This window comes from Macrotis lagotis, chromosome 1 (assembly GCF_037893015.1).
Source record: "Macrotis lagotis isolate mMagLag1 chromosome 1, bilby.v1.9.chrom.fasta, whole genome shotgun sequence".
Classification (NCBI taxonomy): domain Eukaryota; kingdom Metazoa; phylum Chordata; class Mammalia; order Peramelemorphia; family Peramelidae; genus Macrotis; species Macrotis lagotis.
Window position 1 is genome coordinate 347,996,751 of NC_133658.1, and position 288,358 is coordinate 348,285,108.

The window sequence follows — 288,358 nt, forward strand, 5'->3', positions numbered from 1 at the left end:
TATGAGAAACAAGAATGCCTCAAAAGAGAATTCCAGGGGGCGGAGCCAAGATAGTGACAGGAGAAGATCCTCACCTAGATGTTCTCTCCATAATATTTCAAAAATCTTAAAATTATGACTCTAACTAAATTTTCAAGAGACAGAACCCACAGAAAGATCCAGTGAGGCAATTCTCAAGACCAAGGTAGCTTGGAAAATAGTGGAAAGGCTCCGCTCCATGAGGTTAGAGGGATGGATTCAGCCTCCAGGAGGCAGCCCCAGGATGCTGGGAAGCAACCACTCAGTGGGGGCAGTTCCCTGACCTACACCCCAGGAAAAACCGGGAACAACTTGGGGGATGGGGGGGGGGGAGACTTCTGCCAGAGTGAGCGCAAAGCCCAGGCCATCAGGGCAGTTGCAGCAGTGAGGGGTGGTTGCTGCAGTCAGCACAGTCAGCACAGTAGCGTCGGCAGCAGCCCAGATCCAGGAAATGGAAAAAAGCATGGAGCCAGTAAGCAGGAACCTCCAGACAACTGAAGCCCATTGAAGGTGGGGAGACTTCCAAGATTAGTCCCATGTACATGGAACAGGACTCTGGGGCTCTGATCATATTCAGATCCCTATCACAGTCTAGACAACTTCTACATTAAGGGCTCGTAGGTCTTGGAATATATTCTAGAAGGGTAAAGAGCTCAGAATGCAACCAAGAATCAACTACCCAGCAAAACTGAACATCCACTTCCAGGGGAAAAGATGGATTTTCAATGAACCAGGTGAAGTTTAAATGTTCCAGTTGAAACAACCAGAGCTGAACAGAAAGTTTGACCTTCAAATACCGGACTCAGGTGAAACATAGAGAGTGGAAGAGAAGGGTAAAATATGAGGGACTTAATGATGATGAACTGCATGTATTCCTGCATAGAAAAATGATACTGATAATACTTATATGAAACCTCTCATTCAATAGAGCAGGTAGAAGGAGCTTATATAGATGAAGCACAGGAGAGAGCTGAATTTGAAGATATATTGTAAGAATGGAGTCAATGGCTAAAATGGAAATATACTGGGAGTAAGAGAAAGGAGAGGTGGAATAGGCTAAGATATTTCAGATAAAAGATTTTTTTTAAATTTTATTGCAATGAAACAGAAGAGGGGAAGGCAAAGGGGAATGAGAGAACCTTCACTTTCATCAGAAATGACTCAGAGAGGAATCAGCATGCATGTTCAATAGGTTATGGACATCTAGAGTAAAAAGGAGAGAAGGGGGAAAAGGGGGAAGGGGGGGATGTGAGTGATGGAGGAGAGAGTGGACCATTTTCTTTTTTACTTCTTTCAAAGGGGCTGGGATTGGGTGGCCTGTCTGGGACCACGGAGCTGGGTGGTTGTTGGGTCTCAGGAGTGTATGTGGACCTGGGGTCTCTTGGCCCCAGGACCAGTGATCCATCTGCTATGCCACTCAGCTACCCTATTGAACATTTTAGAAGAGGGACAGAGTGAAAGGAGAGAAAAAAATATAAGGTAGTGGGGAGGTATGGACAGAGGGAATTATACAATCAGCAACAACAACAGTGGAAAAATAGGGAAGTGACTTTTGTGATGGAATTTGTCATAAAGAATGTGATCCACCTGAGACAAAGCTGATGGTATCAGAACACAAATATTTTTTTTCTCTTTCTTTTACTTTATTTCTCATAAGGTTCTATATTTTTGTGGGGGAGGGGTATTATGTTTATTCTTAAACAAGAATATTTTAGTAATGTACAAAAAAAATCACTTGTACAAAAATAAAAACAATAAGAAAAAAAGAAAAAAAAAGAATTCCAGGTGTCGGGAGACAGTAAAAATGCATTATAGAGTTGGAGATGGAGTAACTTGATCATGTTTTATTGATAAATCTTTTTACATCGTATTTGTTACTCAAGATATCCCATTTCCCATCCAGTGAGCTCTCTTGTAACTTCTTTATATATATTTAAACTTTTAATTTTTTTTTGTTTGTTTTTTGTAAGGTAATGGGGTTAAGTAACTTGCCCACGGTCACACAGCTAAGTAATTAAGTGTCTGGTGCTCTTGACTCCAGGACCAGTGCTCTATCTACTGACCCACCTAAAAGCCCCTCATAACTTCTTTAAATAAAAATTAAAGGGGGTGGCTAGGTGGTGCAGTGGATAAGGCACCGGCCCTGGAGTCAGGAGTACCTGGGTTCAAATCTGGTCTCAGACACTTAATAATTACCTAACCATGTGGCCTTGAGCAAGCCACTTAACCCCATTGCCTTGCAAAAACCTAAAAAAAAAAAAAAATTAAAGAAAACCAATCCATCCACAGCAATATTCCATGCCAGTTGCCCCTTAACTCTAATGAAAAGAAAACTGAATTTTTTAAAATTTCCTCTCTTAGGCATTATAATTGTTTTAATGTTCTTTGTGATATGTTCATGTTTTAATTGTGTTATTTTCCTTGGTTTTGTTTACTTTGTATCAGTTAATTTAAGTCTTCTCATGTTTCCTTTGTTTAGTCAATAAACAGTTATTAAGTGCCTACAGTGTTCCAGTCTTTCTGCTAAATTCTGGGGATACAAAGAAAGCAAAATGACATGTTCTTCAGGACCTCACAATCTAATGCAAACAACTATGTATTCGTGTTTGTTATTTTGGAGGTTACAGTAATATTTCATTATGATAGGATATTAAAATTTGTTTATTCAACCTCCCCATCAATGAACACCCCCTTCACTTCCTGTTCTTTGCTACCATAAAAATACTGAAAGATATTCCTTTTCTTATCTTAATTTGTTTTGGGTTGGACAACTTCTTTAATAGGATCATTTCAGGTCAGGGGATGACAGCTAGCTCTGGAGAACTACTTAATATTAAAGATATATTTTGTAACTTTTATTTTTGCTTCTGTCAGAGATTATTAATCCTGCGTTTTTAGTTTGATAATTACATTTTAACACAATTCGTTTCCTTTGTAATTCTATATATTTAGGAAGAGTATTTGTCAAGGGGTTCACAATAAGAAACTCTGTCCTAAGGTCACCCACCTCTCTTAACCTTCCTCTTTCTTCAACAGTTATGAGGATATTAGCAACTAATCAACAAAATTCCAGGTACTGTGCTATGAACTGGGGTTGTAATGACAAAAAGGTAGAATTCCACTGTTTTTTTGTGTGTTTACTTGGATCTTCCACATTTTACTCCTGTAGAATGGTATAACCCTAATTCCAGTCATTACCAGCTTCAATTTCCACTTAGTGGGGAAAGAATTATTCCACAGGTTCAATGGTGGACTAGTTATTAAGCTCCCTAGTATTAATGCAATCAATCAAAAAACTTTTTAATAAATTCCTATTCTATTAGAAGCACTGTGCTAAGTTCTAGGATAGGATTGACAACAATTTCTTGTTTTGGCGTGACTCTATTTTTTTTTTTGATTGAGTGATTGAGTAGTTGTTACATGGGAGCCAGTTGAGTGGCTCAGTGGTTAGAATCTGAAGCCTGACAATGGCTGGGCCTGGAGTCAGGAAGACTTGATTTCAAATGTGGCTTCAGACACTAAATAGCTGAGGGATCCTAGGCAAGTTAATTAACTTCTGTTTGCCTTAATCCATAGGAAAAGGAAATGACAAACCACTCCAGAATCTTAGCCAAGAAATCCTTATGGACAGTATGACCCACAATGTCACAAAGAGTTGGACTAAATAACAACGTTGTTGTTTAAGTTGGTTTCCTGTAATAATGATTGGAAATGATGTCTTCCCCCTATATTCGGTAAACAACTCCTAATGAAGTATGTTCCCCAAATTTGGTAAACAACTGTTAATGACAAGTGTCATCCAAAAGCTTACTAATGACATTAGTTTTTATTGATAGTTTCCTTTCATTGTAAACTTAGGTAATCAAACACTAGTCAGAACTTAGGTATAACCAGCTAATGCCTATTGCCACAACTATAAGAAGCCCCATCTGGAGACCCTCTAGTTTTCATTATGATCTTAGATCTAAATGGAGTGTAAACTCTGTACCCCATCCCCCCCCACACACACACACACAAACACACAAACGACTCTCAGGTTTCCCAAACTTGTATCAAGTATCTCCATATCCACTTGAGGACAGTGCTAACTGGACTGTCTTACCAGGCAATCTCCTTAGAGGAAGCTATTTAGAAGAGAGGGGTTCTTGTCATTGAGTACCAGTATAAGATAAGCTTACTGGAAAGCCCTGAGAAATCAGACTGATTGTTCTTAGTGGGGCTAATTTTTGTATTGTCTAAAAGATAAAGTAAACAAATGTTTGTTAGTATTGGATTAATAAAACTTGATTGCTAAAAGAGAGACATGTAAGTCTAATTAGTGTTTCTTTCACACTGTGATAAATTCTGGTTTTGCAAGTGCTTTACAGAAAATTAAAAAGAGGCAAAAACAGTCCCTTTTCCAAGGGGCTATAGTCATATCTAAAACAAGATTTATACACAATAAATTGGAAATAATCAGCAGAAGTAAGGTAATAGCTTTAAAGATAATTCTTTTTTTAATTTTTTAACATTTTATTTGTTTTCCAATTATATACAATAGTAATATGGAACCATCATTTTTTGCAACTCTGAATTTTACAATTTTCCCCCCATGGTCCCCTCCCCCCCAAGGCTGTCTGACAGTCTCTACATTGTTTCCATGCCATACATTGATGTAAACTAAATGTTATAGGAGTAAACATAAGAATAAACATAACCCGCCCCCCCCAGAAGATGGAAAACCTCAAGAATAGAGAGAGAAAAAAAATTGTACTTCAATTTGTGTTCAGATTTCAATGGCTCTGTCTCTGGGGTGAGTTGCTTTCTTTTTCATAAGTCCACCACAGAAGTAGCTTCAATATTTTTCCCTCAGTTGCTATTACTAGCTGCACCTCCACTCTGTTTCTCCCCCCACTCTCATTTATTCTATTCTCTCTCTCTCTCTCCTTTTATCCTGGCCCTGTCCAAAAGTATGTTGCATCTGAGTACCCTCGCCCTCGATCTTCCCTCTCTTCTATCACCTATTCCCCCCCTTCCCTCCCCCCATTCCCCTTCATCCCATCCCTTTCCTCCCATCCTTCTCTAGGGCAAGACAGATTTCCTCACCCTATTAAATGTTTATGTCATTTTCTCCCTGAGCCATTTCTGATGAGATTGAAGGCTCACTTATTCCCCCTTGCCTCCCCTACTCCCCTCTATTGAAAAAGCTTTTTTTAACTTTCATGTGAAATCTCTCAGCTTCTTCTTCATCTCCTTTTCCTTCCTCCCAGTACTTTCCACCACCGCCCACTGACTCCATCCTTTTACCACATCATACCATTATATTCCACTCCTTCCTATGTCCTGTCTATATGTGTTCCTTCTAACAGCTCTTATAAATGAGAAATTTCATATGAGTTATCAATATCTTCTTCCCATGCAGGAATACAAACAGTTCAACATCATCAAGTTCCTCATAGTTAGTTCCTCTCTTCCACTCCCTCTATGGTTCACCAGAGTCCTGTACTTGGAGATCAGACTTTCTGTTCAGCTCTGGTAATCTTGTTAGGAAAGTTTGAAAGTCCCGTTTCATTGAAAATCCATCTTTTCCCCTGAAAGAGGGTGTTCAGTTTTGCTGGGTAGTTGATTCTCGGTTGTAAACCAAGATCTTTTGCCTTCCAGAATACCATATTCCAATCTCTACGAGACCTTAATGTAGTTGCTGCCAGATCCTGTGTAATCCTGACTATGGACCCTCAGTAGTTGAATTGTCTAGTTATGGTAGGTTTTAGAATTTTCTCTTTGATTTGGGCATTTTGGAATTTGGCTATAATATTCCTGGAAGTTTTTCTTTTGGGACCCCTTTCAGGGGGTGACTGGTGAATTCTCCCGATTTCTATTTTACCCTCAGCTTCTAGGATCTCAGGGCAATTTTGCTGTACTATTTCTTTCTTTTTTTTTTAGTTGTTTTTTTTTTTGCAAGGCAAATGGGGTTAAGTGGCTTTCCCAAGGCCACTTAATTATTAAGTGTCTGAGACCAGATTTGAACCCATGTACTCTTGACTCCAGGGCCGGTGCTTTATCCACTGTGCCACCTAGCCGACCCTGTATTATTTCTTGAAAAATGAAGTCTAGGCTCTTCTCCTGGTCATGACTTTCAGGTAGCCTAATAATTTTCAAATTATTTTTCAGGATCTGTTTTCAAGGTCAGTTGTTTTTTCCAATGAGATATTTCACATTTTCTTCTAATTTTTGGCTTCTTTGGCAGAGTTTTATTTCTGCCTGATTTCTTGCAAAGTCATCAGCTTCCTTTAGTTCCATTTTGCATTTGAAGGAGATATTTTCTTCAGAGAGCTTTTTTAATCTTCTTTTCCAGCTGGCCAATTCTGCTTTTTAAGGCATTCTTCTCCTCATTTGCCTTTTGTTTTGCTTTTTCCATTAGGCCTAAACTGGTTTTTAACACATTATTTTCTTCAGTATTTTTTGGTATATCTTTCACCAAGCTTTTGATTTGGTTTTCATGATTTTTGTGCATTGCTCTCATCTCTCCTCCCAATTTTTCGTCCACCTCCCTTAATTGCTTTTCAAAGTCTTTTTTGAGGTCATCTACAGTCTGAGCCCATTTTCTATTTCTCTTGGAAGTTTTGGATATGGAAGCTTCATTTTTGTCATCATTTGAGTATGTGTTTTGATCTTCCATGGGACTAAAGTAATTCTCTATGGTCAGATTCTTCTTTTTCTCATTTACTCAGCCCAAGACTAATTTCCAGCACTTCCAAGGCTTTGGGGTTTTTTTTTGGGGGGGGGACACCCCACTGGAACCTTTATTCCTTCAAGGTCTTATGCTGTCCAGTCTATGCTTTGATATGTAGATGACCACAGCACTGCCCACTGCCCTGGGGCTATAAGGTGGGATCCAGCTATCTTCTTATGGAAGCCCAAACAGCAATATGTGAATGTAGGCAAACAGCAAGAGTTCTACCCCATGGAGAGCAGAGAAATCTCTGTAGATTTCCCTTACTGTCTCTGGAGGTGCAGGCTGCTTTCTCCCAATTCTCACTGCAGGTTCTGCGGCCTGTGCTCCTCACTCCACACTCACCCAGGTGCAGCAGAGTTCTCTCTCACCACCCCTTCAGGCTATTGTGGGTGATCTCTGGTCTGGTCTGGGCTGTGCCTTCACTTTTTTTCCAACCCCAGGTCCTGGTGAAGCACACCTTTCCCATGGAACTTCTAAGATATCTTGGACAGGGAAATGTATCACTCAGTCTTTCTATGGGTTCTGTCCCTCTAAATTTTGGCATGAGCCATCCTTTGATTTTTTTGGAATTTGGGGAGTTGGAGTTGTCGGGGAATGCTGCCTTCATGCCACCATCTTGATTCCACCCCCACTTAAAGATAATTCTTTTAGAAGATAGAATTTTAGCAGGATTTGTAGGAACCTTCTGTAAAGTTAGGCTGAGGAGAGAGAGAATCATAGGTACATGGAGATGGCTAGTGAAAATATATGGGTGGGTGGAACCACGATAGCAAAGACAGCCACTCATCTGAGTTCTTCTGTAAGACTCCTCCAAACACTTTTAAATAATGCCATAAAACTATTTCTGCAGTAGCAGAAAATTTTCCAGCTAAACACAACTTAGAAGGTCATCAGAAGGGGGCAGCTAGGTGGCATAGTGGATAAAGCACTGGCCTTGGAGTCAGGAGTACCTGGGTTCAAAATCTGGTCTCAGACACTTAATAATTACCTAGCTGTATGGCCTTGTGCAAGCCACTTAATCCTGTTTGCCTTGCAAAAAAAAAAAAAAGGTCATCAGTAAAGGTCTGTCACACTTGGTGTGAGAATGGAGCATAGTTTAGAGGAGGCCATATCAGTGCAGACTGGGTCCCAGCAAACCAGAAGCAAGCAGAACTTGGGAGCCACTGAAATAGCAACAGTTATTTCCAGAGTTCTCAGACAGTAAGTGGGTCAAATAACTAGTTAGAAGGAGATTACAGAGGTGTCTTTCCTGGTTCTGGGGGGAGGACTATACTTTACCAATATTCAAATGTGGGTCACAATCCTGGGTGACAATCCAAGGTAAGGACACCAGAGCCTGAAGCCAAAGTGAAGTAGGGACCCTCAACATAGTTCCAGGGCAGAAAAGAATGTTTGTGGGGCAGCTAGGCGATGCAGTGGATGAAGCACCAGCCCTGGAGTCAGGAGTACCTGGGTTCAAATCCGGTCTCAAACACTTAATAATTACCTAGCTGTGTGGCCTTGGGCAAGCCACTTAACCCCATTTGCCTTGCAAAACCCTAAAAAAAAAGTGTTTGTTCTCACTAACATACCAGAGCACAGGCCAGGAGAGTGGTAAACACACTTCTTAAATCATACCACCTTGAAAGAACCGAAAACTTAAAAGTCCCTAGAAGTATCTCTGAAAACAGCTGCACAAAACCCATAAAGCTTGGGACAAAACCTGGAAGTAGAGAGACCCACTTTAGCAAAGAATTAAAAGTCAAGAAATAAACTGTAAAATAAGCACACAACAGAAAAAATTTCTGACCATTGAAAATTACTATGGTGATAAGGAAAGTCAAAAATACACTTAGAAAAAGACAACAAAGCCAAAACTCTTATCATCCAAAGCCTCCAAGAAAAATATAAATTGGTTCACACAAAAGGGAGAATCAAAAAAGATACAACCTCAAGTAACAGAGGTTGAAGAAAAATTGGGAAGTGAAATGAGAGTGAAGCAAGAAAATCATGATAAAAGAGTTAACAAGGAAATACAAAAAAAAAAACCTGAAAAAATAGCACCTTAAGAAACAGACCAGACCAAATGCTAAAAGAGGTACAAAAAGTCAGCGAGGAGAAGAACACCTTGAAAAACAGAATTAGCCAAGTGGAAAAAGAGTTACAAGCTAAAAAAAAATCACTGGGAAAAAAACAAAGCTACAAACTCCTTAAAAAATAGAATTGGTTAAGTGAAAGTTGGTATAAAAAACCCCACTGAAGTAAATATTCTGATGAAAAATACCATACACATCCAGAGAAAATACTGTGGAGTAAGAATGCAGCCCAAAACATACTATTTTCACTTTTTAAAACATGCTTTATGTTCTTTTTTCTTTCTCATGATTTTCCCCACCTTCTTTAACAGCATGACTAATATGGAAATGATTGTACATGTATAACCTATATCAGAATAACCTACATCAGAATACTTGCTGTCATGGGGAGAGAGAGAGAGAGAGAGAGAGAGAGAGAGAGAGAAATGTGGAACTCAAAATTTTACAAAAAGATGAATGTTGAAAACTATCTTTGCATGCAATTGGAAAAAATAAAATAAAGTAACACAAAGAAGAAAATAATTGCTTAAAATTAGAATTGAACAAATGGAAGCTAATGACTTGATGAGAAATCAAGAAACAAGAAATCCAAAAGAAAGAAAAATAGAAGAAAATATGAGATATCTCATTGGATACAGAAATTTATTTAACACTGCTATACATATTAAATGTATATCAGATTATTTGTTGTCCAAGGGGGATGGGGGAAGGAAAGGAAGGAGGAAGAATAATGTGGAACTCAAAATCTTACCAAAAAATGGATGTTGAGATATGTCATTGGAAAAATAACTGACTTGGAAATTAGATCCATGAGAGATCATTTAAAAATTATCGAGCTATTTGAATACCATCATCAAAAAAAAAGAGCCTAGACATCATCTTTCAAGACATTATCAAGAAAATTGTTATGATATTCTAGAACCAGAAGTTAAAATAGAAATTGAAAGAATCCACCAATCACCTCCTGAAAGAGATCCCACAAATGAAAGCTCCCAGGAATATTATAGCCAAATTCAAAGTTTCCAGTCAAGAAGAAAATATTGCAAGCAGACAGAAAAAAACAAAGTATCCTAGAGCCATTGTCAGGCTAATACAAGATTTAGTAACTTTTACATTAAAGGATAAGAGATCTTGAAATATGATATTCTGAAGGGCAAGGGAGATAGGATTATAACCAAGAGTCACCTACCCAGAAAAGCTGAGCATTTTCCTTCAGGGATGAAATGGATATTCAATGAAATAGAGAACTTTCATGCATTGTTGATGAAAAGACGAGAACCAAATAGAAAATTTAACTTTCAAATGCAAGGTTCAAAGGAAGTATAAAAAGGTAAACAGGAAAGGAAAATTATAAGGGACTTAATAAGGTTAAGCTGTTTACATTCTTACATAGAAGAGGATACTTATAACGCATTTAAAATGTTTTTATTATTAGGGCAATTAAGAGTTATGTACCGGTGGCTAGGTGGCGTAGTGGATAAAGCACCAGCCTTGGAGTCAGGAGTACCTGGGTTCAAATCCAGTCTCAGACACTTAATAATTACCTAGCTGTGTGGCCTTGGGCAAGCCACTTAACCCCATTGCCCTGCAAAAACCTTAAAAAAAAAAAGTTATGTAGGCAGAGGGCATAGGTGTGAGTTGAATTTGAAGGGATGATAGCTAAAAAAATCAAATTAAGGGTTGAGAAAAAAAGGAATGCATGGGAGAAAGGAAAGAGGGGAGACAGAGTGGGGCAAATTATCTCATAATAGAGGCAAGAAAAAACTTTTATAGGGGAGGGGAAGATGGTGAAGTTAGTAGAAGAATGAATGAATCTTGCTCTTATCAGAGTCAATTAGGTATAGAAATCTATCTTAACCCACAGGAAAGTCAGAGGGAAAGAGGATAAGAGAAAGGCTGGGGAGGGGGAAGGGTGTGTGGCAGGAGTTGATAGAAGGGAGGGCAGATTGGAGAGATGGTAGTCAGAAGCAAAACACTTAAAAGGGATAAGGTAAAATGATAGAGAATAGGATAAACAAAGAGAGGGAGGAAGGCAAGGAAAGAAATATAGTTAGTTGTAGTAATTATGAAAAAGTTTTGAGGCAAATTTCTCTCATAAAGTCCTTACTTCTCAAATATATAGAGAACTGAGTCAAATTTTTAGAAATAAGCACCATTCTCCAATTGATGAATGATCAAAAGATATGAAGTTTTCAGATGAACAAAGAGATAAAAAAACAAAAAAGGGAAAAGACTATAAGTATAAAAATATTTATAGCAATTCTTTCCAGTAGCAAATATTTGTGAAATTGAGGGATGCCCAACAATTGGGAAATGGCTGAACAAATTGTGCTATGTGATTGTGATGGAATACATTGAGTTAAAAGAAATGATGAGCAGGATCCTCTCAGAAAAATCTGAAAAGAATTACATGAGCTGATGCTGATGCAAAGTGAAATGTACTGTCTTCAAAGTAACAGCAATATTGTAAGATGATCAACTGTTAAAGACTTAGCTATTCTCAGCAATGCAGTGATCCACAACAATTTAAAAGGACTTATGGCCAGTTTTGCTGTATAGCACAGTATGTCAGAGGGAGTAAAGTGTAAGATGATTAGAAAGGTAAGAAGCAGCCAGGTTATGAAAGTCATTGAATTTCAAAGAAAGGATTTTTATTGCAATAGTCCAGGTGTGATGTTGAGTCCCACTTCTGGACTTTTAATCTTCTCCAGGTGAGCATTGGAGAGGTGGGAGACAAGGAAGATAAAGGAGAAAAGTACTCCAAGATCTCCAAGTGCTCCAAGCTCTCCATTTATTCACCAGTCCCTTGGTCTACTAACACTCCTGTGGCACTTAGTAAAACAAGACTCTGATGTTCAAAGGTACCAGGTGATGATAATTTACCGTAATCCCACACAACAGTCCCTAGCAAATCCCCCTTCTTGTTTTTGAAACAAAATTATTATGTAATTGATGCCACATAAGTTGTAAACAAAAGTTCAAAAATAGCACAAACCAATGTCAATTAAACAATAGTAAAACCAATATTCTCAAATTCCTTGAAATACATTTTATTCCCAATTTACACACAAAGATTACAAAGTTTCTTTTGCCAACAAAAAAACCTTTCAAAGCAATCAAATTCAAAATTCAAACTAAAAGGAATAACATTTAACTAGCTATTTCAGAGTTTAAACACTAACACACTCCCAACACAGAAAGCAACTCTTTTGTATTTCAAACTTATCAAAGTGAGATTGTTGGACACCCTAGCCAGCACCCAAATATTGAAATATGGAAACATTTTCTCACCTCTCCAGGCCAGTGGAGAAATGTAAAAATTTCCTATTGATGTTCAAATACACACATAACCAATCAAGACCAGGTCAAAACAGAAATATAAGCCATAGGCACAGACTTCACATGAAAGACAAAAATCCAAATTTCCCAATCCCAGAAAAAAAAATCTTCTTCCCCTTTTTTCTTAACTAATTGAACCAGGAAGCTTCCTAATCAATAACCTATTGAAAAACATAGTCATTGCCCAATCCCCCTCAGCAATCCAAACCAGGAAAAAGGCATTGGGGGGGGGGGTCCCTTGATTTCTAAAATAAGCTCTTTGAACCAGCCCTGGAGTCAGGAGTACCTGGGTTCAAGTCCGGTCTCAGACACTTAATAATTACCTAGCTGTGTGGCCTTGGGCAAGCCACTTAACCCCATTTGCCTTGCAAAAAAAACCTAAAAAAAAATAAAATAAGCTTTTTGAGACATTGGTTTGAGTTTCAAAGTTCCAAAAAGGAAGATTTCCCTTCTCCCTCCCCCCCCTCCCCCTGCAGAGGGTGGGAATGGCAGAGAATAAGAGAAAGCATTTGAAATAACTTGAGATGCTGACAGTACAATTTGGAGTTGTTGCATTTTGTAAACAGTAGTCAACACCATTACAAACTGTCCAATAGCATGTAACACCTTCACTTTCCATACAAGAAGCACAGCTAGTGTTCCATGCACAGTCCTCTGCTGCCCAAGCACCCACCAAGTTGCAGCCAGCTGTAGGCTGGCAAGTGAAACTTTTGTGGCTTCTGGAATACAATTCATTGTAAGGGTCTGTGTGAGCATCAAGAGGTCTCTGCAGCTAGTGGCAGGTCCAGTCTCACCCAGAGCACACAGTGTAGTTAGGCAGGCAGCCACAGGCAAAAAGAACAGCAAACAGGTTCTCTGCATCCAGTTCATGGTGCTGGTGCTCAGCGGGGGCACTGTCTCAGAGACTCTACTTCCCGCTATCTACTCAATATTAAATACTTAATTATTTTCTCACTTTCCCTGGTTCCTCTTTGTTTAAAATCAGCCCCCTAAGCAAGAAATCAACCTGTTACTTTCTCCAGTGTCCTCAGCTCTGGGATTTCTCCTGGTTCTCTTGCTTGTATCTGCTATGTCCTTATTCCGGACTTAACTCAGATAACTCCACCTTTATTGTCCCTGGTTCATATGTTTAGTCCCTGTTGAACGCCATATGTTGAGTCCCAAGCATTGGAAGTGTGGGAGACAAGGAAGACAAAGGAGGCAAGTACTCCATCAATATCTCCAAGTGCTTCATTTATTCACCAGAATACAAGGCTTAAATATCCTCTTCAGTCCCTTGGTCCACTCCCGCTCCTGTGGCATTTAGTAAAACAAAACTTTGATGTTCAAAGATACCAGGTGATGATAATTTACAGTAATCTCACACACAACAGTCCCTAACAATGTGAGATTATGAGAGCCTGTATTAGAGTTAAAGCAGTATCAGAGAAGAGAAGGGGAGTTAGTTCAAGGTAGAATTTCGAGGATTGGTAGGAGATTGGATTTGGGAAGATGAAAATAAGTGAGAAGATGAGAAAATAAGTCAGTGTGACTGGGAGGATAGTGCCCCTGACAATAGTGGGAAAGTTAGGAAGAGGGAAGACCTTGGAGAAAAGATGAGTTCAGTTTGGGGCATGTCAAGTTTAAGACATCAGTGGGACATACAGCCGGAGATATCTTAACTGACAATTGAAGATTTGAATCTGGAGGTAAAGAGAGAGGTTAGGGTTAGATAAGCAGATCTGAGAATTATCAGTTTTGAGATAACAATTGAATTTATAGGAACTGATGAGATGACCAAATGAAAAAGAATAGAGGGAATAAAGAAGAGGGCTCAGAAAAGAGCCACAAGTATGGGGGACAGCTAGACTTAATAGATATGGCTTGGAATAATATCCATCAAAGGAGACTGAGGAGTGATCAAATATGTGGGAGAAGAAAGTGTCATAAAATCTAAAATGTATTGTAGATGAAGGAGAAGAGAGTTATCAGTACTCTCATAAGTTTGACCTTGCAGAAATGTCAAGAAGTTTTCAGAAAAGGTTTCAGCAGTTGTAATCATTGGTAACTTTGTAGAGAACAATTCAGTTAAATGATGAGGTGGGAAACCAGACTGTAGAAAGGTAAGTAGAAAGTAAAAGTAAAAGAAGTAGAAGTACTAATTGTCAATGAAATGATATCTGTCCTCTGTACTTACATCTTATTTGGAGAGATCTAGTCTCCTATATCCTTGCTAGCTACCCAGAAGTATCCCATTGTATAATTCTCACATTTCTGTATTTCATACTGATTCTATTTGGGTAAATCTAACCAGTGTTTTCTTCAGATTTTTCTCTAGTTTCCTACTTAGCTGCATTAATTTTGTTTGTGCAAAATCTTTTCAATTTTATATGATAACAACTATTCATTTTATTTCCTATGAGCTTCTCTGTCTCTTCTTTGGTCATGAATTCATCTTCAATTCATTCATTTGAAAGGTAATTTCTCCCTGGCTTCATTAATCTGCATATGATATCAATCTTTATGTTTAAATCTGGTACACATTTTGAATTTATCTTGGTACACACTATGAAATAATGACCTAAGTTTAGTTTTTGCCAAACTACTTTCCATTCTTCCCAATGTTTTTTGACAAATAGTTGCCCCAATAACAGATCTATGTTTAGGTTTATCAAACACTAGGTTATTGTGCTCATTTGTTTCTATATATTGTGTACCTTATCTGTTCTTCTATACAACCTCTCTCTCTTTCTAACCCAGTAGCAAGTTGTTTTGATGATTATAACTCTACAGTAAAGTTTGAGTTTAGATGCTACTGGTTCTCCTTTTGTCCTGATTTTTCCCCCCCCATTAATTCCCTGGATAGTCTTTTTTTTTAGATTTTTTTTGCAAGGCAATGGGTTAAGTGACTTGCCCAAGGCCACACAGTTAGGTAATTATTAACTGTCTGAGGACGGATTTGAACTCAGGCACTCCTGACTCCAGGGCTGTTGCTGTATCCACTGCACCGCCTAGTTACTCCCGATTCCCTGGATATTTTTGATCTTTTGTCCCTCCAGATGAATTTTTTAAAAATTTTTATAGGGGGGGTGGCTAGGTGGCATACTGGATAGAGCACCAGCCCTGGAGTCAGTAGTACCTGAGTTCAAATCCGGCCTCAGACACTTAATTACCTAGCTGTGTGGCCTTGGGCAAGGCACTTAACCCCATTGCCTTGCAAAAAAAACTAAAAAAAAATTTTTTTATAGGGACAGCTAAGTGGCACAGTGGATAGAGCATTGGCCCTGGAGTCAGGAGGATCTGAGTTCAATTCCTGCCTCAGACCCTTAATAATTACCTAGCTATATGACTTTAGGCAAGTCACTTAACCCCATTACCTTACCAAAAAAAAAAAAATTAAAGCTTTATAAAATAACTTTTTGGTAATTTATTTGGAATGGCAATAAACAAGTAAATTAATTTAGGTAGAATGGGCATTTTTATTATATTAGCTTAGTCTACCCATGAGCAAAAGTGGATGTGACTTTGTGTGGAAAAACCTATGTCTAGGGGCGGCTAGGTGGTGTAGTGGATAAAGCACCAGCCTTGGAGTCAGGAGTACCTGGGTTCAAATCCGGTCTCAGACACTTAATAATTACCTAGCTGTGTGGACTTGGGCAAGCCACTTAACCCCATTTGCCTTGCAAAAACTTAAAAAAACAAACAAACAAAAAACCTATGTCTATATAGTTTTCATATGTGTCTTGACAGATATGACAGACAGACTCACAAGTATTTTATACAATCTGTAATTGCTTTAAGTGGAATTTCTCTGTCTCTTCCTTCTGTGTTTTGTTCATAATATTCAGAAAAGTTGAAGATTTCTGTAGATTTATTTTATGGCCTACAGCTTTGCTGAAATTGTTTTGATTGGTTTTTATTTGGCTCTCTGGTATTATCTACTATCATATTATCTGCAGAGAGTGATCATTTTGTTTCTTCATTGCCTGTGCTTTTTGTTCAATCACTTTCTTATTTCCATAGCTAGTATTTCTAGTATAATACTGAATAGTAATGGTAATCACGGATATCCTTGCCTCAACCCAGATTTTATTTGAAAGACTTCTAACAGACCTATTATCGATAATACTTGGTTTTGGTTTTAGATAAATGCAATGTAACATTTTATTTATTCCTGTGGTTTATATTGTTTTTAATAGGAATGGGTATCAAAAGCTTTTTATGAATCTATTGAAATAATTGTGATTTTTTAATTATTAATAGTATCAATTATACATATAGTTTTCTGAATATTACAGCCCTGCATTCCATGCATAAATCCAAGCTGGTCATAGTGTGTGATCTTTGTGATATATTCCTATAATCTCCTTGCTAGCATATTATTCAATTTGTTTTGCATCAATATTCAATAGGGAAATTGGCCTAGAGCCTTCTTTTTCTATTTTCTCTTTGGTATAGGTAATAAGACCATATTTGTGTCACAGAAGGAATTTGGTAGAATTTTTCTTTTCCCATTTTTTCCAAATAGTTTATATAGTTTTGGAATTAATTATTCTTTAAATGTTTGGTAGAATTCATTTGTAAATTTATCTGGTTCTGGGGTTTTTCCCTTTAGGTAATTAATTTATGACTTGCTCAATTTCTAAGTTAGGATTATTCTATAGTTCTGAGAGATTATTCTTCATATAAATATATATGTATCTACAAGTTTAGTAACATAAACAGTTTAACATTTTTTAAAAGTCTCATGATTTCTCATTCAGTTTTTATTTTTTCTACCATATTTCTCTTAAATCTTATGTTTGAATATCAATTTTTTTTTATTCAGCTCTGCTCTTTCCATCAAAGTCTTCTTTTTCATTAAATAATCCAACATTTTGTTTTTCCAGATAGGTCATTCTGAATCCTTGGCCTTCCAGAATGTCATATTTTAAGGCCTCTATTTCTTTATAGTGATTGCTGTTATATCTTATGTGATCCTGACTATAGATCCATGGTGTTTGAATTGTTTCTTTTTGACTATTTAAAAATTTTCCCCCCGGACATAGGAGTTCTAAATTTTGGTTACAATATTTCTTGTTTGTTTCTTGTTTGTTTTTTAGGTTTTTGCAAGGCAATGTGGTTAAGTGGCTTGGCCAAGGCCACACAGCTAGGTAATTATTGTCTGAGGTAGGATTTGAACTCAGGTACTCCTGACCCCAGGGCCGGTGCTCCATCCACTGTGCCACCTAGCCACCCTGGTTACAATATTTCTGAGAGTTTTCATCTTTGAGTTTCTTTCAGAAGGTGACCAATGGCTTCTTTCAATTTCTAGTTTGCCCTTTACTTCTAAGATATCTGAGAAGTTTTTATTTATAATTTTTTTTTTTTGGCAAGGCAGTGGGGTTAAGTAACTTGGCCAAAATCACACAGCTAGGCAATTATTAAGTGTCTGAGACCATATTTGAATACAGGTACTCCTGACTCCAGGCCTGGTGCTCTATCTACTGTGACACCTTAGCCTCCCCTTGTTGATAAATTTTTTAATAATATCTAAGCTCTTCATTTCTTCATGGCTTATAGGTAGACCCTGAGGGTCTTACCCTCCCAGATTTTTTTTCTTCTCTTGGAATATGCAAAAGAGATTTTTTTTGCATCTTCTCTTTCTTACTTAACCTCAATCACTGAGAAACCCTTGAGTCTTACCCTCCCAGCTTCTTTTTTTTAAGTGGACATTCTTGACCTCTATCTATTCCTTGTCTCTCTTTCTCTTATCCATTGTTGATCATTGGATGTGTACTGTTTCAGTCAAAATGTAACCAAGGAAAGACCTAGCTTTCAAAAGTTAAAATCTCTCATTGCATCTAGGACTATCTCCTGTCATTCTGATCCATATCTGGCCACTGGACCCAGATGTCTCTGAAGGAGAAAATGAGACCAGTGACTTAGCACAGCACCTGCTCATTCAAATCCAATTCATGTGCATGCCATGGCATCACCTCTGTTATGTCATGATCTTCTTCAAGAATGAAGGACAAACATTAGTAAATCAATCAATCAAATTATCTCTTGATTAATTTTCTACTTCAAGCTGCACTTTAGTAAAGTCAACATTATCTTATTTGTATAGTACCCTCCATTGGAATATAAGGTCTTAGAAGGTAGAGACTTTTTTCTTTTTAAAATTTTATCCCTTAGGGGTGGCGCAGTGGATAGAGCACCAGCCCTGGAGTCAGGAGTGCCTGAGTTCAAGTTCGGCTTCAGACACTTAAAAATTACCTAGCTGTGTGGCCTTAGGCAAGTCACTTAACCCTATTGCCTTGCAAAAACCTAAAAAAAATTTATCCCTTGTACTTAGCACAGTTCTTAGTACATAGTAAGTACTTAAAAATGCTTTTACACTCACTATTCTTTCTTCATTCATTCATCTGCCACTTACCACTTGTATGGTCTGAAGTCATTTTATTTCATGGGGTCACAGTTATAGAAGAAAAAAGAAATGATTTCCATGGTCTTTTATAAATCTAAAATCAGTGATTCTAAGATCTATACTAGTTTGAAGGGTCAAATTAGTGTGTGAATGAGTAGTTGTGAGTTACTATAAGGAATAATATTTGAAAAGGTTTGCCCCCTTTCCCCCAAATAATCAAGCAACAGCTAAGTTTTTTCTAATGTTGGGAAAACTTCTAGCTTTGTTTATTTTTATTTTAATTTTCTCCAATTACATTTTATTAAAGTTTTTCAACATTTATCTACTTGTATATTTATGTTAAACATTTTTCTTCCACTTTCCTCCTAGCTGTATGCAGTCTAGTAAATGTTGTACATACACATTTGTGTTTAAAATGTTTAAATATTAATAATTTAGTTTATGAGAAATTAGGACCAAGGGAAAAGGAAAAAAACCATGGAATAGGAAGGAAAAGGTCTTTAAAAATTGAGCAGAGAATCATTTAGAATCTGTGGGGTTTTTGTTTGTTTTTTTTTTTCCTCCAGATGAGGATGATATTGCCCACAACAGTCTCCCATCATTGTCCTAGTTCTCTGAACTGCTGAAATGAGCTACATTCATCAAGGTTGGTCATCTTACAGTGTTGTTGTTGATGTGTAAAATGTTCCCTTGGTTCTGCTCCCTTTGCTCAGTATCAGTTTGTGTAATTCTTTCCATGCTTCTCTAAAGTATGACTATTCATGGTTTTTACTATTTCACAGCATTCATATACCACAACTTGTTCAATGTTGCCCCATTTGATAGGCATCCCCTCAATTTTCAATTCTTTGCCACTACAAATAGAACAAACAACAGCTAAGTTAACCTTGGGACCAGAAAGATCATTTTATCATGAAAAGTAAATGGTTAAGATAAATATAATATATAGCTTATTTGCTCTTCATTTTCAAAGAGAACCAGTGACATCACATGGTGATGTCTTGAATTGAGTATGAATTGAATTTAAATGAGATAGGGTTGCACAAAGTCATCCATTGTTCCAGAGTCTTCAAAGTCCAGTGGCAAGACAATTAGTCAAGATGACTGTGAATAGCCACAATATAGTAGGCAATGTTTGAAGTCTGACCAAACTCTAAGCCCTCCATAGTGCCTGCTTCAGCTACCTTCATGGTTACTGGAAAAAATTATTCTCATCTGCTCATTCTCCACATACTTGGAATAAATATCCTCCTAATTAAACTGATGGATTTAAGGCTTGTCAATTACCCTCAACCTGATTCAGGGCATCTGCCAAGATGGTTTTATGGGGGTGTGGCTGCTGTCCTTTTTACAGCTTTTTGTAGCCACAGGTGAAGGTTGACATCATGGCAACACCAACACTGCATGAGCAGCTCTGGAAAGGACTCAGCAAGCCCTCACATCAGAGTGCTAGCCCTCCATGAACACTTAGCAGTAAATTCTACTGCTACTATATAGAATTGAAGTGTAATCCAATTGCTTAAAATTAATTCATCTAGGGTAATTCTCTTATGTCAAGTCAACATGCATGTATAAATACTTAATATGTGCTAAGTTCTAGGGAGACAAAGAAAGGCAAAAAATAATCCCTTTCCTTAGGGAGCTCACATTCTAATACATACATATATGTGTGTGTGTGTGTGTGTGTGTGTGTGTGTGTGTGTGTGTGTATGTATTCAACACACTTAAAGCAATTTGAATTAATAAAACTAGAATTACATTTATATCTCAGTTATATTGACATATTCAATTCAACAAACATATATTAAGCCCCTACAGTATACAAGACCCTGTGCTAACTTTGGTAATATAAATACAGAAAATTATCTAGTTCATGACTTTAAGAAGCTTGAGGCAACAAAGTAGAACAGTGCCTGGTGTCAGGCAGGTCTGAACTCAAATTTGACCTTAGCTGTGACACTGGGCAAGTCATTTAAACCCTGTTTGCCTAAGTTACCAGAGTATAGGATGTGTTCAGGGAAGATTAGTATCTCCAGTATGAGGGCTGCCAATCCCTTTCAGGGCTTTTTTTCCACTTTTGGTATCTAGCTTGTCTACCTAACTCTCACCTGACTCTAAGAAACTAGCATACACAGCAGTCACACCCTGGTAAACCATTTTGTCAGGTGGGATAAACCAGGTTGAGGATAATTGAAGGATCTTAAACTCATCTGTGAATTAGGGGGATGTCTATCCCAAGCTCCTGAAGACTTCCCTTGGTGGAGGGAGCAGATAAAACAATTAGTTCCAAGGTCTATGAAGTCAGCTGAAGAAGATGTTGTGGTTATCCTCTGCATATTGATTTATCATCAACTGTCTTGACTCTGTCTTATCTTGACCAGTTGATTGGACTGTTAGACTCCAGAAGAAAGAATGAGGTCAATGACTTCAAGCATGCCTGGTTCACTTAAATCCAATTTACAGATGAATCAAAAAACATCACCTATGCCATTTTATCATTTTTACCTCTCTCAAAGTCCTGTGGTGCCAGACAAGGGATGAAGCAACAGGTATGAGTACACTGGGAATTGTAGTCACAACCCTGCACATGGGTGGTTAGGCCAGAGGATTGTCTTCTCATTGGAAGCATCAATTGGATTTGGCAATTCTTGTCTTTTACAGATCACACTGCTCACCTTCTGATATGAGAAAGAGGCTGGAAAAAGTGCTCTAAAAACTGTCTGCTTATCCACCTCTGACCTGATTGTGGCAGGTGAGGATCCCACTCTGCAGTCAAAAAAAATGTTCAAAAATCTCTGTACATGGAATATGGACATATTTATAAACAACACAAAATCCAGTGGATCTGAAAGACAACTCTTTTTAAAAGAGAACTCAATGGCAGCAGCCTGAAGGGTGGTGAGAGAACTCTGATGCACCTGGGTGAGTGTGGAGCTAGGAGCACCAGATACAGAGCCTGCAGTGAGAATCGGAGAAAGCAGCCTGCACCCCCAGAGATGGTAAGGGAAGTCTGCAGAGATTTCTCTGCTCCCCCTGGGGTAGGACTCTGCTATTTGCCTACAGATCCAGGTTGCAGTTTGGCCTTCCATACTAAGATAGCTGGATTCCAATTTATAGCCCCAGGGCAGAGGACTGTGCTGTGGTCATCTACATATCCAAACACAGGCTAGAGACCATAAGACCTTGGAGGAATAAAGGTCCCAGTGGGGTATCTCCCCCCCCCAAAAAAAAAACCCAAAAGCCTTGGAAGTGCTATCATTTAGTCTTGGGTTGAGGAAATGAGTAAACAGAAAAAGAAGAATCTGACCCTAGAGAATTACTTCAGTCCCATGGAAGACCAAAACACATACTCAGATGAGGACAAAATCGAAGCTTCCATATCCAAAACCTCCAAGAGAAATAGAAAATGGGCTCAGACTGTGGATGAGCTCAAAAAAGACTTTGAAAAGCAATTAAGGGAGGTGGAGGAAAAATTGGGAAGAGAGATGAGAGCAATGCACAAAAATCATGAAAACCAAATCAAAAGCTTGGTGAAAGATATACCAAAAAATACTGAAGAAAATAATGTGTTAAAAACCAGTTTAGGCCTAATGGAAAAAGCAAAACAAAAGGCAAATGAGGAGAAGAATGCCTTAAAAAGCAGAATTGGCCAGCTGGAAAAGAAGATTAAAAAAGCTCTCTGAAGAAAATATCTCCTTCAAATGCAAAATGGAACTAAAGGAAGCTGATGACTTTGCAAGAAATCAGGCAGAAATAAAACTCTGCCAAAGAAGCCAAAAATTAGAAGAAAATGTGAAATATCTCATTGGAAAAAACAACTGACCTTGAAAACAGATCCTGAAAAATAATTTGAAAATTATTAGGCTACCTGAAAGTCATGACCAGGAGAAGAGCCTAGACTTCATTTTTCAAGAAATAATACAGGGTCGGCTAGGTGGCACAGTGGATAAAGCACTGGCCCTGGAGTCAGGAGTACCTGGGTTCAAATCCAGTCTCAGACACTTAATAATTACCTAGCTGTGTGGCCTTGGAAAAGCCACTTAACCCCATTTGCCTTGCAAAAAAAAAACCTAAAAAAAAAGAAAGAAAGAATACAGCAAAAATGCCCTGAGATGCTAGAAGCTGAGGGTAAAATAGAAATCGGGAGAATTCACCAGTCACCCCCTGAAAGGGATCCCAAAAGAAAAACTTCCAGGAATATTATAGCCAAATTCCAAAATGCCCAAATCAAAGAGAAAATTCTAAAAGCTACTATAACTAGACAATTCAACTACCAAGACTCCATAGTCAGGATTACACAGGATCTGGCAGCATCTACATTAAGGTCTCGTAGAGATTGGAATATGGTATTCTGGAAGGCAAAAGATCTTGGTTTACAACCGAGAATCAACTACCCAGCAAAACTGAACATCCTCTTTCAGGGGAAAAGATGGATTTTCAATGAAACGGGACTTTCAAACTTTCCTAACAAGATTACCAGAGTTGAACAGAAAGTCTGATCTACAAGTACAGGACTCTAGTGAACCATAGAGGGAGTGGAAGAGAGGAACTAACTATGAGGAACTTGATGTTGAACTGTTTGTATTCCTGCACGAGAAGAAGATATAACTCATGAAATTTCTCATTTATAAGAGCTGTTAGAAGGAGCATATATAGACAGGACATAGGAAGGATTGGAATATAATGGTATGATGTGGTAAAAGGATGGAGTCAGTGAGCAGTGGTGGAAAGTACTGGGAGGAAGGAAAAGGAGATGAAGAAGAAGCTGAGAGATTTCACATGAGTCAAAAAAAAAAAAGCTTTTTGAATGGGGGTCCCCAAGGCAAGGGAGAATGACTGAGCCTTCATTCTCATCAGAAATGGCTCAGGGAGGAAATGATATACACACTTAATAGGGTGAGGAACTCTGTCTTGCCCTGGAGAAGGATGGGAGGAAAGGGATGGGATGAGGGGGAATGGGGGGAGGGAAGGGGGAATAGGTGATAGAAGAGAGGGAAGATTGAGGGAGCAGGTACTTAGATGCGACACACTTTTGAACAGGGCCAGGATGGAAGAAGAGAGAGAATAGAATAAATGAGAGTAGGGAGAAATAGAGTGGAGGTACAGCTAGTAATAGCAACTGAGGGAAAAATATTGAAGCAACTTCTCTGGTGGACTTATGAAAAAGAAAACAACTCACCCCAGAGACAGAGCCATTGAAATCTGAACACAAATTGAAGTACAATTTTTTTCTCTCTCTCTATTCTTGAGGTTTCCCATCTTCTTGGGGGAGGGGGTTATGTTTACTCTTATGTTTACTCTTATAACACATTCAATTGACATTAATGTATGGCATGGAAAGAATGTAGAGACTGTCAGACAGCCTTTGGGGTGGGGAAGGAAGGGAGGAGGGGGGAAATACTGTAGAATTCAGAGCCTTGCAAAAAATGATGGGTATATATTACAATTGTATATAATTGGAAAAGAAATTAAATGTTAAACAAAAATAAAACTCAACAAGTACCACATCCAAATAGCAGCCCTGAGTGAAGCAAGACTGGCAAATGAAGATCAGCTTACTGAAGTTGGAGCTGGATAAACATTTTTCTGGGGAGGCTGTAATGAAGGGTAGCTCTGTGATTTTGCAAGCAAAACTAATCTAGTCAACAAACTGGTATGTCTACCAGAAGAAATGAACAACAGGCTCATGATAATGCAATTACCACTTTCAGGAAAACAATACAGTACCATCACAAATGCCTATGCTCCCACCGTGATGTCCCCTCAGTTCAAAGAAAAATTTTATGAAGATCTGGAGACCCTTATCATCACTATGTCAAAAGAGGATAAGCAATTCTGGGTGACTTTAATGCTAGAGTAGGCTTAGAGTACCAGTCATAGCAGAGAGTCCTTAGGAGGAATGAAATTGGACTCAGCAACAACAATGTTCACTTTACTACTGAAGATTTGTGTATCTTAACTATTTTTATTTATTTATTTGTTTATTTGTTTTTTAGGTTTTTGCAAGAAAAATGGGTTTAAGTGGCTTGCCCAAGGCCACACAGCTAGGTAATTATTAAGTGTCTGAGACCGGATTTGAACCCAGGTACTCCTGACTCCAGGGCTGGTGCTTTATCCACTATACCACATAGCCACCCCTGAAGATCATCAACTCTATCTTCTGTTTACCTAAATGCAATTGAACTTCATGGTTGAATCCTCACAGTAAACATTGGCATCTAATAGACTATGCAATTGTAAGGAGTAGAGACAAACAGGATGTGAGAGTGAGGAAAACTCAGTGAGAGGAAATGTGTGGAGCAGAGTTCTGGACTGATTATAGATTTATCCTTTCTAAGCTAAATATTCACATTCAACAAAAGCAGTAACCCCAAGGCATTGGGGACTACTAGAGTATTTCTCTGAGCAAGAAGAGTTTGTTGCTAACTAGGAGGGAAAGGTGAGCCAACACATAGTTCACAATAGTGAAGCAGAAACTTTCAGAGATTTGATTTACATAGTATTGCATTTGCTCATCTGGATTAGAAATATTTTCTTGCTTCTTTTATGTGAAACAATTTATCTCATGCTCCCTCTTTTATTTTCTCCCAATACATTCCTTACATTATAGTAGTAAATTTATTTCTCCCATATATTCTTTATTATTATTATTATTATTATTATTATTATTATTATTATTATTATTATTATAATTATTGCAAGGCAATGGGTTTAAGTGGCTTGCTCAAGGCCACACAGCTAGGTAATTAAGTGTCTGAGACCGGATTTGAACCCAGGTACTCCTGACTCCAGGGCTGGTGCTGTATCCACTGCGCCACCTAGCCACTCCTCAATACATTCTTTACATTATAGTAGCAAATTTATTTTCTCCCAATATGTTCCTTATATTATAGTAGTAAATTCTAATGCTACTATATATGATTGAAGTGTAATCCAATTGTTTATAATTAATTCATCTAGGATAATTCTCTTATATCGAGTCAACATGCATTTATAAATACTTAATATGTGCTAAATTCTAGGGAGACAAAGGCAAAAATAATCCCTTTCCTTAGGGAGCTCACATTCTAATAAATACATATGTTCAACTCATTTAAAGCAATTTGTCAGAATAAATCTAGAATTACATTTATACCTAAGTTATATTGACATATTCAATTCAACAAACATATATTAAGCCCCTACAGTATACAAGACCCTGTGCTAACTTTGAGGATATAAATACAGAAAATGATCTAGTTTGACTTTAAGAAGCTTGAGGCAACAAAGTAGAGCAATGCCTGGTGTCAGGCAGGAATTTAACCTTAGCTGTGTGACACTGAGCAAGTCATTTAATCCCTGTTTGCCTATGTTACTAGGGTATAGACTGGTTTGACAAAAATGATAGGGACAGGGGCAGCTAGGTGGCGCAGTGGATACAGCACCAGCCCTGGAGTCAGGAGTACCTGGGTTCAAATCCGGTCTCAGACACTTAATAATTACCTAGCTGTGTGGCCTTGGGAAAGCCAGTTAACCCTGTTTGCCTTGCAAAAACCTAAAAAAAAAATGATAGGGATATTCAGAAGCTGCTATGAGAAATCTATAGAGTTTACCAGCAGGATACTTCATCCATCTCTAGCAAAGCAATATTTAATTCCATTAAAAGTAAGGTACAAGTGACACTTAGAGAGATGCAAGATTCTTGGCTCAGAAAGAAGGCAAATGAAATTCAGCTGACAGTAAAAATCCAAAGTGCTTTTATGATGCCTTGAAGGCTATTTATGGGTCAAATACCTATAGTGCATCTCAACTGCTCAGGGCTGATGAAGCCACATTGATAAGTTTGTATTCAGTCACTATTATCTCTGTCTTTGGAATGGATAGCATTATTTATCATAAGTCCATCAGAGAATGTGCACGTTTTTTCCCCTACAGTTGCTTATTGCTAGCTGTATTTCCCTCAGTCCCATTCCCAACACCCTCATTTATTCTATTCTCTCACTCCTTTCACCCTGTCCTTCCTCAAAAGTGTATTGTATCTGACTACCCCACATTCTTTCCTCTCTTCTATCACCCACACCCCACTTCCATTTCCCTTCCCTTCTCTCCCATCCTTTTCCTCTCCCATTTTCCTTTAGGTTAAGACAGATTTCTATACCCAGTTGAATGTGTATGTTATTTCCTCTTTGAGTCATTTCTAATGAGAGTAAGGCTCACTCACTCTCCTCTCATCTTCCCCCCTCTGCCACTCCACTACAAAAACTTTTTCTTGCCTCTTTTATGTGAAACAATTTACCCCATTCTTCCTCTTTCATTTTTTCCCAATACCTTCCTTTCTCCCCCATTAACTCCACCTTTTTAATATTATATTCCTTCAAATTCAACTCCCTCCTGTGTCTTGTCTATATATGTTCCTTCTAGCTGCCCTAATAAATGAGAAGCTTCTAATAAGTTATCAGTATCATCTTCCTATGCAGGACTATAAGCAGTTCAAAATCATTAAATCTCTCATAATGTGCCCTTCCTATTCACCCTCTTGTTTCACCTGAGTTCTGTACTTGAAGATCAAACTTTCCCTTCAGCTCTGGACTTTTTATCAGGAAAGTCTGAAAGTCCCCATTTCATTGAATATCTATCTTTTCCCCTGAAAGAGTATGTTCAGTTTTTCTGGGTAGTTGATATTCAGTTGTAATTCAATTCCCTTTGCCTTCTGGAATATCATATTCCAAGCCCTGCAAGCCCTTAATATAGAAGCTGCCAAATCTTGTGTTATCCTGACTTAAGATCCATGATATTTGAATTGTTTCTTTCTGGATGCTTGTAGTATTTTCTCCTTGGAGCCAAGATGGATCCCAAGAAGAGATCCAGTCTTAGGAGCTCTCTGATAAAACTCATAAGCTAAGGACTCTAACTAAACTTTCGAGAGACAGAACCCACAAAGGGACCAGTGAGGCAGTTCTCCTACTCAAGGTAACCTGGAAAAGAGCAGAAAGGCTCTGGTCCCCAGGTCGGAGGGACGGCCCACCTGAGGGGTGGCCCAACAGAGCTTCAGCCTCCCGGAGGCAGCCCCAGGGTGCTGGGAGCGAGGGAGTCTCCTGAGCTGCACCCCAGGGAGCACCGGGCACAAAGTGGGGGAACAGTAGGGGACCTCTGCCAGAGTGAGCACGAGGAGCCCAGCCCTCAGGGCACACAGCTACCAGCTTGGTCTTTCCCCAGCCCTGATCCAGGAAACAGAAGCAGGCAGAGCCAGTAAGCAGGAGCCTCCAGGGCATGAGCCCATTGAGCTGAGGGAGGGGAGTGAAGAGAGACTGCAGATGTCTTCTGTCCTCTGCCTCTGGAACAGGACTCTGGGGCTCTGACCACATTCAGATCCTGATTGCAGTCTAGGCCTCCCCATAGAACAGCAGGGCCCCCCCACCTCGGCTCTGTGGCAGAGGGGGGTGCTTATGGTCATTCACAGACCAGGAGGGAAGACAGAGCCTCACACGCTGAGACCCTTGTGAGAGTGCCCCAAAAGCTCAGGAAGCACCCCAAAACCAGGCCCAGGCTGGGAAAATGAGCAAGCAGATTAATAAAAGGAAGACTATTGAGAAATATTTTGCAAACGAGCCCAAGAAGGATCAAAATACTCAGTCTGAAGATAAGGAAGCACAAACTCCTGCATCTAAAGACTCCAAGAAAAACAGAAATTGGGCTCAGGCTATAACAGAGATCAAAAAAGACTTTGAAAATCAAATGAGGGAGTTGGAAGAAAAACTGGGAAAAGAAAGGAGAGAGATTTAAAAAAAAAAAAAAGATATGGGGTGGCAAGGTGGCGTAGTGGATAAAGCACCGGCCTTGGAGTCATGAGTACCTGGGTTCAAATCCAATCTCAGACACTTAGTAATTACCTAGCTGTGTGGCCTTAGGCAAGCCACTTAACCCCATTTACCTTGCAAAAAAAAAAAAAGAAAGGAGAGAGATGCAGGAAAAACATGAAAATGAAGTCAGCAGCTTAGTCAAGGAAATCCAAAAAAACGCTGAAGAAAATAGCATGCTAAAAACCAGCTTAGGTCAAATGGATAAAACAGTTCAAAAAGTTATTGAGGAGAAGAATGCTTTAAAAAGCAAATTGGCCAGATGGAAAAAGAGATAAGAAAACTCTTTGAGGAGAACAAATCCTTCAGACAAAGAATAGAATTCAGGGAGATTGATGAATTTACCAGAAATCAGGAATCAATACTTCAAAACCAAAAAACATGGAAAAATTAGAAGAAAATGTGAAATATCTCATTGAAAAAACAACTGATATGGAAAACAGACTTAGGAAAGATAATTTAAAAATTATTGGAATACCTGAAAGTCATGATAAGGAAAAGAGCCTTGACATCATTTTCAAAGAATTACTACAGTAAAATTGCCCTGATATTCTAGAAGCAGAGGGCAAAATAGAAATGGAGAGAATCCACTGATCCCCCCGAGAAAGAGATCCCCAAAAACCAACCCCTAGGAATATTATAGCCAAGTTCCAGAACTCCCAAGTCAAAGAGAAAATATTACAAGCAGCCAGAAGGACATAGTTCAAATATCGTGGAGCTGCAGTTAGGATCACACAGGATATAGCAGCAACTACATTGGAAGCTCATAGGGCTTGGAATACAATATACCAGAAAGCAAAAGAGCTTAGAATGCAGCCAAGAATGAACTACTGTCCTCTTCCAGGGAAAAAGATGTACTTTCAATGAACCAGGGAAATTTCAAATGTTCCTGTTGGAATGGCCAGAGCTGAACAGAAGGTTTGATCTTCAGATACAGGACTCAGGTGAAGCATGGAGATTGGAGGAAAGGGGAAAATATAAGGGACTTAATGAGGATGAACTGCATGTATAGAAAAATGATACTGATAATATTCATATGAACCTTCTCAGTTAATAGAGCAGGTAGAGGGAGCTTTTATAGTTGAAGCACAGGAGAAAGCTGAATTCGAAGATAAAATATGGTGTAAAAATGGAGTCAATAGAAAAAAAAAGGGAAATGGAATGGGAGAAAGAAAAAGGAGAGGGGGAATAGTTCAAGATATTTCACATAATAAGATTTTTTTTATTACAATGAGCTATTGCAATGATATGGAAGGGGGGGAGGCAAGGGGGAATGAGGGAACCTTTGCTCTCATCAGAGATGGCTAGGAGAGGAAACAGCAAATATATTCAATGGGGTATAGACATCTGGAGTAAGAAGGAGGGGGGAGCAGGGGGAAGGGGTGGGGATGTGAATAAAGGAGGAGAGGATGGACCATGGGGGGAGAGTGGTCAGATATAACATATTTTCCTTTTTACTTCTTGCAAGGGGCTGGGATTGGATGGCCTTCCCAGGACCATAGGGCCAGGTGGATTCTGGGCCTAAGGGGTGGTATGGGGGCTCAGGGCTTCTTGGCCCCAGGGCCAGGGATCTGTCTGCTGTGCCGCTCAGCAACCCTACAGCAGAGTCAGAGTGAAAGGAGAGAGAAAATATAGTAGTGGAGAAATAAGAAAGGAGGGAGTTGTGATTAGCAATGTCAACGTTGGAAAAATATGGAAGTAACTTTTGTGATGGACTTATCATAAAGAATGTGATCCAACCCGTGACAGAGTTGTTGGTGTTGGAACAAAGACTGAAGCACATTTTTTGTTATTATTATTTGGGGGAGGGTTCAGGGCAAGTGGGGCTGGGTGGCCTGCCTGGGGTCACATAACAGGGTGATCTATGGGTGTCTGGGGCCGGATTTGGACCCAGGTGCTCCTGGCTCAAGGGCCAATGCTCTGTCTGCCACCCAGCCACCCCTACTATTATTACTATTTTATTTTATTTTGGGTCTTTTTTTTTCTTCTTTTTGGTTTTTGCAGGGCAGTGGGGATCGGGTGGCTTGCATGTCACATGGCTGGGTGATTGTTGGGTTTACAAGGCTGGATATGGGCTCGGGTGCTCGTGGCTCCAGAGCTGGTGCTTCGTCCATTGTGCCACCTGGCCATACCTACAATTATTACTATTATTTTTTTTAATTTTAATTTTTTTTCTCTCCCCTTTACTTTTTTTCGCCCAAGCAAGTCTATCTATATGGGGGGGGGGGGTATTTTGTTTACTTGTAAACAAGAATATTTTATTAATGTAAAAAAAACATTTGTACAAAATGAGAATAAAAAATAAATTAAAAAAATATTTTCTCCTTGACTTGGGAGTTCTGAAATTTGGTTATAATATTCTGACAGTTTTCATTTTGGGATCTCTTTCAGGAGGTGATTGATAGATTCTTTCAATTTCTATTTTACCCTCTGCTTCTAGGATATCAGTGTGGAGAATTTTTTGAAAAATGAAGTCTAGGGTTTTTGGTTGATCATGACTTTCAGGGAGTTCAATAATTTTTAAATTATCTCTCCTGGATCTGTTTTCCAGATTGTTTTTCCAATAAACTAATTCCCATTTACTAATAGTTTTTCCAATAAGGTATTTCACATTTACTTCTAATTTTGTTTTTGTTTTATTGTTTCTTTTTCCATTAGACCTAAACTGGTTTTTAACATATTATTTTCTTCAATATTTTTTGTATTTCTTTCACCAAGCTGTTGATTTGGTTTTCATGATTTTTCCTGCATCGCTTTCATTTCTCCTTCCAATTTTTCCTCTACCTCCCTTAATTGCTTTTCAAAGTCTTTTTTGAACTCATCCATAGTCTGAGCCCATTTTCTGTTTCTCTTGGAGGTTCTGGATGTGGAAGCTTCAATTTGAGTATGTGTTTTGATCTTCCATGGGACTAAAGTAATTCCCTATGGTTAGATTCTTTTTTTTTCCTGTTGTTTATTCATTTCCTCAGCCCAAGACTAATTTACAGCACTTCCAAGGCTTTGGGGTTAATTTTGGGGGGAATTCCCCACTGGGACCTTTATTCCTTCAAGGTCTTATACTCTCTTGCCTGTGCTTTGATATGTAGATGACCCCCATACTTCCTTCTGTCCTGGAGCTGTAAGGAAGAGTCCTGCTAGGCTACTTAGTATGGAAGCCCAAACTGCAACCTGCATCTGAGTGTAGGTAAACTGTAGAGTTCTACCCTGAGGGAGAGAAGAGAAATTTCTGCAGTCTTCCCTGACCCCCTTACCATCTCTGAGGGTGCAGGCTGCTTTCTCCAGCTTCTCCCTGCAGGTTCTGCAGCTTGTGCTCCCTCACTCTATATTCATTCTGGCTTAGCAGAATTCTATCCCCTCCCCTTCAAGTTCTTCTGGGGCTGTGCAGCAACAGGGGCTTTTTCCAACTCTGGGTCCTGGTGAAACATACTTCTGAGTTATCTTGGACTAGGAAAAATATCACTCAGTCTTTCTGTGGGTTCTGCCCCTCTAAATTTTGGCCAGAGTCATAATTTGTTGGCTATTGGAGTTTTGGAGGGAAGGAGTTCCTGGGAAATGCTGCCTTCATGCTGCTATCTTGGCTCCCTGTTTTATTGTGTCTTGATTTCTCATAAAGTCATCAGCTTCCCTTAACTTTATTCTACATTTGAAGGAATTATTTTCTTCAGAGAGCTGTTTGCATCTTCTTTTCCATCTGGCCAATTCTGCTTTATAAGGTATTTTCTTCATTGACCTTTTTGACTGCTTTTTCCATTTGACCCAAACTGATTTTTAATATGTTATTTTCTTCAATATTTTTTTGTAACTCCTTCTCCAAGCTGCTGACTTGGTTTTTGTGATTTTTTCCCCCATCACTCTCATTTCTCTTCCCAATTTTTCCTCTACCTCCCTTATTTGATTTTTCAAAATCTTTTTTTGAGCTCTTCCATAGCCTGAGACCAATTCATATTTTTTTGGAGACTTTGGATGTAGGAGCTTTGACTTTGACTTTGTTTCTGAGTTTGTATTTTGATCCTCTATAAGGGCCAAAGTAATTGTCTATGGTTGGATTTTTTCTTCTTCTATTGTTTGCTCATTTTCTTAATCTATGACTTTATTTTAACTCTTTGTTAAGGTCAAGCCCAGGGTATGGGTTTGGTTAAAGTAAAGAGTTCTGCCTAAGGAATAGCAAGAGAACTCTATAATCTCCCCTGCACCCCTTACTGTCTGGGGTCAGAGCACTATGGAAGCAGTTGCTGGGTGGCTCCCTGCCAGGTGGCTCCCCAGGCCTGTTCCTGGGTCCCTTGGGCCAGAGTTTTCCCATTAGTTGTCTTTGTTAAAACTTGTTAAACCTTTCTCAAGTTGTCCTTGTTAAACCTTGGTTTGAGAGGTCTGGAAACCACTACCACTGCCATGTACTTGGGTGCCCCCAGGAGCCCAGGCACCCTGAGGTCTGGAGCCCAATTTTCTTTGGCATGACCAGAGATGTGCTGAGGGCCCTTTCTAATTCTGATGTAATAGACCCTTCCCACAGATCTTCCAAGTTTTCTTGGGCTTGAAAATTGTTTCACTCAGACTTTTTGTGGTTCTATAACTCTAGAATTTGGTTAGAGTCTTTTTTTTTTTAGGTTTTTTTTGCAAGGCAAATGGGGTTAAGTGGCTTGCCCAAGGCCACACAGCTAGGTAATTATTAAGTGTCTGAGGTCACATTTGAACCCAGGTACTCCTGACTCCAAAGCCGGTGCTCTATCCACTACACCACCTAGCTGCCCCTACAGCTAGGTAATTATTAAGTGTCTGAGACCAGATTTGAACCCAGGTACTCCTGACTCCAAGGCAGGTGCTTTATCCACTATGCCACCTAGCCACCCCTAGAGTCTTTATTTAAAAGCATTTAGAGTGGTTTTGGGGAAAACTCATAGGAATCCTTGCCTTTACTCTAATCTTAGCTCCTCCCCTGCTGATTCTATTCAATGTGAAATTTACAAGGTGGGGGTGGGGGTGATTCACTTTTCATATAAAAGTTGACTGAAATATCCAGATTATATGGCAAGAGGAGGTTATCCACCAGGAGTTCAAGGAGGCTGACATAGTCTATTTATATAAAGGTAAAGGGGGGCAGTTAGGTGGTGCAGTGGATAGAGCACTAACCTTGGAGTAAGGAGGATGGGAGTTCAAATCTAACCTCAGACACTTTACTATCTGTGTGAGCTTAGGCAAGTCACTTAACCCTGATTGCCTCATATCTAGGGCCATCTCCAGTCATCCTGATTCATATACAGCCAATGGACCCAGATGACTCTGGAGGAGAAAGTGAGGCTGGTGACTTGGCACAGCACCCCCTCAAATAAATCCAATTTATGTGCTTGTCCTGGCATCATCCTGATGTCATGGTTTTCTTTGAGAATGAAGAACAAACATCAAAGGTAAAGAGAATAGATTGACCTGTGACAGTCACAGAAGAGATTCTCTCTTAATCATTCCTGCAAGATTTTTGCCAGAGTTCTCTTTAATAGGTTTATCTTTCACCTGGAAGATGTCACTCACTTGAAAGCCAATGTGGCTTCAGAAAGGGCCAAGGAATGGTCATATGGTATTTGCTGCCCTACATCTCTAGGAAAAAATTCCAGGAGCAGAAGAGAGGCCTGTGTATGTTTGTAGATCTGACCAAAGCATTTGATATTGTCAGTCACAAAGACTTATGTAAAATTATGTCAGTTTGTTTGACCACAGAAGCTCATCAGTACCATACATCAATTTTACAACATGTTTGCATGAGTTTTGGATAGTGGATGATTCTCTCGCACTTTTGTAGTCACTAATGGAAAGAAGCAAGGTTGTAGGCTTGCTCCCATGCTTTTTAGCATGATGTTTTTATTTCAGTTTAATTAATTAATTAATTTATTTTTGGTTTCTGCAAGGCTTAAGCAACTTGCCCAAGGTCACACAGCCAGGCAGCTAGTGCTCTATCCACTGTACTCCCTAGCTGCCCCTTTGCAGCTGTTTTTAACTATGTTGTCACATTCCTTCAGTGAGGACAAACCACATCAAGGTCAACTACCACACTTATTGTAAATTATTATTTTTTAATTTAATTTAGTTTTTTTAATTTAATTTTCCAGTTATGCTACTAAAATTACTAAAGGTAGTTTGCAACATTAGTTCATTTACAAGTTTTTGAGTTTTGCATTTTTTCTACCATCCTTCCTTCCTTCCCCCCCTCTCCATAGAGGCAAACAAATGGTGAAAGTTGTACATATTCAATTGTGTTTAACATATTTCCATATTAGTCTTGTTGTAAAAGAGGAATTAAAACTAGGGGGGAAAAACCTAAGTAAGAAAGAAAAACCATAAAAGAAGTTTTAAAAAGTGAACATAATATGCTTTGCTCTGCATTCAAACTACATGAAAAATTATTCAACTTGAAAAGGAAGTGGAAGATCAAAGTTGAAGGAGTGTTGGTGCATGATTTTTTTTTTTTGTTTGCAGATGATTGTGTATTCAACACAGCTTCTGAAGCTGAGATGCAAAATGTATGGATCTATTCTCTGCTGCTTATTTTAATTTTGGTCTAACAATTAACACCAAGAAAATATAGGTACTCCACCAGTCAGTGCCATGCCATCCATATGTGGAACCATCAATTACAGCAAGTGTAGAAGTTTTGAATATTGTGGATAAGTTCTCTTACCTTGGTAGTATACTTTCCGGGGATGTACATATTAATAAAGAGGTTGATGTATTCATTACCAGAACTAACTCAGTATTTTGGAGACTCCAATGAGCCTCCAATGAAAAGAATTATTCGACTGACTACCAAATTAAAGGGCTACAATGCTGTTGTGCTCTCATTGTTGTATGCTTGTGTAACCTCAATCACATCTATCTGAATAGGCTTAAGAAGATTCTGAAGATCATCTGGCAAGATAAGATACAGGACACCGAGGTTCTTTCTCAAAATAAAACATTAGGCATTCAAATTCTGCTGCAGAGAGCACAACTCTGATGGATATGCTATATTGTCTAAATGCCAAACATATGCTTCCCAAAGAGACAATTTTATGGAGAACTCATACAGGGCAAGTACTCACAGGGTCAGAAAAAGCAAAAGTAATACAGAGATAACCATAAGATCTCGAGAACTTTGGAATTATTTGTTTGACATAGGAAACACTAGTACAGGACCACTTGCAAAATAAAGGGGTTTGTTCTAAATAATCTGTCATTTTATTCATATCTAGGTCTATAGCTGGTTCTGTTTTGGATAAGACACTTATGGGACCTCAAGGCAGAGATGTCCAACAGTCAGTTGGCAATATATAACTAGAGTTCAGAAAATGATAGCTATATGCATTTAGAGAGAGAGAAGATAATTGGAGATACAGCTTCTGAGCTAATTTTTAAACTTATTTTGTAAGATTAGCCTTGCTCTTATGCAATGGGTAGAAGATTCATGGATCCCTAAGAGAAAAAGAAAATTAAGAATAACCAGGAGAGCATTTAGGAATAATCTATACACTCATATAGAGCAAAATGAAGTTAAAGCCCCCAGTAGGGAACTGATACCAGTTTGGTTCTTCCTCCCCCGCTCAATACTACATTAGCCTATGAAAGTGCTTCTTTTATTTCTATGTAGAAAAGAGATTCAATAGTACATAATAAGGACATTGACCATCAAATAGCCAACCTACTACTGAAGTCAAGGGGTAAGTATTTCTGGAAGTTGATATTAGCTGCCTTATATGGATCTAGCTTACAATAAAGTGAATTGAAGTTTAGCCATCTCACAGTTAGAAGTGAATGTTGACTCTACTTATTGTCATGTCAAATGATAGTGAAAATGTCAAATGATAGTGAAATTTCTAAGCTGCTAAGTTTTTCCCCAATGATGAATCACAGTTAGGGCTGTTTTTACTGAGAAGTTCTTGATATAATTGTGGAATGGTTTTGATGAAGAAATAATAGAGAAAGATTTCTCTGTCCTTTCCTATAATATTAAGGAACTATTTCTCCCTATCATTCACACTAACCCTTTTCTGAAATGTAAATTGCTTAGATAATATTGGAAGTAACCTCTGTCCTTTTTCCCTACCCCCCCCCCCCAGCCTGTCTGGTACATAGCCTGGATGCTCAACTCCAGTCATTCCCAGGTGGGTCACTCCTTGATCCCTTCCCCTGACTACTTCCTCTACAGGAGATAAACTAGGATCCCTATAAAAGGTTCTGCCCACCCTCTTCTTCATGGTGGATCTATGTTGACCTAAGCCCAGCCACCCATCTTGTAGCTATGTCTCTTTCTTTCTTCTTAGTTGTCCTTAATGTTTTCACCCAACCTAGCTTGTAGCTGTTTCTTCTTTGCTTAAACTTACTATCTTCTTTTAAAAAACTTACTTTCTTATAATGTAAAGACTATCAAACTGCCTTCTGTGGGTGGAGTGGGGGGACAGAAGCAAAATTAAGGGGAAAAATTGTAAAATTCAATAAAAATTCAAAAAAACTTACTCTCTTTACTTTGCTAAAGAACTATGTGAATTGACTTGAAGTTTTTGCAGTAACCTAGGAATTAAAACTTAAGTAAAATTTACCTGTCTTTCAGAAAGTCTTGTGATTTCTTCACTGATAAAAGAACTCCAACTGATCCTTCCAAGCCCCCTTCCCTAGCAATTCTCCCAGCTTTAGTTTCAGTATTGTTGGACTGGGAGACATTATTAAACTTTGGGCCTCATCAAGGCACCTGACTAAGATTATGCCTCAATATGCAAAAGTACCATTGAGCTAACATCCTGGGAAAATGTTTTAACAAATGTTCTGGAAGGCACCCAGTCATATAGGTAAATTATATTCTGGGGCATGATCATTCTCAAACCTCGAGTGGATTGCAGGGCAGCATCTGAATTTTGAAATAAATAAAGTAAATGTTGGAATAAATTTTTTTGTATAACTCCAGGCTAGGATTATCTTGGGTTGCTGCAGCCTTTTTAAGAGGGTTGAAACCTTTGTTCTGTATTGTTATTTTTAAGCTGAACCATTTCATGACCCATCCTCCTTCAAGTCAACAAGTTGTCAATTTATGAAATTTTCCACTGCTCCTGAGGGGACCTGCTTAGGTTGGTCCCAAGACATATTATAGTGACTTCTAAAATTGACCATAGGGCAGAAATGTGGATTTCAGGGGGTGAGTTTCCTGTTGTTTACTGATTTTCCAAAAGTTGGGAATAGTCTTGTGTTGGGTGCACTTTTGATCAAATGTAAACTGCATTCTTAAGGAACAAGTGGAAAAACAGCTAAACAGAAAAAGTCTTCCTCCTAAAAAAGTTTTTTCTTAATCCTCCCAGCCTGGTTCTTAATGTAGTTCCTTCAAAGACTGATTATTAGTGAATGTGTATGTGGGTGGTCAACACAGGAGAAAGGAGAATCAGTCCTCAGAGTCTCAAATTTCTCTCTGATCCTTTTCCTCAGTTCATGCTATGCCTTATGTCTAAATAAATCCCCAGGCTATAATCTCAGCCAGTCCCAGGTCTCCTTGACCCTTTGTTACATCATCATTTCAATCACAAGAGCCAGCTGGAGGGAAAAGCCAAACTTCAGTTTCACTGGCTCAGCCAGGACCATCCCCTGCTGGACACAAGAAATGAAGTACCCCCTGGTACCTCTGGTGAATGATCTCACATTTTCCTTCCTCTTTTTTTGGCTCTGCCTGCCATTTGGTCTACTGCTGTTGTTAATGATCGGCTGGTTTGGTTACCTCCTCAGGGAAGGTAAGGTTGATCCCACCTGTCCTGGAATGAGTAAGGGTGGGGAATTACAAGGCTTCAGGGCCAGAGGAGGAATGAGTTTCTTGAAATTTCTGTTGAGAAAGTTAAGTTCATATATTCACTGATAGATATAAATATAGATATAGATGCATGTATGTATGTATATATATATATATATATATATATATATATATGCATATATCTTGTATCAGTTGAAAAAATATAAGTTTCTTTCCACAGAAGAAATGAAGCAGTCAAGAATTTGATGTCTACAAAACTCTTACTCAAACTGACTTTTTCTCTCTCAGGGAATGGCAGCTCTCAGGATTAATAAGTAAACAAATAATGCTTTCTTATGTTTTCATAGCCCTTTAAAAATTGCTTTTCTCACAAAACTCCATGATATACAGGTAGTGTAAGTATTGTGATCTCCATTTTACAATTGCTGAAATTGGTTCAGATGGGTGAAATAAATGGCTGAGTTGGTATTTGAACCCAGACCATTATGGTTTATGATCTAGATTTTTGTCACTTGATATTTCTCCAATAGATTGTTGCCAATGGTATTCTTCTTTTGAGGGAGAGAGGAAGAGAAATCATCTCTTTGAGGAGTTGTCTGTTTTCTTGGTTTGAAACTGCCTTAGGTTTTAGAGCCTTAGCAAGGCTCTAAGTCTCAGGTTCTTCAAGTTTCAGGATGAGTTAGCATAGAATTTAGAGCTGGAAGGTTCCTGAGAGATGATATTTCAACTCCTTCATTTTACAGATGAGTAAATTGATGTCTAAAGGAGTGAAGTGACTTATACCCAAATAGAGTTAATATTGGAACCCAGGTTTTCTGACCCTAAATTTAGTCTTCTAGACTGGAGATGAAGGAGTGGGGACTAGGACAGTGATTTAAAAAAATAAAACAAGGGACGGCTTGGTGGTATAGTGGATAAAGCACCGGCCTTGGAGTCAGGAGTACCTGGGTTCAAATCCATTCTCAGACACTTAATAATTACCTAGCTATGTGGCCTTGGGCAAGCCACTTAACCCCATTTGCCTTGCAAAAATCTAAAAAAAATAAAATAAAATAAAAAAAATAAAACACCCAGGAACCTTTGAGAGAGTTTGATAAACCTGAGAGAGAAAGAAATAGTATCTGTATATAACCCTCAAAAACATAGATAGACAAGAGTCTGTAGTCCTTTCTTTCACAGCTCTGATAAAGGAAATAGCTTTCCTTTCAGACTGAAATTTGCCTTGGTATTCTCACATTCCTTTTTGCCTGGGACACTGTTTCCTCCCTCTTCCTTCTGGCCCTTGCTCTACTTACACTCTGGCTATTAAACTTACCCTCTGGCCTAATGGGCAGCACTTTCCCCTGGGTTTATCAGTTTTTCCTGATCCTTTCCATCCATACAGTGAGTCACTCAGGGGTTTTGAGCTAAAAGACAGCAACAGGTCAACCACAATAAAATTAATAATTTTCCATGGAACTAGAACCCCTTGTTTTCCTTTCACTTCATTGGGTATTTAAATGAAAATATCTCATTCTGTTTTGTCCTGGAGAATAGAACTAGGACATATTTCATCTAGGGAGAAGGCAAGCCTTTCTATCAATTTATTGTTCAGTTGTTTCAATTGTGTTCAATTCATCATGACCTCATTTGGAGTTTTCTTGGGAAAGATACTGGAGTGGTTTGCCATTTCATTCTCCAGCTCATTTTACAGCTGAAGTCACCAAAACAAGCAGGATTAAGTGACTTGCCCAGGGTCACCCAGCTAGAAAGTGTCTTGAGGATTTGAACTTGGAAAGATGAGTCTTTCTGACTTCCCATTTGGCTACCCTTGTTAATGATTAGAGCTGTCCTAAAAGTAAAGTGAGTTGTCCCAGAAGGGAGTGAATTAATGCTTCTTACTAGATATCTTAAAGGAGAGGAGGAAAAATCATTTCCTGAGGAAAAAAGAATTTCTGGAAGAACTTAAAATGCATTTTAAAAATCAAATAAGAAGAGGTAGAGGAGAAATTGGAAAAAGAAATGAGAGGGGCAGCTAGTTGGCTAGAGCACCAGCCCTGAAATCAGAAGGACCTTGGTTCAAATCCAGCCTTAGACACTTAAAAATTACCTAGTTGTGTGACCTTAGGCAAGTCACTTAACCCCATTGCCTTGAATTAAAAAAAATTTTTAAAAAGAAATGAGAGTGCGTAGTGGATAAAGCACCAGCCTTGGAGTCAGGAGTACCTGGGTTCAAATCCGGTCTCAGACACTTAATAATTACCTAGCTGTGTGGCCTTGGGCAAGCCACTTAACCTCGTTTGCCTTGCAAAAAACCTAAAAACAAAAGAAAAAAAAAAGAAATGAGAGTGGTGCAAGAAAATTATGAAAAAGGGGGTCACCATATTGGTAAAAAATTACAAAAAATACTGAAGGAAAGGACCTCTTAAAAAGCAGAATTGGGAGGAAATTAATAAAATCTAAAGCAAAAAACTATTGAATTAATAAATAAAACCAAAAAGTTGGTATTATGAAAAAAACCAATAAAATTGATAAACCTCTGGTCAATTTGATTAAGAAAAAGAAAAGAAAACCAAATTGCTAGTATCATAAATAAAAAAGGTGAACTCACCACCAATGAGGAGGAAATTAAAGTAATAATTTGAAATTATTTTGCCCAACTCTATGCCAATAAATTTGATAATCTAAGTGAAATGGATGAATATTTACAAAACTATAAGTTGCCCAGGTTAAATGAAGAGATTAAATACCTAAACAACCCTATCTCAGAAAAAGAAATTCAACAAGCCATCACTGAACTCCCTAAGAAAAAATCTCCAGGGCCTGATGGTTTCACAAATGAATTCTACCAAACATTTAAGGAACAATTGGTTCCAATTCTATATAAACTCTTTGGAAAAATAGGGGAAGATGGAACTCTGAGTAACTCTTTCTATGAAAACAATATGGTGCTGTTACCTAAACCAGGAAGAGTTAAAACAGAGAAAGAAAATTATAGGCCTCTCTCCCTGATGAATATAGATGCAAAAATCTTAAATAAAATCTTAGCAAAACAATTACAACAAGTTATCACGAGGGTAATACATTATGATCAAGTAGGATTTATCACAGGAATGCAGGGTTGGTTCAATATTAGGAAAACTGTTAGTATACTCAGTCATATCAAGAATAAACCTATCAGAAATTATATGATCATATAAATAGATGCTGAAAAAGCTTTTGACAAAATACAGCATCCATTCCTACTAAAAACACTAGAGAGTGTAGGAATAAATGGACTGTTCCTTAGAATAATTAGCAGTATCTGTCTGAAACCATCAACAAGCATTATATTCAATGGGGATAGGCTAGAGGCATTCCCAATAAGATCAGGGGTGAAAAAGAGGTGCCCATTATCACTACTATTATTCAATATCATATTAGAAATGTTAGCTTCAGCAATTAAAGAAGAAAAAGAAATTGAAGGAATTAGAATTGGGAAGGAAGAGACAAAACTCTCACTCTTTGCAGATGACATGATGATCTACCTAGAGAATCCCAAGAAATCATCCAAAAAACTACTGGAAACAATTAGCAATTTTAGCAAAGTTGCATGTTATAAAATAAATAAACCCTCATAAATCCTCAACTTTTCTATATATGACTAACAAGATACAGCAGGAAGAGCTAGAAAGAGAAATCCCATTCAAAGTAACCTCAGGGTGTGGCTAGGTGGCATAGTGGATAAAACACCAGCTCTGGAGTCAGGAGTACCTGGGTTCAAATCTGGTCTCAGACACTTAATAATTACCTAGCTGTGTGGCCTTGGGCAAGCCACTTAACCCCTTTTGCCTTGCAAAAAACCTAAAAAAAAAAGAAAAGAAAAGAATTCCTTAAAATTTAGAACTGTGGAGATGAAGTTAATGACTCCATGAGACATCAAGAAATAGTAAAACAATCAGAAGAATGAAAAAATAGTAGAAAATGTGAACTATCTCATTAGAAAAACAAATGGCCTAGAAAACTGATTGAGGAGAGATAATTTAAGAATTATTGGACTAACTGAAATCCATGATCAAAAAAAGTCTACACATTACATTTCAAAAAATTATTAAAGAAAACCATTCTGAAATCCTAGAGACAGAAGTTAAAATGGAAATTGAAAAAATTCACCACTCACCTCCTAAAAGAGATCCAAAAATGAAACTTCCTAGGAATATTTTAACTGAATTTCAGAGCCCCCAGGACAAGGAAAAAAATTTGCAAGGAACCAGAAACTAAAAATTAAATTATCATAGAGCCTTAGTCAGAATTAAGATTTAACAGCTTCTATATTAAAGGATTAGAAGGCTTATAATTTGATATAAAGAATGAGTAAAGGGGGGCAGCTAGGTGGCACAGTGGAGAAAGCACCAGCCCTGGAGTCAGGAGTACCTGGGTTCAAATCCAGTCTCAAACACTTAATAATTACCTAGCTGTGTGGTCTTGGGCAAGCCACTTAACCCTATTTGCCTTGCAAAAACCTAAACAACAAAAAAGAATGAGTAAAGAAATTAAGAAATGATAAAAAAAAATGAAGATTTCAACTAAGAATCACCTTCCCATCAAAATATAGTATAAAATATGGGGGGGGGGGGAGTAGATATTTAATGAATTAGATGACTTCTAAGCATTCCTGATGAGAAGATCAGAGCTGAATAAAAATTTTGACTTTCAAATGCAAGAGTACAGAGGAATAAAAAGATAGTCAGGAAAGAGGAATCTTAAGGGATTTAGTAAGGTTAAACTGTTTCATTCCTAAATTGGAAAATGATACTTGTAACTCATTAAAACTTTCTCATTAGGGCAGTTAGAAGCAATATAGAGAGCATGAGTATGAGTTAACTCTGATAGAATGATATCTAAAAATAAAATTAAGGACTGAGAAAGATGACTATAATGGGAGAAGGGAGGAAGGCAGGGGTAGAATAGGACAAATTATGTCACATAAAAGAACTTTTACAGTAGAGGGGACGATGGGAGAGGTGGCAGACAACCTTATTCTCATTGGAATTAGCTTGAGGGAATAGCACATACACACTCCATTGGGTGTAGAAAACTATCTTAACCTACAGGGATAGTAAGAAGGGAAGGAGATAAGAAAAGGGGGATAGAAGGGAAAATGGATTGGTGGAGGTGATGATCAGAAGCAAAGCACTTCTGAGGAGGGTCAGGATGAAGAAAAAGGAGAATAAATGAGGAAAATAAGCTAAGGGGTGGCTAGGTGGTATAGTGAATAGAGCACCAGCCCTGGAGTCAGGAGTACCTGGATTCAAATCTGGTCTCAGACACTTAATAATTACCTAGCTGTGTGGCCTTGGGCAAGACACTTAACCCCATTGCCTAGCAAAAACTCATAAAAAAAAGAAAATAAGCTAAAGGAAAATACATAGTAATCCATAACTATGGAAATTTTTTCATAGCAAGTTTCTCTGATAAAGTTTCTCAAATATATAGAAGATGGAGTCAAATTTATAAGGATAGAAGTTATTTCCCAATTGATAAATGGTCAAATTATATTAATCAGGTATTTTTCATTTAAAAAAATCAGTTATCGGGGGTGGCTGGATGGCACAGTGAATAGAGCACCGGCCTTGGAGTCAGGAGTACCTGGGTTCAAATCCGACCTCAGATACATAATAATTACCTAGCCATGTGGCCTTGGGCAAGCCACTTAACCCCATTGCCTTGAAAAATCTAAAAATAAAATAAAATAAAATAAAAAATCAGTTATCTGGGTGGCTAGGTGGCATAGTGAATACAGCACCAGCCCTGGAGTCAGGAGTACCTGGGTTCAAATCCGGTCTCAGACACTTAATAATTGCCTAGCTGTGTGGTCTTGGGCAAGCCACTTAACCCCATTTGCCTTACAAAAAAAATTAGTTATCTATATTCATTTAAAAAATGCTCTAAATCACTATGTAGAAGAGAAATCCAAATTAAAACAGCTCTGAGTATCACCTCACACCTATCAGATTGGCTAATATGACAAAAAAAAGGGAAATTGACAAATGTTGGAAGGATTGTGAGAAAATCAGGACATTAAAGCATTATTCCAGATTCAACCAATCTGGAAACAATTTGGAACTATGCTGAAAGGGCAATAAAACTATGCATAACCTTTGACCCAATAAATAACACTACTACGTCTGTATCCCAAAGAAATGAGGGGAAAAAAAGGAAAAGGATTTATTTATACACAAATTTAGTAGCTCTCTTTTTTTTGGTGACAAAGAATTGAAAATTGAGGGGATGCCCATCACTTGAGGAATGGCTATCAAGTTGTAGTATATGATTGTGTGTAATACAATTGTGCCCAAGATTTCAGAAAATCTTGGAAAGACATGAACTGATCCAAAATGAACTGAGCAGAACTAAGAAAAGCATATACACAGGAACAGCAATTTTGTATGATGATCAGTTGTGGATAACAAATATCCTCACCAACACAATGATCCAAGACAATTTTGAAAGAGTTATGATAAAAAAAATCCTATCCATCTTTAGAGAAAGATCTGAATAATGCAGATCAAATTGAACTTTTTTTTCTTTATACTTTTCTTGGTTGGGGGGGTCTGTACTATCTTTCATAAAATGATTAATATGGAAAGGTTTTATATGACTGTACATGTATAATCTATATTAAATCCCTTGTCTTCTAAATGAAGGGGGGGAAGAGTTGGAGAATTTGGAATTCAAAGTCTTAAAAAATGAATTGTTAAAAATGATTTTTACATGTAATTGAGAAAAAATAAAGTACTATAAAAAATTTTAAGCCAAAAAATCTTATCCTGGAAGTAATAAGAGAGCCACTGGAGTTTATTGAGTAGGGTTGTAACATGAGCATCCTTACACTTTAAGATCACTTTAGCAGCTGAATGGAGGATTAACAGGAGTTGAGAGAGACTTGAGGCAGGGAAAACAACCAGAAAATGATTGCAGTAGCACACATGATGAACCTGCACTAGGATAATAGCTACTTTAATGAGGAAAATGGGATGTATAAAAGAGCTATTACAAAGGCAGAAATGACAAGATCAGTCATTAATGAGAGAGGTGAATGGAGCACTAATACAATCATTCCTCATTGGTTGTTAATTGCTAGAATCCAGTAAGAGCTGTTACCTCAGTGAGGATAGAGGTGTACAATGAGTGCTCTCAGGGATGGGAATAGGAGGAGGAGGGAGTGGTGCTATGAACAGCAACTTCTGAGATCTATGTTATAGACTTGAGAGTTCCTAACCTACCTCTATGGATCTTGGTCTGCTTTAGCTGATTTTCATTTACAGTGAAACTAAAGTTGCTATTTAGCAATGCTTTCCACAAGCTTGGTGTGAGGATGACATGAGAAAGCTTTTGGGAAATTGTAAGCTGAGAACATGACTGATAATTGATAATGCTGATGGTTGTAGAAGCTGTATAAATTTCCTGAAATAGAAAAGGATCACATTTGTGTAGTGAAATAGGAGCTGGTTTTGGAGTCAGAGGAGACTTAAGTTTACATTTTGTCTCTTAACATTTACTATCTATGAGATCCTGAGTAAGTTACCTCAACATGAAGGTTGTTTTCTTCTTCTGTAAATTAAAGATGATGCCTGTACCCCATTACCTCCTAAGGCTGGAGGATACAATTAAATATTGTATGCAAAAAAAACTTTGAAAATTTATAAGTTCTCTATAAATGTCAATGACTTATTTTGTGAATCTCTGGCCATGAGTGATGTTCCTGTAAATTATTATTACCCATTCAAGCTACTCTTGTTTTCATGATTAAAGTAATGATGAGGGAATATTGTGGTTCCCATGGCTTCCAAAATGTAACATTTCTGCTTTTGTTGACCTGTAGATTCAGAGGAATATGAGTCTGATATGTCCTATGATTGGGAAGCTGGGGGAAAAGAACAAAGTCCTCCACATTGGAACTTTTTCATCCAAAGAAGGGAAGCTGAACCACTTTTCAGATGATCAGACTGCCAAGTAAGTTGAAATGAAGGATTCTTTTGAGGGGTTGTGGGATCTGATCTCTGAAACTGAGGGGAAGAATGAAGTCATAGACCTCTTGTCAATAGGAAGAAGGTAAAGAAAAACCCAAGAAAGAGCTGGGATAGAACGATTCTATCATTGTGAAAACAGTACAAATGACCAGAACCCCCCAGTGTACTTCTATATTTCAGTTGCCATAGTACCTGAACATCTTTCCCAGCTTTGACTTTTGAGAGTTGGGAGATAGTGACAGGGGGAAAAATACATTGGATTGGATTTCCAAATTGCTATCTATTAATTGTGTAACATTGAGAAGTCACTTCTTAGGCCTCAATTTTTCTTTTTCTAAAGAAAATGGAGTGGCACAAAAAGAGTTGGACTAAATAACCTCTAAGGTTTTCCTTACAGAGCATATTTTGCAAATTTCCAGATCATAGTCAATGATTAAAGAGAACATTGCAATCAGTACTAGTTCAATCTTCCTGTGGACCAATGCCTTTTTTTAAATCTCCTGTTTCATGACTATATAGACTACACACCATCTCCCTATAGGTAGTTAAGGCACTATGCTCTAGATTGGGAAATCCATCACTTGCCTAGGAAGTAGATCTAGCAGGAGAATCTAAATGTTTTTTTTTCCTTTTTTTGGAGGCAATCAGGGTTAAGTGACTTGTCCAGAGTCATGTGCTTAGTGTATAAATGTGGATTTGAATATTAAATCCTCCTGACTCCAGGGCCAATGCTCTACCCACTGATAGAGCTCCTGGAAAATAGATTTTTAAAATGACATCATTCCTGTCTGTAACACCATGGAGAAGTCTGAGATAATAACACAAATAATTATACTACAACACAGAACATGACTTGGACGAGTCAGAGTCATATGAAAAATTCAAAATGGGCGCCATCTTGCAAATAAGAGCTGATCATAGTCAGAACCAACTATATCTCCCTTAACATCTGGTACAATGCTCCATACTCAGTGTGTACATAATAGTTTGTTGAATGAGCTTAGTGAAAGATTATAAAGAATTCAGTGTAGCTCCATCTCAGTGACAAGAAACAACTCCATGTTCTCTTATGTCAAGTTAGGTGCATTGTCTGGGTACTAATAGTTCAGCATCCCAGTTTTCCTCTTGGTTTTTTAAAAAAACAAACCAAAAAACTTCTTACAGTGTTTTAATTCTTTAAAATGAAAAAAGTTAATGAAGTTAAGCTTCCAGCAAGGAACTAACCTTCCAGGTTTTTTTTTTTTTACTTTTTGTTATTCCTGGATTGAAGAGCTGATGAAAAGCCATTTTAGTGGTACTTTATAAAGATAGTCCTCAGAGATGGAATAGAATTTGAAGTGATGGATCAGAAATGAGAGGCAACCAAAGCAAGAAATTGGATGTGACCTGACAGGGAAGATAACAGTAGAGAATGTTTCACCATAGCCAGGATTGTGCCTATTTCTTGATTGAGATTGAAGGTCCAAAGGAACTTTTTTTTCCCCCTCCATTATTGCAGGTGACCTTCCATGGAACCCTGGGAAGAAACTGAGTCTTAATCAGAAGACTGACTTGTGGGGTAGAGAAATGAGGAGTGGCATGGCTACTCAGGCTTCCTGGCTCATCGGGAGAAGTCACTCGGTGTCTATTTATTAAGTGCCCACAGGGTTCATGACTGTGTAGTCAGAGAACTTGGTGGTACATATTAAAGAACTCAGGTGGTCCCTAGCATCAAAATGTTTATAATTCAATAAGCTTCTCACAAATGACTCAAACATGGAATCTCTTTCATTCATTTGATAAATACTTCTTACTTCTTACTTAGTCCTTGAATAGGTATTGGGGGAAAAGACATATAGTTTCTTTTCTAAGGAGCTCATAAGCTATGTAACTAAAAAGTGTATTGAGGTTAAAAGAAGAGGGTCAAAATAATGTTGGTGAGTAGGGTGAGTTATGCTCGCTTTGAAAAGACTTCCTAGAAGAGGTGGAACTTGAGGGGAGAAGGGGAAGGAAGCAATATGGTGGACAGAACAGGGGCTGTTCTACTTCAACAGTTATGGGAGAAGAAGGTATTGTTAGAATGCCATTGTAGCTGGAACAAGGGCTCCAGATGGGATATAGGGACAGAGAGTAATGATAAAGGTTAAAAGAAGGAAATTGAAAACTCAAAAGGTGTTAAAAGTCTGATCTGGTATCCAAATAGTTCTTAGGCTACATTAACCCTAGAGACAAAGTATATGACTTAGGGATATAATAGTCCTGCAATCCTGTTTGTCAACCCATATATCATCTAGTTCAGTTCTTGATGCCACATTTTTAAAAGGATATTTAAAGTTGAAGAACATCTAGAAAAGAGCAACCTTCACAGCAAAGAACCTCAAGATTGTGCCAAATGTGAATCAATTGATGGGCTTGGAGAACTTTACCCTAGAAAAGGAAAAGTTAAGGGAACATGACAACTGCCTTCAAGTATTTAAAGGGCTGTCAGGGTAAGATATGATTTATTGTGTTTAGTCCCAGATGGCATAATGAGATACAAAGGGTAAGAGTGGCAAAATAGCAAAGTTAAGCTCAATAAAAGGGGAAAAAAGAAAGATCTTTAGTAAAAACAAACCCACTACTTCCTCAGGCAGTCCAATATGCTTTTGGTTGTGTCTAATCAGATGATTTTTATTTATATTTACTCAAATTCTGCCCATTCCTCCTGGTCCCAGAGCCAGACAGAATGAGTCTAATACTGCATTCAATAGAAAATCTTTCAGTTATCATTGTGACTAAATTTTCTGATCTCTAAATGTGGTCTCATCTTTCAAGTGTTACTCATGGCATAATCTCAAAGTACTTCACCATCCTAAGTACATTTCTGGGGGGCATTGTATAGTGTTTTTGATGTTCTCCCTAAAATGTAGGGTACTTAGAACCAGACACAGGACTTCAGAAAGCATTGTGATATAATGGAAAGATTAAGAACTTTGGAGTCATGGGACCTGAGTTTTAATTTCACATCAGTCACCTACTACTAGTGTAGCCTTGGACAAGATAGACTAAACCTCTGCTGGCCTCAGCTTACTCATTTGTAAAATGAAGGAATTGAATCAGATGGCCTCTAAGGTCCCTTCCAGCTTCAAAGTCTATGATTAATTCTATGACAGATGACCTAACCAAAGTAGAATATTGAAAAACTATCACCCTCCCTCATTCTGGACAATTTCTCTTTAATTTAAGAGCATGTTAGAGGTTTTGGCTTAGAGTCATAAGGAATTTGTAGTTCCTACAAAGATATCCAGATCTTTTTTTTTCATATAAATTACTATCTAGCCATGTCTCATCCATTTCTACTCATGAAATTTATTTTTTCTAACTGAAGAATAGAGCTTTATACACTAATCCCTATTAAATGTCATCTCATTCAAAAAAGTTAAGATTCAGCATACTGCCAGACTATTGAGATATTTTTGGATTCTGACTCTGTCATTCAATATGTTATACCTTACTAACCTTATGTCCTCTAAAAATCTGAAAAGTACATGAATCTATTCAATCCAAATTGATTAAAAAAACAAACAGCAGTACAGGGGCAAAAATAGATAGAGAGACACGCTTTTAGAGACTTCTCTTCAAGTTGTCACTGAAACTTAAGGATCATTTTTTGGATCTAATAATTTAACCGGTTTTGAATCTACCTAACCATACAATTATCAAACTTAAATTCTGTCCACAAACACAGCGTGAAACAATTACACTGTAAGGTGTGTATTAGATGTGTTTTCTATATGTGTTGCCCAAATATAGCTCAGAAGAAGCACTGATATTGCTGGAATATTTCTCACTTGGAGAACATTGATTCCTACCTTCAGGGAAACAGAAGAAGGGTTATGAGACTGGCCTCTCTGCCTCTGAGAAGGGGGTAGCACTGAACTAGAAGTATATCTCTTCACCTTCCTAGGTTCAAGCTGTTTTCTTTCTTGGTCGTGATATTATGCTTTTCATCTCTCCCATCAAATGTAAAAAAAGGCCATCACAAAGGGTGAAGAGCAAATAAACCCATTTATCTAAGCAAATAAGGAACAGAAATCAGAAAACTCATACAGATTATACAGAGAATTGAATATATAGAGCTCTAACAGCGGAAGCTCAGTCAAAAGAAGGGTTACAATATCACACAATGGAAAATTTCCTAGCCTCTAGGGAAGTGAATTATTGAGACTCTAGCTCTTCTACACATTTGCCATGTTCCAAAGTCATTTTTTCTCTCTCTGGGTTTCTCCCTAAAGAGAGTCTGGAACCAGATGTGTTTTCTCCCCAAGCTGGAATTGAATATTTGTCTTCTCTACAAAGCTCTTGAACCAACCACAAAGAATAATCATTTCCACCAATCCAAAATTAGATTGAAAAAGAAGCATGTAAAATGTCAGTGTGAGTTTGAAATCTAGATTACAAATGTTGCACAGTATTTCCCCAAATCTACCATTCTAGTAATGAAGACAGTTTGGCACAATCTGCTAGGCAGTGGTTCTGGATGGTGATTTTTAGTTAGATTTTTTTTTGGGGGGGGTGCTGTAAGGCAATGGGGATAAGTGACACAGCTAAGTAATTGTCTGAGGCATGATTTGAAGGCAGGTATTCCTGACTCTAGGGCTGGTGCTCTATCCATTGCACTAATTTGCTTCTCCCTTTAGATATTTTTGTTGATGCCTTTAATTTTATCATATTCTTCCAAAAAATTTAGTTGTTTTTCAAATAACATTTGTTAATTATATTTGCTTTCTCTTCTTTTTTTCCCTCTGAATAAACAAAAAAACACACACGAAATATACAGTTAAGCAAAATAAATTCTTATTTTAGCCATGAAAAATGTATATTATGTTCTGCAGTTCAAATAGCACTTTTTCATGAAGAAGTGGGTAGCATTCTTCATTGTTTTAGCCTTCAGGAATTATGATTAGTAATTGAATTGATTAGAGTTTTTACAATGTTCTTATTATATAAATTGTTCTGGTTCTGCTCACTTCACTCTGCATCAATTCTTCATCACTTCTTATAGTGCACTGAGGTTCTTTTATATGAAAATAACTTGTCCAACCATTCCCCTTGATGAACATTCCCTTAATTTCCAGTTTCCTGACATTGCTAAAAAAGCTGCTATAAATATTTTTATACATATAAGACTGAATGTGACCACCTGCTCTGACACTCCACTATTTTACTTTTCTTAGTGTCTTCCCTGGTAACATATTTAAAAATTTTTTTTTTTAATTTCAGCAAAACCAAAACTTCTATGTCTGGTAATATCATATCCATAGTCATCCACCTCTGCTCTAAAAAGATTGAGGTGTATTTTCTTAATTCTTTTCTAGGGCAAAGCTTAACTTATAATTACACAGTGTTTAATTTTGTTTTATTGTTCTTTCTATTTGTCATGGTAGTCACTTTTGTTTTCCTAGTTCTATTCGTCATTCATCAGTTCATGTCTTCCTTTGTTTCTCTAAATTCATCATTTCTTGTGGCAAAGTAATGCTCCATTTCATTCATGGACCAGAATTTTATTAACCATCTCTGTTCAATGGGAGATGGTTTCCATTTCTCTGCTGTCAGAAAATGTGAAAGTAATGAAAATTGTAGCTTCTAAGGGACCTTTTTGGTGACTTTAGTGTCCTTTTCAAGATGTCCACAGACCATTTTTTTTTTAAGGTTTTTGCAAGGCAATGGCATTAAATGACTTGCCCAAGGTCACATAACTAGGTAATTATTAACTATCTGGGGCTAGATTTGAACTCAGGTCCTCCTGATTCCATGGCTGGTGCTCTATCACTGAACCACCCAGGTGCCCCAACAGACCATTCTTTTAGTAATATGTCAAAAATTTTTCTAGATGTTGAAGTCAAACTCATTGTTTTACTGTTGACTTCAACCTTCCTCCCATTTTTGTGAAAATTGGATCATTTGTCTTCTTCCCAGTTCTGTGGTACTTCTCCCATTTTCCCCACTCTTGAAAACTCCCACTGATTAATGCCCTATCTCTCTAATTTTACTTTGTAGTATACTTATCCATGTAAATGATCATCTGAAGAGTAAGTTGCTTGTTGTCAAAGACTTTTCATTTTACTCTTGACTTCTCTGATGTTTCAAAACCTTGCACAGAATAAATGTATGTATTTAATGGAATTTACTTTTGAAATCCACTTGAAACAGTGACTCAGCAATTACATTCACCAGTTCTTTCAGTATCTTAGGATGAAGTTCAACTGTTAGCTCCCTCCTCCTTTCAGTTGTTGTTCAGTTGTTTCAGTGCAGTGTAGCTCTCCATGACCTCATTTGGGATTTTCATGGCAAAGATACAGGAATGATTTGCCATTTCTTCATTTGTCTTCTTCAATTCATTTTACAGATGAAGAAAATGAGGCAAATAAATTAGGTGATTTACCCAGAGCTGTACAACTAGTATGTGTTTTGAGACTACATTTAATTTCAGGAAGATGAGTCTTTCTAAATCCAGGCCTGATGTTTTATCCACTATGCCACCTGGCTGCCTATTCTCTTGGTTTATAAATTCCTATTAGATATTTTTTGTCCTGTCCTTTCCAGCCCCAAGATTTTTCTCCTTTGTAGAGAAAAATAAAAACATAATATTACTACCTTCTCTCAATCATGTTATTATTGCATCTATCCTGAATAGTAGTTATAATCCCTTTTTTGAGCCTCTTATTAGTGTTTAAAATAGTATAGGACTAGAAATCAAGAGATTAAGGCTACATAATCATAATAGCTAACATTTATATGGCATTCTTAGATTTGAAAAATGTTTTACAAAAGTCATTTTCTCTCTTCTGGCCAAGATGGTGGAGAGAAGACAGACACTGTGATAGTTCTCCCTCTTTCCCCTCAGAAATAACATGAGAGAAACCTCTTAATAGAAATTCAATCAACAAAACCCAGAAAGAGAAGCTAGAAAAACACCTACCAAAAAGGTCTGTCTCTGGATGATGGGTGAGCTGGAGACTAGAGCAGAGGATCAGCGCTGGGTATGGCAGCTGGGGGAGGCCAGAGGGTCAGCATCAGCTGTGGAGACTTTGGTGAATGGCTGGTGCGAGATGCAACTTTAGCTGCAGTCTTTGGCCAGGGGGAGAAGAGCTTCAGGAGGGTGAGTTCCAGCACAGTCTCAGAGCACACCTGGAGAATAACCAGCTGGGCCAGGAACCTGAGCTCTATACTTTCTCTGGAGCCCTTTGCACAAAACAAACAATAAACAACCCCCCCCCCCCCAGGGCAGCAGAGCTCACTCAACAGAAAGAGATTAACTCCCTCCCCCAGGGCCCAGCCCAGTTTTCAAGGTCAACTCAGACCCTGAGGCTAAGGACCTCACTCCAGGAAAAGCAACCAGCACCCCCCACTGGCTAGCCCATGGAATTACTAAGCCAAGTGAACAAAACCTCAAGGATCCTCAAAAGCAAACCTCTGAGAGCCAGCTTCTCCCACTCCAAACACAAGATGAAAAAAGGACAGAGAAAAGGGGGGCCTATGGAGAAATACTTAAAAGAGACAGATCCTAACCCAGAGAGAATTAGCACTGCTGAGGAGAATAAGAATTGGTCTTCAGCCCAGAAAGACTTCCTTGAAGAAATCAGGAAGTAGTTTAAAAATCAACTGGAAAAATTGAGAAAAGAAACTCAAGAGAAAATTTACATCTCACAATAAGAAAACAAATACTTGGAAAAAACAATTGGACAAATACAAAATGAGAATAACTCAGATCTTCAATCGGGCAAATGCAAAAAGGAAATGATTCTCTCAAACATAAATCTGGGCAAATAGAAAAGTCCTTCAAAAATAGAATGGACAAATTGGAAAAGAAGTTGTAGAGGATAAAGGAAGAAAAATCTTCTCCTGTAAAAAAAAGAATGAAATTGGCGGATACTAATGACTTCATGAGACAACAAGATTGAAAAAATAGAAAAAAAAATGTAAAATACCTCATCAGCAAAACCACTGACTTAAAGAAATGATAAAGAAAGGAGAATCTGAGAATTATTGACCTTCCTGAGAACATTGAAGAGAAAAAAAAAACCAGGACTTAATATTACAGGGTTTAATGTTGGAAAATTGCCCTGATATCATGGAACCAGAGGGCAAAATAGTTATTGAAAGAATATATAGGGGCAGCTAGGTGGCACAGTGGATAAAGTGCCCTGGAGTCAGGAGTACCTGGGTTCAAATCCAGTCTTAGAAACTTAATAATTACCTAGCTGTGTGGCATTGGGCAAGCCACTTAACACCATTTGCCTTGCAAAAACCTGAAAAAAAGAAAGAAAGAAAGAAAGAAAGAAAGAAAGAAATATATAGATCCCCTCTGGAAAGAGATCCTAAAATGAAAACACAAAAAAATGTGGCCAAGTTCCAGGACTATCAGATAAAAGATAAAATCCTGCAAGCAGTCAGAAAGAAAAAAATTTAAATACCAAGGAGCCACAGTAAGGATTACGCAGGACTTGGCTACATAATGCAGCCAAGAATCCACTACCTGGCAAAACTGAGTCTTCTATTCCAGGGAAAAACATAGACATTTAATGAAATGGAAGACTTCTAAGATTTCATGATGAAAAGACCAGAGATAAATAGAAAATTTGGACATCAAACAGGAGGTTCAAGAGATACATGAAAATGTAAAAAAAAAGCCCAAAACTGCTATACAATAAGATGAAACTGGCTATATACCCACTTGGGAGAAAGAGTCTCATAACTCGAGAATTGTAACTCTATTAGAGATAACATACTTAGCTGGAGGTGATGGACACTCATAACTATTCTGTGACTCAGATAGAATGATTTAAAAACAATACCTCTTTAAAAAGGGGGGCAGTAAGGAGCAGGGAGGTTGGATCAAGACTGAATGGGGTAAATCTCATTACATCAAGAGGTACAAAAGACCTATTGTAATTAAAGGGATGAAGGGAGGAGGTGAGAACCACTTGAATCTTCATCTCATCAGACTTGGCTTAAAGTTAACTTAGACACACTTAAACAAATTAAGAAACTTATCTTACCTTTCAAGCATTAAAAAGGGGAAAGGGGAACAGGGGATGGGGAGGGGGAGAAAAAGGGGAACTAACGGAAGAAATGAAGGGGAAAAGGGAAAGGGGAAAAAAAAGGCGAGGGGGTGGATTTAAGAGGACAAACACACTGAAGGTGGTGGTATTCAGAAACAAAACATGGGAATATGGATAAAGGACAAAAAAGGGAAAAATACAAACAGAAGGAAGATAGCATGGAAGGCAATGAAGAGTTAGTAATTATAACTTTCAATATGAATGGAATGAACTCTCCCTTAAAACTGTAAGCAGAACTACCTGTTTAGTGCCCTATCAATCAAAATTCCAAAAACTTACTTTAATGAGTTAGAAAAAGTTGTAAGTAAATTCATATGGAGAAATAAAAAGTCAAGAATTTCCAGGGATTTAATGAAAAAAAGTGCAAAAGAAGGGGGCTTAGCCCTACCTGATCTAAAATTATATTATAAAGCATCAGTCATCAAAACCGTTTGGTATTGGCTAAGAAATAGAGTGGTGGACCAGTGGAATAGACTAGGTACAATAGCAGGAGACGATTATAGTAATCTGCTGTTTGATTAAACCCAAAGAGTCCAGCTATTGGGATAAAAACTCTCTCTTCGATAAAAACTGCTTGGAAAATTGGAAGTTAGTACGGAAGAAACTTAGATTAGACCAACACCTAATACCCTTTACCAAGATAAGATCCAAATGGATACAGGATTTAGACATAAAAAATATTACTATAAGCAAATTAGAAGACTAGTTTACCTGTCAGATCTATGGAAAGGGGAGCAGTTTATGACTAAAGAAGAGATGGAGAACATCACCAAAAACCAACTAGATGATTTTGATTACATTAAATTAAAAAGCTTTTGCACAGATAAAACCACTGTAACAAAGATCAAAAGAACTGTAGTAAATTGGGAAACAATCTATAATAATTCTGACGAAGGACTCATTTCTAAAATGTACAGAGAACTGAGTTAAATTAAAAAAAAACCAAGCCATTCCCCAATTGACAAATGGTCAAAGGATTTGCAAAGGCAATTTACAGATGAGGAAATCAAAGCAATCCATAGTCATATGAAAAATTGCTCCAAATCACTACCTGTTAGAGAAATGCAAAGTAAAGCATCTCTTAGGTACCACCTCACACCTCTCAGACTGGCCAATATGACCAGAAAGTACAATGATCAATGTTGGAAGGGATATGGGAAATCTGGAACACTAATACATTGTTAGTGGATCTGTGGACTCATCCAACTTTTCTGGAGAGCAATTTGGAATTATGCCAATTAGGGCAACAAAAATTTGTATACCCTTTGATCCAGCAATACCACTACTGGGTCTATACCCTGAAGAGATGAAAAAAGGGTTAAAAACATCACTTGTACAAAAATATTCATTAGCAGCCCTGTTTGTGGTGGCAAAGAATTGGAAACCAAGTGAGCGTCCATTAATTGGGGAAAGGCTTAATAAACTGTGATATATGTATGTGATGGAACACTATTGTTCTATTAGAAACCAGGAGGGAGGGGCTCTAGGTGGTGCAGTGAATAGAGCACTGGCCCTGGAGTCAGGAGTACCTGAGTTCAAATCCAGCCTCAGACACTTAATAATTACCTAGCTGTGTGGCCTTGGGCAAGCCATTTAACCCCATTGCCTTGCAAAAACCTAAAAAACAAAACAAAACCCAGGAGGAATGGGATTTCAGGGAAGCCTGGAAGGATTTGCATGAACTGATGCTGAGCAAGATGAGCAGAACCAGAAGAACACTGTATACCCTAACAACAACATGGGGTTGATGATCAACCTTAATGGATTGCTCATTCCATCAGTGCAACAATTAGGCACAATTTTGGGGTATCTGTGATGGAGAATAACCATCTGTATCCAGAGAAAGAATTGTGGAATTTGAATAAAGAATATTACTTTTAATTTAAAAAAAATTGTCATCTTATTATGTAATTTTGCTATCTCTTATACTTTATTTTTCTTTCTTAAGGATATGATTTCTCTCTTATCTTATTCAACTTAGATCAATGTATACCATGGAAACAATGTAAAGACTAACAGACTGCCCTTTGTGGGGGGGGGGATTGTAAAATTCAAAATAAATAAATAAATTTAATAAAAAAAACCAGTGAAGATCGTATTCCTTGTTCCGCATTTAGACTTCATAGTTCTTTCTCTGTATGTGAATAGCATTTTCAAGCACTAGTCTTTTGGAATTGTCTTTGATCACACTGTATTGCTGGAGACTGGTATGCCAGGTCTGAGACGCCTCCTTCCCTTACTTTGTATGACATCTTCCAATGACACTTAACAGTTCGAGAATAGCATTAGAGAAGGCAGATGGCAGGGTGACCAGGTTTGATGACTGATATGCTACCAGCACTAGAACAAAAGGGTAAGAAATTCATCGATGGTACACAGGATGTTATAAAGTAAATTAATTATAGACTCAAGACTATGAAGATCAAGATGATGAATGCAGAATAGGAATGATGGACTGGGAGATCAGGCAGGATTAGTAAAATTAAAGGTTGTATTGGGGTTGAAGCCTAGGTTTGGGAGGAATGAACAAGTGCAAAATGTAAAGACAGGATAATATTATTATTAGAGTTCAAAAGTATGAAATTAGGCAGGTAGTTTTGGGTGATGGCATGATCTAAGGTATGGTATGCCTATATGACTGAAGTGTAGGTCATGGGACTAATAATTTTTATGTATTGAATGTAGGATATGTATTGAAAACTGTCCAGAGCAAATAATACCAAAGGTACTCTCAGCTAGGTTATATATTGAAACCGGATATGTATTGAATTGTACTGATATGTATTGAAAACTGTCCAGAGCAAGTAATAACAAAGGTACTATCAGCTAGAAGAAGGGAAATACACCTTTTATGAGAAAAACAAGGCCTCATGATACCCAAAGGCCATTACTGGAGCTGCTGACCTATCCCTAAATCCCTAGAATAATAGGGTCATTTGGCAGTGGAAACTAGAGAGAGCAGCCTGGAGAGATTAAGTGGTTTCTATGAAGTTACATTAGGTATAGAGCCAGAAATCAATCCCAGATTAACAGGAATTCAACTTTTCTGTGAATATTAAATAACATCTTTGAGCGGACTAGATCATAGAAGATATAGAGAGAGCTAAATAGGTAGGAAATACTGGACAGAACCAGATTATTATTGTTCATTTTTCAGTTATGTCTAACTCTTCCTGATCTCATCTGGGATTTTCTTGACAAAGAGACTGAAGAGATTTGCCATTTCCTTCTCCAGCTTATTTCACAGATATCCAGGGTCACAGTGTCTGAAGTCAGATTAGAACTCAGGAAAGATGAGTCAAATTGAGTCCAGGCCTGGTACTTTTTTCAACTGTGCTTCCTAGCTGCTTGGACTAGGATTATAAATAGACAAGCTAAACAGCTGCCTAGGATGCTACAGAAGAAGATACACAATGAAAGGCACAGATTTTTCAATGTGTGTCATCTGAATGAAAAAAAATTATACTCTCCAGTATTTACTTGCAGGAATTGATTTTATGACTGTGACAAATACTCAAAAGCTTAGTTGGTGGTTGTCATTTTCAAACGAGAGGATGTGGGGCATAATCTTCAAACCTTGACTAGGACATATATCTGATTCTACCTTGTCCTGGTTCTTAAATCCATGAATTGGTAAGGAGAGAGGAGAGAGTAGTGACAGAGTAAAAGGCAGTCCATTGGTTAGCTGGAGAGACAGTGTAATGCTGCACAGAATGTTTTGCTTCCTTGAATGCATAAGTCAGGGAAGTAATTTCTGGTATTCATAGGACTGAAGAAACCTTAGCAATTATTTCTTTTTACTCCATGTTACCAGTGGAGATGAGAAGAGATAGAACATGTCCATATTCACAAAGTACCAGATCTAGGATTAAAACTCAATATTTTCTAAATTCTGTGTTCATTTCATTACATGATGCTCCTCAAGTGTTCTCAGCTTGTTATAAAGGAGAGAAACATCAACCCACTCCATAGAGAAGGCAGGTCATTCCAACAGGGATCAAGGTAATGCATTTTCCTTCTCTGAAGGAGTTTAAACAGAAACTGAATGAGGTGGAATAGAGCACTGGATATAGAATCAGGAAGATTAGTTCAAATCCTGCCTCAGATACTGTCTTTGTGACCCTGGGTAAGTTGCCTAAGGTTCCTGAACTATAAAATGATGGAATTGAACTTGATTGCTTCTTGGAGATCCTTTGAGCTCTAAACATCTGATTCTATTGTTAAGGAAGAAAAAAAGTAACAACAAATGTGACATTCTGCCTATAAAATAGAAGTCTCTGTACAGCTGGTGTAGTCATAGGATCATAGTTATGGCAGTGGAAAGAACATTGGATTTGGACTATGTCTGCCATTTAGTCTTGGTGACTTTGAGCAAATCACCTGACCTCCTTGGGCCCAGTTTTTCTCATGTATAAAATGAAAGGGTAGTCTTAGAACTTTCCTAATCTACTCTTAATCTTATATCTTATTATAATGAAATTATATTTAATTTATATATTATATATGTATATATAATTAATATCCTAATCTATAAATCTCAATATAAGATTGACTATTTGGAGGGAAAGTATGGTGTATTGGGGAGGGACAGGAATGGAAGGAATGAACTAAGGATTTTTGGGGAGGGGGAAGTGTGCATTACATAATATCAGAAACTAACTTGGGCTTTATCAGCACCAAGATTTTTACCAAGATCTATCATTCACTTAATAAACATTCAGGAATTAGAGTGCTGAGCCAGGAGTTGGGAAAGACTCGCCTTTCTGAGTTCAAATTCTGCCTCATACTTACAAGCTATTCGACCCTGGGCAAGTGACACCACCCTGTTTAGCTCAGTTTCCCCATCTGTAAAATTAACTGGAGAATGAAATGGCAAATCTCTCCAGTATCTTCACCAAGAAACTCCAAATGGGGTTATGAAGAGTCAGACATGACTGAAACAAGTGAACAACAAAGCACTGTGCATGATATTAGGCACTGAATTAGGAAAATACAAGTGTAGCCTTTTATAAATACTTCATCTTTATCCCAATTCTCACTCTCGTAGATGAGTTTTGTTGTTTGTCCTTGGCTTGCAAGTGAATTTAAGTGATTTAAGTGAGGGAGGACTGTGTGAAGTCATCAGTCTAATTCTTCTCTGAAGCCACCTGGGTCTAGGGTCAAGATGTCAATCAGGATGACTAGAGATGGCTCCAGATGCAGTGGGACAGCTTGGCTTTTTAAAATTAAGGTCTTTTCCAGGTCTCACATAAGGGTTCTTGAATAAAACATCTCTTCAGTGTTCCAGATATACTTGTAGAACTGTGGGTGGATAAACACCTAATATTCCTTTTTTTTCACTCCTTCCCTCCCTCTTCCTTCCTTTCCCCCTTTATCCCTCCTTCTTTCCCTCTTTTCCTTCCTCCCTGTCTTCCCTCCTTTCTTATTTCCTTCCTCCCTTTCCCTATTTCCTTTCTTCCTTTCTTGTTCCCTTCCTTTCTTCCTTCCTCCCCTGCCTCTCTCTTCCTTCTTTCCTTCTCTCCTTTCTCTCCCTCCTCCTTCCTTCTTGATATAATATACATATATATATATATATATATATATATATAGATAGTTCTTTTCCCTCAGTTTGCATCATTTGCAGCCATATATGTAGCTCTTTCTATGCTTCTCTGAATTATGCATATTCTTCATTTTTTATGACACATTAATACTTCATTACAATAATAGCCCACAGTTTGTTTAGTCATTTTTCAATTGAATGGCACCTACTTTGTTTCTAATTGCTATTACAGAAAATGGGGCTATAAAAATTTCAATATATATGGAGATTTTTTCTTAGTAATTATCTCTTTGAAAAATAAGCCTTTGAGTCAAAGGGTATGAACATTTTAATGTAGGACATTTTATTGAAAGAAATAAAATATGCTTCTTTGAAGCTTCCATTGGTATGATTTATATGGTCTCATTACTGACATGTTTCCCCCCGCCCCCAGGTTTTTCACTACTCTCCATTGGCATGACCTCTCCTTCATGATCTTCTTTCCACTGGTATGGTCATTCCAACTTAGACTGCTTTCCATCTTTCCATTTTCCATTCCTCTTCTCCTTGGTCTTCTTACTTCTCTCCTATGTTTACCTCACCAACATATAGCTTCCTGTTTCTTAAAATGAGAACAGTGTACTCCTTGGTATCCTACGACTAAAGTTTGAATTTCAAATCAGCCACTCATCACCTGTATATGACCATGAACAAATTGCTTCACCTTGGACCCCTTTCTTTTTTCTTTTTCTTTTTTTTAGGTTTTTGCAAGACAATGGGGTTAAGTTTGGGCCCCATTCTGAGCCTCATCTGTAAAACTCTGTAAAATGAGAAAGATGGACCAGATTATCTCTAAGGGCCCTTCTAGTTCTAGTTCTATGTTCTTACAATCTTAGTTTGTTCCACCAAGTTTTCCTTGAGCTCTTTATGTATAAGTGGTGCATTATAAGGGACAGATGAGGGTTTTTTTTTCCCGTCTGACAGCTCTCAATCATCTCTATACGTCCACAGAGAAAACCCTAATGTCTCCTCATGAATTTTATTGGCAAAGATATTGGAGTGATATGATATGATATCTCTGGTCTTTCCTTCAGAACTTTCTAGCTCTATAGGATGGGGATAGGTAACCTTTTCTCCAGGAGACTCTTATATCAGAAATTTTCAGGGATTAGCTGACTAGTCCAGCTTTCCCAGTTTATCCCCATCAGTCACTGAACCTCAAGAAGAAAACTTCATTGATCTGTCATGCTAGTCATATTTTTCCTCATGTTCAAGCAGATCTGCTTCTCCTTGAAGGTTCTTCAGGGGGCTTCTCCTTAGCTTTGCAGGTTGTGAGGGATTAGGTCTTGGCAGTCTTTTATAGATCACTTGAGTTTCAGAAGTACAAACTCAAAGAATCACAGAGTCTGAGACTTGGAAGAAACCTCAGAAATCCATCAATGCAACTGGTTAGCTGAGGCAGAATTCCCTCTGGATAGATTGCACTTGAGGTAGCCCACTCTACTTTTGTACAATTATATCATAACATGTTATATTAAAACTCACATTATTATACTATATGTATAATTATATATTATATTTATTATATTATGTGGCAATATGATATATGACATGATATGATGTGAATTTTAGCATATGACAAAATTGATTTCTCCAAAACTTCTACCCATTGTTTCTAGTTCTTCCCTCTCATTCCAAATGAAATATCCTGATCCCATTTCTTATGATAATCCATCAAATATTGGAAGACAATGAAAGTGTCTCCCTTGGATCTTCTCTTTTTGAGACTAAGTAGTCTTATGATATCTTATAATAAAGTAGCTAGGCAGTACAGTGGATAGAGAGCTGAACCTGGAGACAGAAAGACCTATGTTCAAATTCAAACTCCCAACATTTACTAGTTACAGGACCTTGGGTATGTCACCAAATCTGTCTGCCTCAGATTCAACTGTCAAATGAGAATTATAATAGAACCTACCTCCCAGGGATGCTGTGAGGATTATTTGAAATATTATCTGTAAAACATTTAGCACAGTGTTTAGCACATAGTCCCTTCTCTTCTTTCTTGACTAAAAAGTAGATAGAATGGAAATAAATTCTGGGTAATAGGAAGTTAGACTATATTAGATGATTTCTAGATATAAATAGATACTATAATCTAACCTGTAAAGTTGCTCCTCCCAACTTTGAAATTTGTTTTATAAATGATGAGTTCTATGATCTATTGGAAATATTGGAGCTAAATCAAACCTATTCAAAGAGTCAATTGTTAAATGTTCAGTGTATTTAAATAACACCTTGAAAATGGGCAAATTGGGGGTGGCTAGGTGGCACAGTGGATAAAGCACCGGCCCTGGAGTCAGGAGTACCTGGGTTCAAATCCGGTCTCAAACACTTAATAATCACCTAGCTGTGTAGCCTTGGGCAAGCCACTTAACACCATTTGCCTTGAAAAAACCTAAAAAAAAAGAAAGAAAATGGGTAAATCATACAAATCAGAGATAGATTACTGTTTTGTTGGTTGCCTAGACTTAAGAAAATAATGGAGATAATGAACTTTAAATAAAGTATATTTTGCACATTTTTCCCCCCTGGAGAACCAAGTTGTCATTTACCAGCATACTATTCATTGTACAGTTTATGATCTAATATCCAATGGTGTTTCATAGAGAAGTTTTAAAGTAGCTCTTTTGTTTCTATGGTTAATAATGACTATATAGTTTATTATCTAATAGTGTTTCATAGAAATGTTTTATTTTAACTCTTTTGCTCCTATGGTTAATGACTGCTGGGAAAGGGGCCAGACGAGAGAGACCTAAATTTTGTTCTCTGAGGTTAAGGCCCTCTTTCTGCCTCTTGACAGTGTCATGGGATATTTCAATCCAATTATTAGAGGCCACTAGAATGGTTGTTTTATTTCAAAGTTTGACTTAAAACTGAGATTTCAAATTTAAAATGGGGGTTGTAATTCTTAGTGACTTTGCCAGCAGCTTTGACTCACTCCTTAGGTAAGATGTGAGATATATGAAACTCACATAAGAACCTGGGAGCTTGAAAGGAGGAGAAAAGACTAAATTTTTGAAGGCAGGTAAATGTTAATATATATCAGCTACTGGGAACAATGGCCAAAGGTTGATGACCCTTTTGAACTACACAGACTGCACTGCATGCATTGTATTTGTGATTTGCAAGTTGAGGGATCTTCTGCTATCCAGAGTCCCCTGAGTAGGAGAGAGGTACGCTCTCTTTGGCTAGGATTCCCCAAGTCCTTGACTCTCCAAATAGTGGTCCTCTGCTCCTTACTTGAGCTGAACTTGGATCTCTGCTGCCTCTTAGTGGCCACTACTAGCAGCACCTCAACCATGCTGGAGCAGGCTGCTTGTGGTAAATCTGGAAATGAAATGGATCATAGGATTTAGAGAGGGAATCACTTTTACAAATCATCTAGCCCAACTCTTTAATTTTATAGAGGGATAAACTGAGGCCTAGACAGGTGACTTACCCCAAATCACACAAAATAGGTTCTCTGTCTCTTAAGTCTAGAGCCAGGCCTGCCACTCAGCCCACTGTGCCACCTAGCTTCCTTTTTCCTTGTTGCACTTTCAATTTTATTGATGTGATTTTTTTAAACAAATATTTATAACTTACTCCCTTGTGAGAAGGCTCTTATGACAAAATAAAAGCTGTGTAAAACTCAAACAGTACGGTGACTTCATCTGAAAGATCATGCAACATTTCACATTTGTAATACCCTTGGCCTCTCTTTTTTGACTTAACAATCTATTTTTCTAGTTTTCTCTCTCTCCCACTACTCAGTTTTAAAAAGAGAAATAAAAGCAAAAGCAAATTTCTTATGACAAAAATTCAGTCAAGCAAAACAATTCCCTCAATGGTTGCATACAAATATCTATTATACACACACACACACACACACACACACACACACACACACACACACACATATATATCATCCTGCTCCCCAAATTCTTCACTTTTCTTAATGGATGACATTCTACTTCTCTGAGTCTCTGGAATTATGAGTGGTCATGGAATGGATCACAGTTCTTACAGCTTTCAAATTATTTGTTTAAAGGGTTTGTTTTTATACAAATTGTTCTCTTCATTTTGCTCATTTCTTTCTTTACTAGTTTATAAAACTCAAAATGATTTTTATAATATTGATACTATGTTATAAATTATTATTCTATTTCTGTTTAGTTCATTTGGCTTCAGTTCTTATAAGCAGAGATGCCAAACCACGACCCTACTGGTCTGCAAAATTCCTAAGTGTGGAATGAACTAGTTTTCAAAAAAAATATATAATACAATATAGAAAATGTTAATACATGATTTTCTAAGTTGATAAGGTCTATAGATAGGGATATTTATGTACAATTTGGGGTACCCTTCCTCTCTATTCTATTCCCATTTTTTAGTTTGACACTAACCGTTGTCTTACAGCACAATAGGACTCACATTACAGACTATAATATGATGAACATTAGTTGAATAAACCATATTATCACAGGATTCCTAAGAGGAAGGGACCTTAGAGAGCCCTGAATTTGGTCCTTTCACTTTATAGATGATGATTTATCCATTTATCTCAAAGAAATCACTTCCTCCCCTTATATCTCTAGAATTCATTGATTTTCATTTCCTCAACTAACTGGCTAATACAGCCTCTCATTACCAAGATGGATATAACAAGATTTTAAAGTCTATACCCATTGCTCTTTGCACTCACCACTGAATGAAACTTTCCTCAAGCTAATCCAACAGAAGTATAGTTTGCACTTAGATCTTTTCCACTCACAGAAAGGTTTCAAGTGGACTCAGAAGGATCAGGGCTTGATCTTGAAAGATTCTCAAAATAACTCAATCTGGCTCATATTTCTCCTCAACTAGAATCTCCTGAGACTATCAGAATTTGACATATCTTTTCTATTTTGGAGGGGGAAGGTTATATTTTTCTAAGGGTTTTTCATCTCCTTTGAAAGCATTCAAGCTGACAAAATTCCAATTAAAATACAAGTTTAATTTCACCTAACTGATAAGGCAAAGGACTAATTTAAAACTCAGTCAAGATTAATCTGTCTGGTGTGCTCTGACTCTGGAACTTATCCAATTGCTCTGACATACAGTACTACTCTGAGGGAGACTTAAGGCAAGAATCCAGAATTGGAATGCCAGTCAATTTTCTTTCTAGTCTAATAGTACCTTCCTGGGGTTGAGCATTCTTTCTCCTCTACTGTGTAGGGGAAGAACTTAAAAATTGTGCTAGAAAGTCTACAGTAATGTAATGATGCCTTGAAAGGCTGGGATGAAGTCAATGAGTCTATGAGACAGAGAAAAAAACACCAGTTCTCGTTTTCCTTTGGAATCTATTGCATCCATGTATCTCATGGTACTGGTGAAGGGATAGAAATAGGGTCCTTCTTTTTTCTCTCCATCACTTTGTCAAAGTTCTTTCTGTCTCATCTCTTGTGACTCTTTTGGCTAGTTAATTTTTTAAAAATTAGCAATCTTTTTTTTTCTGGTGACTTTCTTAATCATGACTATTTCTTGCTTACTCTGGATAGGCTGTTCTCCTAAGCTGTCTCAGCTGAACTTCTCACTTCAGTTGTCCCTCCCTCTATGGTAGCTCTCTTCTAAAGTCCAAACTTTGTGGTATAGTTGTTATATGACTTACTGTGAGTAACAATGACTTAATTGTAATATTGCCACAGAACAAAGGCCAAAGGTGGAACCTTGAAGACTCAGGACAAGGAAATTCAAGGAATAAGTGGGTTAGCTTCTTGAGAGAGCCTAGGCATACTCACTATATGTTCTCATCAAAACTTTGACTCTAATGTGGAGCCATCAAAACTTTACCAAAGATTTTTTCCATCTGAGTATTGAGCAACAGAACAATCTCCCATGGATAGATTGCTATATTTATTTGATTCTTGGAAGTATGTAGGGAAGGAAAGCCTGAGGTTATTTTGGACTCTCCCTCATATTCTATATCTCCAATCAATTGTCTAGTATTATCATTTCCTCCTCTTATATCTCTAGAATTCATTGCTTTTTATTCCCACAATTAACTCCCTAATATAGTCTCTCATCACCATCTATCTGAACTATTACAATAACCTCTTTAATCCAATTGATCTTTTACATAGTTTCCAGTATAAATTCCCCATACTATGATCTAGTCATAGGCTCATGGAAAGATCTGGAAATAGCCTTGGAGGTTATCTGATCCAAATACTTCATTGTACAGTTAAGAAAATTGAGGCCAAGGGAGATTAAGTGACCTGCTTAAGGTCATACTTTTTTCCTTAGAGGTAGAAAATCAGCTCATTTCCTGGTCAGTTCTTCTCAATATACCATGCTCCCTCTTTTGAGGCCCCTGACTCTTATACTAAGAAATCTCCCTATTACCTTTTGCCAGAGTTTCAAAGAGCTTTTGTTTATGAGAACTTATGTGTTAGTCAGGATTTGAATTCAGGCCATGCTAACTAAACTGATCTTTTATTTGCATTGCCAAGCTGCCTCTCTTACGGTAACTTGCTTTTTTTTAAGTTTATAAAGTGCTTTCCATATTTTATCTCTCCTATTTTACAGATGAGGAAACTGAGATGTTAAATTGGCCATTAGCTTCAAGAGAGCAAAGGATCATTTTTGTCTCCCTCATCTCCACCCCCTGGAAGGACTGAACTCTGATAAATTCTACTATTTTAAGGTTTTGTTTGTTTGTTTGTTTGTTTTTAAGGTTTTTGCAAGGCAAATGGGGCTAAGTGGCTTGCCCAATGCCACAAAGCTAGGTAATTATTAAGTGTCTGAGATCAGATTTGAACCCAGGTACTCCTGACTCCAGGGCAGGTGCTTTATCCACTGCCACCTAGCGGCCCCTATTTTAAGGTTTTAAAATGCTTTACTAATATTTTTGCATCTTTTAAGTCTCCTATTAAGCTCCTCTCCCACCCCCTATCAGAAAGTCATCACTTGTAACAAAAAAATAACAGTGAGAAAAAAATCAGAACTAACCAACCTATCAACAGAGTCTGGATAACATTTAACATCCACAGCCTGCAAAGAAAGGAAATATTCTTTTCTATTATTGTTCACTTCCTACTCTTGGTGACTGCCTTTGAGTGTTTTCTTGACAAAGATACTAAAGTGGTTTGCCATTGCTGCCTCCTGCTCATTTCACAGATGAAGAAACTGAGGCAGAGTGAAGTGACTTGCCCAGGGTCACACAACTAGTAAGAATCCGAGGCCAGATTTGAACTCAGGAAGATGAGTCTTCCTGATTCCAAGCCCGGTGCAATGTGCCAACTAGATGCCCAATAGATTTTTCTATTTCCAATTTGGGGCCAACCTTAGGCATAATTCAGTATCTATTGTTTTGTTGTTCTTCCCCTAATATGTATGCTGTTGTAGTAGTCATCTTTTACATTGATTTTTTAATTGTTTATATCACTTGGCATCTGTTCCATGTCTTTCCTTACTTTGCGCTATTCTTTATATTCTTATGGCACACTCGTGTAACACATTGTTTTAGTCGATCCTAATGATTGGAGGACTTTGTTTCCAGTTCTCTGCTACCGTAACAAGTGTTGCTATGAATATTTTGATGTATAAGACGTTACTATCTATCTTTTACCTCCTTGGGGCATATTGTCAGCTCTGGGGCAAGGGGTATGAGCATTTAAGTATCTTTTTTTTTTAAGGAAAATTCCCAAACCCAATAAGCTTTAGCTACTTATCTGTTGAATCAGTGAAAATTGAATTGAGAAAGAGCCCAGCGGTTGGTCAGTGAGCAGAAAGCAGCGCAGGGATTTGATGATTCCGCCGGACCTTTGGTGCTGTCCGCCTTGGCACGGGTCCAAGCAGCACCGCTCCCTGCCCACTGATCGCCCCGCCCTTCAGCTCCACGCCCCCGCCCCTTGCTCCAGCTTCCCTAGGGAGACGGATTCCAGACCCCAGAGCCCAGTTCCTTCGGAACTCGCCGCTTTCTCTGCCTTTTCTCCGGAGGCTTGGTTCTGCGCTCTGCCTTCACCTCCCCTTTCACGGGTAACGAGGGGAACCGGCACCAGAAATGCCCCAATCCTTGCCCTGTTGTGCTTAATCCATCCTTCCTCTAGCGCATCCCAGGTAGGGCGCGTGGAGGTGTGGGGGCTCTCCGAGCTGACCCGGACTTGTGGGAAGCGTGACCCGGGCTTCTGTGGGGAAGAGAAGGTCTGCTTTGGGGGCATCAGTGGTTCTTGGAGAAAGCGAAGATCTAGGGGTTCCGGGAAAAGGGGGCTTGGGGGTCTCGATGAGAGGAAGGAACCTTTACAGACACTGAAGGGGCAGCAGGTGAGGGTCCTGGGGATTCTCGGAGGGAATGGCACTGGAAATGGTAAGAGGCTCATCGGGGTCTCTAATAAGGGCGGGCAAAGGCACTAATCGGAAAGGGATTCCTGAGAGCTTTAGTCAATTTGGGGGCTCTATTGAGGGAGAGGGTCTAGAATTGCTCTGCCGGGAAGGGGAGCTTAGTTAAACTAGGGGAAGGGGAGATGGGGGGTGGGACGACTTTAATGACCTAAAAGGTAAGCAAAGTGGGGAAAAACTCAATTAGCTGTTCTAAGAAAGAGAGGGCGAGAGGGCGAGAGAGGCGGAGTCCGTTGCCAGGACACTTCTCCAGGCCAAGCGAGGTGAGAGCTGGCCCGGGCCTGTCGAGGGATATTTAAAGGTGCAAATGTTTAACTTCTTATTTTAACCTTCAAAGAGCGATTGTTGAAAACCTCTGGTTCTCTTTGCTGACAACTGTTTGCACATCTGTGGGGGAGCCAAGGAGAGTTGGGAAGAGAAGTCTTTGGTGGCGCCGAGGCGGGTAGGTTGCCCACGGGTTGGAGACACACTTTTCAGCCCGGAGAGAGTGAGTCTCCGTGGAGGCTGCACCCTGCTCCCGGCTTCCGGGGCTCTTTCTGGCTCTGGGTCGGCGCTCCCACTGACCATCGGCTAGCCCCGAGCAGACCTGGAGCGAATTATATCTTCCACTGAGACGCTTGACTTCATTCACTTTGAATATTTTTTCTTCTCCTTAACCAGATTGTAAATGATAAATTGCTTTCCAGGCTGGGTGTTTCTGAATTTACACTGCTAGTGTTAATTGTTACTTTATATTATGTTTGGTAAACTGGAGTCGGAAAGAAATGCTGTAGTTGAGTGCCAGGGACTGGGTGAGTTTGGAAGAGGAGGTGTCTCTTTTTGGCCCACTCATTTATCATACTTTCTCTTTTATTCTTTCTTTCCCTTCTCTCATTCTTTTTTGCCTTTCTCTATTTTTTCATTCTATCTTCCTTTCCCCTCTCCTCTCTTAAATTCCTTTTCTCACTCTTAGACTTCCTTTGTCTCTCCCATAACATTTATTATAAATAGTAGCTATCTCAGCAAAAACTGATTAATAATATTTTGCCTACAAACTACACACTCTAAACTAGTTTGATAAAAGAAAATCATTTTTGTATACATAAAAAAACAATAGCAGAATATTTGCTATGTGTCCATTTCTGGTCTCATGTCTTTATCGTATTTTTGTTGTCATTCTGTTTTAATTATAGTTAGAGATATCATTTACTTTAAGTAAATCTGCATATTTCTTTATATTCTTATTTGTTATTAGGGGCACAATTTAATATTCCAATAAAAAAATGACTGAATGATGTTGACGTTCTGGAATGCTAGGAGGAGCTTAGGCAGGTACCACCAAACTGGAAAAACTTCAAGTAATGACTGTTTGGAGGACTTTGTGTCTTTTTTAGAATAACTAGCTTTAATTAATAGCAGAGGAAGACTCTCCACCAGAATGGGTGGCCGTGTGAGGTCATTTTTGCCCTTAAAGACCTCATGAAACTGCAATCTAGGGCAGTGGTGTCAAATTCAGAAAGAAATGAAAGCCTTACTAAGCCAGAGCAGAGGATGCCTGAAGGCTACATTTTGATGAAGAAAAACACACATTAACATTATCTATGTTTTATTGTATTGTTTGTTCATTATTTTCCTCCCTCATGACTTGTTCAGGATCAAACAGCTAGCTAGCAACCGAAGCTGTATTTGAACACAGAATTTCCTCAAGTCAAATCCAACAATATACAGACTATCTAAAACCTTGCTGCTTACCAATAGGTCTTAACAGTGTACATTTACCTCCATGGTTTACCATCAGTGAATTTTACCTTTAATATATACCTCAAAGTTGTTCTGATGTGCATTTGTCTTAGAAGCTTAGACAATTTTTCAAGTGATAATTAACCACCGATTGCCTCCTTTTCCTTTCAGTGTTTTTCATAGTAGATTTTAAAATAAATGTTGTTTGATTTGAATTTGACTATGCATTGAAAAATGGATATTCTTATAAATTTAGTTTTAGAGACTTCTATTCACTGCAGTAATTCTGTTGAAGCTGAGCAGTTTTTAAAATTTGCTTCTTTGATGTGGACTAGAGAAAAGAATTTCTAGATTTGGGGTCAGAGGATCTTGATTTTACTCTTGGGTTTTTTTTAGGTTTTTTTTTGGTCAGGGAGGCAGTCTGGATTAAATGACTTCTTCAGAATCACACAGCTAGTAAGTATCTGAAGACTTCACTTTTAAATTTCATATCTTTGATTTACTACCTGTGACCTTGAGCAAAGTCCTTTAATCACCCCTAGATCTTAGTTCTGTCTTCTGTGAAATGAAGGACTTCTATTAGATTGTATCACATTGTGAAAATGAAAGGAACTTATAAGATTCCTTCTAGCCCCAAGTCTATGATCTTAAAATTATGATCTTTTAAAAAAATTTTTAAAAATTACTCACAAAATTGTCTTTTTCTCTTCAATGACTTTTTCTTTCCTTAACTGTTCACATGGAGGATTTTTAGTTGGGGGGATTTTTTTTTTAACCTGTGGGACAGTTATTAAACACTGTCCCTTCTAACTCAAAGAATCTGAAGGCAAGAATTGAGAGGAGGAGGGAAGAAATAGTGGAGGGGAGAGACAGATTTAGCTCCTCTGAATATCTTTCTACACTTTTGATTATTGAGAATTGATGAACATGTTCTTTTGAAGGTCAAAGGAGCATATGAGTATTGAAGAATGCCTAGCTTGGAATCAGGAGGACCTGAGTTCAAATCCAGCATCAGACACTTACTGATCCCCTGGGCAAAGCCATTTAATAGAGTTTGCCTCAGTTTCCTCTGTGAATTGGATTGAAGAAAGAAATGACAAAACACTGCAATATCTTTACTAAGAGGGGGGCAGCTAGGTGGCGCAGTAGATAGAGCACCGGCCCTGGTGTCAGGAGCACCTGAGTTCAAATCCGACCTCAGACGCTTAATAATTACCTAGCTGTGTGGCCTTGGGTAAGTCACTTAACCCCATTGCCTTGCAAAAAAAACCCTAAAAAAATCTTTACTAAGAAAACCCCAAATAAGGCCACAAAGAGTCAGACTGAAATGATTGGAAAACAGCAAGGATCCCCATTCAATGTCAAAAAGAGTTGTTGAAGCTTGGTATAGAGGGAGCATTAACAGGATCAGGGTTTGATTCTTTGCTTTGATTAATACTTTAACCTCTTTTAAGCTCAAGTTTTTTCAGGTGTAAAATGGGGCTAATAATAAGTATCATAGTGTATACCTTAATGAGTTGTGAAAAGCAAATAAGAAAAAGCATATATAGTGATTTGAAAATATCAGTGATTTTTAGATTATTATTCTTGAATAAAGTCTTTCAGTTAGCCCCACCAGAAGTAAGACTTCACACTGCCAGGATCTCCTTGATCTAGATCACCTCACTTTTCTCTGATTCTGCTTTCCCCTGCCTTGAATCCAGAATTTTTTTATTTATCTTGTAGCTTAGCTTCCTGCCAATCACTCTTTGGGCTGATTCCTCACTGAATGAAAGTCTCTCGATTTAAATGTTATTCTGAGGCAAGATCTGACTGGCATAGGCCTGTCTACTTGATTTTGCAGTGCTTCATTCATTGACCTAACTGTGAGTGTCAGAAATGCTGGTCTTGTTCAGCTGAGTGCATAGGGATTAGTTAGGGCTAAAAGCATTTGAGACTCATATTATATCCTAGAAAGTTGTCCTGCTATTGTATAATACTTGTCAAGCTTGGGGGAAAAGGACTGTGATAATTGAATTTAAAAAAGTATAATTTAATATTGATTTGTCAGTTGAGAAAGAGATTCTAATGTGGAGATTTGTAGCAGATGCTAAAATTTCTTACACAATGTGGGACTGAGGCCAGGAAATAAAGAACAAAGAAAACTGAGATCTGTATTCACCAGGAGGACAACAAACATGGTTACTAAGACTGTTGTCTACTCTTACTCAGAACTAAAGGATTCCAAATTCATCCTTTCTAGTTTTAGAGAGTCTTAGGGGGGAAAAAAATAAAGCCTTTGTATTCACATGACAGGTTTGGATATCTCTGAGTCACAAGTACATCACCATACAACATAATTTTTACCAGTAAAAATGAAGTTAACAGAAAAATACAACCAGAATATCAATATAAATCTGCCAAAGATGCGCATTGATTGAGAACCATGTTCAGCTGTCTAGTAACAACAACATACTTTGTAGTCACCATAGAGACATACCTTGTTTTATGCAAAAAGTATGTTCCTAAAAAACCTCTGTTCAAATCTATTTGTGGGGGCAAATTGACCCATTTTTAAAGTTCCATGTAAATTGTGAATGCTCTTTTTTTAGGTTTTTTTTTTTTTGCAAGACAATGGGGTTAAGTGGCTTGCCCAAGTCCACATAGCTAGGTAATTATTAAGCGTCTGAGGTCGGATTTGAACTCAGTACTCCTGACTCCAGGGCTGGTGCTCTATCTACTGCGCCACCTAGCCACATTTTAAATGATGAATCGCATTGTGGTTCAGAGGAAAGAGAACTAAATTTGGAGTTAGAGCACCTGAGTTCAAATCCAATACTTAGTAGCTGTGTGACCTTGGGCAAGTCACTTGATCTGTTTGCCTCAATTTTCTCATCTATAAAATGGTAAACCGCTCTAGTATCTTTACCAAGAAAACCCAAACTGAAACAACTTGACAAGAATTAGACTGTGGATTCCTTGAGATCAAGAACTTTTTGTTCTTTAGTCTTTTTTTTGTATTATCATCACTTGGCTTGTATCCAACACATATTAGGCTTTAATAAATGCTTGTTGATTGTTGATTAGAGTTATGATCCTCTTAAATAATTGCCTCATAACAGACCTTTTTAAGTTTGCATTTTCATATAAAAAGGTGGTCCAAAAATTTTAGTGCATTTCTAAATTATGAGAACTTTTTTTTCATAACTTAAAATGGACACCCAGGATTTTTAAAGTGAGACTACTTCTTCCAAATTTTTCTTTGTTATCTCACAGTGTTAATGTGAAGACATTTTGCAAACTTTAATACTATAGTTCTAGAAGGGATCTTAGAGATCAGTTAGTCCATTCTCCTCAATGTGCAAATGAGCCCTAGAGAAATTGTGCCTTGCCCAGGGCCACACAGCTAGTGAGATTGTTGTCATTGTTATTATATTTCTATCTCAAATAGAAATTGTCATTTAAAAGAACTACTTTGAGAGTTGGAATTCTGAGAGATCAAATCTATTTTTCTTGTTTAGTTTTTAGGAGGTACATTTATTATTTTTAATATCTAAGAAAGACGTTAGCTTATAGGATCATAAGATTTTAAGAATGGAAGAGATGAATGCTTTCATTTTACAAATGGAGAAACTGAGGTATAGAGGAGGGGAAGTGATTTGCTTAACAAGTGGTACAAAAGGCATTATAACTCAGGTCTTTTGACAGGAATCTTCAAAGTTCCTTTCATGATAATGAGCTAATATTAACATTGATTCCCCCCGAGATTGTCAGTTCTTCTCTCTCTCTCCCACTCTCTCTCTCTCTCTCTCTCTCTCTCTGTCTATCTCTCACACACACACACACACACACACACACACACACACACACACAAACACATCTCTTAGTGAGGAACTTTTGTTGTTCAGTTATTTTTCAGCCCTGTCTGACTCTGTCAGATTTTGGGATTTTCTTTGCAGAAATACAAGAATAGTTTGTCATTTCCTTTCAGAACTCATTTTACAGATGAGGAAACTGAGGCAAACAGGGTTAAGTGTCTTGCCTAGGGTCATATAGTTAGCAAAGAACTATGCTAGTAGTATACATATATCTGCATAGAGCTGTAGTGTTACAAAATGTCTTATGCTTATTGTTCTTCATAATTACTCTGGAGGTGAGGGTAGAGTAGGCAAAGACAAGAGACTAGTGTCTCTGTTTTAGAGATGAGGAAAAGAGGGGCTTGGATGCAATGAAGTAGGGTTATATACCATTTAGAGCCGGAAGGGGCTCCAAGCACAACATTCTTTCTACTACATGATGTTGCAACCTTGGTTTGTGGCTCTCCCAGAAGATAGTAATGGGCTAAGTTCTGTGCCCTTAATGAGCCTTCTGGGTTCTGTAGGCATCTTTTTTTTTTTTTTCTGTAGGCATATTAACATGTGTCTTTTGCAGGACAGGGGGATAAAGACTTCATCTCCCCTATTCTTGTTTCTTGTGGGGAAGTTGATCTCATCAAGGTCTTCAGGTAGTGTGGTAGTTGGGGTTGAGCTGTGGCTCAGCAGCAGCTGGTGAGCAGCTAGGAGCATGAGGGGATATCCTTTGGAGGCTGCCTGAAGGATATTCCAAGTTGTTTTCTCCAGCTAAGGTAAAGTTGGGACAATACAGAGGACAAAAAGCCCAAGACTTAAAAGTAGAGAAAGGAAATTGGATTTGCCCATACAGGAAACCAGCTGCCCTCCATCCTCCCCCTCCCCAGCCTCCTACATGGCAGATGATAGGAGGTACAGCTGTGGGGCCTACACATGTGGGAATCTCTGCTATGTAGTCAAGTGAGTTCTAAGTCTGGGATGGTTCCATTCCAAAGCACAGTTGCTTTTTTGTGGTAGGCAAAGAAAGCAGAGACACTACATATCTTTTCACCCTAAACTCTCACCCTATTCTACTCTCTACTGCAGGGGTTAGCAACATTAGTCAGGCAGGATTTGAAATTCAATAAATCTAGGAGTTTTTTAGGGGTGAATTATTTAAATATTTGACCAAATATAACAGGAGAATGGTGTTATAAATATCCAAATGGCCTTTGGCAGAAAAAAGGTTCCCCAACCCTGCTCTACTGGGTCTGCTGTCCTCTCTGCCAAGGCACATCCCAGTCTTATTCTGCAATGGTCCTCTCCAGTGCTTTTACCAGGTTCTGTTATTTGGGGGGGAGGCAAGTTAGGGTTAAGTGACTTACTCAGGGTGTCTGCTCTATCCACCATGCCTCCTAGCTGTCCCTCAATCAATATTAAGCATCTAGCATATGCCAGGTTACAAAAAGAGGTATTAGAATTCCTTTTCTCAAAGATTCACAATCTAATTTTTTTTAGGTTTTTTTTTGGAAGGCAATGGGGTCAAGTGGCTTGCCCAAGGCCACACAGCTAGGTAATTATTACCTGTCTGAGGCTGGATTTGAACTCAGGGACTCCTGACTCCAGGGCCGGTGCTCTATCTACTGCGCCACCTAGCTGCCCCCACAATCTAATTTTTTAAAAAATTTATTTTCACATTCATTTAAAAAATTTTGTTACAAATTCTCTTCCTCCTTACAACACCTACCCTACCCATCAAGAAGGCAAGTGATTGGATATTAATTATAGCCGTGAAGTCATACAAAATGTATTTCCATTTTAGCTAGGTTACAGTAAAATAATAACAAAACCAAAAAAAAAATCAAGAAAATAAAGTGAAAAAGCTTGCTTCAATCTGCATTCAGAATTCACTGGTTCTTTCTCTGGAGGTAGATAGCTGTTTTTATCATGTGTCGTTTGAATCCATAATTTAATCTTCCTCTTTTTTCAGATGAGGAAATTCTGAGGCCCAGAGAGGAGATATGATTTGCCCAAAGTGACATAAGTAGTATGTAGCTGAGCCAAGGCTAGGGCATCTGATATGAATGTAATCTAAAAAACATTGGAGAGCAAATGAGAAAACTGAGGCCTGAGGAGATTAAATGACTTGCACATAATAATAATACAGGTAGTAAATCCCAAAGGCAAGTTTTCAATGCTGATTCTCTGTATCCAAGATGAGCTTCCCCCCACCCCCACCCCACCACCACTGTACTGCATAGTCTCTGGTTGCATTAGATCATTTGGATAGCTTGCAAAAAACTGGCCACTGAGAACTGTATTCCATAACTAGGCTGAAACAATGTGCAACATCTGGATGGCCTCTGGCCAACTTTCCTGATTTTAAAAGTGTTTTGTATTCAGAAATTTTTTGGCTCCTCCCCAGCTTTGCTCACTGCTCAAAAAGGGGTCAAGGCTGGAGATATTCTAATGTTAACTTACAGTAGATCCTGTGTCCTGGGATATCCTTTATAACAATGAGTTATTTCTGTCCCTTATCTTTTGTATGGAAGACTCCAGATCACTTACTTTTGGATAAAAGAGCTCAGGAAAGTGTTAACTTTATGAGGGCTTAGATCCTTCTCTTTCCTTCCCCTGCCCCCTCCCAGGGTAACTAATTTCTTGCCTCCTAAAGAACCTCCTTGTGAAGAAGGGAATTTCTTCCCCTTAATGTCTGGTCAATTTAATTTCTGCATTCTTGAGGGTAAGTTGATACTCTTTTGCTAAATCTGGGCTCATATTATAACGGGGGAGACAAGTAAGTCATGTAGGAGGGTTTAACTGCAAGTCAGATTAAAAAAAACATTTTTGTTTCTGATGCTGAACTATTGGGAAATACCAAGGATTTTGTTGTCAAGAACTTTCTTTTCCAGATCTTCAATAGTTACTATTTCTGTGGCAGAGGTTCTAACTCCTGTAGAAACAGTTGCCAGGCCTGTTTCTACAAGGTTTGCTTCCCTGATTGATGACTGTGGGGCTGAGCTGGAAGCAAGGGTGGACAAGGGCATAAGGTTTGAGGGGAGGTAATGGTCAAGGTGGTGGTGGTGGTTTGACCCACTTGATTTGTTCGTGCCACTTCCTACTTTAGTAAGCACCAAGACATTTTGCTTCTTTGCTGCACTGACTGCCTCAGCAATGGCAGGTCCCTTTTCCCACAATATTATTTGTTCCCCCCAAGATGATGCTTGCAGGGCAGATGGTTTGTAGGACACTATTATTTTTGGAATTCCCAGGTTTATCTATCCCTGTGGCATTTGGACAGTAGCTGGTGTTGATGGTGACCAGGATGGTGGGTCCCTTCTCTATAAAGATCGTTTTTCTTCAAGATGGCTTGGGGGGTGGGGATAGGCTAGAGATAGGCTAGTGGTCTGGGATACATTGCTGTTATGGAGACTCAGGTTTACCTATCTGTAAGTGGTAATTGACTGCCTCAGGAAGCTGTGAACTTCCTGTTTTGAGGAAGGTGTGGAAGTATTATTGTGAAAAAAGAAAGGTTGGCAGTCTGCCCTCTACAAGTTTACAATCTAAAGTGGGAAGACAACAAAGAAAGTTGAAAAGTTGGGGGACCAGAGGGGAAAAGTACTGGCCCTAGAACTTGAAGAAATAGTCTCCTGGTTTGCAACAGAGTGTGAAATTAAGGGGTGGCTGCCCTGGGGGGCACTCTTCCTTAGGGAGGAGACTCTGATTTACCTCTCAACTGGGGAGGCTGGGTCAAATGAGAAAATATTTACATTGAAATGACTTGTTATTACCACCTCTTCTAAGAGCTGTCTTTTGAAAGTCAAAATACATTTTCATCTTAAAAGCCTTATGAGCTAGGTAATGCAAGCATTATTATTCCCATTTTACAGATTAGCAATGCAATTTGTCTAAGGTCAAATATCCACTAGGTATTTTATCCAAAAATCCCTATCTCTGCACTCCAGTTAAGATTTTGTTCCATTATACTTCTCTCAGAAAAATGGACAGGATTTGCTGGGGGGAAGGAAGGTGGTGCTTTTTTCTCCCTGACCTCTGCAGGCTGAGAGTTGGTTTCTTCGATGGAAGAAAACTGCCAATGTAATATATTTCTTAGGATTAAACCCTGGTCCAATTCACTCATTTTGGGGCTGCTTAGGTGGTGCAGTGGATAGAGCACCAGCCCTGGAGTCAGGCAGGATTACCTGACTTCAAATCCGGCCTCAGACACTTAATAATGACCTAGCTGTGTGGCCCTGGGCAAGTCATTTAACCCCACTGCCTTGCAAAAACTAAAAAAAAAAAAAACCAAACCCAAACAAACCATTTCACTCATTTTACAGGAGACATTGATGTTCAGAGAAGGTTAGGGACTTTGCTCAAGTTCATAACAAGTAGTGATTTTATTATTATCAATTATGTAAAGACTAGAGATAGTTTCATTTACAGCAGATTAAGAGTGTTAAGATATTCTTTAAATAATGAGTCATTCTTATTTATTTTCGAGACCCATCTTTTATATGACAAATCTGGGATACAAACAGATTGATCTTTTTACTACTCAGCATCTAGATATTATGCTAATGGCTACCATGAGAGAAAAGCATTAAAATATTTTTTTCCTACTACAAAAATGGATTAAAGCATCCGTCCCACTTAGCCCATTCATTATACTGTTAGGTTTTAAACACTGTGAGAGGTCACAAAACAGAAAGAAAGGTCCTATATATACAAAAATATTTATAGTATCACTTTATAGATGAAAAGAACTTGAAACACAGTAGATATTTATTAATCGGGAAGTGGCTAAACAAATTGTGGAGCATGACTATAGTAGAATATTAGGGTTAGGGTAAGAAAAGTTACATATAAAGAATACAGAGAAGCATCTAAAGACCTATATGAATTAAGTACAAAGTGAAGAAAACAGAACTAGGAAAACAATTAAAATATAGATGGAAAAAGCAACAGCAAAACAAAAAGTTCAACAGTATACTTATATTTTATTTATTTTTTTTAGGTTTTTGCAAGGCAAATGGGATTGAGTGGCTGGCCCAAGGCCACACAACTAGGTAATTAAGTGTCTGAGGATGGATTTGAACTCAGGTACTCCTGACTCCAGGGCCAGTGCTCTATCCACTGCACCACCTAGCCGCCCCAAAAGTATGCTTTAATAATAATAATACCCAGTCTTGAAACTGAAGTAAAAAGGAAGAAATGTACTTCTCTTTTGTATCAATCAATAAGCATTTATTAAATGCTTAAATCTAATGCACGATTTAATGAGAGACACCATGCAAACAAACACATATAAAGTAAGATATATAGAGGATAAATAAGAAAATTAACAGAGTTGGAGGATTTTGGATGCAGCTGAGACTGTTGATAGGTAGATTAGTTTGCCAAAGTGCTTTTTTCCTTCCTTTTTTTCTTTCCTTCCTTTCTCCCTCTCCTCCTACCTTCTTTCTGTCCTTCCTTCCTTTTTGTTATTATTTTTTATAAAGGATGACTCAAGAAGGAGGGGGAAGAATATGTCAAAATAGAGATAATATAATATTAATGGCTAGGATTTATATCAAGGTTTACCATGTGCTTTACCTATGTAGCGTATAATAGAGTATTACAGAATTCCTTACTTAAACAACTGACCTTGCAGACAGGAAGTAGGATACATAATTTGGAATCATTATTTGACTTTGAGACATTTATATCTATGTCCATATTCATATCTACCTATATTTTTATTTGAATATGGTATCTGATGTGTCCTGGAAATTCAGTGTAAAGGATACAAGAAGTTATCAATATGTTATTCTCCCCACCCTACCCTCCACCTCCTGTAGAATATAATCTCTTTGAGGGCAGGTATTATATTTTTATATTTTTCAGCCATAGTAAATTTTTTCTTTTTTTGCTGTTGAACAATGATTCCATTTATACAGGTATAGAACAGAAGCCTAGTACTCTTAACATTTGTCACAATTCTGTCTGAAAGATTCAACAGTTAAGTAGAAAGAATTTCTTAAAGGGGATAATCCAAAGAGATAGAAATCATCTTACTTTTGAAATTCTCTCTGGCTCAAACTACTTAAAATTTATAAAATTCAAAATCAAGGACAAAATTCCCTTGCCATGATTAAGAAAAAGTAGAAACAGAATGTCAAACAGAATGATAGTAATTTTTTTGGTGCATCCTGGACAGAATCATTTACCTCAAACCATTCAATCCTTTAATTCTCCTTTTAACCTAATCAAAGCTACTCAAGAAATACTTTTTTTTTTGGGTGGGGGAGGCAATGGGGTTAAATGATCTGTCCAACATCACAGTTAGGCAATTATTAAATGTCTGAGGCCATATTTGAACTCCTGATTCCAGGGCTGGTGCTCTATCCACTGCACCACCTAGCCACCCCTAAGAAATACTTCTATTATGTAAATTCATCTAAAAGCATCTTGCTCTTAGTTTGATAGTTATTGTTGTTGTTCAGTGCTATCTTATCCTTGGGGTTTTTTTGACAAAGATATTGGTTTGTCATTTCCTTCTCCAGCTTATTTTACAAATAAGGAAACTGAGGCAAATAGGGTCAAGTGAATTGCCCGAGATTACACAGCTACTAAGTATATGAGACCATATTTTAACTTTGATCTTCCTTGACTCCAGGCCAGAACTTCATCTACTGAGCCTTCTGGCTGCTTCAGTTTGATAATTACCCTAATTAGTTTCAGAGATGATTGATTCCCTCTTAAAGAGATCAGATCTCTTCCTTGTTAGACATTCAATAAGAAGACTATAAAAAGATTTTTAGTGTAGGCCATGGATAGTTAAAGAACATCTAATAAGATTTTTCAGTCAGACCAGACTAAAGTTCTGTCTTAATATTTTTTTCTTAATAAAGAATTATTTAAAGAGAGAGGATCCGGGTAGGCCTACTGTACTTCCATATGTACTCCCTCTGCCCATGTAATTTATAATATTAGAGAGTTACTTGTTGGTTTTGAGAGGTATGGTGATTCCTTAGAGTCATACACTAGTATCTATTAAAGTCAAGACTTGAATTCAGGTCTTCTCAACCAATGCAAATTCTCCATACTGTTTCTTTCAGTAACATGATAATATGAAGTAGGCATTTAATAAGTGACCTCTGAATGAGTGATCATAGAACATAGATGGATTTACCATCTGCAAATATTGATATCTGAAACTTTATCCCCCATGAATTTTATAAACTCTATATGTACATATGTAGGGATTTCTTGGTAAATGTTTTGACAATTGACTCCTCCAAAGTGTTCCCACTATATACTTTTTTTTTTAGGTTTTTGCAAGGCAAACAGGGTTAAGTAGCTTACCCAAGGCTACACAGCTAGGTAATTATTAAGTGTCTGAGGTCGGATTTGAACTCAGATACTCTTGACTCCAGGGCTGGTGTTCTATCCACTGTACCACCTAGCCGCCCCGCTATATACTTCTAAATTAAATCTGTTATTAACATCACTTTCTTAAGTCTATAATATAAACAAAAGAATAAACCAAATTCTGATTTATAGTGTGAGCTTAGACAAATCACTTTCTCAGCTCAAAGACTCAATTTTCTTATCTGTAAGGTGAGAGACTTGGAGTAGATGATCTCTCCAGTCCCTTCCAGCTCTATATCCTACTAGCCTAACAGTTTTCAAAGTCTATTTTGTTGTGTTTTTTTTGTTGTTGTTGAACAAAAACAATGTAATAACATTCTGTTGTAAAAATAGGTACTATGGTGGAAACTTCCTTCCATTGTCATGGCTCTTCCTCTGTTTTATCTTTAGAAGTTGCTTAATTACTGTACTTGACTTGACCAAACTTTAACCACAGCTTCTTATTGCAGTGAAGGTAGAAGTCCTACTTCAGTGACTTCACAATAAAGTCTTCTTTGATGTCTCCTGGCATGGAGGGGAGTCTGGGTTCTAGAAGGCTGCGTATATATATATATATATATATATATATATATATATATATACTAGATAAGATTCTTGACTGGTCCTATCAAATACAATGCTAGTGATGGAATGCATTTCTGCCATCCAACAAAATGACTCAAGGGTGTTGATGGTTTTGACCAAAATAACTCTGGAAGACTATCTGTCTAGTCACAGAAAGGGCTGTGATCTTATCATTAACAGGTAGTAGTAGCACACTTACAAAATCATAGGTCCTAAAATACAGAATTGTGTGAATAAAGAAAAGAAAATTAACTTGAGATATCAAAACCACTGACTAGGATGGATTACAATTTGTGATGAACTCAGGCTGACATGAGATACTGAAGGAATTACCAAAAAATGTAGTTCTTCCTTCAGAAGGCTCACAGTCTAGTTGAGGATGATAAGGCTACCTACTACGTGTGAAACAACTAGAAAGTAATATGAGATGGTTTCTGGTTGTAGTCAAATTTTAGTAGACAGTGTGGAATAATGTAGAGTGCTGAATTTGGAATCTGTAAAATCAAGGTTCAACTTCTGGCTTCTCCACTTGCTAGGTGTGTGACCCTGAGCTTAGTTCTTTCCCTTTCTAGGCCTCAATTTCTTCATTTGAAAGAGACTTCTTTACAAATACTCTACCCTTCCTTCAAACTGGAATATTCTCTTTCCTTATCACAAAATCTGTATTCTAATATATCTTGGCCTTTGCTGACATATGAATTTCTAATCCTTTAAAGCTCAACTCAAATGCTATCTTCTCCAGTAAATCTCTTTTGGTCTAGGGTTATACCTTCTTTGAGGTCACACTATAATTTGCTTTGCCCCTCTTTCATAGATTTATTGAGTATCTGGTAGTGTAGTGGCTAGAACACTGGAGGCAGAAAGACATCTTCCTGAGTTAAAATCTGACGTTAAACACTTGCTAGGTGTTTGATCCTGGTATGACCCTGTATGCCTCAGTTTCTACATCTCTAAAATGAACTGTAGAAGGATATGGCAAACCATTCCCATATCGCTGCCAAAAAAAAAACTCAATGAATTTATGATAGACACAACTTGACCACAGCTACAACAATTGAATTCTAGTAAACTGTTTGTGTCTTATCTTCCTGCTAGTCTGTAAACTCCACAGGAGGGCAGAGACTTCATCTTATTTATCTAAATCTCATCCCTTCCATAGTTCCCAGAACAGGACTCTGAATACAATAGGTGATTAATAAATGTTGGTATTTATTACTGCAAAGAACCAAGGAGGGGAGCTTGGGGAAGTCAGGTTGGAGCTACCAATGGTGAGACATAGAAACAGGGAAAAAACTCAGTTGTGTTCAGGCAATTCTGTGCCAGAAGAACAGCGGGATTTAATGAGCAGATTTAAGGGAGTAATAGGCCCTGCATCCTGCTGGGTTCTTTGGTTTCCTATTTTCTACTAGTGGCCAGAGTTTGTATAGTAATAAATAGTGTTGCCTTGGCAACGTATTTCATATTTGTGCCTGTATTCTTTCCCTGATGAATTTCTTCTCTGCTCTCTAGGGTCCTCTCCACAGTCCCCAGATACTGTGGTTTTAAGGGGGAAATGGTTTTTCTTTTCATTTTTTCAGTTGTCAGTTCTACAGGAGCCTCATTTATGGTTTAGAGCAAGTATAGAGGTAAGAATGATGCTAATCTAAAGAATACTTATTCACATCTTATCTAGCCCTTCCTAAGCTTTAGAAAAGCAATAATAGTAACAATAGCTTACATTTCTGTAACGCTAAAAAAGTGTACCAAACACTACATACATTTTTTCATTTGATCTTCACTAACACCCTATGATGTAAAGAAGTGGCATTATTTTTTTTAGGTTTTTGCAAGGCAAATGGGGTTAAGTGGCTTGCCCAAGGTCACACAGCTAGGTAATTATTGTGTTTGAGGCCAGATTTGAACTCAAGTACTCCAGACTCCAAGGCCGGTGCTCTATCCACTGCACTACCTAGCTACCCTAAGAAGTGGCATTATTATTCCCATTTTACAGAAGGGGAAAATGAGGCAAGGGGGTCCAGTAGAAAGTATATTGGCTCTAGAGTCCAAAGACCACAGAAAAGGGAAATTTCCCTGTCCTTGGCATTCCTTCAGATCTAATCTCTGATGCCACCTGTGCCACCTTGGATAGTTTGCTTAACTTTTCTAGGTCTCAATTTCTGCATCTGTAAAATGAAGGCAGTTGAACTGATACTGATTCCTACTCTAAATTTGTGCTTCTTTGAAATAATTTGCTAACATTGTAGTAAATAAAACCAGATTTTCTTACTCAACTCTAGTTCCCAGGTATGTGTATATGTGTGTGTTGGATAGTATTATATTGGGACTTATTTATGATCTGGATTCAAGACCTAGCTCTCCCACTAACTCATTGTGACCTTGAACAAATCTCTTAATTTGATCTAATATTAGGTCATATATGTTTTAAGATTTGCAAAATTCTTTATAAATATTATATCCTTTTATCTTCACAATAACTCTGGAAGGTAGGTGCTTTTATTCCTATACAGAAGGATATTGAGACAGACCCATATTAAGTGAATTGCTCATCATCACACACAGTCACTAGGTATCTGAGACAAGATTTCCTTTCCAACTCCAGCACCCTAGCTCCATAGCACATCATTGACTCTAACTTTTGTTTTTTCATATGTAAAATGAAGTGCTTTGCTTGGTAATCTCTAATACTCTTTTCAGAATGAATAGTTTATGAATCAGTGAACACAGGAATCTGCCTTTGTTCACAGTACTACCCACAGAATGCCCTTTCCCCCATTTTAGTGGCTAACTACCTATTCAAAAGGGTGGAAATTATTCTAGGAAATATTTCCTAGTGGCTGTTGTAGGAAGGACTTTGGCAGGGAGAGAGGAAGGAAGACCTCAGGGTGCTGGAGGAGAGCCAGTCCATCCTCCCCTTGATTGAGTTCTGCCTGAGGGAGCCCATGCAAATCAGCACCTTCCAAAAGTTGACCAGGATGTGTGTCTGTCAGTTTGCTGGGGGATGTTTTTGGTTCATTTGCTAGAGACCCATTTCCTGTTTCTGGTTATTCTTTGATGCTGATTTGAGGAGAGTCCAGGTGAATCCTGTGTCTGGACCCCAGAAGAGAAGGAAATGTCTGTTTCTCAGTGAGCAACCTCCCTTTCCATCCCCCTAATAAGGAACCAAAGAGGACCAGAGGCTGCCTTTATCGGAGTATGTGCTACCTAGAGGCAAATTTGAAATGGGAGAAGATCCTTTCTGGCACAGAAATCAAAGAAGAGTTCATGGTGAAGGTGACAGGAAGATATAGAAAACAAGAATTTTTGCAGGCATGAGTAAAGAAGAAATATATTCCAGGCATGGGCCTTTTGATAGAGGTCATTTCCATACCTTAGGAAAAGAGATACACTATGGTTCAGTGGAATGTTGAGCTTGGGAATCACAGTCCTTGGGTTTCAATCTCAGATCTGGTCCTTGTTAGTTGTGAGTCACTGGGCAAGTGACTTAACCCTTCTGAACTTCCATTTCTTTTCTGTAACATGGGGATAATAATAGAGAATATTTCCCAAAGTTGAGGAGGAATGAGATGAAGAAATTCAATCTAAGAAAGAATAAATGACTTGCTCAGGACTGTCCATCAATTCAAATGGACTCTATGGTGATATTTCCCATCACTGCAATTTCTTTTATTATATAAATATTTTATTTTCTAATTGTATACAATAGTAGTTTCTACTTATTTTTAGGCTTTTTTGTATTTAATATTTATTTATTCTCATTTTGTACAAATAATGTTTCTTTATACTTTAATAAAATATTCTTGTTTAAGAGCAAACTAAATACCCCCTCCCCCCAAAAAATATAGACTCGCTTGAGTGATAAAGTAAAGGGGAGAGAAATTGAAAAGAAAAAAATAATAGTAATAATTGTAGGTATGGCCAGGTGGCGCAATGGACAGAGCACCAGCCCTGGAGCCAGAAGCACCCAAGCCCAGATCCGGCACCGTACACCCAACAATCACCCAGCTGTGTGACATGCAAGCCACCTGAACCCCATTGCCCTGCAAAAACCAAAAAGAAGAAAAAAAAGACCCAAAATATAATAAAATAGTAATAATAGTAGGGGTGGCTGGGTGGTGGACAGAGCATTGGCCCTTGAGCCAGGAGCACCTGGCCCCAAATCCGGCCTCAGACACCTAACGATCACTCTGCTATGCAGCCCCAGGCAGGCCCACCAGCCCCATTTGCTCTGCATCCCCCCAAAATAATAATAATAATTAATAATAATAATGAAAAATGTGCTTCAGTCTTTTTTTTTTAGGTTTTTGCAAGGCAAATGGAGTTAAATGGCTCGCCCAAGGCTACACAGCTAGGTAATCAAGTGTCTGAGGCCGGATTTGAACTCAGGTACTCCTGACTCCAGGGCCTGTGCTTTATCCATTGTGCCACCTAGCCACCCCTGTGCTTCAGTCTTTGTTCCAACACCAACAACTCTGTCGCGGGTGGATCACATTCTTTATGATAAGTCCATCGCAAAAGTTACTTCCATATTTTTCCACCGTTGCCATTGCTGATTGCAACTCCCTCCTTTCGTATTTCTCCACTACCATGTTTTATATTTTCTCTCTCCTTTCACTCTGACTCTGCTGTAGGGTAGCTGAGTGGTGCAGCAGACAGATCCCTGGCCCTGGGGCCATGAGGCCCTGAGCCCCCATAACACCCCTTAGGTCCAGCATCCATCTGGCCCTATGGTCCTGGACAGGCCATCCACTCCCAGCCCCTTGCAAGAAGTAAAAAAAGAAAATGTGTTATATCTGACCACTCTCCCCCCGTGGTCCATCCTCTCCTCCATCACTCACATCCCCCCCTTCCCCTGTCCCCCCCCCTTCTTACTCCAGATGTCTATACCCCCTTGAGTATATATGCTATTTCCTCTCCTAGCCACCTCTGATGAGAACGAAGATTCCCTCATTCCCTCTTGCCTTCCCCCCTTCCATATCATTACAACAGCTCATTATAATAAAGAAAAATCTTATTATATGAATTATCTTGGCCTACTCCCCCTCTCCTTTTTCTTTCTCCCATTACATTTCCCTTTTTTCTATTGACTCCATTTTTACACCATATTTTATCTTCAAATTCAGCTTTCTCCTGTGCTTCAAATATAAAAGCTCCTTCTTCCTGCTCTATTAACTGAGAAGGTTCATATGAGTATTATCAGTGTCATTTTTCTATGCAGGAATACATGCAGTTCATCATCAAGTCCCTCATATTTTCCCCCTCTCCTCCACTCTCTATGCTTCACCTGAGTCCTGTATTTGAAGATCAAACCTTCTGTTCAGCTCTGGCCATTCCAAAAGGAACCTTTGAAATTCCCCTGGTTCATTGAAAGTCCATCTTTTTCCCTGGAAGAGGACATTCAGTTTGACTGGGTAGTTGATTCTTGGTTGCATTCTAAGCTCTTTTGCCTTCCAGTATATTATATTCCAAGCCCTAAGAGCTTTTAATGTAGTTGCTGCTAAGTCCTGTGTGATCCTGAAGGCAGCTCCCCAATATTTGAATTGTGTCCTTCTGACTGCTTGTAATATTTTCTCTTTGATTTGGGAGTTTTGGAACTTGGCTATAATATTCCTGGGGGTTGTTTTTTTGGGAATCTCTTTCTCGGGGGGATCGGTAGATTCTCTCCATTTCTATTTTGCCCTCTGCTTCTAGGATATCAGGGCAATTTTCCTGTAGTAATTCTTTGAAAATGATGTCAAGGTTCTTTTCCTGATCATGACTTTCAGGTATTCCAATAATTTTAAAATTATCTTTCCTAAATCTGTTTTCCATATCAGTTGTTTTTTTCAATGAGATGTTTCACATTTTCTTCTAATTTTTCATTTTTTTGATTTTGAAGTATTGATTCCTGATTTCTGGTAAATTCATCAATCTCCCTGATTTCTATTCTTTGTCTGAAAGATTTTTTTCCTCAGAGTTTTCTTATCTCTTTTTCCATCTGGCCAATTTTGCTTTTTTAAAGCATTCTTCTCCTCAATAACTTTTTGAACTGTTTTATCCATTTGACCTAAGCTGGTTTTTAGCATGCTATTTTCTTCAGCATTTTTTTGGATTTCCTTGACTAAGCTTCTGGCTTCTGACTTCATTTTCATGTTTTTCCTGCATCTCTCTCCTTTCTTTTCCCAGTTTTTCTTCTAACTCCCTCATTTGATTTTCAAAATCTTTTTTGAGCTCTGTCATAGCCTGAGCCAATTTCTGTTTTTCTTGGAGTCTTTAGATGCAGGAGCTTGTGCTTCCTCATCTTCAGACTGAGTGTTTTGATCCTTCTTGGGCTCATATGCAAAATATTTCTCAATGGTGTTCCTCTTGTTTCTCTGCTTGCTCATTTTCCCAGCCTGAGCCTGTTTTGGGGGTGCTTCCTGACCTTTTGGGACACTCCCACAAGGGTCTCAGTGTGTGAGTCTCTGTCTTCCCTCCTGGTCTGTGAATGACCATATGCGCCCCCCCCTTTGCCACAGGGCTGAGGTGGGGGGGCCCTGCTGTTCTATTGGGGGGCCTAGACTGTGATCAGGATCTGAATGTGTTCAGAGCCCCAGAGTCCTGTTCTAGGGGCAGAGGCTAGAGCTCTGCAGTCTCTCTCTCTCTTCACTCCCCTCCCTAGGTTCAATGGGCTCATGCCCTGGGGGCTCCTGCTTACTGCCTGCTTCTGTTCCTGGATCTGGGCTGCCTAAAGACCAGGTTGCTTGCTGTGTGCCCTGAGGGCTGGGTTTCACGTGCTCTCTCTGGCAGAGGTTCTTCCCCCCCTCCCATGCTGTTCCCCCACTTTGTGCCCAGTGCTCCCGGGGCATAGCTCAGGAGACTCCCACTGCTGTGAGCCACGGCTCCCAGCGCCCTGGGGCTGCCTCTGGGAGACTGAAGTTCTGTTGCTCTGGCGGGCAGCTCCTCCAACCCCAGGGAGCAGGGCCTTTCTGCTCTTTTCCAGGTTACCTTGAGTAGGAGAACTGCCTCACTGGGTCCCTCTGTGGGTTCTGTCTCTCAGAAATTTAGTTAGAGTCCTTAGTTTATAGTTTTTATGAGAGAGCGCCTAGGAGAGTTCCTCTCTTGTCGCCATCTTGGCTCCGCCCCCTTTCCATTTATTTTTGTAAGGTTTGAATTTTACAATTCCCCTCCTTCCCTCCCCACACAGAAGGCAATCTGATAATCTTTACATTGTTTCTATGCTATGCACTGATCAGAATTGAATGTGTTGAGAGAAAAAAACATAACCTTGAAGAAGAAACAAAATATTAGAGCTAGTAAAATTATGTAGTACAAAAGACTTTTAAAAAATATTGAAGATAATAATCTTTGGTCTTTGTTTAAAACTCTACAATTCTTTCTCTAGATACAGATGGTATTCCCCATTGCAGATACCCTAAAATTATCCCTGGTTATTGCAATGATGGAATGAGCAAGTCCATTAAGGTTGATCATCACCCTATTTTTCTGTTAGGGTATACAATGTTCTTCTAGTTGTGTTCATCTCACTCATCATTAATTCATGCAAGTCTTTCCAGGCATCTTTGAAATCCCATCCTTGCTGGTTTCTAACAGAACAATAGTGTTCCATAGCATATATAAACCACAGTTTGTTTAGCCATTCCCCAATGGATGGACATTCCCTTGATTTCCAATTCTTTGCTACCACAAACAGAACTGCTATGAATAATTCTGTCCAAGTGATGTTTTTACCCTTTTTCCATGATCTCTTCAGGGTACAGACCCAGTAGTGGTATTGCTGGATCAAAGGGTATGCACATTTTTATTGCCTTTTGGGCATAATTCCAAATTGCTCTCCAGAAAGGTTGGATCAGTTCACATCTCCACCATCAATGCATTAGTGTCCCAGATTTCTTACATCCCTTCCAACACTGATCATTGTCTTTTCTGGTAATATTGGCCAATCTGAGAGGTGGTGTCACTGGAAGTTTTTGAATAGAGGCTAGATGACTGATTGTCAAGAACCTTTCCTAGGTGAGTTTTTTTTATTAGATCCAAAATCCAGTCTATTCAAGTCAGAAACAAAAGTAAAATACATAATAAAATGAGAAAATATTTGCAAAATGTTTTTACAAGCCTCAAAGTGGTAAATAAATGCTAATTCCTTCTACTACTACTACTATTACTACTACTACTACTGTTTCTTCTGTTTCTGCTTCTGCTTCTATTTGCTTTTTCTGCTTTTTGTTTTCTTATGCTTCTATTTGCTTATTGTTCTTCATCTTGATATTCATCATCATCATCATCATATTATTCTTCTGCTTCTGTTTCTTTCTTTCTTCTTCTTCTTCTTTTTCTACTTCTCCTTCCATGTCTTCTTCTTCTCTTCTTTTTCTTTCTTTCTTCACCCAGGACATTGAATTCCCAAGTCCAACACTGTTTTTAAAAATAAGATAAAAATATTTTCTCTACCTTTTGTGACTCACTGTTCCATAGGAGAAAAAAAAGAAAGTAAAGAATAACAAAACCTTTATAACAAATTTGCACAGGACAGCAAAATATTTTCCTGTTTTGCATAAGTTCAAAAATAGATATGTCTCTCCTTTCAGTCTGAGGAATCTATCAATTGGGATGAATTGGAAGAATGTTCAACTCTGATTTGTGTCATCTCTTTGTGGACCAAGAGGTAAAAGTTCATAGCAGAACACAATAGCAAGAACTCAGGAGACCAGAGTAATTCAGCAGATATTGGCCATGTTTCTACTTTCTTTAAAACATTGTGATTGACATTGGAGTTGGGGTGGAGGGAAAGGGAGACACAAAGATAAGAACTGACCTCTGCCTTCAGAGAATTTATGATCCAGTAGGGGGATATGACACAGGAACAAATCTAACAATAAGTGGCATATACTAAGTACATGAGGGAAATACAAAATGCTTTTTTGAGGTTTAAGGAGGGAAAGAAATAGAATATGAAGTTAAATGGAAGGAACAGAGGATGCTTAAAGCTGAGAAGAAAAGACATGGTGGGATGGGAAAGAGGGAAGAGATGGTAATTATCTTCAGACATCAAAAGTCATTGAGTTATATAGAAATATTTATAGTTCATTTGATGTGGAAAGCTGACATGGGAGAGGAAGTTTTCTCTTCTGTTACTGAAGAGGCAAAACAAGGAACAATGGGTGAAGTTATAAGGTGGATACATTTCTCACCAGTTTTGTTTGGGGGAAGGGTGCTGGGCCTGAAGTCAGGGAGACCAGGACTTCAAATGAACTGTGTCAAGCTGAGCAAATCACTTAACCCCATTTGCCTCAGTTTCCTCATTTGTATAATATCCTGGAGAAGGATATGACAAATTGCTTCATTAATTTTACCAAGAAAAGTCTGAATATAGTCATAAAGAGTTGGGTATGATCAGCATGACTACCAAAGTGCTTAGAGGTATGCCAGTTCTTGAGAGTGCAGGAATAATGTTTGTTAGACTCCCTTAGATTGTGAATAACTGCCCTGAGCCTGTGATCAAATGAAGCTAGAACCCTGATGTAAACCCAGAGGATATCCAGGTAAAAGCTATGGAGGCAAAAGGTAGAAGGAAGTAGCTTGTAGAATAACAATAAGAATAACAACAGCAGTAACAACCAGGGTTCATATAGTTTTTTAAGGTTTTCAAGGCACTGTTTATGTAATATTGTATCATTTGATCTTTACAACAACCTTGGAATGTGAGTCTTTTTCTCCATTTTACACATGAGGAAACTGAGACCAAGAAAGATTAAGTGACTCATCCAGGGTTTTCCAAAAATTCCAGTAGACTGATGATAGTGAGTTCTCCATCACTTTTTGGCAGGTCCCACATCTGTTTTTAGTAGAGGCTAGTTTACTAAAGGTCAGGAATATTATCTCTGGGCAAGGTGTTTAATTTCATGATTTCTAGAATTCAGTCTATATAATACAGAAATAAGGGCATAATATATTACAAAATATCCATAGCAAACCATAGGAAATGGGAAATAAAAGGGATATTTATTGATTGGGGAATGACTGAAGCATTTTTGCTTCTTGAATGCAATATTTTTCCACAGTATTGCAAATACTGCAAATATTATTGCACAGTAGGAAATAAGGATTAGGGGAAAAAGAAATAAGGATTAAAAGAAATTTAGAGAAATATGAGATTTTTATGAATTGATACAGAGACAGAAACTGAGGCAAGAATACAAACTATAGGGGCGGCTAGGTGGCTCAGTGGATAAAGCACCGGCCCTGGAGTCAGGAGTACCTGGGTTCAAATTTGGTCTCAGACACTTAATAATTACCTAGCTGTGTGGCCTTGGACAAGTCACTTAACCTCATTTGCCTTACAAAAACCTAAAAGAAAAGAATACAAAATATGAGAACAATATAAGTGAATATAAAATTAAAAGAAAATTGAACTCCGTGTGATAGAAAATACACTGAAAATCCTAGAAGAGAGACAATGAAGCATAACCCCATCATAGCCAAGAAGCAGAGGACTACCAGACCAGAATATTACATTTATATTTTTCTCAATTAATATTTTATTTTATTTTTCAATTACATCTTATGAAAGTTTTTCAACATTAATTCACATGCATATGCATATTTTTAAGTTACATAATTTCCTTCCACCCTCCCTTCTCACCCCCCTCTCCTCAGCAGTGAACAGTCAGGTGAAGATTGTATATTCACATTTGTATGTAACATGTTTACATATTAGTCATTTTTGGTATGAGGAATTATGATTAAGGGAAGAAAAAGAAAACCGTGAGATAGGAAAGAAATACATAAAAGAATTTTTTTCAGCCCTGGAGTCAGGAGGACCTAAGTTCAATCTGACCTCAGACACTTATTACTTATTTAACTGTGTGAGTTGGGCAAGTCACTTAAAAAAAAAAGAGTACCCCACAAGAAGGCTCAGAGATGCAGTGATGATTTGCCATGGGGCAGCCCTAGAGTGTCATCAATGTCCATGGTGCCATAGGACCCCACCTTTCTGGTCCCCTCCTTCCACAGCTCTGGTACCTCCAGTACTTCCCCGGGGAGTGAGTCAGGCTTCTCTAAAGTCAGTCCAGGTTCACTGGGTCAGACTGTGCCCCACCCCTAGGCATGTAATTGAGGATTATCCAATGATGAGTGGTACCCTCATCAGATGACACATATTGGGGTTGAAGATGTACAATTTGGGGGAATATGGGGAGGGAGATGGAAGAAAATGAAATTAGGAGTGAGGGGGTGTGGCATGAGGAGGCAATAGACCCTTGGATGCTTAATGATGCTTTTTTTTGTTAAGCATGATGACATAAGGCAGTCCTATATTTTAGTTTCACTTGAGTGATTTATAGTATCAGAAGGAATGTGTGTTGACAGAAAGGAGATGTTTCGATTTCAGGACTTCCATTACGTGGCCTTGGAACCTTGCCAGACTGTTGAGCAAAATCTCTAGTTATGTCTAAACCTGTAGGACAGATACTAGGCAACCTTGAGGTTGAGTTAAGTGGCCTATTTGTGTGTTTGGAATTGTTGCTTAGTTCACGTAGATTATTTCTTCAGGGCAGCTATAAGCAGTTCTTTGGGGAAGTGGCTTATCTCAGAGATGTAGGTGACTTGGGATGTGGAAGCAAAGATTTAGAACTGAATAGCACTTCAGATATCATGTAACCTATTTGCTTTCTCTCCCCCAAGCACCATTTTACAGATGAGGATATTTAGCTCAGAAGAAACTAGGTGACTTGCTCAACATTACACAGTTAGTAAGGATTTGAACCTGGGTTCCCTGCTTTTACATCCAATATTCATACTTAAAGAAGTTGAAAAAGTAATTCATCATATATTCATTATCTCATTGTGTATTTTTTTAAAACTTTGTATAGAGTGTGCTTTTTTTAGATCAGGGATTCTTAACCTGAGGTTTATGAACCTTTTATTTTATTTTATTTTTTTTGCAAGGCCATGGAGTTAAGTGATTTGCCCAAGGTCACACAGCTAGGTAATTATTAAGTGTCTGAGGCTGGATTTGAACTCAGGTACTCCTGACTCCAGGGCCAGTGCTCTATCAACTGTACCACCTAACTACCCATGAACTTTTTCTTTAATATCAGTAACTATATTTTCAAAATCATTTATTTCCTTTGTTTTACGTATTTAAAAAAAGATTTTGAGAAAGGGTTCATAGGCTTCAATAGGTCACCAAGGGGTTCCAGAACACAGGGAGGATTAAGAAGCTCTGTTTGTGCCTCTGAAAGGTAGGAAATCTATTCTGAGGAGAAACTGCATTTAGTTTTTCAAGCAGCATTTACTAGATATTGACTTAAATATAAGGTCCTATGTTGGGCTACCAGAGTTCTTTAGAAATGAATAAGACATGTTCCCTCCTCTCATGGATCTTACAACTAACCTAAGAGTGGGGTAAGACAAGAGTGACAAAGGCTTCAGTATCAAGACATAATGTGGTGAAGGTACAGTCCAAGCATTGCAGACATTCTGGGGTATAGCCAAGTCAGCCTTCTTCTATTGACTAGGTTATGAAAACTTCCAGGAACTCTCTCTATGTCACTGACCTATGCATCAGAGGACAACATGTCTGTGTGAGTGAGTGTGTAATTAAAAGACAAAATGAAATTATAATTCACATTTATCTATAACCTTAAGGTTTATCAAGTACAAATATTATTATTCCAATTTTATGGATGGAAATTGAAGCTCTGAGAGTCACTGACATGGTCACAAAACTAGTAAATCTATCAGTCAACTAGCATTTAGTAATTCCCTACTATGGGCTAGGAGCTGGAGATATAACGAAAGGCTATTAAAATAGTCCCAACTCAAAGGAAGTCATAATCTAATGGAGACAACCTGCAAATAACTATGTGCAAGCAAAGTTACATACAGGAAAAAGTCTCTAGCATTAAAGAAGTTTGGGAGACTTCTTGAAAAATATGGGATTTTACCTCCAATTTGAAGGAAATAAAGAAAACCAAGAGACAGATGAGGAGAACATGCCATGCAGTGGAAACAGTCAGTGAAAATGCCTGGAGCTGAGAGATGGTGTTTTGGGTGTAAGGAATAGCAAAGAGACCTGTGTCCCTGGATTATAGAGTATGTGGAGGAGGGAGTAAGTTGTTAGAAATGGAAAAAGGAGTCAGGTTATGAAAAGCTTTAAAAGCCAAATGGAAGATTTTACATTAGATACTAGAGTTTATTAGATTTGTGCCTTAGGAATGCCAATTTGATAGCTAAGTGGGAAATAGACTGGAGTGGGGAGAGACTTGAGGCAGCTATACAACAAGTAGGCTATTGCAATAGTCCACGAATGAAGTGATGAGCACCTTTACCAGTGTGATAGCAGCATTGGATAAGGGAAAGGTGGGGTAGTGAGGGTATACACAAAAGATATTGAAAACATAGAATCAATTAAGATTTGAAAATGAATGGGAATGAAAGAATTATCTATTAGTGGAGTAGCAAGCCTAGGTGACTGGGAAGAAGAAAGATAATGAGTTCAGTTTTGGACATGAGTTTAGAAATCTCTCCTTGACATCTGGTTTGAGATGTATAAATGGAATTTGAACTGTGAGACTAGGAGTTAGTAGAGAGATTAAGGCTGGTTAAGTAGCTATCAGAGTCATCTATAAAGATGATGACTGAGACCATGGAAACTGATAAGATCACCAAGTGAAATAGCAAAGAGAAGAGGGAACAGGGCACAACCTTGGTGGATACCATTGTTAGTAGTTGTGATGAGAAGAACCAGCAAAAGAGATAAAGAGTAGTCAGACAAGTAGGAAGAGATTCAGGAGAGAACATTGTCAGAAAGCAGTGTAAGAGGCTGGATTCAGATCCAGGTACCCTGACTGCAAGTCTGTCACACTGTCATACTATCATCTCTTGGTAAAACTACAATCATCCAATGGAGAAGAAAAGGGCTTTTTTTGGCAAGGCAATAGAGTAAGGTGACTTGCCCAAGGTCTCACAGCTAGGTAATTATTAATTATCTGAGATTGGATTTGAACTCAGATCCTCATGACTCCAGTGCACCACCTAGCTGCCCCCACAAAAGGCTTTCTGGATAAACAATAGCAACAACTACAAGAAGAAAGGGCTGAAGAAGGACCAGATGGGAACTCTATATGGGAATTAGAAATAAATGCTACTCAAAACAAAGCTCAGAGAAGGGCACTGTGGAATCCTATTCATCTAGTTCTTAATATATTTAGTTCTTACCTAGTAGACTGAAATCTATGAAGAAATCTCAAAGCTTTGCTTAGTTGGCCTCCAAACATATGCTCTCAGAAGCTCCTGTAGGGGCATCATTGTGGGCAGTGTTGCCTAGAAAATAGAAAATTAGTCCTAGAATCAGGAAAACATGGACTTGAATCCTGCCTCCTGTGTGACCCAGGCAAGGCACTCAACTATCTGAGCTTCAGTTTCTTCATTTATAAAACAAAGGACTTGGACTCTCTTGACTTTGAAGTCTATGATATTTGAACCTTCCCCCCAAACTAGACTTAAGGAAGCATCCTTATTTATTCTAGTCCTTGTCTTAAGTAAGCATCTTTGTATGAAGTACTTAAAACAACACCAATATGAGCAAGATTATAATACTGTATTATAGGAATAACTCACATTTCTGTGACACTCAAAGGCTTGCCATATAAAGTACTTTCCTCACAACAACCCTATAGTAATTAGTGCAAGTATTATTAATCTTCATTTTACAAATAAGGAGACACACTCAGAGGGAAGGAGGGGTTATTTGTCCAAGGTTACTCTGATATTAAGTATCAAAGGCTAGATTTCAATCCAAGTATATTAATTCCATATCTGCCATTTCCCCACAATACCATGCTGCATCTCAGAGAAACCAGTCTCATTTTAAACAGTTGGACTTGGAGCTATATAATCTTCTCTCAGGAGATAATAAACTCCTTCAATTACCTCATTTTTGTCTTTGTGTTTCCAGTGCCTAATACAGTGTTTTGTACATGATTGGTGTTTAATAAGTGTTGATTTGAATTGACTGTTCTTTCTCCTAAACCAAGACCAAGTTGCTTGGAGTTTCTTGGCATTCACTTCCATGGCATGGGAGCCTTTCACTGGCATTAATGGATTTCAGTATTTTCCTCATAGGTAGGGTCTGAGCAATGGAACCTTACACCTCTGTTCCACCTGGGTTTATTATGTTCCCCACAGTTAAGTTGTTATGAGGTTGTTGTGTTTTCTTTAGGATAGCTATGGCTGCCTCATCCTGTCATGGAACTGAGAAGCCAATCTATGGGGAAGCAGGAGGGTCTCGAACTTGGATAGGCATCCCCAAACACTTCTTTGAGTTGATATAGAATATCTCTAGGAGGCTTCTTTTAGAATAGAAATAATTATCTGGGGAAGTAATATAGTAAGTATTTATTCATTTGTCCAGTCTCTTTTTAAATGAAATCCCTATTATATGTACAAATAACTATTAATAATTAATTTCTCAAATTAAATCCTGGTAGACAGTAAAGTCTTGAGGGAATGAGCTGTTGGACAGAGATATATTCTTTTGGGGATTGGGTAGGAGGTGGTAGATTCCTGAGGACAGACTGGAATGAAGTCCTTCTTGCAATGATGATGATGATGATGATGATAACAGCTTACATTTCCATCATGCTTTAGAGTATACAAAGCAATTTCTATTGGTTTTGTGATGTGTGCATTATTATATAGATTTTATAGTTGAGAAACTTGAGCCTCTTAGAGGAAAGCAAATTCCCTGGTCTCCCATACCTAGTAATTTACCCTGGGTTCAAACCCAAATCTTAAATGATCCAAAACCAATTGCAGTATGGATTTTGAGCAGCTGGAGAGTATTAGGCCAGAAACAGACTTCCAAAGGGGTGGAAATGAGTAGGCTCCTGAGGTCAGATTGCCTAATGTCTAGTGTTGATTGGACCAACTGAGAGGAGAAAAATGTCTTACTGTTCCATGGGTTGCCTTAAATATTTCCTTATTATTGTCAGGGTTCTCTAATGCATAGCATGAAATGCAACTTGGTGGGGAGTGGAAGTGGGGCAACATTTCTTGAGAGGTTTAAGCTCTCCTGTGAGTTTTGCTAGCTAAAAAACGTTGACAGTTTTTTTTTCTTCAGAATGATAATCACACATTCTCAAGATGTCATAAATATCTAGCATCAATATACCATTTTAGCTATTACATAATGAAACAAATTATCATGCATCAAGATGTTAAGTTACAGAGCTCAAAAGGTATGCAAAATATTAAAGCAACTTATTCAAATCACAGAATAAACACAATTTTTTAGGTAAGCTGAGATGAGGAAAGAGTTTTCCTTTTTCTCCATCTCCCCTTCCCTTTAATAAAAGCAACAGTTGGTTTAAAAGAACTAAAATTAAATTGTGTCAAATATTTCAGGAATGTTTGAAGGAATTATGATTTTGGTCAGCTTAGGGGTCTCCCAATCTAAGAACTCTTTCAACCTATATAGAGCTGGGAATTTATTGAATTATATAGAGAGATAAAGATTCTTAACCAGAAATCCAGGAACTTATTTTTAAAACATATTTTGATATTTCTAAGGGTGACCCAAAAGTCTTAGTACAGTTTTATGCTATTAAAGCTTTAAAGTACTTAAAACTATACTAAGACTTTTCATATATAATTGTATAATTTTTTTCGGCAATCCTATGTTGTTTATTTTATTCATTTAAAAGTATTTTTTCTGAGAAGTTATAGACTTCACTACATTTCCAAAGGGATCCACAAAAAAGGTTCAGAACCTTTGAAGAGAGGTTAAATGACTTGCCCAGCGTGATGGTATTCAAGGTCGAATTGGGGAATCCAGGTCTTGGTTCCAAGCAAGGCAGGGTCTCCACTGTACTGTGACAGCTCTTAAGTGAAGAAAACTAGAGGCTTTTCAGAAGCTTTGTGAGTGAGAATGACTTTAGTTATAATAAAAAAAAATTTTACTCTATAAAAATGGTTACTAGTAAAGCCAACTTTATATGTATAGAGTTTTGAATGAGACAGACTGATCAAGAAATATTTAATTGATCCCGCTGAATCTTTGCTGATTCCCTTCTTGCCAAGCTTAACTGTAAAGATTTTCTCTGTGTATATATGTGTTTGTGTGTATGTATGTACAATGATCTGGCTGTGCTGAATTGAGTTGGCTACACCCAGGAGAGGAGGAGGAGGAGGAGGAGGAGGAGGAGGAGGTGAGAGACTAATACACAGTTGGCATATCTCTTTCTCAGTTGCAGTTTCTCTCTCTCTCTCTCTCTCTCTCTCTCTCTCTCTCTCTCTCTCTCTCTCTCTCTCCTCTCTTTCTCTCTCTCTCTCAAAATCTCCTCTCTCTCCCTCCCTCCTCTCCCTCCCCTTCTTTCTCTTTTTTTCTCTGCCTGGTGGGTGGCTCTACACGGATGAAGCAGGATCATAGCAGCACCTCCCCTGCTCTGGGACTTTACAGGGGGAAAAGTTTAAGTGATTTGGAAAAAAGGCGACTCCTGTCCTGGGTCAGAACCGAGAAGATGGAAGAGGTGGGGCAGCCGTGGCCTGCTTTCACTCATACCCGGATCCCTAGGCCCCAGCTTGTGTGGCAGCCAGTTCATTACTGCAGACGCTGGCCAGGCTCGAACCTGGTGTTCAGGTACTAAGGGCTGTTCCTCTTTGTTCCCTTCCTTGAGTGAAGCAGGGGTAGGGGCCTCGGGACAGGGGGAGGAATAATCTAGATCTCATTCCTGCACCAGACCTTCAGGAGAAAGATCATCTCACTATGGGCACAGGAGTCTGAAGAATAGATCTGTGTGGTTTCTTATTGGGTAGATGAGAGCACCTAAAGAAAGCAATAGAGAAATATTTTTCTAATATTTTTTGGTGTGCATTCTATGTTCAATGTAGAATGTATTTTTTCCTAGTCACTTGTTGCACATTCAAATATACTTTTGAAACTTGATTCTGCTTAGAGTTTAGAGTTGAATAGACTGTAATCCAAGAGATCTTAACCTAGGGTCATTGAACTTTTTTTAAAAAAATGACAACTTTATTTAAATATAATTGGTTTCCTTTGTTATCCTATACACTTTATTTTATTTTATTGTAATTATTTTTGTTTTTCCAACTACATACAATGGTAGTTTTTAATAATTTTTTGCAAGGTATTAAGTTTTATATTTTTCTCCCTCTCTCCCTTCTCTTCCTGCCTCCCCCTGACAGAAAACAATCAAATATAGGTTCTCATTTATAACTATGCAAAGCAATAAATCCATAATGATCATGTTGCGAGAAGAATCAAATCCAAACAGAAGAAAGAAAACATTAGGGAGAAAAAATAACAATTACATGAGACAGTTTTTAAAAATTAAAGATAATAAGCTTTGTTCTTCATTTAAACTCCACAGTTACTTCTCTGGATATGAATGGTATTTTCCATCCTAAGTCTTTTAAAATTGTCTTTGATTATTTGCTGCTGAAATGAACAAGTCCATCATAGTTGATCATCACCCCATATTATTGTTAGTGTATATAATGTTCTGGTTCTGCTCATTTCATTCAACATCAATTCATGTGAGTCTTTCCAGGCTTTTCTGAAATCCTGTCCCTCATGATTTCTTATAGAACAATAGTGTTCCATACATCTACCACAATTTGTTCTGCCATCCTCCAGTTGATGGGCATCCCCTCAGTTTCCAATTCTTTGCCACTTCAAAAAGAGCCTCTATAAACATTTTGTTTTTATAAATTTAAAATCATTATTCTGAGAAGGGGTCCAAAAGCTTTACCTAACTGCCAAAGGAATCCATACCACAAAAAGGTAAAGAACACTTGACCTAGTTCAACTTTCTCATTGGGAAAACTGAGACCCAGAAATGGAATGTGATTTATCCAAGGGCATACCAATAGTACATAGCATGTATATTGAAATAGGGAGGAAGAAATATATTATCCCTGTGTGTAGCTAGGGCCCAGTTGAAGGAATTTGGGATGTCTGGCTTAGAGAAGAAGAAATTTTAGAGGGAATAGTATTATTAACTTCAAGTATTTTTACTCAGCTTAGCCCCAGAGGGCAGAACTCAGCATTTGGGGGATTTTGAAGTAAACTTGCTCTCTAAAAATGGAAAGGGCAGATTTGGAATTGAAGGAATTCCTCATTTCTGGTGCTTCCCTAGAAATGATTGAATGACTGTTTACAAGGGATGTTTTAGGAAAATCCTGCTCGGCTAAGGGTACGGTTGAACAAAAGGCCTCCAAGGTCCTCAGAAGTTGGACATCCTGTGATTTTTAAAAACTTTCTTTGGATAACTAGTCCAGAACCTGGGCAGGTGGTGGTGACTGAATAGGGTATCCAAATGCATTGGTTTCTGTAATACTAGTTGGGTAGTTTAAGGAATGGAGAGGAAAAAAGGAGAAGCCTATTTCAGACAGGGATCATTATAATCTTGATTTCACTGAGAACTTCCTGGGTAAAGACACAAATGTTCAGGTGGTCTGCTCAGAGGTTAGCAGAAAAGTAGTACACTGGGAAAAGCTTTAGGATCAGAGGTGCTAAATTTGCATCTAGCTTCCGTAATATACTCCTCTGTGAACTGGATCAAGTGACTTGACTTCCATGGGTTTCAGTTTCTTCCACTATAAAATGAGGATGTTGAACTAGATTGAATCCAACTTCAAATCTGTGATTTGATTCAACTCCCCCTATTTTTTATTTTTTATGCAATTGGTTGCTATTTAGTAACAAGGTGAAGTTATTTGTTATGCTAAAATGCCAGGGCAGCACCAGGTGATTATGTTATGCTTCTGTTTATTTGGAGGATCTCCCATGCTTTCTTTTCTCTTAACAGGAGAAATCTCTCTATCCCCTTTAAATCTGTGTTCCCTCTTAAAAAAAGACAAGTGGTATATGCTCTGTCTTTGCACACTGGGGCATGTGCAGATGCTCCCTCCCAAACCCCAGAACCTGTTGAGTAGCATTCCACAAAACAGCAACAGTAGTGACTAGAGCTGTCTGAGGATCATGGACAGGTCTGAGCAGGACCCACCTTCTCTCTCTGGGGGGCTAGCCTGGAACTTCTCTCCCCTGGGGGGCTAACCTGGACTTCTCTCCCTTGGGGAACTAGCCTGGAGCTTCTCTTGGTGCGGGGACTAGCCTAAGCCTCTCTCTCTCTCTGTCTCTCTCTCTGTCTCTCTCTCTCTCTCTCTGTCTCTCTCTCTCTCTCTCTCTCTCTCTCTCTCTCTCTCTCTCTCTCTCTCTCTCTCTCTCTCTCTCTCTCTCTCTCTCTCTCCTGATGGGCTGGCCTGTAGGACTCCAAGGGAGTAGCTGTTCTCCTGCACCAGGTCTGTCTTCATTCTATCTCTCTTTCCCTTCCCCTTTACTCACTTTTTCCTTGGGGAAAAATGTTCATATAATTGATATTCTAAGATGATTCTTTGTACCAAATCTAGTCTTTGAGAGAAGGTTTCCCATACCAGGTGGTATGGGAATGCTGGACAGGTCCCTGGGGACAGCTGTCCTTAGTATTTTCTGTGTGTCTGCCTTCTGGGCAGTAGATTATCTGACCTTCAATGTTCTTTGTCAACCCATTGGTCATTAGAGGGATCATCTATAGCTCATTTTATTGTCAGCACATACTATTTCCTAATGTTATTCTACCTTAGTCACTTAATAAGTGGGCAACCCTAGACAAGCCATTTCACTTTTCAGTCTCAATTTCCTCATTGGTAAGATGGATATAATAATAGTATCTACCTCACAACATTATAGTGACAATCATATGTGAAGTGTTTTGCAAAGCTTAAAAGGCTATATGAAGTTTGGCTATTTTATATTCAATTACACGAACATTGAAGTAGCAGTTATGAGCAGGGTCCAAGTGCTAGGCATTAAGGATATAAAAATAAAAAATACAATACCATACAAAAAATATTTATTAAGCATCTACTATTTGGTAAAAATAACAGTACTGAAAGGTGGGAGAATAAGGGGATGAAGATGCTCAGGACCCTGGGATTAGACTAAAAGTCTGGGTGTTTCTGAGGTTGCTGATGGTTAGGGAAACAACCTCAGATAGAGAAAACACCACCTAGAAGAGCTGCAAATGTAATACCTAGTAATAACCAGGCAGGGAAGGGTTTGGGTCCTCCCTGACAGGGTTCCCTTTAATTTTTCAAAATGGTGCACTGACAGCAACCCATGGAGACTGATGCAACCTGAATAGAGATTTCTGTGGTAATCAAACAAAATTTATCCTCCACCTCCAGTTAATCTGACATGTATGATCTGCATATATGTGATTGTGTTGTATGTACTGTTACTTGTCTCAGTCTCTGGACTCAGATCCAGTTTCTACTAGGCCCAAATCCCCAGTCATCTCAAAGGAACTGGCCAGGAGTCTAGATCAGTCTGGATGGGACTCTTCACTTGTATGGTACTGGATGCTCAAGTCTTTCCTAGAGTAGTAAGTTTGATATCCCTCACCAGACTGTGAATTTCTTATGGGAAGAGATCCTTTATTTTTTTGGTATAGGTAGGTTATCTATCTTGATTAGTGAGGGTTGAACTATCGATCCATGGCTATAGCTATTTCATTGAAATCATGAACTGAGGTGGCTAGGTGGCGTAGTGGATAAAGCACCGGCCTTGGAGTCAGGAGTACCTGGGTTCAAATCCAGTCTCAGACGCTGTGTGGCCTTGGACAAACCACTTAACCCCATTGCCTTGCAAAAATCCTAAAAAAAAAATCATGAACTAAAAAACAATATGATTTGAGAGGTTGTTTTTATTATTATATTAACAATATATTATAAATACTACATACTATATAATATTGCTATAAAATTGCTATAAATTATTAAAACTAGTTAAAACAAATATTTGTTATTATTGATAATGAAACAATTATGCATTACTACTGCTGTTACTGCTGCTGTTGTTGATCCTCCTGCTCTTCTTGTTAGAGATGGGACCCATGGATTTCATTGAGAATGATGAGGAAATTTCCTTTATCAATGTAGGTTAGCAATTTCTCTACAACTTGGATGACTGGAGACACTCAGAAATCAAATGATTTCCCTAGAGTCAAGTAATCCAGGTCTTGGTTCTGAGGCCAGTTCTATATACCATGTTATCTCTGTATTATTATTGTTGTTGTATTATTATAATTTCAAGAGTGTAATTTATTTGATGTGGGTACTCCTTACACCAATCAACTTCAGCTTGCTGCAATAGTAGGTGTGTTGGTCTGGAGTTTTTGTGGTCACAAAGTTATGATGAACAATCTTAGGGACTAGCTTTTCCAAGCTTAGTTAAGTTGTTCCTTGGATAATAGACACAAATATCCATAGTGTTCAAAGCATTTCTAGCCTGGTAGGCCTGCTAGAGCTTGCCACTGGGTTGACCCTTAAGGACCTGGGGTCACCTGCCTATCTTATGAGGTATGTTATAGAGGATTATTATTGGTGGTCATTGTCTTAATGCACTTCTTTTCATTTGCTTGTTTTATAGAAGGGAGGGAAGGGTCATTAGTTTTGTAATTTAAAGAATGAATACCTTGGCCCAAAGCATTTAACCAGTTTCCTTTGGGAAAAATGAGCAATTTGGGAAAAAGATCTTTGCTTGAGAGAGATTTCTAGAATCAGATTGAGAAAATACAGTGATGTCATTCATATCAGAGGAGCTAGAGACAACCACAATCTGGAAAATACACATAAAAAATTTGGCCCTCTCTTTGTACCAAAGAAGAAGTCCAAAATGTTATGGTATTAAAATATAAAATATGTTGATATTATATAATACTATACAAATGTCTTATGCATGTCAGAATTTCTAAACTTTCTCTGTGTCATCTGCTACTTCTGTAAAACATTCCCATATTCCCATTTAATTTAATTTCTTATGTCATTCTATGATATATTGAAGTCATGATGGGGAAAATCAAGATAGGGATAAGTGTACCCAGTTACAAATATAGTATTTACCTTGTATCTAGAGCAGGGGTGCTTAATATTTCCATGTTTTGAATTATTTTAGCAGTTTACTGAAAGCAAATTTAATGTTTTTAAATACCTAAAATATAGAGAATGATTAAAAACAATTATATTGAAATACATGTAGATATATTAAAGTTCATGAACTTCAAATCAAGGACCTTTGAATAAGAGTAGGTCTTGACTTGGAGATTCTTTAAACTTTTGACTGGGAAGGTCAGCCCTGCTTTGGACCTACTTTGGACCTGCTTTGGACCTGCTTTGGCCAGGCATCACTTCTCCAAGGCTCAGGAAAGGCTCTAAACATAGGTTTGTGCAACTTGTTACTTGCTGTGAATGTTATAAAAATGCTATTGTCAATGACTAAAAAATATGGCTCCTTTTTTTGAACAAGAAAAGGAGGGAAGTACATTTTAATGTTTTTGATAGAGAAAATGGAGCTTCAGAGATCAAACAAGACTTAGACCTTGGTAGGTTAGGCCTATTTGGATTCCAACCAGTTTGGGTCCCCTGAGCAAAGTTAATGGGTGTGTCTTTGGCCCCTGAACTTCTAATGACCTTCTCAACCAGAAGTTTCACATTCACCAAGTTAGGAACTATTATTCCTCTTGGCCCTGTTACTTCCTGACTGCACAGGTGAAGGAACTTAATCTTTCTGGAAGGAAGGTGGCTCTAAATCCTAAAACTGGAAATGGAAAGAAAGAAAAATCACTCTATGTCTAAATTCACTTTGCCCTTGGGTCAGCCCAGTCTGCTTACACCTGGCTCATTTCTACTACTATGCTTAAGTCTTCTTCTACTCATCTGGAATACTTTTCCCTGTCCCCACCCCCTGCTTCTAGACCATCCAAATCCTATCATCCTTCTGTTCTCAGTTCAAGTCACATTTCCCATTGGAGCCTTTCCTAATTGCTCTACTACATACATAGTGATCTTTCCTTCTTCCAAGATCCTCCAGCACTTTTTTTTGGATGGGGGAAAGAGGGGGAGGGGCAACATGGCTAAGTGATTTACCCAGGGTCATACAGCTAGTAAGTTTTTTCCTTCCTTCCTTCCTTCCTTCCTTCCTTCCTTCCTTCCTTCCTTCCTTCCTTTCTTCCTTCCTTTCTTTCTATCTAATTTTAGGTTTTTGCAAGGCATTGGGGTTAAGTGGCTTGCCCAAGGCCACACAGGCAATTGTGTCTGAGACCAGATTTGAACCCAGGTACTCCTGACTCCCCCAGCTAGTAAGTTTCTAAAGTCAAATTTGAACTCAAGTCCTTCTGACTCCAAGGCCCATCTCTATATAGATAATCAATATATTGATAGATAAATAGATGCCTTTATCATGTTGGGTTTTTTGTGTCTATGAGGAGGAGGGGGAAGAAGCTGAGGAAGAGAACCCTGGAGAAGGGGAATCAGGAATATCAAATGTTTTAAATTTATTCATTCAAATAAATTACAAGTATTTTATCAAATACTTGTAATATATAAGATGCTGTGAGAGATTCAAAGAAGCAAACAACTGGTCCTTCTGGAGAATGTAGGCAGTTTGAAGATTTTTGAGTAGAAAGTGGAAGACACATGGGATATATTAAGGAGATTACTTAGTGATGAGGACCCTTGATGTCAAACCCAAATAGAAATGGAGGCCCCTAAATTGTACATAAAGATTCCTATGTGCTACATATTGACTTAGAAAACAATAAAATACAACTATTTTATTGAATTTTTATTTATCTTGTTAAATATTTACCAATTATATATTTTTTATAAGGCAATGGGGTTAAGGTCACTATTAATTGTCTGAGATTGGATTTGAACTCAGGTCCTCCTGACTCCAGGTGCTCTATCCACTGCACCACCTAAGCTGCCCTTTTACCAATTATATTTTAACCTAGTTAGAGCTATACTAGGAGATGTTGTGGGTCCCATATATACTTTTGATGTGTAAGATAGATGGAGATGGGAAGAAGGTGCATAAGGCAATATATATATATATATATGTACATATATATATATATATATATATATATATATATATATATATATACAGCAAGGATCTATACTAAAGGCCACTGAGCGGGTTACTCTTACTGGCCCAATGATGATCTTTTTTGATGAATCCTTCAATTATTGGAATACATGGGGACCAACCAGGAACATCTAATCAAATATATCTTTTAACAAGGAGTCAGAAAGGGACGGCTAGGTGGTACAGTGGATAGAGTACCAGCCCTGGAGTCAGGAGGACCTGAGTTCAAATCTGGCCTCAGACACTTAATAGCCAGTCCTAGGATTTGGAGTTCCAGATGGGAACTTGAGGATCATGAAGTCTAACCCCTATTATACAGATGATGAAACTGAGGCAGGCCCACAGAAGAAACAAGACTTACCCAAGATCACATAGCAAAGTGACAGAGGTGGAATATGAATCCAGGTTTTCTGAATATTAGTCTGGTATTGTTGCTGCTATGGTGTTTAACTATGCTATGATGATGTGGGATGACTAAACTTAGAAGGTGATTCAATGGACTGGGAGTCAGAAGGTCCCATTTTACAATCCTGACTCAGATACCAAGAGTAGATGAAGATGCATTTTTTTCCAGGAGTGTTCAGTTTTATGCACCATATTTTAAGCATCAATTTATGAGCATTTATTGAGAGTCTGCTATATGCTAGACCATTGCATCAGGGACAGGGCTGTTTCTGCTTTTGGAGAGGGACCAGAAACAGGGCTGGAGGTGGAGTCAGGAGAAACTAGAGCTGTGGCCCCACCTACTTGGCTGGGGGAGGGGGGAGGGGGAACTGTAAAAATCAAAAGAGAGAAAACTGGTGTTTTGTAACCTTTTTGTTTGTTTGTTTGTTTTTGCAAGGCAATGGGGTTAAGTGGCTTGCCCAAGGGCACGCAGCTAGGTAATTATTAAGTGTCTGAGACCAGATTTGAACTCAGGGTCCTCAGGTCCTCTTGACTCCAGGGCCCGTGCTTTATCCACTGCGCCACCCAGCCTCCCCATAGTGTTTTGTAACCTTAAAACATTATAAGAATGTCAGCTGTTATCCTAGAGAAGTTTTTCCTTATGCCAAGTCTAGTTCTACCCCCTTGCCTCTCTTATTTCTGCCCTCTGGAGTCAAGCAGATCAAATCTAGTCCTGGCTAGTCTTAAAGATACTTGAAGATAGCTAACATCTCCTGACCCACCCACTTATCTTCTCTTCCAGCTGAAGATGAACTCAGCTCTTTTACCATCCTCCTCATTCTCCTCCAGTATTGTCAAATGTGAACTAGCTTTGAGATATAGATAAATCACTTAAAAAACCCCCAAAACTTTTTGCCCCAGTTTTTTCATCTAGAGAGAGGGGGGAGGGGATTTATTTTTCATTCATATGCACACGTATATTTTTAAGACAAAATTTCCTTCCACCCTCCCTTCCCACTCCCCTCTCCTCAGCAGCAGTCAGGTTAGCTTTGTATATGCATATTTCTGATAAACAGTTTACAGATTAGTCATTTTCAGTATGAGGAATTAGGATAATTTTTATAAAATGTTCATCAGATTCTGAAGGGTTGTTTTTTTGTTTTGTTTTGTTTTCTTTCCTCTGGATAGGGATAATATTATCCATAACTGGTCTAATTCCGTTGTCCTAGCTCTCTGAACTGCTGAGAGGAGCTGCTTCCATCAAGGTTGATCATTTCACAATGTTGTTATTGTTAATGTGTACCTTGTTCTCTTGATTCTGCTGAGGGACAGACACTTAATGGACCTTTCAACTCTAAATCAATGATCTTGGCAATATCCTTCCTCCTTCCACCCTGCAAAGTTACTCTATTTTTATTTTGTATAGATAGAGTGCTCAAAGTCTTCATGCAGTTTTAAGATGTAACAGCTCAGGCAGCTAGGTTGCAAAGTGCATAGAGCACCAGCTCTGGAATTAGGAGGGGATCTGAGTTCAAATGAAGCCTCAGACACTTAATACTTCCTTAGCTATGTGACTGTAAGCAAAATTGCCTTGCAAAAAAACACACAAAAAAGATGTAATAGCTCAAATTTGCACTAAGGTATCCCAAAAGTTTTAACCATTATAGGTTAGAACTGCTTGAATTGGCATAGCCTTTATTTTGAATATGCTTATATATAACCATGTTGTTTCCTTTTTTTTAGTTCTGTCTGACTTTTCATGACCCCATTTTTGAACTCAAAATTTTTGAATTTTTGAACCCAAAATTTGAACTCGGGAAGATGAGTTTTCCTGACTGCAGACCTGACACTCTATCTACTGTACCACTTTCCTTTTATAGAAGAGAAGTTCCTTTTTGACTTAATTAATCTTGATACAATCTTAACACATAGCAGGTACTATATAAATGCCTTAGATTAATTCTCAAAATATGGTGAATAAAACTAACACTCTTGGAAGGCAGCAACTATATCCAACTCTTTGTGTTCAACACAGAGCAAGAACTTTAAAAAGCTCATGATTTGGGGAGGTAGGAGCACACAGTAGATCCAGTTTTGGACTTGATTCAGGAAGACCTGGATTCAAATACCACTACAAATATTCCCTAATTGTAAGTTATTTCATTTTTCTCTACCTCCACTTCCTCTGACATAAAGGAGGGATAACAGACCTTCTATCTCACAGAATAACTGAAGCTCGAATAAGATAATGAATATCAAGTGATTTGTAAATCTTAAAATGCTATAGAATTGTCAATACTTTTCTTAGGTGATTTTTAACTTAGAGAATGGTATTTCTAACTTGATTTCAGTAGGGCCTTTTTTTTCCCTTTTCTCCCAGATATGGACAAAAGATAAGCAAATCCAGTCTCTGGTTTTCCATTCTAATGATGATATGGACAAATGTGGACAAAAATAGTGAAGAAATTCTGTGGCTTTTTACTGTTTACCAAGTACTTTGAGTATGTTTATGTCATTCTATCTCTATAACAGCCCTCTGAAGAAGGTACAGGAGTTACTATCTCCATTTTTCAGAAGAGAACACTGAATTTCAAGTAATATTATATAGGGGCTTAGGAAACAGCTAGGTGGTTCAGAGGATAGTATTGGGCCTGAGTTCAAAGTTGGCCTTAGACACTTTCTAGAAATATGACCCTGAGTAAGTCACTTAACCTCTGTTTGCACTAGACCTGGAATCAGGAAGACCTGAGTTCATATCCAGCTTCAGACACTTACTAGCTGTATGACCCTGTCTGTTTGTCTTAATACATTGGAGAAAGAAATGGCAAATCATTTCAGTATCTTTGCCAAGAAAAGCCAGTAGACACTATGATCCACAGAGTTAGACACAACTGAACAACAACCGTAAGTATGGTGACTTGCCCAAGGTCATACAACTTAGCTGTGACCAGAACTGAGACTGTTTCTTCTGTCTTAATATTCAATGCCCTTATTGGATTGTTGTTCCCCACATTAAATTAAAGACAACAAGCAGGAAATTTTCATGAAGGTTTACTAAAACCAAGTGTGATGATGACCTTCTGTGATCCTGGGGATCACTTGAGCTGCAGGATTCAGAGCTGTGGGAAGGTATAGGCCAATCAGGTGTCCAGGCTAAAGCCTTGACCAGCATAGCAAGTCCTTGGGAGTGGGGAGGGCAGAGGGAGGCATCAAATTGCCTAAAAAGGAGCAAAAGCTTCCCAGCTCATCAGCAAGGGGATCATGTACTTTTAGGCTGCCTGAGATAAGGAAATCCAGTTGAAAGAAAGAGAGTTAGTTTATTCAGGTCTGTGAAGAATGGACATTCTCATTTGTGTTTGTCTAAGTAAAAAAAAATGTTTATTTGAGCATGTTGCTGGGAAGAAGAATACAAAAGAAGAAGCAAAGTCCCTGACCCCTGGGACCTCAAAATCTAGTGATGGGGACAACAAAGTTGTAACTAATAAGAATCATGAAGAAGCACCATAAACATGCCAGTGTAACCTTAGTGCTAAGGGGAGAAGTTTACCATAGTCTGCCATCTGGTAGCTTCCTATTTTTAATGAATTAGTCTTACTAACTAGGTGCTAACCAGTGATATTTTTATACAGCTTTATGGCAAGGGTTGAAGTCTACTAGAGTTGGCACCTTGGTGCCAACCTAGTTTGCGTTCTAGGAAAAAGGACTCATTTGAAGCGATGCTTGTCTTTCATTCTTAAAGAATTCATTTGAAGTAATTACAGAGTGACAGTGTAGACCAAAGGGCTAAATTGTGTGCTGTAGACATTAGCTATAGAAGGAATTCAGAGAAAGGAGAAATCTATGTGTGCCCAAGTGGGAAGAAGATTTCATTGAAGAAGTTGGTCTTTATTTGAGCCTTGAAGGGAAGGGAACAAGCATTTATTAAGGGGCCAATGTGGTCAGCCACTACCCTAAGCATTTTATTATCTTATTTAATTCCCACAACAATCTGGGTAGATAGATACTATTATTATTCCCATTTTATAGTTGAGGAAATTGAAGCCAACAGAGGTTAAATGACCTGCTTGGTATCACAAGGTTGATAAATGTCTGAGACCAGATATGAATTCAGGCCTTTCTTGGTTCAGGCTTTATGTTCTGCATAAACTAGCCACCTTAGAGAATGGGTAAGATTTGGAGAGGTAGTGCAGATGGGTGAGGATGTCCTAGGGAGCAGGACATGACGGAGGTAGAGGGTGGTTGGAATGCCTCTGACTTATTTGAATGGTTGGGAAGGAGACTGACTGGACTGTAATGTTTGTGTTGGGAAGGAGCAAGAGATAAGGAAGATTACATACACTGCCCATTTATGGACAATCTTGCTTCTTGTCTCTAATCTCTCCCCTTTCCATAGGGATAGCATCTGTGATTTTCCTGATATAGGAAGCTCCCTTTATCGATGGAGGTCAGCAGCACAGTGTTTTTAGTTGACCAGAGCATTGAGAAGTTTAAGTGACATATTGGGTATATGTCAGAGATGGAACTTGCACCAATGTCATCCTGCTCAGAGGCCCACTCCCTATTATTACTCTACCTCTGCTCTCTTATAAAGCTACTCAAAAAACAATTCCTATAATACAGACTTGACTATTTCACACCCCTCTCAAAAATCTTTTAAGGTTCCCACTTACCTATAAGATAAAATACAAACTACATAACCTGAGAATGAAGGGTTTTCTCCATCTGACACCAAACTATCTTTCCACCTTCTTTTACATTACTTTTCCAGTCAGACTTAACTACTCATTGCTCCTGGAACTCTACATTCTAGCTCTTACTCCTGTGAATTTCTCAAGTCAACCCCAGGCTAGGAATGCTTTTGTGCAACTCTGCCTTCCTTCTAGGCTTAACTCCAATGCCACCTTTTGCCATCTGACACTTGCTATCCCTCCCAGTCATTGGTAATCTCTCCTTCCTCAAATAATCTTGAGTTTATTTATCTGTGTGTATTTGGTATCCTTCCAGGAGAATGTAAACTCTTTGAGGTCAGGGACTATTTTTGCATGATATTTCATATAGAGTTGATTCTTAGTATAAATGTTTGTTGAGATGAATTAATTTATCATGAAAGCCAGACTAAACAGATTCATAATCTGATAATTAATGGGGAGAATTTGCAGGTTTTTAGTCTTTAATATAATGTATAAAAGAACAGGAGCAGCTAGGCAGCACCAGACTTGGAACTGGAAAGACTCATCTTCCTAAATTCAAATCTGGCCCCAGACACTTAATAGCTGTATGATCCTAGGCAAGTCATTTAATCCTGTTTGCCTTAGTTTCCTAATTTGTAAAATGAGCTGGAGAAGGAAATGACCAGAACATTGACAAAACTGTAGTATTCAGAGTGAGGCATCCAGACTGATGTGGGGACTGAAAAGTGTTGTATGAAAATGGAATGGGAGAAATTGAGGGTTTTAGGGATGAGAAAAGAAGACAATGGAGGTGTGATTGCTGTCTTCATGTATTTGGAGGGACAATTGCATGGAAAGCAGAGGCAATATAGTTTTGTGGTCAAAGAGCCAGTAACAAAGGAGGGAAAGAGGAAGAAAAGACAGAAAGGAAGAAAGAAATGAAAGAGAAAGAGAGGGAAGAAAGAAGACAGGAAGGAGGAAGAGAAGGAAGTAAAGAAGGGAGGAATAAGAAAAGTAGTAGGAAGGAAGGAAAGAAAGAAGGAAGGAGGAAAGGAAGGAAGGAAGAAAGAAAAGGAGGAAGGAAGGCAGTGTTTACTAAATGCTTACTAAGGACCAAGCACTAGAAGATCTTGGTTTAAAGTCAGCCTACTGGTTGTTTTACCCTGGGCAAGTCTCTCTTATTGTCTTGGACAGCAGCTTAAGATTTTATGTGTTAAAGAGGGTGGTGACCTGAAACTGTAGAGGAAATTTTCTTATGGAAGAGTATCCCTGACACTGAATCATAGACTGAGTTCCTATCCCTCCACATGAAAGAGTAGACAGAGAACTGGACTTCATATTGGGAAAATTTGGGCTCAAGTGCCTTCTCTGGTGTATCCCATAGGAAAATCATTTAACCTGGATCTGTATTGGTTAAAGTAGTTTCTCCATTAGATATTTGCTATACCAATGAAATCATCAGTTTCTCTAGACTTTTCCTTTCCAAAGTAGAAGAGAAAAGCTTCTTGTTCTGGTTGACTCCAAAGAGAAAAACCAGAAGAAATGGGGGGAAGCTACAGATAGTTGAATTTGAGTTTAATATTAGAACAAATCTGCCAACAATAAGAACTACCACAAAATGAAAATTAATTATGTTGGTAGATGTTGAGTTCACCTTCTCTGGACCTGTTCAAGCAGAAATTGACTTAGAGCCACTATAGAGACTGTGCTCTGGTGCTTGTCGGGCCAGATGATGTCTGAGATTCCTTTCAAATCCAAGATTATGCTCAGCAGCTTGTCTAAGGCCATACAAGCTGTTAGTGGCAGAAGGAGCCCTCCTGTTTGTTTTGACTAGCCCACTGCTATTCATTTTCACATATATCCAAAGCAATGACTGGATATACTCTTTCATTTGTGACCCTAGGCTTCTGCACCCATGGAAACCAGGGACTGACTTATGAACCAAAGACTCAAACTTGAGGTGGTCTCTGATGGGCTCCTTGAAGAATTCCTCTGAAGGGAATGGGGGTTGTTTGAGGCTTTCGAGGCCAGCATCATGCAGCTGTGCTAAATATCAATGGACATTGGTATTTCCTGATTTGAGTGTAGTGGAGACATCAATTCTCCATAGTTCAAGATGATTTTGAAACAAACGTGTATTTAAAATATTAATGGTCCTCCCCCCCCCCTTTATTCCTGCTGGGCTTTTATGTTATTTAAAAACTTTTCACAAAGGAAGCATTGTTCACCTTCCAGTCAAACTGGTGGCACAGCTGAGATTTTTGTTTTGGTTTAGTTGTACACTTGATCAGATGTTTGTTTGTTTATTTTCAAACAAATGGTAGGCATCTTGATGAAGCAGCTTATGCCTTTTTCTGCCAGCAATGTGGTGCAAGCTTAGTCTGTAGGTAGCTCAGGGACTGGTTGTTTTCTGGGAGAAGGCCAAGAGAGTGAAAGGCAAACCCTGTAATTTATGCAGAATTAGTGTCTACTTGAAGCTTCTTGTCTCAAAATGGCTCCTAAATCACCCAGAAAGGAATATTCAAAGATCATGAAAGCCACTTTCTCTGACAGCTCTTTGAAAAATTTTTTTATTATCAGTGATCATGAACATTTCAGTACACAAAGAACAAAAAACATTGTATATGAAACTGTTACGAAACTGACCAGCTTCTCTGGGTGCCATTCTGAGCTTCCTTCCGTTCTCTTCTCTGTATTATTAAATGTTTCATTGATACTTTTTTCTTTCTTTCACTTTTTTACTTCTCTATGTCACTACCAACTAATTTCCCCCCTTTTATTTAAAGTTTTTTTTAATTGATCTAGTCCTCCTATTTTCCTACCCCATTGAGTAAACAGCAAACAAACCAACCCCTGAAAAATAAAGCTTTTATAGACATCCATAGTCCTGGAAAATAATCAAACATAAAACCATAAGATCAAAAATGTAGAGCTGGGAGGGACCTTAGAAGTCATCTCTAGCCTCATTCATTATTTTAGATGAGAAAACTAAGGCATGGAGAGGTTAAATAGCTTGTTGGGCTTCAGGTAGGGAGTAACAGAGTCAGGATTTAATCCAGGGTCTCTAATTCTAGAGCCAATATTCTTTCCACTGTACCATACTGCTTATCTGTCTATCTCTGTCTCTATTTGCTTTCTGATAAAAATAAATATCTATATCTCTATAAATGTATACATACAAATATTATACATATTTTGTTATTCATTTTATTCAGTTATTTCTGATTCTTCATGACCCTTTTTTGGGGTTTTCACTAGAGTGGTTTGCCATTTCCTTCTCTAACTCATTTTATAGATGAGGAAACTGAGCCAAACTGGGTTAAATGCCCACAACTAGGTCTTTCTGGCTCTGGGACCAGGGTTCTATGTGCTGAGCCACTTAACTTTACATATGTACACAATACATATACATACATACAACACATACACAAAATGCACACACATAAATATAAACACAAAACATGTATCTACACATATGTATACATATATGTATAATAAATATAGCTGCAGAGTAAATAATAACATTTACTTGCACTGTAACTCTTGTCTCTTTATGCAATTAATCTCAACATTATGTCTTCACCTTTATAGTCAGTATTTGTGTTCTCACTCTGTTTTTTTTTTGGCTCAGCCTCATTTTCTGTCTCAGTGTAAGTCTTTCCAGGTTTATTTATATTCCATTTCTATCACTTTCTGAGGCACAATGGTCTTTATGACCTCTGGTTCAGCTCATTGAATAAATCCCCTATAGAAGAATGTAAGGGAGGACATCAACAAGAAGTCAAGTCCATATGTTAACAAGAATTTTTTAAGCTCCTATTTTGTTCAGGGCTAAGAGTTGTAGCTATGAAGAAAGACAAAAAAAATCCCTTTCCTTTAAGGAGTTTATATTCTAATGGGAGAATGATTTACATACACAGTGATATATATATATATATATATATATATATATATATATAATATATATATATATATATATATATATATATATATGATTAATTGGAGGTCAGCTCAGAGGACAGGTTTATATATGATTAATTGGAGGTCAGCTCAGAGGACAGGTACCAGCATTGAGTGGGATCAAGAAAGTCTTCTTCCAGATTCTTTCAGGGATTTTAGCTTTGACTTGAAGGAAATAAAGGAAACTAGGAAGCAGAGATGAAGAGGGAGAACATTCCAGGAATAGGGGACAGCCAGTGAAAAGTTTGCTTATGAAATAGTGTCTTAAATGAAGAACAATGAGAAAACCAGTATGACTGGATTGTAGAGTGTGTAGAGGGGAATAAAATGTAAGAAGACTGGAAAGGTAGGGAGGAGCCAGTTGTAAAGAACTTTTAAACAAACAGAGGATTTTCTGTTTGATTGTGGAAGTAATAAGTCAGTAGAATTTGTTTGATATGGTTGGACTTGAGCTTTAAAAGTATCACTGGCAGCTGAGATTGGGGAAAGACTTGAGGCAAGGAGACCAACCAGCAAGCTATTGCAGTAGTCCAGGGGTAAGATGATGAGAGCCTGCACTAAAATGATGAGTATCAAAGGAAAGAAGAAGGCATTTCTGAGTAATGCTACTTGAAGGTAGAATCACCAGAACCTGGCAACAGATTGCTTATGGGGATTAGGAAGTATGAGGAGTGGAAGATAACACCTGAATTATTGGTAAGATGTAATTGAAAGAATGGTCCACACTTAACAATAATAGGGAAGTTTGGGAGAGGGGAAGACTTGGCAGGGAGATAATCAGTTAGATATGTTGTATTTGAAATTGCAAGGCATCCAGTTTTAGATGTCTAATAGACAAAACTAGAGATAAGAGACTGGAGGTAAGGAGAGAGGTTAAAGGACTAGGTAAATAGATTTGAGAATCATCAACAGAGAAATGATAATTAAATCCATAGGAGTTGATGAGATCATAAAGTGAAATAATATAGAGAGAGAAGAGGAGGGTCCAGGACAGAGTACTAAGATAGTCATAGTCATCAGGCATGGCCAGGTAGGAAGACAAGCTGGGGAGCCTTGTCACAAAAACCCAGAGAGAAGAGAGTATTAAAAAAAAGAGGATAATTAATAGTGTTAGAGAAAACAGAGAAGTAAAAAAAAAGATAAGGTTTGAGAAAAAATCTTTAGCATTGACAATTAAGAGATACTATGGAACAGCTGCATGGCACAATGATAGAACAACAGCCCTGGAGTCAGGAGGACCTGAGTTCAAATTTAACCTCAGACAAGAAATAATTACTTAGCTGTATGACCTTGGGCAAGTCATTTAACCCATTGCCTTGCAAAAACCAAACCAAACAAAAATATAAAAAGAGATCACTGGTAACTTTGGAAAAAATTGTTTAAGTTAAATGATGAGGTCAGGAGTCAAACCACAGAGAAAAAAAGAAGAAAGTGAAAGGAAATAGAAGATCAGCAAGAGAATTTTACCAGTGAAGATAGGATATATTAGGCTCACCTGTGCATGGAGAGGGCTTTGCCTTGGTAAGGACTACCTCATCATATGAAACAAGGATGAAAGCAGAGATAGTGACAGAAACCATCTAGATGATAAAAGATGAGGAAGGAAGAGGAGGAATCTCCTGACAAATGACTTTAATTTTTTTTTTAGTTAAATATGAGACAAAGTTCTCAGATGAGTGAGTGCTGGGAGGAAAGCTATGTAGGTTTGAGGAGAGACTAAAAGGAAACTTTAAAAGCCTTTGCCAGTTAGGGAGGTGTGAAAGAGTTGCCTTACTGCATCATGTACTTTGTGAAGAGGTATGAATGAACTGTGACCTTCACCAGAATAACCCACCATCAGACCTACTGATGACAGAGTAATCAACTCAATCAAGTATTTGTATATATGGTTATGGTTCAATAATAGTCCAAATAGAGCATGGATTACATTGAAGACAAGATCTTCCTGGTGTTCCTTCTTGCAAGGACATCACAGAATTGAGAGTTAGTTGTATGGAATCTTAAAGGTCATCTAGTCCAATCCACACCCAAAAAGAATATCTGTTTTAACATGAAAGACCGATGGTAATGGTAATACATTTTCTGCTTGAAGGACTTTCATGATGTTCAACACCTCTTGAGGCATCTCATTCCACTTTTGAACTGCTTTCATCAATTGATAATTTTTTTTCTCATTGTGTCTTCATTTACGTCTTAGCAATTCCTACTCATTCCTCCTGATTCTGCTCTTTTGAGACTTAACAGAATAATAACAGAAACATTTATATAGCATTTTAAGACTTGCCACACCTTGAGTGTGTTATCTCATTTGGAAAGACTATCACATTCAAACCCTTCCCATCCTTGAAGATGACACTCATGTTCTACCTCTGCTTCTTTCCCTTATGCTGTCTTCTCTCAACTAAACATTCCCAGGTCCCTTATCCAATCCTTATATGATATGAATTCAAGACTAATAATCCCTTTTGCCCTCTGGACATTATCTGTCTTCTTAGACTTAAATCAGTGATGTTTGCAATAAAACCCCAAATACCAAAAGACCTCAGTAGGATCAGACTCACAATCCTAGAAGCTAATTAGTTGTCCAAAATAGAGTTTTTTCTTCTCTTTCCCCCACATAACTTAACCCACTCTCTTCCTTTGGCTCCCTTCTTTGAGGTGATTATTTCTATTAATGTTTTTAGAACTTGATTCTTACCCTTTTTCTCCTATACTGAATTTACATATAAAATTGTAGACAATCATTCCCATTTATCCTTTCTCTGAGGTTGATTTTGCTTCTACTCCTAGGTTAATAGTATTTTTTTCCAATTACTTGTAAAGGTAGTTTTCAACATCAATTTTGTAAGACTTTTAGGTTCCAAATTTTTCTCCCTTCCTCTTTCCTCTCCCCTCCCCAAGATAGCAAATAACTTGATATAGGTTATACATGTGTAGCCAAATTAAACATATTTCCATATTAGGATTTGTAAAAGGAGAATCAGAACAAAAGGGAAAAATACTGCAAAGAAAAAATAAATTTAAAAAATAAAAATAGTATGTTTTGGTCTGCATTCAGATGTTATGGTTCTTTCTTAGATGTGAATGGCATTTTCTATCACAAGTCTTTGAGAATTGTTTTTGATCTCTGTATGGCTGAGAAGAGGTCAGTAAATCATGGCTGAGAAGAGGTCAGTAAATCATGGTTTATTATCAAACAATGTTGCTACTATTGTGTATAATGTAACCTTGGGCAGCATTAAGAAAGACAGTTACTAGGACCAGTTTGAATATTCTCTTGGCCTGGTAATATCTGGTACATTGTATTCAGGTCTCAGTGATACATTTTAGGATGGACTTTAATAAATTGGAGAGTATACATTTAAAGATTACCATGTTGTCAAAGCACTTCAAGATCATGCCATACATAGGAGTATTGGTTGAAGGAACTGGGTTCATTATCTTAGAAAAGAGAAGAGTTTCTGGAATGGGTTATGAAGGGAGAGTCTTCTCTTCCATGTGAAAACATTGTTCTGCTTGGCTCCAGAAAACAGAAGTAGAAATTAATGGATAGAAGGTTTAAAGAGGAAAATTTAGATTTGAAGCAAGGGGAAAATATCCTTACAATTTATTGCTTGTTTCCTCATTAGGAAAATGTGTTTATGTATGTGAAGGAGTAGGATGTGGGGTGAAGGATAGGGAGAGATGATGAACAAAAATGATCTCTAAGATTCCTTCCAGCTCTTAATTCCTTCAGTCCTTTGAATAATGTATATGATAAGGGGAGAAGGAAAGGGAAAAAGTATCTGGGGGAAGAAAACACATGGAGGGAGGATATGTTCATGGAGATGACTGGTAGGTGGCATGGAAGTCTGTTTTGGGATAAGGTCAACTCTCAGAGATAGGCATCTCAGGGATAGATTCCAAAGTTGTGTTGCAGAGGGAGAGGAAAGGAGAAGATGAGGATGATGGCTGGAAGGTCGCACAACAGGAAAATGATGGGAAAGAGTCACATTTTTTTGACTTGGCATTGGGCCTGGGAAAGGGAAACAGGGTTCTTTATAGGGAGAAAACTCAAAGCCATGTTTGATTAGTAGGATCAGTTAAAGGAACTGGAGATGTTTTACCTGAGGAAGAGATTCAGTTTTCGAGGGATATGATTTCAGCCTCCTAGTATTTGATGGACTCTCAGCCAGAAGAGGGATTGACTGGCTCCATCCCAGAAAATAGGAATGACTAAGAGACAAATTTGAATAGGAGTAACTAAAAGACAAATTTCAGTTTAATGTTTACAAAAAGGGGAAGGGAAAATTATACTTCATAATAATCAAAACTGTCTGAAAGTCAAATGGACTGCTTTAGGAGGAGATGAGTTCTTCCTCTCTGATGGAAGCAGAAACCCCCATGTAGGATAGTAGGAACTTGAGATGGGGGCTACTTTTCATTTAGCATTTGTTTTTCCAGTATCAAATATAGTATCTGGCATATGATATGTTTTAAGAAATACTTACTGTGGGGTGGCTAGGTGGCGCAGTGGATAGAGCACTGGCCCTTACCTAGCTGTGTGGCCTTAGACAAGCCATTTAACTCCATTGCCTTGCAAAAACCTAAAAAAAAAAAAAAGAAATACTTATTGGATAGTCCTGGGCTTAATGTACCCATGACTTTTAACTTTAAACTTGGGCTAGAAAGAAGTACAGCTAGATTCCGGTATAAAAGAGAAAAACATAAGGTTCTGTGATTCTACTATGTGAAAATAAACTGGAACCCTTATTCTTTTTTTGAAAATTTATTTATTTAAGGCAATGGGGTAAAGAGTGACTTGCCCAAGGTCACTGGGCAAGGCCATTATTAGGTGTCTGAGGTGGGATTTGAACTCAGGTCCTCTTGACTCCAGGGTGGGTACTCTATCCACTGTACCACCTAGCTGGCCCTGGAAATCTTATTCTTATTGAGTCTTGTTATATATCTTTTATAGTCTTATCCTTTCTTATTAAATTTGTTTTTATAAAAGAGTTGTTTCCTAGGGAAAGTTTAAGATTGATTATTAACCAGGAGATAGGGCTAAGAACAAACACCCAAAGCCAACTTATGAATTTATTCCTTGGGAATACAAGGACGGTTTCCGAATGGGAAGGATGATTTGTTGCTGATCCTCCCTTCTCCCTCCCTCCAGGTATTTTTGCTTCCTCCTCTCACACACCCACATGCTCAATCCAGTGCCAAAGAGCTTCACATTCTCAAAGGGATATTGTAGAAGTTATGCACTTCAGCTCAACAAGCAAATCTCTTGGGTCCCTACTATGTGCAAAGCACTGATGTGTGACTCCATGGCTCAGAGAGCCCCTGAATGAAGCTCAGCTAGGTCTTCTGATGGTTAGAAAATAGTCAACTTGGCCAGGACACACAGTGTCAGTGCTTGGTTCATTGATTTCCATGTGTGCTAATTCTTCTCTAGGCATGACATGATGAATTAAAGGAAAACCGCCTACGTCAGGAGAGGGCCAGGGCAGAGATATAAGTATGGAAATGCCAAAACATATGAACCACACTGGATTTGAAGAGGGGCTGTTTGATTACCTATGACTCATAATATCAGTTAGACATTCTAATCTCAAGGCAATTGGGCAGCTAGGCAGAATGGTAGAGCACCAGATTGGGAGTCAAATCCAGCATCAGACGCTTTCTAGTTGTAAGACCTTGGGTGAGTCACTTAACCTCTGCCTACCTTGGTTTCCTCTACTGCAAAATAGGGACCAAATGAGATAATGTCTGACACATAGCAAGTGCTTTATAAATGCTTGTTTTCTTCAGGTGCATATGTAGTATTGCATTCATCTATATCCATGTATTTACATCCTTCTAGTCTTATAGACTAGACCATCTTGAGACTTACTTAAACATAACTTTGCATCAGGAATATGACAAAGCCAGTGGAATCTCAGTTATGGAAATAATATTGTAGTGATATTTTGATTAATAAATCTACTTGGACCAAGACTCTTGTAATAACTCCCATTTCCATAGTATTTTGTAGTCTACAATGTTCCTCCTCCTGAGGGGGAGAATATTTTTACCCTCATTTTAACCATTAAATGAATGAAAAAACATTTCTTGATTGACACCCCCCTTCCAGGAGCAATGGCATTATAGGTACCTAGGGATGAGGAGGAAGTGTGTTGGTTCACTGCTTGAGGCAGAAGGGACAATGGGGTGGTCCAAGGAGAATGTTGGATGGAATTTAAATATGGTATCACTAAATAAAAGGGGGGTATATATGTATTGGCCCTGGCTGATTCACTAATCAGGTCAGTACTTCCTCAGGGTGGTAGCTCCCAATCTGACTCAGATGAAGAAAATTAATCTCAAGTGACCTGTTTAAGGGCACATCATTAATAAACATCAGAGCTGGGATGCAAATTAAGGTCTTGAGATTTCAAGTCTTGTGATGTTTCCATTGCTGCTGCAGCAATAACTAGATTTATTTCATATACCTGGGTAAGTCAAATATGTTATTGTGGATCAGTTTTATGATTAGAAAGTAGGGGGTGTGAAATTTAGTCTATGAACTTAGGACAAAAATGGCAGCTATCAAGAATTTACAAATGATTACTTATGTTTCATGCTTTGATGGATTGGTATGGATATTCCACCCAGCAGTGTAGATTATATAAATCCATTCCAAATTTTCTCATTCTATTACGTTTTCATTTGTTATTTAAAAAAAAATCCTCCATAGAAGGATCAAATACTTATTCCAGGTATTTTCCTCCAACTTGTTTATGTGATACAGTTCTTTAGTAGTGTATCTTCTTGGCTATAATTAAATATTAGAAGTACTAGCAGCTAAAGCAGTGTGTGGATGGTTTAAGATAAGGGCTCAAATATTTTTTACTAAGAAATATATTTAATCAAAAAGCTTGGACAATCTTTTCTAGACAACTCTACAAGGTGTAGAGGTGGTGAGCTGCATTGACAGAGGGAGCTTCCTCAACCAGGAGTGATATCGGAGATCCAGCCCCAATCCCAAACCTGCTCCTTAAACCAAGGCTTGAATATTATGGTTTCCATTTACTTAACATTTTTTTAGGTTTTTGCAAGGCAATGAGGTTAAGTGACTTGCCCACAGCCACACAGCTCGATAATTTTTAAGTGTCTGAGGCTGGATTTGAACTCAGGTACTCCTGACTCCAGGGCCGGTGCTCCATCCACTGTGCCCCTTCAACATTATTCTTTAGTGCCTGGCCCCCAAATGCTGCTTGACCTTTATAAAATGCAACACTGACAAATATGCAGAAGTCAAATGACAGATATGAGAACCTTAGAGAAATATGGCATTATTTGTATAAACTGATGCATTATGAGAGAAACAGATCCAGAAGAACAACATAAAACAGTTACAACAATGTAAATGAAGAAAAATCACTAAAAAGAACTTGAAATCTGAGAGTTTGATGAAAGTTTTAGAGGTGAAAAAATGAAGCATATCTCTTTGCTTATGGCAGAGAAGACAGGAACTATTAGGACAGAACAATGTATATGTTGTCAGTTATGGTTTTTATCTTGGGAGAGGAGGAAACAATCTGGAGAGGGGTGGAAAATGATTTTTCTTGCCAATACAAAAAAATTAGTAGAATTTATTAAGATAATTTGGAACAGAAATGAATATGAAATAAGATATAAATAGAACTTACCTTAATTATCCTAATGGGATCAATCCTCTTACTACGGCTTTCCTTTGTTGTGGATATTATGCTTTTCAATGTAGCCTGAGAATATGTTAGCACCTTTGGCTTCCAAGTAACATTGTCAATTGATATGTCCTAGAAATCTCTTAAAAACCCAGACCTTTTCCCATATGAATCGTGTTTCACCATGCCTCCACCATCTTGTATTATGATATGGTCTTTCGTTCCATTGGGTCAAAATCTTTTTAATACCTCATGAGGCCTGATCATCTACCATATCCTCCCAGTTTTATGTCATTAGAAACTTTGCTAAACATACCATCTATGTCTTTGTCTAAATGAATGATGAAAAATGGTAAACCTCTGATTCCCTGAAGCAGTCCAGTAAATATCTCTCTCTTAATTATATCAAGCTTTTTTTATATTAATGATGGCTTTTTGTATCTAGTTCCAAATTTTCTGAATTTACCTCGGATACCGTTGTTTAACCCATATCACTCCATCTTGTCCACAAGCATAGCATGTTGAATGCTTGACTGAAATCTTGGTAACTATGTCAATGGCATTATCCTGATCTACCAGTCTAAAAATCCTGTCAAAAAAGGAAATGAGGTTAGTCTGGCATGACTTGTTTTTGGAAATAATCAGAGTTTCTCTTTCTAGGTGTTCACAAGACATACCCTAATTATAGGTTATACAAAATCATGCCAGGAATTCAAGGAAGTCAAGTTCACTGACCCATCTAAAACTTGCTGACTTAGTTTCGCTTTTTTTGAAAACCAGGACAGTATTTGTCATTTTCCAGTTCCATTTTACAATTATTCCTGTTTATGATGATCTGTTAGAGGTGATGGTCAATAGCTCAACTTGAATCTCTAGAATATAGTTTATCTTGCCCTGGGGATTGGAATTCATTGAAGGCAGCTAGAATCTTTCATACTCTCCTTCCTTGCTTATTTTGGGTTCCAAATCTTTGATCACTATTTTTTTCTGTCCTCACCTTTTCAGTTCAAAGTTTATGCATCTTGGCAAAGAAATAAAAACAATGAGAACTGAGAAACTTTCCTTTTCCTCTGTCATCCTAGTTTTCCCCAGAGTAGTCCTATCCTTGCTCTCCCCTTTCCCACAGCACAACTAAAAATGTTCTTTCTGTTTGTCCATGGCATCTGGATCCGTTACAGTTTTTGAGCTCCTGACACTATTCTTTAAATGTTTATTATATTTAAGTATTCATCTTCCATTCCCTTATCTTGTGACCTTCTTCTATACATTTTCTTTTAAATGGCCAGTGATCTCCCTTTCTTTTATTATTGTGTATGAATCTTTGTGAACCCATTTGGGATTTTCTTGGCAAAAATAGTGGAGTGATTTACCATTTCTTTTTCCAGCTCATTTTACAGATGAGGAAATGGAGGGAAATAGGATTAAGTGACTTGCTCAGGGTCACAAAGCTAGTGTCTGAGATCATATTTGAACTCAGGAAGTTGAATTTTGACTCCAGGCCCAGCACTCTATCCACTACACTACCTAATTGCACCTAGATACTCTTTGTTTCATCTACTCCTTTTCTTCCTCTTTGGAATTATTTCTCTTTGGGTTTTCACACTTTTCATTCTTGAGAGCTTCTCATTTTTCTTGTGCTAACTTCCCCTATATAATTTGAATTTGAATTCTTTTTTTTAGGTTTTTGCAAGGCAAATAGGGTTAAGTGGCTTGCCCAAGGCCACACAGCTAGGTAATTATTAAGTGTCTGAGACCGGATTTGAACCCAGGTACTCCTGACTCCAGGGTCGGTGCTTTAGCCACTTCACCACCTAGCTGCCCCTATAATTTGAATTCGTGGGACCTTCCCTGCCCTTTCTCTGAAAGTTTTGAAATCTACATTCCCAAAATCTAGGGTGTGTGTCACACTATGTTCAACTTTCCTTTCCTTCATCCCAAAGTCTTTTAAGTTGAGCAGCAAAGTCGATAAACATGAGCAATGTCCTGGGTAACAAGGCAGTCATAAGAAGATGCAGTGGAGGGAAGGGAGGCATAAAAGAGGCAGATAGTATTGGTGTTACAAATTTTTTTAAAAAATTAAAATTCTTGATATTGTTTAATTTGACACTGTGGCCCAATCTTGATTTTTCTCAGATCTTGGACTTTTAAAATAGTACTTTATTGTAGTTGATATAAGTATTATTATTTGTGATTGTTCAGTAGTTTCTGTTGTGTCTGATTCTTTTTTTGACCCATTTGGGGGTTTTCTTGGAAAAGATATTAGAGTTGATTGCTATTTACTTCTCCAACTCATTTGACGGATGAGGAGGAATTGAGGCAAACAAAGTTAAGTGGTTTGCCCAAGGTCACACAGCTGGTCAGATTTGAACTTCCGTTCTCCTGACTCTGGCTCCAACATCCTATCTATTGTGTCCTTAGGTTATTTTTAGACCATATTTTAAAGATGAAGAAATTGAAAAGATTAAGTTGACTTGCCCAGGGTCACTGGTCAGTCAGACAGAGAGAGAGACAGACAGACACTATTAAGAGTCTAAGGTAGAGTTGAACTGAGGTCTTTCTGACGAGTCCAACATTATCCATTGTGCCTCCTAACAAACCTTTATTTCCACTTTCACAGCCATGGAAGGCAATATTCTGGCTAATGGATTATATCACTTACAATCTTGTTTTTTCCCTCCCCAAATTTAATTTGGAGAGATCAGAGTTGGAGAGGCAGAAGAGAATGTGAATTTGGGGTCAGATCTTGCCTCTGACAAAATCTGGGCAAGTTGCTTCCTTTGTTTGAGCCTCACTGTCTTTATTTGTTTAAAAAAAGACTGAAGTACCTTACCTTCAGGGTTGTTGTGAGGCTTAAATAAGAAAATATTATCTAATTTCATAGTAATTTTTATGTGGTGGTTATTATTGTGATCTAATAAAACAGAATCTTTAAGAATTTTTTAAATGCTAAACTTAAGCAAAAAAATTTAAAACAGAACAATAATGTCCTGTTTGCTTTAATGTATTCTTTTGATTGATCTTCTCAGCAATCAGAACATGTTTTTTCCCCTTGCAAAACTGCATTTTTAATAACTGGTTTTTACTTTTCTTTACAGAAATTCCCCTTTCTCATGCAGCATGAGCCAGTTTCCAGCAAAGAGTTCCTCCCAATGTCAACCCCTGGAGGATTCAAACTCCTGGCTCCCCTCCATAGAGAGTCTCTCAATGGATGACTTTTGGATGGAGGTAGAGAACATGAAGCAAAGTGATGAGCTGAAGCAGGAGGAGAGGAGTGTTACTGAAACCCCAATCCCAGAGGGTAAGGAATTTGGCTGCTGCTAACCAGAAAATGTAAAGGAGGGTGATGTGATGGGAAGAATACCATGGAGAAAACATTTAATTTTGAAATATTAAATGAGAAAGAATGAGTGCATTGGCCCAGGACAGGTTTTGATTGGAGTAATGAGGTGATGACAGAGCTCCAGGCCTGGAGTCAGGAAGATCCAAGTTCAAATTCGACCTCAGATACTAACTAGCTGTGTAACTTGGGGCAAGTCACTTAATCTTGTTTGCCTCACTTTCGTCCATCTGTAAAATGAACTGGAGAAGGAAATGACAAGCCAGTCTCTTTGCCAAGGGTGACCAAGGTCATGAAAAGTCAGATAGACACACACACACTGAGGTGATATGAATAACAATGAGATTATGATTACATTGTATGACAGAGAGAGAGAGAGACAGACTGACAGACGTAGACAGACACAGACACAGAGAGAAAGATAAGCATTTCCTTTCCTCTGAAAGCTTAAAATTCAAAAGACTGAGATTCAAACTCTGTTCTTAACTCCAAAGCCAGCATCCTAGCAAATATATTATGGTGGACTTGAGAACTACTTTATTGAAATCAAGATCCAGTGTATCTGTAGCATTCTTCCAATTAACCAGCCTGATAAGAAATAGCACTCTTACTTATGTGGTATAACAAGTCCTTGCCTATAAAATTTCTCTATTTGTCAATACTGTTTAGCCCAATTTTTTAAATATGTCAAATAACTCTGGATAGTCTTATCATCTGTTCCCCATATTGTCCCCAAACAGTACACAGATCCAAAGGAATAGATTCTCTTCTGCCATTTTTGCCTTTCTGTCTTCCTTCTACTCACCTTCACTGCCTATTTCTCACCCTTCCTAAACACAAACTAGCCAAAATATTCCCTTCCAGATCTTGTTGGTTGTAATCAGCAGAAAGTCATGTGGTGAGATGGGGATGTGTACTTCCATGATGAGCAGGGCTGTTCTTTCAATTTTTTATTCCTACACTTGTGATTGTGCATGTCTTTTTTTTTTTTTAAATGTTTTTGCAAGGCAAATGGGGTTAAGTGGCTTGCCCAAGGCCACACAGCCAGGTAATTATTAAGTTTCTGAGACCGGATTTGAGCCCAGGTACTCCTGAATCCAGGGCCAGTGCTTTATCCACTATACCACCTAGCCACCCCTGTGTATGTCTTTTCTTCCACCCCCATGCCCCCTCCCTCAGTAAATTTGTGGCTAATACACATAGACTATATTTTTGGTAGTTTCAGCTTTAGAGGAAACCTTTGCAGAATAGAACAAAAGGGAGCTCAACAGTCTTTTTAGTTTCCATTATCTGAGACTTCTAGGAATATTAGGACATTATTTATTTCCTTGTTTAATTAACAAGTAAAATTAAGATAGATTGGGGTACAAAATTCTGAGTATGATCAATTTATTAGTATATGAGAATTTAGCAATAAATAGAAACTCAGCTTCCCCAGTAAGCTTTTTCTCTCAAATTAGAGAGACTAGTATCTTTTTTAATTTTGGGGAGTATAGAAAATAGGAAGACTAGCATCATAAATGGAAGAAAATATAATTGAATGGAAATTGGGAATGAGGGCTAGCAACAACACCACTCTTTTCCTCCTGTGACTAAGAAATATTCGTAGTTTGAGTCCAGCTGCGAGGTCAGACACAGCAAACCAGATTTCTTTGGGTAATAAAACAAAAGATTCATGAAGGATAGCTGGGTGGTATAAAGATGCTAGATTAGAATCCCTCATGTCCACTTGTATCCTTTAACAGTAACAGATTTCCTTGACACAAGAATAGAAGAGTGAATAACAGGAGAATTGGATTTCTAAACATAACTCATTACAGACCAGCTGAATTTCTGAATTAAATTTAACAACAAAGAATCATGACTTAGGCAGTTCCAGGACAAAAAAAAATTACAAATAAGATCAATTAAAAAAAGATTCAGTATCAGTCTTCTTATTTCACTTAAAAAGATTCAGTGACTCCCTCTAGCTTCTAGGATAATATATATATATATATATATATATATATATATATATATATATATATATATATATACTTCTGACTGATCAAAACCCAATAAAATCCATTCTTTAAGGGTGGGAGAATCCTCTTGCACCATAGCTCTCTGAACTCTAGGATCATTCAGCTTAGGTTCAGTCTGAAGGAGACTAAGTCAAAAGAGAGGGAAATCAAGCTTTTCTTATACTCTTTGAATCATTATATCTCATTCTGTAACCCTTGGGTATGATTCATGACTAGGGTATTCCCCAAAGGAATTAACAGGGCTGTTTACAAAGAAGATAAGATATAGGATAACTTTTTCTTTCTTCCATTAAAGAAGAAATGTTTAAAACACAAAGGACATGTTTAAAACATAGAAAATGTTTAAAACACAAAATGTTTGTTGACAATTAGAGAATGTAACATTAAAGCATCTCTCCCATCATATTCTTGTGAATAGGACAACTCCTGACCTATTGAACCCACAAAGTTGTTATCAAGGCTGAAACCACCCATCTAAGGATTGCTGTTTGTTCACTGGTGCTCAGAGAAAGAAACACAAAAAAGAGAGAGCTAAAGACTTGAGGTCCAGTCTCAGGTTTATCTGGGCCATCAGATATTCACTGTCATGTGCATGGAGCTTCCATAACTTCAAAGGTGTTGCTGGAAATTTGAGGGAAGACTTAATTGTACTAACATGTTTGCCAAATGGGAAGAAAGAACGATCAATAAAGCTGTTTCTCCCTTTAAAGTCTATTAGACTAGGCAGCTTTTCCTGCTCAGTGGCTAGTCCTGTTGGGTTTGGTTCACACCCCCTCCCCCAACTTCCCTATTCCAGTGACCAGGACACCAACCACAAGTTTCTGTTTACACTTGGGCTTTAGCAAACTGCCAGAGCAAAAATGTTTATCAGAAACAGTTCATAGGTGGGGGCCACTGGAAGGGACCAGGGGCATGCCCACCTCCATAGGAAGGGCTCCAGACAAAACAGATAAGGGGGTATTCTCCATTACAAAATGCTTTACAATCTGCTTCCAACACCCCTCTCCCCAGCTCCCATCCAGGCTTATTACATATTACTCCCCTTTACATAATTGTTTCAGCCAAACTTTCCTTCTTGTTGTTACCTATACAGAGCCTCTGTCTCCTGTCTTCATTCTTCTGCCCAAGCTCTCCCTACTGCCTGGAATGCATTCTTGCCTCTTAGAATCCCTAGTTTCTTTCAAAGCTCAGCTCACGTGCCGCTTCCTACATAAGACTGTTTCTGATTTCCCCTGCCTGTTAGTGCTTTCTCCTATTTAATATTAGTTTTTATTTTGTTGTGTGTAATTTGGATGTTCTTTTCTGTGTATTTGAAGTTTTTCCCCCTACTAGAATGTGAGCTCCTTGAGGGTAGGTTCTTTTTTTTTTTTTTTTTTTTTTTTTTTTAGGTTTTTGCAAGGCAAACAGGGTTAAGTGGCTTGCCCAAGGCCACACAGCTAGGTAATTATTAAGTGTTTGAGACCTGATTTGAACCCAGGTACTACTGACTCCAGGGCGGTGTGCTTTATCCACTGTGCCATCTAGCTGCCCCGAGGGTAGGTTCTTAAAAAAAATTTTGCTTTGTATTCCCAGCACCTAGTACCCCAAAGCACATAGTAGGTGAAATGCTTGCTGATTAAGGGAACTATTATGTAACCTAGAGTCCAAACCTGTTGGATCATAGGATTAGAGATTTTAATCTGGAAGGAACCTGAAAGTCCATCTATTCCAATCCCTTTGTTTTTACAGATGAGAAAACTGAGGTTTAGATAAATTTGTTTTAGATAACAGAGGGAGTAAGTGACATAGCTAGACTTGGAACACAAGATTTCCAATTCCACATCCAGATTTTTTTTGCCTCATTAGACTTTCTCTGGATCTAAATGATCTCGTTCCTGGGTGAAACTGGCAGACCAGAAGACAAAGTGATTTGCATTTACTATGTAAATGTCAGTAATTCTATAGAAGAGCTGTTACCAACTGCACTCTGGGTATATTGTGGAGGACATTGGTGGCATGCCTGTATCCCCTTATCCTTTGTTCTTTAGTGATCAATATGCCTTTTAATGTTGGGAGTTTCTGGGAAAATCCCATGGGCTCCAATTTGCCAGGTTTTGAAATGGCTCCTAAGTGTGTGGGTAGGAGGAAATTTTATCCATAACATAGGGAGTCCATGAAGGGACAAATGATCTTTTAGTTAATTGAGCTCAGATAGTTGAGGCCTCTATCACAGAACAATCTCTCCCTAAATAGGGCCAATTAGATGGAATATTTCCCCATTTTAATTTGCTATTTTTATATGTTACAATGGATCTTCTAATGTATAAAAAAACTGTTTATTGAGAAGAAATTGGCCATTTTGGGCTGAAATGAGTTTTACATTTGGACAGATGAAGTTTTAGGTAGAAAATGATAGTGATAAACATTTATATAGTGCTTTGCAGTTTATAAATGGAAATGGTAGCTGTAAAAGATCAGCTCTTCAGTTTATCTGAAAGTTCTGTTTGTGATAAAAGTGGGTCATCACAGGCAGTCTCTGACATCAGTTGGGGAAAGTTAATTTACTGAGAATAGGGATGATTTTTCTAGGTTAAGCTTCATTATAGGCCAGCAGAATCTCTAATTAAATTATGTGCAAAACATTCAGACCAAATCCAATTATATTTTGAAAATTTGTGATTATTTTGTATAAGAAGCTGAGCTGTCCATAGAACATGGACAGTGATTTCAGAGTCCTAGAACTTGATGGGCTCAGTTGGAGACCCCTTAACTTGACTTTACTATCAGAACCCCTACCCTTGCCTGTAAGTAATAAGGGGGTGTGTAATTGTAAACAGAGAAAAAGACAAAGAGCCACAGAGCAATGAGAAATTTCTCCTTTTCTTTCTTCTCCTTTCCCTTTTTTGTTAATTTTTCTTCTTTTCTCATCCCTTTCCTTCTCTTTGTTCCTTTGTTTTCTTTCTCTTTTTCTCCCTCCCTTCCTTTCTTTCCTCTTACCCTGGAAGTTCACTCTACCTTTGTAGCCTCCTAATTTGGAAAACTCAATATGACCCAGCCTTCTTACCCTGGATATTTGCCCTGCTCCTGTAGTTTGTCTCTCTCTGTTTCATCAGTTCTTCCTGAACTTCCATTTCAAGGAGAGTGTCCAAGTCAACCACATCTTCATTTTCTTTTGATGTTTCTTTCCTAACTCTCCAGATTCCCCTCCTTCCATCCCCACTCCAGCCTGGCTGTCTTTCTTTCTGATTAATTTGTATTTCCTTAGTGGCCATCTTTCTCTCCCTCCCTCCCTTCCTTCCTTCTTGGCAGTGGGGTTAAGTGACTTGCCCAAAGTCACTCAACTAGTATCAAATGTATGAGGCTGGATTTGAACTCAGGTCTTCCCGATTCCAGGACTGGAGCTCTATGTACCTAGTTACCATAGTGATCATTTTTGTGATGATGAACTTCTTTTTTTTTGACCACGGCTTTATTCAAAGCTTTTCCAGTTTGGTAGGATCTGGCAGTTCTTACCTTGGCTAAGATCATCTTAAAGATCTCCAGGTTCACATGCCCATGTGAGTCACCAGAGCATGTCAGTGGAGACTCTGGTTTGAAACTTTTAACAAAATAGCATCAGTTTCTACTTTTGGTGCATGGATCCTTCGAATGCCTGGCAAATTTCCCTTGACACACACCCATTAGCATTGTTTCATAATGCTTATTTCATAAAAATGATAAAAGATTGACAAGCGAAGGGTCAGAAGAAAAGAATCTGAAATATTGGGGTGGAGGAGGGAATTTAGTTTGCTTTAACAAACATCTGTAATACATGTAGGGGAGGCTACATGATAGAGTAAAAAGAGTACTGGATTTGGCATCAGAGGATTGGATGGATTCAAGCCCCAGCTGTGATACTCACTATGTGACCTTTGGCAAATTCCTTCCCTTTCTGAACCTCAGTTTCTGTATATATGGAATGTGGCAGTTGGACAGAATGATCCCTTAAGTCCTTTCTTGTTCTATAGCTTATGATCCTGTGACCTCCAGTCTTAGTACATACTCATACCTCCTTGTCTGCTCTCAGAGAGCCTTGGGGACTTCACTTGGGGCAAAGTTCAATGATGCCAAAGTTCTGGCTGGTGTTTCTTGAATTAATTCTATGCTGGCAAATTTGAAAAGAATATTAGTCTATTTATGTCATTTTTGCTACCATATTTGTTTTGATATTCTAGTGAATTTCCTTTTTAAAAATATTTTAGTACTATATATTTTTAAATAATTTAATCACTTCTAATGATTCTTCCTTTCCCCTGGTAATCCCCTCACTTAAAACAACAATGAAAAACAGTTAAACAAAACCTTCTAACACAGCACATTTGCCTGAAGTATAAAACATTCCGAAGCCATAGCCCACCACTTCTCTATTAAGAAAAAGGAGGCACATTCCAATTTCTAAAATCTGGAGCCAAAGTGGATTTTTGCATTTATTCTGTGCTATTTTCTCTTTTATGCATTGCCTTACAATGTATTATTATACTCATCATCTCCCGGTCCTTTCCTCGTATCAATTCATGTAAACCTTCTCATGTTTCTTTGAATTCCTCATAATTGGTGCTCCTCAAAACAAAGTATATTCCATTACATTAATTTAGAATGATTTGTTTAGCCTTTACCTAACCAATGGGTATCTACTTTTAGTATTACAGAAAAATATTGCTAATGAACATGTATATATGTATACACACACATATAACCTTTTTTTCAGTCATTGACTTTCTTGGGATTACATATCAGTACTTTTTTTGACACATAGGCAATAAATAACTTAGTAACTCTGCTTACATTGTTCCAAACTAAATTAGTGTACCTTTGTTAAAAGGTACACAGCCCTTCTAACATTCAATTCAAATTATTGATTATTTGCATCTTTTATCATCCTTGCTAATTTGTTGAGAAGCTATTTTGATTTGCATTTCCTTTAGAGATTTTCAGCATTTTGAACTTTTTTTTAAATGTTTTTTGATGGAGTATATTTTGTCTTTTGAAAATTCTTCATGTTCTTTGATTGCTGAACTTTTGCTTTAAAATAAAAGTTTTGAAGGCACCTAAGTTTCACAGTGGATAGAATATGGCCCTGGAGTCAGGAGGACCTGAACTCAAATCTGGCCTCAGACACTTATAATTACTTAGCTGTGTGACCTTGGGCAAGTCACTTAACCCTATCACCTTGCAAAAAAAACACCCCCCAAAAGTAAAATAAATAAAATAAAACCTACAGTTTTGTAAATTTATGTCAATTTCCTATGTAAGTTATGTTTATTAAAAATATTTGATATGATTTTTTTCAAAAATTTTTCTTAGTTTGGCTCCAATGATTTTATTTGCCCAAAAGCTTTAAAATTGAAATTGTCTGTTTTTTCTCTAACATGATTTTAATATTTAGGTCACTTATATCAGGATGCTGGTTTAAAACTATTTTTCTGCCTTACTGCTTTCCAGGTTTCTCAGAACTTTAATAAAGACTCTTCCAGTAGTTTGTTCTTGGATCTGTAAAACGCTGTGCCCCCCCATGTTTGTTTGCTTCTCAGCCTTTCTTATCTTGTTGTTTGCATTGAAATACTCTTCCATTTTTTTTAACCAGTCTGAAATAGTTTTAATGATTATAGCTTTATAATATAATTTGAGAATTGGATTACTTGTTCTATTCTCTGACTCACCTCTATTAGTTTTGCTATTATTTTACTTACTTCTATGAGTAATTTTTTGCTTGTTTGCTTGGTGTAGCATTAACTGTTCTATTTTTAGAGAATATTAAATAAAATGTAAATGAGTTTAAACTAGAGTATAAGGATGATGATCAGACACAAAAGGAAAACTTCTTGGTCAGCATGAGGATAAAATCCTTGAAGGAAAGACTAAGGATGGTTGTGATGACTCTGAAGGAAAAGGAAAGGCATTTTTGACCTGGATTATTTAGACATTCATTTACCTTTAGTCAAGGGACAATGACCTCTTAAGGTCATCTATCAGGTCCTTATAATTTGGGAAGCTTTGTGCTTGAAATAAAGCATAACTTTTACTAGTCCACTCATTACTGAGCTCATCTGTACATCAGTAGTAAAATATTTGCCGAGTGTTAAATATTTCTGAAATGCTAATCCAGCCCCCTCATTCTATATTGTAAGAAACTAAGGCATGTGAACCCTGTGTTATATATTTGGAATATATAGGAGGTCATTGGTTAATACTAAACATTCATTATATGTAGTCCTTAGATGGGGCTTCAAATGCCATCTAACTTGGCACCCTCTCAAGCTAACTATCCCTTCTACCCAACATCCCTAACAAGTGGGTATTTAGTGTGAGCCCAAATACCATGACTGACAGGGAACTCATTATCATAAATTTCTATCTGTTTGTCTGGTATTATCTGTATCAGCATGACCCTGTCTAACTATCTCCCTTGCCTTTGGAATCATGATAATATGTTTACTGTATAAAATACTTTCCATGTGTTGACAGAGGGTGAGGCAGAAGCTCAGTGGCTTCAGGACACAGGCTTGGCTGACCTTATTGGGGCCTCTACTCCAGACAGTGATAACAGAGTACTCCTGTCTACACTCACAAAGACCCAAGCCGCTGCTGTACAACGGAGACTAGACACATACACGCGCTCAATCCGTAAGAAAAACAAGCCACCAGTGAGGGACGTCAGAGACATCTTTGGCACCTTTGATTCCGGGGTCAGTTAAATCTTGTCTTTTCTGCACTTTGGTCCTCTCTTCATTCCCTTTCCCCTTTTGCCTCATTCCTAGTACTTCTACTGACAGTAGAAGTAATTTTCTCTTAAATAATCAATTTTTCACAAACAAAATTAATCCTTGACACTCTTGCACAGTGAACAGCACTGACATTGGAGTCAGGAGGATAGGAGTTTGAATCTGGACTCAGACATTTGACTCTTTAATAACTGTGTAACCTTGGGCAAGTCACTTAACCCTGATTACCTTACATCCAGGGCTATCTCCAGTTGATTCATATCTGGCCGTTGGACCTAGATGGCTCTGGAGGAGAAAGTGAGACTGGTGACCTAGTACAGTATCCCTTACTCAAATTCCAGTTAAATGTTCTTGTCATAGCATCACATCCCTGATGCTGTGATCTTCGAAAATGAAGGACAAACATTAAACTCCTACATGCAAAAGAAGGCCATATAATAGGAGATTAGATTTTCAACTGAACAGGTGATATTTTTTGCCTGAGTAAGAGAAGGGACATCAAATCTCTGAGGCAAAATTGGTGCCATTTAGTAACCATTCATTAAGCACCTAATATGCATTAAAACTAATTGCTAGGATTACTGTGGTGTCATGGAAAGGGTGGTTGCATATGGAGTCAGAGGATCTTGGTATAAAACTTTTCTCTAAACTATCCATACTACATTGGACATTGGGCAGCAGAGAGGCACAGTGGATAGATCCCTAGAGGACTTGGAATCAGGAAGACTCATTTTCCAAAGTTCAAATCTAGGCTCAAATACCTACTTGCTGTGTGATCCTGAAAAAGTCACAACCCTGTTTGCCTCATTTTCCTCATTTGTAAAAATGAGCTGGAGAAGGAAATGGCAAACCAGTCTAATATCTTTGCCAAAAATGGGATTTTGAAGAGTCAGACATGACTGAAATGACCAAACAACAAAAACTACCTTAGTCAAGTCATTTAAATTCTCTAGAATTCAGTTTTTCCTTCTTTAAAATAAGGGAATTAGGGGCGGTTAGGTGGCCCAGTGGATAGAGCACTGGCCCTGGAGTCAGGAGTACCTGAGTTCAAATCTGGCCTCAGACATTTAATAATTACCTAGCTGTAAGAAACCCACTTAACCCCCATTGCCTTGCAAAAAAACCTAAAAAAAATGAGGGGATTGGACTAGAATGACTTCAGTGGTGGCTATGCCTCTTATCCTGTGACAAAGGTCAAAATCCTTGTCCCTGACCTCAAAGAGTTTATCTAACATGATTTTAGGGTCACACATTTAGAATTAAAAAAGTCATTAGAACCCATCAAGTCTAACCCTTTCATTTTACAAAGAAGGATACTGAAATCCAGGGAGTTTTAAGTGACTTGTTCTTCTATGATCACAGAGGAAATAAGTAGCAATAACTGAGATTCAAACCTATATGCTCTTTGCTGAAATCATTAATCTGTTCATTGTACCATGATGGTATTAATTAGCTTCTCTGAATCCATGCCAGACTTTTAGCAATTTTTCTGGGTTTAATTAATAAAATATCATTCAGAATCTTTTTTTATCACTATTTTAGAGAATAAAAATAATAGTAACTCAAATTTTAGAGTGCTTAAAGCTTTATAAAGTATGTTCCTTACAATACCTCTGAGATTGGAAGTATAATCTTATCCCCATTTGTAGATGAGGGAACTGATGTCCTCAGAGAGGGCAAATGACCTGCCTAAGGTCACACAACTAGCATGTAACTGTCAAGTCTTTCAACTCCAAGACTACATCCTTGGTCCAGAGAAAGGCTTTTGAAGCATCCTAACTTGCTAGGGGTGGGGGAGGGAAGAGATTAGAAAAATGAACAGTAGTCGACTGTTCAGTAATAGAGCAATTCCTCAGTGAGGCATGCCTATATTTTTTGACTTGAGAAACACTTTTATTTGGCTGTATGTTTAAAAAAGATTATGGTTACTAGGTCCACATTAAAGATACAAGAATAAAAACTTTCCCAAATTTTTTGTGATATTATAGTCATTCGTTTCCCTGCTCTCCTCAACCCCATTCTTGTCCCTTTCACTCTTCTCCTAGTTCATTGAGAAGATCAGGGACATCAAGTAGGAGTTCCTCTAAACTCTCTCCTTTATATGGCAAAAACAATCCGCTTGATTGTCCTGCTTCAGTGGAAGAAGCAATCCTCCTCTTTTCTAAGGAAAATTCACCCACTGCTCCCTAGGATTCTAGTTACTGCATCTATAAAAATGACTTTCAGTACTCACTCCTAGCAGCCTTGAATGCTTCCATGATTAATGCTTCATCCCCCAGTTCTACTTGTCTACATGGCGTCTCCAGCTGAATATCCCAATGATCCTTCAAAATCTATGGGATATCAGAGACATCTATGGATACCAAACTGAACTCATCAAAGTCTTCCTAACTTCCCAGGGTCACCCAGTCATTAAGTATCTGAGACTGGAAGCAAACTTAGGTCTTCCTGACCTAATATTTAGATCCTGTGCTCTAAATATTGCGTCACTCAGCTGCCTCAGAATATTATCCTCAGTGTGAAACTCAAAGATGATAAATGTACAAAAATGCAATTTGCAATCCTTAAAATACTATGTGAATGATAGCTATAATTAGCAGACTGACTCTCATTTCATTTATTCCTTTAAAGTTTTATAGAGCACTGGCCCTGGAGTCAGGAGGACCTGAGTTTAAATCCTGGCCTCTGACACTTAATAATTACCTGTGACCTTTGGCAAGTCACTTAACCCCATTGCATAAAATTTTAGTAAAATTTTATTGAAGAGCTTTATTTTTATATTATAGTCATTTTGAATTGAATCCCCTTGTTGTCTCCTATTCACCCACCACCACCACTGCCCCTAGGCCTTCAAGGCAGCCTTCTATGCAACAGAAAACAAACAAAAAAATACTTAAGTGAAACCAAGTGACATATTATGTTTGACATGGAAATATGATCAGCATTTCTTATCCATTTATGTGTCTATATTTGGAGCAGAAATATCTCTTTGAAGGATTATATGGTTAACATCATATATAAGATTTATGGATCCAAGTTAGATTTTTTTTGGTGAATTGCCTTTTATTTTTTTCAATTACATGTAGTTTTCTTTCTTTTTTAAATATATTTTATTTATTTAAGGCAATGGGGTTAAGTGACTTGCCCAAGGTCACACAGCTAGGTAATTATCAAGTGTCTGAGGTCAGATTTGAACTCAGGTCCTCCTGACTCCAGGTCAGGTGCCTTATCCACTGTGCCACCTAACTGCCCCTCAACATTTGTTTTTTACAAGACTTTGAGTTCCAAATTTTGCTCTCTTCCTTTTCTGTCCCCTAAAATAACAAGCCAATCTGATATCCAAATAATATTTATTTAATATATTATATATTTATACGATAAATATAATATATATAAATATTTATATAAATAATATATTTAATATATATTAAAAACTATTCTGTAGAGCTAAGACCTCAAGAGGGTTGGTGATGGGAGAAGAATGCTGCTGTCTCCTAAATCTGTGCCTAGATTGGGGTAGTGGTAGTGTGGTGGCTTCCAGTTTTCCATTTCTGTACTTTCTATAATGGAAAATTTTCATTTCTGAGTTGGGTTAGGTGGTGAGCCAGGTATTATCTGATATCTCTGTGTCCTCTATGTCCTCAACTACTCTTTGAATTCTTTGATTAAGATAATTGATTGTGGAGATGAGATTATGAAATCAGAATATTTCCCATTTGATTCAAGATTAGCCAGCAGAGGGAAGTGAAGGATTTTACCAAGAACCCAGGTTTTATGGGTCCATTTGCACACTTATCTATAAAGTTGTGAAAGGAAGATCAAGAGATTAGTTTAAGGGGAAAAAACATCAGAAAGTGAGAAGCAATTAAAATTATATAGCTATATATGATAGTATAAGATAGGCATGATTCTCCCCAGCAAGTTTTGCTTCTAAATTACCTCATCAGTTGCTTGGACTATTGACTCTCAAGTGATGATCAGAGGCCCTCTGTTGGAAATGCTTATATCTTTTCCCTTTGGAATTCTTCACATAAGAATATAACTCTTATTTTACTTGAGAAGGGGAAATAAACTTCAATCCACAAATGTTTCTGACAAAGAAAGGGAAAAGTCTAGAATTTTAACATCTGTCTCTATATATGACTATGCATCTTTATTCTCTGGTAAGTGATAGCCATTCATTTTTCATTCCCCAGAGAAAGGATGTTATTTGCAGGAACACAATTCTAAGAGGAAAACCTAACCTATTCTTTTATACATTTAAAAAGAAGTCATATGTAGTACAAACCACATCTTAGGAATGAATCACAGTAGTTGTAGTTTCGGGGCTTCTAGAACAAGAACTCTGTACATCAGATATTAGATGCCTATAGTACAGATGTGACCATATCATTCCCCTATTACTTGCTCTCAAAAAAAATCCATTTGCTTCCTATAGCTTCTAGGAGCAAGTATCAACTTCTCTCTTTGTTTGGTATTTCTAGCCTTTTACAACCTGATTTTAGCCTACCTCCAGGTTTATTATACATTAGAGTTATGGCTTCTATGTCATAATTTTTCCCCTTGCATTTTTAATATATCATTTGATAAAATGTTAAATAGAATTTTGGGGGAAAAATTTGCATAAGCTGTAGATGACACATAAAGACCAGCAGATAACACAGATAAAGTTTAGAAATGTACAACATATATATATATATATATATATATATATATATATATATATATGATATTATCTAATACCAACATATTTTAATACTGTAATTATTCAGCTCTCATCTTTGATTTGAAGGGAGGGTCAAAATTTTTTTTGAATTTTACAGATCATTGGGTGCTGCAGCCCTAACCCCTGAGATGTGGAAGGGATAATTGTACTTTCCTACATATATACTACAGTCCAGTCAAATTAGCCTTCTGAAACTTCTGTCTCAGTTTTCTTTTCTGCAAAATAAGACTATTCCTTACTTTAGAGAATCATGGTGAGAGTTAAATAAGATGACCTTAAATGCTAGATATAATGTCATTCCATTACCCATTCCTCTTTCTTTACATAGGCTGTCCCCCTTCCATCTCTCACCAGTGCCCGCAATTTACTCCCTCTTTACTTCTTCTTGCTTTTAGAATCTCTAGCTTCCTTCAAAGTTTGCTTCATGCCTTTCCTGTGTGATGCCTATCCTGATTCCCTCTGGCTATTACTCTCCCCCCACTCAAATTTAACTTGCATTTACTTTGAATCTGTAGTAGATATCCATTTTGTATACTCTATTTTACGTGTGATTTTCTCCTATAATCTGTAAGCTTTTTGAGGAAAGGGACTATATCATTTCTGTCATTATGTCACTGGTATTTGACATAGAATTGGTGCTTAATAATTGCTTATTAATGAGTGTAATTTGCAACATTCTAATGCAGGAGGTTTTAGCAGAGAGAGTAGATGCTGAAGGGAAATGGACACAGCTCAAATCCAGACCTGCAGAATCCCCACCAGGTAAGAAATCTTTTTGGCTATTTTTTTTGGAAATCTAAAAATTGGTCTAGGTTCCTCTTCAAGGACATTTTCTATAACAATATTTTCTAGCTACTGGTCTTTGGACCAATATCAGTCTCTGGAAGATGTTTATCAACCAAAAGAAACCTTTTACTACCAATGTCCTCATGTTAAAACTTTAAAAATTAATTTTTCCTTTTCTTCCTCCTCCCTCTTTCCTGCTCATTCCTTCTTCTGGGCTCCCTGCCTCTGCCTCCTAAGCTATCAAGAGCTGACCGGGACCTTGCTGTCTTTGGAAATTGTTTTTGAAAATCATCAAGGAGTGACTGGTAGACTTCTGGGCCCTGATATCAATGTAGAAATGACCTTAAGCAGGACCAATGGAGTTCAAATTTCTTGGTAAACCAGGCTACTTGAGAGTTTGGAATGTGAGGATAGAACCTTAAGGGTGGTGAATCTTTTATCTACATAGAATTGTGTGCCCAAGACCTGGCATTAACATGACCCAGATAAAATGTTTTCTTTTCCATGTTTTGGAGAACTTGAGAAATTCCAGTCAAAGGTATTGGAAATTCTGGTGGACTTTGGGATCTTCCATAATAGAAAAAGAAAATGCACATTATGCTTACAAGATTTCTAAGATACAATTCAACAAATAATTTATTTAGTGTGTACTGTGATCAGAGCCCTGGGTTAGGTCTTGAGAAAGATACAAAGTTTAAATGTCCTGGCGCCTGTGAAATATGAGAAATACTGAGAAATATGCTAGTAACACTATAATATACAATATTACATGATGAGTTTATTAGGAAGATGCAAATAAAGTGCTATAGACATCTGAGGGGAAAAGGCTATCGCCAACCAGGAGGATCAGGGAAGACTTCTTTTTTTATTATTAAAGATTTTATTTATTTTGAGTTTTACAGTTTTCCCCCTAATCTTACTTCCCTCCTCCCACCCTCCACAGAAGGCAATTTGCCAGTCTTTACATTGTTTCCATGGTATACATTGATCTAAATTGAATGTGATGCGAGACAAATCATATCCTTAAGGAAGAAATATAAAGTATAAGAGATAGCAAGATCAGACAATAAGATATCAGTTTTTTCCTCTAAATTAAAGGTAATAGTCCTTGGTCTTTGTTCAAACTCCACAGTTCTTTCTCTGGAAACAGATGGAATTCTCCATCGCAGACAGCCCCAAATTGTCCCTGATTGTTGCACTGATGGAATGAACGAGTCCATCAAGGTTTACCATCTCCCCCATGTTGCTGTTAGGGTGTACAGTGTTTTTCTGATTCTGCTCATCTCGCTCAGCATCAGTTCATGCAAATCTCTCTAGGCTTCCCTGAATTCCCATCCCTCCTGGTTTCTAATAGAACAATAGTGTTCCATGACATACATATAACACAGTTTGTTAAGCCATTCCCCAGTTGAAGGACAGTTACTTGATTTCCAATTCTTTGCCACCACAAACAAGGCTGCTATGAATATTTTTGTACAAGTGATGTTTTTACCCTTTTTTCATCATCTCTTCAGGTTATAGACCCAGTAGTGGTATTGCTGGATCAAAGGGTATGCACATTTTTGCTGCCCTAATTGGCATAATTCCAAATTTCTCTCCAGAAGGGTTGGATGAGTTCACAGCTCCACCAACAATGTACTAAAGTCTGGGAAGACTTCTTGGAAGAGGTGGAATTTGAATTAGAAAAGAATGGGAAGGAATTCAGCAGACAAAGGGGTGAGGGTGGGTAGAGGGATAGGTCAGAAGGGGGATTTCGAATAGGCTAAAACTAGGAAACTGAGAATAAGTGGCTACTCTGCAACCTTAAAGATGTCCAATTGGATTTGGTTATAGAATATATGTTAAGACAAGACAGGAAAGGTAGAGTAGCACTAAAGTAGAAGAAACTTGAAGTAAGAAATGGATGTGTCTTTCTCTGAAGGCAACAGGGAATCATTGAAAATTCTTTAACAGTTAAATGACATCACTAGATCTATGCTAGAAGAATATTATGGTTATGAAGGACAGATTGGAAGGATAAGAAAGTAGAAACAGGAAAAACTTGAATGAAATATCTATAGCTATTTTACAGGCAAGATACCTTTGATTATGAAATCCAAGAGCTTGGTTTATCAGTATGGGGTCCAGGGAGGGGGAAGTCAATTTGTAGTAAATCCCTGAGCAGCTATTCCCCTCAGAACTGAGGTCATTAACATTTATAGGACATCTGCCCTGTGACTTCTGTTGAAGAGGTCTGTTTTGGATCTGTTTTTTTTCCCTTGGCAGTGGCAGATTATCCAGGATGTGTGGCATATTCTTGCCCAGTTCCCAGTTCTGGGAAGGAGGAAATATTCAGCACTGATTCTGCATATTCAGAGCAAGCAGCACTTCTGCAAAAAGGAACATTACCCTCAGAAACCAAATGGATAAAGAGCAAGGGCTCACTGCCGGTAAGGGATTGGAAATATACTTGGATGATTGGATACATTAACTACTTTGGGCAATTGAATTTTGAGGCATTGTTGAAGATATGCTATTGAATTCAATTTCATAAACATTTTCTGGAGACTTAAAATAAGTAAGATTCTATAGAGGATATATAGATGAATTATACCTGAGTACATGCCTTCAAAGAACCTGCAGTTTCATATATGAAATAAGACATCTATATATAATGTTATGAAACAAAATTCATTGTAATTGTGGTCATTTAAGAAGGGCGGGGATAAGAGAGGCAGAGGGGCTTAAGTTTGCATTTGAAGAGAGTGTTTCAAAGGGCAAGTTCTTAGTAACCATCTATTATTATAGGTGCATAACACTATCAGTGCCAAAAGGAACCTTGGAGATGAGGTAAGACCTTTAGATCATCTCTAAGATTCCTTCAAGATTCTAGGCCAAAGCTCTCATTATACAAATAACAACACTGAGGCCCAGAGAAGAGAGAGTTGTCAGTTCAATGTTATACAAAATGTTACTATCAGACCCAAGACTAGAATATAGACATTATGATTCTTAGACTAGTGATCTTTACAAGTAATATTCATCTGTTACCTGAAAATGACTGAATTTACTGGAATTATCTATAATTTCAGACACCTTAATCTTTACTAAAAGGTTTGAACATTGGGAATTTTCTTCTTTGTCACTAGATGTTTAGAATTCCCAAAGGAAGACTTGGAGTGACAAGAATTGGAGACTTATCACCACAAGATATGAAGAAGATTCCTACTCTGGCCCTGATTGAGCTGACAGCCCTCTGTGACATTTTGGGACTGGACCTGAGAAGGAGCAAGGCAGGAAAATGGAAGGCAACAGGTGAACTACCTTTAACTGAAATAAGGTTTGATTGAAAACAAACTTATATTGGCCTGAATTTTTTCAAATTTTGGGTTAGAATTGAGAAATCATAACCTTTGCAAAGGAGCTAGATAGGGCAGCTAGGTGATGCAGTAGATAAAGCACCGGCCCTGGAGTCAGGAGTACCTGGGTTCAAATCTGGTCTCAGACACTTAATCACCTAGCTGTGTGGCCTTGGGCAAGCCACAAGTAATAAGTTTATGAGGTAGGATATGAACCCAAGCCTCCCTGATGCTGCAGCATTGGATCTGCTAAGTTTAGAAATACTAATCTCCAAAGGTTGGCCACTGGAGCATGATTTCTTTGTTCAAAACAACTTATTAAACCATCTTCCAAGACATGGAGAGGATTCAATGTGTTTCATTGTGTTGCCTTGCAAAAACACCTTAAAAAAAAGGAGTTAGATATGCAACAGGCTTTCTTTCTAAGAATACTGGCCCATAGTTACTGAGAACAAAGGGCCCCAGATTCATGGATGAGTCTGATCATCAAAGGAAGGAGACAAATATTTATTAAGCATGTTTTATGTGACAAAACAATATGTGAGGCATTTTACAAATATTATATCATTTAATCCTTGTTATCCAGTTATCATCTGCATTTTACAGATGAGGAAACTGAAGCAGGTTGATTTGCCCAGGATCACACAGCTAGTAGTTAATCTGAGGCTGAATTTGAACTCAAATCTTCCTGACTCCAGTATCAACAGGCTCCAGGTTCTATGTATCTATCTTCTAGTGTCTTGTGGCCAGTAATAGAGCCCAACTTTCCCCAATCCCAAGTCTCCCTCCCCTTCATTTGTAGGTTTGCATCAAAATTTTTGCATATATATTTACCCACAAGTATATGTTGCATCTTTGGCACATACAAATTTCCCTTGAACCCTCAGACCTTCTCAGTAATCTTTGCCTTCCTGATATGCTTTCTTTTTTTTTTGCAAGGCAAATGGGATTAGGTGGCTTGCCAAGACCCCACAGCTAGGTGATTATTAAGTGTCTGAGGCCGGATTTGAACTCAGGTACTCCTGACTCCAGGGCTGGTGCTCTATCCACTGTGCCACCTAGCTGCCCCACTGATATGCTTTCTTGATAGATATGGAGAAGACAGAGGTTTAGTTTTTGTTATTTCAAGCACCCTATGGTCCCACTGGTGTTAGTACTCCCACTGAAACACATTGAATCCTCTCCATGTCTTGGAAGATGGTTTAATAAGTTGTTTTGAACAAAGAAATCATGCTCCAGTGGCCAACCTTTGGAGATTAGTATTTCTAAACTTAGCAGATCCAATGCTGCCGCATCAGGGAGGCTTGGGTTCATATCCTACCTCATAAACTTATTACTTGTGTGACCTTAGGCAATTTACCCTTTCTTGGGTCCAGTTTCCTTATCTGAAAAACAAAAGGGTTGGACTCTGCTCTCTTAAGTTTCTTTCCATCCCTAAATCTCTGTGACTGTTGTATGATGGACATACAGTCTGTTTCTGGTCCTATACTCAGAATGCTTTCAACTCAATAAGATCTGCAGGAACTTATGTTCTATTGCAATCACCCTGAGGACTGCACTTAATGTTCATGTCTCAGAATGGCATTGGAGGAGAACTTTTATGGAAATTAGTCATTCTCTTTAAAAATTCATCTCTTAATTCTATTGGAATGGATGGCCCAATGCATGTTGCTCCTGGAGTAACTAAGGAAGAAAATCATATTTTAAAAGACAAGAAATATTTTTTTGTTTCTTCTCTTTCTACAGAGAACCGACTTTTTGGAGTCCCTCTTAGCACTTTGCTGGAGACTGATCAGAAAGTAGTTCCCAACACACAAGTTCCATTGATTCTACAAGCTGTAAGTTGGCTTCAGATGTTATATGTATGTAGCTCCAAGTCAGATTTTGGCCATCTATCTGAATATACTATTATTCCCAGACCTCTCAAACACTGGCTTATATATAAAATCCATCTCCCAAGTTGGAATCTTCTTAGGTGGATTTTCAAAGCCTCTGTCACCTTCTATTTCACTCATTTACTCCAACTCTCTCCTAGTTGCTGTCCTGTTTGGAAAAGAGAGGGTTAGACACTGAAGGGATCCTGAGAGTATCTGGCTCCCAGAGCAGAATTAAGGTAACTGGATTTTTTTATTTTGTTTTGCTTTTTTTTCTAATAATTGGAGTTGAATCTTCTGTCTTTGTATTCACCTGTACATATATTTTTACTTATTAATATGTACATGTCCAATAGAAATACTCTCTTATTGACCTGTTCATTTTATGAAATGATGTGGATAATTGAACTTGAATGTTTGTTGAATAAGTAAGTTCATGAATATTGACATTCATTTGGAGTAGTTCTGTTTTTTTACTGATTTGGCACAATTTTTGCACAAATCCAGTTCTCTTAAATTATATGTGTGTGTGTATATATATATATATATATATATATATATATATATATATATATATATATATGCAAGACAGTCCTTGCTCTCAAAAAGCTCATATTCTAGTCAGGGAAAGAACTCATACAAGGGAATTCTTTGGGCCCAGGTATGGGAAAAAGACTGGGAGATCTAACAGTGTATAGCAGGACATAGGGCAAGACCCTGGGGTTCTTCAGTAGATCCAATAACAACAATCCCTATGGTTCTGGAGGGTATTGAGGCACAGGAGATGATAAGGCCATGTATTCTTCTGCCCCTTGGATTATAGATTACCAGGAGGTTGGGGGAAGAAAAGAAGGAAAGTCAAGGGGGTATGTGCTCTTGGTGTTTTTTTTCCCTTATACCCAGACTCTCATTGGAGTCTGAGTGGCTGAAAGAAATGAGCAAATGGAAGGAAATGGGGAGAGCGATCTAACCACCCAGTTAGCCTTGGATGGTTATTAGAGTCATAGGATTTAGAGCAGAATGGGACCTTAGGGATCTTCTAGTCCAGGGTTCTTCAAACTCTGACCCTAGTGTCCTTCCTTCTGGGTCTGCTCAGTTACCCTAGTCTAGGCCATCCCCATTATTTTACAAAGGGAAAAAAACTGAGACCTAGTTATATGTATGTATATGGTTATATGGTCACAACTCCAAGGATTCTGACTCTGTCTAGTACTCTCACTCACACTATGATGCCTCTTGATTACCCTAGGAGAGAAATTGTGTTATCAGAAGGAAACATATGCCCTAGGTATTGGGCTCCTAGAAAAAAAGGGTTAATTCCCCTTCAATTAAACACAATTTTATTGAATATTTTTCTGTGTCTACCATGTAAGACACAAAGGCATATCTAAACAGTCCCCATTCTCAAAGAGCCATAATAGTTCCTGTCCTCTAGGAACTAATTTCTTTTCATGAAATTCCTATGGAATTCTGGGTTAACTAGGTAATTTGGATAATAAATGTACTGAAGATCACTTGAGTCCCCACCCCAGGCCATCTAAATTCAATCACAACCCTCCCTAGTAAATTAAAATAAAATACATGCATTTAAAAGTAAAATTTTTCATTAGGATGAAAATAATTAGTAAAAGAATAGAGATAATAAACATACATATTTCTTGTGAGTAGTAATCTAGTGTGTCCAGTCACCACAAATGATGGTAGGAATTGGGGATAGAGATGATGGGGAAGAGACCTGGGAACCATTAACCCTTGAAAGGCTTTTGTGAGGGAGTTATTTTTCTCATAATCCTTCTTCATCTCTTTTCATCATGACCTTGGTAGTCTGAAAACTGTACAGCAGAGGGACTTACTGTTCTGTGTTCTGCTTCTTTGTTGCACATGAAATTGGATTTGTGAGTTTTCCTTTTCTTTATCCATTTCTCATGAATGTGTTCATGCCACCTCCAACTGGTTTCTGAAAATAGAATGTGCTAATGTAACTTGTATTGAAGTCATCCCCACTGAACAGACCATGTCTCTTGACATCCTGTTATTATTTTTCTTTGTAGATAATCAATATTTTCCTACATTTTTCCAATTATATGCTTTGTTAGTTTTCAGCATTCATCCATTTGCAAATTCGTAAGTTACACATTTTTCTACCACCCTCCCTTCCTTCCCTTCTCCCCTTGGAGGTGAACAGTCTGGTGAAAGTATATATATATATGACTCCCTTGGTCTTCCTTTTTTAGGTTCTAGTCCTAGAATAAACCCAACATGTGCTTAGGCAGATATATCACAGACCTGGATCTCTCTCTCTATATATATAGCTCTCTCTCTCTCTGTATATATATATATATATATATATATATATACATATATATGTATGTATGTATATATATAGCTATATATAACTATTTAGCATATTTACTACTACTACTACTACTACTACTAATAATAATAATAATAATAAATAATGTTTGTCCTTCATTTTCTAAGAAGACCATAACATTAGGGAGATGATGCCATGACAAGCACATGGATTGGATTTGAGTGAGGGGGATGCTGTGCTAAGTCACCAGCCTCACTTTCTTCTCTAGGTCCATTTGGTTCTATTAGCCAGATAAGAATCAGGATGACTGGAGAGACCCTGAATTTGAGTCAATCAGGATTAAGTGACTTGCTCAAGGGTATCGAATTATCAAGTGGCAAGTGTCTGAGGCTGGATTCAAACTCCCATCCTCCAAGTGACTCCAAGGTCACATATTAGTCATTTTGTGTAAAAGGAATTAGGACTAAGGGAAAGAAAGGAAACCCTGAGATAGGAAGGAAAAACATAAAAAAAAACCCTTAAAAAAGTGAACAAAGTATACATTCAGATTCTGTGGGGTTTTTTTTTCCCTCTGGTTGAGGATGGTATTGTCCATAACGGGTCTCCCAGAGTTGCCCTTGAACTACTGAGAGGAGCTGCATCTATCAGTTGATCAATTCACAATGCTATTGTTAATGTGTACAATGTTCTCTTCATTCTGCTTCCTTTCCTCAGCATCAGTTCATGTGATTCTTTTCATGCTTCTCTATAATCTGACCACTAAGGCATCATATTGTTCTAATTTGATTCCCCACTTTTTAATGGCTTTGGGGACTGGTTCTTTTGCTCTGGGACTCAGAAACATGTTGGGACTCCTGAGCACCTGGTTTGTTCCATTTGCAGCCTTGCTGAAGACTCCCTTGGTCTTCCTTTTTTAGGTTCTAGTCCTAGAATAAACCCAACATGTGCTTAGGCGGATATATCACAGACCTGGATCTCTAATCGAGCAAATCCTTGAAGCCTAGAGATGGGAAATGTTATAGTTTATATTCTATTCAGGGTGTAGGAAGAGGTTGGGATTGGTAGAAAATATAACTTCCACACAAATAAATAAATAAATAAATAAATATAAGGTATTTTAAATAGGCAGAAAATATTTCCAGTTGGGGGAGGGGATGATGGGGAGGACAAAGGAAAGGATTCTTAGCAGAGATTATTGAAGAAAGGAAGATAAGAATTTCCAGAGTTAGAGTTGAAGAGGCAGAGGATTCCAGGCACTGGGGATGTACAAATGCAGTGTTGAATTCAGGGAACAGCTTCTAATCCAGTTTAGTTGGAACAGAGAGTACAGGAAGGTGAGTAAATATGAAAGAAGGCTAGGAATGTGGGTTGGATCTAGATTTTGAAACTCCTTAAGTACCAGTCTGAGAAGTTTGTATTTTATCTAAGAAGTAAATAGGGAGCCCTTGAAAGTCTTAGAGCATGGATGTGACCTTTTCTTTAGATTATTTTGGAAGTTTTTTGAAGAATGTATAGGAGAAAGGAAAGACTGAAAAAGGAAAGACAATTAGGTGGTATTACATGGTCCACATAAGTGAAGACTGAGGGACAGAACTAGAGTTGGTGATTGTGTGTATTTAAGGATATGAGAGATATGATGGTTCTACCTGAACCTGAGCATCTAGCCCATATTCTTGTTTTCAGAGTTTGGAGAAGAAGCTGGAGAGAGATTTCTATGCAGATCTCTTCAACTGGGATGAAGTCCATCAAAATGATGCATCAGGTTTGCTGAAGAGGTTCATCCGAGAACTACCTGCTCCCCTGCTCACAGCTGAGTACCTGCCTGCCTTCACTGTAGTACAGAGTGAGTAGCTTCATTCTTGGGGACCTAGGATACAAAGGGAATGTGGAGAAGGGAATGACAAGAGCTCAGGGAATTCTTGTACTTTACAAATAAGGTTCTTTCCACAAGAATGGGCTGCCTTCAGTGAGATTCCCCCATAAGCAGAGGTCTTCCAGTAGAGGACAGCTGGATGACCATCACTTGTCAGGGATGTTAGAGAGAAAATTTCTATTCAGCTATTGGTTGAACTAGTGCCAAACTAAAACAGAAATAGTTCCTAGTAGGCTCATATTTATGACAAAAATTAAAAAATTAAACTGTCTGTGATACTATATTTTTATTTTGTTAAATATTACCAATTACAGTTTAATCTGATTTAGCTGAATTCTCCCACCACAAAAATGTGGAAGTTCAATTCTCTAACTTCTTTGAAAAAGGAAAACATTCTTATCTTACAAAGAAAGGGTTGAATATTAACACCTTTAAGTGTACTTCAATGGAGCTCTGATCTCATAGATTTTAAATCTTAACTCTGCCACTTAGTACCTGGGTTCCCTTGGTTGAGTCACTGAACTTCTATGGGCCTTAATTTCTCCTCATCTCTAGTCTCCTGAGGTCCTTTTGGCTCCAGGCCCCACCCCATTGATTCTTTCCTATACTTGTGCAACTCTTTTTCATGTTTACCTACAATAGGAGCCTTTTTTATGTTGTCTTGCCATTGCAAGGATGTCAGTGGAACCAATGGGCTGCTCATCATTTGTCCCTGACTCTTGCCACATGACTAGCTCATCTTTTTTGGATATATTTATTTGCTGACATCTTTTACTCCTCTTTGTTTCCTAATTTTGTCTATACTAAGTTGCAGACTGCTCACATACCCCAAATGCCTTGGTGATACTCATTTTCAATTCTGTAAAGACTTTAAATGCATAAAAGATGAACCAAAGACAGGAACTTGCTGAGTCTCACTTGGGTAGAGGCAACAAACAGTTTGCTCTTTTCTGTCTTGCAGATTTCTTTGTTTTAGAATCCATCCTAGCTCTCAGATCAGATGCTTATTGTTATTCTGTGTATGTGTGTGTGTGTGTGTGTGTGTTCTTTTTACCTAGAAGACACTAGAAAAGATTAGGGAATTTCCTTTGGGAGTCAGTGCAAGCTTCTTCAGTACTTCCTTCTATCTGGAAATGGAAATTTCCATTGCTTCCCTAGGAAGTAACTTGTCATACCTTGCTGATAAGGGCCATCCTTTTATTAAGTAATCAATGAATGAACATTTTTTTTAAAGCTACTATGTGTTGATTATTACACTAAGCACTGGGGAAATAACAAAATGAAATGGTGCCTTCCCTCAAGGAGCTTGCCTTCTACATAAACATATATAAATAGATATAAAATATAGAAAGGGCTAGGGTCTGGATTTGTGATTTCATTGGTCTTGGGAACTTCCAGAACTTCTCCTAGTGCAGTTCAACACTTTCTCTAATACTTTATAATCTTACTTCATATATAGAATGGGTATCATATTTATTTGTCTTCTCAATGGGTGGGGAGAAGGGTAGAGGGAGAGAATTTAGAACTGAAAGTACAAATTTTAAAATTAAAGAAAAAATATTTATAGACCCAGGGAATTCCTTAGAGCCCTAAAACTCTAAGTAACTAGCCAGGGTCGTACAGGTAGTTTGTGTTAGAGGTAAGGCATGACCCTAGGTCTTCCTGGCTTTGGAAACATCATTCTAACTGCAATACTCCTTTGCCTCTTAGTATATTATTCTTTACTGACTATAATATTTGTAATTGGTTTTGTTTTTCTTGCCTTCTCAGTGATAGGAGAGGGGAAAGAGAAGGGAGAGAATTTGGAGCTGAAAATCCAATAAAATAGAATGTTTTTTTAGGTTTTTTTGCAAGGCAATGGGGTTAAGTGGGTTGCCCAAGGTCACACAGCTAGGTAATTATTAAGCGTCTGAGGCCAGATTTGAGCTCAGGTACTCCTGACTCCAGGGCCAGTGCTCTATCCACTGCACCACCTAGCTGCCCCAAATAGAATTTAAAAATTGTATTATTCATTATAAAAAATAAAAGTAAAATAAATGCAAAGTAACTTTGGGGCATGGGAGAAAGTCTCTAGAAGAAAGGCCTCATGTAGGAGATAACATTTGAGTAGAGCTTTTTAAAAAAATTTTTTTTGAGCTGAGCTTTGAAGGAAATTAAGAATTCTAATGGATAGAATTTAAGAAGTCCATTCATGATACACAATTGGCTCCTCCTGAGATTGTTGTTCAAAAATGTGTTGACAACTCTAAAGGAAAAAGTATCCTAGGAGTCACAACAGGAAGAATAACAAACATTTATTGAGCACCTACTGTTGTCAGGCACTTGCTGAGTGTTTTACTGTCTCATTTGATCATCACAACAAACTTTGAAGGAAGGGGCTATTATTATCCCTGTTTTACAGGTAAGGAAACTGAGGCAAATTAAGTTAAGTGTTTTGCCAAGGGTCACATGGCTAGCAAGTTTGGGATTTTAACTTCAAGTCTTCCTGTCCATCTCCAGGGTTCTGTCCAGCTACCTTCCTCCTAATTAAATCCAAAATAAAAGAGCTAGGTATCAAGTACTCTTGATATGATATGATATTAATATTGTATCTCTTCTTTTCTCCCAACAGATATCCCAGATCTGAAGCAACGGTTACAGGCTCTGAATCTGCTCATCTTAATTCTTCCTGAAGCAAACAGAAACACTTTAAAGGTAATCTCACTCCACTTTCCCCTGGGACTCAGGATATTCCCCTTCCCCCATCCTGAAAATTCCAAAATACATGATTCTTCTCTTTCCCCTCCTTCATCTAGACATCCCTGGATCTGGCCCCACATCTCAGTACACATGCACTAAAGATCAGACTTTGTCCTTGGCCAGGACTTAAAAAGGTACCATTGGCTACTAGAGTTAATGGATTTGGTTTTCAGGGGATATGATTTGATTTATAGCATACCCAAGTCACAATTTACTTTGATGCCCCAGGTGATCCAGTGGGGTCTAAGCATCAATAGTTGGAAAACTATCAGTTATTGAACCAGGGCTAGGCTTTGGGAGTTTCTTTCAAGAACCAATCTAACTAAGGTAAAAAAGATACATCATCAGAAGAGGAGTCACTAAACTGGAAAAACACTAAGTATAGATCAACTCCTTATATGGTACACCAAGAAAGGGTCAATGTGGGTGCATAATTTAGATATAAAGGTGATACCATAAGAAATTAAGAGAGCAAGGTGACTCAAACAAGAGATAGGGAGTATGATGAGATACAGAATTGATACTTTTGATTATATTAAATTAAAAGGGTTTTGCACAAACAAGATTAGCCATTAGGTAATGAAATTGTTTTTGGTCAAAGCATTTTGTGAAACTATCTGTGAAGGTTTAGAGATTACTCTCTGTACTAGTAAAGGGAACAGGGATATCACATCAATGGAAGTACAGAACTTTGCAATGGAAATCAATGTTATCATTGCAACATTTTAGCTTCCCTTCACTCCTTTATTCAGAAGGAGCTAAGTGTTGTTATAAATATTCTCTAACTCTGTTAGTGTGATACTGTGGAAATAAACATTGTATCTGTGGTTAGAGATGTGGATTTAGATCATGACTCTATTGTTTTCTTCTTCTCTCATAATTATGCATAACCTCTAAGGACCTTGTTTTCTCCATTTGGAAAATCAGGGGGTTGAGGGATGTAATTAGGGTTTAGCATGGTGCCATAATAGATGTTTAATAATTGATGATTATTTATCAAGATGGCATCTGAGGTTCATTCCATTTCTAAAGCTACAACATCCCTAAGGAGAGGAGCATGCTGTGAATGGAAAGAGATCCGTTCCATTTTACAGAGGGGCACATTGACCCAGAGAAGTTGAAGCAACTTGTGGAAGATTGCACGGAAAGTTGGTGGCAGAAATGACCCTAGAACCCTTGGTCTCCTTAATCCCTAATCTCTTTTCATTCCCATAGCCTCTGCTGCTCTGGTTTGGAACTCTCAGGATTAGAAATAGAATCCTCAATAAGAAAAAGGTTCAGAGCAGGGAGCTGGCTTTTTGTAATTACCTTCTCTTACACATAGAATTTAAGACTAGATGGTCCTGTAGTATGATGCCATGATTTTACAGAAGAAACTGAAGTCCAGAAAAGGGAAGTAGATAGCCTAATGTTATCCAGCTAGTAAGTGGCAGAATTGGAATTTGAATGCAGGTCCCCTGAGTCCTATTCCATTGTGCTTCTTGTTACCCTATATTATTCCTCCTTCCTTCTCTAGGCCCTGTTGGAATTTCTCAGAAAGGTAGTTGCTCGAGAGAAGAACAACAAAATGACTTTATGGAATGTTTCCATGGTGATGGCACCAAATCTCTTCATGCATAAGGGGCAGCCTCACAGAATTCCAGAGGGAAAGGGGAAGCAGCTGGCTGAGGGTGCTGCCGATATCGTCCGGGCCATGATCCATTACCAGGACCTTCTATGGACTGTAAGTCAGTGGTGATGGACAAGGAGATGGAACTGGGTCTGTCCTGATTCAAATGGTGACAGACCTCATAAAGTGGTTTTATGAAATGAAAACAATAACAACTTGTTTCTATCACTTTGTTTTCCTTTTTGATATGTTATCAAATGGGATAACATAAATGTTTTACAAATCATAAAGTACTGTATATTGTATTATCATCATTATTGTGACTCAAAGATGAATGAAAAAATACAGATTTTTTTTTTAGGATTTTTGCAAGGCAAATGGGGTTAAGTGGCTTGCCCAAGGCCACACAGCTAGGTCATTATTGTCTGAGGTCGGATTTGAACTCAGGTACTCCTGAGTCCAGGGCCTGTGCTCTATCCACTGCACCACCTAGCTGCCCCCAAAATTCAGATTAAAGAGTATTATCACTACCTGGTTTATGATAATCAAAGTTTAGAAAATGGACCTACTCAGGAATAGTTATTGCTTTTATGAAATCATCCTTTACTTTTCAAAAGGATTCATAATGGAAACAGAGTCCTGGGCACCTGGGGGTTGTTCAGTGTATACTTATTGATTTGAATTAGAAAGTATACCTTGAACATTTAAAATATAATTTTGTTTATGCATATTGTATACATTACAGCTGCAATAAGTGTATCTCCATTTTATGCAGCTCACTTTTAAGAATACCAAAGATCCTGCTTGAGAATCAGTCTGACATATTTGACTGGAAGCTTCAATGCCATATGGAAGAAATAGCATGGTTGAGTGACAAGAATGTTGGATTTGGAGCCGGAAGTTCTGGTTTCAAATCCTGGTCATGCCACTTAATATATTTATGACCTTGAAAAATCAATTATGCTTTCAAAATCCCAGTTTTCTTATGGAATAGGGGAATATGGGGGTAATGGAATTAGGGGTATTTACATCTCTTCTAAATTTCAATGTATGGTCTTGTGCCACATCTCTACCCCTCAAGGAATGGTGGACTCTGAGTCAGTCTTAATTCAGTTACCAAGATAACCATATTCCTTGAGATACTTGGGGGCCACTCTGCTGGAAGTAAAATTGTTCTCCCCCTTCCCCATGTCTGCTTCATTTCCTTCCCTGCAGAGATAACTCACATTGGCTTGAACTGAAGTTGGCTTTGTTTGGTGTTAGGTCTCCTCCTTCTTGGTTGCCCAAGTCAGGAAACTGAATGAGAACAGCAGCTGGAGGCATCAGTTCTATGACAGGCGGATCAAGAATTTCCTTAGAAAGATTCACACAGACAAGGACAAGACGAATAAGACTCCTGGAGAGGTGAGTGTGGAGCCATCACCCATTTTCATTTTGTTTCAGCAACTGATGCATATACTCTGTTCACTGCTGTAGGCAGCCGCAAAGTTCATTCTATAAGACATGGTACCTGCCCTGGGAACTTTATATATAGTCTCATTGTCAAGAATTCTTTACAGATGCCATTAGTTAAAATGGAGTTTGGGGTGCCAAAAGGACAAGATTCAAAATTGAACATGCTCTCTAGGACCTGGATAGGGAATCATAGGATTTGAGTTTGAATTCTGATTCTATCAATAACCACTTGGCAACTCACTTTTCTGGTTTCAGTTTCTTCATCTATAACAGGAAGGGGTTGGATTAGAAGATTGTTTCTCATAGCCCTTCCAACTTTAGAAATCTACGATCTCATCTCCATGGACAATACTCCTGTACTGATCTATGATTGTAGATTTATACTTTCTATTTATATATTTATACATTTATACACTCTTGTGTTCATGAACAATGGGGTCTGATCCTGGAGACAGGAGCAAGTAATGATAATTTGGCCATTTGTAAGGACTTTTTCATCTCTCATTCCTGGGATCATTTTGTTTCCTATGCTCTGAAAGTGAGTTAGAAGGAAGAGAAGGGAATATTATTTATTAAGCACCTGCTATTGCCTGATACTGCATTTTTTACAAATACCATCTCATTTGATCCTTACAGCTACCCCTGGGAGGGAAGTGCTTTTAATATCCTCTTTTAATAGTTGAGGAAACTGAGGCACAGAGAGGTTAAATCACTTGTCCCAGATCACAGAGGTAGTCAGGTCTGAGCTGAATTCAAATTCAGGTCTTCCTGAGACACCAGCTGCCTCTAGAGAAGGAACCTCAGAAACCACTCTTAACTCAATCCAAAGCTAAGCAGAAATCCTCTCTATGGGATCCTAGATAAGTAATCATCCAAACCCTTTTGACAATTTTCAAAGATGGTAAACCTACTGTTCCCTTGAGGCAACTCATTCCAGTCAGTTTTTCCAGGAAGTTTTTTCTACTTTTTGACTGACTAATCTTGCTTCTCTATGATTCCCATTCATTTCTCTATTCAACTCCTAGGATCAAGAAGAAGAAAAAAGTCTACTCCCTTTCCCATATGACAGTTTTTTAAATATTTAAACACAGTTCTCATTTCCTTCCCTAATATTTCCTTTACTAACTATGTGATCTTAGGTAAAACACTCTCCTTCTTTGGATATCAGTTTATTCATCTGTAACATAAGGGGACTGGACTAGATGATCTCTGACTGTCTCTTACAGTTTTAAAACCTGTGACCGTATCATCTTTATTTCTGAACCTAGTTCTTCTGGGAAAGGACCATGCTGTTGTGAATAATTCTGTGATGAAGGGTAGGAAAAGAAGGAATGAACACAGTGTTTCTGAATTTAATTGACAGTTTTCCTGGAATCTTGTCTAGGGAGGGGATGAAGGGAAATCCATTAGATTCTTGTGGCCTGCTATCTTAATGGTTCACCTTCAGATTAGCATTTTAAACAGACCTATACCACGTCTGAACACCTGAGGGCGCTCCAACTTTATTCCCAAATACTAACTAGGCTGGTGATTTAATTTGGCTGGAAGATTGTTTTTATGTATTTATTTATGTCGACAGCTCTTAGTACTGTGAAAAGACAGAGGCTGGCTGGCTGAATATGAGCCATTGTTTTCAACCTGACTTCCTTGGCACCCAACCTCCTCTGGGAGATTTTGCCAGGTGTCCCATCTTCCCATTCTGCCAGATAGTTTAAGTCTGGGCTGGAGACCTTTGCAGCTAGATGCCTAAGGACAGAGGGATATGTGCCTTCTGCCTAAAAACAAAAGGATACAAAGTTTCAACAACCTTTTAACTTGCAAGACATTAGTCACCTCTGTTGAGTATGTTAGATGTTCTTTGGAAAGACCACACCACCAATAAGCCCATCCTCATTCTGGATTCTTGAGAGCACCAATGACACTTTTTCTTAACTAAAACCCAATAGAAAGAAATGAATCATTCTTATTTGAGAATGTGTCCATGCTTCTTTCTCTTTAGCCTTCCAATATCCATTTATGTGCAAGTTCATGTAGCTTTTTTTTTTATTTTCTCGATTGCATGCAAAGATAGTTTTCAACATTCATCCTTTTGCAAGCTTTTGAGTTCCAAATGTGCATGTACACATTTAAGACATGTTTAACATTTTTTAATGCTTAACACAGTTCCATAATAGTCATGTTGTGAAAGAAGAATTAGAACTAAAGGGGGGGGGGAAGAATTTGAGAAAAGAAAGAAAAAACATAAAAAAATTTTAAAAAGTGAACATGGTATATACTTTGCTTGGCATTCAGACTCTTTAGTTTTTTTCCTCTGGGTGTGGATGGCATTTTCCACAACAGGTCTTTTAGGATTGTCCTTGATCATTGAACTGCTGAGAGGAGCTGTATCATTATAATTGGTCATCTCACAGTATTGATATTAATGTGTACAATGTTCTCCTGGTTCTGCTCAGTTTGCTCAGCATCAGTTCTTGCAAGTCTTTCCAGACTTTTCTAGAGTCCAACTGCTTCATGTAGCCTTCTAAAGGCCATTCAGGCTAGATAGTGGAGTGTCATCAAGTGCTAGACCTGGAGTCAGAAAGACTTAGCTTCCCGAATTCAAATCTGGTTTCAGATACTTACTTGCTGGGTGACCCTACCAAGTTACTACATCCTGTTTGCTTTAGTTTCCTCATCTGCAAAATGAACTGGAAAAGAAAATGGAAAAAAATTATTCCAAATAGAATCACAAATAATCAGATATGACACGAAGCAACAAAAAAGGCCATTTACTGTGTTCACATATAGTTTACATATGTCCATCCAATGTATGTTTACACCTATAGTGGTTCTCTATTGCCTATAGACCAATGCATGATTTCTCAAACCCAGCTTTTACCTAAGGTCTTCCATAGCCTTACTCAACCCATTTTTCCAGTCTCATTTCACAATATTTCCCTTCTATCCTTTCTCACTCTGTTCAGACTTGCTACTAACTCTTCTCTAGACTTGTCCTGGATTTTTGCAGCCTGTCCCTATAACTGGAACATATTCATTCTTTCCTCCTCTGTGCCTCTTGAAGCTATTCTCATCCTTCAAGGCAGAAATCAGTTCCTCCACAAGTGACTGAATATGTGAAAAAATCTATTTGCTTTTTGCTAAGCCCTGAAGACAAATGGAAAAGTGAGACACTTCCTGCTTTTCTGGAGCTTACATTTTTATTGAGAGAGAAAACACAAAAATGAGAATTCACCTGCAAAACTGATGGAAAAATCTTAGAAGACCCAAGTGTGCAGAAATAATTCTGTTCCTCCTTATATTTTCTTAGTGTATTTTGTATTTTTCCTTTCACTTTATCTTATATCTGGAGTGTGCTGGTAAATGTTTAACAATTGGCTTTCTTGGGGGGGGGACACTTCTGCATATGACATACTTTAAATTTTAATCTTGTTATTAACATTTTCTCCCTTACTTTCAAAAGTCTAGACAGTCAACAAGACAATAAATCAAGTTCTGACTTATAGTATTTTCCAGTTTTCAAGTGTAAATACACTGAAAAATTTAGATTTCTGAGTCATCCAACTCTTTGTGACCCCATTTGAGATTTTCTTGGCATAGATACTAGAATGGTTTGTCATTTCTTTCTCCAGTTCATCTTACACATGAGGAAACTGAGGCAAGTAGGGGTAAGTGACTTGTCTAGGATCACAGAGCAAGTCTGTCAGATTTGAAAATTGGAATGTGAATCTTTCCTATCCATATCACCACCTAGCTGCCCAAGATAGCATAACCCTGCTTATATCTTACTTATATGTGCATATATTGAATCCCCAAAATGGATTATAAGTTTCTTGAGAGTTGAAACTATTGTAATTTTTCATCTTTATATTTCTCCTTTCTCCCTCTCCAACTTACTTATAAAACAGCACTTAAATAAATCTGTGATCTCATCAGCAGAATTACTCCCTCCACAGGGGCATATAGTATCCTACCCATGTTTTCTCATCCCATTTGTGACTTTCTGTGAATCTTCCAAAGAGGAGACACTCAGTAAGCTTACAGGCTTTCTCTACTTCTTTTTACCTGTTGAGTTCCTACAAAGCCTTTAAATCCTGATTCTAGTTCTCACCTTGCACAGAGTATGTTCTCTATTGTTAACTTAAAGGGTTCAGGCTTCACTTGGACTTTGTGAGTGCTATTATTCTAAAGGGGGATAATAACCTAAAAGGAACCTGAAAAGGGGGTTGGGGAATGATGAAGGCGCCTGTTGAGTTGGGCATTGTAAGAATGGTGACTCCTGGGGCAGTTAGGTGGTGCAGTGGATAAAGCACTGGCCCTGGAGTCAGGAGTACCTGGGTTCAAATCCGGACTCAGACACTTAATTACCTAGCTGTGTGGCCCTGGGCAAGCCGCTTAACTCCATTTGCCTTGCAAAAAACCTAAAAAAAAAAAAAAAAAGAATGGTGACTCCAAGTCTGGTGAGTCCAAAGAACAACCTGCAGAGGAATGAAGATGTAACTGGTCTGGGCTTGTTGTTGTTCAGCTTTTCAAGCAAATCTAACTCCTTCTGACCATGGACCATACAATCCATGAAGTTTTCTTGGCAAAGATACTAGCATGGTTTGTATATCCTTCTCCAGTAGATTTAAGGCAAACAGAGGTTAAGTGACTTGCCCAGACACAGTTAATTGTGTCTGAGGCTGATTTACACTTGGGTTTTCCTGATTTATGATTTCAGCATTCTTCCTTTAAAAGGTGGATCTGGGAAGAATCAGCCAATTAGAGCAAGAGAGGTCACAAGGGTAGCAAGTACTTCCAATGTGAGAAATCCTGAGATGGAAAGGTCTTGCCAGCAATATCGAGAAAGTCCAAGAGAGTCAGGAATGCAACCTACAAAGCAAAGAGAGGAACTCTGTTTTCCTTAAACAAGTTTCTTCATGTTGTATATGTATGTATGTGTTCTTCATTCCTCAGCCATCCAAAGTGGTGAAAATCCAGGCCACTCTTCTCCTGAAGGACTCTTTGGAGGTTCACCTACACAACAGCACCAAAGCTGCTGATGTTCTTAAGCAGTTCCAGAGACACCTCTGCTCCAACAGTTGGAATGTCATGAATACCGTCAACCTAATCCAATGGTAACTCCTACCTGGAACCTCAGGGGCTTAAACTAGTGAGCAGCAATGAGTCTGGCAATGATGGAGAAAGATTGTTGAGTTCAGAATCAGCTTACCCTAGTTTGAATATTGCTTCTCTACTTTTTAACTTGCCCCCACAAAAATTAGGGCCATAGTCTTTGCCCCTCTAAAGCTCTTTGTTCTAACCTCTCTAAAGCTTTGTAATGGGTAAGTCACTTCACTTTTCTGACCCTCAGTTTCCACTTCTGTAAAATGAAAAGATTATACTAAGTGGTCTCTAAATGCTGTATCATATAGAAAGAATACTGTACTAGGAGCTGAAGGACCTATGTCAGATTCCTAGATTCAAATCTTAGAGTTGCTTAATTATCTGCATCATCTTAAACAGATTATTTCCCCTCTATGGGCCTCAGTTTCACTCCCCTGAATATTGGTCTAGATGACTTCTAAGGTTGCTATCAACTCTTGAATTTCTGATGCCAACATTAAATACCAACCACATGCCCCTAAGCACCCTTAAAGAGGCACATACCTGTCTAGGGTGATCAAGAGAGCTGCCATGATCTGATGGGAAAGAATGCCTCTCCTTTCAGGAAAAAATAAAGCCAATTTGAGCAATGTATGAGGAATGTTTTGACAGGCAGCTGACCTATTAGTTGTTGTTTTTTTTTTTTTGGCAAGGCAATGGGGTTAAGTGGCTTGCCCAAGGCCACACAGCTAGGTAATTATTAAGTGTCTAAGGCCAGATTTGAACTCAGGTCCTCCTGACTCCAGGGCTGGTGCTCTATCCATTGTGCTACTACCCCCTATTAGTTTTTTAAAATTATTTCCTCTCAAATCTACTCATGCCTTGGCCTTGGGAAGGAAAGTCATGGTGACTTTTGTAGAAGAACAGAATAAAGGTAATTTCCATTTCTATAGTGCTTCTATATTCTAAAGTCTATATTCACAAAGTGTTTCTTCCCTAACCACCTTGCTCACAGCAGACAAGATCTAGCTCAGTGATGGGGAACCTTTTTTCTGTAGAGTCATTTGGATATTTATAACATCATTTGCCTGCTCTATTTGGTCAAACATTTAATAAATTCATGCCTAAAATGCCCTAGATTTAATGAATTTCAAGTCCTGTCTACAGTTGCCATGGCAGCACCAGACCAAATGATTTCAAGAATTTTATATGGTCTGACAGTCTGACATTCCCCACCCTGATCTAGCCGATGTAAGCCCCAGAACTGAGTGTCTTGGAGGGCTCATCTCATCATTGCTGCCTGCCAGGAAACTGCTGCCTTGTTGGGAACAGAGGAAGCATAAATTCAAGTTCAGTCCATTGTGTGGCTTTGTGATATTAGTGAAAGATTTTGCCCTTTCCCAGTGCCAACTTTGTTGATAGGATGAATGAAAACCACTCAAACCAAAAGAAAGTAGGATTCCAGAATCTCAAGGTAGAAGAGAATCCCCAAGGTCTCTGCATCTCATTCCTTCATTTTACAAATGTGGAAGTCAAATCTCAAAGAAGGGAAGGGACTTTCCCAAGGTCATACAAGTAGAAATGTGCAGAACCAGAATTAGAATCTAATTCTCCTGACTCCAAGCTCACATATCTTTTATGCAGATGTAGTCATTGTTGTTCACTATAGATAACTATAAATGATTTTTCTTATCAGTAAGATCATGGGATTTAGAACTAGATGGAACTCTATAATTAATTTAGTTCAGCTACTTCATTTTAGAGATACAGAAACTGCAGCCTAAGAGGGGAAAAGATTTTTCCAAGGTTACAAAAATAATCAATATCCGAGTTCAAATTCAAACTCAGTGAAGATAACACAAGACTCAAATCCTTCTGTAACAAGAATTATTCCAAGGAAAAATTCTGCCAATGAATGAAACAGTTTGAGGTCCCAGGCTTCCCTATATTACTACCTATGCTCACCTCTAGCCAGGAAGGAAGGAAGGAAGGGAAGTGGCCTAAAGTTGGACCTCACTTTCCTATTCCTTACCTTTGACCAGGCTCTTCTTGTAATTGTTAACCTGAGTTAGTTTTCTGCAGGCCTCTATATGTTGTGCATGAATCAAATCTGTTTAGTTATATTCTTTGTCCCACTTATAAAGAACTGGCACCCAGTTCTTGACCCTACCTTTCTGCCTTTCCCTGACCATAATCTTGATATCTTGAGCTGGAAAGGAACTTAGATCACTCATCCCCATCTCTTCATTTTACAAAGGAGAAAACCAAAGCTGAGAGTGGATAAGGCATTTGTCCAAGATTATACCTAAGAGATCAGTGGGACCTGCTATTCTAGCTTTGAGGTCTTTAAAGAGGCCCCCATTCATTCTGGAGAAGTATTATGGCATTAGTACAAAGGCTACTGAATTTCAAGTCAAAAATCCTGTCTTGGAAGACAGGTTACTAGTTAGGTGCAGAACCAAATAGAAGTCACTTTTTTTTTAGGTTTTTGCAAGGCAAGTGGGGTTAAGTGGCTTGCCCAAGGCCACACAGCTAGGTAATTATTAAGTGTCTGAGACCAGATTTGAACCCAGGTACTCCTGACTCCAAGGCCGGTGCTTTATCCACTATGCCACCTAGCTGCCCCCAAATACAAGTCACTTAATGGCTCTGAGTTCCAACTGACTCATCTATAGAATGAATGGATAGTCTTGATCCTCCTAGAAATGGAGGCAATAATCACTTCCCTACTTTTGTCAGAGGGTAGTTATTTTAAAAGTGCTATGCAAACCTTAAAACACCATTTAAATGAGAACTTGTGTGCCATTATAAATGCCTTGACTGCCTTGGGGCCATCCTCACTGACATGTATCTTTTTTTCTGTGTCCTACAGTAATGGACCTATTGAATCATCAAATCTGCTCCTCTATGAAGTCGGTGGTAACATAAGTAAGTCCTTGACTTTTCAGACAATCACAATCTCTTTGGCAGAGTGGGATTCTCTTTGAGTGGGATACACTATAATGGCAATCAAAGAGAAAGGCTTCTTTTTTTTAATTAATTAATTTTGAATTTTACAATTTTCCTCCTAATCTCGCTTCCCTCCCCCACCCCCCACAGAAGGCAGTCTGTTAGTCTTTACATTGTTTTATGGTATACACTGATCTAAGGTGGAATGTGATGAAAGAGAAATCGTGTCTTTAAGGAGGAAAAATAAAGTATAAGAGATAGCAAAATTTTATAATAAGATAACTTTTTTAAAATTAAAGGTAATAGTCTTTGATCTTTGTTCAAACTCCACAATTATTTCTCTGGATACAGATGGAATTCTCCATCATAGATACTCCAAAATTGTGACTGATTATTGCACTGATGCAATGAGCAAGTCCATCAAGGTTGATTATCACCCCCATGTTGCTGTTAGGGTATACAATGTTCTTCTGGTTCTACTAATCTTGCTCAACATCAGTTCATGCAAATCCTTCCAGGCTTCCCTGAATTCCTATCCCTCCTGGTTTCTAATAGAACAGTAGTGTTGCATGACATACATATACCACAGTTTATTAAACCAGTCCCCAATTGATGGACATTCACTCAATTTCCAGTTCTTTGCTACCACAAACAGGGATGTTGCAAATATTTTTGTACAACTGATGTTTTTACCATTTTTCATCATTTCTTCAGGGTATAGACCCATAAATGGTATTGCTGGATCAAAGGGTATGCACATTTTTGTTGCCTTTTGGGTGTTATTCCAAATTGCTCTCCAGAAACATTAGATGTGTTCACAGCTCCACCAACAATGTATTAGTGTTGCAGATTTCCTGCATCCCTCCCAACATTCATCAGGAAGCCTTCTTGATTGTGGGATTTAATTCATTCATAAGTTCAATATTGAAACACCTTATTGTCTGGGTCTTATGCTTAAGATTGTGGGGAAAGTCAAATGTAGCTCAATGAAAAGAGAGCTGGATTTGAAATTATATGACCTAGGTTCTGTTGAAGAAAAATTAATATCAATATTATTGTTATACTCTATTTGGGGGTTCAATTCTTCCAGAAACTATTTTATTGAATGTTTTTCAATCCTGGGATATAATTAAGAAAGAGAAAGACAGTCACTGCCCTCAAGAAACTCACTATCTAATGGGGGAAGACAATACACAAAAGAAGACAGAGAAATGGAGATAGGGGGAGTCAGGGGATTTCTGACTAGGAGTCATCTTGTTCTCTGTTTTTGAACCAAAATAAAGCAGCAGTTGCAAAGGGTAGTGAGCTGAGAGGCCCACTTTTGACCTTCTGGTACAACTATGCACCACAAGATGATTATAGGAAACTTGTAGGGAATCCTAAGGAAGTAAATGATATCAGTATAGTTTGGTTACTTTTCCAGTCAAGTAAACAGTTGCATTCCCTCCTGGACAAGTCCTCTCATTCTAGGGTGTAAACAAAGGGACTTCCTTCCCAGATCTCTGTATCCTTTCTCTAGAGGGTCTTAGCACTAGTCACTTCACTTCTGTTGAGTGGGGAACCAATGACATAAACTATATAAAAGTTACTCTTGGTTAAAAGTTGAGCACTGCCCTTGCTTCATTTCCCAATGCAATCTATAATCTTGGTCTCATAAATTTTATGTTCTAATCATTGGAAGTCAAATATTTCTCTCCAGAATGGTAAAGGGATATGAGTTTAGAGCATATCTTTGAATGTTTCATAGTCTGCTTGGCCACAAAGCAATTCAAGAAATATCTAATAAAATCCATAAAAAACTACAAACCTAAATGAATTCAGCACATGAACTTTATCAGAAACATTGGTATAGGTTGTAGAAATTGTCTTGGACCTAGAATTAGGTCAGCTAGATTTGAATTTCAACTCTGATACTTGATGGTTGAATAATCTTAGAAAAGTCATTCTCCTTCTCTAACCCTTAGTTTCTTCAACCTATATAATTAGTACTGATATTATATAGGGAAGGATCTTTGGATACCTTAAAACCCTGTAGAAATATGATGCTCTTTTCCTTTCTCCTTTTCCTTTTCTTCCTTTATTTCCTTTCTCTTCCTTCCAACACTTCTTTTTCCCTGTTTTTCTCAATTCTCTCAACTAATTATGTGACCATGAAGAAGTCATTCTCATCTCTGACTCTCACCTTCTTCACCTATACAACAGACTTTCATTCCATAGGAAACTTTAAAATCATGTATAAATATGGTCTTTCTCTGCCTTCTCTTTTTGTTGGAAAACTATATTCCATTCTCATCCTCCTCCTTTTTACCCATCTCAGGTCTGATACATACTAGTATATGATTTTGGAAAAGTCATTTTACCTAATCTGTCTCTCAGCTTTGTTACCTATATAGCAAAGATTTGTATCATCTTATGGACATTGTCTTTAAATACTTTAAAACCCTATAGATATGTAGTTCTCTTCCTTTTCTTTGTCTTCTTCCTTTTCCTATTTATTTTCTTGTACCTCCTCCATTTCCACCAACTATCCCTTTGCCCCACAGGTGAACATTGCCTGGATCCAGACACCTACCTCTTAGACCTGTACCACATCAACCCCCATGGGGAGTGGGTCATCAAACAGAGCCCCACTTTACCCCGGACACTTTAGGAGAGTCACCAAGGTAGGTGCTATATTTTTTACTTCAGTCCTGGGGAAAGATAATCAACCATATCTAAGGTGGCAGAGGGTCCTTATTTCCTGCTAGTAAGGAACTGTCAGACAGTCTTATATGGCTTTAGGTGGAGAAGCCTTCAACATGATATTGTGAAGACTACATGGTATCTGGGTCATGGTTGCTTCCAACTTTCAGTGCTTCTGAAAGTTTGATTTTCTAGGACCTAACTTAGACTGAAAAAATAAAAGCACTGAGGGCCACATTTCAAAGATTGTCATAAAGATGGGGGATTAGACTTGTTCTAGCTAATTCCAGGACTAGAATCACAGTCTCCTAGCTGGAAGAAGCCTCATATGGCACCATTCTTTTTTTTAAAAGTTTTTGCAAGGCAAATGGGGTTAAGTGGCTTGCTCAAGGCCACACAGCTAGGCAATTATTAAGTGTCTGAGGCCAAATGTGAACTCAGGTACTCCTGACTCCAGGGCTGGTGTTTTAAACACTGTGCCACCTAGCCGCCCCATATGTCACCATTCTAATTCAAGACTAATATGTAAGAGCAAGAGTCTTCTTTACAGCAGTGATGTCAGATTCTTACTTTGAAAACTACAGATTACCTATGTTGTTTTGTATTTTTATTATTTTGTTAAACATTTTCCCAATTTAATCTGATTCTCTTGAAAGTTTTATGAATTGTGAGTTTAACACCTCTGCTCTACTGAAGCATCCCTGAGAAGTGGCAATCCTGCCTTTTACTTAATGACTTCCAGTGATGGAGAGCTCATCAACTACTGGGGCTATTTTTTTTTAGTTTTTTTGTAAGGCAATGGGATTAAGTGACTTGCCCAAGGTCACAGCTAGCTAATTATTAAGTGTCTGAGACTGAATTTGAACTCCAGTCCTCCTGACTCCAAGGTTGGTGCTCTATCCACTATGCCACCTAGCTGCTCCTAGGGCTATTCTTTATACTTGGGCTAGTTTAAACTGTCAGGAAGTCTTCCCTTATAATAAGCACACTACTTCTTGAGAATGTCTCCCCATGGCACCTGGTTATATTTTCTGAAATCAAATAGAATAAAACTAATCTTTCTTATGATAATTTTTCAAATACTTGAATCTGGTGATTTCTGCCATATTAGACATACCCAGTTATTCAACTGATGCTCTAATATGCCCTAGAATTCAGTGCACTCAGCCATCTTTGTCCCCATCATTTGATAAACTCAATTTAGTCAATGACCTTCTTGAAATGTGGTTCCTAGAATGGAATATAGTATTCTAGTTATTGCCAGAGGGTCTGCCACGGTGGAAACCACAAAGAAAGACTCAAAATTTAGTTGTGATGGGAAGAAAAACTTCTAACAATCAAAGATGTCCAAAAGTGGAATGGGTTTTCTTAGAGGGGCAGCATGGGTACTAGAGATCTTTGAGCTTTTCCTGACTGGTCACTTATCAAAACTGTGATGGAGGAGATTCTTGCTTAGATCCCAATTGGGCTAATTGACTTCTGAGTCAGCTTGATTCTGAGATTGCTGAGGTTTGCTTTGTTTTTTATTCAATTTATACCTTAGGGTCAAAAAGAAAGAAGAACAGCAGGAAGAATTTTTTTTCCTTTGGAACATTCTGTGCAGTTTCCCCCCATTCAGTACCTTTAACTGAGAAATGTGCAGAATTCAACCTGAAGGTGGGCAGAGATGTGGAAGTCAGAAATAACTTCATATTCCAAAGATCAGCAACAGAGTACCTACCACTAGTACTGTGTGAATAATCCATCTAGGTGGGTAGTATTCTTCTGTACAACATTCCAGCCAGTGATGGCCCAGAAACCAGCCTGAAAGTGAAAGCCATTCCCATTCTTGGGCAGTGACTCCTAGTAGAGAGAGAGAAAGGGGTCCTAGAAACTGAAATGTCAGAAAAAATTTGCCACTGAGAAAGGTATTCCCATTTTGGAAAGCTTTGTGGCTACTTGTGAAGAGAACAGCTCCCTCGTGTTTTCTACTAATTGTAGTTTTTCTTTTCTGTGCAAAGAAGAAATACTGCTTCTCAGGGATGCAGTAGAATATTTCCTAGGCAAGAGAGCTCAATCAACTAATTTATCTATCCATCCTGTCCTCAAAGAGCTTGAATTCTACTGGAAGATTCTCCCCTATACAGAGGATATGGGTTATTTCCCTATCATTCACTTCCACAACTGATTACTCTGACTTTCCAAAGTGATTTTGTCCAGAAATCAAGATGAGTGCGAAGGGTCTTTGAAGATATCTTTTGACCCTTTCTTGACAGTTCCATTTTGACCCAGTATTACTTCTTGCTTAAAAAGCATCCAGTTTCTTAACTTCTAAAAATTTGTCTGGTATGATGTTTGATCCCTCCGTTGGAAATCCCTGCTCCTTATCTGAGATTTGCTGAAAGAAGAGAACTGAGGAAATTTCTCCTATTCTGACCATAATGATGACACTTGAAGATGTCCAATGTCCTGAGCCATATTGCTGTTCTCATCCTTTGGGTCTTGTCATTGTCTGGAAGATGTGATCTTTGTCTCAGAACTGTATATATATATATATATATATATATGTATATTGATAGTCAAATGTATTTTGCTGAATATTGTGAACAAAATAAAGCCAGGCAATTGCATTGCCCTGGGGGTTGTGATCTTCATGCCTTTATGAAGTGGCTGAAAAAATCAAAGTGGCCACATTATATTTCTGACTCTGGCTATCTCCCAGCTAGAGATAGAGTCCTTGCGCATGCCAGGAACAATAGAAACAGTTCATTCTCCCAGGCACAAATGGGGAGAAGGTAGGACTCTACTATTCTCCTTCACTGTCCTCAGATATGACTGTGGCTACATTTGTACCTGGCTACTCTGACCTCTAGCCACATTTAGGGAGGCAAAAAAAAAAGACATTATTCTCTGATCTCAGTGTATAAAGTTGCAACATTCCACACTGTTGTGAGAAGCAAGAAGTACAAGATTGACCCAAGATAAAAAAACAACAAGAATGGGTAGGAGCAACCCTGTATCTAGGCTTTCCTCCTGAATGGTTACATTTACTGGAAGAGAATGGATTGCTTCACTTTTGACTTTTCCTCCTGGCTCTTTGAGTATCTCTGAAATCTTCTAACTCCCCTGCCTCCTTCCTCATATGGATCAGTGCTGCTTGCTCCAGACACATCCATGTGCTGTGATTGTGCCATGCTGAGAATCTCTTTGGTACTTCTGGGTCTCCATGAGTTTTATCACCATTCTTTGGGTTTAACTATAGATTAGGCCAAGAGAGCTGGGAATATAGAACTTCAGTGGCTCAGTAAAGAAGCCAAGTTTTTTCAGTGAAGTTGCTGTGAATTTGACATGTGATAATGGTGCAGTAGCTGACCTGGAATCAAGATCCATGCAATCTTTGGCAGGTCCATTAACCTCTCTGGGTTTCAATTCTTCCTTTGTAAATGGGGATTTGGATGGTGTGAGGTGGTAATAGATGATCTCTGAGATCCTTTGCAACCATCCCTTAACTTCATATCATGGAGGAGAGATAGACCCTATTTAGATTTAAGGGAACGGTGTGCTAGCAATGTCAGCACAGTCAGTGGTCATAGGACTGTAGGATTTGGTGCTGAAAGGGATCTTAGAGATCATACTATCAAAGGCCTTCATTTTTTATAAATGAAGAAACAAACCAAGAAAAATGAGGCTAGGGGCTTTTTCCATGACCTCACATAGGTGTTCCCACGATCTTTTATTTCCTTGCTTGACAAAAGAGAGGAAAATGAAGAGGTTAAAACACTACAAGTTCTTGGTTTTAAATATTGAATCTATTATCTTTTCATTTTTTATTGTTATATTTAAAATTAGTTTCAATAATAAAGATAAGAAAACATTTAAATCTTTTCAGTTTTTTTTCGAGGTTTTTCCTTTCCTCCTCACTCCAACCTTCAGTAGGTAATACATGTTCTAGGAGGTAGCACAGTAGGTTTAAATGAAAGATGCTTTTTAATGATATTCAACTGAGTTATATTAGAGTATTTAAGCAACACATTATGCTAAGATGACCAAGTTACCATATAATGAATTCAGAAGAGAGGAATCATAGCACATTGTGGTTCATATTGCTTAAGATTGTCCAATGAGGTGTTGTGTGTAATAGCAAGAGCATTGAGCTGGACCTCAGACTTGAGTTCTAGTCCTTATTCTGCCTCTACCTTGCTTTGTTAACCTGCACAGATCATTCAGCCTTCAGTGGGATAATATTTGTAAAGTGCTTAGCACAGTAAGTGGCACATAAGTAGGCCTTAATAAATGCTTATTCTTTTCCCTCTCTGGGTTTTTGTTTTTTTGAGACTGGGTCAAATTCTGTTCAATTTAGCAACCATACAAGGTGTAAGGCTTTGGAGCAACTTGGTGGCTCAGAAGGTTGAGCACCAGACTGGAGTCAATAATATCTGAGTCCAAATTCAGCTTCAAACACTTTCTAGCTGTGTGACCATGGGCAAATCACTTACCATCTATTCCTCATCTGTAAAATGGGAGATGGAAATGGCAAACCATGCCAGCATCTTTGCAAAGAAAACCCCATGGACAAAGTCCATGGAGTCATGTAGATTCAGATAGGACTGAACAAGAAAAAAGGACTTAGGCACTGGAGATAGTTTTTTTTTTTTTAAAAAATAGTCACTACTTTAAGGTATTTGTTTACATTTTACAAGGGGTTAGGTTGTGTGAACATGTTCATTTCAGAGCTAAACATGAGCAATGGTCTGGTCCTCTTCACTCAGGGCCAGACCTGGTTATTTGATGCTCTCCAAAATTCTGGGGGACCCTGAAGGCATTGGAGAGTCTTTATTCTATCATCTGCTCTAGCCTCACTGGCTGTGTTTTTCTCATTTGTAAGAGTTCAGTAACTAACAGGAGTTCCCTTTGACCATTAAAATTGTATTAACTTTTACAAGGGATATATATTTCAAAGATATACTAAGAACAAATGTACAATATTCTTAAAATCTCAGGATATAACACACACACACACACACACACACACACACACACACACACACACACACACACACCAGTCTATAATTGGGGTGATGGCAGGTAGCAGGATTAGGCTAAGAGTTAGCTCAGTTCCTACATAACTTAATCCTACCACATTCATGTATACATCTCTTCCAACCTTTTGCCATTGAACTTCATACTCAAGAAAATGCTTAATAAATATATGTTGAATAAATGAGACCCCATAAATAGTTAAGTGGTGCACAAACATAGAAGTGACTATGGAGGGAGTAGACTTTCAGATGGGGTTTGTATCCTAGATGTTCAATATTTAGGTGGTCTTATCAAACTGTCTTTTGTGCAGGCACAATAGTAACTTCTGTTTCTCTCATAATTTAAAGGTCATATAATTCTGCTTGCCTCTATTTCCTCATCTGTAAAATGATTTGGAGAAGAAAATGGTTAACCATTTCCCCTAGTATCTGTCCAGTGTCTCTGCTATGAAAACCCCAAATAGGGTCATGAAAAGTTGGTTATGATTGAAAAACAACTGAACAACTGTTAGAATCAGAATTTGAACACATCTCCTGATTTATAGGCTACTGATTCACATGGAACTCTCCCTCAGCTAAACAATTATCAAGGCTGTTAAGGTTTCTCAGATGCTGTCCAATGTTACCTTGCATACCTCCTGAACTTGCCAGTTTCTAATGCTATATTGCCTTAAGGCTTTATAGTTTCAAGGATATTGATCCAGGTGATGAGTTAAGAGGAGCATGATGGTAAGACAAGAGTTGGGTAATTAGGTAGGCAGATGGAGGTAGAGAAGGGGGAAAGGTATATAGTCCTTAGTCCCAGGGAAGCATGAGGGATTGGGTCCTAACAGTTAATGATATGGAACTTAAATAGTGCTACCTGTGATTGTAGAGCAAGGAGAGTTCCCTGGTCACTTTGACAGGACTACCCCTCTTTAGTAGGATACTTTAGACTGAAACAGGCTCCTATTAAATTACAATATCAGCAGGGAGAGCCAAGGGAATCCAAGCATCTCATAGGATGAGGCACTAAATCTCATATGTTTCCTAAAAGTGGGAGATAATAAGAATAGCTAACATTTCTATGCTACTACTACAGGTCAGACATTGTACTTTATATATATTTAATCGTCACAACAATCCTGGGAAGTAGGCACTATTACTTAACCCCATTTTATAGATAAGGAAACTAAGTCAAATGAATTAAGTGACTTGTCCAGGGTCACACAATAAGTGCTTGGATTTGAACTTAAGAAAAACCTAGTTTTTAAAGCAGAATCCAGCTGCTACTCTCTTAAGTAGATTGTGCATCCTAGAACCACATTTAGTGCCATTAGGTGACTAAGAGAAGGCATCAGTCTTATAACTCAGCCCAACAGCAGTAACTGAGTCAGAAGGAAGTTTTATGAATGTTGACTACTTTGGGCAACACCTGCAATTAAGACAGGAGCTTTGGAGGATTCGGTTGGGTTAAAGAAATGATCAGACCCTAGCATGCCCTACATCTTAGCTTCTTAAATTGATCCTAGCTTCTTAGTTCTGAAGCCTTAAATCAATGAGTTTCTCATTTCTCTCAGTTCTTGGGATCTTGGTACTTTGTAGTCACCCTACCTACTACCAAACATCCCAGATTTTTGGTTTGTATTTGCCCTTCCCTCAACTAAGTCCTCCCTTCCTAATCTCTCTCTCTTAGGTGTTTACCTAAATGATGGTACTTGTTGATCCATTGGAATTCTTTGGGAAATCTTTTTCTATTCTTTCCTAAAAAAGAAGGAAAAAGCATTTAAAATCAAAGAGCCATTGACTGGGCTGTTATTAACATCACTCTTAACTTATCTTTCATCTCTCTGTTACATAATCCTTGGACTTCCTGGCCATCCTTTTCCTTCTTTCATTCACACTGTTCTGAGTTAAGGTATCTTTGCCACTTTATGTTGCCAATCCAAAGTCATTTTTAAGATAATGTCAGTGAAGCGGTACAGTTTGACCCCAAACATCACTGTTCTTGCAAATTGATATTCATGGCACAGCCATGCAAAGATCTATATATGTTTGTAAGTATAACTTTTTAGTTTAGGTTTTTTTTGGCAAGGCAATGGGGTTAAGTGACTTGCCCAAAGTCATACAACTAAATAAATATTAAGTGCCTGAGACTGGATTTGAACTCAGGTCCTCTTGACTCCAGGGCTGCTGCTCTATCCACTGTGCCACCTAGCTGCCCCTAGTTTTAAAAATATTTTTAAGCATATACATGTTGGGGCACCTAGGTAGCATAGTGGATAAAGCACCGGCCCTGGAGTCAGGAGTACCTGGGTTCAAATCCGGTCTCAGACACTTAATAATTACCTAGCTGTGTGGCCTTGGGCAAGCCACTTAACCCTGTCTGCCTTGCAAAAAAAACCCCTAAAAAAACCCCCCCTAAGAATATACATGGTAAAAAATATCTCTGAATCCATTAATCAACAAGTAATTATTCAAGGGGGAAGCTAAGTGGTGCAGTGGATACCTGAGTTCAAATTTGACCTCAGACACTTAATAATTGCCTAAGTGACCTTGGGCAAGTCACTTAACCCCATTCCCTTAAATAGATAAAATTTCAAAAACAACAAAAAAACTAAGTAATTCATTATCCCTGAGATAATTATATATTATCCCTGGGATTACAAATAAAAGGAATGAAAAATTCCCAGTATCAGAGAACTAATGTATATCCTATATTTATCTTGGCTTCATGTATAAACAACAAATGCATTGTACATATATATCTGGTGGGGGAAATTGCATGAGGTGTCTTTGAAAATCTTGGTTTTTCATCTTCACAGAATTTGCTGACAGTGAGAAAATGAGAAGTGTTTTCAATGCAGAGAAAAGAACTCAAATCCTTTAATCTGATATTGGTCCTTGGAGTACTCAGGAAGAGTAAAATCATTGGTGTTGCTTGTCAATTGGTTATTTGTACCAATAGCTGACATTTGTATAACCTAGAAGGTAGTTACTAATGGAATAATAATTTCCACTACACTAATGTGGAAATTGAGACTAAGAGTCTCAATTAAATGACTTGCCTGTGATAGCCAGTGAGTATAAGATTTGAACCCAGATCTTTCAGACTCCAAGTCCAGAATACTACTATTGCTGTATAGACTATTCAGATGTTAACCAGTCAGGTTGTGGGTGATTCAGACCTGGAAGGGCTGCCTATCTTTGAAGCATGACCTTATTTACCAAACCTTTTCTATATGGGAGAAAAGAGAAATGTAAAAAGAAGAACGTGTATCTGTTTTAATTTTCTTCTCCTAAATGCCTGTGAGGAAAGGTGTAAAGACTGAAAAGTCTTTGAATGATGTTCTAGGATCCCTTCCCAACCCCTGAAGAGTGATGTCAATAACAGTCCAGTCAATGGCTCTTTGATTTTAAATGCTTCTTCCTTCTTTTTTAGGAAAGAATAGAAAGAGATTTCCCAAAGAATTCCAATGGATCAACAAGTACCATTATTTAGGTAAACACCTAAGAGAGAGATTAGGAAGGGAAGACTTAGTTGAGGGAAGGGCAAATACAGAAACCCCTTCTGGAAATCAGCTGACTCTCATTTGTGGCAAAGAGCCAAAATCTCCAGGAGACATTGAGATAGGACAATATCTGACAAATATCACCCCCCTTTAGGGAAAAGGAAACAGACATAAAGACATTTTTCTACTCCAAAATTTAATGTTCTTTATACATTAAGGGGAGAGGACTGGAAGGGAATAAGTATTTTTAAAGTACTATGTTCCAAATACTGTGCCAAGTTATTCATAAATATTTTATCACATAACATCATATTTTTTGTGCCTCTGCACTGTCTGTCCCCATGGTTGTGATGCTTCAGTCACTTGTTTGTTGTTCAGTTGTTTCAATCATGTCCAACTCTTTGTGACCCTGTTTGGGGTTTTCTTGGCAAAGATACTGGAGTGGTTTACCATTTCCTTTTTCAGATCATTTTTACAGATGAGGAAACTGAGGCACAAAAGGTTAAGTAACTTGCTCACCCAGTTAATAAAGTGTCTGAGACCATATTTGAACTCAGAAAATATCATCTTCCTGACTCCAAGTCTGGCACTCTAGCCACTATTCCACCTAGCTGCCTGGAAATGGTCCTTCTTTCCTTATCTCCACCTTAAAGAATTCTTCTCTTCCTTCAAATCAGTGGCATGTTAGAGTTGATTTGTGGGCCTCCCCCCTCCCCCCCAACTGATTGTTATCTTTCCAATATGAGTTTTTATATGTCAGAAATCAGCAAGTGCTACAAAATAGGGACTTGATTTATGGTTTGGTATTATCTATACTTAAGAATGTGATGGAGAAAATATTAATGAACTTAGAAGTATACTGGGTATTTTTTATGAAAATCAAGTTTTTAAAAAGTTACCCGCACATCCCTGTTCAAGAGGCATCTCCAGTACCAACTTCTACATGAAATCTTTGCTTATTACCCCAATTTCTCCTTCCTGAACTACCTAATATTTAGCTACATTTATTTATTTGTACATAGTCTATATATAGATATAAATATATATAAATATATATATATATATATATATATCCTTGTTTTACTAATGTAAGCTCTTTGTAAGAAGGAATTGTTTCATTCTTTGTATTTTTATCTTCATCACCAAGTATAGAGTTTGGCACATAGTAAGTGATTAGTAAATACTTGCTGATTGATTAATTGGTTGATTGACTGAAATGTTAACTTTCCTGAAGCCACAGTCACTAGCAGAACTGGGCTTCTGTCCAGGGTCCTGACTCAAACCCGGTGAAGTAGCCCAAAGGAAGAAAGGAAAATCACCTTATCATAGAGAAATAGTATTGCTGCTTCTGAAGCTGCTTTGGGAGAAAAGCCTTTTGCTTTGGTTCAATGTCTCTGCAACAGATGAGGAATTTACTGTTAGTTTTGTCTTTTCAGCTTTTCTCAGACATCATTCAAGGGAAGATACCAGTTTAATCAAATTTCAGTCCTTCCATTTATCTTCTGCATTATCAGAGCACTCATCTCTCTTGGTCCCTTTGGACGGCGCAGTGATTGATCATCACACCATCAGCTTGTCTGCTGGGAGCCTGGCAAGTTCCCAGTCAGCAGTCAGACTGGACAGGTTTTGGATCTTCCCGCAGGTCTCTGCTCCTTCAGTTTTCTTGGAACAGCTGTACTACCCATTTGAGTTTGGGTTTGGGATTTTTTTTGGTCTGTTTGTTTTGAAAAAAAGACATATTTGATGTAGCATCACACAAAAGAAAGAGCACTGGATTTGGAGTCAGTATCCAAGTCTCAGTGTTGACACTTTATGACCTGTATGACCTTGAGCAAGCCATCTAATCTCTCTGAGGCAGTTTCCTTACCTGCAGGGTGAAGAAGTTGGACTGGATGGCTTCTGAGATCCCTTTCTGCTCTAAATCATTGTTTCCAGATTCAACACTAAAATGAACACTAATCTGAGATCCAGGAGAACATTTCCTGAGGTGACAAGCACACAGGCTTTAGAGCTAGAAGAAACCTTACAGAATTCAACCTTTTCATTTTATAGAATAGGAAACTGAAGCCTAGAGAGGAGAAATCACAATTAGTGGCAGAGCATGAATGCAAACTCAATACTTTAGAGAGAAGATAATGTCAGAGAAAGTAATCTCTACAAGCAACCTTGTGAAGAAGTAATCATGGAAGATTTCAAACCATGTCTTGTGCTTCCTTGAAGAAAGTTTTTGTCTGGGAATCAAGATCCTATTCCCATTCCCACATCCTCATTTTGTCAAGTCAAGTCAACCAGTGGTTACTAAGCATCAGTTCTGTACAAGACCCTGTACTAAGTACTAGAATTGCAAAGAAAGGCAACAGTAGTTCCTGCCCTCACAGTCCAATGGAAGTGGGGGGCAGGAAGACAAAATGCCCAAAATTATGTACAAACAAGGTACATACAGAGTAAGTTGAACATCATCTCTCAAGGAAAGCATTAATATTCAGGACTCAGAAAGACTTTTTTGTAAGAGAAATTTTAGTTGGGACTTTAAAGAAGCCAGAAGGTGGAGGTAAGAAGGGAGAAAATTCCAGGCATGAAGACAGTCAGTGAAAGTATAGTGAGTTGATTCCGAGTAGGAGAAGAAGCAAAGAGGCCAGTGGAGATGGATTGTAGAGTACTCGGAAGGGTGTAAAGTGTAAAAAGCCTAGAGAGAAAAGGACTAGGATATTAAAGTCTTTAAAAACCAAGCAGAGAGGGCAGCTAGGTGGCGTAGTGGATAAAGCACCGGCCCTGGAGTCAGGAGTACCTGGGTTCAAATCTGGTCTCAGATACTTAATAATTACCTAGCTGTGTGGCCTTGGGCAAGCCACTTAACCCCATTTGCCTTGTAAAAAAAAAAACGAAGCAGAGGATTTTATATTGGATTCTGGAGGAAATAGGGAGTCACTGGAGTTAATTGAATTGGGGATAGAGGAGGTAACATGGTCAGACTGTGCTTTAGGAAGAGCTCTTTGACAGCTGAGTGGAGGATGTACTAGAATTGGGAGAGATTTGAGTCAGGAAAATAAACCAGCAAGCTGTTGGGTAATCTATTAGTAGGGTGTTGAAAGGACTGCACAAAACATGTTTCAAAGGTAAACAGGGTTTGGCAACAGATTGAGTGAGTAGTAGGAAGTCAAATTGAGGTGTGAACTTGGTTGTGAACCTGCAACTTAGGTGGAAAACTTTTGTGAAGGGGAGGGTATGGGTTCCTTGGGACACTGACTTCAATTCAAGGAAAGTTATTTTTTTTCCTTTTTTTAAAAGTTTATTTGGTATTTTATTTTTCACCAGATACATTTAAGAATAATTTTGGACCTTCATTTTTAAAACTGAGTACTAAATTCTCTTTTTTCCTCTAACTCTACCTCTGACCCCAAGAATTTAGATATAGGCTATACATGTATAGTGCTGCACAACATTTACATAATAGTCATATTGTGAAAAAAATATAGACCAAAAAATCCTTAAGAATAATAAAGAAAGCAAAAAAAAAATACCATGCTTCAATCTGTATTCAGATACCACCAGTTCTTTCTCTGGGGAAAGAGCATTTTTTCATCAAGTCCTTCAGAGTTGTCTTGATTCATTGTATGGCTGAGAATATCTAAGTCATTCACAGTTGATCATTTTATAATATTGCTGTTACTTTATATACAGTTCATTTCACTTTACATCAGTTCATGTAAGTTTTCCAAAAAAATTATTTCCACCTCTTGTTCTGGGAACTGTAAACATATCAACACTAGCATTGCTCTCCTAAGGATGAGTAAATTAGCAGCCCTGTTGTTCCACTCTCCATCCCTAGGATTTCCTAAACCAAGACATCCTTCCCTGGTCCTCTATATTTAATATACACACATACACATCTATTATACACACATATACATGCATGTATGTATATGCATGTGTGTATATATTAATATATATATAAATATTTATACACACATATATATTTTCTCTTCCATTAGACTATAAGTTCTTTGAGGTCAAGAGCTAATTCACTTTTACATATGTATTTTTAGTACTTATGTCTGGAATATAGCAAATACTTAACTCCTTCCCTGTTCTCTTTCTTCCTTCTTTCCTTCCACATGATTTCCTCTACATTTCTGTGCCACAATTTCTTTACCTTAGAAATGGGAATAATATCTGACACCATCCTGAGTGTTTATGAGGATGAAATTGAATAATATGCCATAACACTAAACTGCTGCTAGGCAAAGGGAACTGGGGTGCTTACCCTCTCCCCTTTCCTTTAAGGGGTCCTTCTCAGTTTTGATACCATATACTTAGAGCAAGTTCAGTTGTTCCCCTAAAGAGAGGGATCAGGCTCTTTACATCCTCACCCCAGAACACCAGGAAAAATGCAAGTTCACAACTAAGTTCACACCTCACTCTCACTTCTTCCTACTCACTCCATCTGTTGCCAAACTCTGTTAATCTTTGTAAATGTTTTATGTACAATGCTTTCATCACCTAATAGACTACTTAATAGTTTGCTGGATTGTTTCCCTGACTCAAATCTCTCCCAATTCTAGTACATCCTTCACTCAACTGACAAAGGACTCTTCCTAAAGCAGTCTGACTGTGTTGCTGCCTCTACCATCCAATTCAATAAACCCTGGTGACTCCCTATTGCCTACAGATTTGTCCCATATCTAGGATTTCCCCCAAAGTGAAAGCTGTTCACTGTACAATGTAGATCAACTGTAGAACAAATATTTTATTTCCTTCATACAAAAGAAATGCTAGGGGTGGCTAGGTGGTGCAGTAGATAAAGCACCAGCCCTGAAGTCAGGAGTACCTGGATTCAAATCCAGTCTCAGACACTTAATGATTACCTAGCTGTGTGGCCTTGGGCAAGCCACTTAACCCCATTTGCCTTGCAAAAAAAACACCTAAAAAATGCTAAACAAAAAAGATTCATGAGTACATGTTGACACTTAAAAAAGTATTAGTATCTTATAACTACTGTATTCCCCTAAGAAGTTAATATTGAAAATATAAAAATAAGACTGCTAACTTGTCATTTCTTGCTTTTCTTGGCTTTGCTCAGTCCCCACAACCCCTGAAAAGTCCATGAGTCTTCTGAAAAGGCAGACAAGGCTTAAGACTCTCCCTTCCTGGCTTTAGTCATCTTCTCAAAAAAGCAAAATACTCCTAGCTCAGTCAACTCTGCCAAACAGATCCAGAAGTTCTTGACCTCTAGAGGTTGCTTCTATGGTTGGCTTTTATGATTCTCAGTATTGATGTTTGGTTACTAATACTCAGTGAAGTATCACGAAGCCTGAAACTCGAGATCTAGGTTTAGACTCACCTACACATGTACATGCTGTTTTGTGTTCAAGTTGCCCTTCTGCCAGGGTAAGGAAGGATGCTGTCTCCCCTCCTTCAAATTACCCAACAGGGAGTCTCAAAATTATATGATGTCACAAATTCCAGAAAAAAAGAAGAGGGGGGAGAAAGTTGACTTCTTTGGGAAACCAAGGGCAGTGTTTGCTGAATGGTCCCAAAGCACCAAGTCCTTCAGAGCTGATTGTGTTTCTCCAGTAATGGAGAGGGAGCAAGCTTAGCATTGCATGTTTTCTAATGACAGTGAACCAGAAGGTCTACAATTAACTACCATCAGAAATATAAATACTAATAATGATAATAATAGTGCATGTCTATTGTGCTTTAAGGTTTACAAAGCATTTTTTTCTACTCTATAAGGTAAGGATTATCCTATTATAGGAATCAGGACACTGGAGTGTGCTAGTAAATATTTAGCAACTTGTCTTGAGGTGGGGTGGGATAGGGTAGGGAATGTGCATATACCATACTTTTAAAAATGAATATTTATTTATTTGTTTGTTTGCTTGTTTGTTTATTTATTTCCTCTTACTAGTGTATTTTTCCCAATTACATGTAAAGATAGTTTTCAATCTTCATTTTTATAAAAATTGGGGGTTTAAAATTTTTCTCCCCCCCTTTCTTCTCTCCCCCCTCCCAAGACAGCAAATAAACTGATATAGATCTTATATGCACAATCATGTTGTGAAAAAAAGAATCAGAACAAAAGGGAAAAAAACACAAAAAACCTGAAATAAGTGAAAATAGTATGTTCTGATCTGTCTTCAGACTTCATAGTTCTTTCTATGGATATAGATGGAATTTTCCATCACAAGTCTTTTAGAATTGTCTTTGACCACTATATTGTTGAGAAGAGCTGTGTCTATTATAGTTGATCATCATACAATGTTGTTGTTGTTAATGTGTACAATGTTCTCCTGGTTCTGCTCACTTCACTCAGCATCAATCATGTAAATTTTTCCAGGTTTTTTCTGAAATCTACCTACTCATGATTTCTTACAGAAGACTAGCATTCCATCATATTCATATACCCCAACTTGTACATCCATTCCTCAATTTCTAATTCTTTGGCACTACAAAAAGAACTGCTATAAATATTCTTGAACATGAGGGTCTTTTTCCTTTTTTAATGAACTCTTTGAGATAAAAATCTAGGAACAATATTGCCAGATCAAAAGGTATGAATAGTTTTTTAGTCCTTTTGGGCATAGTTCAAAATTGCTGTCCAGAATGCATAGACCAGTTTACAACTCCACCAATGGTCTTCATCATTTTCTCAAGTCTTATTGTTGTTCAATAATTTCAGTTATTTATGACTCCATTTAGAGTTTTTCTTGGTAAAGATATTTGCCAATTCTTTCTCCAAACTCCATTTAGGGTTTTCTAGGCAAAGATAATGTGGTTTGCCATTTCTTTCTCCAACTCAGTTTACAGATGAGGAAACTGAGGAAAACAGGATTAAATGATTTGCCTAGAACAGCTAGTAAATACATTTGAGGCCAAATTTGTTTTTGTTTTTGTTCTTGTTCTTGTTTTTTAGGTTTTTGCAAGGCAAATGGAGTTAAGTGGCTTGCCCAAGGCCACACAGCTAGGTTATTTTTAAGAGTCTGAGGTCACATTTGAACTCAGGTACTCCTGACTCCAGGGCCTCTGCTCTATCCACTGCTGCCTAGCCACCCCCTGAGGCTAAATTTGAATGCAGGAAGATGAATCTTCCTGACTCCAGGCCTTATATTGTGCACTATGGCACTACCTAGCTGTCTCTTTTTAAGTATAGACATCATTAAAACAATGGCTTTTGTGACTTTTAAGTTGTAAATGCTCAACAGGAAAATTTAACAAGGAGATCTCTGAGAAGTGACTTCTGTATACCCTTTTCACACTGAGATTAATTTATAAGATTAAATGGCTTGTATAAAATCCCATGTACAAGAATATGCTTTGATTTTTAAGAAGAAATGGAGTATATAAGCCTCTGTTAAAGAGATTCCTTGAAACAGGATGTATTTGAGGAAAGGGGCATAGGTGGCATAGTGGATAGATTACTGGATCTGGCAACAAGATCTGGATTAAAACATGTTCTTAGATACTTAATAATTATTTAATGCCCCTCAAGCCTCTTAACTGTTGTCTGCCTCTGTTTACTCATCTAAAATGGGGATAAAGTAGCACCTACCTTCCATGATTGTAAGGATGTGATAATATTGGTAAAATGCCTTATAAATGTTATAGCACTATATAATGCTAGCTATCATTTAGAGCAGATGTGGGGAACCTTTTTTCTGCCAAGGGTCATTTGGATATTTATAAATTTATTCTTAGACTATATTTGGTCAAACATTTAATTAATTTACCCCTAAAAAGCTACTATATTTATTGAAATTTGACTCCTGCCTGCAGTTGCCTTGGCAATGACAGACCAATAGGTCTGGGGTTCAAAGGTTCCCCACCCCTGATTTAGAGCATCTTTTAGCTCTTCTGAGCTGCATCCCCCAACAAAAACTTATCAAGGGCTGCATATAGAATTCAATATTTATTGATGACTACAATGTAACCCATATTACCAATGAGTATAATAAAATAAATAAAGTGTGATAATTCTGGACTTTGAGGGTTACTTGAATATGCTTGATTTACAATATTTACATTTTCTGGTAATTTTCTGGTAAAAAATCTCAGGACAACCATGCCCCTCACCTCCTTCTGCCCAACTTTTTTTTTTTGTTTATTTCTTCCTGAACTTTAGAACATCCTTCTAAAAATATTGGAATCACTTTCATGACTCAGGCCAGTCTAATGACTAGGCCAGTCTAATGACCAGGCCTAAATTTTTGTTCAATTAATTCAATCAATAATCAGTTCTCCTTTGAAGAGACAAAAAGCAGTCTGACCCCCTCCCCCAACTTTGGAACAGTGGTCCCCATTTCCCCTTCCTGGGTCTGGTGAGGATTAAGGCTCTGGGCAGGAGAAAAACCTAAGTCAGCACAAGTCTATTCTGAACCTGTCACTAAGGCCAATTCTGACCTTTTTCTTGTCCCAGCAAGTATGAGGGCAATTGGAGAATTGATGGGGCCTGAAGGAATGAGAATAACAAAATTGTCTTTATTAGAACAAGAATAGAGGCAAGGATAGTTCTTAGGGTAGAGGCAGTGGTAGGAAGATAGAGTATCCTCTGGGACTAAAGACCTAAAAACTTGATCCTGATGATGGATGCACCAGCTAGAGGAAGGGAAGTATTCCTGGGATTCAGCAATAGAAGAGGGGTTACCTCAAATGGTAGTGAGTTCCCCATTATTAGAGGCAATCAAATAGAGGCTGGCTCATTATTTGTTCAGAGATTCTTTTGGGGGTTTTTGTTTTTTTTAGGTTTTTTGCAAGGCAAATGGAATTAAGTGGCTTGCCCAAGGCCACACGGCTAGGTCATTATTAAGTGTCTGAGACCGGATTTGAACCCAGGTACTCCTGACTCCAGGGCCAGTGCATTATCCACTTCACCACCTAGCCGCCCCTGTTCAGAGATTCTTTAGAGGGGATTCCTGTTCAGGTACATATTGGAAGAGATGAACTCTGGGTTCCCTTCCAACTCTGAACAGGAGGGGGATAAATAGATTGGGATTGTCATGCCTGAGGACTCTCTTGTCTCTGGTCCAGTAGTCTTCCCACCCAATTCCTGAGGGATAGAAGACCTGTGAAAAAGAGTCATAAGATTTTGTGGCAAATCTGGAGAGCAGGTTGACAAACATCTCTGCAACTTCGATGCAGGATGATGACAGAGTAGACATTGCCGGGGGGTTCCCTAATTGTCCTCCTCCTGCTGCAGCATATCCTTGGTAGCTGTGGTGGGTGGAGGATATTATGGGCCACTTGTTATTATCCCTGTCATTTAAGCTGGCAAGAGGCCAACAGCAAGAAGCACTTACCCCATGGTGTATTTGCAGAATGATGAGCACCCAGCTGCCTGTCTTTAAGGTAAAATTACCACAATTAACAAATCAATCACCCTTGGGGATGCTTTGGTTTCCTCTGAAGATGAATGGACAATGTGGAAAGCATTGAGGAGCTTGTCTGAATCAGGGAAGAATATCACAGACTGGCAGTGAGACCAGGCTACCTTCATGGCCCCACTTGGTGAGAGAGCACCCTGGTTGTACAGATTAGCATTCTTCTTTGTTCATTGTCCTGATCGGTCAGCTCTCTTCTCAGAAACCTTCAAGGGTTCCCTAGTTCTGAGAGGGTAAAATCTAAATGGCTGCTCCTTACATTTAAGGCCTTCTACAACTTTACACTATGATAATAATAATAATAATAATAATAATAATAATAATAATAATAGTTCACATTTACATAGCACTTTATGGTTTACAAGGCACTTAACATATTTTATCTCAGTCATACAAGAATTCTGTGAGATAGTTGAAATTAGTGTCTTCATTTTACAGACGAGAAAACTGAGTTTAAGTGACTAACTTGTGGTCACTCAAGTAGAAAATGGTCAGATTTGGACTCAGGTCTTTCTGGCTCCAAGTTTGGTATTCTATTCACTATATCACACAATAATACACTCACAACTTCCTACTCCCTTATAGATTGTTAGGGGGAGCAATGGATAGAGTGTGAGATAGAATCAGAAAGACTCATTTTCCTAAAGTTGGTCTCAGACACTAGTTGTGTGATTTTGGGCAAGTCACTTAACCCTATTTGTCTCAGTTTCCTCATTTGTAAACCAAGTTGGAGAAGAGAATGGCAAACCCCTGCAGTATCTTCAACAATAGCAATTATCCGCTACTTCACCTTTCCAACTTTCTCTCATTTTGCTCCCCATTATTTGCTATATTACACCCCAGGCTAGCCAAGCTGGACTAATATCTTCTCCTTTCTTGTCCCTCTATTCTCATTCTCCTTGTTCCTGTCTCTGGGCCTTTGTTCACCCCACACCCTGTAGTGGGAAGAGACAACAGGAGCAAAGGTCTAAAGATGGGAGAAGGAACTTGATAACTCCATTTATGACCTTGAACAAGTCCTTCAACCTTTCTGGGTCTCAGTTTCCTCCCTTTTAGAGTGAGGAAGGGGTTAGATTACATATCATAGATTTACAGCTGGAAAAGGCCTAAGAGACCATGTAGTCCAACCCCTTGATTTTACAATTGAGAAAACTAAGGCTGAGGAAAAGGTAAATAATTTGCTCAAGGTCACACCAAGAACAAGACAGAACCAGAAATCAAAATCTGGTTGCTGGACTCCAAATCCGTCAATCTTTTCCTCATGCTTAATGAAGATGCAGAATTGTTCAGTCCAGCTGGCATGTTGATTGTGCGAAGGGAGTCAGAGTAAGGTCACTCAAGGCAAGTTAGTGAAGGCCAGATCCCTCCCATTATGATAGCAATTCATACCAGTGCAGTCACACTCACTCTTATTGGGACCTCACTGAGGTTCTAGCAGGGCCACACTATCAATACCATTTTGTAGTTGGAAAGCCAGATCTCAGAGTAATTTCGCTCTTCACAAACTAGAACCCACATCTTCAATCTCTGCATCCTACACTTTCTCCGTCACCCCCTTTCAACATTTGCTCTCTCTCTACCTAAGGGGGAGGGAGGGTTCTGTGGAGAGATTTCAGGGAATCTGTGAACTTGGATAGGGAAAAAAATTACATCTTTGTGATCACTAACTTGTAACTGCAAATTTGCAAACCATAAAGTTTTAAACAAATGCCAGCTATTGTTGTCATTTTTATTTTTATTTGCTGTTTCCTTTAATTATGAATGTAGGTATGTAGATTCTAAGAGGAGTCTATGGGCTTCACCAGACTGCCAAAGAGGTTCATGACCCTAAAAGGTTAAAAATTCCTGTATTTGTTTGAAGTCAACAATAGCAGGTCATCACAGGATTTATAACTGGAAAAAGCCTTCAAGATCTTATTGTCCATCCCCCTAAAAGGGGAAGTGACTGACCCAAGATCACACCTGGGTTCAGCTTTCAAGTCCTCCTCTTCCTCCATCCCTGCTTGTTTCAGATCACATATCTGTCCTGCCCACAACACAGACCAGATTCAGTGGCATCCCCAGGGCTGGGAACGGGGTCCCTGAGTTTCAGGAACCCTTTCCCTCTTCTTGCCAGGGCTCTGGGGACACCATAGGAGTTTGATAAGCTGACAACATGGTCAGAGTGCAGACAACACTGATGATTCTACTTGTCTGTCACTTCCTATTGGATTTCCTGGTCCAATGAGGCACAGAATCTTTGGCCAGAATGGGGTGGAGAATGGGGAGGGGGTGTCACATCCTCATTCATCGCCGCCAGGCAGGGGTGACCCGGAGGAGCTGTCGGAGGCCAAGCCTCGATGGCTGAAAGCTTCATTAGCCCTGTTTCAGTCTGAGCCTGTGCAGTGATGTGGACAAATAATGCCTCCAGTGTTATCAGCTGGGTACAGACCCCGGTTGCATAGCAACCCAGATTGGTCTCCAGCTCCAGCTTCCAAAAAAAAAATCATCATTTTCTTCAATTTAGCTTCAATGAAATGGAAAGGGACCCTTGGCAGCCCAATGTCTCCAGGCTTCTATCCTGATTGTGAGGGGTGGGGGCTATCTAGGCAAACCCAGGCTGTTATTTTTAGCCTGTCCCAGTCTCTGTCTCTCTTTCAGAATCACAGATGAGCAGAGATGAAGGGGATCTCAGAATGCCATCTCATCCAAGCCACATCTGAAACGGAATCCCTTCTACAAAACCCCCATAAGTAATATTCAAGATTCTACTCTATAACCTTCAATATGAGGAACTCATTACCTACCATCTTGGATAGCTCTCATTGTAGGGAAAATTCTCCTTAACTCTGTCTTTCTCCACCTTTCATCCATTATGCCCAATTCTGTTCTCCAGGGGAAACAGGACAAGTCTAATCCTTCTCTTGACAAGGCATGGATGATAATAATAATAGCTGACATTTATACAGTACTTTAAGGTTTACAGAGTGCTTTACATATATTATTGAATTTGACCCATAGAGAAGGAAGAAAGAAAAAGAGAATCCAGATTAAACTACTCTCTTGAAGCTCTAATTGGCTCACTCTGAACCAAGGAGGGAGAACAACCTCCATTTGTTTTTGGTAGACCTTGTAAGGGACTGGGTACTTAGGAGGCATCAATTTTTTTTTCTCTTGGAGGAGCAGGAGTTAATCATTCAACACATTTGTTTTCATTTCATTTTTTTAATGAACAAAAATGTATTTTCTTCCCCCATCCACCACTGGAAAAGAAAAAGAAAAAGAAAAGCCTTGTAATAAATATGAAAGTCAAGCAAAATAAATTCCCTCCTTGGTTGTATCCAAAATTATGTATCCCATTCTGCAACTTGAGTATCCCTTCTCTGTCAGTAGGTAGGTTTCATCCTTCATCATTAGTCCTCTGGAATCTTAGTTGTTCATTGCTCAACATTGATACCATGGGCCAAGCTAGGAGACTCAATGGATAAAGCACTGGCCTGAGGAGGATCTGAGTTCAAATATGACCTCATACACTTACTAGCTGTGTGACCCTGGGCAAGTCACTAAATCCTGTTTGCCTCATCTATAAAATGAGCTGGAACTCATTCACTCCAGAAACTTTGCCAAGAAAACCCCAAATGGGGTCAGGGTGAGTAGGACATGATTGAAACAACTCAACAGCAATGACATATGTCAGGCTCTAGGGACAAAAGAACAAAGAAAGCAATATTTCCATTTCAAAAGGAAGTCGTATTCTAATGTTTCAGTGTTAGGGGTTCCCCCTTTCCTGAAGGGAAGACATCTTCAGGACAAATACCATAAGACTTCCAGAAACTAGAGAGCCCCCCCAGGGCTTAAGCCACTTATTCTTAGAACCTTTGCCCTGAGGTCAAGCTGTGCCCATGAGCAAGTAGCCATAAACTCTCCTGGCCCATTATATCTGGTTATCTTTAGACTAGACCATTCTTTTTTCTTTCTTTCTTTTCTTTTCTATTATTTCTTTTCTTTTCTTTTTGAAACTGGGTATCTCTATCATGTCCAAGCTAGAAGTGCTGATCAATTCAGAAGGCTATTCAGTCTATAACTTTATGTGGTTTGCCCCTTCATAGAAAGCCTTATTCCCTGCCCCCACCCTGAACTCACTATATTGGTACTGAATTTATTGTGGACATCCTATCAGCTCCAGCTCACAGTACTCATTCAGTTTAGAGTTCAGCTGATCCACAGCCTCTGTCTCCCTGGTATGAGGGATTATGGGAGTGTATTACTAGCTATTATGCCATACTTTACATTTTGGGGGGTATTTGATTTTATTTTTCCAATTACATATTATGAAAATTTTTTCAACATTCATGCACTTGCATATTTATGTTATACATTTTCCTACCTCCCCTCCCCTCAATGGCAAACAGTCTGATAAAAGTTGTATGTGTATAATTGTATTTAACATGTCTCCATATTAGTCATTTTGGGTATGAGGAATGAGGACTGAAGGAAAAGAAAGAAAACCATGGGATCCAAAAGAAAAACATAAGTGAAGTTTTAAAAAAGAAAATACAGTATCCATTCAGATTCTGGGCATGTGTGTATTTTTTGTTTGTTTGTTTGATTTTGTTGTTTTTTATTTTCCTCTGGATGTGGATGGTGTTACCCATAATAGGTCTTATGGGGTCATCTCAGATCTCTGAGCTGCTGAGGGGAACTGCATCCATCATAGTTGATCAACTCACTATGTTATTGGTAATTACATTTTGTTCATCCAGCTGTCTACCAGGACCCAATTCTCACCATCAGCCATACCTTTCCTCTCCACACTGCCCCTATTCCCCACTGTTTTCTGATTTCTACTTCTTACTCCATGAGTCTTAATTAAATCAATACTGCCATGGCTTCCAGGAAAGGTATGCCAATTGTCTCCCTATATCTCCATCCCTATGACTTCCCAGACCAAAAATATTATCTTTCCCTGTCTACTACTCCCTAAAATATGTTTTCTTCTCCTATTAAAATGTAAGTTCCTTAAGAAGGATGTTGTCTCATGCTAGATCTGTATCTTTCAAGATTGCAAGGTATCTTGATGTAATAATGGGAATTCAGCAATAGAAGGGAATGATGGTAGCAATATAAACCTTTTCTCTTAAAAAAAAAAGAAAGATGTTTCTTTTTTTATTTGTATACCCAGCTCCTGGCACAGCGCTTGCTAAATAATAAATGTTTTTCATCCAATGACAAATCAGTGAAGTGCTTCTTGAATCTGCCCCAAGCCTAGTTCCTTGAACCTCAAACCTTTGGTACTCTTTGAAGCTTCCTCTAACTATCTGAACTTTAAAAACTCTGTGAAGATAAATCTGCTCCTGACCCAGCTAGTTTGAAAGATGGATTTGGGAAATCAGGTCCCTGAACTTGGTAGAGGAAGGTTGAGGGTTTCAAGCCTTAAAAGAAAGTTTATGATCTTGACTGAGGTGTCAATCATGTAGGAAGAACATTACATCTGGCAACATCTCTGAGTGACCTGGACCCAGTTAAAAAGTAATAGAGAAATATTTAACTAAATAAAAATATGGCATGTCATATCTAATGTAAATTTGTTGTTTTCTAAGTCAATATGCTGCTCAAAGTGATCCATATGCATAGTTTAGTGGTTCCCATTTCTATTTGAGTTTGACACTAGGACTCTAGAGAAATGATGATGGAACATGCTACTCCATTCTGTCAGAAAAGTGAACTCAATGTGTAAACTGAGATGTGCTTGTTTGAACATGGAATTGTATGGATGTTTTTGACTCTGCTTATTGAGGAAGAGTAGAGCTAGTGATTTGTTGTTCGATCGGGTCCTACTCTTTGAGTCTCCACTTGGGGTTTTCTTGGCACAGATACTGGAGTGGTTTGCCATTTCCTTCTCTGCTCATTGTACAGATGATCAAACTGAGGCAAATATGATTAATGACTTGTCCAAAAACACACAGCTAGTAAATGTCTGAGACCTGATTTGAACTCAGATCCTTCTGACTCCAGGACTGGTGTTCTATCCACTTCATTACATAGCTGCCCATGAAGTTATAGTGTTGATAGAAGGAAAAGAGGAATATTTAAGCAATCTTTTAATTGCATGTATAAGGAATATGATTGGTTACTTTTAGCCCAAGTAGATTATGTATGTCCACATGACTGACCCAAAAGGAGGAAAAGAGAAATAGATATTTCCAAATTTTCACCTCTCCCCCATCTGTCCACTACACTTTGTCCAAGAAAGACTCAAATTTCTGCTAGAAGGGGAAGCAGGAGGTTGACACCAGAAGCTGGTCTATTTTTCTCAGAGATAGAGGGTTCTGGGATTGAACTATATCTATCTGCTCCTTATATATTATTAGTCTAGAACAGGTGTGGGGAACTTTTTTTTAGGCTGTGGGTCATTTGGATATTTATAATGTCATTTGTGGGCCATACAAAAATCATCAACTTCAAAATTAGCCTGCTCTATTCAGTCAAATATTTAATTAATTCATCCCTAAAAAGATCCTAGATTTATTGAATTTCAAGTTCTGCCCAAATGATTTCATGGAATGGTAGGCTGGATATTCCCCACTTCTGCTTTAGAATAAGAAAATTTTAGGCTTAATCTATACTTCTAATCATTATTCCTTAATAGAGAAGAAGGATCCCAAATTACATAATGAAATTTGATTCCTTTCCTATCAAGTGCCAGTTCCTCAGTGAACATGCATAGAAAATAAATCCATCTATCAAAACAGAGAGCAAAAAGAATCCAGAGAAAGTATACATGTGAGACTATATGATGATGTTTGTCCATTTTTGTAGAAGACCATGGCATCTGGGAGGTGATGCCATGACAAGTACATGAACTGGATTTGAGTGAGGCGGGTTGTGCTCAGTCACCAGCCTCACTTTCTCCTCCAGAGTCATCTGAGTTCAGTGACCATATATGAATCAGGATGATTGGATGTGAGCATTAAGCATTAAGTGACTTGCCTGAGATCACACAACTAGTATTTGTTTGAGGCTTGATTTGAACTCAGGTCCTCCTGACTCCAGGCTGGCTGTACCATCTAGCTGCCCATGAGACAATATAGCAAACAATACACACTCCCTTTGGGAGTGTGGAAATTCAGCTCAAGCAAGAGAGAAAGTCCCAGTTCTCACCCAAAGGGAAAATTCCATGATGCCTCCAGTGTAGCAAGCTATTAATAGTGACTTAATAAAGATTGCCAGCTCCTCTATATGTCATCTTCTTCCCAGAGTTTGTCCCCCTTCAGTGACCTGAAGAGAGAGGTTGTAATGGCATGGCTTCCCTTTTAAAGCAGGAAGCCAGAAATCCAGATTTCCTTTCTCTCAAGCTCTCCTCAACTATATACCTGTACCACTCCAATGGGCTATGAGACCTGGGTTATACACAGAAGGGAACAGAATAAAGTCTGGAAGGTAACAGAGAGAAACAGGACAGCTTTGAAAGCACTATGCTGAATTTATTGTATACTTAAAAAAACCCAACCAAGCAGTACATACTAGAAATTAACCATTTCCCATATATTTTTCTGTTCTACTTTATATATAGAACAAGATCTCTTTTTTGTTTTTCATTACATTTAGAATAAAAACATAACATTTGCAAAAGAGGGAGTCTGGTCCAAGGAAGATGGAGAAATCAAGTGAATTATGTTTCTGAATGGTTCTAGGCTGGGACTCACTGTTCCCAAATAGCAGCCCAATCAGCTAAAAAACTGAGGGAGTGAGACTTAGAAGCCCACTCATGAAAGGAAGGGGAAGGCTTCAAAGGGGGGGGAGGAGGATTTTCATTTATTCAACAAGTATTGACAAAGGACTTAATTATGCCAAACACTGCTGTTTAGAGAGGACAGAAGTGATCTTTTATGTTAGATCTAATATGAAAATAGAGTTTTATACTCTCTCACAAACACACACACACACACACAACACAACACACTTGTGACATAAGCAATGGAATTATAATCCCATTTGAGTAAGGAGATGAGCTGGAAACTGGGGTTTAAAGAGAGTTCAAATAAATGACCTATTCAAGCAATCATCATTTAGACCCACCTACATTTATTCATTAGTTGATGCTTTGCAAAATGAGTGGGTTAGTCTAGATGCCTTATGACCCCTTTTAATTCCTAATCAGTGGTCATAGGATCTTGCCCACTATTGCCCCTTAGGCTCCAGGAAAAACAACCAGTCAACCTGTCTGTCTGCCAGTCAAGGGTGGTGAGAATGGATCTACAGAAAGGAGAATACTTGAAGGAAAACCTCCAGGCTTATAAAAAAGACATGCAACTGCCTCCACAGAACTGAAACTCCTCTAGAGTCTGTCACCAATCCTATTTCAACCTTTTGGGGTTTCCCCTCAGTGTTTGAGGCTGCCTCTTCCTCTTCATCCCTGCATGATGGGAATCAGATGCTACTTTCTTCTGAAAGTCACTACAGAAAACATTTGAGGGTCAAACCCACTTAATAACATTAGAGAGACTCTGAAGCCCCAGACATTGATGGGCTCCTTTTCCTTTTTGTCCCCTTCCCTCCCTCTGTTTTTCTTTCAAAGACTGAGGACCCTCCAGGGATGTAGAACTTTCATTTCACCACCCAGGCTTCTGACAGCAGCCCACAGGCTCCTCTGTACACATTAACACAGCAAATTAGCATTGTAATTGCCTTTTAACTATTCATCAGTATGAAAAAAGACCAGCCCCCACCCTAACCCTGGCAGGGCTCCCAGCCTACTTCCAGCCTCCCAGGAGAACTGCCAGCTAATCAGACCAACACTCACCTCTAGGGCTCTCTTCCTACCTATTATTCCCCTCCCATTTCAGCAGAATGTCAGACCTGGAAGATGTTGACCAAAGGTAAACCAGACCCAACCTCAGAATCTGTCTCTGATGGGAAAGTGTGAAAGATTGGCACCGCAGCCAGAGTGACAGAAGATGTTCTAAGAGAGTACATTGACCTCAACAAACCACACACTGATCAGTCTTATATAAGAACCCCCAAACACTTCAAATCCTCATAGGAGAGACTCAATAGTCTTAACCTCACCAGGGGAAACTTGAGACCTTTCCCTCTTCACAGGAGTATATCGGAAGCTTTCCATTTTCAAAGGAGACTTGTACCCTTCCAAAATTCTCAGGAAAGTCTCATATCCTTTCCATCCACACATGCAAAGTGCAATATTCCATTTGTCACAGAAGGGACTCAAATCCTTTCCAAACTCAGGAGGGACTTCACAGAAGAGACTCATATTCCTCTCAACCCCATAGTTCAGACAGTAGCTTTGTATGTCAAGGAGGTGGGCTCCTATTCATTCTTCACTCCTAGCCCAGCCCCCCAAAAGAAGATTCTGGGCTGCTCAGTCTGTGACTCATTCTGCCCTCCCTTCTTTGCTTTCTTTAAACTAGTACAAAAAGGGGGTATTTTGTAGGCATTAGCATTTCACTTTATTTTTAAATCGGACACTATCATTTCCACTGCTTCAGAGGGAATCTGGGGATAGGAAATGAGGAAGAGGATTACAGCAGGACTGGAAGGAGGGAGGGGAGTGACTGAAAAACTGAAGGTAGAATCCAGGACTGGGCCTGGCTCTGGAACCAACATGCTTTCAAGTGAACGACCCAGATTTCAGCCTCTCCAGGCAGCCAATGGGACAGAATGAGAGCCGTACAATTTTCTACCCTCCTATGAGGCACAGGCAGGAATGAAATATTGGCAGAGGGGAGATGGAATGGAAACTCTCATTCCCAAAACATTCTGCTGGCTTTGGCCGATGAGGCTAGTGTCTGGGGCACCCCATGGCTTCTGTTTATCACCTAAGGTGCTTGCCTTTCATCCCAAAGCCATACACATGGACCCCTCCAGATTCTTCCTTCTCACTGGAGTCTTTCTAGGATGAACCAACTGTGAATCTCATTAGAGCTAGGAAAAGAGCCAGAGGAAGGCATGGGCCTTGTCCTGGTTTCTTTGCCTCTCACTCTGGTTGGACACAGGTTGGAAACAGGAGGTGAATGAAAGAACACTTCCTTTTTGTTCTAAAATACTCAACTGATTCAATTTTGATCTATTTATATTATGGAAACAAATATAAAGACTATCAGATTGCCTCCTGTTGGGGGGAGGGGGGAAGGGAGGGAGGGAGGGAGGGAGAAAATTGCAAATTTGTAAAATTGTAAATTGTAAATTGTAAAATTGTAAAATTCAAATTCAAAAAAATGATTGGTAAAATACTCATGTGATGTCTCTGTGGAGCAGAGAGATACCCAAGGAATGTCGGTAGACTATACTATTCCACACCATATACACATACACTCCAGCCCAACTGTTTTAGTGCTGTCATACTTGCTGGGGAGACAGAGAACTCCACCTCTTATCTCTATGTCTGCCACTTTTGGAATGTCCAACCTCCTTATTTCTGTCTTTCCAAATTCCTGGTTTCGTTTAAGGCTCAGCTCAATCATTACCTTCTATATGATGCAACTCCTGATCTCTCTGTCCATCCTCAGTCTCCAGATATTAATGCTTTCCCCCAAATTCCCAGTCCTTATATAGGAGGAGCAGCAGGATATGGTAGAAAGAGAGTTGACTTTGCAACCAGGAAACTGGGAGTTGCATACTGGCCATGTGACCCTCAAAAAGAGGGTTCTAAGAAACCTCTAAAAATGGAAAAGCAGAGGGAGTTTCTTCCCTAGGAATTTTCTTATTCCAGTTGAAACCATAGGTCCAGTCCTTATCTCTATGCCTATTCCTATTTAGAAATCTAGATAGACAGGTGGGACAGAGATAGACATTGAAAGAAAGTCTTGGAGTTAGAAGACCTGAATTCAATTCCTAACTCAGATTCTATTTGTATGACATTGGGTAAGTCATTTATCATTTTGTGCCTCAGTATGCTTCTCTGTAAAATAGGAATAATAATAGTACTTATCTCATAGGATTTTTGTAAAGAAAATGAGTCACCATATAAGTGTATAAATTTTATAAACTCTAAACTCTATTATTATTAGTTGTTGTTGTTATCATCTCTCCTGGATCTGTTTTCTGGAGCTATTTTCACTTTTGTCTTTTTATTTCTAGTATCTAGCAAAATAGTTTGCATATAATAGATACTTGGTTGTTGATTTATACAAAATGTAAAACATTCTAAAATACATAGCATCCTGATGGAGCAAAAGGAGAACTATGTTTGGAATCAGAAGACCTGGATTCAAATTCTACTTCGTGACTTAATAGCTGTGTGACTTTGGACAAGTTCCTTCACCTCTTGTAGTCTCAGTTTCCTCATATGTAGATTGAGAGAGGAAGATTAAAATTTCTTTCAGCTCTAAATTTCATGATTCTATGAATGTTGACTTCAGTCAATAAACTGAGACTTTCTATCCACTAGGTCGGGCCCTTAAGTCTCTGGGGAAAATTTTAAAATATAATATTTTGGGTTTTTTCCATAATTAAATATAAAAACAATTTTTAACACTCTTTTTTTTAAGGTTTTTTGAGTTCCAGGGCAGCTAGGTAATGTTGTGGATAGTGCACCAGCCCTAAAGTCAGGAGGACCTGAGTTCAAATCCGACCTCAGACACTTAATAATTGCCTAGCTGTGTGACTTTGGGCAAGTCACTTAACCCCATTGCCATAAATAAATAAGGTTTTGAGTTCTAAATTCTCTCTCCCTTCCTCCTCTTTCCCTTCTCTAAGACTGTAAGCAATCTGATATAGGTTATACATATGCTATCATATAAAACATATTTCCATATTAGTCATTTTGTGAAGTAAAACTCAGAAAGAAAGAAAGAAAGAAAGAAAGAAAGAAAGAAATAAAGAAAGAAAGAAAGTGAAAATTAGTATGTTTCAGTCTGTTCTTCCTCTGGAAGCAGATAGCATTTTTCATCATGGGCCCTTTGGGATTGTTTTAGATTATTATAGTATTGCTAAGAATAGCTAAGTCATTCACAGTTGTTCATAGTACAATATTGCTGTTACATTGTACAACGTTGTTCTCCTGGTTCTGCTCACTGGACCCACCATCAATCATGTAAGTCTTTCCAGGTTTTTCTGAAATCTGCTTTCTCATTAGTTCTTATAGAACAATAATATTCCATTATATTCATATGTATCACAACATGTTTAATCATTCCCCAATTGATGGCCATCCCCTCAATTTCTAACTCTTTGTCACCATAAAAAGATCTACTATAAATATATGTTATATAATATATTATTATAATTATATGTTGCATATTATATTATATTATATATTTATTATATATTATATTAAATATATATTTTATATATATGTATAGTAGTGGTATTGCTGGATCATGTATACACACAGTTTGATAACCTTTTGGGGATAGTTCTGCATTGTCTGGTGAAATTTGAGGGACTAGAAAGACAAATCTTTCCCATTATGACAAGATCCTTAGGGAAGTTTGTAAGGTCTTGGCAAGGTCATCTATTAAAATGCAAACACTTCTGGAAAGACAAACACATTAACTACTTCATTTCACTCCCTAATCCCTTCTGTGGTGTGTGTCACTTTGGGAGACTCTGGGAGGGGAACAAGGAGGAGAAGGAACTAAAGATGTGCTTTTCTGAGGGATGAGAGAAGTTTGCAAGATAAGAAGTGTGATCCAAAGGTATCATAGACCCTTCTCCCCATTCTACTGCCTTTGTTGTCAGCAGAAACAGGTATCTTCCACAAAACTTTTCTGAGCTCATAAAGGCTCTCTTACTCTGCCCTTCCTACGACCCATTATTTTCTGGGCAGTTATTCCAAGACATTCAGATGATGCTGGGCTGATTTCCCCAAACTTCTCTTTATAGTCCCAAAGGGGAGACAGGAAGGGCAGAGACAAGTGTTCTCAGTGGCTTCTTCCAGCATGTATATCCATGACTTAGAGGGGAGGGGGGCTACTAATCAATCAATCAATAAATAAACATTTTGATGTGCAGTTGTTCAGTTGTGCCCCACTCTTTCAGACTCTATGGACCGATGTACTAAAACTGCCCATGGGATTTTCTTGGCAAAAATACTGAATTGATTTTCCTTTAACTTCTCCAGTGGATTAAGGTAGACCAAGGTTAAATGATTTGTCCAGGGTTACACACCTAGTAAATGTCTGAGGTCAAACTTGAACTCAGGTCTTCCTGACTCAGGGCCCAGTGCTCTGTCACTGAGCCATCTAATTGCCTTCAAACATCTATTAAGCACTTACATAATTCTAGATATTGTTCTTGGGCGGGGGCGCGGGATGACAAAAAAGAGACAATCCCTGCCTTTAAGGAGCTTACAATTACCATACACACTATTACAAGGTAAATACCTCAGAGAGGTACAAAACAGTATTTTTTTTAGGTTTTTGCAAGGCAAATGGGGTTAAGTGGCTTGCCCAAGGCCACACAGCTAGGTAATTATTAAGTGTCTGAGACAGGATTTGAACTCAGGTACTCCTGACTCCAGGGCTGGTGCTTTATCCAATGCACCACCTAGCCACCCCTAAAACAGTATTTCTGATCAGGAGGTTAATCTACCATGGAGAATTTATAGTTAGATAAGGACAAGAATTGAATAATATGAGGGGATAAGAATAGGTTGCAATCTATACCAGTGGAAAGAGGGAATATCTATACTGGGGAGATCCACTCAAATATGGAGAAGAGAAGAACAAGTAATTCTTGCACAGAACAGATTGTTCAGCCTGAGATGACAAACTCCTAGGACACTGATGCAAAAATGTCAGGGAGACAGAGAAGGGAATGGTTAAAGATGATAATTTGGGGAAACAGATTCCTAACCCGTGAGTTTTTAATGTGCTAAAACGAAGTCTCCCTCTATGAAATAACAAAATCCTAGATTTATAGAAGGAGAGGTATAGTATCTATTCCTACCTGTGTAGGAATAGATACTATAATCCCTAAAGTAAGAGTTACCCTTTAGCAAAATTGTCCATGTAGAAATGACTTTAGAGTTTCAACTGCACTCTAGGGAGGCATCAATCTGGGAGGGGAAGATACTCAGAGTTTCTGACCTAAGCAGAAACAATTGTTATGTTCATTCACTCAGAGCTAATCAGGGTGGAGTTTGGTCTGGGACCTATTGTTGGTCAAAGAGAACCAGAGAGATTTGGGTTTAAGGCTTGAAAAGACATCTAATGGGAAAGCCCCAAGATTTCTGGTGAAGTTTCAGTAATCAAAATTTTGTAGTCCACTTGGAAAATTAAGGATAAACAACAACCACAACAACAACCAGGAAGGCATTGGATTTAGAGACAAAGAGATCAACTAAATTAGGTGTGATCTCTGTCTCTCAGTTTATTGATCTATAAAATAAGGGTGCTCTATCCACTGCAACACCTAGCCACCCCTTCCATGGACTTACTTCAAGGACATTATGCCAACAGCTCTGGCCAGAGCTAAGCAGGCTCCAATTCGGTCTTCTTCAGGAACATTCATTGTGCAGGAGCATTCATTGTGCAGCTACATTGTACAAATCACTCCATATGACCCAAGTCTTTGAGAAATAGACTAAAGCCAGATGAAAAGCCTTCTCCTTTGTGGCCACTGTACCTAGATAGGAAACAGGAGCAGGGCTCAGCGTACATTGTGGGTACATGTCATAGAGTTGGAGATGGCTAATGAGCAAAACTTTGAGATCCTAGGGTACAAGATTTAGAGCTGGAAGGGATCATGCAGGTGAGGCAGTCCAGCCTTTTCATTTTATAAAGAAAAATGAATCCCAAAAAAAGTTAAGTTGTTCACACAAGTAGTAAATAGAAAAGCTGGGATTCAAACTCAGGTCTTCTGACTCCAAATCCAACAATCTTGTCATTGCACCCTGAGAATAAATAAAGATGCATTCACTTAAGAGACCCCAAAGATGTCCAAAGAGTAATAAAGCTGATTATATAGCCTTTGACCTAGCAATACTAATACTAGATCTATATTTAGAAGAAATCATAAAAAAAGGGAAAAGTTCAACACATTCCAAAATATTCATGGCAGCTCTTTTTGTAGTGGCAAAGAATTGGAAATTGAGGGGATGCTCATCAATAGAGGAATGACTGAAAAGTTATGGAATATGAATGTTATGGAATATTATTGTTCTATAAGAAATCATAAATGGTCAGACTCTAGAGAAGCATAAAAAGAATTACAGGAACTGATGCTGAGCAAAGGAAATAGAACCAAGAGAACATTGTACACATTAACATTGTGAGTTGATAAACCTTCATGAATGCAGCTCTTCTCAGCAGTTCAGATAACTAAGACAACCCTAGGACACCTGCTATGGACAATGCTATTCACATGCAGAGGAAGAAAAACAAAACAAAACAAAAACCTACAGAATCTGATGAACACTCCATTCACTTTTTTAAAATTTCCCTTATGTTTTTTTCCTAATTCATGGTTTTCTTTCCTTTCCCCTTAATCCTAATTCCTTATAGAGAAAAATGACCAATCTGTAAACATGCCAAATACAAATACAATATTCTCCATTGAGGAAAGGGATTTAGGAAGGGAGGGTGGAAGGAAGTTATGTAGTTTAAAAATATGCATATACATGTAGATGAATGTTGAAAAACTTTCATAATATGTAATTAGAAAAAAATAGCAATAAAAAAGAGACCCCATAGAGATCTGGAGAAGCTACTTCCAGGGAGCCTACCACTGGGGAGGGAACAGCATTAACTCACCTATGGTATAAGAGGACCTCAGTATCATTAAGTTGTAATATATCTCCTTGAAGTAGGGCACTATCTTTTGCCTCTTTTTGTGCTTAGTACAATGTCTGGCACATGGTAGGTGTTTAATAATTATTTATTTAATGAATTGAAAGAATAAATCATACTACTTCCCAACCTTTAATCTTAATTCTATCATGATTGCTATCTAAGGGAGTCACTACCTCAGAAATGTATTTATCTTCTTGGTCTGAGTTTCAAGATGGATCACTAGAGAGGTGATATTTCTGTCCTGTCTCAAAGAGTGACTCAGGGAAGGCCAGTGTCTGCTGACCTCTGAATGGCTCTTAACCTCATGGGAGAAGGCAGTGGTGGTGGTGCTTGAGTGGCAACAGGAAGGAGTCATGAGTCTGTTTTCTTAGACATGAAATTTTTCCATTAAGTTTTCCTTAGACCCAAGGATATAATCAGAACATTCCAACATAGGCTGTGGTATTCTTGACCTGGATGAGGGAGAGAGGGTGATCTAAATGTATTTTTTTATGTTTTTTTTTGGCAAGGTAATGGGGTTAAGTGACTTGCTCAAGATCACACAGCTAGGTAATTATTAAATGTCTGAGGCTGTATTTGAACTCAGGTCCTCCTGACTCCAGGGCTAGTGCTCTATCCACTGTATCACCTAGCAGCCTGAGAGGGTGATCTTAGATGTGAACAAAGAGGATCAAGATGCAGAACTGGTGAGGGACCATGTGGAAAGGGAGGAAGAGTGCCTGATACATATTAGTTACCTACCCAAACTGTCAATTATTTCCAGCTGCTGAAGGAGTTCAAATATTACTTGTACCTTCTAAATTTTGATTCCTTTGGTTCCCAAAGTTTTGGTCACTTTATCCTGTTATATCTCTGGTCACCCAGCTGCCAACACACTAGTATAATCTATCTTTTCTTTTTAAAAAACAAGCACATTATAGTGATTCTCAATTTCTAATGAATTAAGTATAAATCTTTGTCTTCAAACTACCCTATCCTAGGGTAGCTAGGTGATACAAAGGATAGAGTCCTGAACCTGAAGTCAGAAAGACTCATTTTCCTGAGCTCAAATCCAGTCTCAGACATTTACTAACTGTGTGATTCTGGGCAAGTCACATCATGGTTGCCTCGGTTTCCTCATTTGTATGAGGAGGAGAAGAGCAGGAGAAGAAATGACAAACCAGTCTATTATCTTTGCCAAGAAAACTCCAAGTGGGGTCACAAAGGGTTGGATGGGATCTCAACAGCCATCTAGTCCAATCCACACATGACCTTGTGCATTTTTACTACATTGGAGATGCTAGGGATGATGTCATCTACTATTGAAGTCTCATGTATGAATCAGAGGAGAGCCCAGGTCTCTAGTAAGAATAGACTTAGAAATAAGATTAGAAAGAAAGGAGGATCAGAATCCAATCTAAATCAAAAACAAAAATTCCCTTTATATATCCCATGCTTCAGTCAATCTGGATTGCTATCCATCCTGTTAAACTCTAGTTTCATACTCATACTGATCATATTGTCTTTCATGACTGCAATGAATTTTATCCTCCATCTGCAGAAATCCCTTCTTTCCTTCAAAGTCTAATTCAGATTCTCCTTTACTCTTCCCCAATCAACCCCTCCTCACAAATATGTCCCTCTCCCCTTCCTCAGATTTCTTGGCACACTTTGTTGGAACCTCTTCTTTGCATATACTTCACATTCCCTCATACCACAACAATTTGTATATTTTCCCACCCAATTTCCCATTAGATTGGATTCTCCTTGGGAATGAGACCCATGTCCCTTCTATTTTTGCATCTCTAACACTTAACACTAGACTTTGCACAGGAATAGGTTCTTAATAAATCTTTATGGAATTGATTTGAATTGATCTAAGCTAAGGGTGGACCAAGGGCCAGAAACTCAAGGCTTCAGCCTTTTACAGTGGGAATCTCAGAGCCCAATCAACAGACTCTCAGCTCTGTGTCTTCCAGCCTCAGGCTACAGCCCTTTGTCCAATTTCACACCTGACTGAGTAAGCATAGAAACAATCATTGTCTGATGGTGAGCCCAGGCTGGGAGGTCATGGCATCAGCTGTTTGTTTATATTCTGTACAGAAACACCTCCCCCCCCAGGTGTCAACCAGGAATGGAATAAGCAGTATCCATAAGCCCTGGTTTTTTCTTCACAAAAGATTTTCAGACCTGGGCCTTGTGGAAAGAGAGGTACAAACTCCTTTCTTTCCCATACTAGCATCCTCCTTTGGGAGGGAAGCACCGTTCTCTCAGGATATGGTATAGAAATGATCTATTCTCAAGATGGCACATTAAGCAATTTGATGTGGTAAACATGTAGTGATAGGATGGCGTGGGGAGGGGTAGGTAAAGTAGGAGTAATTCTCTTTGAGGAGAGAACCTGAGAAATCATCACTGAGAACTTGGGGGAATAAGGCAGAGCCTGCTTACTCACCAAACTCTGGGCTATCAATCATCTCTGTACCACACTTGGGCTGGAAAAACTGAGGCTTCCCTCAGACCAGAAAGAGTAGCTGAGTGGGAGGTCTAAAGTGGGTGGAGGAGTTGGTACTAGGCTTTAGAAATAGGAAAAAATGGTTGTCTGAGTCAAAAGATTTGGGTTACTGATACTCTTAGGGCTGACTTGGTTTCCTCCTTTGTAAAAAAAAGATTGGACTAGATTCTCTCAAAGATCTAAATCCCATGTCAGTATAAAATATTAGTTGTAATAGTAAAATGTGATTTATTTCCTTGGTGCTTATTAGTTCCATTTTATAGAAACAGAAGCTGAGAAGTGAAGGCCTTATCCAAGTTATACAAATAGAGCTAAAATTTGAATCCTGGCTTTTCCTCAAAGAATCACAGATTTTGAGAATTGGATGGGACTCAGCAGCCCTCTAGTCCAATCCACACATGAAAGGAAGCTAAATTCAAATCTCATGCATTTTTCCTACATTGGAGACACTAGCGATGATGTCATCTACCATTGAGGTCTCATGGCTACCTAGAAACAAGATTAGAAAGAAAAGAGGACTAGAATCCAATCTAAATTAAGGGTAGATAGAGCCAGACTTAACTACTAGCCAGTAGATAAGCCTAACACTGGAAGAAATTTATAACTATAATATAGGAAGAATAGAAGAAGAAAGGAATAGTAATTCACAGGATAGAACATCCAAGAAGAAAGTCTAACAGGACTATAAAGCATGTCTATAGCTTACATGCTATAGAAATATTCTGTATTCTCAAACTATATAAGTGGGAATAAGTTCCCTTTGATTGGCTCCCTAGCCAGAAGAGGCTGCATTTAAATCTGGCCAGATTAAGACAATCTTTTTTCCTGCTACTTCCAGGAGATGAAGATCACAGTTTATCCACAATAGTACAAATCAGGAACTAAACTGAGAGGGGAGGGATACCTTCTCCAATTCTCTTTTGCCTCTTCTCTCAGAAGTTGATATTTGTTTTTGATTTCTAACTTTGGTTTTTCTCAGTTTAAGTACTAGAGGTGCTCAATAGAAGTGAATAAAACAATGGAAAATAATTGTATCCTACAATTCCAGCAAGTAGAGTCCTATTCCCCTTCTCCTCAGAGTGGTTCTAATCTCAAACCTCTCCAAAGGCTCATATTTCAAATAGGAAATATTTAGGGAATATAGAGTATTTAGCTACAAATATCTTCAGAGTGGGTTCAGAGCTTTAGCAAAAGCTATGTTGCCATCTCTGTTTAGATCACTAGTTAGTCCCTGCAGCTACCTGGAATGTCTCTTCCCTCCATCAAATATCAAACAGTCAAAACTCATGCAGCCACTCCCCAACTCAAGAATATCTTTATTATTCCCACATCATCCTCCCTCTCCCTCTTGACTTTCTTCTTCCTAGCAGCTGGCTTCTTTCCACAACCAGCATCAGTCCCTGGGCTGTATTGTATCTCGGGGAAAAATGATTTCCTGCTCATTTCCAATCAGTTCTATGCCTTTAGATCCATAGTCTGATGGGAAATGTAGTCTTATTTCATTACAACGTTCTCTACCCATTCTTTCTCATATTGAAGCACAATAAGGTTTCTTTGTTCCCTATTTTTTAAATACTAAGAAATCATATTTTTCAGTGTTGTTATCTAAAATTCTTGGCTTATGAGTGAATGAAGCAGCTAAATGGTTCTTCCTGAATAGAAGACATGATTGCTGAAGATAGAATGCCTTGGTCCAAAGTCTTTATTTTTTTCCTTCTTTTTTAGTAAAGACTTAAACAGTTTTTAAAGGGATAGGTTTGATCATCCTAGAAACTCCTCCCTGTAATGACCAGAAAAAGGAAGAACATCTAAGATTAATTAACTGAGAAGAAGGAATTCTTCAGTTCTTTGAACATATTGAAGGAAAAGCCATAGAAGGACTGAATAGTTTTAAGGAAATAATTCTCCAGGATATGCTAAAAGTTGTTACTATTGTCCTGTTTATTTTGAATTATGTAATTTTGTCTCTTTTATGGGAATTCTATAAATTGTGAGTAGAGATGACTTATGGCAAAGAAATTTTCCAAACAGAATCTTTTTATTTGGATTTCTTTCTCATTAAGTAGAGATACCTAGAATCAAAATGTAATTAAACTTATCTCTGATATGTTTTTGCTAAAAATGTAAAATACTGAAGATTTCTTCCCTACCTATTTCTTTAGGAAAGGATTTAGGGGGAGGACAAAGAAAGGTAGGACTATTTCTGAATCTAGAGTATGAAAGAATATAAAGATGTGCTTGCTGAGACATTGTTAATGAATTTAGAGAGATCATGAATAAAGGAAGATTTATCAGGACTAGAGTAGGGCAAGCGTTATTATTTTCAAAACGGGAAGAAAGAGAGTTTCTCCAAACTATAAGTGAACTACACTTTGATTCCTAGGAAAATTCTAAAATATTTTATTAAAAATACTGTGTATGAGTATTAAGGAAGGAAACAGAACTGGGAAAAACTATTCTATTACATATATGTTATACATATATATATATATGTATATATAACAGTCATAAATGTAAACAGGAGGAAGGAAAAGGGTGGAATTGAATTTTGAGTAATTATAATGACCAAGCTTTGCCATGGAGAAGAACTGAGAAAATCTATCTTCTTTTTCCTCTTTGCCTTGGTGGTAGACTATGGGGAGAGCGTATTTAGATAGCAGTTTATTTGAAAAAGCCCTGGAGGGTTTTAGTGAACTGAAAATTCATTGTGAGTCAACAGTGTCATGGAAACCAAATAAGCTAAAGCAATTACAGTCATGAAAGTCTTCATGAAGAGTACTATGGCACCTCAAAACAGGAAGATGCTGATCTCACTGAACCATACCTTGGTCAGACCTCATTCAGAGTACTAAGTTGTAGTTTTTGGAAGGACATTAATAAACCAGTGTTCAAAGTTGGCCATTGGTGCAGTTAATCTGAGTGATTTGCCATTTTAACCTTGCTTGACCTTTGGGTGGGCGTTCAATCTACAGGAGAGGGTATGCACTAATGGCATGTGCCTGATGTGCTAATAAATTGGTGTGCTAACAAATTCTTTGTCTTATTTCCTGAATTTGCCTCAATTGACCAAGGTAAGACCTGAACCAAAATTTCCTTTAAGGCAGAAGTAATTGATGAGAGGTGGAGGCATATCCTATTCCATTATAAAGGAAGGCATCAGGAGGAGTTTGGTACTCTTCCTTCTAGTCCTTTGATCAGAAAAGAGAGGTGCTAAGGTAGGGATCAGTTAAGGTTGGAGTGCAGCACCTGATGATGAGAAGTGATGAACTTATCCTGGGATGGTCATCTTTATCAATGAAGATGATAAAAGCAGAGTAGTAGGAAGGTCAGCAAAGAAAGGGAAAGATATATATCCAATAATGCAGAATGTCATTGAAAGCAAGGAGAAATAAATAAGGTTTTCTTCAATAAGCAATACAAGGAAATATAAGAAAACAATAGAATGGGAAAGATGAGATCTTTTCAAGAAAATTAGAGAAATCAAGGGAATGTTTCAAGCAAAAATAGTAATGATAAAAGACAAAAATTATAGAGACTTAATAGAAGAAAAAGTTAAGAAGGAGAAAAATATCTATGGAAGATATACACAAGAAAGATCTGACATCATTGATAACCATAATGATGTATTTATTGATCCAGAGTCATACATTTTGGAGAATAAAGTCAAGTGGGCCTAAGGAAGCATGGCTAGTAAAAGTAATGGAATTCCAGATGCCTTATTTAAAATCCTAAGAGATGATGCTGTTAAAGTGCTATATTCAATATTCCAGCAAATTTGGAAACTCAACAGTGGTCACTGGATTGGAAAGGATCATTTTATATCTCAATCTTAAAGAAAGGCAATGCCAAATAACTGAACGACTGAACATAACTGAGGTTATGCTTAAGATTCTGCAAGCTAAGCTTCAGTATATTAATATGTGAACTTAGAATTACTACAAGACTAAAATGGTTTTTGAAGAGACAGAGGAGTTAGAGACCAAACTGCCAGCATTCAATGGATTATGGAGAAGGCAAGGTTGTTCCAGAGAAACATCTACTTCTGCTTCATTGACTACACTAAAGCCTTTGTGTGACTCACAACAAAATGAGGAAATGGGATTACTAGATCAACTCGCTTGTCTCTAAAGAACTTGAATGTAAGTTAAGAAGCAATAGTTAGAACTTAAGATGTAAGAATTGATTGGTTTAAAATTGGGAAAGAAGTGTGATAAGGTTGTATGGCCACTTTATCTTAAATTTTTTATCATAAATATTATGAGTTTATTATGAGAAATTCCAAGTTGGACAAATCTAAAGTCAGAATTTAAGTTTCTGGGGAAAATATCAACAATTTCAGAGATGCAGATGATATCACTCTTATGGCAGAAAATGAAGAATTAAGAGACCTCTTCATGAAAGTGTAAGAGGAAAGTGTTACAGTTAACATGAAAAAAAATTGACATCATGGCAGGTGATGTTCCCATCACTTCCTGGCAAATAAAGGGAGAAAATATGGAAGTAGTATGAGACTTTGTATTCTTGGGCTCAAAGATCATTATAGTTGGTAATTTTAGCCATGCAATTAAAAGACACTTACCCCTTGGAAGGAAAACTATGGCAAATTTGGATAGCACACTAAAAAGCAGAACTATAACCACGCTGACAAATGTTCATATAGTTAAATATATGATTTTACAGTAATAATGTTTGATTACAAGGAAAATTGAACACCACAGATTTGAAGCTTTCAAAGTTTGGTTCTGGAGAATATTTTTGAGAGCCTCTTCAGCAAGGAGATCCCATCAATCAATCAATCAATGCCTAATGAAATTAATTGGGGTTATTCATTGGAAGGCAAATACTTAAGCTAAACTTAAATACTTTTGTCACATAATGAGAAGACAAGACTAATTAGAAAAGATCATGATATTGGGAAAGACTGAAGGCAAAAGAGAAATGGGACAGCAGAGGATGAGATGTGGATAGATAGTGTCAAGGAAGCAATGAACATGAGCTTGAACAGACTTCAGGAAATAAAAGGGTCTATTGTGCTGCAGTCCACGGGGTCACAAAGAATCAGACAAGATTAAATGAATGAACAACATCAACAAAAGCAGTAGATGCAAAGTGAAGAGATACTATGGAATATTTTCCAAACAATAAGATTTTTTTTTAGGTTTTTTTTTTTGCAAGGCAAATGGGGTTAAGTGGCTTGCCCAAGGCCACAAAGCTAGAAATTATTAAGTGTATGAGGCTGGATTTGAACTCAGGGACACCTGACTCCAGAGCCGATGCTCCATCCACTGTGCTATCTAGCCGCCCCTATAAGATATTTCTTTGCCTCAAAAAATGATCCCCAAAGTCTATGCTGGTTTGAGAAATTCTTCCTCCTTCCAGGGGAGATGTTACTCCCAGATAAGAGAAGTGATTTTCCCAAGGTCACAAACAATTTCAAGCTAGAAGAGAATGAACAGAATCTTTTTTAGTCTTGGACTTCTCAGTGACTTTACCATGATGTGTGCATCTCTTCATATTATAGATGAAAAAACTGGGTTTAAAAAAAGTTAAGGTATTTCACTTCATTAATTAACATAGAGGCAGAGCCAAGAATAAAATCCAGGTTTCCTGGCTACAGATTCAATTTATTTTCTGCTCTTCCTGCTTACATGTAAATCTCCAGTTTTTTGGATCCTCAAGTCCTATGTGAGAATATGATGCAAACATAGATGTCTTGAGGCCACAGAGGTTAGAAGATGAGGGAAAGATAAGGAATCACAGATAAGCATCTACTAGAGCTGATTTTGGTTTAAGGCTGAGACAAAAGATTTCAAGATATTTGTATAACTTTCATACCTTGGCAGAAGAAATAGGATCCTTAGAAATGGAAGAATGAGACCATGAGATCTTTAGAGCTAAAAAAGGGATACTCTCAAAGAATCTATTGTTCCACAAATAATATTGGCATTTATAATATCTTGGTATGATTTCTAAATAGCAACAGACAAATAATAAAATATATTTTGAAAAGTTTGACATCATGAAAGTTTACTAGCAGTCTTCAGTTCTTAATGATCTCTAAATTCAACCAGTTTCTCATTTGGGAGAGAAAGTTGCAGGGAGATTCTTTGCTTAGCCTTACCTTAGGTACGAAAAACTGCAGCTCATATAGGTTCATATTTCCCTTCTCTCCTGTGCAGGACTCAAGAATTTTGTCATGGGATGGGGTGGGGGAGAGAGAAAATGAAGTGTCCTCAGTATTGGGAGGGAAATACAGAATCCTCAGAGCTAAAGAAATGAAGGGAGGATGGGGGCATCTTCAGAGTTGGGAGAAGTACTGTGGAATCTTTAGAAATTGGTGGGGAGTATTTGGAGGAGACTCAAACTTGGGGAGTGAGTGAACACGGATACTCAAGTCAAGTCAGCAAACTGTGTATTGAGTTCCTTACTATTTGCCAGACACTATGCTAAGTGATGAAGAAACAAAAATTAACAAAGAAAAAAAAAGAAATCAGATTTTGGAAAAGTCTGCAAGATACTTAGAAGTGACATGATAGGAGGGCTGGGAAACCTCATAGAGATTGTGGTACGCTCAGAATTGGGAAGGAGGTGCTATAAAACCCTCAGAGACAGATGGGTAAGGCCATGGTATCATCAGTGCCAGGTAACTGACAAAGACTTCTCTCTGTAGTGGAGAGATAAGCTTGGAAACACAGCCTGAGGGTGGCTGATAACCTTAAAGCTCAAAGCAGGAGATTCCCACTACCTCAGAGTGGGGAAGAAGGGAGGGGAAAAGGATAGACAGGAGAGAGGGAGTTCAGTTTCATCCTGGAATAGAAAAGACTCCTTTGTTCTGTTCAGTTCTGCTAGGACAGGGATGCTCCTTTCCAACTCAAAGGAATCCTAGAGTGAGGTAGTTAATATCATTTCCTAACAAGAGGAACTATATTTGTTTAAATTGGGTCTATATTTGACAGGAGAGTCAAGTCAACTCCATATTTAGTCATAGAATACATTTATTTATGTGGTCATCAAATTGTGGATTTTTAAAAATAATGTTACATAATAACTATCACCAACAACAAAATTCTCCAAATAAAAAAAAATTTTAATGAGCTCAAACATAAAACTCTTAACTGTATTTGTAATTTTTTCCCTTTAAAAAAGTTTATTTAAGGCAATGGGATTAAGTGACTTCTCCAAGGTCACATAGCTAGGCAATTATTATGTATCTGGGTCTGGATTTGAAATGAGGTTACCCTGACTCCAGGGTTGGTGCTCTATCTACTATGCCACGTAGCTGCCCCTTATTTGTAATTTTTTTTTTTTAGATTTTGGCAAGGCAAATGGGGTTAAGTGGCTTGCCCAAGGACACACAGCTAGGTAATTATTAAGTGTCTGAGACTGGATTTGAACCCAGGTACTCCTGACTCCAGGGCTGGTGCTTTATCCACTGTGCCACCTAGCCACCCCATTTGTAATTTTTAAAAAAGTTTTTGTTTCATAAGTGAATAGCAGAGTGGATTAAAAACCAGAATCCTACAATATGCTGCTTATGAGAAACTCATTTGAAGTAGAGATACATATAGAGTAAAGGTAAAGATTGGAACAGAATATATTATGCTTCAGATGAAGTGAAAAAAGCAGGAGTAGCAATCCTTATCTCAGGAAAAAGCAGCTGCAAAAATAGATATTATTAAAAGAGATAAGGAAGGAAACTATATCCTCCTAAAAGGTACCATAGATTATAAAGTAATTTCAATGCTAAACATGTATGTACCAAGTGGTAAAGCATCCAGATTCTTAGAGAAGTTGAAGGAGTTACAGGAAGACATAGACAGCAAAACTCTACTACTGGGAGATCTCAACCTCCTGCTCTCAGATTTAGATAAATCTAACTATAAAATAAACAAGAAGGAAGTTAAGGAGGTAAACAGATTGTTAGAAAACCTAGACATGACAGATCTATGGAGGAAATTGAATGGTGATAGAAAGGAATATATATTTTTTTCCTGCAGTACATGGCACTTATACAAAAATTGACCATGTACTAGGGCATAAAAATCTAATAATCAATTGCAGAAAGGCAGAAATAGTGAATACATCTTTCTCAGATCATAATGCAATAAAAATCACATGCAATATTGGGCCAGGGAGATATAGACCCAAAACTAATTGGAAACTAAATAACCTCAATTAATTTTTTTATTTTATTTTAGATTTTATTTATTTTGAGTTTTACAATTTCTTTAGAGCTAAAAAAGGAATACTCTCAAAGACCTGGGGGAGAGAGAAAATGAAGTGTCCTAAGTATTGGGAGGGAAATACAGAATCCTCAGAGCTAAAGAAATGAAGGGAGGATGGGGCATCTTCCCTCCTCCACCCCCCACAGAAGGCATTCTATTAGTCTTTACATTGTTTTCATGGTATACATTGATCTCATTTGAATTGATGAGAGAGAAATTATAACCTTAAGGAAGAAAAATTAAGTATAAGAGATAGCAAAATTACACAATAAGATAATGATTTTTTTTTTTAATTAAAGGTCTTTGGTCTTTGTTCAAACTCCACAATTCTTTCTTTGGATACAGATGGTATTTTCCATTACAGATAACCCAAAATTGTCCCTGGTTGTTGCACTGATGGAATGAACAAGTCCATCAAGTTTGACCGTGTTGCTGTTAGGATATACAATGTTTTTCTGGTTCTGCTCATCTTGCTCAGCATCAGTTCGTGCAAATCCTTCCAGGCTTCCCTGATAAATAACCTCATTTTAAAGAATGAGTGGATCAAACAACAAATTATAGAAAGAATTATTTCATTCTAGATAATGACAATAATGAAACAACATAACAAAACCTATGGGATACACTCAAAGCAGCTGTCAGGGGGATATATTATATTTTTAAGTGCTTACATGAAGTGCATTTAAATGCTTACTAGAGAAAGAGGAAATCATTGAACTAAATATGCAACTTAAAAAAATTAGAGAAAGAACAAATTAAAAACCCCCAATTAAATACCAAATTAGAATTTCTAAAAATTAAAGGAGAAATTAATAAAATCAAAAGCAAGAAAAGTATTGAACTAATAAATAAAACCAAGAGTTAGTTTTATGAAAAAAAACAATAAAATTGATAAACCTCTGGTCAATTTGATTAAAAAAAAGAAAGAAGAAAACCAAATTGCTGGTATCATAAATAAAAAAAAGGTGAACTCACCACCAATGAAGAAGAAATTAAAGTAATAATTCAGAATTATTTTGCCCAACTCTATGCCAATAAATTTGATAATCTATGTGAAATAGATTAATATTTTCAAAAATGACCCAAAGAGGAAATTAAATACCTAAATAACCCTATATCAGAAAAAGAAATTCAACAAACCATTATTGAACTCCCTAAGAAAAAAAATCTCCTGGGCCAGATGGATTCACAAGTGAATTCTATCAAACATTTAAGGAACAATTGGTTCCAATTCTATATAAACTCTTTGGAAAAATAGGTGAAGACAGAACTCTGCCTAATTCTTTCTATGACACCAATATGGTGCTGATATCTGAACCAGGAAGAGTTAAAACAGAGAAAGAAAATTATAGCCCTATCTCCCTGATGAATATAGATGCAAAAATTTTAAATAAAATCTTAGCAAAATGATTACAAGTTATCACTAGAATAATACATTATGACCAAGTAGGATTTATCCCAGGAATGCAGGGTTGGATCAATATTAGGAAAACTGTTAGTATAATTAATTATATCAATAATAAATCTACCAGAAATCATATGATTATATCAATAGATGCTGAAAAAGCTTTTGAAAAAATACAGCACCCATTCCTGCTAAAAACACCAGAAAGCATAGGGATAAATGGATTGTTCCTTAGAATAATGAGCAGTATCTATCTGAAATCATCAACAAGTATTATATGCAATGGGGACAGGCTAGAGGCATTCCCAATAAGATCGGGGTGAAATAAGGATGTCCATTATCACCACTACTATTCAACATTGTATTAGAAATGTTAGCTTCATCAATAAGAGAAGAAAAAGAAATTGAAGGAATTAGAATTGGGAAGAAGAGACAAAACTATCACTCTTTGCAGATGACATGATGATATACCTAGAGAAATTTAAAAAATCATCTAAAAAAACTTCTAGAAATAATTAGCAACTTTAGCAAAGTCACAGGATTTTAAATAAATACTCATAAATTCTCAACATTTCTATATATGACTAGCAAGATATGGCAGAAAGAGTTAGAAAGTGAAATCCCATTCAAAGTAACTTCAGACAATATAAAATACCTGGGAGTCTACCTGCCAAGGCAGACTCAGAAACTTTTTGAAAATAATTACAAAACTCTTCTCACACCAATAAAATCAGATTTAAATTGCTGGGCAAATATCAGCTACTCATGGATAGGCCAAGTTGATATAATAAAAACGACAATTCTACCAAAATTAAACTACTTGTATATTTCCCTACCAATCAAAATTCCAAAAAATTACTTTAATGAGTTAGGAAAAATTGTAAATTCATATGGAGAAATAAAAAGTCGAGAATCTCCAGGGATTTAATGAAAAAAAAAGGGCAAAAGAAGGTGGCTTAGTCCTACTAGCTCTAAAATTATATTATAAAGCATCAGTCATCAAAACTGCCTGGTATTGGCTAAGAAATAGAGTGGTGGATCGGTGGAATAGACTAGGTGCAATAGCAGGAAATGATTATAGTAATCTGCTGTTTGATAAACCCAAAGAGTCCAGTTATAAGGATAAAAACTCTCTCTTTGATAAAAACTGCTGATTACATTAAATTAAAAAGCTTTTGCACAGACAAGATCAAAAGAAATGTATCAAATTAGAAAACAATTTTTACAATTAGCGTTTCTGACAAAGGACTCATTTCTAAAATATACAGAGCACTGAGTCAAATTTTTTAAAAACAAGCGATTCTCCAATTGACAAATGGTCAAAGGATATGCAAAGGCAGTTTACAGATGAGGAAATCAAATCGATCCATAGTCATATGAAAAATTGCTCTAAATCACTTCTTATTAGAGAAATGCAAATTAAAGCATCTCTGAGGTACTACCTCATACCTCTCAGACTGGCCAATATGACCAGAAAGGACAATGATCAAAGGGATGGAAGGGATGTGGGAAATCTAGGACACTAATACATTGTTGGTGTAACTGTGAACTCATCTAACCTTTCTGGAGATCAATTTTGAATTATACCCAAAGGGCAACAAAAATGTGCATACCCTTTGATCCAGCAATACCACTACTGGGTCTATACCCTGAAGATGATGAGAAAGGGTAAAAACATCACTTGTACAAAAAAATATTCATAGCAGTCCTGTTTGTGGTGGCAAAGAATCGAAAATTAAGTGAATGTCCTTCAATTGGGGAATGGCTTAACAAATTGTGGTATATGTATGTGATGGAACACTATTGTTCTATTAGAAACTAAGAGGATGGGAATTCAGGGAAGCATGGAAGGATGTGCATGAACTGATGCTGAATGAGATGAGCACAACCAGAAAAACATTGTACACCCTAACAGCAACATGGGGGTGATGGTCAACCTTAATGGACTTGCTTATTCCATCAGTCAACATTCAGGCACAATTTGGGGGTATTTGCAATGGTCTATACCATCTGTATCCAGAGAAAGGATTGTGGAGTTTGAACAAAGACCAAAGACCTTTAACTAAAAAAACAAACAAACAAAAAACCAAACCATTATCTTATTTATGTAATTTTGCTATCTCTTATACTTTGTTTTTTTTCCTTAAGGATATGATTTCTCTCTCACCACATTCAACTGAGATCAATGTATACCATGGAAACAATGTAAAGACTGACATATTGACTTCTGTGGAGAGTGGGGGGGGAATTATAAAATTATAAATAGATAAAATCTTTCTTTAAAAAAAATAGGGGTGGCTAGGTGGTACAGTAGATAGATCACAAGTCCTGGAGTCAGGAGTACCTGAGTTCAAATCTGGCTTCAGACACATAATAATTACCTAGCTGTGTGGCCTTGGGTAAACCACTTAACCCCATTTGCCTTGCAAAAAACTAAAAAAAAAAACAAACCAAAAAAACTAAAAAAAACCCAACTTCATATTCAAAAAAATTTTTTTGTTTCTTTTTAAAAGGCTGCAAACTAGGGGTGGCTAGGTGGTACAGTGGATAAAGCACCAGCCCTGGAGTAAGGAGTACCTGTGTTCAAATCCGGCCTCCGACACTTAATAATTATCTAGCTGTGTGGCCTTGGGCAAGCCACTTAACCCCACTGCCTTGCAAAAAAAATAAATAAAAGATTGCAAATTTTAATAAAATAATTGGAGAATTGCTTGCTTTCCTATCTCTCTCTTACATATGTATTTTTTCCCAGATTTTGCTAGCAATTCATATGCCTACTTTCTCATTTTTACAAGATTTTTATAACAATAATCATATAGAGGGTAGCTAGGTAGCCCAGTGGATAGAGCACTGACCTTGGAGTCAGGAGTACCTGAGTTCAAATCTGACCTCAGACACTTAATAATTACCTAGCTGTGTGGCCTTGGGCAAGCCACTTAACCCCATTGCCTTGCAAAAAACAAAACAAAAACAAAACAAAAAAACCCCAAAACCCCTTCAATAATTCATACATTCTTTGAGGAGATCCTTGATTTAAATACGAAAAGGGAATGGGCAGGCCATAGGAAACCACTCTTTTACACCCAAAGTTGGCTGAAAGATGTATGAATAACATGATCCTGATTATGTTTTCTTTCCAATTGTTGTTCAGTAGTTTTTCATTCTTGTCTAACTGACTCTTCATCACTCCATTTGAGGTTTTCTTGGCAGAGATATTCGAGTGGTTTGCCATTTCCTTCTCCAATTCATTTTATAGATAAGAAACTGAGGCAAACTGGGTGAAGTAACTTGCCCAGGATCACAAAGTAAGTATCTGAGGCTAGAACTCAACTCAGGGAGATGAATCTTTCTGACTCCAGAACTCATACTCTAACCACTATTCTTTATTGATTATAATTTAAAAATAATAATTATAAATAAAAATTATAATAAAAAAGGATTTGTTTCAGTTAAGCATAATACTCAAAAACTTTCCTCTAGTCATCTTTCAGTCATTTTTCACATATATGCTAAAGAATGATAAAAGATCCCTTGATAAACTTAACAGCCAAGATTACTTTGATCCATGAATCCTAAAATGTTTACCATAGGAGACTTGAAATAGGGAGACTTTAAAAGGTGTTTCCCACCGTCATCAAGATCCAGTACAGAATTCAAATCAAAAAGGAATTCTTTAGAGATGGCAAGGTCCCTCAGATACTTCTGTTTGAAAATGACCTTGTAGTGATTTCATTGAGCTTCTTAAACATTGTAGAACCTCCTATGTGAGATTTGTAGTCATTCAAGAGGATCCAGTCTAAATAGTTATGCTAAAAAAATGAAGAATGCTTATTGTCCAAACTATGATAGATCATTGAATAGATACTTCATAATGTTGTTCTATCAGTTCATAGATCTTGGACAGGCACTGAATGTAGACAATGAATCGAGTCCAGAATTGAATAAGAAGATGACTATGGGCCAAGTTGCATTTGGGAAATTACACAATCCAGGGTCTTTGCTCTAATAAAAACTTTAACTTTTAAATAATGAATGAATGAAAAACCATTTATTAAGTACTTCTCATGAGTAGGATGCTGTTCTAGGTGCTGGTGTTACAAATAAAAAAACAAGGCAATTTGCTCTCAAGGAGCTCACATTCTGAGGGCAGAAGACATATTTAAGGAGATTTTAGCTGAAGGGTAGATGGAAAAGTCTTTGTTCAGTTGTTCAGTAGTGACTGATTCTTTGCGACTCTGTGAACCATAGCAGTCAATACTGCCCATAGGGTTTTCTTATCAGATACTAGAGTGGTTTGCCATTTCCTTCTCCAGTGGATTAAGGCAAGCACACCTCCTAGTGCTCTGCCCAAAGGAATGTAATTTATCACTGAAACCTAGCAAGATAGCCTGGAGTTATAGATTCCCCATCACCCTAGCTTTCATTGATTCATCAACCAAAGGTTCCCAGGCTAAGTCATTTTGGTTATAGTTTGGGCCCTGACTGAATCAGAGTAAAGTAGAAATTGTTTCTCTTTTAGCCAAAAACACTAGGGTCTTCTCCTCCTAGACTGATTTTTTTTGGAGGGGTGGGGAGAAGGGAGTAGATAAAAGAGGCCATTCTTTGCTTCAATTTTTTGTTACTTAGCGTAATCATTGAATAGGCAATGCTTCAGTCAAATTGAGACCCGTTAAAGACCTTAGCTTAAAAAGGTTAAGGTCTTCCACTACACTAGGGTCATTTCCAGTCATCCAGTGTTCAGATCCGGTCACTGGACCCAGATGACTCTGGAGGAGAAAATAAGGCTGGTGAAACCGTACAACTCTCCCTCACTTAAATTCAATTTGCTTGCATATTATGACACTGCCAGAGGAGCTAGGGTAGGGAGATCTGAGAGAGACAATCACCAGACACTCTCTAACTCAGGAGAGTAAGAAGACTTTAGTTTACTTTAATTCCCATGCCCAGGTCACTATAAAAAGTTTGCAGGTTAGGTTCTTTGATGATATTTATCCTTCATTCTTTTTTTTATGTTTTTGCAAGGCAAATGGGGTTAAGTGGCTTGCCCAAGTCCACACAGCTAGGTAATTATTAAGTGTCTGAGACTGGATTTGAACCCAGGTACTCCTGACTCCAAGGCCGGTGCTTTATCCACTGCACCACCTAGCCACCCTATCCTTCATTCTTGAAGCAGACCATGACATGAATTGTATTTGAATGAGGGGGTGCTGTGCTAAGTCACCAGCCTCCCTTTCTCCTCCAGAGTTATCTGGGTCCAGTCAGTGGCTAGATATGAATCAGGATTACTGGAGATGGTCCTGGATGTGAGACAATCAGGGTTAAATGTCTTGCCCAACCAAGATCTTATAGCTAATTAAGTGTCTGAGACTGGATTGGAACTCCTGTCCTGCTCCAAGGTCAGTGCTCTATTATCACCTAATTTCCTGTTAGGTTCTTTAATAAGGTAAAGAATGTGAATTTTTAAGAAGACAGTAAAGTTAAGCAAAGAAGAGACAGTTCCAAGCTGGGCAGAATAGGAAAGACAACAAAGGAGGAAAGAGAAACAAGGGAAGTGGTCACATGGCAAAGACTTTACAGGGTAGCCCATTGCCAGGCAAAGCTGGGCAAAACCCTCTTTAAGTATACTTCTATGGTGAGAGGAACAGGGCAGCAAGTTTAAGTAGTGGTTACCACCTAATGTGAGGAAGAGTTTACTGAGCATGTGTAGATCCACTGAGTCTGCCCTACTAGCAAATGGATGTGACTGAGATCAGGAATATGGTTGATACTGTTAAGTTCTGAGTGGCTTAGAATTTTCAAAGACATAGGGATACATAGTGGGTGTCTGCTGCCAGACTGACTGTTAAATGGAGGTTTATAAAAACCAATACAAAAGCTAAAAACACTTTAACAGTATACAAGAAGATGATTACAATCTTTCTCTGTGTTCAGAGTTCCCCTGCTACAATGGCATCACTGGTCCTTTTCAAGAACAAAGGACAAATGACAGCAATAAGACAAATAGAGGTTAAGTGACTTGTCCAGGGTCACACAGCTAGTAAGTACCTAAGGCTGAATCTGAACTCAGGTCTTTCTGACTCAAGGTCATGTGCTCTAACCACTGAGAAACCCAGATGCCTTCTTCCAGTTAAATCATAGAATACCACCTTCTCCAAAGAATCAGAATTATGAGAAACCAAAAGAGCAGTGGAAAGATGCCAGGTGGGCATATTATCAACATTGAATTATGGTCAGGAAATGGTAGAAAGAATGTCCTTAAAGCAATAGGAAGCACCCTGTTCATGTAGAAGAAGCTAAATGGTGAGTGAACAGAGGCATACCTTGAGTGGAGAAGATCTGAGTTCAAATTCAGCCTTAGATACTTAGAGCCTTGCTCTGTGGCAAGTCACAAAACTTCTGTTTCCCTCAGTTTACTTATCTGTAAGGTGGGGGTAATAATAAGACCTACCTCCCAGGGTTGTTGTAAGGATCAAATAATAATCATAAAGTGCTTGACACATTGCTGCTTTGTCATTTTTCAGTGACTCTTTGTGAGGTCATTTTTGGGAAGTTTTCTTGGCAAAGATACTAGTTTACCATCACAACCTATCCTCTTATTATTAAGAACAAGGAATGGGCAATCCATATATAACACTCATATAATGATAAGAAACATAAAGAAGGATTTCAGATATTTTGGGTGAATCTCTGATGGAGGACTGAAAAAGTTTGAGAAAGTATAACAAAATATGGATAGGTTGTGATCTGTGGAGAGGTTGTGAATACCCACTCCAATGAGATTACAGGTATACTAAAGTATTTGTTGCTGCTCTTATTATCACCCTGTGTTTAAAAATGTTTTGTGGTTTATCATCCAGTCAGAATGATAGCTCACAGGTCCTCACCAGTATGTTCTATTTACTAGCCAAATTAGAGGATTTATTAATTCAAAGCAAAAGACATTTAATCAAGAAAAAACCCAAAATAGCTGGCAAGAAAGATCCCTTCATACTCTTGAGGGTAATCTAAAGATTACTATATTAATAATGAAGAGATGTATGCAGAAGTATATTCATAGGGAAAAAATGTAGCCAGTAGCTAGTCATGTCTCCTATGTTGTAGAGTCATTAACGTCTTTTGGTGATATACTCTTTTGATGGGCATCTCTGCTGGTTTTCAGTTGTAATGTATCTTTGTTGAGTTGCTCTAGGAGCAGTTAGGATCTGAAATTCAAAAAGCTCATAGACTTAAGCTATTTTAACTCTTTTTAAATGCAAATTCTAGAGAGCCACACCAGCTTATTTAGCTAGAAAAGTTCTCAAGCATTTAATACTTTTTAGTTTAATAGTTCTCTTCTACTTCCTCTTGATCTAACTTCCAGCTTAGTAACTGTCAGAAAATTCATTTAAATTCTTTTAATAATAGAATTAAAGAGAACTGAGCAAATCATTCCCAGGGCTTTTCTCTAGCAAATATGGAAGGGAGTTAGGAAAAGTTGAAATAAAAAGACCTCTCAATTTTCCATCAGATCCCTCTTGTTTCACATAAATCATGAGGCTTGGCCTAGATAGAGAAGAGCAGAAGTGGCAAGAGAATCCAGCCACCTAGGAGCAAAGGAAAAAAATTACCCTCATTTTCAACATTTCTTTTTAAATTAATCTATATTATTCCATTTTTCCTTTTTTTCATTCTGCACCATTTTACATGATTTTCCACACTTCTTTGTAGCATCATAGGATTTAGAGCCAGACAGAACTTTCTGAGATTATCTGGTCCTACTCACCTTATTTTACAGCTGAAGTCCAGAGAAGGGAAGTTTAGCCAGTGTCACATAGGTGGTTAAGCTGCAGAAGTGGAATTCAAACCAGAGTCCTTTGAATCCAAATCTAGTCCTATTTCCACTATGCCATACTGATTTTCTTGGTTATCATGCTAGATTCCATCCTATACTGAAGATGCTGTCAGAACAATAAAAGAATGACTTTCTTGTCTCAGAGTTTTCCTCTGTCCTCAGAAGCATGGTCTAATACTCCCCCTAATACTTCACAGGGGCATCTAGGTGATTCACTGAATAGAGCACTGGACTTGGAATTAGAAAGACTCATTTTCATAAATTCAGATCTGACCTCAGACACTTACAAGCTGTGTGACCCTACATAAGTCATTTAACTCTGCTTGCCTCAATTTCCTCAACTGTAAAATGAACTGGAGAAGAAAATGGCTTCAGTATCTTTCCCAAGAAAATCCCAAAATGGAATCACGAGTCAGACATGACTGAACAACAAAACACCCATGCCTCTTACTGGCTCCCTGTCTTCTCTTGTTCCCTTAAACTGTTTCACGACTCAAATTGACTGGAAGGTATAGTGCTTCGAGACCATCCAGTTCAGTATTTTCATTGTGAATAAAAATGAGGCCAAGTGAGTTGCAGTGACTTGCCAAAGGTTACTTAGGTGATACTCAATTAAAATTCTTACCTGCTGAATCCCAGACCAATGTTCTCTCCACTGGTACACTCAACACACTCATTTTTGACATGAGAAAACCAAGGACTACAGAAATTTAGTAACTTCCCAAGGTCACAAAGATAGGAATTAGCAGAGTTCACTTTCATACCAAAGCCTTCAGCTTCTTAATTCCAGGTTGTTTTTACTGTCACACTTAATTTATTGAAATCTTTTGCTTTTATATCACCTCCATTTCTTAATATTTTCCTCTGGGCTCCCCATCCAACAAGCTATGACTTTTTTTCCCCATTTTAATTTTCAATTAAAAGGCATTTATTTTCTCTCTCCCACATCAATTAGAAAAAGAAAATCTTTGTAAGAAATATGTATAATTAAATAAAACAAATTTTCACAGACAAAATTAACCCACATATTGACCGTTCCCAGTTCCTTTGCAAAGAAGGGAAGGAGTTACATTTTCTTAACTTTTGCCTGAGCACAAGTTTGCTTATGTACAATGTTCTCCTGGTTCTGCTTCACTTTGCATCTGTTCCTGTCTTTCCAGGTTTTTCTGAAATCTTGTTCATCATTTCTTTTCTGCCTGTCATTTCTTTTAGCACAATAGTATTCCATTACATTCATATACCACAAATTTCCCAACTTATGGGCATCTTCTAAATTTACAATTCTTTACCATCACAAAAAAGAAAACAGAATATTTTTTCTGTAGCATTTTACAGTTTGCCAAGCACTTTCCTAACAAGAGTCTTGTGAAGTTGATAAGTCAATTTTATTTTTCAGCTTTCTTATGTCTTGTCTTCCCATTAGAAAGGAAGCTCCTTAAGAATAAGGAATCTTTCTATTTACTTGCATTTGTATTCCCAGTGCTTAGCACAGTAACTGGTACATAGTAAGTACTTGATGAACACTTTACTTATCTATCCATCTAGACTATCATTTCCATTTTTTTACATATGAGGAAACTGAGGCCTGTACAGATTAAATGACTTGCTCAGGATCACATAGCTAAATGATAAGAGTCCAGATATGAACCCAAGCTTTCTGATTTTTAATCCAGTGTCCTACCATATTGCTCAGCCTCCCACATAGCAGGCTGAGGAAACAGGTATGGTTGATGTGTGAACTAGGGGAAGGATGGTGGATGAAGACTGTCATGTCTTTAGGAGGAGATGATTGGAAGATTCAGGAATGCACACCACAAAGTTGCAGCTGGCTGTCCTTGGGACAACAGGTAGCTCCCCTATGATTCAGGGTGCCCACTCTCTAATACTTAGGTTCTGGAATAGTGTTCTGGTCTATCCCTCTGTTCATCAAATAGGGAAATATTATATGGAACCAACTCCAGAGTTATGATTAAAATTTCAATGAGAGCACTTGGACTTCAGAAGATAGTCTACACTTGATCAGTACTTGTTTTATCATTTTGTTGATTGCCTAGACTTAAGAAAGTGAAGGAAAAAATGTTAATAAAATGGATTAAATTTAAATGTGAGCCTTATGTAAATTCACTGTCCTCCCCCCACCCCAGTTGGTTGTTAAACATTTATTAGCATACCTTGAAACAGGACATAGGTTCCAGAGCTTAGAGATCATCTAGTCATATGCATCATCAGTTTAGACCTGGGTGGGACATCAGCCCAACACCTTCATTTTTGAAATAAGGAAACTGTGACTCAAAGAGGTTATATAATTTGCCCAAGTTCATTCAGGTAGAAAATGATAGAACTAGGATTTGAACCCTTATCCTCTGACCAAACAGATCCTCTCCAGAAGCTCTCATATGGGTCTTCAGAGACTCACATGTCCTTTCCTTAGACTATTATTAATTCCAGATAATTCTTCCCATCACTTTGCTGTATTGCAACAAACCTTTTCCTCTAGCCCTATAGGGTCCTTTAGCCAGGAGACCCAGTCTGTATTAAGATGATATTGCACTGCATATCAACCCAAGCTGCTAGGGAAAAAGGTATTTCTTGCCAAAGGATTTGGGGCACTATGACTCCATGCTAATCTATAGCCCAGGAAAAAACTCACCCCAGTAGTCCAGAGCATGTGAGCAGGTGCCCTCCTCATCTTAGCTGCACACCTCCCCCTCTGCAATTCACTGGCTCACATTATCTATAATCATGGCCATAATGGAGGTTCAATTTGTGTCCTCAGCCCCAATTTCTTCCCCATTATTCACAGCGCTGTAATTTTCTCTGAAATAAACAATTTTCCTGCCCTTCCCTGCATTGATCAGACCGGGAAAATTAAAGAGAAGCTTTTACTTGGGGCTTGCATGATTATGCTTGGTAATGAAGAGGAAACCTTGGGCTCATACCCAGAGCATTAGGCAGCACTGCTTCTTTGTTCCCCCTCAGACACAGTCGGAGAGAATGATTACTGTCATTTCAGGGTGGGCCCCCTTGTCCCCCGGCAGCAACCCTGTGGGCAGGCTCCAGTTCTTGCTCCAAGGAGGGGACCTTCACCCAGCACATGCTCAGTCAGCTGTTTCCTCCCTCCCAAGGAGGGCTGGCTGGCTGGGAGGGAGGGGATTCACTCATTACCCTGCAGCTGCTTTTGATTATCCCTAGCCGCTCTTTTGTTCTTTCTAATATCTTCTGGAGGAGCCACTTTACTCCCCCTTTCAGCCAAAGCAGCAGTCCATGTACATCATTCCTGATTATGTAGCTTTCTCCATCTCCCTGCTAATCTTCACCAAGGTGATGGCTTGGGGAGTTTCTGATGGGAATAGGGGGCCCAGCTGAGCTGGACACCACAACATCTGGATGAACCAGAGGCAGGTGGTTCATCTAACTTAGAGACTGTCCAACTCATCTCTCTCATTTAATATCAGAGAAACTGAGGACCACTGAAGGGAGTGTCAAAACATCTCACAATGCCAAAGCTGAATGTGGTTCCCCCATTTCTGGAATGTACTCCCTTCTCACCTGTGCTAGGAAGAACCTTGAACTGCCTTCAAAGTATGACTCAGCTGCCATGTCTTACATAAACAAAGTATTTCTGTGGTTTTATTTTTGTTTTTTAGGGTTTTTTTTTTTGCAAGGTAAATGGGGTTAAGTGGCTTACCCAAGGCCACACAGCTAGGTAATTATTAAGTGTCTAAGGTGGGATTTGAACTCAGGCACTCCTGACTGCAGGGCCGGTGCTCTATCCACTGCACCACCTAGCCACCCCAACAAAATACTTCTGAATCCATCTGTAGATATTAGCATTTCTCTCTCTCCCTTCCCCGCTATGACTTTGTATTAAATTTATATATATGCACATACATACATATATATATATATGATTTGTTATTTACTAATTTATGAACATCCTGGCAGTAGAATGTAAACTATTTGAAAGAAGAAAGGCTTTCCTAGAGTGAAAGATAGAGATAGATAGAAATATAACCTAGAGATTGGCACACAGTAGGCATTTAATAAATGTTTGCTGAATGAAATAGAATTGAAGGGCCCTCAGAGACATGACTGTGAGTCTAGTCTCTTGACTTGTTTTCCAGATGTCCTTTGAACAGAGTTTCTTAACTTGGGAGCCACAAGTCTGGATTAGGAAGCTCTGCTTTAGATTCACAGAATTTCTACACTGAAAGGGAACTTGGATTATGAATCACTCTTAAACATCCTCCAACAACTGCTTCTCCAACCTCCACTGAAATACCTCCAAAGACAAGGAATTCATCACTCCCAAGACAGCCCATTTTAAGTTGGGAAAGCTCACATTTTTTGAAAGTTTTTATTTTATTTATTTTACATAAATCATATATTTGTTCAATGGTGTTCAGTCTTATCTGACTCTGTGACCCCATTTTGGGGCTTTCTTGGCAAAGATACTGGAATGACTTGCCATTTCCTTCTCCAAACTATTTTACAGATAAGAAAACTGAGGCAAACTGGGTTAAGTGACTTGTCCAGTTTCAAACAGCTAGTAAGTGTCTGACACCATATTTGAACTCAGAAAGATGAGTATTACTGACTTTCAGGTCCAACATTTTATACACTGCTTCATCTAGTTGCCCAATTCTATAGGCTAAATAACCCCAGTTCTTTTATCTGATCTATGTTTAAATTAATGATCAGCAAGCATTTATTAAATAATTATTTTATGTCAATAACTATGTTAGCTGCTAGGAATACCGAGTCAAAATTGAAACAATCCTTGCCCTCACAGAACTTCCATTGACAAGAGGAAACAGCATATACAAATATCAGCAGAATGGTGGAACTGAACAATGAGAGCAGAATCCTCAGAGCAAATACAGTAATCCCTGCTTGGTGAGCCTGCTTCTAGAAATTCTTTATGTGATGGGACCACCATCTGATCTGGAGGATGCATGGGCACTCTTTCTGCATTATTTACATTTTCTGCATCACTTTATTAAGTCTAAAATAGACAATTAACACAACAATAGAACAAACCTGATATGTAACATTTACTAACTCTGAGCCGGGTACTCTCCAAAAGAGACAGGTAGTTGAGAAGAGGGATATGTTCCTGGGCAAAGATAATATATGGATGACCATGCAGAGATGGGAATAGCACCTGACTGTCTTACCAACCTGGAACTTTGGATGTCTGCATTTTGTAGGTAGTTGTCTGACTCAAATATTCTAACATGTTCTCCAATGAAAAGGACAGGAACTCTGTGAAAACAGACATATGAAGTCTGTAGGTTTTTCCTAGCCCCCTGGAGTCTGGCAATTTGTGAATGCTTAATAAATATTTTTTGAATGGATGAGTAAAAACTGGTTCAGAAAGGAGTCATTTTTAAAGAATGGTTAAAAAGTTGACTCTACTTTAGAAAACCCAAAAGAGAAAACAGAATAGATAGAAAGAATTAGCAAGTGGTCATTGGCCTAAGGAAGGAGTATACAGACTTTGCAATAGAATTTGCCAAGAAGTTAATTTGAGTAGCCAACATTCTCATTCATTTAACATGTAATGAGATTTATACTTATTCATCTTACACTTGCTTTTACAGAAAATTTTTGTTGTGATTGTAAGGCTCAACTGTCATCAAGTAAGTGCAGCTCCCCAGCACTGTGTTAGGCAGTGAAATTTAAAATGTGATCTACGAGCTGAAAGTTCTCAGATCACTGGAGAGTGTAACAAAACAGTCAGATAGTTAGTCAACAAGCATTACTTAGTGCCTACTGCCTACTACCCATGTACCAGATACTATGTTAAGCTCTAGGAATATAAAGAAAGGCAAAAGACAGTCCAGGTGGATTTCAGAAAAGCCTGGAAGAAATTTCATGAACTGAAGCTGAGTGAAGTAAGCACAATTAGAACATTACTCAAGGTCATAGAGATTGGTTCAATTTGGCAATATCCCTCTTTACACAGGTCACTTAGAAAAGGAAATAACACCTTTAGGTGTGATCTGAACAGTGTGGAGCTCAATGAGACCATCCCTAAAAATTACAGCTCTGCCTTTAGGTATCCTTTTTCTTAGTTTTTTAATTGGGAATGAGGAAGTAAAATAATAATGGTAAGACCCTCCCCCCCCAAAAAAAGAAACATTGGAACATTTTAAAAATAGATTACAAGAAAAGAGTTCAGAAGGAAGAAGAGATGAGCAGGAAACTTTTGAAAATAACGTGGAATTTGATGAAGATGATGATGATGTTTGTCCTTCATTTTTTAATTTATTTTAATTTTTGTACAAATGATTTTTTTTTTTAGGTTTTTGTAAGGCAAACGGAGTTAAGTGGCCTGCCCAAGGCCACACAGCTAGGTAATTATTAAGTGTCTGAGACCAGATTTGAACCCAGGTACTCCTGACTCCAGGGCTGGTGCTTTATCCACTACGCCACCTAGCTGCCCCTTCAAATGATGTTTTTATACATTACTAAAATATTCTTGTTTAAGAATAAACATAATACCCCCTCCCCACAAAAAATATAGACCTTCATGAGCAATAAAGTAAAGAGACAAAAATTAAAATTAAAAAAATAATAATAAGGGAAGTCAGGTGGCGCAGTGGATGGAGCACCAGCCCCGGAGCCAGGAGCACCTGAGTCCAAATCCGGCCCCAGATACCCAACAATCACCCAGCTGTGAGGCCTCGGGCAAGCCACCCACCCAACCTCATTTGCCCTGCAACCCCCCCCCCAAAATAATAATAATAAAAAATGTGCTTCAGTCTGTGTTCCAACACCTCCAGCTCTGTTGTGGGTGGATCACATTCTTTATGATAAGTCCATCACAAAAGCTACTTCCATATTTTTCCACCTCTGCCATTGCTGATCACAACTTCCTCCATTCGTACTTCCCCACTACCATACACTATATTTTCTCTCTCCTTTCACTCTGTCCCTCTTCTTAAATGTGCTGCAGGTTAGCTGAGTGGCACAGCAGACTGATCACTGGCTCTGGGGCCAAGAGGACCTGAGCCCACATACCACCCCTTAGGCAGCAACCACCCAACCCCATGGTCCCAGACAGGCCACCCAATCCCAACCCCTTGCAAGAAGTAAAAAAGAAAATGTGTTATATCTGACCACTCTCCCCCGCGGTCCATCCTCTCCTCCATCACTCACATCCCTCCCTTCCTCCTGTCCCCTTTCTCTCCTTCTTACTCTAGATGTCTATACCCATTGAATATATATGCTGTTTCCTCTCCTAGCCACCTCTGATGTGAGTGAATGTTTCCTCATTCCCCCTCACCTTTCCCCCTTCCATATCATTGCAATAGCTCATTGTAATAAAAAATCTTATTATATGAAATATCTTAGCCTATTCCACCTCTGCTTTCTGTTACTCCCATTACATTTCCCTTTTAGCCATTGACTCCATTTTTACAATATATTATATCTTCAAATTCAGCTCTCTCCTGTGCTTCATCTATAAAGGCTCCTTCTACCTGTTCTATTAAATGAGAAGTTTCTCATGAGAATTTTCAGTATCATTTTTTTCTTTTTTCATGAGTATCATTTTTCTATGCAGGAATACATGCAATTCAGCATCATTAAGTCCCTCATATTTTACCCTTCTCCACTCTCTATGCTTCACCTGAATCCTGTATTTGAAGATCAGCTCTGGCCATTTCAACAGGAACATTTGAAATTCCCCTGGTTCATTGAAAGTCCATCTTTTTCCCAGGAAGAGGACGTTCAGTTTTGCTGGGTAGTTGATTCTTGGTTGCATTCTGAGCTCTTCTGTCTTCTGGAATATTATATTCCAAGCCCTACAAGCCTTTAATGTAGGTGCTGCTAAGTCCTGTGTGATCCTGACTGCAGCTCCATGATATTTGAATTGTGTCCTTCTGGATGCTTGTAATATTTATTCTTTGACTTGGGAGTTCTGGAACTTGGTTATAATATTCCTGGGGGTTATTTTTTTTTTGGATCTCTTTCTCGGGGAGATCAATGGATTCTCTCAATTTCTATTTTGCCCTCTGCTTCTAGGATATCTGGGCAATTTTCCTGTAGGAGTTCTTTTAAAATGATGTCAAGGCTCTTTTCCTGATCATGACTTTCAGGTATCCCAATAATTTTTAAATTATCTTTTCTGAATCTGTTTTCTAGATCAGTTGTTTTTTTCAATGAGATGTTTCACATTGTCTTCTAATTTTTCATTCTTTTGGTTTTGAAGTATTCTGTCTTGATTTCTTGTAAAGTCATCAGCTTCCCTCAGTTCCATTCTATATCTGAAGGATTTGTTTTCCTCAGAGAGCTTTCTTACCTCTTTTTCCATCTGGCCAATTCTGCTTTTTAAAGCATTCTTCTCCTCAACAACTTTTTGAACTGTTTTATCCATTTGTCCTCTGCTGGTTTTTAACATGTTATTTTCTTCAGCATTTTTTTAGATCTCCCTGACTAAGCTGCTGACTTCTTTTTCATGTTTTTCCTGCATCTCTCTCATATCTTTTCTCAGTTTTTCTTCTATCTCCCTCATTTGATTTTCAAAATCTTTTTTGAGTTCTGTCATAGCCTGAGCCCAATTTCCGTTTTTTTTTTTTTTTTGCATTCTTTAGATGCAGGAACTTGGACTTCCTCATCTTCAGATTGAGTATTTTGATCCTTCTTGGGATCATAGACAATGTATTTCTCAATGGTGTTCCTCTTTTTTCCTCTGTTTGTTCATTTCCCCAGTCTGCGCCTGGTTTTGAGGTGCTTCCTGAGTTTTTGAGAATTATTGGGACACCCCTCCACAAGGATCTCTGTATATGAGGCTCTGTCTTCCCTCTTGTTCTGTGAATGACCACAAGCACACCCCTCTGCCACGGGGCTGAGGTGGGGGGGCCCTGCTGTTCTATTGGGGGGCCTAGGCTGTGATAAGGATCTGAATGTGGTCAGAGCCCCAGAATCCTGTTCCAGGGACATTGGATAGACCTCGGAATTCTCATATATACTAGGCTGAGTACTCAATGCTCAGTTGCCTGGGGACTCCTGCTTACTGGCTCTGCCTGCTTCCTGTTCCTGGATCTGGGCTGCCATGGCCATGCTGCTCACTGAGTGCCCTGAGGGCTGGGCTTCACAGGCTCCCTCTGGCAGAGGTCCCCCCCCCATCTTCCAAGTTGTGCCCAGTGCTTCCTGGGGTATAGGTCAGGAAACTGCCCCTGCTGCCATGAGCCATGGCTCTCAGGTGCCCTGGGGCTGCCCCCGGGAGGCTGAAGTTCCTTCACTCTGGCGTCTGCCCCTCTAACCCCATGGAATGGAGCCTTTCTATTATTTTCCAGGTTACCTTGGGCTGGAGAATTTCCTCACTGGATCCCTATGTGGATTCTGTCTCTCGAAAATTTACTTAGAGTCCTTATTTTATAAATTTTGAGAGAGAGCACCTAAGGGAGGCTCTGCCCCCTGTCCTTCATTTTCAGAGAAGATCACAACATCAAGGAGGTGATGCCATGACAAGCACATGAACTGGATTTGAGTTAGGAAATGCTGTGCTAAGTCACCACCCTCACTTTCTCCTCCAGAGTCATCTGAGTCCAGTGGCCAGAAATTAATCAGGATGACTGGAGATGCCCTGGATGTGAGGCAGTCAGGGTTAGGTGACTTGCCCAAGGTCACACAGCTAGCAAACATCAAGTATCTGGGGCTGGATTTGAACTCCTGTCCTGACTCCAAGGTCAGTGCTCTATCCACTGTACCATATAGCTAACCTTAACATGTGGAATTTATGATAAAAGTGAATGCTAAGAAATAGCCATTCATGCTTTCATACATAATCCTGGAGTTCAGCTGTGTTGATGGAAGCAATCTTTTACTTGGTGTTCAAGTTCAGAATAAAATTAATTTGAAAAAAAAGAAGGTAGAAAAGTAAGATCATATTTTCTAGCACAGAATAGGCAAGGTGGGAAGCTGACTGGTCAATAAGATGATTCCTCTCTGCTGAGCAAATCTGTCAAGCAGGATTTCTCCACCGGGGTTTGGTGACCTTGTTTTTTAAATATTCTGATTATTGTATTTCAACATAATTGACTCATTTGTGGTCCTATATATATGCTTTTCATTTAAGAACATAATTCTGAGAAGGGGTCCGTAGGTTTCTCCAGACTGCCAGAGTGGTCCGAGACACAGAAGAGGTTAAAAATTTCCAGGGTAAAGCCTATGGTTGCTAAATGGTATGGTGATGCTCTCTTTTAAGATCATCCAATTCGTTGTCTTCTGACAATGTTCACCAAGTCTATTTTGCTTCTCATTGGGATTATTTCTTACTAGTAGGAGAAGGTTCTGAGTTGGGCATACTTAGGCATCCATAGGTCTATGGATTCTTATTGGAAAGAGCACTGAATTTGGTTCATAGCACAGGATCTGGATAACAATTTGTTTCTGTTCAGTTCTTTTCAGGTGTGATTGATTCTTTGTGATCCTGTTAACCAAGGTTTTGTCCCTGATATGTTCAGGGTCTCTTGCATATTCTAGGTCCAGTGTTTTTGGAAAATACAAATTCAGGGAACTCCTTAGCAGCTCCATTTGAACTTTTTTTGGTAAAGATACTAGAGTGGATTGCTGTTTCCTTCTTCAATTTATTTAACAGGTGAGAAAACTGAGGCAAACAGCATTCAGTAACTTGCCCAGGGTCACACAGATAGTAAGTGTCTGAGGTCAAATTTAAATTTAGGTCTTCCTACTGGGACTTTATCCATTCAGTCTCTTGCCTGCCAGGTACACTGATATTGTTTAATTAATGTGTTTTGGTTGTAAATCTTAAGCTTTAGAGTTAGAAGGGATCTTGGGAATCATCTAGTCAATCTGTGTCTATCTCTCTTTTTCTCTTTTATTAGAATAGTGAGTTCATTGGCCAAGTCTGTTTCCTGAGGAAACTCCCTCTACTAATGCAGATCTTCCCCTACTCTGCAATTTATAACTTGGGACAGTGAGAGGTTAATTGATTTGTCCTGAGTCACACAGAGAGAACTGTCTGAGGTGATAATTGAACCTAAGTCTTCCTAATTCAGACCAGGTTTTTATCCTCCATACTAGTGGTATCAAACTCAAATAGAAATGGAAGTCTCATCTATACATAAGAATTCCTGCAGCTACATATTGACTTTGTTAAAATTTAATATTATTTGTTTTTATTGTATTTTATTTATTTTGTTAAATATTTCCCAATTACATTTTAATCTGGTTTGGGTCACACCTTGGGCACTGTGTTCGATCCTTCTGTACTACCCCATACTACTTTTAATAAGTGAAAAAAAAACTCTTTATCATCTGTCCATCTACCTGTCTATATGTCAATTTGTATCTAGCCACATATATATAGATTATTCCCAAGTTGGTTGCTGCAATCTTTTTCTCTCTTCACATATACATAGAGGTATATGTGAAGAGAGAGATATTTTTTTTTAGGTTTTTGCAAGGCAAATGGGGTTAAGTGGCTTGCCCAAGGCCACACAGGTAATTATTAAGTGTCTGAGACCGGATTTGAACCCAGGTACTCCTGACTCCAGGGCCGGTGCTCTATCCACTGCGCCACCTAGCTGCCTCTGAGAGAGATATTTCTTGATGAAGTTATAGATAAAGATATATATAACAATCTTCTCTAGTTGTGGAATCAGCACATCTTGCATTGAGCTAGTATTGGCCACTAGGTGAGACTAGTTGAGGGAACTTTGCCTCAGAAGCTCCTGATAGGGACAACAGTAAGTTATTTGTTTCCGGTTCATTTATTTCTGGGGGTGTTCCAGGGGCAGTCTCAGTGTATTCTCCACTGACCCCAGACATGGGCATCCTGATGGCATGCAAATTGCACAGGGTCAGGGTGGCTAGGTGGCACAGTGGATAGAGCACCGGCCCTGGAGTCAGGAGTACCTGGGTTCAAATCCGGTCTCAGACACTTAATAATTACCTAGCTGTGTGGACAAGGCAATCCCCATTGCCTTGAAAAAAAAAACCTTAAAAAAATTGCATAGGGTCACAGAAGTAGCAAGTAATAGCTGATATTTGTACCCAGATCCTCTAATAACAATTTCATTGTTCTCTCCATCTAGGTGCTTTCTGGTTTGGAACCCAGGACCCAAACCTGAATCCTAACTCTACTCTTTACTAGGTGTTAGTTTTCTCTTCTATAAATTGAAATGTTCATATTACATGCTAGGATTCTCTTTAGTTATAAAATACATGGTCCTATCACTTCACACTTGTTTTACCAATCATCTTCATGTGAGTTTAGTTCATCATTGATTAGTCTCTTAGAGCCCAATCAATCCTGAATGATCAAACAAGACTGAATTTCTAAATATACAAAACTGAAAACCAAGCCCTGGCCCCATCCCAGAGTGTCCTCATTCAGGGATAGTGATGAGTCTGTTGATAAATGTTTAACAACCAGTTCTCAAAAAAAAATATCCCTGATTCACTTTGAAGTTTAACATCACTGATATTTTCTCTATCACTTTTAAAACTATAGCTTGTAAAAAGCCCAATAAACTTAACCCTGATTTTTAGCACTAATTTTCAAGCAGTAGGAAGAGTACTAGACTTAGTGTTAATAGATACATGAGTCCAAATTCAACCCATGACCTTAACCATGTGACCCCAGCCATATATATGAGAATTGGTCCAACAATCCTGGAAAATAATTTGGAATTATATGAAGAAAATAGCTAAAATATTCATACTCAGATATAACACTGCTGGGCATGTACCAAAAGGAGATCAATGATAAAATTAAAGACCCTACATGTACCAAACTATCTACAGCAAATTTTTTTTGTTTTTTGTGGTAGCAGAGTACTACAAACAAAATAGATGCCCATAGACTAGGGAATAGCTAAACAAATTATGGTGCATGATGACCTAGACTGCATCATCCAACTAAAACTGTTCTTTCCAGTTATTAAAATTAATTGATAAATCTGATGATTTTTTTTTGGTTCTAATCATTCTTGGTCTATCCGCTTCAATTGAAACTCATGACCTCCTTTATCTCCCTGAATATTCTCTTGTCTATGGGCTTTTGTGTTACTACTTTTATCTGGTTTGCCTCCTACCTGTCTGACTGCTCCTTCTCAGTCTCTTTTGCTGCCTAATCATCCATATTATGTTTTCTAACTATGAATGTGCCCCTAGGTTCTGTCCTAAGCTTTCTTCTCTTCTCCCTCTGTATTCTCTTTTGGTAACCTTATCAGCTCTGTACAGATGACTCCCAAGTCTACAGTCAGCCCTAGTTGAAGTACAACAGTGGTTTTCATGCCATAAGTTATGGTTAAAGTACTGAAATAAATACTCTTTCCTTAAACTTCAGTTCCAGATCATCAATTATCTCTTAAGACATTTCAAACTTGGTGTTATCAAGAAATTTTAAATTCAATATCTCTGAAAGTAAACTCATTATTTTTCCTCTTAAACTTTTCTCTCTTCCAAACTTCTTTATTTCTTGTTGAAGGTATCACCTTCTTTCTAGTGTATTATGTTTGAAATCTTGACAAAATCTCAACTTCTTATTTTCTCTCAACCCACATATCCAGTTGCCAAATCTTATTTCTACCTTTAATTTACTTATTTCATTTGATCCCGTCTCCACTAACACTCTACCACTTTAATTTAAGACTTCATTACCTCTTGCTTAATTACTGCAACAGTTTACATTCTGTTGTCAAAGTAAATTTTCTTTAATTGTAGATCTTAACACATGACTCTAGTTTTCAATCAACTCCAGTGGTTTCTTATTGTCTTAGATAAAATAAAAATTGCTCTGATTAGTTTTCAAAATCCTATATCATCTGGCTCCAACCTATCTTTACATCCTCACCTGACTTTACTTCCCTTCTCACACTCTCTTATCCTGTCAAAATGGCCTTCTCATTGTTCATCAGCTCCACCTTTGATTTTCATCATTCCCTTTGACTGGAATTCATACCTCCTTACCTATGCTTCATAGGTCTCTATCTTCCTTTAACTCAGTTCAAGTAACATCTTCTGCATGATTTTTTCTGATCACTCTATTCTGATCTCTCCTAAACTACCTTGAATTCAACTGATTTCATAAATTTATATACATATACAAAGTATACATATATATGCTGTATATATTTATCTTATTTATACATAAGGATTGCTTCATTCTTTGTACTTGGATGTCCAGTATCTTGCATAGTGTCTGATAAATAATAAGTACTTCAATGCTTGTTGGTTACACATATTTAAATATTACAATCAGAATACTTTCTTCCCACAACTATTATGGGTAGCAAATGAGATCAAGAGATAAAATGCTTTTTCAACCTTAATACACAATGTGGGTCAGCTGTTATTGGTCAACTCCAGTCAATTGAGGGGGAGGCACAGAAAAGACCTGAACATTATAGTAACATGATGGGGGTTGGGGGGAATGCAAACCTTCTGAGGTTTGTCACTGAGGACAATGTTACTATTTATTTTCAGCACTATTCTGTTCTACGGCCAATGATGAATTTTTTCCTATCCTTCTCCTCCTTCCCCTCCCATCATGAATGTAGTCCATCATCTCAGATGTGATAGTGATCACTAGTCGATATCCCCCAATCAGTGTATATCCTGTATTCAATCATCCACATATTCATTTCATTTGATCAGACTATTTTTAGCTAGGATAACGTTGTTTTTATAGCCTAGTGAACGTGCATTTCATTTGAATTAAGTTTTTTTGAATCAATCATCTCAGGCACAGAAAAGGCAGTTAAAGGAGAATAATTTTCATCTTTTTCTCTCCCTTTAACCAACCCCTCTCCCAACCTAGAATAAAATGATAAGGTTTCATTCATCAACACTTCACATTTATATGATACACTAAATATATATAAAATAATAGCATTGTAGGGTAGGTTTTTTATTTTACAATTTGGGAGGGGGATGTTGTAGACTGTGAGATTGGATCCTCTGGTTTTGCCCAGGCTAAATAAAAGAAAGCAGACACTCCTGAGGCTGATCCCAATATTGATGGTCACAGAAGCTTTAAGCAGTTCCATATTTCTGACTCAAGACAGTTTCTCTCTTCATAGGTAGTCTAGTGATCTTTCATTCTTAGGGGTTCCCTATTGTTTTTCTATTTCTTCCTCCCTGAAGTATTTTATAAAATGATTCCTTAGTGCTACAAGATTTTGTTGCCTCCTTTATAGACATTTTTTATGAATACTTGCCTGATCCAACCACTATTCATTACTTAATCTTTTAAAAACTAATTTTTACTTTCTCACATAGCAGATTGTAGATAGAAAATTTAGGTCCAAATGTGGTGGTTACATTGAGATTGATGAAAAAAAGAGATTATTTTATAAACATTGACAAATCTTTTCCATTTTCTTACTCTTAATTACCCACTTGCCAGTTTCATCTTTTAACTTTCTTGGTATTGTCTGGATCACTTGACAAGTTTTTGATAGACTTGTTTTTGCTTCCATAGTATTTCATCAGTTTACAAGGTGATATCGCTTATTATCTTCCATATTGTGTTTTTCAAATGAGTTTTCAAATGCTAAAATGGTGTTGTCCTTGTTTGCCACCTCTCAGCATTTTGATCAAATAGCAAGTGTTTGATAATGTTAACATTTGGTCTCTTTTGATACACTTATTTTATGGATTAATTTATATCATTTAAATTATTACTGGTAATGATGATAATCAAGTTCAATATCTTTGCTTTTTTCCCATTTCCCATTTTTTGGTAGTGATGATTCATTTGTATAAATTAAACTGGAATTGTAACTGAGCATAGTGTGTTCCCATCTAGTCTTTTTTTCTAATTTTTTGATTGTTGTTTTAGACCTCAGATTTCATTAGTATAGGAAGTTTCTAGCAGATAAACACTCTCAACTAGTGAAGACAAGCAACTTCAGTGACATATACAGAACTGCCCAAGGACACTAAGAGGTAAAAGGACTTGTCTAGAGTCACTTTTAATTTGATGTTTGAATCCTTGCTCTGAATAGATAATAGTGTGGCTACCCAGAGATTGTTAATTGTGATTTGGTTATAACTTTAAGAAGTCATCATTTTCTGTCTAATTTATAGTGATGATATCATAGATCTAAATCCAGAAGGCAGTTTCAATATTTTTGGTATGTTTGTGGTGGGCAACAAGCATTTATTAAGTTTTTTTTTTTGATGTGCTAGACACATGTTAAGTGCTAGGGAGAAAAATACAAATAAAGTGTCGGTCTTCAAGGAGCTTAAGTGGGGAAAATAACACATAAAAAGGAACTGAAAAGGGGAAGGGGGAGAGAAGTGGCAATTAAATCGGGTCATAATGATGAATTCCAGACTCAGAAATCTAGTTGAAAGTGAAATGAAAGATGGTCAGCCTGAACCCAGAAGGCCTGAAAGGAACTCACCAATTGAAAGGGACTGGAGAGGAAGAGTGTTTTATGATATATTGTCCTCAACAAGAATTCCTTTTAAACTTTTGTATAATTCTGAGTTTTTACAAATTTAGACTCCAAAGAATCTTAATGAGTGAGGTTTACTGTGCAGTATTTCCACATCTAAATGATCTTGGAATTTACCTTTTAAAAAATTGTTAGTAGTTTGAGGTCTTATGGTGGAATGTATGGTTTTATTCTTTATTTTTTGACTATTTTGTTGATATTTTTTGATTTACAATTAAATTTGATAAAATCATCATAGAATTCTCCTTCCCTTCTCTCCTTCTTTCTTTTCCATTCCTAAATCAGCCTGACAGAGAATATACAGTCACTAAGCATTTTATGTGAGTTAAACATATAGCACAGAAGAAACAAATATGTACATGAATAGAAAGTCTCATGATCCAGAGAAGTTCAAAATGGCTTGGCAGATTTGTTGTAGTTGCTTTGAGACCATGACTCGAATGCACATAGATTGATTGTTTTTCCCCTCTCATTTCTAACCTGGTAGTTTTCTGCTATGTCTACCTGGGTACATATAGACCAATCTTCATTTGGGGAATATGTAAAGCCCAGGTTCCCGCTAATCATTCTTCAATGAACCTGGTGGTATATGCCTGTAGTGTAGGCAGAGTGTAGCCTTCTAGGTTCTTTGAGAAATGACTGTAAATTTTAGCTAAGGCAATAATTGGTGATAGAAAAACAGACATCAGGGAAATAGAGCAACTCCCTGATTGATTAAAGGGGGAAGAAAACTCAGGTTTGTGTAAAATTTGGCTGTGTAAAATTTGGACTCTAGCAAAAAAAGGTCAGCATTCTAAGGAGGGTGGAGGGCATGAGTGAGGGGGAAAGAGATCTTGTCAAAATTAAGGAAACAGGCAAGTTGATCTATACCACAGGAAGATAGTAGTTGTGAAGACAGGACAGGAAGGTAGCTGCTGGAAGGCTGCCAATTAGTAGAAATAACAATTCATATTAATATAATACTTTGGCATTATCAAAATGCTTTCCCATAATTGACTCTGATGTATACAAGGGATATATTTTTATTTACATGTTCCATGTGAGAAAATTAAGACTCAGAATTGTTAAATGACTTTCTTGAGGATATGCAGCTAGAAAATGGCAGAAACAGGATTCAAAACCATGTCTACTTAGCTTACACTTTATACTATATCTGGGTCTCTTGGCTGATGTTTAGACTGGTCTATTATATTACATTGGTTGAGTTGAGTATATTGGAATGAAGTCAAGTAGGAGAGTTTGGTAAAATCTCTTTGTGGTTGAGCAGTGAGGTCTGTCATGATTTATTATGTTGTGATTTCTTTATGGCTGTATCCTGATATGTTGCATGTGTGGTCAAATATGTTGCTGAAGTCTTGAGCACATAAAAATCACAAGGCCAAGAAGAAATAACACTGTTATCACAAAATCATTAAAATACATGTCCTTGGGGTGGCTAGGTGGCGTAGTGGATAAAGCACTGGCCCTGGAGTCAGGAGTACCTGGGTTCAAATCTAGTCTCAGACACTTAATAATTACCTAGATGTGTAGCCTTGGGCAAGCCACTTAATCCCATTTGCCTTGCAAAACCCTAATAAAATAAAACAAAATACATGTCCTTGGCTAACCTTCTGAACCCTTCCTTATTTTCTTGGAGAGAGAAGGGATCTGTGTCAGCAATAATGAATCCCTATTGAGGAGAGCACATTCTTTTCAATATAGATATAGATTTAGGAAGAGCAAGAAGCTAGACTTCTGGGATAACCACAGAAAGAAAGGAAAGAATGACATGAGTGGACTGAAAGGGGAGAGACTAGAGAAAGGAATACAGATACAAGAGGGTTCTGAGAGCAATGCAACTCCCATGTTTGGATTGAACTTTTCTCTATTCCTGTGTCATCACCCCAAATTCTGTCTACTCATAGGCTCATAACTTGAGAGCTAGAAGGAGCCCTTAAAAATTATCTAGTTGAACTCCTTACTTTACAGTTGAGAGAAAACTGAAATCTAGGATTGCTAAGAGACTTGACCAAAGTCACACATAAATATCAGAGATAGGACTTGAATCCAGGCCTCTGACACCTCTATTCATTGTACCATGCTGTTAATTCCAAAAATTCTTCATACTTGTAATGTTTGCTACAGCTCAGTTTCCAAGATGAACTGCTCACTTTTGGCACTGAAAGTCTCATCTGCAATGAAAATACCAGGTTTAGTGAGAAATGTTAAAAGCTCATTTAAATGAAATGTTTTCACCTTTAGAATCAATCCCCTTGCAGGGAACCACCTGACCATTATAATAAAAATCCCACTTTATGTAAATAGCCTGTCCTCTAAGTAATAAACTTCATTAGCTCAGACTGTTTGAGAAAATAGGAAGCTTTTAAGCATCCATTTGGAAGACCTTTGAAAGCTCTCTTGAGGCTTCTGCTCGTTACTCAATAAGTTGGAGTGAGTAATAACTGTGTTAAATAGCTGGCCCACGCAGGGCACAGTGTGGGGAGGGGAAAAAAGAGGGGAAGGCCACAGGGAAGAAAAGGTTTTGATACTGCTACTTGTTTCTTATTTTAAAATATTTCCCTGGTACTCAAAACACTAATTAAAGAACTGAAGCTGACAATTAATTTCTCCCTTGATTTTTATTTATTATTTTGGCAACATTGCCCTGAGAAACCCAAACTGTCTTCCTGGTTTGTTTAACTGTGTCTCCAAGGAATATAAAAGGGCCAGAGGAACAGTAGAAAGAATATCAGATTTGACCATAGTATAATGTAATCATAAATCTAGAAGAAACTTAGTAGTCATCTGTCCAAAAGCTGACTATTGATCAATTGTCCAAACTATTCATTTTTTTTTATGAATGAGGAAACTGTCACTCTCAGAGGTTGTGACTTATCCAAAGTTCCAAAGTCACATAGGTAGTAAGGAGTAGAATTATGCCTTACACTTGCATCCTTTGACTCTAAATTCAACACTACACTATGAAAAGGACAAAACTTTGGATATAGAGGAGCTCTATTTGAATTCTGGTTCTGTTATTTATTATCTATGTGAACCTGGATAAGTAACTTTCTCTTACTAGCCCTTAGTTTCCTCCTCTAAAAAAATTAAAGAATTGTGCTTATGTACCTCTTTCCAGCTTTAAATTCTGCAATCCTAAATAGGGATCCCAAAATGGGATGAACTACTTTGGAAGGAAATGAGTTTCCTACCATTGAAGATCCTTATAGGGATCCTGAATTTTGTTAAGGAAATTTCACCTCAGTTATGAGGAAGATTAGATGACTTCTGAGGTCCATTACCAACTTTGAGAATCTGGAGTACAGTGGATAGGGTTTTGGACCTGGAGTTTGGAACAAGCATCTTGAGTTCAAATCTAGCCTCAGTCACTTATTAACTCTGTGCCATGGGCAAATCATTTAACCCTGTTTGCCTCTGCTTCCTCATCTGTAAAATGGGCTAGAGAAGGAAAAGGCAAACAACCCCAGTATCTTTTCCAAAACCCCTCAAATGGATTCACAAGCACGGGACACAGGAAGAACAAATTTACAGACACAAGCAAACTGGTTCTGTGGATCTGTCCATGGTGCTGAATGCCCTGGAGCCCTCCCAGGATTTTAGACTAGCTTTCTTTAGACTGAATATTTTTCTTGAGGTTTTCCCCACCTCCAACCCTAATGATGCTAGGAAAGTATTATCAGCAACAATAAAAGGTGACCATTTGGATGCTATTCTCAAACCAATCACGGAAGGTGAAAGTTAGAAGGAATTTCAGTGGTTGTCTAGTCCAACCAACACACAAGAGAAATCCCCACTATATATAGCTAAGTAGTGGTTAAATGCCTCCAAGGAGAAAAAACTTTAGGTAGTCCATTCCGATTTTTAGACAACTCAAAATATTAGAAAAATTTTCTCCACATTAAACCTAAATCTGCCTCTTGACAATTTCTACCTCTTTACTCCTGCTTTTTCCCCCTGGGCCAAATAGAGCAAGTCTCTATACTATAGCTTTTCAAATACTTAAAGGTAGTTATTATATCCACATTCCCCTGAGTTTTCTGTTCTCAGGTTAAATAAATCCAATTTCTTTGACTGAGCCTTATACTATGAACTCAATGCTCCTTACTATCTTGGTTCAATTTTTCTGGGTCCTCTTCAGCTTTTCAGTGTCATCTTTAAAATATGGTGCCCACAATTGAATGTAATACTCTAAGTGAAGACTAAGGGGAATAAAGTAACGATATGGAAATTTACATTTTTCCCCAGTTAAAAACCAAAGTTATAAAGTAGTTAAAATATCTATATACTTTGATTCAGAAAGACTACACAGCTAGGCAGACACTCTAAGAAAATAATCAATTAAATGGTCCCTATTCATCAAAATATTAAGAACAGCACTATTTATGTTATTACAATATTACAAATATTGTGGATGCCCAGCAACTGAGAATGGCTAAGCAAAGGCATACATTCATATGCAAGCAAACACAAATAGAATGAAATATCACTGTACTGTAAGGAATGGCAAATATGAAGAGTACAGAGAATCATTGAAGGAGTTACATTACCTCATGCATAGTTAAAAAGTTAAAGTTAAAAGAAAACAATACACACAATTACAACAACATAAGTGGAAAGAATAGCAAGCACAAAATGATTAAAAGTGAATGTTATAAAATTGCAAAGAATAAGCTTGATGTCAAAGAAAAGTTAATATTAAGATACCTTCCCCAATTCTTTGTAGAGGTGGGGGGGGCTGATGTGTTGGGAACATATTGTCAGATTTTTTTCTCCATATATTAATCAGTTTTGTGGATTTTCCCCCCATCTTGTTCCTCTTCTTTTTGTTTTTAAAAGTTTCTTTGTTATAAGGAATGACTTTCTGGGAGGAAGGAGTGGGACATAGGAGGTAAATATGGGCTATGTGAAAAAAAATATATCAATAAAATATATTTTAAAAATAAAATGCAATTTCATTCATCCAATAGACAAAGATCTATTCAAGACCATCTACTAAGTTATGTAACTAGGGTAAGGGAAGGAAAGACACAGACACAGAATCAAAGACCCCCCAAACCTGTTGTTTCTCTCAACATCTTAATCTGTATTCAGAGTGTACTTTAGAATTCATCTTGTCCCATCTCCTGAACAGTACAGGAGTCCCCTCAATATTATCCCAAATCAGTGGTGGTCTCAATTCTACCTGAACATTTACAGTGGTCATTTTCTAGTAAACTCCACTGACACCTCCAATTGGTTGGAAATTCTTCCCTTTTTTTAAACTGAAATTTTCCCATGGTGACTTTCCCCTTTAGTTCTGCTCTCTAGGGCTACACACAGAAAAACACTAATTCTGCTTCTGAATGACAATGAGCCAAACATTTAAAGCAGCTACCAGGTCCCTCTCCTAATTCTTCTCTCCTAGAGTTTTCCTGTAATTCCTTTAATTAATTCTTATAAGTCATAGTTTCCATTTTTCTCACTGTTCTGCTCACTTTTTTTTTAAAGATTTTTGCAAGGCAAATGGGGTTAAGTGGCTTGCCCAAGGCCACACTGCTAGGTAATTATTAAGTGTCTGAGACCGGATTTGAACCCAGGTACTCCTGACTCCAAGGCCAGTGCTTTATCCACTGCTCCATTTAGCCACTCCTCTGCTCACCTTTTTAAATATATGTTTGTCGATGTCCTCTGAAAGTATATTACCTAGAACTGAACACATTAGACAAAATATAATCATGCCAGGGGAAAATGATAGCAAGATTATCATTATCATTATATCCTCATTCTAATCTTAATGTAGCCAAAGACTGCATTAGGATTTGGAATTCCCATTATCTCTTAATGAGTTTGAATTCAGCTGAAACCCCCAAATTGTTCACAAGAATTGCTTCTTAGACAGTACTATATGGATAGAAGTATCTATGCAGAAAAGTTCTGCCCATATTTTAACTGCAAATTTCAGTCAAACTTAAGATTATATTTGGCAGCTTGGAGAAACCTGTTGTTTCTCACAATATCCTAATCTGTTGATGGATTGATTCCATCAATTTAACTGGAAGTTATATAAAATGAATTTCTTTTGGACTGTTCTCCCACGTGAGCATAGACATTTGGGCATAGGACATCCAGTCTTTAAAATAATTGTCCTATAAAATATTTTCTAAGTACATTTGGATTCTGTACATATAGGATTATCAATTCAGTCCAAAAACCTGTTTGTTTGTTTTTTAAAAGAAACTAGTGAACTATTTAGTTAAATTATCCCAACCAAGTGGTTGCCTAGCCACTTTTGTAACCTATGTTAATCTGTGTTTCAATGACCTCAGTATCTTTGTAGATTAATTTCCCAACAAATTTCCTTCTTTTGGAAACCATGAAAATGATGAAATTCTTTGCCAAAAGAGGCAGATTGCCTTGTGTTTTTCTAAATCTTTTTTTCCTTCAAACCAAGAGATGCTACACAGCTGGTGTGCATTCTAATGTCACTGGGTGAACTGCAGCAAATGAACAGACAAGACAGCCAGCAGAGCCATAACAGGAAGGCAGCAAACAGACCTGTGCTTGTTATTTAAAACTGAATAAGGGCGTGAAAACAAAACAATAAATAAACTCACATTGAAGGGCAGTCTATTGGATTCCCAAAGCCCCACTGCTAATGCTGTCCTATCATTTCTATTTTCCACCTCACTAGCTCATCTGTGGAAACAAATGGAGTCAGTGTTAGGTCAAAGAACACAAAAAGCCAGTGTCTGATGCTTCTTGCTCCTATTAAGAGATGGAATTGGAGTTCAGATCAGTAAAAACATTTGGAGCCTGGACATCAGCCCAATACATAAAAACCAAAGACCTGGAAGCACCAGATACAGTACTTTCCCAAGAAATCTGTCAAAGCACAGCTAATGACCCAACCAGATCATTTCTCAAAGACCCTTTCCTACCATCCTGGAAAATGCCAGACTTCCAGAACTCATTTCATGCTGAGAATGGCATAGTTGTCTCTGGTTATAATATTAAAGACAATCAAGTCTAAACCACCAAGATAGTACATTTTTCATGTTGTGAAACTTTCTTCTTCAATAAAGACTAGAAACTCCTATACATTCAGATATTCTTCTTGTCCTAACTCAGAGTTTAGAACCTAGTAGATACCCTATATTATCCTTCTCCATATCCCAGCAGTGCCTAACATAGAACCTTGAACACAGAAGAGTTCATTGTATGAACTTATTGATTAGGTCTCTCCCCTTTGTTCCCCTACCTTGAATTTCAATCAGTGACTTGAGTGGCAACTGAATAAGCAGAATTCATGTCTACATCAGTTTGATTTTCAGTTGTTTTTTTATCTACAATGTTAAGACATACTTATGATTCTAGTTTGCATTAGCAGAGTGAACCAATGTATTAGTTCTAAAATATGGAGGTATAACTAATAATTTTGTTATCTAGGACAATTCGTTTGGGAAAGAAGGTACCCTGGTATACTGCCTTATGGGGGGAGGGAAGACGTAGTTTCAAGTCTCGTCTCTGATATTCATTTCTTGAGTGACCTTGAGTGTAAGTAACTTAAAGCCTCTCTGGGTCTCAGTTTTCCTCATTTGTTAAAAAAAAAGATGCTTGGAAAAGGTTCTTTTAAACTCTAAAGCTATGTTTACATGATGTTAAGGTCAAATTCAGTGTTCTTGGGACAGCACAAGGATGCCATGTCAGGAGAAAAAGGTGAAAGAACCAAGGAAGAATTTAGTTGGTCTAAAGCTATAGAGATTTGTTGCCTAGTAATTTTATATTTAAACTAATTTTAATTAACTATGCACTTGACTCAGTTTTTCTGTGCTATGTAATGAGTACAAGGGCAGTCAATGCCTTCTAAATATCAGACCTTGGATTACTGTTCCAAGGTAATGAACAGTAATGTGACTAGGGTAAGGGAATTGTCCTACCTATTTTGCTTATTATGGTTCTAGTCATGTTGAATTTTTTAAAAAAGTCAACCATGGGGTGGCTAGGTGGCTCAGTGGATAAAGCACTGGCCCTGGAGTCAGGAGTACCTGAGTTCAAATCTGGTCTCAGACACTTAATAATTACCTAGCTGTGTGGCTTTAGGCAAGCCACTTAACCCCACTTGCCTTGCAAAAAAATAAAAGTCAGTCACCCAAATCTAGAATAGAGAAGTTATGACTAGACAGTAATTTTATATTAAAAGATCTTTTTAGGATAAAAATTCCATTTTAGTCAGTGGTATAATATGGCAACCAAAATACCCCCTGCCAAAACCCTGAATATCATATAAGGCTACATTAGTACAATATAGAGTCTAGTTCAAGAGATGTGATCAGCACACTGTCTTCTGCTTTAGTTAGTTCATATCTAGAGTATTGTATCTAATTCTGAGTGCAGTGTTTTAAGAAGAATATTGATAAATTGGAGCATTCCAAAGGAAGATGACCAAGATCAGAAGGAGCTTAGAGGCTATGTAGGATATTTAGGGAAAATATATGGGGATAAATGGTTGAAGAAACTGAAGATGTTTAGTCTGGAGAAGAAAAGGCATGCAGGTGGAGCAGGTAGAGACACATAATCATTGTGTTAAAGTATTAGAAGAAGTGACATAGGGGTGGCTAGGTGGTACAGTGGATAGAGCACCGGCCCTGGAGTCACGAGTACCTGGGTTCAAATCCGGTCTCAGACATTTAATAATTACCTAGCTGTGTGCCCTTGGGCAAGCCACTTAACCCCATTTGCCTTGCAAAAAAAAAAAAGAAGAAATGACATGATCAGACTTTTTTTGTCCAGATAGCATTAGAAGCAATGATCAGAAACTCCTGAGAAATATATTTTGACTTATAAAATGAGTAGAAAATTTTTAATAATTTAGATAAAGATGGGAACTGGACTTCTCATTTCATTGATATAGGGAGCGCACATCAGCATCTTTACTGCAACTTAAAATAGCAATTATTAGCACAGTTCAAATATGGAATGGTTCTCTTACAATATTTATGGCTATAGAATCAGTCCAGACAAAACTCTTGTCAAGGGATATCAAAAGGATTCACACTCAAGTATAAGTTAAACTAGATGGCCTCTCAGTGTCTCTGAGACCATGAGAACTAGTTGGGGAGAGATTATAGAATTGTATGAGTTATTATAGAGTTTGAAGCTCTGAGTCACTGACCACAACATTTGATGAAATGGAATGAATTGTCTGTACATATATATATATACTCTGCCATCACCAACCTGGGTTACCCTGCTGTCCTTCTTTCCTCAATCTTGTTCCTGTGAATGTCAACTATTGCTGCTCCTAACAAAACAGAGGAAACAGCATATCTTCTTCCCATCTTATCTAGAAGAATCCCCCTGGGACAAAAGGAGCATGAAGCAAGCCTAAGGCTGTGGAGATAAGATGTGGGAATAACAGTCCCTTTAGCTTTCAGATTCTGTTTCCATGAAATCTCTCTCCCTCAGCCTCTGGACTACATTGCACAACCATCACACAGTCAGAACAATGCTCTGTGTCATGTTAGTAGCAGCCAGGGGCCCTCTGAGGACAACAGACATGTCTCTGGCTCCCAGAGATAAAGGAACAAAGAAATTCACCCCAGGAGCTTGGTATTAGGGGAGGGAAGTGTCCAGAAGTGCCTAGTCTAAATAAGGTGAAGTTTATCTGGGATCTCTATAGTTCTTGCTATGTGGTTGCCCCACATTAGATCTCTTTGGGGCTATCCCCACCTTCTCCTATTGCCTGGTGATTTCATATCATTCCCAGAATTTGTCTTCCCAAGCAACCACTTGTCACCCTGCCTAACCTCTCCATCCTGACTTTACATCCCTTGTAATAACCCCTGCTTTATATCTTCCCAATCATACTACTTTACTCACCAGTACTCCTACATCCTCAACTGGAACCTTATTTTCTGTTTTCCTAATCTGCTTAAATATATGTGAGGTCCTTTAAAATCTAAAAAGGAATAGGATGAGCTTGGAAATTTTAAATGAATCTGTTTTAAAGTCTGCTGAAGATCCTGGGTCTTGTTGAGATATAACCTGAGCCCAAAGACTTTCTGTTGGGTAGAACTCAAGCTCCAGCAAGGGGCAACTAGGTACTATAATGTATAGGGTTCCAGGCTTGGAGTCAGAAGTTCATCTTCCTGAGTATAAATCTGGCCTCAGACACTTACTAGCTGTGAAATTCTGAGCAAATCCCTTAACCTGTATGCCTTGGTTTCTTCATCTGTAAAATGATCTGGAAAAGCAAATGGCAAACCACTCCAATATCTTTGCTAAGAAAACCCCAAATGGGATCACAAATGGGACACAACAGAAACTAGTCAAAAAAGGGAACTTTTTATGTTTGATAGGACCTCAAGCTCCAACAATTTCTATATCGCTAATCTGGAATCTAACTCAGTTCTGGAGCTATTTAGTACACACCCTCATCACCACAGTCGCTACTCAATTGTTTCTCTTCTTTTTTCCAATTCCATGCAATGATAGTTTTCAACATTCAATTTTTTTTGTCAGATTTTGGGTTCCAAATTTTTCTACCTTCCTCCCTTCCCTCCCCCCTCCCCCAGAGAGTAAATAATGTGATTTAGATTATACATGTATAATCATTTTAAACATATTAGTCATTTTGTGAAAGAAGAATCAGAGAAAAAAACAAAATTAAATTTAAAAAAGGGAAAAAAATGCTTTGTAAAGTAAAAAGTATGCTTTAGTCTGTATTTGGACTCCATAGTATTTTCTCTGACTATGGATAGTATTTTCCATCACTAATCTTCTAGGATTGTCTTTGATAGTTTAACTACTGAGAAGAGCTATGTTGTTTTAATGTGCACAATGTTCTGTTTCTGCTCATTTCACTCAGCATCAGTTCATGTAAATCTTTCCAGGTTTTTCTGAAATTCACCTGCTTTTGCTTTCTTACAGAATAATAATGCTCCATCACATTCATATACCACAATTTGTTCAGTCATTCCCCAATTGATGGATATACTCTCAGTTTCCAATTCTTTGCCACCACAGAAAGAGTTCCTATAAATATTTTTGGTACATGTAAGATTTTCCCCCTCTTTTCATGATCTCTTTGGAATACAGACCTGGTTCATTACTCAATTCTTGCTCTTACCTAGTATGCTTCCTGGTTTTTCAATGTTTGACTTACAGTGTACAATAAACAGAATTGGGAGGACAAATATACTCAATGACTTCAATGATATAAAAATGAACAATGCTAAAAGACATGTGGATTAATTATTATCTATGATGTTCAATCTTTCTCCCTATAAACTAATAATGAAATACATACTTTCCTACTCAGTAGAGAAGTAGAATATGATGGAAATGGAATACTGCATAGAATATCAGATGAGGACATTTGGTTGGTTTTATTTAAGTACATTTCTTAAAAATTAGAAATACTCAACCATGAGTGGGAAAATGAACCAATCATGTACTAATAAAACTTCTTTTAATAAGTAGGTAAATAAAGAATATTCACAGAAGCTAGAGCAATGTAAATGAAAAGAACAAAAAAGGAAACTGAATGTAAAATTGGCATGGCTAGTGAAGTTCTAAAAAATGTTCCTTCCCCTACCCTGACCTGCAGAAGTGAGGGAGGCTATGAATGTAGAATATTCCATATACTATCTGACAGAGCTTTTTCTTTTATTAGAAAAATTTATGTTCAATCAATCAATCAATATAATAGTATTTATTAAGTTCCTACTAGGCTGTGAAGGGCTTTAGATGTCAAACAGGAATTTTTATTTTAGTCTAGAGGTGATAAAGAGCCACAGGAGGTAGAAAAGGGTGTGATATAGACTTCATGCTTTTGGAAAATCCCTTTGGCAGCAGTGTAGAGGAGGGATTGGAGTGCAGAGAAAAGTGAAACAAGTTTACCAATGAGAAGGACTTTCTCAGTCTTAACCAACCTCCAGGCTCTTGGATAGTGCCCAACCTTTGAGCTTGCCTTTCATTTATTCTGTTTATGTATGCACATAAGTCTTTTCCTGTTGTCTCCCCCATAAGAATGGAACCCATCCCCCTTGAAGGCTGGAATTGTATTTGTGCCTTTCTTAGCATTCCAAACAATTAGCACAGTATCTGACCCTATAGGCTTAATAAGTACTGACTGGGACTGATAGTACAGGAGAATGGAGACAAGAGACTGGGATTAAACATTTTTTTCAGAACTTGTAGTAACATGCTTTCCTGGTTCAGCACACACCCTGTTACATAAGCTCAACATGGTAACCTGTACTTCCCATCAAATATATATATATATATATATATATATATATATATATATATATATATATATATATATATATGCATATATATATATATGAGAAAGGCTATGTCTAAATAACTGCAAGATAAGTGGGTACCCCTCTATCAGAATGACAGCATGAATTATGGTATATGAATGTAATTGGATATTACTGATTCTTTTTGTTTGTTTGTTTTTGCCAGGCAATGGGGTTATGTGACTTGCCCAAGGTCATACAGCTAGGTAATTATTAAGTATCTGAGGTCAAATTTGAACTCAGGTCCTCCTGACTCTAGGGCCAGTGCTCTATCCACTGTACCACTTAGCCACCCTGATATAATTGATTCTTAGGAAAAATGAATATGAAGAATTTGATGAAACAGAAAGACTTGTGTGAACTAATGCAGAGCAATATAATCTGAACCCAGACTAAAATAATGCAAAGGAAAACAATATTGAAAGATTTTAGAACTATCCTCGATGCAGTAACCAGTCTCGACTCCAGAGGACTGGTGCTAAAGCTTATGCCTCCTGCCTCTTGTCAGAGAGATAGACAAGGCCAAAATATTGATTTATTTTACTTAACTCTACATTTTTATAATAGAAAATTCTATTGAAAAGGTAGAGTTTGGTGGAAATAACAATACATTTTTTTGAGCTCCAATAAAATATTGTTCTCTAAAAGACTTTTGTGCTTGTTCTTCAAGTGCTAATACTCATATATGCATTAGTAGGTATAAAATGAGCAGGTACAGAATGTGGCTGATCCCCAGGGGTTGATCTAGGTCAGTATCTAACTTGCTTTGAACTTTCCAGAAGCATGTCCCAACTTCAGCAGGTGTGATGCTCTCACTGACCTCCTGAGTCTAGGAGGAGAGGTGCAAAATAAATTCAGTTTCCTAGAAGTAAAACTTCCATTCCTAAGAAGCTCTGAATGAGATACAGAAGATGCAAATATTTGTTCTGCTTCTGCCCTTCTTTGTACAAATACTACAGTAGACTTCAGGGGCTCAAGGCGGGTACTATAGGGGAGTGAGAAATCATTAAGGGGGGATGAACTTTGGAGGAGGAGTCTCTTCCTCAAGGGATGACTAATGAATCCCCCAGACTCCAGAGCCAAGAAAATCCATTATCTTGATGAAGTAGCTAAATAACATTGCGGCTTTTTAGAGTAACATCTGTCCAAACAAAGACAACCTTTGGCATATGGATTGTCAACATTCCTAATGTCTGATGTGCATTTGCAAATTTGAGGCAATATCACTTACTGAATGTATTTGGGTCTGTGGGACTGAGTGACTTTGTGCTTCTGAATGACTTTGGATGAATGTGACAGCCTGTTTCTATATGTGTGTGTCCCTAGGGATAAGTGTATTCACAGCCATGTGTCTGTGTAATTTTCTCTCTATTTTCATTTTTTTAATGCATATATGTGTGAAGCAATTGGGATTAATTGCCCTAAATCATATATCCAATAAGTACCAAGTATCTGAGACAGGATTTGAACTGAGGTTCACCTGACTTCAGAGTCATGCTCTATCCATTGCACCAACTGGTTTGTGTAATTCTCTATGTGTATTACTAATTACATAAGTGTAAGTGTGAGCTATATCTGCCATTGTAAGTGTGGGTTATTTAGTGCATTCAAGTCCCAGAGAACTAAGACAGATAAGAGAATGAATTGTGGAGTGAAAATGTCCAGGCACCAGCCAAGTTCATGTTCAAAGTGGGCACAAAGAAACTGGAAGGTCAAGAAGTGAAAGGATGGGCTGGGACTTGATGTCTAATATGATACTGTCTAGTTGTAAAATCCTATATCCTATAACATTAAGATGTGAATAGCATTTTTGGAGCACTTGACTGTAGTCAAGTCCTGACTTGCTATCTCTGTGACCTTGGGAAAGCCTCTTTCCCTAGTTGAGCCTTAGTTTCCTCTTCTGTAAAATAAGGTGTTTGGTCTCTTGTTGCTGTTGTTCAATCATTCAGTCAGATCCAACTCATCCTGCCTCCATGGACCATACTCTCTGTAGCATTTTCTCAGCAAATATATTGGAGTGCTTTGTCATTATCTTCTCCAGTAAACTAAGGAAAACAGGTAAAATGACTTGCCCATGGTCATGTAAGTAGCAAGTGTCTGAGGCTGGATTAGAACCTGAGTTCAAGGCTAAGTGTAACACTGGTTCTTAGATCCCTCCAAACTCTAACATTCAGTGTTCTTTATTCTAAGGTTCCTTTCAATGGTTCTGTGATTCTGAGAACTGAGATTATTCTTGGTGCACGACTGATTGCCCTCTACCTTGATTTAACCAGCCACCTTGGGATGGACAGGTAATAATGTTTGTCCTTCATTTTTGAAAAAGACTGTGTCAAGCACATGAATTGGATTTGAGTGAGGAAGATGCTGTGTTAAGTCATCAATCTCATTTTCTCCTCCAAAACTATCTGAGCCCAGTGGCCAGATATGGATCAAGACAACTGGAGATGGCTCTGGATGGGAGGCAGTCAGAATTAAGTGACTTGCCCAAGGTCACACTTATTGTATGAGTCAAGTGTCTTTGGTTAAATTCGAACTCTAGTCCTCCTGACTCCAAGGTCAGTGCTCTATCCATTGAATCACCTACCTGCCCCTATAGACAAGTAAGGGATGCCATTTACACTGTTCCTGCATGAGGCATGGTGTCTGGACTGGTCCATACCTGGACTTGGTCCCCTGCAGAGCTCTCACAGTTCTACTTACCAAAAAATCATCCTTTGTTGTGGAGCAACAACTCTAGGGCAGGTAATTGTTCCTCTCCTGGCTCTTCTCCACTCCCCCACAACACAAAACTCTAGCCCAGACTAAGAGATCTCAAGACTTCTATAGAATGACTGAATGCAGGTCAGAGGCAGAAACTAAAGGTGTGAAATAGTGACACTTTCTTCTAACCCAATCTGGAGAACATCCAGTCACTCCAGAATGTGTGCACAAGACATAAATACCATCAGATGTTGATACTCTGTCAGAAAGTAACCAAATATGAAGCTTAAACTCAGCCTGCCTTTTCTCCAGGGTAGTTCCACCATCTGTTTCAGCATTGGCAAGAACATTGTTGTCTAGATGGCAGCTTCAATTCTTTTTTATTTTCCAGCCCCTGGTCCCTTCTTGCTTAGCAGATAAAATCACTTTCTACTTCACTAAGATGAGCTCTCTCATTTCCCTTTCTATGCCCTGAAACCTCTCTGTTCTCTGTTCTACTTTTATCTTCTCCTATCACCTAGTCTGTCTTCTTGCAAGAGATAGATAATTCTCTTCCTTGCCAAGCTTAGCCCTGTCACTTTTACCTTCCATAATATTATTTCTTCTCATCTCCTCTGAGATCTGGCTCCACACACCCCCTTATCTTCAGCCCCTCCCTTTCTACTGCCTCCTTCTATGAATATTCCCTTATTCTTAAAACAATAAAAAAACCAGAAAATCTTCCCTTAACTTAGTTAATTTTTCAACCTATCATCCTCTTTTTCTCTTCTTTAACGTCAAACTCCTAGAAAGAGTAACTAACATCCCAGTTATTTATTGTCCATATTTATAAATTGAAGGGATTGAATTAGAAAATCTCTAAAGTCTCTCACAGGTGTGAAATCCTATGTTCTAGGTTTTAAGGTATCTTCTTGTTCTAATAGTTTATGTTCTAAGGTTCCTTCCAAAGCCGACAGTCTATATTCTATGTTCTAATGTTCCTCCTAGCTCTAATATCTTGTCATCTGAAGGTGTCAGCCTGCACTTCTTTCCTCACCATCCACTCACCAAAAACCTTATAATTTGGTTTTCAATAAAATGTTTCCTGAGGATAGGGAATGTTTGATTTTTGTTATTTTATCTCCAGTACTTAGTATATCACTTGTCATATAGTATATGCTTAATACATGCTTGTTGATTAATTGATTGATTTTGTCTCAATCATTCTACCAAATTGTTCTCTTCAAGTCAACAATGATCTTCTAGTTATTACAGGTCTCTTCCTAGTCTTCACTTTCCTGGCTGCATTTGACATTTGACATAGTTGATCAGACTTTTCTTCTAGATATTTTCTTCTCTCTTAGCTTCTATAGCTCTACTTACTCTTGGTCTTGATTACTTCTTTCTAGTCTCTGTCTCTGTCTCTCTGTCTCTCTGTCTCTCTGTCTCTGTCTCTCTCTCTCTCTCTCTCTCTCTTTCTTTCTGCAAAGCTTTCTGCAAAGCAATGGGGTTAAATGACTTGCCCAAAGTCACACAGCTAGGTAAATATTAAGTGTCTGAGGTCAGATTTGAACTCAGGTCATCAAGAAACAAACATTTCTCAACACAAAGAAAAATAGAAAAGTGAGCTGCCTTTGAAACTGTGAATCTCTGCTTCTTATAGTTGCTTGGTTTTTTGTACTTTTCAAATTTAGACCAATACTTCCAACATTTCCCTTGTTCTGCTTGTTTGTTTTCTCATCTAAGCTTTCTTTTTATTCTCTTTGGTTAATTTAAATGATTTAGTAATATCTTTTCTCCACTTTTTGGTATCACTATCATTACGCTCCCAATCCCCCTCTTTTTAATTTTTTTTTATTTAAGGCAATGGGGTTAAGTGACTTGCCCAAGTTCACACAGTTAGACAATTATTAAGTGTCTGAGGCTGCATTTGAACTCAGATCCTCCTGACTCCAGGGCTGCACCACCTAACTGCCCTTTCTTTTGTTTTTTTTTTAGTCATTATTTTATAATATTGTATTCATTGCATAAATTGACCTCCTGATTCTGCTCTTTTCATTGTGCTCATACAAGTCCTCTTAGGTTTCTCTGAATCTCTCCTTTTAAGACATTTCTTTTGGCATAATAATATTCCATTGCATGTCATAATTTTTTGATCATTCCCTAATTGATGGATACCCATTTTGCTTCCAAACTGAGGTTTTTTTCTTTTTGACTAAACTAAAAGATGTTGCTATATAGGTATAGATATATTTATGCATTTGACTTCTTTCCCCTCTTTCTTTGGTCTCTTTATTAGTGGCATCAGTTGGTCAAGGTTTTGCAGAATTTTATGACCTTTTGAGTATGACTTGAAACTTACTTTGATGGTCATGCCATTTCACAATTCCACCAGCTGTGTGTTAGTATTAGTGTACCTATTTTCTCATAGCTTGTCCAACAATTGTCTCTTTTTTTTGTCTTTGTTAATCTGATTAGTGTGAGATAGAATTTCAGAGTAGATTTGGTTGGCATTTCTCTATTAGTAATTTGTAACACTTAAGAAATATAGTTGTTGATAGGTTGATTTCTTCCTTTAAAGATTGTCATTTGAATAGTTAGCTATTGGGGAATGGCTCTTATTCTTATAAATTTGAATCAATTCCTTATATATTTTGGATATGAGGTCTATAAGAAAAATTTTCTGCAAAGGTTTTCTCATAGTTATCATTTCCCTTCAAATTCTAACTCTTAATTTTATTAGTACAAAAATATTTTCATTTTAATCAAAATCATCTACTTTATATCCTGTGATCATTGCTATCCCATGCCACAACAAAAACACTTCCCTTACTAGTTATGAAAGCTATTATCTTTCCTATACCTCTAATTTATTTATGATATATTTTATTCTTATATCATATGTTAATTTGGGGTTTATTGTACAAACAGAATAAAATACTGGGTCTAAACCTGATTTGTGCTGGATTTCTTTTTAGCTTTCCAGCAATTTCTACTGAAGAATGAATCCTTACCCTAGTAGCTATAGACTGTTGACTTATTAAACATTGTGCTGTCTTATTTGATTATTTCTGGTTTTTTTATCCTTCGAAATTTTTCTCATTGCTTTTCTTGAGATTCCTGACTTTTTATCTTCTATTTGAAATTTTTTTATTATTTTGTCTTATTCTATTAAATAATCATTTGGTAATTTATTTGGTATTAGATCTATAAATTGAATAATAATAATAATAATAATAATAATAATAATAAACTACACTATAAATAGTATAGTTTAACCATTAGGAATTAATATCTATACAATTGTCCATGTTTGTCTTTATTTCTATCATTAGAATTTTATAATTGCATTCACTTAATTACTGTTATGTCTTGGAAGCTGTACTCCAATATATTTTATACATTCTGTGATTATTTTAAATGAATTACATTCTTTACTTCCATCTGGGCTTTGTTAGTAATTTTCAGAAAGACTGATGAATTTTGCGACTTCTCAAACTGGACCCAACTCAAGTGAATACCTAGATAATTTATGTTCAGTATTGAGTGAAAGGAAATACTTGTAGGCTATTCAAAAAAATTAATAAAAGGAGAATTACCCAGTTATAGCAGGAGATGTATATTCAACAAGGTTATGCACTGATGAAATAAAAAATTAATTTAACTGAGCAAAGCTATCCTTCCTCAGAGTTTCCCCTTATGATCTGCTAGGTAAGCCTCAAAACATTACCTAGAGATCCTGATACCTATTTGTTGGTGCTTATTTTTTTAAAACTCAGGCAACCATAAAATGTCAATAGCCTGAGTCATTAGTCTTCTAAGGCAGTCAAGTCCTGAGGATGTCTTCAATACCTTTTAAGACAAGACTAACCTAACTGGAATGAGGGTTTAGGTATTGCCCCATCACTATCATGGTAAATTTATTTTATATAGTGATAATTATAAATTTATATTGTTTGATGTTACTATTTTATTCTATTTTGATGTCATATTATAGTGATAGGATTCCAATATGGAATCACTTAGACTAAGTAGCCTTAGTGTCCTTAGTGCAATATGTAGTCACTTAGGCTAAATGCACTAGTGTCCATAACCACAGATAGGCAAAAACAATTTGTGACAGACAGTAAGGCTTGAAATTTTTGATGGAATGAACTCTTGACTTGCAGCAGGAATCTTGAGTCATTCTTCTTCTGTTGCCTCAGTTGATGTTAGATCCTCCCATCAGTTTGTGGTTCTGAGAAAGAAACTCTTCTTACTTCAGTTTTACCCAAGTCTGTTACTGATAAGGAATCCTTTAAATTTTTCCATTACATTGTTTTCTCTATGCCTAAACCTTTTCTTTCAACTACTTTTTCATCCTGTCTTGTACTATAACTAGCATTTCCAGAACTATATAAAATAATAGTGGTGACATCTTGACCCCTGATCTCTTTTGGAAAGACCTCTAACATTTCTCCAGTACTAATCATTCTACTTTTTGATTTTAGATAAAGTCTGTTTATCATTGTAAGAAATGGTCCATTTTTTCCTATGTTTTCCTTTTTAACCCATAAAGAATGCTATATTTTGCCAAAAGCTTTTTTCTTTTATTAGTTATTAATATTAATATTACTAATATAATCAAATGATTCTTATTTTTATTATTAATATAATCTATTATGTTTGTAGTTTTTATAAATTATAAATCTATTCTAAATTATTAGTATAAAACCAATCTGAACTTAATTGTAACTTAAGTTGTAAATGTGTTAGTCTTTTCTTTACTTATATTTTTACTGCCTTTTTTCCTGTGGATTTTCAATAGAGGTATTGGTCCACAGTTCTTCCTCTGTTTCTCTGCTTTCTTAATCACTCACATGTTTAGGTATTGGAACTATACATGTCTCATAGGAATTTGGGTAGAATGCCTTCTTTCCCAATTTTTGCATACAATTTATGTAATATTGGAATTACTAGTTCTTTGAATGGTTGATAAAATTCACTTTTAAGTCCATTTGAGAAGGGATTCCATCCCCTTCTCTCTGCCTTGGAAATTTATTTTATGCTTGTTCATTTTCTTTTTTTTTTTGAGTTCAAGCTATTTAAATTCTCTACTTCCTGTTCTATGAGATATATTTGTGTATAATCATCCATTTCATTTGTCAGTTTTCTAACAAAAGAATTGGGCAAAATAGTTTCTAATACTTTCCCTTATTTGTGTTGAATTCTTTTTTTTCATTTTTTACATTGCCAATGTAGTATGACTCTTTTTAAAAAAAATCATATTAACTAATAGCTTATCTATTTTATTATTTTTTAAATGAACTTCCGGTTTTTATTAACTCAATGTTTTGGTTACTTTCCATTTTGTTTATTTTATTTTCTGTCACAAGTGAAGAATCAGTGGCAGGGAGGAGAGGGTTCCACCTAGAACTGAGTATAATAAAAAAGAAGAAATATCAAATAAAATATATTGAAAATTTTAAATAATGAAGTTGTTCTCAATGATTTCAAATGCCTATTCCAATTCTTATTCATAAGTAGTGTTGGACTCTTGAAATTTATCAGATTTATCTATTTTAACCTTTCAGGAATCCATGGTTTGTAAGTATGGACCCTGAACAATTTATGTCCCCATTTTGGATCTCATTTTTCTCCTTAGGGCTGTCCAACCTTACTTTTAAAAGTTTTTTATTGTAACAATGGACAATATATTTTGATCTGTCATCTTAGTGAGAGCTCTGCGGTAACTCGACTTTGTTTACTAAAGCATTTAGTAAATTAACAGGGTGCCACATAAAATCGCACTGCGAGCCTCACACAGCCCACTGAGGGCATTTTGGATAGCCATGGACTATAGATGATCACTAGCATCCTTTCCACATTTAAACCCTATGATTCTATAGTTCTTTCCACTGGCATAGCTGTTAGTCCTTCCATACCTTGGTGAATTTCATGAAGTGCTATTGCAAAAAAATTCATCACCCCTTGACCAGGCCCTAGCAATTGAGCCTCTCTGAAGAAAGATCATTTCTTTTAACTCCCCACTTTACAGAATAGGACACTGAAGACCAAGTAAATTCAGGACACCCAATACTATAAAGCTACCTTTTAACATGGTAGTGCCTAAATAGTGTGAAGTGTGCTAGTTTGGGTGTTGGGAGAATCTTGAGTTTCACTTATTTATTTGATCATAGAAAAATCACTATTGTCTTTATCTCACAAATTTGGGAGGACCTATGCATAGAATATACTCCTCATAAAATTTCTCTCTTCTCCATAAAGTTTTTTCTGATCTTCACAACTGTTATTGCTTTCTTTCCCTAACTACCTTGTATTTATTTACATAGAACATATGAGCTCAGAAGCTACATATCCCAAACCCTGCTCTCACTGAAGGAGAGTTCTTGCCTTCAGTCTTGGCTAGCCCTTCTTCCTTACTCTACCTTCTTTCTGCAAGGTTGTTAGAAACTTGCACTGACTCCATTTCTAATAATTATTAGATTATTCCTAACTCTTTTGATAATTTATATGTGATCACAGAGTCATGGTCAAATTTCTTCAGCCTCTCCAAATCCAGTTCTTGGGAAACCATTCTTGATTGAAGGCCTTTTAACACTTAATCTTTGGACTATGAGTGATTGATTGAAATACATTCTCATTCAGTTAAGATATCCAGGCTAAAATGAATTGATTGCTCTTACATTTGTATTTATTCTTTTATATTTATTTTGAATATACTTAGAATATGTCATTAGAGGGGAGGGATTGTTTTATTCTTTGTCTTTGTGTACTTAGTGCTTTGTAGAGTTCCTGGGACAAGGTAAGTGTTTAAAAAATGCTTGTTGAATGGGGTTGATGATCAGTCTTAATGGACTTGCTCATTTCATAAGTAGAACAATCAGGGACAATTTTGGGGTATCTGTGATTCAGAATACCATCTGTATCCAGAGAAAGAATTGTGGAATTTGAACAAAGACCAAAAACTATTACCTTTAATTTTTAAAAAATCATTATATTATTATGTAATTTTGCTATCTCTTATATTTTATTTTATTTTTTCCTTAAGGATATGATTTCTCTCTCAACATATTCAATTTAGATCAATGTATAGCATGGAAACAAGGCAAAGACTAACAAACTGCCTTCTATGGGGGGTGGGGGAGAGAGAAGTGAGATTAGGGGAAATTTCTAAAATTCAAAAATAAATTTTTAAAAATGCTGTTGATTAATAGAATTTAATCATTTATTAAGGCATGTTGCTCACCTAAAATTGCTATGTAAATGCAAATTTTTTAAATAATCAGCTCAATTTCTCTAAATTCAAATCCAGTACGCTCTCTTCTAAAACACATGTCAAATACATAATCACTTACCAGTCCTGTATTATAATCATTTTCAGTTAGGAAAGCTTTCCAGGACTTGTGCTGCCTTGGTAAATTCACTTATTCTATGACTATCCAAGGAAATGGAAAGTGGTGAGACTCTGCCCTTACAAGCCCTGCCATCTGTCTAACTCTGCAATAGAGCAACTGGTTTCATAGTGGTTAGAGTTCCAGGCCTGGGGGCAAGTAAACTTTGAGTTCAAATACAACTTTAGACATTAGTTGCATGACCCTGGACAAGTCAACTTTTCAATTTCCATTTTCTTAGCTTTAAATTGGGAACCATAATAGGACTTACTTCATGGGACTGTTGTGATGAGTCAATAAAGTGATATGTCTTAATTTGCAGATCTTTAAGTGTTTTTACTTGTGTTATTATGTTATCATTTATTAACAGCATTACTATGTTTTTGTTATAGGGGTCTTTTAGACAAACAGCATTATATAGCCCAGTGGCTACTTCACTAGAACCTGGGAGTTCCAGGCAACACTTCCCATGCGCAGACCTGCCTGGAAGAAGAGATGTCAGTAAGTGACCCCCTCCCTAAATGTGTCATTCACAGATAATCAACTGGGGCTGGGGAGGGCTCTTTGCTGCATAGCAACGAGGGTAGAAAGTCTATTAATTACCATCTTACTAGAATCCTGGCTCCTGTCCCCCTCAGATCAGTCGAGTGTGTAATGAAAAGGAGGAATGAAACAGACTTTGCCTGGCCCATGGGGAATCACACAACTGAGTGAAAGATGAGCTCTGGGAAAACACAATGAGGGAGGGTCAGGCAAAGAAAGGGTGAGCCAATGAGTTCATTTAAAAAGAATAAGACACTGATGGTGAAATGATCTCTCCTCATTTTTCTTCCGTAGGTGGGAGGATGCTTCTCCTTCCCTCTGCTTCCTCTCTGGCCTCCTAATCTCCTCTATCATAATTCTGCTATACTCTGTAAGGTCATGGAAGTCTCTCTGGCAGCCTTTTCCCTGCTGCCAGTGTAGGTTGGTTTATCTTTCAGTCAGTAGGGAGGGAAAGGATCCTCTCTGAGTTCAGGATCCCTGAGCAAGGTACAAAGTTCAGAATGGTTTCCATCTCTATCTTCCTAGTGATCTGGTTTTCTTAGTTCTTGGGACTAGGTTAGAACAGTAGACCTGATATCGGGAGACTTAGGTTCAAGCTTTGGGTACAGGACAATAGGGATTTGATCCAGAAAGTACCCTAGATATCATCTAGTCTTGCCTTCTTATTTTACAGTTGAAGAAACAGAGGCCCCAGGGAACTAAGTTAAGTAACTTGGTCAAGTCACACCAATAGGAAGTAGCAAAACCAGATCTTCTAACTATAAATCCCAAGTTCTTTTTCTACTATGCCATGCAGTTATCTCACTCCTCCAAATCTCATTCTCATTCCTTATAATGAAAGAAGCTAGCATTTATGTAGTACTTTTAGGTTTTCAAAGTGTTTAAAAATATGATCTTATTTTATCCATACAGCTACCCTGAAAAGTAAGCACTATTATTATCACCCCCATCTTATACTTGGGAAGATTGGAGCAGAAAAAGTGCAAGTGACTTGCCCAGGGTCACACATTAAGTATCTGAAACTGGATTTGTAATTAGATTTCTCCTACCTCCCGATATAGTGAACTTAGCTGCTTCTTTAAAACAGGTATAATAGTACCTGTATTAACTACTTCATGGGATTATTATGAGAAAAGTATCTTGTAAACTTTCAAGTGTTATGTATATTTAATTATTAAAACTTATGGAAAAGAAGCATAGTGTATATGACTACTATGGACAGGTGGCATTGTGTAGTGGATAGAAAACCAGGAAGACCTGGGTTCAAGTTCTGTTTCTGATACACACTGGGTCTACGATCCTGGATAAATCATTTAACTTCTTTTTTGAAATTTTTGTTTACTTTATCAAGTATGTTCCCATTATATTTTTTGAATTATAAAGATTTTATTTATTTTTGAGTTTTTTCAATTTTTCCCCTAATTTTACTTTCCTCCCCCATCTCATCCCCCACAGAAGGCAATTTAGAGGGGCAGCTAGGTGGCGTAGTGGATAGAGCACCGGCCTTGGAGTCAGGAGTACCTGGGTTCAAATCTGGTCTCAGACACTTAATAATTACCTAGCTGTGTGGCCTTGGGAAAACCACTTAACCCCATTTGCCTTGCAAAAACCTAAAAAAAAAAAAAAAGAAGGCAATTTAGGTTTTTGCAAGGCAATAGGGTTAAGTGGCTTGCCCAAGGCCACACAGCTAGGTAATTATTAAATGTCTAAGACCGGATTTGAACCCAGGTACTCCTGACTCCAGGGCCGGTGCTCTATCTGCTGTGCCACCTAGCTGCCCCAATTTGGCAGTCTTTACATTGTTTCCATGGTGTACATTGATCCAAATTGAATATGATGAGAGAGAAATAATATCCTTAAGGAAGAAACTTGAAGTATAAGAGTCAACAAGATCAGAAAATAACATAACAGTTTTTTCCTAAACTAAAGGTAATAGTCCTTGGTCTTTGGTCAAACTCCACAGTTCTTTCTCTGGATTCAGACAGTATTCTCCATTGCAGACATCCCCAAATTGTCCCTGATTGTTGCACTGATAGAATGAGCGAATCCATCAAGGTTGATCATCACCCCCCATGTTGTTGTTAGAGTATACAATATTTTTCTGTTTCTGCTCATCTTGCTCAACATCAATTCATGCAAATCCCTCCAGGCTTCCCTGAATTCCTGTCCCTCCTGGTTTCTAATAAAAACAATAGTGTTCCATAACATACATATACCACAGTTTGCTAACCCATTCCACAATTGAAGGACAATTACTTGATTTCCAATTCTTTGCCACCACGAACAGGGATGCTAAGAATATTTTTGTACAACTGATGTTTTTACCCTTTTTCATAATCTCTTCAGTGTATAGACCCAGTAGTGGAATTGTTGCCCTTTGGTTATAGTTCCAAATTGCTCTCCAGAAAGGTTGGATGAGTTCACAGCTCCACCAACAATGTATTAATGTCCTAGATTTCCCACAATGCTTCCAACAGTCATTTAACTTTTTAATGCTTCAGCTAACTCTCTAAGTCTATATTTCAGAGAAGGTGCTAATCTACCTGACCAACCAAGGGATGCAATGATTAGAATGCTGGGCCTAGAGTCAAGAAGATTTGAGGTCAAATGCAGCCTCAGATACCTGCTAGTTGTGCAACCTTGGGCAAGTCACTTCACCCTGTTTGGCTCAATTTCCACATTAATAAGATGAACTGGAGAAAGAAAAGACAAACCACTTCAGGTTCTCTCAAGAAAACCCCAAACAGGGCCATGAAGAGTTGGACACAACTAGAATGACTGAACAACAAGCTGACCTGCATTTTTAGAATTTCCCCATCTGGGAACTCCTTAAAACAATGAAATCACAGACTCAGTCCCTATCCCTAGTAATAATGATATAGCAATTACAAGCAGAGCTATTTGTAAACATAACAGAAACAGCATTTATCAATATAAAATTCATATCAGCAATGTTTGGTACAAAGGATCTGGGGTTATGTCTAAGGATGATTGGCACTTAAATTGACTGGAGAGCCATCTTCCCTCTTATCCCAATAGCTAACTTAATATTCTGCTTACTACATAGAGTAATATAGGAAAAGAATAGAGTAGGAAAGACTCTAAGACAGGAGATGTTAGCTCTGGTTTTAGGTAGCTATGACCTTCAGCAAATGTTTCCCCATCTGTAAAACATTGTCATCTTAATCATTGACCCCTAAAGCCAAACATCAAGGAATAAAAATTAGAAGCTAAAAAGAGAGAAAATGGAACTATCCCTGTAGGGATGAAGATGATTTTAATAACTCAAATTTCTCTACTTCTTTAAGGATCAGAAAGAACTTGATTCACAGTAATACTGGGAAGAAGGTAAAAGTATCATTGTTAAAATAGGGATTATGGATGGGACCTGTGGTTTCACTCACATAGGAATTTAAGTCAATTTCAAGTCAGTATCTTTTTAAGTATCAATTTTAAGTATCAATTTAAGTCAGTATCTTTTCTATAACTTGGAGTCTTAAAGTATAGGTGATTGATTGATTAGGGTCATATTATTATATGTAAGAGTTAGGATTTGAACCCAGTTCTTCTTGGCCAGTTTTCTATCTGCCATATTATGATATCTCAATGATGCAGAAATAGAAAAATAAAATCAGTGCTAGAAACTGTCTGAGTATCTATGCTCAGTTAAGCAAAACTTTCACATGGAGACTGGGGCAAGAAGAAGGTGTAATGGAAGCTCCTTCAAAACCCCTATAAGAGATAAAGATTCTTTCTGAGTTCTGAGTGGTCAAAAGGCAAGGTGGTATATATATAGATCACTGGGATTTTGTTATTTCCTCAAGAACCTGTCATTTAGTTGTTATAAAAACAACCTCCATTGAATTTGTTTTGCTTGACTATGTATGTTGGTACCAGTAGATTTTTCTGGCTATCTTAAAGAGTGGGGAGGCGGGAGAGAGAAAAAGTGGATTTTCACTTAAAAATAAAATTTAATTTTAAAACTTAGGGATTCCAAGAGGTAGGTGAAGAAGTGCATTTCAGGCAGAGCTAGCAGCCTTTGCAAAAGCACAAAGATGGTCAGTCAGTCAGTAAATATTCTTTAAGTGCTTACCATGTTCCAGGTGCTATATTTAGCACTGAAGATATCAAAAAAGTCAAAAGACTGAAATAGTTTGACTGAACATTGAGCATACAAAGAGTTCATATATAATAAACCCAGAAAGAAAGAAGCTGGGTGGTAAAGGGCTTTAAATCAAGGGTGTAGAGCCCATAAATTGAGGACATTTCCAATTGCAGCTTGAACCAGATAAAAATGTATTTGGGAAATATTTAACAAAATAAGTAAAAATACAATGAAACATAGATAATAATATGTGATTTTCTAAGTTAATATGGAAGCCCTGGGTTTGAGTTTGACATCACTCCTTTAAATGGCATATAGGGTGGCTTAAAGTTGTTCCCCATAGGGAGGCTTTGGAATTGAGTAAGGAAGTGACATGGTCAGGTCTGAACTTTAGAAAAAGTGATTTGGAATTTCTATGGAGGATGTAGTAGAATACAGAGACAAGGTAGACAGACTAATTAGGGGCTACTGAAAAAGTGCAGACAAAAGATGATGAGGGTCTCAGCTATCCAGGTGCCTTTGTGAGTGAAAAGAAAGAAGTGGTAGTAGAAATTTTTTCCTTATCTCAGTAGAGTCAGCATTTTCCTTGAAAATGGTCACTCATTTCCACCAGTTTACATATTACCCTGAAACTTTTGACTTTCAGAAATTTCTACACTAAATTCAAGATCACCCAGCAATGATTTTTCCACAGGCTGGAATGCTTAAGTCCAAAGCCAACCGAGCTGTTAGGCCCCTAGTGAACATCTTTTTGCCTCCTATTTATTTATTTATTTATTTATTTGCAAGGAAATGAGGTTAAATGACTTGCCCAAGGTCACATCAGCTAGTTAGTACCAAGTATCTGAGGCCAAACTTGAACTTGGGTCCTCCTGAGTTGGCCAGGCCAGCACCCTATCCACTGCACCCCCAACTGCCCCCTTTCTGCCTCTTCAAATGAAAAAACCATAACTTTCCATCAAGCAGATCACCAAAGGAAAGTCCCTATGGGTTCACAGGTTTCCACTGAGTCCACTTACTTGATTTTTGGATTTTCCTAAGTTGGAGATTTGACAATACTTTGATTATCTTCACTCTGAAAAACTACACTACAAAGACTACTATTCCTAGCTGATGTGTAAGTCCAAAAGTTTACTGGCAAAAAATAAAAAGGTCTTCCATTCAAATATTTTTCAACCATTTTGATCTTCATATGATTACTCTTCTATAGTTTTGCATTCCAGATATAAGGAGGAAACTATCAGGTCCCAGATGACATTTCCTATTTTTCTTCCTTTTTTTCTATATCTATTAAAAAACTGGAGCATGAGTCAGAAGAGGATGAAGAGGGTGGTGAGGAAATTGGAGACCTTGCAACATGAGGGACTTTGGGTGTTTAGCCAAGAAAAGAGAAGAATTGGGGTAGGGGGAGAGGAACATAATCATTCTCTTAAAATATCTAAAGGACTGTTATATTGAAGATGTATGGAATTGTCCCACAAGGAAAACTAGGTCTAAATTGTAAGAAGACAGTTTTTAGCTCAATATGAGTGTCAACAATGACCATTCCATGACACATGTTTGGGGTTAGGCCAACTTACATAAGGGATAATTTTCTAGGGGAGTGGAGCCAAGATGGCAGAGTGGAGGTGGGATCTCCCACAAACTCTCCCCCCTCCCCCAATCACTCCAAATACCTTTAAATAAGGACTAACCAAATTCTAGAGTGGCAGAACTCACAGAAAGGCTGAATGAAACAGTTTCCCAGTCTAAGACAATTTGGAAGATCCCATGGGAAAAGAATGTTAGAGTAGGGTTAACAAGGTCCACAGCTCAGACTGCCTTGGACCCTAGAACAAACTGGCTCAAGCTATCCAGAAATAGCCGGTTAGGCACCCAGGTCCCTGGGGGTGCCTGGGTCCATGTGGCAATGAAATGAAAAACTAGAAGAAAAGGTGAAATATCTCATTGGAAAAACAACTGACCTGAATTATTGGGCTACCTGAAAGTCATGACCAGGAAAAGAGCCTAGACTTCATTTTTCAAGAAATTCTCCAGGAAAATTGCCCTGAAATCTAGAAGCAGAGGGTAAAATAGGAATTGAAGGAATCCATCAATCAGCTCCTGAAAGAGATCCAAACATGAAAACTCTCAGGAATATTATAGCCAAATTCCAGAACTCCCAAGTCAAGGAGAAAATATTACAGCAGCTGGAAAGAAACAATTCAAATATCATGGAGCTACAGTCAGGATAACACAAGATTTAGCAGCTTCTATATTAAGGGCTTCTTGGGCTTGGAATATGATATTCCAGAAGGCAAAGGTGTTTGGATTGTAACCAAGACTCAACAAAACTGAACATACTCTTTCAGGGGGACAAAATGGAAATTCAATAAAATAGGGTACTTTCAAACTTTCCTGTTGGAACAACCAGAACTGAACAGAAAGTTTGATCTTCAAGTACAGGACTCAGGTGAAGCATAGAGAGGGTGGATGAGAAGGGTAAATTATGAGGGATTTAATGATGTTGATCTGTTTGTATTCCTGCAAGGGAAGATGATAATGATAATTCCTATAACCTTCTCATTTATTAGGGCAGTTAGAAGGAGTATATATAGATGACAAGACACAACAGAGAGCTGAATATGAAGGTGCAATATAAACATGGAGTTAATGAACAAGAAAGGAATGAACTGGGAGAAAGGGAAATGAGAGGTAGAATGGGCTGTTATTTCACATAAAAGAGGCAAGAAAAAGCTTTAGCAATGGAGAGGAAGGGGGAGAGTGAGAGGGATTGAGTGAGCTTTCACTCTTATCCAGAGTGGGTCAGAGAGAAAACAACATTAGGTATAGAAGTTGCTTATATCCTAGAGGAAAATTGGAGAGGAAAAGGGTGGAAGAAAGGGGGCAGGAGAGGAGGGGAGTGTGTAGGGGATAGAAGAGAGGAAAGATTGTGGATGAGGGCAGTCAGATACAACATACTTTTCAGGAGGGACAGGGAGAAAGGGGAGAGAGAATAGAATAAATGGGAGTGGGGAAAATAAGATGGAAGGAAATACAACTAGCAATAGCAGTTATGGAAAAAATATTGAAGTGATTTCTCTGATGAACTTATGATAAAAAATACTATTCATCTCAAAGACTATCTGAATACAGACTGAAACACACTTTTTTTCTCAAAAAAAGTAAGTTATTATTGGATATCTTTTGTCTTTATAGCACATAGATTTCCCCCCTACATCCCTCTCCCTACAAGAAAACAATCATCTCTTATAATCAAGAATTTTCAAAATCAAGGAAAAAGTGAGGAATAGAAAAAAAATCAGAAAACCAATCAGTATACTGATTTCATATATATATATATACATATACATATATATATACATATATATACATATTTACATAAAGGAATAATTTTCTAAGCTTCAGAGCCATCCAAAAAATGGAATGTGTTGTCCAGCAGGTATAACATTCAACAAATAAGGAGCACAAGAAAAGAACAGGAGTATAAGATGCAGTTGAGGAATCTTATGAGAAAAAGAGATGAAGTATTCACGTGGCAAGGGTAAGGAATGACAGGCTATACAGATAGAGTGCTTCATTGATTTCCTCAGCATACTGATAGACCCTTTATGGTGAACTTAAGGAAAAACATGAACCAGTTGCATTGGATTGTATTAGGTAATATAGTGACTAGAGCCTTGAACTTGGAATCAGGAAGAACAGAGTTCAAATTCTTCCTCAGACACTTTGTTAGCTTTGTAACCCTTGCTAGGCTGGAGTTATCTGTAATTGCTTGCAAGAGTCAACTGTTAAATTTTCAGTGCATTCAACCTCTACAAATTGTGACCAGATTCATTGTTTTGCTGATTGTTTAGACATAAAAAAATTAATAATGGAGATTAAACTTTAAAATGTGTGCTTGCTTTCCTGCAGAGCCAGGTTATTAAACATTGACCAACACACCCTTTATTGCTCTAAAAACATATACATATTCTTTGAGCTCAACAGGAGTTTAGTAGAAGGTCAGGGAATGAAGGCCTGGTGGCTAGGGGACTAATAATAATAATAATAATAGTAATAATAATATTTATAAATGATATTTAGCTAGTGCTTTATGATTTGTGAATTGCTTTATTATCTCATTTAACCCTCAAAATATCCCAGGACCCTGATCAAGGCATTTACTCTGTCAGCTTCAGGCTCCTCATTTCTAAAATAGCACCTGTATCAGGGGTTATTGTAAGGATTAAATGAAGTACTATGGGCAAAAAAAATTATTAGATCACATATCTGTTTGAGTAATAATGGAAAGGCATCAATCCATTTTCACAAACACCCTTCATTTCCTCAAACTATCTGACTATATATCTTCTCCCATTCAAATGTTCAAAGTCAGATTCCTAGAAAAGATTGTTTAGAACTAGTATTTCCATATCTTCTTCTTCCCATCATTTCTCAGTCCCTGGCAGATAGGCTTCAGCTTCCATTACTTGCCTGACACTGCTTTCTCTAAATTTACCAATAATCTCTTAACTGCTAAACCCAATGGAATGTTGTTTTTTTTTACCTTCAACTCCAACCTACTTGAACAATTAAGAGATGTCCTCTTCTTTGGCTACTGTGGTGCTGCTCTTTCTTTGTTCTCCTTTCACCCACCTGTCTAACCACTTTTTAGATTACTTCACTAGTTCTTCCTCCCCTCCTTCTCCTGCCCCCCAAATGTGGACATTTTTGATTCCCCCTTTCTTCTTCCCTTTCTTTTTTAATGATCTCATTAACCTCCCATGGTTTCAATTGTCTTCTTTAATGTAAATAACTCCCGAATCTATTTATACCCTTCCAAACCTTTTCCTGATTAAAATGGGATTGCATTCCCATTTTAGTAATTGTCTGCTAGGTTTTTCCACTTGGATGTCCCAAAGACATCTCAATTGCAACACGTCCATCTAGAACTCATTACATTTCTAGTAAAACTGATCCCTCTTCTAAACTTCCCTTTTTCTGTGGATGGCATTATTATTCTTACAGTTATTCAGGTTTATAATCTTAGAATCATTCCTGATAATTCTCTCTTTCTCAATCCCTATAGCTAATCAACTGCCAAGTTTTATTGATCCTATTCAGTCTTCAGCATCTTTCTTATCAGTCCCCTTCTCTTCATTTACATAACCTCTGCTCTAGGTGAGAACCCTATTTCTTCTTGCTTGGACTATTGTACTAGACTCTTAAGTAGTCTCTATTTCTTTGACTCCTTCTCTCTATAATCTTTACTCTTGGAGCCAAATGAATATTCCTTAAAAACACAGATTTAACCATGCCATGCCCCTACCCCAAGTTTTTCAATTATTCCCTATATTTTAAAAATAAAATATAAAGATGGAAAATGCTTTCCATATCTAGGGAAAGAACTATGGAATCTGAATGCAGTTTAAAGCATATAATTTTCTTTTTCTATTTATTTTTCATGGTTTTTCCCTTTTATTCTATTTCTTCTTTCATAACATGACTAATGTGGAAATATGGTCTACATGATTGCACATGTATAACCTATGTCAAATTGCTTACCATCTTGAGGAGGAGGGGGGAGAGAAAAAGGGAAAAAATTGGAACTCAAAATTTTATAAAAAATGAATGTTGAAAACTATTTTACATGTAATTAGAAAAAATAAAATGCCATTTACTAAAAATATATAATATAATATAATCATATTGGCATTTAAAGTCTTCTACAGTCTGGTTCCTATCTTTCTTTCCAATCATTTTACATTATTTCCCATATTTTCCATTTCGATCAAACTGATCTACTAGCTGTTACTGGTTGGAATCTACAAACACTCAATAAAAATTAGTTAAGTGACCACTATGTGCTAGGTAGCATGATGAAATAGATAAAAAGCTGACTTTGGAACCATTGACACCTGAAATCTCAGGTGTGACTTCTGACATATACAAACTATATAATACTCAATTTGGTGAAGAGAGGGCTGGGAAGACCTGAGTTCAAATTCCATTTCAGACACTAGCTGTGTAACTTTAGGCAAGTCATTTAACTTTTGCCTCAATTTCCTCATTTGTAAAATGGGATAATAATAATAATAATACCTACTTCCTAGGTTTATTGTCAGAATCAAGTGAGATATTTCTAAAAGTCTTGACACAGCATCTGGAATGTAGTTGGTGCTATATAAATGTTAGTTCTATTATTTATTAGTTATTGTTTAACCTCTCACTGTTGCAAAAAAAAATACTGATCTGATTAAGCAGAAGTTTCTCATCCCTAACTCCTACTAAAAAGGAAATCACAGATCTGATCTCTCTGTTCCCCTCCCACAAAAGGAGTGTGTGTGTATGTGTGTGTGTGTGTGTGTATGTATTTTAAGCATTTTGTTAGGCCCTATGAATATTAAAACAAAAATAAAATGGTAACTACCCTCTAGGATCTTATTATTTAAGGAAATGCATGCCCCTCCTGTTTGGCTTCCAGAATTTGTAACTTATTTAAAAGCCTGGCTCCAGAATTATCCCCTGCAAAAGGAGTCTTTCCTCATCCTGCCAGTTATTAGCATTTTCCACTCGAAATTACTTTATAATGCTTTTTTATTTATTCATCTTTAGTTGGATAGCCTAGTGGATAAAGTGATGGGCCTTGAGTTAGAAAGACTCATTTTCCTCCTCACACCTCTCAGAATGGCTAATATGACCAGAAAGGATAATGATCATTGTTGGAAGGGTTGTGGGAAATTTGGGACACTATTACATTGTTGGTGGAGCTGTGAACTCATCCAACCTTTCTGGAGAGAAATTTGGAACTACACCCAAAGGGCAACAAAAATGTGCATACCCTTTGACCCAGCAATACCACTACTGGGTCTATACCCTGAAGAGATGATGGAAAAAAAAAGGGTAAAAAACATCACTTGTATAAAAATATTCATAGCAGACCTGTCTGTTGTGGCAAAGAATTGGAAATCAAGTAAATGTCCTTCATTTGGGGAATGGCTTAGCAAGCTGTGGTATATGTATGTCATGGAACACTATTGTTCTATTAGAAACCAGGAGGGATGGGAATTCAGGGAAGCCTGAGGGATTTGCATGAACTGATGCTGAGTGAGATGAGCAGAACCGGAAAAACATTGTACGCCCTAACAGCAACATGGGGGTGATGATCAACCTTGATGGACTTGCTCATTCCATCAGTGCAACAAACAGGGACAATTTGAGGCTGTCTGCAATGGAGAATACCATTTGTATCCAGAGAAAAAACTGTGGAGTTTGAACAAAGACCAAGAACTATTACCTTTAATTTAGAGGGAAAAAAACTGATATCTTGTTGCCTGATCTTGCTATCTCTTGTACTTTATGTTTCTTCCTTGGGGATATGATTTCTCTCTCATGACATTCAGTTTGGATCAATGTATACCATGGAAACAATGTAAAGACTGACAAATTGCCTTCTGTGGGGGGGTGGGGGGAGGGAAGTAGATTAGGGGGAAAATTGTAAAACTCAAAATAAATAAAATCTTTTTAAAAAAAACTCATTTTCCTGAGTTCAAATCTGTCATCAGACACTTCCTATCTATGTGACCTTGGGTAAGTCACTTTACCCTATTTATCTCAGTTTCCTCATCTGTAAAATGAGTTGGAGAAGTAAATGGCAAACCATTCTAGTATCTTTGCCAAGAAAACCCAAATGGTGTCACAAAGAGTGGGACATTACTGAAATGACTGAATTATGTACCTGCATACACATAGAGTTTAAACTCTTATAGGCAAGAACTTACCCTGTCTTTGAATCCCCAATGACTAATACAGTGTTTGACACATTGTAGGTATTTAATAAACGTCTGTTAAATTGAATCAAATAGACTTCCTGCCAAAATGACTGCCTGAATAGTAGATAGACTATCCAGCTCTCTTAAACCTATTCTTGTAAAACCCTAAAGTTTGTACCAAAACAAATAATAATACAGAAATTCAATATGAAATTACTGTAAGTGATTTCTTTTATCCCCACAACACTCAAAAAGTTTGCCAGAAACTAGAGGGCAATAGAAAAAGGGGACCTTTTTCATCAAAGCCAGCCCCAACCAAAAGGAGAGTCCCAGTATAGCCAGAGATGATTACCTATAGCCTGCAAGGTACTGTAACCAGTGACAGCAAGAACTGAGGGTTCTCCTAGGAAACCCAGTAAGTGGTAAGAAAGTCCCAGGGAGCATCAGTTAGTAATCAGCAAAATATCATGGTGTTATGGTGCTCAGCCACAAAAGCCTGCCAAGATTCCTAAGACTCTGCTCTGAACTTCAAAGGGGAGCCTAACCAGAAGAGCTAGAAATCAATACAAGAACCCAGGGGACCCAAAACTGACCACCTCCCCTAAAAGCATAACAGGGAGTAGAGCCTGGCTCTAACACAAGTCAGATTTCAGGGCCTAAAGCTGTAGAGATGAGTTAGTCAAAGAAAATGCCAACAGTATTTTTAAAAATTGCAAAAAAAAAAGTGAAAAGGGGGGGGGAGGTGAAAGATATCTAATTTGAAGACAGGTTGGAATTCCCAAAGAGAATTGCCCAACTCTGTCTAGCCCTCTCTCCCCTAGTTGCCCTTAAGGACCTGCCCACCTACATAATCAGTATGTGTCAGAGGTCACAGTTGACTCTATGAATTCCTGTCTCCAAAGCCAGTTTTTTGTCCACCATACCTTGCTATCTGGCAAGGTATGAGATGATTAATTTTTATTGATTGTTGATTGAAAGGAATAAAATGGATTTTTTTGCAAGGACTGCATGACTATGTTTTTAAAAAATGAAACAAGATACAAAAAATTAAAAACTCTAGAAGAAGTAATTATGAAAAAGACTATCTTGGGGAATTCTAGGTAGTATGAAGTGACACAGAGTGGTGTGAATAGAGCTAGATCAATTTATAAAACTGCAACACTGTAAAGAAAAACAAGTCAGTAAAGAGAGAATTGAAGCAACAATATCACACATGAGAAAGAAACATTTTTATTGGCTCTTATGATAATGGCTAACTCAGCTTCATTAGTACAGATATGGCCTCAGACATTTACTAGCTGTGTGAACCTGTTTGCCTCAGTTTTCTCATCTGTAGAATGAGCTGGAAAAGAATATGGCAAACCCACTCCAGAATCTTTGCCAAGAAAACCCCAAATGAGGTCACAGAGGGATATGACTGAACTTGAACATGAGTTATTGCTTAAAGAGCATAGGATGTGGATACTGAGGATCTAGTCTTGAATTATGACTACTCCTTGCTTATGTGATCTTCACCAAGTCTCAAGCTTTTTTAGCCTCAGTTCTCTCATTATAATGAGAAGGTTATACCCATATCCTCATATACACTTTCCAGCTCTAGGGGAGATTTTGTTTAGTATATTGGACAATTTGACCTCTAGAGTTACCTCTAATTCTTTGGTTCTAAGATTCTGTGATTACTTAGGACCATTGCTAAGGACTAAAGAGAAAAGAAAGGTTATTAGAAAGTCATAGCCAACATTCCCAAAATGATCTGCTCCTACTTACTCTTGTGAGGAATATTGAACTGGGGCTCAGAGTAGCTGGATTTGAATCCTGACTCCATCATCTATTTTTTTTTATTTTTTCCATTATCTATTTATCAACTAGTCAATAACATTTATTAAGCCAGGCATTGTGCTAAGCACTTGGAATCTTATATTGGGGGGTGGGGAACCTCAGTTCCAGACCTCAAGGAGTTTACAATCTAATGGGGAGGTCAACAGAAAAAAAGGAAGGTGAAAAGGGGAGGTGGAGGTGAAAGATACTTAATTCGAGGACAGGTTGGAAAACAGAAATCCCCAAGTAGTTTAGCCAGGTGAGAAAAAAATGATTCTGGCAAAGAAATCAGGTAAGGTCTAAAGTAGTGCAGCCAGATTGAGGATGAGGATGTGGTCTCATCATGTGCCAGTCTTTCCTTTATATTACCAACCACTCCTTTTTACAGGTCTCATGAAGGATTAAGGTGCTAGAGACCTGTTATTCAAATGACATATTAAGTTTCTTTGCTCCCCAAATGAGCCAGAATGTAAAAGTTCGCCTTTACAACTAAGGTCAGCTAGGTTGATCAATGAATAGAGAACTGACTCTGGAGGAAGGAGGACTTGAATTCAAATCTGTTCTAACAACCTAGTTGTGTGAGGCAGGGCAAGTCACTTAACTGTGTTTGCCTCAGTTCCCCCATTTGTAAAATAGGCTGGAGAAGGAAATAGCAAACCCTTCCAGTATCTCTGACAAGAAAGCCCCAAACGCAGTCACGAGTATCGGACACGACTGAACAATGACAAAAGGTTCACCCACTCTCTTTACATCTGATGAGTGAAAAGGATAAATTTTTCTTTTCATGTAAAGGAAAGCCCAGAGTTCCTGGTAGCTTAGGGTCATTAGTATGCATTCTGCACACATCCTTTCAACTTGCGGGGGAGAGGAGGAGGGTGCATACAGTAGGATAAGACTCTCCTCAGTCAACCAATCCCAGAGCTAGTAATGATGGGGACTGCTGGGCTGGCTGGTTGCTGCTGCCAGTACTATAATTGAGTGTGCGTTGAAAGCCCCAAGCTGAGCTGTTAATGACTCCTGATTGCTCTATTGTATCGGATTGTTCCATCTGGTACGAGAGCTGCGGGGGGAAAAAAAGAAGAAAATGAGGTGGGTCAGGAAGCCCTGTCCAATTGCTGATTTCAAGTATGATCCAGGACTATGTGTGGTCTGGGCTACAGGGAACCAGGGTTCTGTGTGTGTCCAGTGTTCCCATATTCAAGATATCCCAAGTTGAGAGAACTGAGATTTTGCATATGCACAACTGCCTATGTGAACAGGTAATCCTGAGGACAGAGAGCTTTTCTGGTTGCTGTCACCTAAAGCTTTGGGAACGCTTCCCTGGGTGGAAAGGATATCCCAACTCAGAGTGTTCCAGGTATAGGGAACTGAGACCTTTTGTGTACAAGGTGCCTTGTATGCAGAGATTTGAGATGGGGTGGGGGTGGGTCTATTCTATATGTTAGGATGGAAATCACTCACTTCTGAGTGCTCCCTGAGTGTTCTGCCTAATGGACTAGATCATACTGAGGTCTTTGTGTTACTCCAGGTGTTTCCAACAGTTCCCAGCTGGGCCTTTGAGGGTTGAAATTGAAGAGAAGAAGAAGATGGCATCATTGAGACCAAGTATAATTACATACAAATGGCCAGGAAGGTTCAAACTCCTCATTATGAAACTCCTGTCCCCTTTACCTATGACTCACAGAAAGCCTGTCACCCTCCCACAATCACAATATAATTCTTTCCCCTTCCTCCTGGAAATTCCCAACTCTGTGCAGAGCTATTAACCAGGTCACACAGGCTTGTCCCAATCCAATAGTTCACCTAATTGCCTTTTTATAGAGCTTTGTACTGCTGTTCATTACCCTGTCATATTTTCCCTCCAAGGCAGCAGAGGGGGAGAAAGGGGACTCTAGACTGAGACTCTGAAATGTCCACGTGCCTAGAATTGAGTGATAGCCTGCAAAGTATATATTTGAGGACAATGAACATGCAGAAAAGGGTACTTTCTCCTTGGCCAAAGGACATTTATTAACGATGACATTTCATTCATTTATACAATGACTGTGTATAGAAAACTATGGTAGATGCTGGAGAAAACACAGAGTCCTTGCTCTAATGTATCATTATTTTGTAGGAATACAAGAAACAAACACAATGATTATTCTATCATGTGATGAGTACATTAGAGAGGTATAGAATAAGGTGCTATGTATTGACTGAATAAAAAGGTCATTACTTACCAGGATGATCATGGGAACTTCATGGATGAGTGGCATTTGAATTGCTTTAAAGGATAAGAATTCATCAGGAAAAGAGGGGAAAGAGAAAGCAATCTGGAATAAAGAACAGTATGAACAAAGACCAAGAGATGGAAACAGACAGGGCAAGTAGGGGTAAAACAGAGGTAGGGGTAAAAGAGTAGTCTACTTTGATTGAAGTTGAGTGTAAGGAAGAGATTAATATTAGATAAGACTGGAAAAGTGGAGTGATACCATGTTATGTAAACCTTAAAAGCCAGGAAAAGAAATATGAACTTTATTCAGGCTGTAATAATGTAGCCATTGAATCCCACTACTAAGTGGGCAATTGCTTAATCATAAGAAAAGGTTTCATACTCTCAGAAACAAAAAGATTCTAATCTGAAGTCAGGAGATTGATGTACATTAGTTGAATGGACAACTTATCCCAGGACTCAGAAAGGTCAGGATTGGCCACTGCTTCAGCCACAATAAAGCAAAGGAAGATGGCATGTTTCCCCTTCTATATCTACACATCTCATGTTCTATAGGTTACTGATAAACCAAAAAAGGACAGAAGGAAAAGGAATAATAATATCTTGTATATTCATACATATAAACACATATATCCTTTAAGTCTTACAAAGCTTTGTAAATGCATTAGTTCATTTGGTCCTCCATCAGCCCTGTGAGGTAGATATTACTGTTATCCCTATTTTATAGATGAGTAAATGGAAGTTCAGAGAGAGTAAACGATAGGTTCAGAGCCACCTACCTTTGAGGCAGAATTGGACCTCAGTAAATCCTGAATCATTTGTTTAGCATTCCATCCATTATGCCATTCTGTTTCAAGATGGGGTGAACAAATGTGGAATTCATCCAGTGTCTTAGCATGAACATGGACCAATGAAAGGAATGAGAGAACATTGTGAAACTAAAGCAACTGTCAGAGACCCTTTGGTCTGAAAGATAAATGTGCTTGATGACAATGATTGGAGAAGGTGCCATATAGACATGACAAAAACTGGGATAAAGTCTGACCAGTGTAAAAGTGACTTTCTGTATTTCTTGGGAAATTGAACAAAGGATTTATCCAAAGTCTTTGTAGGAAAAATATGATATTGGGAGGGGTATTCTTAGTTGCCTTCAAGTTACTGTTTGCTCTGTGTGATCTTGTGATATCAGCCAGCACATCAAGGATCTTCAGTCAATCTGGTGATGTTTATGGACCCCTTCTCAGAAGAATATTTTCAAATAGTGAAAAGAAACATAAATTTCAGTTAGAGAAGTAAAAATAAAGGTGGTATTTTTCCTATCCAAATTCACTAATCCTCCTGAAATATATATTTGGACCCCCCCAAATCTCTGGTAATGGAAAAGAGCACTGGATTTGCAATCAAATTCCTAGTTCCTATTTAAGTTTTTCTACTCATTGCATATAATTTTACTTTGGACAAACCATCGCATTTTAATGAATGTAAGTTTCCTTATCTATAAAATGACTGTTAAATTAGATGACTTTTAAAGGTCTTTATAAATCCTAGAGTGTCCTTTCTCCCTGAGTCCTTCTACAAAGTGAGGTCTCTTCAGTATTGATATGCTATACTTCTAAATCTCTTAGCTTTGCTAAAGGGAGACTGAGAATCAGAGCCTCATTCTTTATGAAAATCACCTTTTTTTAAGGGAATTCCTGTTCTGACTTTTTTTCCCTTTCCACTAAGACACCCTCAAAACTGAAATGGAGAACTGCTTAAATTGGAGAGGGATAGTTAGTTTTCAGTTAAGTCTCTAACTTCCTGCTTTTCCCTTAAAAGCCAAAAGAATCTCTTTGAACAAGGGTATAATCATTTCTGTTTCTAGAACCCCTTAGATCTCTCTTTGCAAAGCCATGGACAAAATACATCTCTAAATCTCATAAATGGCAGGGACCTCAGTGGTCACATCTGGTTTCACATTTCTCCCAATGCAGGAATCTACTCCACCAGTCCCTGTCTATGGGTGAGTAAGTAGAATATCACCAAAAAAAATTTGACTTAACACTTTCAGTGACTGAGAATGAATTATGTAGATAAGTCAGGTGATTTGACTGAGGTATCTATATTTGTAAGAAATTAATCTTTGTGTGTGCCCCTAACTATAGCGAAAAGAACAATGAGATTTGAGTTCAGAGACCTGGATTCCAATCCTAACTGTCATTTCCTATCTGCTTATGGGCAAGTAAGCTATCCTCACTTGCTCCTCGGTTTCCACTTCTATAAAATGAAAAGAAAATCTGTTTACATCTCCAACATCTCCACAAATCAACTAGTATTGATTATTTTCGTGCCATGGGCCAAGCATCTAGGTGACAGCAATATAAACACAACTGAGACAGTCACTGCCTTCAAGGAGCCCCGGAGAAGACTACAATGCATTCATGGAAAAGATTAACCTGATACTCACAAAGTAATGGAGGCACTACTCTTAGGGAGCACGTAAGACTTGATTCTTTAACTGAGCCTTAAATTTGAACCCCTAAGAGGAAAGTGCTTTTGTAAACCTTAAATCACTAAAGGAATGTGAATCCTTATTAACAACAATATTTGCCCTTTTAATCACTCTCTTCTGTGCAATCATTTCGCCTGCTGATCTTCTTTGCTGGTTGAGATATCCGAAACACTTTAGGGTTCAAACACCTTGAGCTTTCTCTGTTTGGTTCTGAGTGGACACAGATGCCTTCAGACAGCGGAGTCTGTGGCAGTCCCCAACCTCCCAATCCCCTTCCTCAACTCTCACCAATCCAGAGGACTCTTTACATTCCCCAGCTGGAGAGCTCTCTCCTCCCCCACTGCCCCACCTGCCTGTGGGGAGCTGTCGTCCTCCGCTGCTCAGAAGATGGAGTCTCCAGGAGATCCCCCGGGGGCTTTGTTGGGACGCCCCGTTGTTGTGCTCTCACTGCCCCGCAATGATGGTCCTGATGTTCACGTTTTCCAGACTGTTAATTCCGGAGCTCAGCCGGCCTGAGCCGAGCTCTGTGAGCCAGAGATAAGCTCAGCCTCTTTAACCCTATTCATTCCATTTAAATAGATTGCTCCCTTACCCACAGCAAACAATTAACTCTCTGTGTGCCATTTGTCGTCAGAAGGCGACCTCCCTGCGACAGATTCGTCCATATGCTGGGGACTAAAATGCCTGGGGCGAGAGAAAGAACTGATGCGTTCTGCAGGATTGCAAACAGACTGGTCACTATGCAAAATCAGAAAAGGTGAATATTTAATCTGGACAAAGTACAGGCTTCCTTCGCATGACACTCTTGCTCTCCTGCTTCTCACCTTACCGGCCTCATTGAATGCTTTTGCCTCTGAGGCTCTGCTGTGAGAAGCCAAACATCCTTCTCCCAATCGTGTCTCTTGCTTCTCTATCCTGTGGAGCTTGACCCCCTAGCTCAGTAAGCCTTGGGTGGATTTGGAGTGGATCTGAAATCCCAAAATCTCAGAGCCAAAAGGGACCCCCCCCCCATAATCAACATTCTGGACAAGCGGTCATTCAGTTTCTGCTGAGCTTACTGAGCCTGACAGGTACCCTGGGCTTGGAGTTCACTGCTTCTGGTTCTCAGTGTCTCATAGGTAATCAGGAGATAATAACACCTGCGCAAGGGATCGACTTGCGAAAGGGAATTTTCCATATTCTTTTTCCACTTACCTTTTCTTCTCATTCTTCCTTTTTTTATTCGTTTTATGTTCCATTTTCTTCTTTTCTTTGTTCTCTCTTCCCATTCTCCTTTTTTTCTTACTGTTTTCATTAACATTCTCATTGACACAACTTTCACATGTACAACTCACACAATAGTGACCTACTCACTCTCACTCTGAGCTTCAGCATTCATTTGTGCCGATATTCTCACTTTCATAATGACTCATGTGTGCACACTTACCCGGAAAGAATTGAATTCCAAATGTCCTTTGATACAATTGGAAGGTCCCTAAGAACACGCATCATCTCAAAACCTTCTCCATTTTCTAGAGTGCCGCACACATATTTAGTTCGCTTAACAAACATTTGTTGAATGAAGGATCCTCCCTCCCCACATACACCCCCCCTTTCTTGATCAGCTTCCGAGTCCAGATGGGTGAGATGAGTGAGAGGGATAGGTTCAGAAAGGAGGAAATCATTAGAGGAACCACAAGAGGAGAAGTAGGAAAATGTGGAATTCAGAACACCAATGAATCCACAAACATATGAAAATCATTGATGAATTTAAAGATAAACACCATTCAGAAATATGTTAGAAGGGAGAAGGCTCTTACAAGGAGGGGATCCCAGATCAATCCAATATTCTGAGAAAAAGTTGAGACATCAACTATCTTTTGTGTTCCGTGTAAAATGGATCGCTCTATAGGAGGATATTTATGAATTGTCTCTAGGGATTTCTTTTGGAGGTCTGTGGCAGGGTTTCTGTTGGAGGACTGGGAGTGATATAAGTGTCTCTGTGAGAGGGATGGAGGGTATCGAGGGGTGTCTGTGTGGAGGGATCTCAGTGTATGTGTGTCTACAGTGGATTTCTATGTATCTTTCTATGTATGGTCTCTCAATGGTTTGTGTGTAGGGATTGTGAATGTGATCCTATGTGTGATTATGTGGATGTGAGTCCTGGATGGCCTGTCTATCTTTAGGTTCTGTCTTGAGCTGAAGATTCTCAGTGTACCTATGCCGTTGGAGACCTCTGTTCACTAACTAGACTAATTCCTCATGTGCCTGAAGGGAAAAGGAGAACCCTTTAGCCTCTTTCCGTTTCCGCTGGGTTCCTTTCCAGATAGATTTCAAAGTGTACGATTGGTGAAGGGTGTGGGAGGAATTCCCAAAGAGAAGTTGAGGGGGGCAACACAATATCACCCTCCCACCTCCACCTCTTTCTCAGTTTTGGCAGTTTAGGGACAAAGGCCGGCTGGGCTAGCTAGGTTTTGTTCTGTTTGGAGATAAGGCTTTGGGGTCATCGGGACTTGGGGAGGTACAATGGACCGTGAACCACTATCCATCACCAACACAATACTTTGTTCGAAGAGATGCTGACCTGCACACCCAGATAAATGCATGCACTCACAGTCATAAATGCATGCATACAGACTTAGAAACTCCAACAAATACGTTCCCACGTCAAAGACACAGGATCACAGATGCACTCACAGACAGAGGCACACATATACATGTTCACCCTCATGGAAACACACGCATAATCAGCTCCAGGTTTCCTCTCCTTGCCCCCCAGCCTTCCTGACTAACCAAACTCGGGACTCAGAGAGACACTCAACTCAGGACTCCTGTGACATACAAGAAGTTGTGATCCTAGCAGGAGCCCAGATTGGTTCAAGGTAGTCTTTGCTCTATTGAGCTCTAATCTCATTGCTTCCGAATAATTCTCTCCCCTACGTTTCTGGGTGAGATGTAGGGGCCTATCGAGTCACTTAAATGAAAGCAAGGAGTTGACTTAATATCTTCATTTTTGACAGCCGGATCTCCCTCCTTAGTCCCCCCCATCCCCTCCAGAAAACATTTTTGCCTGAAAGATTCAGATGTTGTGGAGAAATGGTTTACAGTCTGATCGAGGTCTGGATAACTTCTTTCCTAACTGGCCCTTTCGGCTGCAAGAATGTTTCCGAAGCAGGGCACACACTCTAGAGGGGAATCTTCCCTAAAGTACTTTTAAGATGAATCCCTCAGTCTGCTCTGTCAACCTAGTCTAGAGGCTTCTACTCCTCCCTCCCGAGTTCTTCTCCTTGACTCCCCTCTTGGTCCCTTCCTCTGAATCCTTGCTGATTATACTGATACAGAGAGACACATACAAACACACGGTCTCACGTGGACATGCACAGATAGACAGAGGAGATGCGAAGTAGGCACATGTGGAACAGGAAGGGGATTTGGGGTCCAGGATCTGTGTTATCTCGAGGCTGGGAGCATGTCCAAGTTGGGAACTAAGTAAGGAAGTGGCCCCAACCTTCTGCCTTCACTGCTGCTTCTGGAAAAAGATCTCTCTTTAAATCCTAAGGTCCAAATGGGTGAGAGGCATCTAGGCCTAAGACCTGGGCTATTATCCTCACTGGACAGAGACCTCTGACAGAAACCCACTACACTAACAGCGATCCTACAGTCCTAGAGATAGTACCCCAGTCCCCTCTTCTCCATTGAAATAAATAACCCAGACTTCTGACAGAGGTTGTAACAAGGAGCCCTGAACTTTTCCGTGTGTGTGTGTCTGTGTTTGAGAAAGAGATAGACTTAGAAGAAAGGGACATGAAACAGAAACACATAACACACAGAGAACAGAGAACAGAGATGCTAGATGTTTCTTTTCCTCTTGAATCTTTCAGGCCCGATTCATATGGACTTCTCTGAGGCCATTCCGAACCTCCAGAGCTTTCCTACTTGGTTCATGGGCTAATCAAAAGAATTGAAGATTAAAGACATGGGAAGAACCAAAATACTCCAACTCGTCACCATTCTGGGGTCTGTGGATGGTAGGAAGGGCTAAGGCTCGTCTAAGGCGCTGAAGAACCTCCCCCAGAAATGCAGCACTTTCTCTTCCCTCCGCGGCACCCCACCCCCAACTTCTTTCCTTTAGTCTCCTCCCCCCCACCTTTCGTCTTCGTCTCTTATCCCATCTCTTTCCCTTCTTTCCTCCTGTTCTTCTTCTCCATTCCCTATCTCCCTCTTTCCTTAGGACTCTAACTCTTGTCTCCTTTCCTTTTCTCTCTTCTCTTTTCACTCCCTTTCCTTTCTCTCCCTTCCTCTTCCCTCCCCTCCCTCCTTTTCTTCTCCCTTCTACTCCCCTCTCCCCCCTCCCGCCTCCGTTGGATTTCCCCCCCTCTCGTTTGACAGATGATCGCATTGGGCCGCGGAAGCGGAGTGCGCCGCGCCAGCCTTGCGTTGGAGATCTGACGCTGCTGTTCGTGCTCCCCCATCCCCTCCCGCGCCCCTTCGGCTCCTCTGCAGTGCACTAGCACCGCCGCTGCTGACGGCGCCGCCTCCCTCCAGTCTCTACCAGTCTGCCCGCTCGGGCCTGACTTCTAGACCTGCCATCCCCTGATCTCCAAGCGCAGAGAGAGGTCATGAGCCAGGGTACCAGTGGGTGGAGAAGGAAGAACGTGGGGGGAAAGTGGAGATAGCGGTTTCATCAGCCATCGTTAGAACCGGAGCATAGCCTGCGCCCGGAGGCTGCCCGGGTGACCTCCAGCCTCCTTAGCTGTCCGTGGAGTGGGTCGGGTCCAAGTTGCAGCCATGGCCACCCTGATTCGCAGCAAACTGTCCAATGTGGCCACCTCTGTGTCCCACAAGTCCCAGGCCAAGGTGAGTGGCATGTTCGCCAGGATGGGCTTCCAAGCGGCCACCGACGAGGAGGCTGTGGGCTTCGCCCATTGCGACGATTTGGACCTGGAGCATCGGCAGGGACTGCAGATGGACATCCTCAAGTCGGAGCCCAGTGAAGAGGGCGCCGAACCGCCCGTCGAGGGTGACTTCCACTACCAGAGGGACGGCTCTGGGCCCCTGCCACCCTCGGGTTCCAAGGAGCAGGGCATGTGCTCTGAGTTCGGGGGTGGCCAGGACAAGCCCAAGATCACTGCCTGGGAAGCAGGGTGGAATGTGACCAACGCCATCCAGGTAAGAGCCACCCCCCCTCACCCCCCCCCCCCTCCAGGGACACTGCGGCTGTGACTGAGGCAGCAAAGCACTACCTGGGCGGAGGGGCATATACACACACAGAGAAACCAGAGCACAAAGGGAAGCAGAGACAGAGACAGGCAGAGACATGGAGATAGATATAAAAACCGAGGCAGTGAGAAAGGGAGACAGAGGGAGAAGTGGACGGGGCAAACAAGATGAGGGAGAGCAAAACGGTCCGGTGATATATACATGGGCAAGGACCGAGAAAAAGACAGATAGAGGGCCCACAGAGATAATCTGAGAAAGAGACAGATATTGCAGAGATAAAAGGGGCACGGAGACAGAGACAGATGAAAAGAGATTTTAAAAGGTAGAGACAAAGGCAGAGAGACAGAGAAACCGGGAAGTAGACCCAGTCTACCAGAAACATAGAATCAAACAGATAGAAAAAAGAAACAGGCAGATTCAGAGATATAAGCTAGACTCAGAAACTGAACACAGGAGGGGGAGACAGAGGGAGGGGTGAAAGGATGAATGAGAATGAGAAATTATGGGATTGTCGGTGGTTTTGGAATGGATACCCTTTAAGGGCAAAATTGCAAGAGAACTGTCTGCTCTAGGAACGCTTTTTAATCTCCCCTGTCCACAACCTACTCCTGGTGGCTTCGGCTTCTCCCAGGTAGAGCTCAGGAAGCAATAGAGACCCGGCAGCTCTCAAGAGCCAAACAATCACAAACGCATGCACAGTCAGATACGGTTCCTGGCCTACAGACAGTACCCCTGTGGGACAGAAATTCCACGACAGACCTACGGATATATGTGTTTGTGCGTGTGGGTGGCACAGACATATTTCTAGGGGAGACGACAGCTTCCGCACACACGCAATCTCATACCAGCCTCGATCCCTCTTTTCTTTCAGTGTCAATCCCGGCTCCGACGGAAAACTAAGTAGAGGAGAGTGGCAAAGAGATTGAATATCTTCACGGAGCTGGAGAGGGGGAAAGTCCCCTCTAAGGTTCTAGGGTGTGAATTCTGAGACGGGCCTTTAGGGGCAGGCTGGGGGCCCAGGGAAGAGAGCCGGGGGCTCAGAGAGGGGGGCGGGACAGGGAGCTTTCCAACAGCCTGCCCCCAAAGACCGAGACCTCCCTCACCCTGCTGGTTTTGTTCAGGTGTTCTCTGTCCTACCCTTCCTCTGACTCTGGATTCAGGGGCTAATTCTCTCAAAATAGAAGACAGAAAGAAGGTGCAGTCAGATCTTTAAAATGTATAGTCTCCTGAAGCCTTTTTCAGTAACCAGTTGAGAGCGGAACTTGCGTCCTGGCGAAGCTTGTATCTAGGGCCTCTGGATCCAAGGGGAGCGAGCTGGGGGCGCTCCCAGCAACCAAGCGCCATTGGCGCACTTCCCTTTACAAAGGACCTCCCCCTACCGAGAGGCCTCGCTATAGATTAGCCAGTACGCTCTCCCCGCCGTGCGCTGAGGTTGGAGGGCATCTGGAGAGCCAGTCCTCACCAAGTCCATCTGACAGGCTTAGCTGCCCACTTCCCGCCAAGAGGTCTCGCAGCCCAAGCCTGAGGCGCTTTCTTTTGCAGCTCACTTTAACGCGTCCTTCCCTAATGGGAAGAGGAAAGACTCTAAATTCGGGGTTGAGGACAACGATAGGTGCTGGGGGTGAGGGAGGAATAGGGGACCTACTGTGGGAAGGGCAAAATTCGAGTTCCCCTCAATTTCGTTTCCAGTCTTTTCCAAATCCCGCAATTTACGAAGCCCCTAGACTAGGACTCCTCCAGGTGAAAGGAACTGACAGTCTACTGTGTCTCTCTCTCTCTCTCTCTCTCTCTCTCTCTCTCTCTCTCTCTCTCTCCCTTTCCCTTCCCCCTTTCCCTCCCCTCCCTAGTCAAAGCTGAGCTCAGGCCTATCGAGCCATTTCGTTTCCGTTTTGTCTCTTGTAGGGTATGTTTGTCCTGGGCCTACCCTATGCGATTCTGCACGGAGGATATTTAGGACTGTTTTTAATTATTTTCGCCGCGGTGGTTTGTTGCTATACGGGCAAAATACTCATCGCGTGCCTCTACGAGGAAAATGAAGACGGGGAGATAGTCCGGGTGAGGGACTCCTACGTGGACATTGCCAACGCCTGCTGCTCTCCCAGGTTCCCCAAATTGGGAGGGAGGATAGTCAACGTGGCTCAGATTATCGAGTTGGTCATGACGTGCATCCTCTATGTAGTGGTAAGTGGCAATCTGATGTACAACAGCTTTCCCAGCTTGCCGGTCTCTCAGAAGTCCTGGTCTATCATTGCCACTGCGGCGTTATTGCCCTGCGCTTTTTTGAAAAATCTAAAAGCCGTTTCCAAATTCAGCCTGCTCTGCACCTTGGCCCACTTCGTCATCAATATCCTAGTCATTGCCTACTGCATGTCCAGGGCCCGGGACTGGGCTTGGGAGAAGGTCAAGTTTTACATAGATGTGAAGAAATTCCCCATCTCCATAGGCATAATCGTCTTTAGCTACACCTCGCAGATCTTCCTCCCATCCTTGGAAGGCAACATGCAGAAGCCTAAGGAGTTCCACTGCATGATGAACTGGACACACATCGCTGCCTGCGTGCTCAAGGGCCTCTTTGCTCTTGTTGCTTACCTGACCTGGGCCGACGAGACCAAAGAGGTGATTACCGACAACCTGCCATCCACCATTCGTGCTGTGGTCAACATCTTCCTGGTGGCCAAGGCGCTGCTCTCCTACCCGCTGCCGTTCTTTGCTGCTGTGGAAGTTCTGGAGAAGTCCCTCTTCCAGGAAGGTAGCCGCACCTTCCTCCCCAATTGCTATGGGGGCGACGGACGACTGAAGCCCTGGGGGCTGACGCTGCGCTGCGCGCTGGTGGTCTTCACGCTGCTCATGGCCATCTACGTGCCGCATTTCGCCCTGCTCATGGGCCTCACTGGAAGCTTGACCGGCGCGGGCCTCTGCTTCCTGCTGCCCAGTCTCTTCCATCTCAAGCTACTCTGGCGGAAGCTCCTCTGGCACCACGTCTTCTTCGACGCAGCCATTTTCCTCATTGGCGGCATCTGCAGCGTGTCCGGCTTCGTGCACTCCCTGGAGGGGCTCATCGAGGCTTACCGAACCAATTCAGAAGACTAATCCCTGGGACAGCGGCCGAAAGGCGGGTGTGCTGGCGGGAGTCCTCTCCGCAACTCCCCCCCTCCCAAGGACACCTGCATTCTCCCCATCTTCTCGTTGTGGTCCCACGGATTTCTTCGCTGCTCTTTGCCCCAGTTCCATTTCATCCAGTTCAATCCAATCCCATTCTGCCAGGTCCCCCAGGCTCCATCTTTGCATCCTTTCCTATCCAAGCCTTTTCAGACTTGGGATTGATTGGATGGCTAGGGTGAGTGGTCCAAAGACTGCCGCACCCTGTCCAGACCTCATACCCCTATCGAATCCGCCCCATCCCCCCTCTCCAGGCCTTACCCAGTCCAGTCCAGCAGTTTGCATCGCTGTGCCCCTCCCCATCCAGTCTGGTCTATTTGGGAGGTAGGCAGAGTTTACATTGTCTATCCATACACGTCTAAGATCTTTGGGTTATGTCGCCATTGACCAAACTCTTATTCCCTCCACTCTTCCCTCTCTCCTTCCTCCTTCCCATAGCCCTGATTTGTGGTTTAGTTTTTCGATCTAAGCTTTAAATTTAAATCTCTATTTTCTTGTTTTTTAGTTACTCAGGAGGGAAATAGAATAATCCTAACTTTATTTCGCCTTTATTTTCTTTTATTTTGGGTTCATTTATTTATTTAAAAATAAAGCTGGGGGTTATTTTGGGGTAAAACCTCGGAGGGCAGGGAAACCCGTGTCTATATTTGAGGGAATTTCATCCCATTCCTGGGATTAGCTCCAGCACTGAATTGCAGGGATTCTTTATGCAATGGACTAGGCTCAGGCTAGCCAGTCTGCTAGTCTCCTTCTCCCTCCCACTCCCACCCCCCCAGCCTGGATCCCAGAGAAATGTGGGTGGGTTAATACCAAGCGCGTTTTGCACATAGTAGGTTGTTCTAGGACACACTGCATATCACTGTAGGGAAGCCCAGGGCGGAAGA

The 288,358-nt window shown here is 38.3% G+C and overlaps 2 protein-coding genes across 7 annotated transcripts; both read left to right on the forward strand.

Annotated features, from left to right (window-relative positions):
* Positions 1–38,017: 38,017 nt before the first annotated feature.
* ARHGAP40 (Rho GTPase activating protein 40) lies at positions 38,018–190,189 on the forward strand. Of its 6 annotated transcripts, XM_074211955.1 has the most exons (17): positions 38,018–38,105; positions 45,966–46,096; positions 127,384–127,586; positions 136,133–136,353; positions 141,802–141,877; positions 144,167–144,330; positions 145,030–145,195; positions 146,986–147,077; positions 147,275–147,352; positions 151,111–151,270; positions 153,912–153,994; positions 155,556–155,762; positions 156,912–157,052; positions 162,057–162,217; positions 165,058–165,113; positions 167,678–167,797; positions 169,360–172,459. In XM_074211955.1, the coding sequence occupies exons 2-16, from the start codon at positions 45,978–45,980 to the stop codon at positions 167,782–167,784; spliced, it is 2,034 nt and encodes a 677-aa protein (XP_074068056.1). In that variant the 5' UTR covers positions 38,018–38,105; positions 45,966–45,977; the 3' UTR covers positions 167,785–167,797; positions 169,360–172,459. The 6 variants fall into 6 exon arrangements, with proteins under 6 accessions (XP_074068056.1, XP_074068057.1, XP_074068059.1 ...); XM_074211956.1 differs by lacking the exons at positions 38,018–38,105; positions 45,966–46,096 and adding an exon at positions 68,656–68,859; XM_074211958.1 differs by lacking the exons at positions 38,018–38,105; positions 45,966–46,096 and adding an exon at positions 69,288–69,580.
* A 93,694-nt stretch (positions 190,190–283,883) lies between these two features.
* On the forward strand, positions 283,884–287,405 carry SLC32A1 (solute carrier family 32 member 1). Its single transcript, XM_074229060.1, has 2 exons — positions 283,884–284,264; positions 286,218–287,405. Exons 1-2 carry the CDS (start codon positions 283,884–283,886, stop codon positions 287,403–287,405), a joined length of 1,569 nt encoding a protein of 522 aa, XP_074085161.1.
* The last annotated feature ends 953 nt before the right edge of the window (positions 287,406–288,358 follow it).

Excerpts from the sequence above, each read along its gene's own strand:
- SLC32A1 (XM_074229060.1), top strand. The coding sequence starts at position 283,884 with ATGGCCACCCTGATTCGCAGCAAACTGTCCAATGTGGCCACCTCTGTG. Across the intron at positions 284,265-286,217 it reads ATGTGACCAACGCCATCCAG|GGTATGTTTGTCCTGGGCCT; the intron begins GTAAGAGCCACC and ends TGTCTCTTGTAG.
- ARHGAP40 (XM_074211954.1), top strand. The coding sequence starts at position 100,031 with ATGAAGCAGGATCATAGCAGCACCTCCCCTGCTCTGGGACTTTACAGG. Across the intron at positions 136,354-141,801 it reads TTGGCACCTTTGATTCCGGG|GAGGTTTTAGCAGAGAGAGT; the intron begins GTCAGTTAAATC and ends ATTCTAATGCAG. Across the intron at positions 162,218-165,057 it reads ACCGTCAACCTAATCCAATG|TAATGGACCTATTGAATCAT; the intron begins GTAACTCCTACC and ends TGTGTCCTACAG.